Below are 248,873 nucleotides of genomic sequence, written 5' to 3'. Positions count from 1 at the left end.
CACCACTACAATACCAACTGCCCCCATGTGAAGATATGATGTTAACCCTTCCTTTGCTCACTACTGATTTTCCCTTAAGGTTTTAATCGCGGTGGCGCGGGTCCTGCTCTCCAGTGGGTCTGGGGTTCGAGTCCCGCTTGGGGTGCCTTGTGGTGGACTGGCATCCCGTTCTGGGTGTGTCCCCTCCGGCCTTAGGCCCTGTGTTGCCAGGTAGGCTCCAGTTCCCCGCAACCCCATATGGGACAAGCGGTTCAGAAAATGTGTGTGTGTTGTTTTAATCGCAGTTTGACTCATAGTTCGGCACGTCACCCTTGCGTCTGCTCTGGCCTTCACTCTATTCCTTTTCTGTGATCGACATGTTTTCTGTGTCCGGGTCCACGATGCTACCTCATGCTCCGTTCCGTCCTCATGGCCGACGGTTGGAGACCACGCGATCACTTGACCCAACATCAGCGTTGTGGTCACTGGCCTTCGCATCTCACCCGGGCATAGGATCCACCAGAGGGACCCAAACTCTCATCCGCTGAGAGCTGTCTAGCTAGCAGGGGGCACCTATGGGCAAAGCGTAATGCCGCGTCATATGCTTCGCATAGACGTGCATTTGGGTTTATATGCAAATACGCAAATAATTAATATTCACCGTGCCTAGCCCACAATCTCATTTGGATGCAAATGATCCATCCTGAGTACTTTCTGAATACTTTGACCCCATTGCGATGTAAGGTAAAGCTCCCGTGGAACAGCGGATGAACGGGTTATGGTCCGATCACAGCCAGTCTCCGCGGGTGGGGGCATCTCCGGCAGGCAGACAGACATCTCCTCATAAAGTTGAGGAAACGACGGAAGCGGCACGCGGGGAACGACCTCCTCTAGGTGGAGGAAAGCAAACTCTGTGTCTGCCACACACCGTGAGTCTCTTGCTCCCAGTGCCACAGCTGGCCCCACTAGTCCTTAATCCCCTGTTACGCAAACAGGAGCCAAGTGCACCTAATTAGGAGAGGATCTCCCGGTCGTAGGTGTGGTAGCATCGTGTGGGGCCTCCACACCGACACAACATGGGAAAGGACGTGCGGTGTGGAGCGCGTAGCTCCGTCCAACACCACACATCACCGTGTCCCCGTGTCATCCCTCTCGCTGCCGATTCGGCCGACGACGCTCACATTCTTGGCGTTTTGGGACAGACGGGTGCGGTTACGTTTGCGAGAAAGGCTGGGTCTCCAAAACACGAGGATAAGCACCCAGGCAGAATCCATTACTTAAGGCCGTTACCCGTGTCTCGCGAAATATACGCAGTCAACAAGACAATCGTGTCATTCAGCGATTGCTTGCAAAATAACACGTCACTGCAATTAAGACGCGGTAATAACTCGGATTACAATAGGGCCACGTCGGAGTAGCGGGGCCGCAGGGGTGAGGGAAATGAGGGAAATGAGTCACGTCGGTTCGCTAGAGTATCCGAGGCGGTCGTCCTGTTACGTTTACGTTTATTCATTCAGGAGACGCTTTTCTCCAAAGTGACGTACATCTCATAGAAAATACAATCTGTTCATTTCATTAGCAGGAAGAGACACTCAGATGCAGACGTGTGATTCTTAACTACAGTTACTTCCTTTCTTTCCACCACATGAACCGATGTTTATCACACGAGTAGCTGCAGAAGACTTTATCCGAATATCTAATATTCCTGATCACCTTCCTACTAATTTTTAAATTTTTTGCATACGTATTAACATTTACGTTACATTACAGGAGTAGCTGTGTTAAGGTTTATCTGGGCATCATCTTAAAGTTATGGCACAGGAACATTTACACATACATGAACTTAAGAGATGATGGGAGAAGTGAGTCTGGAAGAGGTGAGTTTTAAGACCCTTTTAAAATGTGGACAGGGATTCAGCAGTTCTGAGTGAGAGGGGGAGGTCGAGAACCAAGAACCTTTCTTTGTGCTTTTGCTTTTGGACCTTTTATGCGTGGGATCACCAAGTGGGCACATGCGGAAGAGCGATAAGTCTGGTTGGGGTGTAGCAGATGATCAACTGTAGATATTTGGGAGCAGTTCTACTGATGCTTTTGTAGGCCATAACCAGGGTCTTAAACCTGATCCGGGCAGCTAAAATTCTTTTCTCCAACGTGACATAGATGTCATAGAAATTAGTACACTTTAATTAGCAGGTAGGTTCCGCTCTCTGGCAGGTCTGTGGTTCGAGTCCCGCTTGGGGTGCCTTGTGACGGACCGGCGTCCCGTCCTGGGTGTGTCCCCTCCCCCTCCAGCCCTACGCCCTACGTTGCTGGGTTAGGCTCCGGCTTGCCGTGACCCCCGCTTGGGACAAGCAGCTTCAGCCAGTGTGTGTGTGCGTGTGTAATTTGCAGGCTGAGAAGAACTCCGGTTCTCCGTTAGCGCATTCCTTCTGACCGTCAGTTTAGTCACCGGTCAGTATTTGTACATGCCCCGATTGGGTAAATGCGGGCGGCAAACCAAGCTCCGAAAGGGAATAGCCAGTCTTGACGGCAGAGAGGTCCCCGGACAACTAAGAACGACTCGCTCCGGACGTTCGGAACCCCGAGACGGCATCCATGACCGGTTCGCTCCACCGCTCACCGGCAATGCGAGGTCTCGGAAAGGGTCGCTCCCGCCCACACGTGGAGTCAGTTGCGCAGTTACCTTACTTAAAATGTACTTCCGGAACGTGGTCGTTGTTTAAAATTCGGTGTAAAATTCTTACACTCAGGAGTAACTCTGATGGGGTGGTATGGAGGCAAAGCAGGTATAGCTCTGGCAACGAGGTAGGAGGCGCAGGTCCGGGTCCGGTGCGAAAACGGTTTTGTCGAACACACCCGCCCCATCCGGGGTGTGCCAGTTGTTCGCCGGATTCGGCCCGAACTGCTTCGAGGCTCTTTAGAAAAAAACAGGTTGTGAAAATAACTTCGGCGGGATGTCAGGCAAGATACGGGTAACGTTCTGGCGCAACGGCACAGCCTGTCTTACGGCTCGGATCCGGTTCCTTAACCCCGGCTGGTAATACCCGCTTTCCTTTTCGTGTTGTTTCGCGAACCGTTTAATCCGACCGTATATAAAAAGGCTGAGGAAAAATACAAAGCAAGCGATCGAGTTAATGCAACGCTAAAGCAAATAATTACAATTCCCAACAGCCTAATACTAGAGAAATTTCTCATAATAATTGCAGGCCAGAATTATGCAAGGCAGGTGACTCATGGAATAAAACCAATTAATTAGAAAAAAAAGAAAAAAACTGCGGCAAATGAGAATATTGTGCAGCTGCGGTTCACCGTTACTTTGCCGCTTTCTGTCCGTGGCTTTCCGAGGCGGATGAGAGCGAGCGCACGGGAGATGACGGACTGATGGTGGGAGTGTTGAAAGGGCTTGGAATCCGTGGACGGAATAGTTCGGTGCTACTGGGCGGCGTCTGCGCTCCCGCCGTTGCGCTCGTCCCCAGAGCGACGCACGAAAGGGCCCCCGGCTCCTGCGCAGCTCCTCGACTAATCCACGCTAATACTGTAATTGGTTCGCCCGCTAACGTGGAAAGACGTTATCTGCGATATTTCGATAAGGCCTTTCATGTATCGCGACAACCGCTCCGAGAAATCCAGACGATGCCGCTTAACGGTATATTTCGAAACGAAAAGGAATCCGATCCCTTCCTATGGTGAGCAAGTTCAGTCTAATGCTTTTAAAAAATCTTAATTAATTAAAAATTTTTTTTTTTTTAAATTGCATTTTTAAAATTTCAAAAAATTTTTTTTAATCAATTCGGAAACGTTAAGTGAGCTAACGAACAGAGGGTGCGTGCTTTCAATCGGGATGACAGCATTTCTTAGCGCGGCGCGATCAATAAGTTCTAAGACCTTCCAGCGCGGGGCGCTTTCGTACCGCATGTGCCGATCGCTCGCAACCGTGCAACTTGTCGATCGCACCATGTATCTGAAGACGAAGGACCGGAATACGGGGTAATTTTGTGACCTTGCTCTACTGATCATTTTGGAGGCGTTCGGGAAGAGTTTATTTGAATGATAAAAAAGAAATATAATGACGAGTCCGGCTGCTGGATCACTTTGCAAGGAGGGTTTCATCCGTACCGTGGCAGATGACGATGAACCCCATAATGCAACAGAAGTGAACGCATTATTTTGTCTCTCCCTAAAATACACATGTGCACGGCTCAGGATGAGGACGTAACATCGTTCGTCGCATACCAGTCGTGGCAATCTTATTGCTCTCGCTCTCCAGCTTCCCTTTTATCTAAGTTCTATCGACGTTGCTTTTTTCTGTCCCAGCGCTAACACCGACACTCAAGAGTGTTATCTGTGGATTCCGTACTCCGACCTCAGTTCGGGGTGTTTCGGTAATCTCCGTAGCCCTCATGAAAGATGGCGATTCGTGATAGAGGAACCTGTAAATTGTTCTCGGAGCATTTCGTTAATTTGATACAGCAAATAAATACAACCATCATAATAATAATGGATGGATGGAGAAACCCTGAGCGAGGCCCGCCCGAACCTGCTCGCCCCAGACGGGGCACCGGAGCCCACCCGGCAACACAGGGCGTAAGGCCGGAGGGGGATGGGACGCCAGCCCGTCGCAAGGCACCCCAAGGGGGACTCAGACCCCAGACCTACTGGAGAGCAGGACCTGGGCCAACCCACCGCGCCACCGCACCCCATAATAATAATAATAATAATAATAATACAAAAAAAAAGAAAAAACTGAAAGAAGTCCATTCTCGTGTCTGAGGATGCTTATAAAGATGAGCGACATTAAAAAAGTTGTAACGAAAAGGGTTATACATAATCTTAAGTATAATCAATGCTAATGGAGATGAGACTATACAGACTTTATAGAGTAGCGATACCACAGACTTATACCTCTCTCTGTCGATGAGGTCAGTGAGCGAGCGGATGGTTTGGACCAATTTCTGCAAAAAAAAATCCACCCCGACTTAATCCAGCTGTATGATGCTGCCTGGGATTTATCCAAAACCTGGCCAACTTCAAGCAGCCACACTGTCTGCCAGAGAAGAGCCTGCAGTGCGCACCCCACCCCCACCACATCGAACTCCCGAAAAGCCTTTGACACACCCGCTGGCATGTGGAGAATGCCACACTGAGATAAGCGCTGGTTGCACACACACACGCACACACACACACGCGCGCGCGCGCGCAATGACATGGCGCAGTCTGCAGGGGCACGTTGCACGCGCACCCCTCCGAAGCCGTGTCTCATACCCGTTCCGTCCTCCCGGGCCCTCGGCGAAATCCACCGCACGACGTTGGCCAAGGGGAGAGCGAGAGCAGCCGCGCGGGGAACGGGAGGACGAGGCACTTTGTCAAAGCTATGAATCACAGTCATTTTTACTGCCACGACACCGAGCGCTGCGAGCCGGAGCGGAACGTGTTCCTGTTTCGAAGATCCCATCCAGAAGTTAATGCACGATGTAATCGGTACTGGAAATATTTTGTAACGTTTCGGCTCGGATTTCTCATTTGCGAGGGAAACCGGCAGAGCCGTCAAAATTTTAGACTCTCCGGCTTTGACGCAAATGTCATATCGGGCTCTGCAGGAAGGGAGCTTCGACAATCTGCGTTCGAAATGACGGGAATTAAACGCGAACGATTCTCGCCGTGCGCTGGGCGGGGAGGGCTTGGAGTCGGAAATATCCTCCAGCGTTGGAAATGGGCTCAAAGTTTCAGGCTTGCGGGACGTTGCTTTTTCCTTCAGCTTTGTTTCGCAGTTCCTTTACTGCCAGGGTTCTGGGAGATGTGATGGCAAAGTGCTCAGAGCTGCAGCCTTCGGGCCCTAAGGTTGTGGGTTTGAATCCCTTCCCACGCTGTTGTACCCCGAGCAAGGCACTCGCCCAGCTTGCTGCAGTAAAATTGTTCAACTGTATAGATGGGAGATAATTGGAAGTTGCTCTAGAGAAAAGCATCAGCTAAATGAATAAAAGTAAATATGTCAAATGTTTGAGTACTTACATATGACATTAGTATATGGAAAGACACTTGTGTCGAACAATTTAAAATTTTAGTAAAAAGATAAGTTTTCGGCCTGTTTCACAGTGCCTGGGTGGTGCGAGAGGACGTGGGTTCAATCCTCCCCCCGGTCTGTGTGGAGTTTGCATGCTTCCTCCGGGTGCTCTGGTTTCCTCCCACACTCCAAAGACATGCTGTTCAGGTTCTCCCATAGTGTGTGAGTGACAGACAGAGTGTGTGTGTGTTCCACTGATGTATGGATGAGTGACCCAGTGTACGTAGTGTATCTAGCAGGGTAAGTCACCGCGGTGAATAGTGTGTGGGCTGATGACACTACATAGAGTTCACTGGAAGTTGTTTCTGAGAAAAATGTCTTTTAAATAAACACGTGTAAATAGTCATTTACTCATGCTGCTTTTCATTTCTTCAAATTTGTTCTAAAATATATAGCAGTCTGCAGGTGGCGATCAGGTAGGCCGCGATCGAGCTGTGACTTCAGCACGTGCCGGCGCAGCTCTCAACTTCTGTACGGCACCGTTTTTCACTTTTTTCATGAAAGCCACGTGAACTCGATATAAAGTGCACACTTGTTATTGCGTGCAGCAATTTCATTAAAATATTGACACATCCACAGGTATTTCTTGTTTTTTATTATTTCCACATAACACACACACACACACACACGCACACAGAGACACACACACGCAGACGCACACGCATCTCGAATTCCCTCTCATTCTTTCTTTGAGCCCATTCATTCCCATAAGTCGGGCTGTTTTTGTAACAAAACAAGGGCTAATCCCAAATTCAGGGGGCAGTGAATGGCGGCGGACAACCGGTGGACAAATGAGACGGATTAGGGCAGGCCTGTGGAAGAGCCGAGGGTCCGCTATTGATCTTCGGTGGTCTCGGGTCTTTTCAAGGGCATTTTGTCCGAAAAACCCCGCTGAGTAAGAGCATGCAGGGCTACTCTGGGTCTCTGTTGGACACAGAAGGACAGACAACAGCCACAATTAGTCTCAGGAGCTGTAACAGCCATTCAGCAAAGGCTTTATAATTGTACGCCCCCCTTCCCCGCCGCAATCATCAGATCTCTGCTTCGAGTGGCAATTTTTCCCCTTCCTCGGCCTTCTTTTTACCCTCCTGCGGGTAAAGGCCTCGCAGGGCTTTGAAAGGTTTCAGAAGCTCTCGATCGTGACCCCAGAGGCAGCACGACTTGTGCCCCCTTTCGCTTTTTTTTTCAGCCTCGGTCGGGTTTTCAAGGGTACCTTCTTTCCAGCCGTCGCCGTTTCCCTCCCCTGCGGAAAGACGGCCGCAGACAAGAAGCGGCGAACACAAGGGCGGAACAGACGTATGACAATAACCGTGCGGCACGTGCATTAACAATAACTTCCAATCCGATGGCGCGGAAAGTGGCGGGGAGCGACGCGCTGGTGGCATACGTGCAGTCAGTCTTTAAATAGCAGACAGATCTGTGCCGGCTGGAAATATAGAATGCGTGTCATAAAAATGGCTTGAATCTCTACATTTACATTTACATTTATTTATTGAGCAGACGCTTTCGTCCGAAGCGACTTCCGATGAACTCTATGTAGTGTTATCAGCCCGTGCACCTTATTCACCGCGGTGACTTACACTGCTAGATACACAACTTTCACTGGGTCACTCATCCATACATCAGTGGAACACACACACACTCTCTCTGTCACTCACACACTATGGGGGAATCTGAACTGGGTGTCTTTGGAGTGTGGGAGGAAACCAGAGCACCCGAGACTTACACTGCTAGATACACTACTTACACTGGGTCACTCATCCATACATCAGTGGAACACACACTCTCTCTCTCTCTCTCACTCACACACTATGGGGGAAACAGAACAGCATGTCTTTGGAGTGTGGGAGGAAACCAGAGCACCCGAAGACTTACACTTCTAGCTACACTACTTACACTGGGTCACTCATCCATACATCAGTGGAACACACACACACTCTCTCTCTGTCACTCACACACTAATTTTCATAACTCACAAGGAACATGACTGGGACTCAGGATGAGCATCTGCACAGAGGAGCCACACGGCACTGGAAAAAAAGTGGAAGATGTGGCTGCAAAGACATCCATTCCTGCCCTCGCTCTCCTCTTCGAAGCATTCCTCCTTGATTTTCTACGGTGCGTCGGGGTTTTTTTAGCCGTGATCCAAGACGCTTGCTTTGATGTTCGACTTCAGGCCTGCCAAGGGATCACTCCAGTCTTGCTGGCGCGCGAACTGACAGGACGGTGGAGCAGCGATGATAATTACGGGGCTCCGTGGCATAAACAGGCTGTCTCATCTGAAAGCTCCGGGAAAGGGGGACGCTCCTGGACTTTTTGAGCACGCTGCAAGGTGGAGACCCTTGGACGGTCAAGGGCGCCGCTCTGAAGAGCGGGCAGAACACGGGATTAATTTCAAAGGTCGGCATTCGAAAGACCCTACGGGACCGAAGATGCAGACAGCTACGTACAGACGTTCCGAAATGGACATCACACGTGGAATTCATCTCGTATTTTTATCGTCGCTGATTTGTTTTCGTACGAAAAAAGATCTTTAAAGTGACCCGCGACCTTCGGAGACCTACAAAAGCGTTCTAATTCACCAGCGACCCGTGTGTCATTCCTAACTCAAGTTTCTTAGAATTTTTTCAAATAATGAAACATAAAGATGAGAGTTAAAAGTTTTCTGGGAAAGGAACAATAAATTCATGGTACTTTATAGAGGGCTACAAAGAGACTGTAAAGGCTCACAAAACTTCCACGTGTGCCAATATCACCCTACTGTTTGTCAGCTTGGGTTGAACTGGAGGGCACAGGGGTACAGATTGTGGGCTGGACTTGGATCCCATCCCAAAGCATCTCAGTTTATGTGTTCCAGACCAACTGGTAGCATAGCGGTTGGAGCTGCTCTCTCTCAGGATCCGAAGGTTGCGGGTTTGATTCCCACCTCTGGCTGTAGTACCCTTGAGCAAGGTACTTACCCTAAATTGCTCCGGTAAAATTACCCAGCCCCATAAATGGGTAAATAATTGTAAGTACCTTAATGCTGGGAGTGATTTTGGAGAAAAGTGTCAGATAAATGTAAATTATTAGGACAGGCTGAAGAGCATCTGATGAAGGAAAACAGGACCTTTGTTTTTTCTGCACCGGTTCCCTGAACAAATACACGTGATTCCGCATCGAAGGCCCAGATACATCGTTCTGAAGAGCGGGGGTGGACCTGAACATCCACCGGGGCACCGAGTTCCAGTCGTCTTCTGCAGCTCAAAAAAAAATCTGTTTCACAAAAGGTTAATGCACAGCAGACACACGGGCTCCTCATCCAAAGCAAAGATTATTTTTTTGCTATTTGGTATATTTGCATAAAACTGACCTTTTCGAAAAGGCAAACAGCACGAGAACAGAGGTCTTTTTTAAAACTGCATCAAGTGGCATCAAACTTTAATGAGAATTTATGTACAGTAAGAATGGTATTTGTGTATCACCGCATTCCTAAATAACATTGTAACAGCGAGAAACAAGCTCTCCTTATTTGTGTAGAAAATAAGAAAAGCTTTGTACAACAGTATTTTGCTTTTTGTTGAGTTGTGCGTGCATGTGTTTTTCAATTATTATTATTTTTTTGTGAGGGTTTTTCTAAATACCAGTTTAAAACCCATGGTTTCTCAGTAGTTTATTTTCTCCAGGATGTTACGTCCGAAAAGTCACTTTAACACTTGCTTCTCATTTTATTTTCATGCGCATTACATGCACGCTACAATAAAACTCGGTATACATGTATTATTATGACAGAATTATCACATGTAGTGGATGGATGCGTTGTGTTACACGTGATTTTATTTAGCGTTTTGTTTGGCAGAAGTAAATATGATTTCGTGTGTGTGTTTCTCACAACTGCTCCTGCTGGGTGAAAAGCCTTGTTTGCTTACAAACATGGTATTATCTGAAATATATCCATAACTTCAGCTATCCATGAAGTATATTCAATAATGGCATATTTTTTAATGTGAGTATTTTGACATTGTAGGGCCAGTTTCTGCCACCTCCCAACCATCACCTATGGTCATGAACTCGGGGTGATGACCGAAAGAATAAGATCGCGGATACAAGCGGCCGAAATGAGTTTTCTCCGCAGAGTGCTGGGACTCACTCTCCGTGACAGGGTGAGGAGTTCGGACATCCGGGAGGAGCTCGGAGTAGAGCTGCTACTCCTCTACATTGAGAGGAGCCAATTGAAGTGGTTCGGGCATCTAGTAAGGATGTCCCTTGGGCACCTCCCTTTGGAGGTATACCGGGCATGGCCAACTGGGACTAGGCCCCGAGTTGGCCTGGGAGGTCCAAGGTGGCCTGGGAGTGGTTTGGGATCCCCCAGTTTGAGCTGGAGGACAATGCGGGGGGACAGGGACATCTGGGCTGCTTTGCTTTCTATTGCTACCGCGACCCTAGTAGGACAAGTGGGCAAGAAAATGGATGGATGGATGGATGATGGATGGATGGGGTGGATGGATGGGGTGGATGGGGTGGATGGATGGATGATGGATGGATGGATGGATGGATGGATGGGGTGGATGGATGGATGATGGATGGATGGATGGGGTGGATGGATGGATGATGGATGGATGGATGGATGGATGGGTGGGTGGATAGATGGATGGATGGATGGGTGGATGGATGGATGGATGGATGGGGTGGATGGGGTGGATGGATGGATGATGGATGGATGGATGGATGGATGATGGATGGATGGATGGATGATGGATGGATGGATGGGGTGGATGGATGGATGATGGATGGATGGATGGATGGATGGATGATGGATGGATGGATGGATGGATGGATGGATGGACATTTTAGGGGGTTGTCTGTAACTTGAATCCATTGCTATTCAGTGTATTATAGTATATACTGTTGTACCATTATGTGGTTGATGTTGGAAAGAATGAGGTTATCACTACAGAGAAAAGGCACCATTTGAGACAGATGTTAATATGCAACACAATATAAACCAGCCAAAATATATTAATGTTTCTATTTGCAACAGGTCTGGAAGAGATTAGCACAATACTAATGATAGTGGCAATATGAAATATCAACTTCTGTAGAAAACACTGTCAGCGAAGTCTATGTTAGGACTGCTAAAGGTAGGCGGCCCCCCCCCCATGCTCCAGAAAGCGATTCGAAAGGGGGGGGGGGGGGGGCACTGCCGTGGTACTCATTGCTACTGTCGGAATTATTAGCGAAGAGGAAATCCAGGTCCGTTTAGAGAACAGTTTTTCGAGTCAATGGTCTCAAGCTGCGCTGCCTGGTAGGTGGAAGCAGCAGTTCCCTCGCATCCAAAGCTAGCGGCGTGTTGACTCCTCGTTCATCGTGGGTGACTCGGGCATCCGTTGGTTTCGCCGCAGCAAGCGGAGGAGACGCTCAAGATGCGTGTCGTGGAAACCGGAGGAACGTCAAGCCAAGCTTTTCCAGGATAAGCAAAAACAAAGAAAATGGAATACAGTTCCTTTTTTTTTTTTGTTTTCCGGTAGTTGAGCCACTGCGTTGCGTTTATGAAATCACTGAAGCGCAGATGCTGCTGGACGAACTTGTCGAGGCGATGTTCTCCCATGGATGCGCGGCGCTGCTGCCGTAGGAGGGCGGGCGTCTCGGTGGTGTGACGCTCCTCCCGTCGAGCGTTTGCTTCCTCCCCGTCCAACAAATTCTCTAACAAAACCAGGCAAATGTTTTTCTTCTAGTTGTTTCTTCTCCGGTTACATCGAAACGACTGGTAATCCGCTAAACTGCCGAGTAAAAGCTTTGTCTTCTAGAGTAAAACCATTAAGACGCTAATAGCCACTATTTTTATGCCCTAATGAGGAGATCGCAATCCTCGACGTACAATTCTCCCTTTCCTCTCCCTCAAGCGACATCATTTTAGACAAGTTGAGAAATTCACCTCCGAGTTTAAGCTTTACCATCAAATAACAATAGTAGATACATAGTATTTACACAGTATTAGCAGCTTTTCTTTTGGAACTTAAGCTAAAGAGGAGGAAAATAAGTTATGATATAATGCCCTCCCAACATCCACAGAGCTGTGTATTTTCAGTAAAACCCCTACAAATGTACATATACGGGTGAAGTTTATTATAGTAATAATAATAATAATAATAATAATAATAATAATCATCATCATCATCGCACTGAAGGATGCTAGTTTCTGCTGAGTCCGTGTTCATTTACGAAGGCAGCATAGGCAGAAAATGGGTGGACGGGTGCCTCCGCCGGGCCTTGTGTCCCCTGCGTGGTTTTCCTCGGCCGTTCAGCGAGACGAACATCTGGCGGCCGCCGTACTTCCAGCGCAGCGAGGCGTACGTGTTGTAGCCATTCTCCTCGATGCGCTCCTTGAACTTGCAGCTGGGGCTGTACTTTACCTGGGAACGGGGGGGGGGGGGGGGGGGGGGCAGGGGCAGAACGGGACAACGGATCAGTTCATGGAGACCGGAGCAAACTGCTTCGGAAGGGGCGCGTGTCACGAGTTAAGGAAGAGCCGCCTCGGAGGCTAGAGGCACTTAAAGTTAGCAAGGCGAGATTTCATACAGGAAATAACCATCCATCAACCTGTTCAATGACTGCTTTTCCAGCCTGGGTTACAGTGATTGGGAGCCTTTCCCGGGAAGAGCAGGGTGTAGGGTAGGGTTAGGGTTGGTGTTAAGGTTCTGGCCGGGTACGCGGTAAAATAAATTGCAGTCCATCACGGGACATTCACACACACAGCGAAACCCCAGGTTCAGTCAGTCTTCAGTGACCAGTAAGCCTCAACTCTTTTTCTATAGAAAGTAGGAGGAAACCACAGTATCAAACATGGGAAAACATGTACGGGGCATTCTGTAAATCAGCTGCATGAGTTTCCATTGGAAAGGGATTGAACTTCTGCAGCTGTTTAGAAGGGGCGGCATAGCGAGTAGTTCTGCTGTGGATTTGGGTTCGATCCCTGCTAAGTCTGTGTGGAGTTTGCATGTTTCCTCCGGGTGCTCTGGTTTCCTCCCACACTCCAAAGATATGCTCTTCACCCAAAGTGTGTGAGTGACAGCGAGAGTGTGTTCCTCTGATGTATGGATGAGGACCCAATGTAAGTAGGAAAAAGGTGTGTGAGCTCATAACACTGCATAGAGTTCACTGAAAGTTGCTTTGGACAAAAGCGTCTGCTAAATAAATATTCATAAATGGAAAAAAAAAACTGAAAGGTGTATGCGGGACTGCAGCACCAGACAGTAAACAGCTGCTTCCTCTGCTGCAAAGGAACGGAACTGATTCACTGTAGTGAAATGTCCTTAGACTTAGTTCAGCAGCAAAGCCAAGTTTTACTTAGTCTGCCACAAATTTTGCTGCTCTTTATCAGGACCTGAGGAGTGAAGGGGGGGGAGATGGCAAAGTGACTAGGATAATTTTCATAATCTCAGCTCCTTCCACTGATCGCGCTGATGACGACTATCGTGGGATGATCAGAACAACAGAAACCTCGTTCAGGCGGGATCGGCTCAGCGTGGCCACCCAGATTAATTGTCATTCGGAGGAAAACGCGACGAGTCATTTTCTGAGACCTGACTCATAGCAAAAAGTCCTGTTTTCCCTACAGAATGTAAAAATAACTGCCTGTAACCGGTCTTATCGTGGCTTGCGGACCGATTGCCAGGAAGAGATTGCTCTCAGAGTTGTAAAACATCCAGACACCTGGCCAGGGGCAAGTTTGCTATACAGCAGGAACGGTGTGCGCAACCGCCAGAATGCACGCGACGTCTTCTTCTAACGGTCATCGGGACTTTTTTCGCCCGCATCGGATCGGTCTTCCGCTCTTCGCGCTTTACTCCAGGGAAAGGAGTCCCCTCAATTTAACTTTTGCCATTTTGTGGGACTGAGTTCGGTGAACGAGGAATAAAGTGTGGAGCACAACTGGTACGAGTGAACTTTACATCAACTGGCATGATACGGTTTGCAGATTTACGGCATCGTACATGCGTTCAGGGTTGGGTTCACATCAAGACATCACCGGCTCTGTAGCGCTCTTTTCATCTAACTTGCAACAATTCCAGGTTTACATAAGAGCCACAGAACTCGCTCTGGAAATGAGCTTTTAACTAAACTCGAGTTCAATTTAAAAAATCCCGGAAATGCAGCGGCATTTCATTTTTAAATTGAAAGACTCATTCGTTGAGCGTGGTTGAGCGTTTTCATGATTTCTTCCACTCGTCCCATTTATACAAAGCAATGTTTAAGACGGCAGTTCTGGTCGCAATCGCAGAGCACCTTCCGGATTTTGAACGTGCAACTCTAGTCGCAGAGTCTAGTCACAGTCAACTGCTGTTAGTCAGTCAATGTGCTCTTCGGCTTACATGACACGAGATGCCAGGCTCATTAACATCTAAAGAGAGTGGAGAATATAGCTTCGTAAAAGGAAATGTCTGCCTGGAAAGAATGAGCCAGACCTCCCTGCTTTTCTCTTCAGAAGAAAGAGGCGAGGGGCACCTACCGAACCAAAGAGCGTGCCTTTTTTGGACATGGCCAAGTAGAGCCCAGTGCTGACGGATTTGATGGCGACGACTCCCACGCTGACGGATCGGATTTCCATAAGGCCTGAAACAGACGTAACGGGAGACACGTTGAGAAGGGGGTGCTCCCTGATCAAAAGGTGCTGGGGCATCCATATGCTCCAGAGGACCTCTTTGTCTCCGCGAGACAAAAGCAAAAACCAGGATATGGACGGCAGCCCTTTAAGGTTATTTCCTTTCAGAAATCACTTATTCCACTTTGTTAGACCTTCTCCGTGGACTGCGGAAATAACAATACAGGGGTCAGAGTTCAAAAAACGACTCACTTATTTCAGAAAAGGCGTAAAAGAACAGCGAAAACCTCCATACCTGGCAATCAGGAAGGAAAACAGTGTTTTTTTTTTCCTCTAAATATTTTTCATAAGAAGGAAAATAATTTCCTTGTAATATGTTGGCCATTACTATCGTGCCTATAATATCCAGACCTGTCAGATTCATTTTACTGCCTCTTAAAACGCTCAGATTTTGAGGTTTTTCAGTTATTTTCGACGACAAGGAGGATTTTTTTTAAGTCTCCTGAAGTGTAGCTGCGCATACCTCGGTGCCGAAGCGGGGATCATTACACTGAGCAGTGGACTTCGCCATATGCCAGCCTGCACGAGGCACCTCTAAGTGCTTTCAGCAGGGACAGTCCAGCTCGAGGATGCTGAGGCTTGTTTACCGCGGGACACGAGGCAGAGCCAGAGGCCGCTCTCGCTCACTTGGCCCACGGCACAGCGGTAAAGCCGAAGTCTGATTGTTTCCCTTAGGTACTGATTGCAAACAGGTCCCATGTGGTGGGACCCTGATCTGGTTTCAGTCCATGAGAAGTTCAGCCTCATCGCCACGACAAAAAAGCAAGAAATGTTTTGAGATGAGCTGAGGGTCTTTTCTTTCTCTTTTCCAAAATACGGGGGCTTGAATAGATTGCAATTACAACGTAGTCGGCTCCCACAAATCATCCCTCCTAATTTTTCCCGTGGAGTTGCGCCTTCAAAGAGACCCTGGTGTGTGTGTGTGGATCTGTCTCATCAGTGCCCACATTTGTCCTTTTAAAAAGCAACCAAAACAGATACGGAAAAGAAAAAAAAAACCTGAAAAACATGTTTCCTTTTTTTACTTCGAAAAAAAAAGGAGAACGTCGTCCTTCGACGCAGACCGCAAGCACGCTACGAGGTGCCGAGTGCGATACGGACGCGGCGCCTCTAGGAAATCGGAGGAGAGGAGGGAGTCGAAAGCGGAGGCATCGCCCATGGCTGCGGGACCCACAGCAGAGCCCAGGCGTATGCAGCGTCGAGGGCGGATGAGATCGGCTGAGCGGTGTGAAACAAATGTGGCCACAACTCACGGTTCTTCATGCATCCTACCTTATCTTGTTTATTTGCTTGATTCTAGATGTTTTTTTTTTTTTCGCAGTTCATTGTATCTGCTTAGAAAGGATGCTTGAAAGGATGAGTAGAAGGAACGGTTCGATTTGCAAGCGCCCATTTTATCCCTTCCGCTTTCACCCACCTTTTCCAAAAAACAATTCCGTTGACATGTTACAGATCCCAGTCCTTAACCACTTTGTAACACTGAGACTTCATTTTTAATAGAAGAAATTGAAAACGGGCACAATCTGGCACAGGATCTGACTTTGAAGAGCGCTGCAATTTCAAGTGGTATGAGTTACGTATCAGCCATCTCGCTCTCTTTGGAAAACCAACGAGCAGAATGAAATTAGCGCCCATTAAAGAGCTACAATGGATATCTGATTCAACCTGTGGAGCGTGGTAGAAGATAAGGGCGATTGTCAAAGCCCTCACGGTAGACTGCTGTGTTGTTGAGGACATCGCTTTGAAAGTCCTCCGCCAAAACGATACGTCTAGGCGGACGGTTGAAAAACCTGTTATATCGCTTTGAAAATCTATGTAAATAATTCCCCATGTCCACTTAAGTTACTGACAGCTCCATTCACCGCCCCCATTAGCTGGGGTAAGATAGCCTTCGCCGCATCTTGCCAGAGAAGATGGTGGAGTCTGAGGAGAACTCGGCCGGCCAGGTGCTCCGGTCACGCTCTTCCGCTGAGATCATCTTCTTCAATGGAAAGTAGATGGAAGATAAACACCGGGACACGCACGAGTAGGGAAGGCCCTTTCCCCAAGAGAGGCTGCCCGTGCAGGCCGTGCGGGAAGGCGTCTCGTGCCTTCGGCTCATCCCCGGACAACGCCACCAAACACGAGCGGTGTTTACGGACGCTGGGAGTTAGCGCCACGAGCGTGCAAGCGGCTCGTAAGCAATTAAGGCCGCCTTACGCAACGCAGGAGATCGTAATGGTTTTATAGGTGCCCTGTCAAGTTGAACGAAACCTGCTGGCGCCCGAAAGTGTTGTGAGCTCCATAATTGTGATGGGACAAAGCTTTGAAGTTCACCTACAGTATGTGCAGCTGTGCTCAGCTGGACACATCGTCTCATCCGGCCTTTAATGGTGACGGATGAAGAGCTGGAGATGTTTTTCTTTTTTGGGGTTCAGACGGTGAAACAACAGCACAAGTGCATTTGGAGAGGACCAAAGGTGTGTACGGTAAACACGGTACTCTGTCTGGCCTCTCTCTGTCCCTCTGTCTCTCAGCAACGCGTCCATGTCTCTTGATGTTCGAACACAGTGATGGTTCCAGATTTGGCAGATTAAAGTCTGGGGGAGTGAGGTGGGGACAGCTTCAATGCTAGGGGTGCGACGGCTAAAACGTCAAAGGAAAAATCACCGACTAATGCTCAAAAACAGTCATTTCACATTCATTTTGCATCTGTGTTCACCGTCGGAAATTTAGAAAGACGATGCGTCTTCGTTTCAGCCGTAATAACCGGCATAATTCATAAAATGCATCCGTTTACACGTGTTTAAGAGTTTTGCCGAAAGACGATTTGACACTTTAATTGACAAACGCTAATTAAAATGTCACATTTCTGCTCTGACCGATTCGAGGAAAAATCGATAAATCTATCTCTTTTAATCAGCAGCAAATATTTCCGCGTTCGCAGCTGCGAAAAATGTATTACTTGGAGCAAGCGGATTAAAAAGCAGCCAAAGAGCAACGCAAATTGGAAACAGCTATTTAAGTGAATTAAAATGGATTGAACAGATTTAATTGGTTTGTTTTCGAATTTTCGATTTTTCTCCCGCATATATCCAGTATGAATTTCTCTCTGTCTGCCTGTCTGTATGTATGTATATTTTATCATGAAAGTAAATGCCGCTCTCCTTGTCCTTGGCCACATGCGTTCACCTTTAACCTTGTTTTGGCCTAAGCTGTTCCTAAGCTGGGGCAGCTATTACAAGCAAATCCCTTCCCATACATGTTCAGTCAAGTGTGGACTAACCATTTTCCCCTTTTCTATGGGGTTTAAGAAAGCAAGCCCTTTGCCCGGTCTCTTTTTTTACTCTTTCTCTTTTCTTTCTTCCTCCTTTTTTTGGAAGTGAGCCCATCGTCAGATCATTCAGCCTTCCTGACCTTGAAGAAAGGGAAAAGGAAGAAGAGAGAGAAAGGGGACCCTCGCCGGGGTTCTTTTGTGATGCTCCTGGTACTGGGAGGTGGGGTGGGGTGGGGTGGGGTGTAGTGTAGGTGGCTGGGCTAAGAACAGTGGAGTTGGGGGAGGGGGGTTGGGGGTGTCGGACTAGGGTTGCCTCCAACGGCTCTCCTGTCCCCAATAGGTCTTTGTGATGTACCTGAAAGGTCGCTGTACAATTGTTGAACAGAAGGAGACAAGATCTTATTAATGACTGAGCGTTCTTGTGGAAAAAAGGTTCCCTCCCATCACAATTAAAAGGAGAAGGAAAAAAATGGGAGAGACTAAGCAAAGACATTCTGTCCATTTAGGCCTCTCCCCTCCTCCTTCCCTTTCTCTTTCTTTCTGCTCTTTAATTTCTCGGGTGCCCCTCGATTCGCCCACCCCGGCCTGGTACCCCGGCGGAAGAAAGCCTGAGAATCTCTGCCTTTTTGCTGGGAAGCCGCTCCTGACCGACAAACCTTTTTATTATTTCACAATTTGGTTGCCTTTTAAATGAAGAGAGGCCCTCTTCTGCCGGAGCTGATCGCCGAGACAGCGACATCCGATCTGATCTGCCCCCCATCGGAACGCTCACATAGGCGCAGGGGTCAGGGTGTCAAAGCGGAAGGCACAATGCGCATCAGTCACCAGCGCTTCAAACACCTTGGACGATCCCCACCGCCACCGGAACAAGTGTTTACACTTAAACGGATGTCGGATTGGAGTCATTTGAAATGGTGATAAATATGAATGCGTAAGAAATCCTCCCTTCCGCAATCACAGTCCTTCCTTTGAGCCATGATGCAATGTCAGCACCTTTATGAAACAATTATGCATTTAGTATTAATATTCACAGAATGATTAACGTGTTTATAAATTAATATGTGAAAGTGCAGACTTGAAGCTCAATGATAAATCTGCTTTGTAATAATCTCCAGGATTTCCTAGACACACAGCTGATGGCGTAGTGGTTAGTGCTATTACCTATGCTTCGGAAGGTTGCAGGTTTAAGACCCGCCTCTGCTTATAGTGCCCTTGAGCAAGGTACTTACCCTGAATTGCTCTTTTTAAAAAAAAATTATCCAACTGTATAAACAGGTAAATAAATGTAACCTCAACATTATAAGTTACTTTCGAGAAAAGTGTCCAATAAATGTAAATACAAATAATAGTGATGCTCCATGTAATTGGAAACATTTCAGGGATATTTCATTGCGACTGGACACACTCGTGTGAGCTGCATCCCTGATCAAGTACACGCTCAGCCGGACAGAAGAAGGATGACAGATCCCACTTGGCCTTTTCCTAGTCTCTTTTAATAAGTGTCTAGTGCTTCTCAGAGCCCTTTAGGGCCCCCTCCCTTTGTCTAGATCTGGGGAGGGAAAGTGCGGAGGGCAAACAGGGATAGAGAAAGTAGATGGGCAACATAAATGGGAAGAGCAGTTAATCGTGCCTGCCTTATCATTTCCTGTTAACGCACTTCATTTTGACACCTTCCTTGCTTTTGTAAATGTATAAACTACAGACAACCATCGACTTTCGCAAATAGACTGTTTTTCAACCCCTTACGTAAGTCGAAATTGACGTATGTCGGATTCCCCTTCCTCCCCACCATTGAACATAACAACATTAATAATTTTTCCATCTCAATTATTGCACCTTGACCTTCCTTCGTCATTCTTGTTGTTTTCATGCCAGCTGTTCCTTTCACTGCTCCTTTATACGTTCAGCATCCTTCGCTGTCGTATTTATGGTCGATACGGCTAAACCTGGTTCCCGCGTTATGGACCATAATCTTTGTCCACCTTCATACTCCCGTATTATCTCCAATTTTATCTCCAAATCGATTGCTCTATGCTTGCGAGACGGTTCTCCTTTTTCTTACATGTATTCATTTAGCAGACACCTTTCTCCAAAGCGATCTACATCTCATAGAAAATACAATGTATTCATTACATTAGCAGAATGCAACTCTTAATAAACGTGATTCTTAAGTGCAGTTAGTTTCTTTCCACCATGTGAACCAGTGTTCATCACACGAGTAGCGGCACAAAACTTTATCCGAATATCGACAATCCCAAATCACTTTCCTAGTCTTTCTTTTTTTAAAATATATTTAAACATTTATGTTACATTACAGTAAATAACGCGTATGCCGGGAATTTTTTCCGTAAATCCAGATTTACGCGAGTCGAATTAACGTAAGTAGAGGGGTGCCTGTATTTCCTTTTACCTCGGTCTTAACGCATTTCAGAAACAAAGCACAGGCATTATTAAGAAACCAACATATGATTTATATTCCTCTGGATGTTAATTCAGTTTGAAGAGTTATAAATTGACTATATTTAATAGGAATATTTTGCACATCTCAAATTGCTACAGCGAATAAAGTCAAAGGACTTTTTATTCCATGAGGACGCTTGAAGAAAAACCGTTCCAGCTTTGAACAATCACCCTGCTCCTTCGCTAATTCAATGAATTCAAAAAATCACAACAACAAAATTACAAGCGACTTGCAAAAAGCAGGCAGGTGGACCATCGGGCGTACGGTATGTCCGTGTACGTGTGTAGAAAAGAAATTGAAAATTGCCATGACGCCAAGGACTCTGGGTCACGAACAGTTGATAGTTGTGACATTGTTAAGGACTATTGTCATGTGCTAATGCCTTTTCCAAGAAGAGCGCCGTAGAGTATAAATCAGCTTGCCGACAATGACGTGAAGGTGGGTTGAAAGACCATGCTAGATGACAATTCTGTATCCTGTTTCGGTGCAGTGGACATTGTCTTCAGAGCAGAGCAGGTCATCGATTATGACATTTCATTCCATATACGCACACGCATTGTCTGAACCACTTGTCCCATACGGGGTGGGGGGAGGGGACACACCCAGGACGGGACGCCAGTCCATCGCAAGGCACCCCAAGCGAGACTCGAACCTCAGACCCACCGGAGAGCAGGACTCAGTCCAACCCACTGTGCCACCACACCCCCCGTTTCATTGTGTATGTACCGTACCGTAAATAATTTTTACTACCCTTTCATCGGAAGGACTTTGATTGCTCTTAGATGTCCACGTAACAATACCTTGATCCACATCAAGGTGTAAATTGAATGTGACGTCACTGGAATTGTGCCGCACTGGGTTAAATACGGAAATATAGGTATTCGATCAGTGGGATATGGCAGGTTTGGCAATCACATGAAAGGCATGCCAGGAACGGCAGCCGAGAGATCCGGGAGAGGGTTTGAGGACTATCTTTGCCGTGCCACCCGAAGGGTGAGAAATGTTTCTTTTGGAAAGCTTCCATACCAAGAATATGCCCCTGATAAGTTGGATAGGCAAAAAAAAAGGAGGATAATGAATTCTGCAGGCCTAGAAGATGTTTTGTCTCTGGCGGATATAAAAGTAAAAGAGAACGTACATCGGAAATGCGTGAAATTACAGGTGACGTTATAGTTACAAATATACATAAACATTTTAATAGGCAACGCAGGCTGACAGTAAAATTGCTTTGCTCTGTTAAAAAAAAAAACTGAGAAGTGAATACAGTAAAAAATAAAATTCCGAAGAAAAGTTTCCTTTAAAAAAAAGGTAAAAATGAGATTTTACGGAGAACGGAGGTCACGTTAAAATGAACGATTACGCGAGAAACGGATCTGACAAGTAAGCGCCCCTCACGTCTGCCGACCGTCCCGATACGTGTCGGTTTTATGGAAATTTCACAGTTTTTTCAGCAGCCCGGAGAGCGGCGGCGCTCTGAGCGTCCCGCCGAACCGCCGCACGAGGCCGGCCGTGCGGCGCAGCGCTCAGGCGTAACCTAAACCTTTGGACGCTCACCAAGGCTGCGTGTCTCAAGGGACGCGGATGATTTATGCATCCCACCCAAAGAGCCGTGAGACACGTCTCTGCCACGCCGATCTCGCTCTGGGGAAAAAAGCGGTCGGTGGGCTCCGGCGGACCGTGTCCGTGTCGGTTCCCGTAAAGAACCCCGACGTTCCAGCTGCGTGTGAGAGATGCCAGAATTTGACAGACTGGAAAAGAGCGTGGAACCCGACCTGGGCAAAGCTTTGTGATTTTTGCAGAGGCACAATTAAAAAACGAATACCGTGTCTAGGCGATAGCGCCATTATTTCCAGCCCGTGCCATTTTTTTCACGCTCGGCTGCCCTCGGCGGAGCCTCTCCTGCTGCCGGCTGCCGGAGGAACGGCCCCATTCGGTCATCGGTCTAATGTGCTTTTCCTGCAGTGATGTCACACTGCTCTCGCTGGCCATTTTGGCTTAAACGGTCGGGCACCAGGAATAAAGGTACTCCTGCCTAATTAGCTGCTGTCATCTCCAAACAAAAATAATCATTCTTCATTCTAATTAACGCTATTAATTCCGAGCAGCCCGGCCTCCCGAGCAGAGGCGACCCAGCTGTGCGCCGAGAAAGAAACGCGAAGCCCGATCAGTAGGCGTGTCCCCAGACGTCTCCGCCGACAGCAGCGTTCACAGGCAGGAAGGACACGCGGTAGGTTTCCTACGGTGAAAAAGTGGGAACAGGTGGGGAGGTCCTTCTGGGGGTGTCTGGCGGCATTCTTGCCTGCGGAGTGGCCTCCGCTTGGAGGGAGGAGGCTGATGGACAGAGGGAAGAAAAAAAGAAGAAAGGAAGAAGGAAGCAAGATCCTACTGTAGAAGCTCCTTCCTTGCCCAGATTCCTCTTGCTTTCCCCACATTCCTCTGTCCCTCCAGGGGGACGAGAGCGCAGATGTCGCCGATAACATTATCTGCACAACTTCACGGTCTGTCCGTCCGTGTTCGCCATGTCCCAAACCCTCCGCTTTCTGGGGAAGTCAGTCTCCTCGGAGCTCGGCGTCACCGCCTTCTAACCCGTCACGTTTCTTGCACCGCGGTACAGCCGCAGGCCGGGTGGTGCACCCGTTCTATGAAGTTCACTACTCTTTCGGAGCCCTAAAACCTTCGTTGGCTTCCGCGTGTGTTTCGGATTCGTACAGCAAGAACAGCGAGGGCACAAGGTCATGAGAACAGCGATTGTTACAACTTCCATTGAATTGGAATTTAATGTGATCCATCGTGCCATCAATATCGATAGCAGTAACCTCTGGTCCAGCTCAGGGTCGCAGTGGTCCAGAACCTATGCCGGAAGCATAGGGCGTTACGAAGGGTACACCCTGGATGGGCCCTCCAGCCCTCACAAGGCAATCAGACACACTCACGCCTTTGGCGTCACCGCCGGTTCACCTGAAACACAAGTCTTTGTACTTGTACTACGGGGAGAACATGGAAACGCCACGCAGGCTGAGCCGAATTCAAACCCGCCGCTCCGGAGCCGTGGGGCACCGCGTTCCCAACTTCTCTTATAACTTATTGGCAAAACAAAGGTGTCACTTTCAGAACCGCTTGTCCCATACAGGGTCACGGAGCCTACCCGGTAACACAGGGCGTAAGGGACACACCCAGGACAGGACGCCAGTCCATCACAAGGCACCCCAAGCGGGACTCGAACCCCAGACCCACGGGAGAGCAGGATTGTGGGCCAACCCACTGCGCCACCGCACCCCCCAGCAAAACAAAGGTGTAAAATTAATTTCAAACCGTTAAAACGAAATTAGCCTATAGATCTTACACCGTGTAACACTTGTCGATAACTTTCAGGCGGTCCTTGATGACAAAAACGAGCGAACGGTAAATCAATTCGTGTACAGCGCTCTAAACCGCGCCTCAAATCACACACGGCAAAGCAGCGTTCGCAAATCGTCGAGAAAGAAAAATAAATAATTAATCATTCACTATTGTCGTTTCCCGTGTTCGTTCTTGTTATTCGTAAATTGTTTATTTATTTGCGGTTATTAATTTATTGGCAGCAACCTGCCAGTTATTATCGCTACGCAAACGTATGCAGTGTGAAGAGCGGGTCTATTTCGTATAAGCCAAGAATTTCGGAAGCATCGCAGTTTTCGGACGACCTTTCGGCTTCTGTAAGCAAAACGAATGGTGTAAAAAAATGAGCAGAACATGGAAGCGGAATCACATTTCAAACGGCTGCTTCGCCTCCCCAGGAAACAACGGCCACCCTGTTCGTGCTCGACTTGGCGCAGCGACCGACCTCGGTTTATAGAGCATTTTATAGAGCGCATATGCTCGCAGCAACTTCAACGTCGTCTTTTAAAGTGACACCTTTTCAACGGTGTCACAGTCAATAAATTTTAACGGTCTGAATGCGCTCCTTGAAACCCTCATAAATTATGCTCTAGAATATACCGTGCATTATCGGCCTCATTTTTTATATATTTGTGCACACGGTATATATATTTTTTTTTTACCCTTTGCCCCTTTCATTTCACACTCGTTCATTGAGAGAAGAATTTAATACGCGGCTTCCTACCTAAATCGTGCATTCGTGTCGCATGCATTCAGCAGAACGCTGAAATATATGGCACAATTCTCACTGGCTAAATTATACAAATATAGGGAAACGCACCGCAAGCTCCGGCTCGGTGAATACCGGCCCACCGCATTTGCCCGTACTTTATTACCGTTTCCCATTTTCCAGCTCACTTATCAAGCCTAACTCAGCACGGCGCGCGGGCAGCGACGGCCTGCCTAAGCATACGAGTGCTACGCCGCCGGGACGGACCGCCTTTGTCGTGCGCCCGGCCGACCCGTCCAGGTGACATTCTCTTGAACCCGAGCTCGTGCGGTTTCACGGCCCGCTCTCCGCTGTCCTCCCTTTGTGCTCGGCTGAAAGCAGACTCGGTGGGTGAGCCCGCTCATCCCAGGCTATTAGGGCAAATTACAGGTATCCAGTTACCTCTGCGGTGTCACAGGGTTGGGTGCGGAATGGCAGGGGGCAAGTTCGAGAGCAGGGGTCAGCTAGGGACACGGAGGGGGGCCTGTACAGCCGGCCCTTTGTGGTGCCCTAACGTTACTGTACCAGTCTGTGAAGAGGCCTGCAGACGAATTGCAAAGAGTCGTAAAGAATATAATTTGCCGTTCATTGAAAAAAAAAAAATAAATAAAAAAAAATATTTTTTGCGTTGTGGCTGATCGGTGTGAATATATATATGTACATATAGGCTTGTTTTTACTATTGGAATTGCGCAATATTTCTTTCACCCGGAGCAGAGAAAAGCTTCGGCAAGAAACCATGCTACGAAATTTACCATGGCGCAGCCTGCAAAACGGCGTTTACGCCCAAATGTGCTGGAGACTTTGGATCTGAGGGGTCGGGGTTCACGCTGCCTTTCGGGATTCGCGTTCCTTCGCTTTAATCACGAATTAGCCGACGAGACCACGCGTTTCTGACGGCCATGGCAAAGCGCTCACGTGAATGAAGAATAATAATAAGAACGACTGAGACGCATTATTAGAGAGACTAAAGTATTCCGGGTTGTTCTCACAGAGCGAGTGAAAGGTCTTGTGAAAATCGGTGGCGAAACACGCTGGACCTAACGAAAAGCGGGTGGGGGTGGGGGGGCATCTTGGGGTGTGGCTGTTCTCAACATGCGCACTTTTTCAACTCAACATGATATTTTTTTATTGCTCATCAAGATAAGTATTGTTACCACAAACGGCTTGCTGATCAGCTGAATTACGGCCTTTTTGAGAGCCGGCTGCAGGTTTTCAATCTGCTTTATTGTAAAACGCGGTACTCCTGCCGCTGCAGGGCGGCAATGCAGGTGTTTTGTGCTCTTTTCTATAAAACAGGTCGGGACACAAGACTTTTGGATTAAGGGCAGATTAGGAAACACGAAACTGATGAAGATCATATATAAGACATAAAATTGACCGCGGAGAAGAATTTTATGTTTCACTTTCTATATTAACACGAGTGTATATGGTTTAATAGAAAGAGTGGGTGCTGCTCCTTTAAAGTCAAAAGACCCACCGATAAGTTCCCAGATTGCATCTTTTTTATTTGGCCCACGGTGGTTTTCATTCATTGTGAATCAAAGTACGGAAGTGAATCTTTAGCAGTCAGATATAGGCGATAGCACAGCCTCCGCAGTCACGGGGAGCGACGGCGAGCGCTCGGAGCTCCTTGTGCGCCACGTCCTGCTTCCTGGGACATTGCTCTACCCCAAGGTCTCTTGCCGGAGACCGGAGCGGCTTTCCAGGGAGGCTGAGCGCTACGGAAGTGTTTCATTAACCAATTACCGATCGCTGATAAAGGAGACAGTTCCCACAGTCAGCGGGGATGGAGAGCGGTGGGGGGTCGGCGGGGGTCACCAATTACAAAATCCTCGTGAGTGAGAAATTGGCCCGGCTGACCATTGTTGCCGTCTTTGCAATGAGTCACGGGGTCTGAGCTGTGAGGTGCAGTTCAGATGTGGAAAAACCTTATCTGAGGACATTGTACAGACTGGCTGGCCGTAGCTTTGCAAAGCCAAATATTATATAATAACATTTTACACAACATATATTACGTGGACATTACATATACTGTATATTACATATTTTATGTATTACACATATATATTACATCACATACATATTATACAATATAATTATATTTAGCTGACACCTTTCTCCAAAGTGACTTACAGTGTTAAGGTATTTTACAATTATTTGTCCCTTTATACAGCTAGATGATTTACTGTAGCGATTTTCGGGTAAATATCTTGCTCAAGGGTACTACAGCGACCTTTGGGTCTAAAGGCAGTAACTCTAATCACTGCTCTGCCCCGATTTTATTTTTCTTTTATTTCATTTCATTTTTCTTTTTATTTTTTAATTAATTATTTTCGTTTTCTAAACTTTAAGTCAACCGTTAACTCTCACATTACTGAAATGGTACACGTTGCCTGATGACGCTGAATTTGCTGGGTCGTTTGACTTCTTCCGAGTGGTTTTCTACATTAAGAGGTTTAAAGCAACCGCCTCTGGTACGAAGGACCTCGAACCCCAGGCCTTAGGGGTATTCGCTTTAATCGAGGACAGCCAAAGGTGCCCTAGTCATCCATCACACCCGTCGCGAACGTGCGCCGTCAAAGGCTCGACCGGCCCTCACAGCCAGGGAACTTGCCGGGGCCGCTTTGCGACTCACCGGCAGGCCGCAGCTTCCGGGCCTTTCCTGCCCGGCGTCAGGAAACGGGGGATTACGCCGGGAGGTAGTACACAACCGACCCCCAAATCCAGAGCGAAGGGGGGAAAGCTGGTCGGGCAAAAGTAAGCGAGGACACTTGTTTACCGCTCATCTCCTTGCGGTGTTAACTGCGCTAACAATCGGCACACTGGCAACTGCAAATGCAGCCTGACGATGCCGGGCCGAGCACCCCGGCTTAATGAGGTTCCGCGCGTCCTTGCGTTATCCCGAAAAAGCAAAATACATCCTGCTGCGTTTCATGCGTGAGCGACTGGCAAATCCTCGCTTCCCCTCAAGCCTTTTAATGCTCCACCTCACATCGGTCCTTAGCAACGGGGATGAGTGGCCATTCCGGCCAAAGCTAATGAGCCTCAAAAGAAATCCTATGAAAATGAAATGGAAAATGGAAATGCTGATTGGAAAGCAGGCGAAAGACGGGAGTCTGGCTCCGCCCGTGCAAAGTGGAGCAGTGTCGGCGCTCTGCTCTTGTCGACCATTTCCATTATTGAAATGAGATTGGAACGGGGCGACGTGACGGGTGGCTGGGCATTCAAATCGGGCGGCTGTCGGAGCCGTCGCTCGGTCCGCTGGCCACAAGCCCCGACCCAAATGCTAACCCCTGCGGTGTGGGGCCACTGGAGGAGAGAAACGAACTTGACCGGCACCTCTTCTGCGGCTGCCCACGGTCATCCTGAAGCATCGCTTGTCAGCCAGCTCCTCTGGCTCCCAACCGCAAACTGTCAACGCCTGAGAAACGGGTTTACTTCTTCGCTACATCCCCAGCATCAAAACAGGGTAAATGTTCTCCCCGCAACCGCGAGGATGTTTTTGAGGCATCAGACTCCTTTCTCCGGCGGTCCCTTCAAGGTACGGTCAATGTCAATGTGCGTATGAGTTAGGCTGAAAAGCAGGTGGCATCCTGTTTAGGGTTGCTGCCTTCCACTCATAGGAGCCAGGGTTGAATCCCACCTGCTGCTGCAGCAGTACCCTTGAATAAGGTACTTACCTTAAATTGCTCCAGAAAAATTACCCATAGTGTGTATATACACGTAGGGGGGCGCGGTGGCGCAGTGGGTTGGACCGGGTCCTGCTCTCCGGTGGGTCTGGGGTTCGAGTCCCATTTGGGGTGCCTTGTGATGGACTGGATTCCCGTCCTGGGCGTGTCCCCTCCCCCTCTGGCCTTACGCCCTCTGTTGCCGGGTAGGCTCCGGTTCCCTGCGACTCCGTATGGGACAAGCAGTTCAGAAGGCTGGAGGGGGAGGGACACACCCAGGACGGGAATCCAGTCCATCGCAAAGTACCCCAAGCAGGACTCGAACCCCACACCTACCGGAGAGCAGGACCCGACCAAACCCACTGCACCACCGCACCCCCCCCCCGTGTATGTATAGTACAGTGTATACTGATTTATCAGGCTTCTATCGCAGCCCAATGTTAGCTCTTGAGCGGTTCCCCCACCCACCCGCTACCTGCCTCGGGCCCCTTCATCTTTGACTATTCGTTCCGCCTTAATTAAAGCTGTGGCCTGCAAAACGCCATCTGAATCTGCTAAAAGGTGAGGCCTGCTTCTAATTAGACATCGGGGAACGGAAATGCACATCTTTTTCAGTTTACTGTTTACTGCATGGCCCTTCCTTTCACAGGGCCACGAGCATAAACAGCACACGCACGCACGCACGCACACACGTAGGCGCGCACCAACGCACGCCGGCACACGCGCAGCTGCCGGCACGCGCACGGATGCGCGCTCGGAGGCACGGGCACGCGCACGCGGGCGGAGAGGCGGCGACGGCGAAACGCAACATTCGCAATAATCGAGGCCATCGAGCTCGCCGGATACACGGAGGAACAACCGTGGAAAACGCTCTCAGCGGAGTGCGTCGGCTAGACAATAACCTTCGTGCGATCTTGGAGACTGGACACCTGGAATTAATTATTAAATGATTACGTGTGATGCTCAGGCTTAAAATGAGCTGCGACTTGCGGCCTCCTGTCCGGCAGATCTCGAACGGTCTTGCGGTCCGTGTCTCGTAGGGTCCGGTCAAGTCGCGGAAGGCTTTTCGGTACAGGCCTGAAATGGGAGTTTAGGATCTCTCCGACAGCGCCCCATCGCTTAGACGTACACGATCCGAGCGTAGGCAAGAGGCGCCGAAACAATCCGGGCCTGTTGCCACGGACTTGTGTTCCAGATCCCCGGGAGTTCAATTATCCCATTTGAGAAGTTTTGCAAGCAGCATAATTTGTAATGATAGCAATGGCCATTCTTAACGTTTTAGTGGGGAGATCTGAGTCTTACCACGTTCTTCCCGTGAACTTGGCGGGTACGCTTGACGATACTCGTGCCGGTTACACGTGCTCTGAAATTTCAGAGTTTTTTCACGGTGCACAAGGAGTGTTTACCCAAGGGGTGCTGGTGCATCCGTCCCATGAATGGACTGTGCCGTAACCTTTCCGGGCTTTCTTTACCTGCGCGCCTTTGATCGCTGCTGGTCCGGCAGCTTTTGCCGTCCTGCTCGGCGCACCGCGTTCAGAAAACGGTTGCAATAAAGATAGCGAGTACACTCGGGTGGTTCGCTGCCCAGTTTGAACAAAAAACTTTCTGGACTCACCCTTCCAAGACAGTGGCTGAATAGATAGCAGCTTTAGATGTTACCTGGCCTTTATGTCCCTGGCATGTAACCAAGGAAGTGAGGTCAACAGGAAGGGGCGAGGAGCTCTACATTCATTTGTGTCAGCTTTTGAGCACCATGCCCACAAGTCATTGCCTCTTTTGTGATCAGCTCTAGGTGTACCTGACAATTGGGCAGGTGTGCGATTGCCTTCGGGCACGTGCACGTCTGTGGTAGGCGCTGGCATCCCGTCCTCGGCACAGCCAGGTCGTTACAAGTCAATCAATGCAGCCGACCCCTTAGGCCAAGAACAACTCGTCTTCCTACGATAATGTGCAAATCTGGAAAATGGAGCTTTCCGGTGGCGAAATTGCAGAAACATTCGCTGATGCACCGGCGGGGTGTGTTTTATGCACCTTCTTTCTCAGCCAATAGCCAGTGTCCCCAAGATATTCTTACATAAGTGGAGAGATAAAATGATTTATAACTGACTTGTACTTAAACGATTTAGTCGTATTTGGATAGTCAATGCAGAATCATTTAAAAGCAACCATCCAGCCGAAATAAAAGCACGCCGTTCCGTCACTGGGGAGTTGCGTATGTGGTCCTGTGCTGTAAGGGCGGTTGATTTGTTGAGCAGTAAGTCACGGTGGCGGTATTTCCTTTGGCAGATGGTCCAATATATATTTAGGGATCATCGCGAGTAAGTCGGGCTGATCTCAGCGTTGCATAAACTTTTCGTATCTCTTTACGAGAAAAGCAATGACAGCGCTGATAACTTCTTGTTTCGCCAGGCATTTATGGCGCTCCTGAAACATCTAAAACGTTATATTATGTGGCCGACGCACATCGGCGGGGGAATACCAATAATCTTGCAACATTTTATGAGTTTGGTATTTATTTTTTCAGGTTCTACCCAGGGCCTGATTCTGACGTTCACATCCCTGGGCCCTTTGACTCTGAAATATCAGTTGAATTACGTGATGCGCTTTACAGTAGTCTAATGTTCAACCAGACGAAAGAAACTTGGGAAATGCCTGGAAATTGTGGAACTGTGTTTCAAACGTAATTTTGAACTTTTAGTCGCATTAAATTTTTCTCTCGCGATCTTTTTTTTCCTTATTTTTCATGATGTTTCCTTATTTCTCTGCTTTTTACATTTTTTCCTTCCTTTGTAGTCCCTAAAAACTTTGTAGAGGCAAAATTCCCGTAGGGCCTAATACGAAATCTCCTTACGCTTTGTTCAACCAATAACAAGAGTTCATTAAAAATACATATCTTACGAATACATTCATACACTTCGAACAGCTAAGATGAAAAAAAAAAGCGGTACATTTAATGTGGATTCATTTATTTATTCATCCATTCATGCAGGTTTCCGATCTAACCGTTGATTTTTTTTGTCGCCGCTTCGTGATTCGCTTCCTTGACACAGAATGTAAATGTCCGCGGTATCGGTGTCGCTCGCCGAGCTTCTGAACCAGGGCTCATTACACCAATTGTGCAGCGAACCACTGGACACGGTCCTCCTGGAGCTGGAACACACAGCGCGGCAATGGGAACGGGCCCTGGGAGCCAAAGCCAGACTCAATAAACCTAACGCTGAACCCGGCGAGACGAGAGGCGGGGGTGGGGGGGGGAGAGGGCCGGTGCCGCACTCCGGGTCTCAGCCGCTAATTGCTACACTTTTTGCCATTCATGATACCAAACTGCAGTGTTAAAGGCCAGTGAGGTTAGGCTAATTAGAGCCTTGCTGCTACACCCCCACCCGCGGAAAAACCAAACACCAGTATTCCCAGGGTGGTGTGCGGATCTGCGTTTTACTTATTTTCTTCCATTTCGGTGCCAAGAACAGCTGGCAAGAGATCAATTTTCATCGCTTCCCATTAAAGCCAGCGCCTCGCTCCTCACTGGGAGGGACTGAAAGGGCAGGATTCGTGGGATCGTCTCCTCCCGCTGGCACCAGTCACCTGACGAAGGCTCCCCTTTAGACGGCGGCGTCGCTGACTGGACCGTGCATCGGTTCTAATGAGCGGCGGGAAACGGTCCAGCGCTCCCGTTCTCACACCTTTTGTGCATCCACAGCGCCGCGTCACGTCGTTAGTGTCCGTTCGGCATTTCCCATTGAGTGCACAACGCTTTTCATTTAACCAGGTGTGCCATCCGACCGTCCGGGCCTTCGCGCCTCCGTTTCTTCTCCGGCCCTATTAGTAATTACAGGACACGCACGTGTCGGGCCTTTGGAACGACTCAGACGGATTTACTCCGACCGCAGGTAATGCATGTAAATCCACCGGCGTAACGAGGAAAAAAAAAAAGAATTTGTGCATTGAACTGTATCGTGAAACATTTGGGCCGAGAATCACAAAATAAGACGACTGATAGTACGGCGAGCGCCACATACAGTAGAATAAAGCACTTTATGTCCTACAAATTGTCAGGTTCTAGGACCAGTGAGCGGGGGGCGCGGTGGCGCAGTGGCGCAGTGGGTTGAACCTGGTCCTGCTCTCCGGTGGGTCTGGGGTTCGAGTCCCGCTTGGGGTGCCTTGCGATGGACTGGCGTCCTGTCCTGGGTGTGTCCCCTCCTTCTCCAGCCTTACGCCCTGAGTTGCCGGGTTAGGCTCTGGTTCTCCGCGACCCCATACGGGACAGGCAGTTCAGAAAGTATGTGTGTATGGTACCAGTGAGTAAGATTCAGTTCTTTTGTGGAACGGCTACAGTAGAACATCCAGCAACAATCAACTCTGGGTCCTTTCAGACATGAACTTTCATCTAATACAAAAATAGCGGGAAATCGAAATTCAAGAAAACGATACTGCCGCAAGTTTTTGCAATCAAAAAAGTGAAATTTTTCTTATTAAAATGTTTAATTTTGAAAAAATATTCTTCCTTAATACTTTGCGCTGAACTCCTTTTCGAGGACTTCTGCGGCCGGAGAAAATACCGCTAGATCTGTGGATTTAAGAGTCACGTGGCTGAGCACCTGTCGAAGGAAGCCCAAGCGTGCCTGTAAATCTACCTGTTCCATCTTCTCAGCTCATTCTGCTTCTGCTTCTGCTTCTGCTTCTCGCCGCTGCTTTTCCAGAGAGACGGTTGCCCCCATTCAATAAATAAATACGCAACTATTTTCCTGCACACGTCGAAGGGGTGGAAGGTTTTCTTCCCATGGGTCTCATCCAAGCTAAATAAGCACATGAAATCATCGTGCAAAAGTCACGCGTCCGCAGAAGGAGAGCGAAGGAGCCTCTGTAAACATAACACAACCGCTGAAAATACTGAACAAATTAGGAAGGGGAAAAAAGGACTTGGCTCGCGGCGAAGTGGTCGTATTTTAATGCAAATAACTTTTTCTGATTATACCGGTTGCATGACCTTATTTCCGTAGGTAGAATGCCGTGTCATCGCCTGGAATCCGGTCAATCGTTTGATGTCCTCAGCCGCACACACCCATAATTTCAACAGTGCGTCCTTTTCAAGTAAGACGTGAAAGCGGCTCATGCGTCGGCCCGCCCGCCAATAATATTTCGCTACAGCCCTGGACGTGAAAAAGCCAAAAGAAAACAACTTTGCCGGAGCGTAATCGTGCTAAATGGATTTCGAAGCGGGCCGAGGCTCTCCGAGGGGCACCGAAAGTAAAGTTGGCTTACGACTTCCCCCGCTCCCGGTCGCGGTTTCCTCGCCGAGGAAGCGGCCGGCCGCGGTCCGTCACGAGGCGGCCGCTCCGGCGACGGAGGCTCTCGCGCTCTTCGCTCTTCAAAAAACAAATACAAATAAAGAAGGGGGATGCGAGGCGACTTTACTTTTAAGAAGCGTCGCCATTTGACGTCCTTCCAAAGCGAAGAACTCGTTTTCCCATTTCCCCGATGGCCTTTACGACCTTTGCAAAGAAGACAAAACCCGAGGGTCCGGCTTGGCGCTGCAGTGTCGTGGCAGAAGAATCAGCCACACCGGACCGTGTTTTTAACGCGATTGCCATCACTCGGCATTCCTCTTTTTACACCCTTCGCTTGCGAAGCTCGACAAGGGGCCGTTTCTTTACAAAGCCGGGCAGGGAATTCAAAAGGCACCACGGTGCTTCGAGGGCGCGCTCGCCGCGTCCGAGCGCACCCGACTCTTCCTTTCAACCCCACCCCGCGGCCGACGCCTCGCATCGCGGACCCTCCCTCTTCCCTTAGATGTTCCAGACATCGGCCTGCTGGGATTGATACAATATTTTCCAGCGTCAATTAGCAGAGAGACGTTGACTAATTTGTACTGTTTTTGCACCTGAGAGGCTGGGAGTGCGGGCTGGAAAAACTGAGCGGGTTTGGGGCAGGGATGGGGGCGGGGATGGGGGCAGGGGTTGGGTTGGGTTGGGTTGGGGTGGGGCAAGCGGAGGGACCGGGGCAGGGTAGAACAGCACTTTGGCATGGATGGACCGAGGTCCTGACCCAAGCGGTGGACCGGCATGTTCATCTATACACAGTGTAGTTTCTGCTCTCGAAGGGCTGAGCGTGCATTTATGTCCGTGTGCTTCTACTCTGTGTGTGTGTGTGTGTGTGTGGTTACAGTATTTGTTTTGGAGTGTATAAACGAAAGACTTCTCTCTCCGTTAGAAATATTTTATTAGCAGACTTGCTGGATGCTTGCAAAATAGTTTGATTACCTTTCTTCATTACTTTATTATATGCTGGGGTATTTGATTTGATGCATCTAAGCCAAATGGAAATGTTCCAATTAGTTGGTTCGCTCTCACACACACACACACACACACACACACACACACACACAGAGGTGCTCTTAAGGAATGAAAAGAAAACTACATTCCTTCATTTGACGACTAACAACACGTCACATTTCAGATTTGCGCGCTGAGGTTACGCGGCGCTTCTATCGGTAGGTCTTCGTTAAAATTTCAGCACTTGTTCGCCTTGCTTTCCAATCTATTATGCAGGGCCCCTATCGATATCAGCGGGGCACAGAACGCACGAAGAACATTCGTTGGAGCTGTGTAACTGGAACGACTGTTAAATTAGATTATAAATTCAGAACTACTACAAAAAAACAACACAAGACAGGGTGAGAGCTTAAGCACGACACCGGTATGGCATGGCTGAATGGCCTGATCCTTTACTGAACTTAGTGACGGTTTTTTCCGCTGCAGGAAGTCTCAGGGAAAGCAGGCGGAGAGTCTAGGTGCAAACGTGTCAATGTTTTCTTAAACCTGCGAGAACATTTCCCACCAAAAGACAAACTTCACAGCCAGAGGTAATGCTTATTATTAACAATCAATGAACTGACGAGAATGTTTAACCCGTTTGTACACCAGGGTATTTTTACTATATCCAGGATAGGTACCTCGATCAAGGGCACGACAACAGGAGTGGGACTTGAACCGGAACACGGGAACCTCCAAAATAGGAGGCAACACAATAAACGCTACTCAACCTTCTGGCCCAAAACACGTGTTTGTGTCTGTGGATATATGTGTACATGTGAGCATGACTGCCTTGTACGGCAACTCTTTTTCATGCTGAACTGCTCATTTAAAGCTAAGTTGCTTTGGCAAATGTTTCTAGTTCAACTAAAAGGTGGTGTTTCGTCTTGGGATGCGTGTAAAAATACCTCTGGCCGCATCAGACATCCGAAATGAAAAGGTTCTCTCAGTCCCTGCTCCCTCGCGGTCACTCGGAACTGCTGAGTCCCTCTCAGCTTTCAAGAGGGGTCTCAAAACACATCTCTTTCAGCCCCACTTTCCTCTTCTGGTCTCTCATAAACTTGTACTACAGTATCAGTTTCAGTTTAGTGTGTTTTATTTGCATGACAAGTTGTATATATTCGTGTTGCCAAAAGCTTCGGTAGAACAATCTTATCTGTTTTTGAACAGTATCTCTTTTTTAATGCCTGATGGTTAAATGGTAGCATCACCTTAATTGACTCTACTCCGAGAATCTCCCGTCTGCATCAAATGCAAGTGATAACTTTACTCACTGCGTGCCAGCGCTTATGTCTTCGTATTTTCCAAATCAGCTATCAGATGGATGACGCTTCATTTAAATATAATAATACTGATACCGGTGACAGCACTGCCATGATAAATCATGAGTCATGGGTTAGAGTTTGAAGAATTCGCCCATAGCAAAGTTTTGGAGTTTAATAAAAGCGATCCTCTGTTGCTGGAGTGTGCCAACCCGTCGGGGAGAGCAGCGACATCTACGCTCGCGGTAACATCAAGCAGGTGCGCTCAGCCAGTCATATACCTCATAGGGAGACTTGCATCGAAATGCTACCTGTGAAGGAAGTCTCCAGAAGTAACGGCAGTAATCGGTGCAGTTTGTCACCGCAGCAGCGTGTCTGACCTGGTCAGCTCCAAACCGAATTCACCGCAGAACATTGACAACAGTCGAGATCACTGCGGGAAGTAAAGCAGGTGGTAAGAACATCACCTTAACGGGAGCGTGGAGACGTATTCCCACAAGTGCATTCCGGTGATTTATTTGCCAGCTCTGAACTTTGTATGGGCATTAGAAAAGCTCCTTAGATTTCTTACTACCCACTATAATTTACTGGAAAGAGACAGACACAGTACACCTGATACTGAGGCCAGGTCTGGACTTCTGGCTTCAAAGCTCAACGTTACATTTATTCGTTTAGCCGACACTTTTCTCCAAAGCAACTTACAACGTTAAGGGTACAATTACGAGCTTACAGTTATTTACCCATTCATGCAGCTGGGTAATTTCTACGGGAACAATTTAACATAAGCACCTCGCTCAAGGATACGAGAGCCAGAGGTGGGGATCAAACCCGCAACCCTTGGGTCCAAAGGCGGTAGCTCTAACTGCTACCCTACCAGCTGTCCCCTTCTTACACCTGGGTGACGTTCTATTCGGTTTTGACAAGTTAATGCACTGTGAAACCGTAGCTTCTCTCCCTCGCCGGTTTAAAGCCCCAGCCGACGCACGTCGTCCGTCCTCGGCTGCGCTTCTCGTAAACAGGGCTACCTTTTTTCCCATGGGGTGCCCGAGCACGCTTCGGGAGCTCCGCGGCTTTCCTAGCGACGCCTCCCCTCTTGAAACACAACACCGGCATGCGCGGGAGATTGACGCAGAGGAAGAGCAGAAAGAAAAACATCTGATTGCGGTGAAAGCGCGAGGCTTAGACAGAGACACGGATTAAGAGCGCGCCTGGGAAAAAGGACATTTGGAGCTTCCCGCTTCCTCCAAAAGCACACGACGGCAACGTCGGCTACTCACTGTCAGCATAGTTCTTCCGCCGGGTTCCGTCCACCTTGCCGCTCTTGTCGATGCACAGGAAAAACTTGTTGGCCGAGTAGAGGTGCCGCAGACGCACATCTCCCTCCAGGTGGTTATAGCTGCGGGCGTGTCGCTCGAGCGTCCAGGAGCAGTTTGCCGCCTCCACCAGCCCCTGCAGCTGCTTGTGCCCAGCATCCCCCGGGTCACCCTGCGGGCACCCCCCAAGCGCGCTTACAGCTGCCAGGAGCAGGGCGATGCAGGCCAGGCGGAAGGAGGCGGCCCTGGGCAGGACGGGTGGCACGGCAGCGCTCGTGCCAGCAGCGGCAGGGTTGGGATGGAGACCGATGGCGGGTGGCGTCCATTTGCACATGGTGGGTCAGACTCCCAAGGTGCACTTGGCGCACGGACGGAGCATGCTGCTGAGTTGAGTGGCTCCAAGCGGGAGATCTCCGGGATCCGAGAGCGGGCGGTGAAGAAGGAGCGCAGGCTTTCCCTCGGGAGAGCTCGGACAACGGCTCTACAGAGAAGACCTTCCAAGTTGGGCCGCTACCATCAGACGTCCTTTTTTCACGCGCAAGTCGGCTCCTTCGAGAAAAAGCCTTCTCTGTGCCTGAGATCTTCTCCGGATCGTTCGGTTTTTGTAACTCCAGTGCCGACAGCAACGCTCTGGTCCTCCCGGGTCTCCTCGACACAGGTCTCCAGGTGCAGAAGAAGCCTCTCCTTCTCCGACCGCCACCTTGCAGGGCTTGCACTCCAGCTGCGCGGAGACTGAACTGAGAGGCTTTCTGGGTGTCTCGCCCGTGACTGGGAATAAGTTGAATGAGAGCGAGTGAGTGCGCCCGCCCGCGCGCGCGTGTGCGTGCGTGCGTGCGTGTGTGTGTGTGTGTGTGTGTGTGTGTGTGTGAGTCTGCGTGTGTACAACACACAAGAAGACAAAGAGAGGGATCAGGAGAGAGAGGAAGAAAAGAGCAAGGGAGAGAGAGGAGGAAGTGGTGTGTGTAACATCGTGTGTGTGTGTGTGTGTGCCAATGAGGCAGCGCAATCCTGTGCCTTCTGCTCTCCGCTGTGCTGCTGGATCCTGAGCCGGGCTGGTGTTATACCCTGGGCAGGGCAGGGCAGGGCAGGGCTTCTTGAAGGAGGAAAGAGGTGGGAGGGGCCTAAATCATTCATAATTATCCAAAATAAATGAATAAAGGCACTGCACGCTTTCCAGCCCCGTGAACATTCCCAACCTTTAAAAAGCCTTCTGGAAAAACTTTACCTATCTTTAAAAACTCCTCTCGCATCTGTTGTTTTTCTCCTCTTCTTTCGTTACATCAGCTGGTTGTTTCACTGCTTTATATTACTTGTACTAATTAAAAAAAGGAGCAAACCAGCGGCTCCAGCTCTGCTGTTTCAGTTTAAATGGCTCTGGTAAGTGCTTTAAATGAAATGTAGAGAAAAAAAAAAAAATCACTGCACCACTGACACCTGTAGCTGCCAATGCGGGATATAACTGTAAATGAAGGATTTCATTCTATTCTGCTACTTTATTCCTGTTTGTCATTAATACGTCTGAAACCAAACTCTCCCTCACGGTTGGTGTAGTTCAGCTTGAAGGGGTTCGGATCTGGCCAGTCACCAGTGTGGATGGTTTTAGTTTAGCTACTTACAGCGTGAGAGCATTTCCAATGATGAAAACAGCATTTTTTTGCAAAGACGGGTATTCAGTCTTCTCCTCTGCCGCCAGCCACATCACGTCCCTGAACCGCCAGGCCAGACAGCACGTTTCTCGGGAAAGAAAGGAGGGCAAAGGGTGGCAGGATATTGAATATTGCTTACTCTACTTGAAACGGGTGGCACGGCGGCACGGCGAGTAGCCCTGCTGTCTCGCAGCACCTGGGTAATGTGTGAAGGCGTGGGTTCGATCCCTGCTCAGAGCACGTGGGTTTCCTCCAGGTGCTCTGGTTTCCTCCCACACTCCAAAGACATGCTGTTCAGGTTCACCCCTAGTGTGTGTGTTCCACTGATGTATGGATGAGTGACGCAGGGTAAGTAGTGTATCTAGCAGTGTAAGACACCACGGTGAATAGGGTATGTGGGCGGATAACACTGCGTAGAGTTCATTGGTAGTCGCTTTGGACAAAAGTGTCTGCTAAATAAATACAAAAACAAGAAGCGGTTCTGTTTCGGAAGTCACCTTTGATGAAGGTGTCAGCTAAATAAACGAATTCCTACAGAAAGATGCAAACTTTTGCCATATCTTTCACGTCTGGGACTTAGAGAGGGTGCAACTGTACTTCTTCAGCACCGGTAAAGAACATGCCGAGTCTTCTCGGCCCCAGTGCTCTTGGGAACGTATTTTATTTTTGCCTTTCATCAGCCTTTCTCCAGCATACGCAGGCACACGTACACAAGGTTTCTCAGAGAGGGAAAAACACATTTGGCACCACCAGCGTGCAGGGTGCTGCGACTGAGAGAAACGCGAGCTGTGAGTTAATACCGTGGATGTGCTCTTGGTTAACACACACACACACACACACACACATTTTCAGAACCGCTTGTCCCTTACGGGGTCACGGGGAACCGGAGCCTACCCGGCAACACAGGGCGTAAGGCCGGAGGGGGAAGGGGACACACCCAGGACGGGACGCCAGTCCGTCACAAGGCACCCCAAGTGGGACTCGAACCCCAGACCCACCGGAGAGTAGGACTGCGGTCCAACCCACTGCGCCACCGCACCCCCCCTCTTGGTTAACACTGTATATAAAAAGTGCTCCTCATATTTTAATGAAAGAAAGAAATGTAAACACCGCTAATCATAACTGAGTGTTCACAGAAAGTCTCCGGAATTTTTTCTATCGTGAAATTATTTTTCTGTACTCCGTTCTCTCTGTCTGAGTGGCGATGGAAAACAATATCTATCTTCCAGAGAGTTACGGGGCAGAAATCTCACATGGTTTTACTTTGGGCTGCACAAGTCTGCGTGATGCAATACGACTGTGTAATACGGAGGAGCAATTTCTGAACAAAACATTTAAGGATGAGCGTCTGGGTGACTTTCAGACAGCTTCACCTTGAAATAAATGGAGGTATATCCACTGTGACAAAGACGTCAAAGTTTTAACTCAATGCCGCATTTGGATATGCGCTCACGTTATGGCAGGAATGCAAAATTGTGAATTTCTTTTATTTTTTTCCTCAGGGACAAAAGTTCAATATTCCCAGTCGGTGGTACGTCTTGCCGAAACAGCCTGGTGCCCCCTCTGCCATTCCCCCGTAACCCCCCCTAGGAAGTTCCAGTTCCTCCTCCTTTGAAATGGCCCATAATTAAAATCACACACAATCATGCAAAGTGGGACTCGCCCACTTTTAAGTCTGACTGCCCCGAAGGTCAACAAAGGGGCTCTTTTTTCATTGAGCCGAATGTGAGATGCGGAGAAAGATTGCTTTATTTTCTCCCGAAAACAAGTGGCGAGTCATTCGGCCGAGTGTGAGAATGTAGCACGAGGCAGAGGAGCGCAGCCCCTCGACCGCACCGCCTTACAGCAGCCTTCTCAATTATTCAGCGTCGTACCGTCGAGCTCGTTCCGCAAACAATTGCCAGAGCTGTAAAGGATAAGGTGGCTCGGGTGCTTCGCCGGCCGCTGATGACATCTAAGAAACCAGTTGAATCGAGTTTTGAACGTTACAAGCTGTCCTCGGGTTATGAACATCCGACTTACAAACAACCCGTAGTTATGAACCACCCCCCGTAAAGCCTATTATATTAAAAATTCAAGTTACATACAATGGTTCCTAATAACAAACGAGTGCTACTTTGTGACGAGCATCGAAACATTTGCGCATCTGTAGTGGTTCGTCGGCTCGTGGGTGCGTGGGTCCGAGATAGGACTAAGACTTCCTTCTTTTCAGTCGGACCACGTTGCTGTTAACAGTGTTTCGTGTGTTACTGTATTTGGCTTTTTTTTTTTTTTTTTTGTTTTTACCGCCGTAACCATGGCACCAAAGTGTAAATGTGATGCAAGCGATGGTGACGCATCAAAGACAAGGAAAGCGATGATGATTGAAACTAAAGCGGATATAATAAAACGATCAGAAAGAGGTGAAACGCCAACAAACACCGAAAAAGCGTTAGGCTACAGTCGGTCAACGATCGGGACAATTTTAAAGGACAAAGCAAAAATAGCGGAGCGTGTAAAAGGCTCTGTCCCGATGAAATCTGCAATCATCCAACTCACGTACAAATTCGACTTAAATACAGAGCGGAACTCGTTCGTAATCCGGGGACTGTCTGTGGTATACGGTAATTTGGCTCTTGGCGTAGAAAAAGTATTTTCCAAAGCTCTTATGTTAGAATCCAAAGCTCGTTGTGCCACCTGTTAGACCCATCACCCAAGGTAACTCCTACAGAGGGTTGCGTGGATTTTTCAAAATTAATACATTGCACGTGGAGTTTGAAGAGTAACGTTGGGGCCTTTTATAGAGTAATGAAAGAGTAAGCTCTCCCAAGAAGAGCTTGCTTGCTGGGAATCCAAACGGCCCCCCCACAATTCCATGCTCCCTCTGTCCCACGAAGGATTTCCCTTTGGTCCCAAGTCCTCAATGGTAGCCTGGGCGTGGCGCAGGCTGAGAAATCTCTGCATCGGGGCCACGGAAGAGCATGTTCACAGGCCAAGGAACCTAATCTTTCCCAGCAGGGATCCGAGCAGCTCTCTAAGTGTATGAATGGAGATAATATCTCTGTAATGAGGCCTGTTTTGTACCATCAAAGTCTTCAAAAGGGGCTGAAAGTCGACCTCCCTCCTGGCGCTGACAGTCCACCCGTAATAGCTCCTATTATTAATTGTTTTCTCCCTCTCGCTAACTCACTGACTCACTGCACATTTTCTCCGCTCGGCCCAATCCCTCGTCCCTCCTTGTTTCCTGTCTTCGCAGCGCTCTCTTACCGTCCCTCTGGGCTTCTTGTTCTCTACCTGACGGAACGGCCCACTTAGTAACATTTTCATCCACGGCATCTGTCATTTCAAATCCCGGCTTAAGCCCCGCGTCAATTTTGTCAAGAAATTATTGGACAGCTGTAAGGAATGCGTAGACGAATGCATAAACTAATGGACAGGTGACCAGGACCGAGTCCTTTTTGTCCCACTTTCCCCGGATACGGAGTCCCGCTCCATGCCATCTTTCGGTCGAGGTACTTCCTGCCAGCCTTCAACCATCCTGGCGTTCTTGATGATTTAGTATTTTTCTGCCTGGTTGACCATCTCAACATTTGTCGCCAGGGCTGCCGCAGGCAATGGCAAAGTGCAGCGGTCCCCCCTTATCCGCGCGTTCGCTTTCGGCGGCTTCAGTTACCCGGGGTCAACCGCGGTCTGGAAACATTACATGGAAAATTCCAGAAAAAAACAATTCATAAGTTTTCGATTGCTGCGGTTCTGAGAAGTGAGATGATATCTCGCGCCATTCCCATTTTTAGAGAGAGAGAGAGACCACAATGACATAACTTTTATTACAGCATATTGTTATAATTGTTCTATGTCATTATTAGTTTTTGTTGTTAGTCTCTTATTGTGCCTATTTTATAAATTAAACTTTATCATAGGTATGTATGTATAGGAAAAAACACAGTATATATAGGGTTCGGTACTATCCATGGTTTCAGGCATCCGCTGGGGGTCTTGGAACATATCTCCGCAGATAAGGGGGGACTACTGTGCAGACACGTGATTTCTGCATATCCTGCTTTGCGGTCATTGCCTGTTTAGGTGACACAGCAATAACTCTCTGGTTATCTGATAAAGCGTTCAGAAACAACGTTCTACCAATGAACAAGTAGGGCAGCCAACTTTGGAGACAATGCAAATTGTGTTGATCATGTTGCGAATGACAGTAAAATGCATTAAAAGCTGTGATGGACTCAGAGCAGTTGTGACACCAACCCACTCAGAACCAAGATATGATTCCAGAGATAACTCCTGGATATGGTTCAAAATATTGCTCAGTGTATTTTAACGCTGTAAATCTGGTTCTCGGTAGGCATTGAACAAAATGAACACTTTTTGTTCAATGCGTTAAGAAAACATCTTTAAATATTTACACTTCTCATCAGCAGTGATCTTGATGTCATTCCTTGAAAGCAATCAGATAAATCTGCTTCTGTTTACCTAAGTTGGAGGAAAGCTTGGGAGCTGGGTATGTGCCAGTTTTGCTAATAATTACAAATGGCCAAGGGGGGCTGCGGTGGCGCAGTGGGTTTGGCCAGGGTCTGCTCTCCAGTGGGTCTGAGGTTCAAGTCTCACTTGGGGTGCCTTGCAATGGACTGGTGTCCCATCCTGGGTGTGTCCCCTCCCCCTCCATCCCTGTGTTGCCAGGCTAGGCTCTGGCTCCCCATGACCCCACATGGGACAAGAGGTTTCATGATGTCTGTGATGTGTTCAAATTGCCAAATTTAAGAAGAGAGAACCTCACACCGATGATAGAAAATGTGGGATGTAGACGGTGGCGACTAGCTGGTGCGACAGTTTGAAAGATGGCCAAAGGGCAAGGTAGCAGTTGTCCTGCCATCCAGTGTACTGACCACTCGCAAAGAGTTAACACGGTGTCTTTGGACATAAACGTAAAGAGATAACTAAGTTATGCCGGAAGCATTCATTGCATCTGTATGGCAAACTGCCTCCTTATTTCAAAGGAATTTAGAAGTTAAAAAGAAACAAATAGGTAGACAAACAAATGAAACAGCAGCAGTGACAATAATAATAATGATGTTTTCTGCTTCTTCAGAGCACATCTTGAGAAATCTAGCTTCCCAGTGAAGAGTATCAACTCATAATATAAATTATACTATGGTGTTTAATTCTACGGGGGCGCAGTGGGTTGGACCGGGTCCTGCTCTCCGGTGGGTCTGGGGTTCGAGTCCCGCTTGGGGTGCCTTGCGATGGACTGGCGTCCCGTCCTGGGTGTGTCCCATCCCCCTCCGGCCTTACGCCCTGTGTTGCCGGGTTAGGTTCCGGCTTCCCGCGACCCCGTATGGGACAAGCGGTTCGGACAATGTGTGTGTGTGTGTTATTCTCACTGCCAGTGAAGACCCGGGAGGTATATTGCAAATTGTTCTGAAGTGTGACCTCATCTGACAATATTTAGGGGAGGTCTGACAGAGAGCTGGGTTAAAGCGACAAGGTCAAATGTTTTCAAGCCATGCCTCATAGCAACGCGGTCTTCGGTAGTAAAATCTTGTTTTCCCCTTTAGAAAGGGCCAACATTATTTTAAATTTAAAACTTCTGGGAAATAGTGACTGGTATCCATGAGGTTTTCAGACAGAGGAGAGATGCGTCTTAGAGGCAAGTATCACTCAATATATTACAGACATTTAGTAGTCCACTAAAAATGTCATTTTCACCTTCAACGTCTTTCTGACACAGGATCCAAGGTCTGAACAAGAAAATATTAGGTCTTGACACAGATTTTGAGACATGTCAGAGTTTTATGGAGTCATAAATTCTACGAGCTTACATCAGCATAAGAGTATTTATACCCAATATATCACATATTTAAGCAGCTTATGAGTGAAAGAACTATCCAAAACCCAAATTAAATTTCAAAAACTTCATAAATAAGTCAGGTCGAGGGAATGTGCTGTATAATGCTCCTAAACCTTTGGAGGGAAGGAAAACAAAGGTTTTGGCTTGGCCACTTAGCATTACTGACAACCAGTTAGCATTTATAATGTGACTCCAATTCGCCTCCAAAACCAAATGAAAATTTCAGAGCATTTGGTTCAAAGCATGATCCATCTAATCTGTACTTTGCATAAGAGCAAATTTAAATGCTATATCACTGCAGGTCACCCCACTCCAATGTATGTAAGTTAAATTGCATTGAGCATCTTATCAAAGAGCGTTAAACGTAGGGGCCAGTAGGTGGTGTAGTGGTTAGCGCTGCTGCCTTGAGACCGGAAAAGTACGGGTTTAAATCCCTGCTCCTGCTGTGGTGCCCCTGAGAAAGGGAACACCCGGCTGTAGAAAGGGGAAAATGATTATAAGAAGGTTAGTGCCCCAACGTGGGGGGTGTGGTGGCACAGTGGGTTGGACCTTGTCCTGCTCTCTGGTGGATCTAGGGTTCAAGTCCCGCTTGGGGTGCCTTGTGATGGCCTGGTGTCCCGCCCTGGGTGTGTCCCCTCCTCCTCCAGCCCTGTGTTGCCGGGTTAGGCTCAGGCTCCCCGTGACCCCGTATGGGACAAGCGGTTCTGATGATGATGACAGCGTGCCAACCTAACAATGTAGGTTGTTTTAGAGGAAAGCATCAGCTGAAATGAAAAAACTTTTAAAAAGACCACATACTGGCTAATAATAATTGTTATGTACTGAATGTAATGAGAAATATATCATCCGCAGCTGACTGTCAAAGCAAATGTGTTCTGTTTGATTTGCTTGCCAGCTGGTTCAAGAAGATAAACATGACTGGATATTGAGATATGTTATCTTAAAGAGTATTTCCTGCTCTCAGATTTTCATCAGCTCATGCTTTTTGTTTAATATTTTAAACATTACTACTGGAAAGGGGATGGATGGACAACTGGCTGTATGTATTCACATGGACTGTTGCGAATGTCTAGCGGAGAAACACGTTGGCATTGATTTTGAAATCATTAGTACTTATTGACACTGAATATCAACAAATCAGACAGAAATTTATTTCAGAATACAAGGCATAAACATTTTAGGTGAGGGTCAGCAAAAGCAGTCCTTCATAAGGGAGATAAATAGCGGGAGAAATGCACCTTTCAGATGGCTGTAAATACGGACTGTTACAAAATACACCCAATTATGTGTTATATTGCAATATTATTGCTACACAATAAATACAAAATAAGGTTAAACGTATGTTCTGCAGATATTGCCAGATTCGAAAGCATATTTTGCAAATAAAAGCTGACAAACGCATTACTTTTCAAACACTTTAATCAAAGGAAATTCAGAAATATACACGTAATCCACTGGACTGGTCAAAAGCATCTATGTGTGTGTGTATGTACAGTATGTACATGTATACGTATATGTACTGTATATGAGTGTGTGTGTGTGTGTGTGTGTGTGTGTATACAGGTATAATGTTAATTTTATGTATTATGCTTTAATTTTAAAATTTTATGTTTTCGTGCATTTTAATGTTAAAGCACGAAAGTTCTCAACCTCCCCCTCTCACTCAGAACTGCTGAATCCCTGTCCACATTTAAAAAGGTCCTTAAAACTCACCTCTTCCAGACTCACTTCTCCCATCATCTCTTAAGTTCATGTAACGTGTAAACGTTCATTCACTATAACACAGCTACTCCTGTAATGTAATGTTAATGTTTATATGTAGCACAAAGAAAAATTACTAGGAAGGTGATAAGGAATTGTGGATATTCGGATAAAGTTCTATGCAGCTGCTTGTGTGATGAACATTGATTCATATGGTTCTTCTTATTCTTTTTGTACTTCAAGAAGCACAATCTGAGCCGATTATTGCACAGCTTTTTTTTTTTCCGCACAACATTGCACTTTTTTCTTATTTAACCTTTAATATTGGCTTCTACATACGTATTGCATTTTTCTCCTCAAATACATTCTATTTTAATGTATATTTCTAATACATTTTCATTATATTTCTGTTATTCCACATTTTTTCCATATTTTTATTTTTCCACTATATGTTTTATCTTACTTTCTTTGTTTTATCCATCATACATATTCTTCATATTTCTGTAGTATGTTTCTAATTTCTATTTTATTTGTATTGCCTTATTTTTATTATCTCTACTATTAGTCTGTATTACGGACGGTCGGAAAAGCATTTCATTGTCTCTTCCTGCTAACGTAACAAACGCGCTGTATTTTCTATGAGATGTACGTCACTTTGGAGAAAAGCGTAAGATAAATGAATACATGTCAATGTAAATGCATGTGAATTTATTTGATCGCTCACAGGGTTAAGAGCAGTACAACTGGGAAATGCAGCACCAGCAAAAGAGTACCTAAGTGTTTTGTACCTTCCTGACCAGGTGAGTGCTAAAAGTGCCTTTTAGGAAGGTGTGCAGGAGGCCTGAGTGATCAAAGCCCATGGGAGCGGGAGGCTTGGGCTCAGCCTGGCTATCACGAGCGGGGCGAACGGCCGTCTTCTGCCCCTTTTGTCGGGCCACGCATTGACAGCCGGTCACCCGGCAAAGACGGTCACACCCTGCAAAGAGGCGGCCGCCGACAGAAGCCGGACACATCAAACAGGCGACTCGCCCCCCGACCCACCCAAGGCCGACTAACCATAACAGCAAATAGCGTCTGATCCTCACCTGCATCCCCGTCACCCACAGCTGCGATCGTCGCCATCAGGGGAGGCACGGAAACGTAGCTTCTCCCGTCCTTCTGAGCCTCCTTGTCAGTGCTTCGCCGTTCCTCTGCTTCGCACACCCAGCCAGTGTTCCAGCCTTCGCACTTATTTCTTCAGCTCAAAATTGTGCCATGAATGTTTACATTACATGACACTTTTCTCCAAAGCGACTTCCAACGAACTCTATGTAGTGTTATCAGTCCACACACCTTATTCACCGTGGTGACTTACACTGCTAGATACACTACTTACACTGGGTCACTCATCCATACATCAGTGGAACACACACTCTCTCTGTGATACACACACTATGGATGAACTTGAACAGCATTTCTTTGGACTGTGGGAGGAAACCAGAGCACCCGAAGACTTACGCTGCTAGACACACTACTTACAAGGGGTCACTCATCCGTACATCAGTGGAACACACACACTCTCTCTGTTACTCACACACTATGGATGAACTTGAACAGCATTTCTTTGGACTGTGGGAGGAAACCAGAGCACCCAAAGACTTACGCTGCTAGACACACTACTTACAAGGGGTCACTCATCCATACATCAGTGGAACACACACACTCTCTCTCTGCCTGTCTGTCACTCACACGGTATGGTGGAAACAGAACAGCATGTCTTTGGACTGTGGGAGGAAACCAGAGCACTCGAAGACTTACGCTGCTAGATACACTACTTACAATGGGTCACTCATCCGTACATCAGTGGAACACACACACTCTCTCTCTGCCTGTCTGTCACTCACACGGTATGGGGGAACCCGAAAAGCATGTCTTTAGACTGTGGGAGGAAACCAGAGCACCTGGCGGAAACATGCAAACTCCACACACGCTGAGCGGGGATCAAACCCATGTCCTCCCGCACCACCCAGGCACCGTGAGACAGCAGCGCTACTCGCTGTGCCACCATTATGCATTGTTCTTTTTTAATTTTTAATCGTACGTGACGCATTTAAGATCCAAAACACATGGTTCACGAGAACACTGCCTGTATTCCGGAGATGAGCAGTTCAAGCGCGAAGCGAGGCTCTCGAACACGGTGCCTAACCGGTTCCTTCACCGCACTCTCCCCTCGTACAGACGTGCGAAGTCGAAATCCTCTTCGGCAACCAGCGTCGGTGAAACAACTAAAGGAGAGATGACGAAAAGCAGACGAACGTGCTCCTCTGTTGAGATGGATCTCGCCGCAACGTTTCGATGGTTTTTCGAGGGCCTCCTTTTCCAGGGTAGAATAAAACAAGTCCTGTCTTCTCACCTCCGCGCCCCCCCAGCGTCCCTCTCCTAATGAGGCGAGCAGCTGTCTCATTAACGCCGCCAGCTCTTTTCCAGCGTTTCGCACCTCCGGCCTGTCTCCGGGAGGTCAAGGGTCACCCGCCCCTTACGATACCTGCAGAAAAGCTTTGCATAAGTAAGACTTTACATCGGTTATGTTCTCATGATCTTTTTTTTTTTTCCCCTCTCGAAGAACATATGGTCCGGCGTGCATTGACTTCTCTCACATTGCAACGGCTCTCTTGTTAATACGTTTGACACATTTTGAAAATAGTGCTATAATTTTATCAGCTGTAAAGTCACGGCCGAAATATGAAGCCTCAGGCTACGAGTGTTGCGTTTTATGAAATAAACGAATAATTCGTGCGTATTTTTTTTACTTCAGTACCCTGTCACACCAAAGTAAATCCAAAACATGCTGACGTACAGTGTGTTCGGAACGAGACTTCTGCCTTAAACCAAGCGCTGACCCCTTCCCTTACACGGTAAACAGCTGTCAGAGAGCAGGCCTATAATGATAGTTTAATATAAAAGAAGCGGATCAAAAGATTATAACGACACATGTTCATATATAAACACGGTAAAAGGTATGACTAAGAGGAAACCTGCTTCATTTCGGCTGTCAGGTCAGACAGCTGTACTTGACAAATCTCAGATTTCGCCAACTTTTTTCCCTAGGGTCAACTCAGAGGCAGGACCGCTCCACTAGCAAGTGCTCTGGCACGACAACCTTTCCGACCATACTGACCAGCTGAAGGCTGTGTGTGTGTGTGTGTGAGACACAAAATACTTTATTTTTCTTTTGCAATTATGTTTACATTTTACAGCATTCATTATCATATTGTAATATACTGTTGTTATTGCAGGGGGGTGCGGTGGCGCACTGGATTTGGCCGCTGTGTACAATATGCGTGTGTGTGTGTGTTTTATTGTGTATATTATAATATATTGTAATATATCTTAGTAACATAATATACACACACTGTCTGAAACCGCTTGTCCCATATGGGGTTGCGGCGAACCAGAGCCTAATCCGGAAACACAGGGCACAGGGCTGGAGGGGGAGGGGACACACCCAGGATGGGACGCCAGTCCATCTCAAGGCACCCAAAGCGGGACTCGAACCCCAGACCCACCGGAGAGCAGGACCCTGCCAAACCTGCCGCACCACCACGGCCCCCTTAATATAATATATTGATATATATTCTTTTGTTATGATCCTGGAGGAACATTGTTTCGTTTCACTGTATACCGTACCAGCTGTATATGGATGAAATGACAATAAAGCCACTTTGACTTTGCAACTAAAACTGCAAATTCACTCCCAACAAGGGACTCATGTTTGCTTGTAATAACCTGCAGTATTCATTTGGTGAAAAGCAGGAGGGAAGAAGGGATTATCAAGAGGACGACTGGAAGTGTGGTGGTTGGAGCTGCTGCCTTGGGACGCAGAAGGTCGCAGGTACGATTCCCACCTCTGGCTATAGTACCCTTGAGCAAGGTACTTACCCTAAATTGCTCCAGTAAAAAATTATCCAGCTATAGAAATGGGTAGAATAGCGTTGGTAGATCAATGCTGTAAGTTGCTTTGGAGAAAAGCATCAGATATAAATGTAAATGGAGGTGAAGAGGAACCATGGGTGCTGCTGGCCGGTGCACGGTGGGGGTACCTATTTGACAGGAGCAACTCTTCTCAAAGCAACACTGCCCTCCTTCCCTGGGGTGGCGGATGGAGCCTGTGAACTACTTTACTGAGCCTCTCCATCAACCCACTGGCTGTTAAGCTTCGAGTGACAGCCGTCATTACCCAGAAGGCCAAAACCCCAATGTACACCTCGGTCTTCAAGACATGTCCTCTGGCTGCTGACATCATATCCCTTTTTCTGCCAAATACCACCATTTAGCACATGCAGCTGGGTGAAAGCATGGGCGTTTTCCGGTCTGGTGCATCCTGGCCTGTCCTTTTCTCGGAGCGGTACCAGAAGCAGCTGGTGGCCTTTGAACCCCAGCAGACATGCCGGAGGTGGGGTCCTAGACTGAGTGATGTGCAATGAGCACTAGTGACTAGTGCGTGGCCCGGTCGCACGGTGTTTCGCGGAGATGGAGGCCAGCTGTTCGGTAAGGGTGCGGCGAAGCAGCTCTAAGAGGCAGGCAGAGAGCGGGGCCGTCTCCGAGTCCCCCTCCGAAACTCGTCTCTAAGGAGCCGGAGACGGGAGACCTTCTGGTGGTCAGGGGGAATCAGAAGGGTGCGACACCACCGGCTGTAGGTGCAGAGGTTCTCTGAGCCTTGTCTACATTGTGTTGGGTTCCTCCACAGTCTGCGCTGGCCAGACAGCGTGACCACCGAACGACACCACCCTGCTGTCCCTCCAGAAACAGATGGCCACCGGAGCACGAGGATTTACGTTTCAGGGGCAATGCTGATGGTCATTGCATCCAACCCTTTTTCGCAGGGGACCGTTTCGTGTTCTCGCTAGCCTAGAGCCCCATACTTCCAGGATAGACTCTGGATCCCAGCAGTCCTGCCAAGGACAGGCAGGTACGGATAGCGAGTGAGCGAGCGATGTATTGTAGTGGCAAGTTTAAAACTGAACGACTGAAAGGTGTTAGTGATAATATCAGTGCTTTTCACACAATCTCCAGTGATGCACTGCATGCTTATTTGAACGAAAAGGTACACATTGTGATGAAGCACTTCCTCCGAACAGGTAGCAGTGTTGGCTACGCTTCGACCTGAGCAAACACGGTTTGACACCGTGGTTTGAATAAGCAACTTCTAAAACCTCTTCATCGGTGCTGCAATAAATGTGCACAGCTGGATTGATTAGTATCCCAAAGATGTGGTGACCCGACTGAGTGTGAGTCACTTCAATGTGTTTATTTATCACAAAAGGCTGTCCCCATACAGAGCAGATTACTACTGACATACTCGACAGTTATTCGCCTTACCCCTCACACCATGTCCTTTTTCTTGGCTTCGGTGGTCTCAAGCAGCCAAACTTATTGCTTTTCCACAATGCAGATTGCTATGAAATTTCAGTAACTGACACTGGAGGTAGGGGGGCACGGTGGTGCAGCGGGTTTGGCCGGGCCCTGCTCTCTGGTGGGTCTGGGGCTCAAGTCCTGCTTGGGGTGTCTTGCGACGGACTGGCATCCCATCCTGGGTGTGCGCCCAGCCCACACCTTATTCACTGCAGTGACTTACACTGCTAGATACACTAACACTGGGTCACTCATCCATACATCGGACACTGCTGCAGGACAAGACATCAGACATTGGCCTTAAACATTCAACGCATGGTGGCACAGCAAGTAGCGTTGCTGTCTCACAGCGCCCGGGTGGCGCGAGAGGATGTGGGTTCAATTCCTGCTCAGTCTGTGCAGAGTTTCTATGTTTTGTTCTGCCTCGTGGGTTTCCGTGGGGTGCTCTGGTTTCCTCCCACACTCCAAAGACATGCTGTTCAGGTTCCCCCATAGTGTGTGAGTGACAGAGAGAGTGTGTTCCACTGATGTGTGGATGAGTGACCCAGTGTAAGTAGTGTATCTAGCAGTGTAAATCACCACGGTGAATAAGGTATATGGGCTGGTAACACTACATAGAGTTCATTGGAAGTCGCTTTGGAGAAAAGCGTCTGCTAAATAAATGTAATGTAAACCACTGATTTCAACCATTGTTATTGCCGGAGCTACAGTATATACAGAAGATCTTCTCTTCCTCTCTCAGAGCACTTTCTACTGTAGTATTTATACCACGACCATGTTTACACTGGGCATTTGCTTCTCAGTAACAGCGCAGAAAAACTAGAGCTCAATACATATGAAAATTTGAATATAATCCCCTCCCCATCCAGGGAGTGTACAGGAATTGCTATTTATGAAGTCAGAGACACTTTTATAAAAGCTATTTCACAGTTACGGTAAAATGGCCAAATATGTAAAAAAATATGTAAAAATGGCCAAAAATGGAGAAATAACATGACTTAATGTGGTGTTTAAAGGAGTCCCAAGAAATGTTTCAGGAAGGAAGCCGGGAAAAGTACCATGTTTGCCGGCGTATTGGATTACTGTACTGTCGTTTTTACCCTGCTCCTGCGGTTACTTTACCCTGTTTCTGCGGAGTGCTTCAGCTGCCACCTGCAGGACACCAGCAGCGGAAACTTGGAATAAAATGACATAGAATGAAATGGACAAAGAAGGACAAAGTTAGGGAGAACATTACAAACCAACTTCATCTGAGGTGAAGAAACGATGAAATATAACAGTGTTTCGTTGAGAGACGCGGTGAAATTTATCCCAGGATCCATCGTACAGGGGTTCGACTACTCTTTATTCGAATGAGAGGTGTAAAGACGGCCGTTCCCTGTATGGTGTGAGTCAGGAGACACGTGGAAAGAGCGCAGAGCACAGATATACTGTACAAAAATTAAAAGGTGGCTCGCAATGTATAGCTCTGCATTTTGTGGGAAGGGAAAAGAGCCCATGGAGTAAGGGGCGAGCGAGGAGCAAACGAAAGCCCTGCAGCAATACATACATTCCGTGTTTCAGGCCGCATTCGTACCGAGCAATATGCTGATCGCTCCACGGCCACTAGGTGGCGCGGTGTTTAGCGGCAGCGCTTCGCAATGCTCATCCTCACGCGGATCCCATCTCCTGTTCCAACACCTTTGCTCAGTCAAGGTTCTTACCCCGAATCCATACGCTCAGTCTTCCTGAGTGTGGGACAATACCCCCTTTGGACAAATAGCGAAATTTTTATTCTTCCGATTATTTGTAGTTTGTGAACACTCCTCTGAATGGTAAAATACTACATTTATTCTAAAGAGACTGGAATAACGAAGGCATTATAAATATTGTACTGTAAATATACATTAATAGTGGCATATAAATGATTTTTTACAACATAAAATTATTTGTGCAACGTCCTAGCCTAGGCTAGGGGTTTTTTTCCTGGGGGGGTTTACTGGGGTACGGCTGCTGTATTTTGGGTATTTTTTTAGGATGCTGGCCAATATTGGACATGGCAATGGCAGCAGAAATAATAATAATAATAATAATAATAATAATAATAATAATAATACGTCCTATAGTTTAAATTATGTGTGCCTTGGAATCGCTCTCTCGCTCTCTGCACAGCATGTGATATTAGTGTCAAATATAAAACTTATAAAATAATATACTATATTATACTATTGCTTGTAGCGAGACTGTACAGGAAGTGACGTAGTTGACGCGGGAGTCTTGCTGGCAGGCGAGTGATATTTTTTGGTGTTTTCAATAAAGAAACCGTCGGTTTGTGTGTTTCTTTAAATAAAAAGACACGGCCTAAATATGGTGTTAGTAGGGGGATTCGAACGCATCGATTCGGAGAGCGGGATATTACTCAAACTATACAGTATTTTACCGCGGAGGCGGGACCGCACCAGTGCAGTACTACATGATGATTGTTGTTCCGCGTGCTCCTGTTCGATTATTCCGCGGTCGTTTGGTTCAGCCTGTACAGTAGCTCTCTCTGCGATTGTCTCGCTCGGTCTTGCTCAACATGGCGCCCTGCCGGACGGGAATGCTTTGAGGACCTGGAGTCTCGTGGCGACATGTCTCTGCTGGGAGCGTGTGCCCTCGCGAGGCGCCTGTCCGGGCGCGTGCCGCTGCAGAGTCGCGCCGGAGGTGCGCTGCAGTGTCCGGTGCGCGCGGCGGCGCGCGGAGACGTCCGCCCGGAGCGCGCGGCAGGTAACGTCGTAAAAACGTCGGCGCTCGTCCTCGACTGAGACTCAGTCTGTCTTGCAACTTGAAGTTGAACTTGTCAGTTGTGGGTCTCGGAGAAGGAACGAACGGTCTGTCAGTGTCTGGCTGCTTCACTTCACTCTTTCACTTCGTTGCGTTCTCAAGCGGGGGCTTAACTTGAGTCTCCTCGTCATTTATTTGCACTGACTGACTGGCTGTCAGAGAATTCGTGACGACGACGGCGCCACAGAGATGCTGTGTGACCAGTTATTATTATTATTATTATTATTATTAATTTTTCTCTGCCACCTGTCCGGCGTGGCGTCCTCGATACGGTGTCTTACAAGTGAGTTACAGCCACACTGCTTCAAACTGTGTGTGGTCCCGAATGAATGATGATGCTCATTCTCATTCATTGTTTTTTTTTAAAATCCTGAAATAAACGTATAAAATGAACATGTTTATTTAGTACTCGGTTTAACCAGTGCAGTTTGGGTTCACTTATTTTTACACCTGCACTACTTGTGTGTTTCTACTACACACACACACACACGACAATCTCCTCTGAAGCAACATGATTATACACGATTGGTCGTTACACACCTGGTGTGTCACGTGAGAAACACTGGTTCTCAAATGGCCATTTTATGGTAAAACTAAGGGACACAAGGGATTCACACAGTTTTGGGCAGCACTGTGTATTTACCCAGGTATGTTTTTCAGCAGGGTTGGGATTTGACCCAACAACCTTCCGATTGGAAGGCTATGTATGTGTATTCCTAAGAACAACAGCACCTGTTGCAGTTAGATTGAACAGACGCCTTCTGACTTTATGGATGCGTTTGTAACAGTGAGAGTGGGCGTTGTGCTCCTTACATATGATATGGCACAGTATTGCCGTCATCTAGCGTACAGTTTGTGTTTTCTGTGTGTTCGTCACTGTTGGCTAACGTTGTCGAGTGTGTCCATCCGTCTGTGCTGACGGTATGTTCGCAGAGATGCCTCGGACAGTGTTTCGGAGGAATTATTCGCCACTGATCCCCAAAAAGGAGGATGACAGGATGAGAGTCTGGAAGCAGCATCAGCTGTTGGACGGTACCGAACAACTGTATTTTGTTTGTTTATTTTTGTCAAACTACTATTATTGTTTCTTATGTTTACTAGTATGTAGCCACAGTTTACATTTCAAGTTTGAAATGTCATGTTGCGTTCTGCAGCATGTGCACAACAGTAGTGTGTGAGCAGTTAACTTGTTTAGAGAGTGTTGCACTGTTTGTCACATCTGTGTCGCTGAAACCAATCAAATTTAAATTATGAACTTTTTTTAAGTGAAGCCTTTGTCCAAGATGACTTCCAATGACTGCAGTCAAATTTACAGTGATTTTGCTGTTTATACACCAGTGTATATGGCTGTATTAATCATGTATTAATCCAGGGTAGGTGCACTGATTAAGGGTACAGGCAGTCCCCGGATTACGAACGAGTTGTGTTCCTAAGTCTGTCTTGAAGTCGGATTTGTACGCAAGTTGGAACAGTTCGGTATAGTTTGTGTCTAACGTCAGTTAGTCAAATGTTTGTCTTAGTATATAGTATATCTTGTACCTTTCTGTGCATGAAAAACATTAAAGAAACACTTCCGGATACACTAAAACATCTTTAATATAACAGTACAGTAGTGATGATGATGATGATAACTGTAGTTAGATTATTTTTTTTATATTAGAGGGAGCCATAGAAAGAGATAATAAATGTTACTACAGTATGAGAGAGAGAATGTGTATGTGTAGGTATAAAAAAAAAATTAAAGAAACTTTAATGTTCGCTTTTTCAATTTCGTTGGCGTCTTACCTTTTTCCAGCCACTTTATTATTTCCACTTTAGTTTCAGTTCTGATCGTTTTCCTTTTGTTGGATGCGTCACCATCACTAGCATCACATTTACGCTTTGGTGCCATGGTTATGAGGGTAAAAACAACAAAAAATTAACGCCAAATGCAGTAACACACGAGACACTGTTACGTTTGTAACCCGGGGACTGCCTTTACCACGGCGAGAGCATGGGCTTTGAACTGACATCTGTGATTTGGGAAATGATGGGTCGAACCAGTACATTATGCTCTGTTTGTTTTATGTGTGTATTTTAAACTTGGGCGGTAAGAGAGGGAAATATTTCTGGCGTGCTTCCTGAAGCTCGGGGAGGATTGTGTCTAAACGTGTCGTGTTGTGCGGATTGTTAATTAGAACAGCAGAGACGCTGTTTCCGTAGCAGCCTCTGAATTTGTCTTTGTGGTTTCTCTCAGTGCTGGAAGCCCGGATCCAGCAGCTGCAGTCCGATGGCATTCTGGACGTCAAGCAGGCTGAAGTGCAGCTTCTCAAAGTTCCCCAAGGTGTCGAAGGGTGTTCGGCCACCAAGGGTGTGAAAAAGGTACCCAAATGTGCGGCGGACGCGGCAAAGGAGGGGGAGGCTGTCGACGTAGCGCTACTGAAGACCTACCCCAGCCGCTGGATAGAGAAGCTGAAGAAGGAGAAGAACAGGATGGGCAAAAAAGTCCATGTGCAGCAGAACGCCCCCCAAAACCCAGCAACGATTGCAGCAGAGCCAGAGAGCTTGAAACGCCCAAGCACCACTTTTAAAACTATTTCAAAGAGCAAAAAAAGCAAGGTGGTGAAAAAGCCAGCCCATCCGAGGCCCGTCGCGCCACCTTCGAAAGGCGCCCAGGAGAAGGTGCCTGACGAGGTGCCTGCTCTTTCTGTGAATGTGCTGAAGGACTTTGAGCTGGAGGAAAGCACCCCCAAGCCACCTCTCGGGGTGGGGAAGGACAGCCGCTGCGGCGACACCCAGCTGAATCTGTGCTGCTACCTGGAGGCCTGCGTGGCTTCGGGCAACGTGGATCGTGCCCAGCGCTGTCTGTTCTACCACCATCGCCACATCCTGCGGCGCAAGCTGCTCTCCATCAGCGCCTACAACACTATGATGAGGTTGTGGGCCAAGAAGGTAGGAAACACCTCCAACACGTGCAAGCAGCACAGCAAAGCCTAGAATGAACATCATCTCATGGTGCTGACAGTTGGATTGATCGTAACGATCACTGGGATCCTTTGGGTCCATGGTTCATAGACACTGAGAACTGTAGGTTGTATTTCTTGTTGGTTCTTACATGTTTATCTCTCTTCAAAATGTGCCTTTGGGATGGAATATTGGACCACCGTTGTTGTTGGTAAAAAACAGATGTAGGAAGTCAGGTGGTGGGTAGTATCATGGGTAGAGCTGCCACTTTTCCCTTGCAGGATCCCGGGTATGAATCCTGCTCTTGCTGTACTGTGCTTGAGCAGGGTACTTACCCAGAACTGATACAGTAAAAGAAAGACCCTGCTGTATCAATGACTTTTTATACAGTTTAAGTGCTTTAAAGTAGCCTGATGTGTGACTAGTGCAATCTGTGTATTGCAATGTTTTGTCTTAATGTGTGACTTTATGGTACCATATTGTGTGTTTGTTAGAGAAGCCCCCCATATCCTTGTGTGTTGACCATTGATGTGTAAAAAGATACATGATGGAAGAACAAACTTCAGAGAAATCGGACCATAAAGTTGCACCGTATTGTATCGTTTGTAAGTAATGTGTAAGTATCGGTGGAAGTCAGTTGCTCTGGAGAAAAGCATGAGCTAACTGACTTGATGATGATAATAATAAGTAAAGCGGGGGCACGGTGGCACAGCAAATAGCGCTACTGTCTCACGGCACCTGGGTGGTGCAAGAGGACATGGGTTCAGTCCCCACTCAGTCTCTGTGGAGTCTGCATGTTCTCCCTGTGTTCATATGGGTCTTCTCCAGATACTCTTATTTCTTCCCACAATCCAGAGACATGCTTTCAAGTTAATTGGTGACTCTGAATTGTCTATTGTGTTTGTGTGTGAGAGAGAGAGTCTGTGTTTTACTATTCTGATCGACTGGCATTCCTTTCAAGTGCCCCCCCCCCCCTTACATCCATTGTTTTGAGGACGGGCTCCTGTTTACTATAACTCTGCTCAGGGCAAGCAGTTATTGCTATTATATGGATGAATAATAATAATAAAAGGCCAGCACATCAATTTAGCAGTCAAGTCTTGTACCTCATAGGTTCACAGCTTCAGCTTAGTCTGTATGGAATTTGGCAATTCTCCCACTGTGTATGGGTTTCCTTTGGTTATTGAACTCTTGAATAGCCTTAGTAGCTGTGTGAGTGTTAATGGTGTCATCTCTGGGATGCCTTCACTTTATGGGCTTGGCTTTGCATCACCCCTACCCTGACTGGGTAAATATTTATTGAACATGGGAATATACACAGGATGTGACAAGCCCTCGCCTTCTTTTTCCTCACAGGGCTCCCTGAGCCAGATTGGCCGTCTCTTTGTCATGGTGGAGGAAGCTGGTCTGAAGTCCAACCTCAGGACCTACCAAGCTGCGCTGGAATGCATGGGTCGCAACCAAAGCTGCTCACCACGCGTCATCGCCAGGTGAGCCTAGCCTTACCAGCATCCCATCTTTTCCACACCCTGGTTAGAGCAGTAGACCAAAGTTTTCCCAAAGCGCTCGCTCTTCACAAAAAAAAAAACCCTTACGAGCGTAAACTCAGCAGCATCCTTCCGCATGTTAAGCAGTTGCAAGTACAGTTTCTCAAGGTCTTTCAAGGTGGTAAGTTCATGAAATCACTGTGTTATGCTTACCATGAATGGCACATCCCTCTCGGCGTTTACTTAAACGTCCTTGTTGAAATTGATCTATTCGTCAGTTAATTTTTTTAAAAATTTATTTACTTAATAAGTATTTCCAGTCACATGAACGTCCAATGCGAATGCATAACAAGACAATGTATAACCACATTAGGGATCGTAATTAAGACTCTAAGTCTGTACTTGATTTGTTCATTATTCCAAAGTCACTTTTATCACTAAATCACAATAAAAATGGGCAGCGCGGTGACACAAGCGAGTAGCACTGCTGTCTCGCAGCATCTGGGTGGTGGGAGAGGACGTGGGTTTGACCCTGCTCAGTCTGTGTGGAGTTTGCGTGTTCTCCCCGTGTCTGTGTGAGTTTCCTCCAGGTGCTCCGGTTTCCTCCCACAGTTCAAAAACATGCTGTTCAGGTTCACCCATAGCGTGTGAGTAACGGAGAGAGTGTGTTCCACTGATATATGGATGAGTGACCCATTGGAAGTAGTGTATCTAGCAGTGCAAGTCACCATGGTGAATAAGGTGTGTGGGCTCATAACACTACATAGAGTTCATTGGAAGTCATTTTGGAGAAAAGCAATGAATGTAGTAAATGTAAAGAAGTTACATATGGTTACAGATCCATTTGTAATTATGATGCAATCAGTCCATTTAGTAATATAATCAGTCAAAGCTATAATAAATAGAAAATACTGTACAACACTTCAGTTTACAGTAAAATTACCCAGCTGTATAAATGGGTAAATTCTTCATAGCTTAACATTATAAATTGCTTTGGAGAAAAGTATCAGCTAAATGCAGAGATTTTTTTTTTTTAAACCAGCCTGTGTGTAAAATTATTTTTATTATTGTTATTGAGTTTTAAACTGATGAGGCTGGCTTTCCTTTGCCTTTTCCATTTGCAGCATATTATGTAAAACATTTTTGCTTTAGGGCTTATTAAAGTTGTATTCATATTATTATTACTTGCTGTTATCCGGTATAGGAGTGGATCCTGTTACTGCAGTGAATGTGAACCTGCCTGTGAGCGGCAAGATTTGTGAGAGGTGCTTGTGAATAGGCACACGTGTTCTGAGTTTAAATTTCCGCTCTTGTAAGCATGAGTAGATGCTCGTCACGCAAGGTTTTCTGCACAAGTTAAAGTTGCTCATAAGTTCACGTCCTTATGAAAGGACCCTTCATTCTATCAGCGAAGCCTGTATGTACACCTTGCAAAAATGATAAACCCCCCCTCGGAGGAGGTAGAAGGCACCTTTCTGCCCTTTTTTTTTTTCTTTTCCTCTTCTCCTGGGTCCTTTACCTTTTAATGACAGGGTAAATTGTCAGCAGACACATGGCATTTATCTCCTGCTGATTCAGATAATGGATGTAGAGAAGGATAGTTAAAGCTCACTGCAGCGTGGTGACTCACTGTTTGGATTGTCGTCTCCGCTGTTCTAGTGTGGCACGTTCAAGTGCGGGGGGGTGCGTAGTTCCCCCTAGTCGTAATACATTGGAAATAACAGGGAAAGAGCTGAGCTGAACGGGTGCAGGTCACTGGCTGATGCTGGACAGCAGGCTGTTTCCCGTACACCACAAACTGCCTTTTTTAAACATACGTTACACAGAGTTTAATCTCACAAAGTGGCATTAAATGATTCTTGTGACAAACGATATAACTACATATTGAAGAATCACAGTGGCACAGCGAGTAACGTTGTCGTCTCACGGCACCTGGGTGGTGCGAAAGACCATGGATTTCATCCCCGCTCAGTCTGTGTGAAGTTTGCGGGTTCTCCAACTGTGGGTTTCCTCTCGCAGTCCAAAGACATGTGTTTTAGGTGGATCCGTAACACTCAGTTTCGCCCATAGTATGGGTGTGTGGGTACCTGTGTTGCCATTCAGGGTGTACCCCCCCCCCCAGTGCTGTAGCCCAGTCCTTCCAGGATAGGCTCTGGACCACTATGACCTTGCTCAGGACAGAGCAGTTATTGAAACTGGATGTATAGATTAAAAAAGAATAAATAGTTGCTCTCAGCTTGTCACTGGATAAGTCCAAACTCGCTCAGTTGCGATTCATAAAAGCTGCGTAATACAAACATCCCTCAGTTTGTTCATGTACTGGGTTCAGTAAATAGCCCAGATAAAGCTGTACTACGTAAAAAGTGCGCTTGTACTTTTAATTATTTTGATTTTTGATTTGACTGTGTTCAAATTTTAACATAAAATTGTTGAAAATTTAAAAAAAAAAAAGAAAAAAAAGTCTCGGCAAACCTCTGCTTCCATCCTGGTGTCTAATATTTGTCAGAATTCAGGTGAGATGTGCAAATGATGGATATCCTTGACATTTTTCACTCAGAACGACAGCTTCAAAGGTCTTGTGTGTGAGGCTGTGAGCCTCTGAATCGTAGCATAAATGTGAAATGTGTAAAGCACTCCCATCTGACTGTAATACAGTACAGGTGTTAATGCTACAGTTTTACCTGTAGTCCTTGATGGGGGAGCAGCTGTGCAGATGGGAGGAACTGTGATATTCAATTTTTTCCAGCAGAAGCTGAAATTATTCTATTAATGTCGTATGAATGAAGCTGCTGCAAGTTTGAGTGCCCTTACATTTTCAACTGTCCCTGGATTGACGGCGCTTAATGGACCGTATGTAAAGCAGCAGTATATAGTAACCCGGCTTCCCGTCTTTTCCCTGCTAGTGATTTCTGCATGGTTCTGCTCACAAATTGCCAAAACTGGAACACTTTTTGGGCTTCGGTGCAGAAGATGAATTGTGGAAAAAGGGGAATATGAATTTGATTAAATATTTGTAGTCTTTTTTTTTTAACCATTTCATTTTCATGAATTTGGTGTACAGCTTCAAGATGTTCACCAATCCTTTTGTTTTATAGCACCGAAAATTAAATATTTAAAAAAAAAAAAAACTCAATTATTGCTGATGAGCTCTCGCAGGTTGTTTGTGTCTTTTGTCCACTGTTTCGTAGGGCAGCTCCCTGAGCAACAGGCGGAGTGTAACCTCAGGCTCCTGTGTCCTTGCGTCGATTTCCCTCGGCCAGGCCCACAACATGCCAGTTCCGTTGTGTTTTTATGACAGTGCTTTGTGAGCGATATACCACTGCAGAGTGACCGTCACGCTGGCTAGTGTAGTGATGCCAGAACATGTAGACCGCTACTAAAGGCCCAACCCCGCTGCTGCCATATACGCTTTTCTTAATGGGTTGGTAGATGGAGCAGGAACGCAAACAACCTTTTGATGGCTGCTTTGGTCGCAGTGAACAGGTGACTTGGTCATCAGGAGGTTGGTCAAAGTGCTGCTTTCAGGGCACGGTCCTACAGGGGACCCCCTCCCCACCTACCTGTGGATCATTTGTTGCTTTTTCTATACCTTTCGTCTCTGGTAAACACTGCAGAGTGCCTTTCAAGGGACGTATGTGAGTTTGATCGCTTTCCCCCCCAACGTGTGCGCAACGCACACACACACACAGCTGAGAGTTACTATGCAATTATAGGAAGATTTGGCACTTTCTGTTGTCCCTCTGGGGAGGTGCAGTGGTACAGTGGGTTTGGCCGGTGCCTACGGTGCGGTGGATCTGGGGGTTCAAGTCCTGCTTGGGGTGCCTTATGGCGGACTGGCGTCCCCTTTGGCCTTGCACCCAGTGTTGCTGGGTTAGGCTCTGGCTCACCACGACCCTGCTCAGGACAAGTGGTTGTAGACGTGTGTGTGTGTGTGTGTGTGTGTGTGTGTGTGTGTGTGTGTGTCCCTCTTAAGCAGTAGCTCTGCTTCACATCCAACAGTGACCACTTGGCACAGGATGGAGTTGACTTTTTTTTTTTTTCTTTCTTTTTTTTTTTTTTTTGTTTAGCCAGCGTTGTCATACCTTGTGCAAAATACCTGTGACTTGCCCACGACTTACTGGTCCTGCAGTGTGTACCTTTGACCTGTTGACAGTAGAAGGACTTTTTTGTGCGCCGTCTCTTTGACGAGTCATCTGCCAGAGGCACTTCTAACTTGTAGAATAATCAGCCAGTGCCTTCCATCGGAAGGGGGGCCTTTTAGGTGCACGAAAGGACAGCCGGTGCATTATTGTCCATTTGTGCATTCCATTTTTGTCGTTTTCCTCTTGCTCTCAGCTGTTAGTGTGTCTCTGCGGAGGAAGTACGTTTCTTAAAAGCTCTGGCAAGAAAATGTCCCAGTGACCCACTCGTGCATTGCTGCACTGGGGTCAACCAGACGATTGCGCCAACTTGCTGAAATCAGAACACCGCATCTTCTTCTCAAAATGTTAGTGATATTTATAAGTTGTGCAATTTCTATGGTTTCTGTAATGGACTCAGATCATTTTTTGGTTTTACTGCTGCCTGTGTTCAGTCACACTTTTAGGGCTCTGCAGAAGCGTAGCAGTAGGTCTTTTCCTCCTATAGGTCATTATAGCTTACACCGGTGATGTGGGGGCTCAGCGGATAGTGCTGGTGCCTCACAGCCCCTCCCCTGTGGGTTTGCATATGGTTTTGAACCTCGCTCAGTCTGTGTATGGTTTGCATGTGATCCCACCAGGTGTTTTGGTTTCTTCCCACACTCCAAAGATGTGTCTTGGGTGACATGAGCAATCAAGATGTAGCTCTCACGCCTGTGTGTGTTTACAATATGATAACACACACAGACTCCAAGTGGTGGGCGGGGGGGTGGGGGCCTCTGTCAACTTGATTGATTACTGTAAAGCAATACAGGGGACGCTGCTGGCCGCCCTCTCCTCTCTATACCTTTATTCGTTGATACAGGTGAGTGTGTCGTTGGCACAGTTATGGGTTTGTGTCTTTCGAAGGGGCAGATTATTTTGCGGGATTCACTCTCAGATGTGCCTTCCCGAACGTTTCACATTGTGCTGCTCTTTCTTGCCAGCACCTTTGCCCTCAACACTTGTCACCTACACTTCGTATCGGCTGGGACCCCACTCCCTTTTTCTTCACACATGCATGCGCCAGCTCTCTCTCTCTCACACACACACACACACACACACACACACACACACACACACCCCAGAAACATGGGACTGCCTAATCTCTTCCTTCTTCTGTTCCAGAAAACTGGATATTTGGTACTTTTTCACAGAGCAATTTCTTTTTTGTGATATTCAAATGGGCTGCAGTGCAACTTATTTGTAGGATGGTTTCATTTAGGCAAATCACTGAGCAATTCAGAGCGAAAGACTAGTTCTCTTTTGTGATTGGTACAACCCAGGATATTCATTAGCAGTTCTGTCACGGAAGATGGATTCCCTGTGGAGGGATAATACGCAGCTCTTATTTTATATGTGTTCTGCAGCAAAGGTATGGAAGTCCGGGGATTGTTCTTGATTGTCCAAGATGAATTTCCGTCCACCTCGGCTCCACGTGCAGCTCAGCACGGCCCGGCTTCCTTCCGCTAGAGGGCAGTCTTTGCATTACAACCAATTCACACATTTCTCTCTTTCTCACACACACACACACACCAGACCTGCAGTGCACACACGTGCTCTGTTAATGTATACAAGTCTACTTATACAGTCGGAGGATTCTGGAAACAAACTGTAGGTTGAGGTTCTTTATCGATGGCATATGCATATTTGCTCAGCTCTCTAATGGATGCTTCATTGAACTCCACAGCCATCTAATCCAGGTCCACAGCTGTTTTTAGAAACATAAAAGCCAAGCGTCGTGCTCGACAGACCGATGGCGGGAGGTCAGGTGTCATCCCTGTCTGGGCTCTTCCGGGAGCGCGCCAGCCTTCTTTGCACTCACGGTTAAGAGAAGTGCTTGAACCGGAACCTGTGTGGTTTCTATTCAGTTTAACTTCTTGCGTCTGAGGCCTAAAAGGGGCTTGAACATAGCTTCAAGATCTATATGAAAGGAGGTTGCACTCTGACCCAGTGCGCTTACACTGAAAGGGCAACTTACATTTACATTACGCAGGTGCTAATATAGCGCTTGGAGCTGCCTTCTTCCACTGCAAGAAGCCTCTTTTGAATCCCACCTCCTGCTGTGTTACCCTTGAGCAAGGTACTTACCCTGAATTGCCCCTGTCTAAATTACCCACCTGTGTAAATGGGTAAATCATTCTAAGTTGCTTTGAAGAAAAGTGTCATATTAAATATATACATGTATTTAGTCTTTATGTGGTCATTTTTCCTCCACAACAGGCATGTTAGTCTGTACAATAGTTTGTCTGACATCTTGGGATAGAAATACACTGTTGTCTGAAACCCGAGAGGTTTATATTTTTACCGTATCAGTGTAAGTGCCTTGTTCAATGGTACTGCAGTGGGATTTGAACCCGGCTGTTGAGTACAAGGCAGTGGCTGTAACCATTATGTTATCTGCTGCCTCTTAACTGTTAGAAATAAATTATAAACTCGTTCAGTTAATTACTTAAATCGTATGACCGGTTAATAACTCTTGTGAATGTTTTTTTTTTTTTTTTTTTTTTTTTTCTCTCCCCCTCTCCATCTCCAGATAAATATGTCAGCCAAATATTCACAATGTCTCCATCCAAGGTCCACAATGTCTCCACCCTGCCTTGCACCCGATGCTTCCTGTATAGACTGGAAGAGAAGTTATTGATAACAGATGCTGGAAATAATAATGTACAATATTTGTATCATTGCCGTTCATAAAAATACCATTAATTTGGGTATTTAATTTTGGGTGACTTATTTCCCGTGCATTATTTAAGAAATGATGATAATTAGGTCCTCTCACAACCAAAATTCAGATAGCTGTTTTCATTCATGGAATGAATGAACCCCATTTTGTGAGGGTTAGCTGTGTATCAGTGTTAATACTTGTAAAATTGAAACAAGTGAACATTCTGTTAACTTGTGTCAACTGGCCAATAATTACAGAAGGCAAATCATCACAGTGTGTTTTAATAATTATGGTGAAAACGAGGGCTTCGTGTGCACGTGCCACATTAAGCTAAGTGGCACGAAGTAATGCTGCTGTCATTTATACTTTTGCATTCTCACTTAATCTCCTCCCTGAAATGATTTGAAATTCTAATTCTGTTCAAAGAAGTTTGCTGTGTTGTTTTCTCCAAAAATGTATACCATTCATTTGCTTCTGATTCATATTCATTGCATTGATCTAACCTACTGATTGCAATGCCCTGAGGCGGTCTTACTAGGCTCAAAGAGTTTGGAGCCCCTCAGTGCTGAGTGGGCTGGTCAAAACCCGCTTTTGCCACACAGGTGTCTGCAGCAGCTGAAGAAGGATGGCTTCTCCTTGGATGACCTGTTCAGGCAGTGCGCCTTCCGGCAGGACGAGCGGGAAATGGTGCTCAAGGCCGTCCAGACGGTGGAGCCAGGCTTCCAGCCCAGCACGGATGTGGCTCACCGCATCTGCTCCTCACCGCTGGTGCAGGACTTCTACAGCCAGGTAACAGCTCACGCTCTGTGTCCCTGGGCTGAGCGTCTGCACCTGGGGAATACACTTGTGCTTATTTCGCTGGCAGCCCTACTTCTCAGAACCCATCCAGTCCGAAGGTGTTTTCAGGGAGGGCTGTTCTAGTCATGGTTTCACAGTCACATCACTGAAATCTCCATTATGAGAAGAAATGGACTGGATGGGAAGAGCACCTGAGATGAAATGTGGGGAACCAACAGGCGTTGTTCTGCTCTCAGCTTCTCCCTGATCTCAGGTAGCAGAGTAGAGTTTCCTGAAGCGGTGCAGCGACGACCTTTGAAGCCGTTCCCAAGAAAAGTTGCGTTGGAGTCGAAGGAAGCAGAGTATTGCAGCATGTAAACACTAGGGCCAGGGAGACCTAATAAAGGGGTGGGGGGGAGTAGGCCCAGGGCCAACACAGAAACTTTATCGGCTGGGGGGCGAGTCTCACAGCGAGCCCCGGGAGAGGGCGCTTCTGGGGCCACGGGATCGGCCTGTGTGTGAGAACAAGGTGATTGTCAGCCCTCGCTCAGCATCTACTAGGGTTATTTTTAGACAGCACCGTGCTATTATCAGGAGGTGCTCCTTGCCAGTTTCTCATGATTCATTAATGGGCCTTGGCACAGGTATTTTTACCAGCCCGAGGAGCACCGCTGTGTTTCTGTGACTTGTCATCCCCCTAGCCGCTCAGCATTTCTAAGGAGTTACAGAATAGGCCCTTTGTTATAACACTATGAGAGAATAACAATGCGGGATGTGTGTGTACCATTACAGCACAATGTATTCACGTGTTCATTTATAGCATATTAATTGTCTTATGTTGTGATTAAATATTTAGAAAACCACAGAAATAAATTTCAGAACTATACATTTGCATTTTAAAATTTGTTAGAATAATTATATTTAATTATTAATATTGTAAGGAGGTGGTGCGGTGGCACAGCTGGCTTGGCCGGGTCCTGCTCTCTGGTGGGTCTGGTGTTTGAGTCCCGCTTGGGGTGCCTTGTGACGGACTGGCATTCCATCCTGGGTGTGTCCCCTCCCCCCCAGCCTTGCTTCCTGTGTTGCCAGGTTAGGCTCTGGTTCACCACGACCCCCTACGGGACAAACGGCTTTAGTGTGTGTGTGAGAATATTGTAGCCATGTCCTGTGGATGCAGCTTCTGTCTGCAATGGCCACACACACACACACACACACACACACACACACACACACTCTCTCTCTCGCTTGCTCGCTCTCTTCCCGGCCACTTTATTAGGTACACCTGTTCAACTGCTCGTTACTGCAAATATCTAATCAGTCAATCACATGGCAGTACCTCAATGCATTTAGGCATGTAGACATGGTCAAGATGATCTGCTGAAGTTGAAACTGAGCATCAGAATAGGGAAGAAAGGTGATTTAAGTGACTTTGAACGTGGCATGGTTGTTGGTGCCCGACGTGCTGGTCTGAGTATTTCAGAAACTGGTGATTACTGGGATTTTCATGTACAACCATCTCTAGGGCTTACAGAGAATGATCAGAAAAAGAGAAAATATCCAGTGAGCGGCAGTTCTGTGGGCAAAAATGCCTTGTTGATGCCAAAAGTCAGAGGAGAATGACCAGACTGGTTCGAGCTGATAGAAGGGCAACAGTAACTCAAATAACCACTTGTTACAACTGAGGTACACGGAAGAGCATCTCTGAACATGTCGAGCCTTGAAGCAGATGGGCTACGGCAGCAGAAGACCACACCGGGTGCCACTCCTGTCACCTAAGAACAGGAAACTGAAGCTACAATTCGTACGGGCTCACCAAAATTGGACACTAGAAGACTGGAAAAACATTGCCTGGTCTGATGACTCTCGATTTCTGCTGCGACATTCAGATGGTAGGGTCAGAATTTGGCGTAAACAACATGAAAGCATGGATTCATCCTGCCTTGTGTCAACGGTTCAGACTAGTGGTGGTAACGGTGTGGGGGATATTTTCTTGGCACACTTTAGGCCCCTTAGTACCAACTGAGCATCATTTAAATGCCACAGCCTACCTGAGTATTGTTGCTGGCCATGTCCATGCCTTTATGACCACAGTGTACCCATCTTCTGATGGCTACTTGCAGCAGGATAACGCGCCATGTCACAAAGCTCAAATCATCTCATAGTGGTTTCTTGAACATGAAAATGAGTTCACTATACTCAGATGGTCTCCACAGTCACCAGATCTCAATCCAGTAGAGCACCTTTGGGATGTGGTAGAACGGGAGATTCGCATCATGGATATGCAGCCGACAAATCTGCAGCAACTGCGTGATGCTGTCATGGCAAGATGGACCAAAATCTCTGAGGAATGTTTCCAGCACCTTGTTGAATCTATGCCATGAAGAATTAAGGCAAAAGGGGGTCCAACCCGGTACTAGCAAAGTGTTTCTAATAAAGTGGCCGGTGAGTGTATATGCAGTATATACCAATATATACACACATAAAGTAATCAAATGGAAATAAGTGAGATGATAAATGTTAGCAAGTGAAATAAGTAGGAAAATAAGTTTGAACAAGTGAATGAATTGACCAACGTATCTAAATTCAAGAGAAGGAATAATTGATTGGATCTGTGGTTTAAAAAAAAGAAATTGCAGTGCAGCTATGGACGTCACCACCATGAGACAAAGCCTTTGGATATACTGTCTTGCAGTCGGAAGGTCCTGGGTTTAAATCCTCTCTCTCTCTTGTACAATTGGCCAAAGTACTTCACCCTGAATTGATGCAGTAAGAATACCCTGCTATACAAATCGGTTATTGTAACATGGGAAGTTATGTAGTCAGTTAAATTTACATAATTTATTTTTTAATAGGGGTGCGGTGGCGCAGTGGGTTGGACCGCAGTCCTGCTCTCCCGTGGGTCTGGGGTTCGAGTCCCGCTTGGGGTGCCTTGCGACGGACTGGCGTCCCGTCCTGGGTGTGTCCCCTCCCCCTCTGGCCTTACGCCCTGTGTTACCGGGTAGGCTCCGGTTCCCCGTGACCCCGTATGGGACAAGCGGTTCTGAAAATGTGTGTGTGTGTGTGTGTGTGTATTTTTTAATATTTACCAGCAAATATCAAAGTAAATGGTCTTTTCTTTCATTGTGCTGTGATCTCATAGGGGAGAACCATGGGTTCAGATTTATAGGTTTTATGCTCAAATTGAAGTATTGTGCTGAAAACCGAAGACCGTTTACTCAGAGAATATTCTAGTAGAAGACTGTTAAACGCACTGAAAAGTGTGCAGATGTAGTGGTCGCCTACTGAGTTTGTCTGTAATGGATGTGGATGCGTCGCGTGCCTGGCGACAGGAAGGTCATGATACAGGTCTGCATGTGATTTTTCTTTCTGTGCCTTGAAGCTCCTCCCTCTTCCTTTCTCGACGCTGTGGGCAACTTGGCAGTACCCTGCGCGCGCGCACACACGCAGAGCAGGGCCACAGCTGCCTCCTGAGGATCATTAGTGCCACTCATCCTGGTAGCAGGGCTCCACAGGGCAGTGCTTCCAGCCCATTACCACAGCCTGTCAGGGAGGCGTCCGGCACACATTCACACGCACGCACATGTTCGCGGACCGTCGCACGCAAGCTTGTCCATATATCTCTGACATCACAGTATTTCTCAGGCAATGGCCATCGTCAGGAACAACTACTGCAAATTCGTTATTATACTGTGAAGCAGTACAGATTAAATAAAGTCAGTGAATATATGTATATTTTTTGCATGGATGAACATCTTAATACTGCCCCATATTGAAAACCAACCCAATCTGTCTGTAAGACCCAAATGTTACATTAGTCCATTCATGCTGTAATAGAGCATCTGGACTGTGTGTGCAGGTTTTTTTTTTTTTTTTTTTTTTTTTTAAATGTGATAGTTTAGCTGATCCTGCCATCCTGTTGCTGTTGTTACTATTAATAATAATAATGATGATGATGATGATGATGATAATATCACACATACATTGTCTGAGACTGCTTCGTCCCAAGCAGGGTCGCTGCGAAGCGGAGGACATACCCAGGACAAGATGCCAGTCCGTTGCAAGGCACCCCAAGCAAGACTCGAACCCCAGACCCACCACAGAGCAGTACCCAGCCAAACCCACTGCACCACCGCGCCCCCCATTATTATTATTACTATTATTATTAATTTAAATGTTTTTTTTTTTTTTAATTGTTTTATTTATTGTTTGCCTGTCAAGAGGGAGCGTGGTGGCACAGCATGTTTGATCAGGTCCTGCTCTCCAGTGGGCCTGGGGTTCGAGTCCCGCTTGGGGTGCTCTGCAATGGACTGGAGTCCCATCCTAGGTGTGTCCCCTCCCCCTCCAGCCTTGTGCCCTTGCCGGGTTAGGCTCCGGTTTGCCAGGACTCCGCTTGGGACAAGAGGTTTCAGACAATGTGTGTGTTTGTCTGTCTATCCATCTGACACCTTTGTCCACAATAGTTTACAGTTTTACATGATGATCTTCACAATTATTTACCAGTTTTTACAGCAGGGTATTTTTACTGTATCAACTGAGGCTAAGTACCTTGATCAAGGGTACTGCAGCAGAAGTGGGTTTCAGACCTTAGTGAAGTCTATAGTATGAAGGTTATATTATTTAACGTTTAATGTTCCACAGTGCATATAGCCATAGTCTTGCTATAGCAGTATAACTACTTTTTGATGGTATATCCCACCTTTCTGAAAGCCACAAACCTTAATTGTCTTCCTCGTCTACTGGGCTCCATGATACTGTTAACACTGTGTCCATCGTTATTAATCCTGGTAAAGGTGTTCCTGTCCCACGTGATGCATCTCTCATCTTAACAGAGGCTTTGCTGCATCCCCAGCCATACACATGAAAACCACATGCTGTACTTAACTACAGGAAGGTGGTTCAGCAGGGCTGATCCAGCAGGAGCGAGAATAAATGGCATTAATAGAAGCTGTGGTTTTGTTGGACCCTTTATTGTTTCATTGTGCTCAGTACAGTTTTGTTGCAGTAAAATTTGAGAGCATGCATATCTATAACACTCCCCAAATGTGCTGTGAAAGAGAGGTCTCATTATTTTGAAAGTTTTCCAAGATATTATGTTCAAGCTGCTGTAATTGGAGAAAATGTGCTTTTGACTTTGGGTTATACATTTATAGATTTATAAATCTTTTTGTTATTCCATAATTTCTGAAAATGTAAAGAGCTGAAACTACCCACATAGACATTTTTGGTCGAAGAATAACGATGGCAATTAGTAAGATGAAAAGAAACATTAGTTAAGGTCAACATGTCCTGCCACAATAATTAGCATCAATGTTAACATCATAAGTCAAAGGAGTTACAATGATTCATGATAATAGTAGGTGCACTATGTGTCTTACAGAGCAATATTTTTATTTATTGAAACAAATTCCCTAGCTCCTCAAGTTGCAAGCAAAATCTTTTCATAATATAGTTCTTTCTAACGCAAAACGCATTTTTACTCTGTCAGTAAAAGCTTAATAATGCAGATTTTATGGATTAGGTTTTTAATGAATATTTCACATAGCTATAATAAATAAAGGACTTTTTAAGACTAATATTTTTATTAAGTTTTAAGATACATATCTCCACAGCATCCTCTTAAATTCTGGTTAACATAGAAATGTGTGACATTTGCGATCTTGTAGGGTTAGGGTTAGGCACCAGACACGAGCCATAAGCACTGTGGAAGTGAACTGAGTTGCGCTCACTCGCTCGCTCACTCACTCACTCTTCTCAACTGTTTGTCCAAATCAGTGCTTCAGGGCACAGGATGCCGCTCTGTCATAAGCGAACAAAATTTGTAGCTCCACATCATCTTTGTGCTCTTTTCTGACACCTATTGGTTAGGTGTGCAAGTACAGCTTGTTCTGAAACAAGTGTTCAAAAAGAGCCACATTAAGTTAAAAAAAAAAAAAAAAAAAATTAGTCAAATTAATTCTGATCGAAATTGAATCATTCGTGATGTGCGCAGTCTGTGCACTGCTAAAGTCTCAGTAGTTCATTTCCCAACGTGTTTGTTACCATCTCATGATCGTCTCTGCAGAGCAGCCCCTATACCGTTTCACCTGACAACTTTTATTTCTGTATTTTGGATCACACCTTCTGGCTTAAGTCGAGGCAGAATCTTTATCCATTTCACTTACTGTACATTTAGATGTATTCATTTAGCAGATGCTTTTCTCCAAAATGACACATATCTCACAGAAAATACAATAAATATGTACATTGCATTAACAGAAAGAGGGCCTTAGATGCAGACACGTCATTGTAAAGTTCAGTTAGTTGGTTACTTTCTGTCATATGAACCAATGTACATCACACTAGTAGCTGCGTAAAACTCAATCCGAATATCGACAATTCTTAATCACATTACTTATTTTTTGTGTGTGTGTGTGTGTGTGTATATATATATATATATATATATAAATTTACAATACATTACAGGAGTAGTGGTGTAAAGGTTTATCTGTTGTTCAACAGTTATGATCTCAAAGTTATAGAGCGTGAACATTTTACACATTAGAGAAGTGAGTCTGGAAAAGGTGAGTTTTAAGACCATTTTTAAATGTGGACAGAGATTCAGCAGTTCCATCATATCAGAGCTAGAACAGAGAACCTTCTTGCTTTTGGACCTTTTATGCGTGGGACCTACAATAATTCTATATATTTTGTTTCCATGCAAAATTTGTAAGAATATTCTAAAAGTGTTCAAGCGGCTTCCTTAATAAACAGGAGTTATGCCACTATTAAATCTCTTCAGATTGTCTTTTTCTCATTTCTTATTTTTAATTAACAGTTAGCTTTGATGTTTCACAGTGATCTAAGGCATACGTGATAAACATAATTTGCAGAATTTGAAATTTCAACTGTTTTCTTTCGATAAGTAATTACCACAATAACTTTTATTGGAAAAACAAAACGATTCCTTGACATGTTGGTTAAAGTTTGGTTCTTGGTTGGTTTGTCATTTTTAGGTGAGTTCAGAAAATACAGTAACTTTTGAAATTTTCCAGCTTTTGAAAAAGCAGTAATTAAAATGTATGTTATATAAATATTATGTATTATCTACATTTGTAATAATACAGAGCGTAAAGTGCACAGAAGTATTTAATATTTCTGTTATAGTAATGGGGGGGCGGTGGCACAGCAGATTTGTCCGGGTCCTGCTTTCCGGTGGGTCTGGGGTTCGAGTCCCACTTGGGGTGCCTTGCGACGGGCTGGCGTCCCATCCTGGGTGTGTCCCCTCCCTCTCCAGCCTCGCGCCCCGTGTTGCCGGGTTAGGCTCTGGTTCGCCACGACCCCACCTGGGACAAGCGGTTTCAGATTGTGTGTGTGTTACAGTAACTTAGTGGGGCAGCGGTAGCGTAGTGGTGGACCCAAAGGATGCAGGTTTAAATCTCACTGTAGCTGTAGCGCCTTTAAGCAAGGTACTTACCCTAAATTCCTCCATTAAAAGTACCCAGCTGTTTAAATGGGTACATAATGGTAGGTAACTTAACATTGTAAGTCACCTTGCAGAAAAGTGCCATATAACTGTAAGTATACTGCATTTTAGGATGATATGTAAAAGCAGCAATTATGATGAAAGTAAGATCACTTTCCTGAGCTGGCATTTTTTCCTTACAGAGGGATGAGGTTCGGTTCCCAAAGCTGGACTTCAGCCTTGCAGAGCTGCAGGAGAGGTTTGGCCATCAGCTCAGGATGGAACAGGCCACCACCATCACCATTGACTCCGTGGAAGCCTCCAAGTCCATCACTGACCACCAGGCCAAGATGGTAGGTTCTCTCTCTGTGCTTCCATCTAGTCAGGGAGCAGCATTTCTACTCACACCAAATACACTGCCAACATGGTTCTGGTAAAGCAACTCTCTCTGGATCCTAACCCGGTCCAGAACTATAGGCCAGTCTCCCTCCTCTCCGTTCTGCCTAAAACTCGAGAGGAAGCGGCCTGTGATCAACTTTCTGAACTCTTTACCCGGAACCATCTCCTCGATGGATATCAGTCTGGATTCGGAGTTGGTCACTCCACGGAGATGGCGCTTCTGGCAGTGTCTGATGCTCTCCAGTTGGCCAGAGTAGACTCCCTCTCCTCGGTCTTCATCCTCCTTCACCTGTCTGCCGCGCTCGACACTGTCAGTCACCAAATTCTACTCTCCTCCCTTAGTCAGCTTGGGATCAAAGGAACAGCACTAAGATGATTTGAGTCCTACCTATCTGACAGATCTTATCAAGTGGTGTGGTGGGACTCCCGTTCTTCTCCTCTGCCTCTATCAACTGGTGTCCTGCAGCGCTCAGTACTGGGTCCTCTGCTCTTCTCGATCTACACCTCCTCCCTCGGCCCTGTCGTTGCTTCCCTTGGATTCAAATACCACTGCTACGCTGATGATACCCAGCTCTTCTTCTCCTTTCCACCTTGAGGGTCAGACATTTCTGCACGCATTGCTGCCTGCCTGTCGGACATCTCTGCATGGATGTCTGATCACCACCTCCAACTCAATCTCTCCAAAATAGAGATTTTTCACCTCCCAGCTGCTCTGTCCTCCTGTCACGACCTATCGATCAAACTGGACAACTCACTCATTTTGCCTACCTCCTCGGCTAAGAGTCTGGCAGTGATGATTGACTCAAGTGTTTCTCTCAGCACATTGAAGTCACAACCCGGACCTGCAGATACATCCTGTATAACATCCGCAGGATCCGCCCTTACCTCACAACAGACTCTAACAACTTCTTGTCCAGGCCATGGTGACATCCTGTCTGGACGACTGCAACTCTCTCTTGTGTGGCTTTCCCGGTACTGCCATTAAAACTCTACAGCTGATACAGAATGCTGCTGCTGGAGTTGTCTGACTTACCAAAAGCGTTTGCATATATCTCCTCTACTTGTTTCTTTGCAAAGGCTTCCCATAGCTGCCCAGATCAAATTTAAGACCCTGGTTATTGCCTACATATGCATCAATAGAACTCCTCTCAGCTATCTACAAGACTTGATCATTTGCTACACGCCAACCAGACTGCTACGCTCTTCCACATCTGCCTGTTTGGTGGTCCCACTCATGAAAGGCGAAGGCCGGAGGTTCTCGGTTCTGGCTCTGTTGTGGTGGAACGCCCTCCCCCTCTCACTTAGAACTGCTGAATCTTTGTCCACATTTAAATAGGGTCTTAAAACTCATCTCTTCCAGGCTCACTTCACCCGTGATCTCTTAAGATCATGTAAGGTGTAAATGTTCATGATAATCCTCAGATCAATCCTTTATAAAGCCACTCCTGCAATGTAACAATGTTTATATGTATCTCCAAAAAAGAAAAGGGGAAAAAAAAAAAAAAACTAGGAAGGTGTTTAGGAATTAGCGATATTCTGGTAAAGTTTTATGCACCTACTTGTGTGATGAACGTTAGTGCATATGATGAAGGAAACAAACTATTTAAGAGTTGCACGTCTGCATCTGTCTCTTTTTCCTAATGTAATGCAAAAATTGTATTTTTTATGAGATGTACGTCGCTTTGGAGAAAAGTGTCTGCTAAATGAATAAATGTAAATATAAACATGACGTAAGCAGACAAATACCGAAAGAACATGGAAACCGCACACAGACAGACCTGAGTTTAGGGTCACGCATGCATCCCTGGCAGGCAACAGCCACACACACGCTTACAAACACTAATATAATGAGTGCATACTAAATGACATAAATTAGTGAGCTGAAGGATGCTGATTCTAAACCCCACTGCAGCCTTTCTGTCCTTGTGTAAAGCACTTACTCAGAAACGCTCCAGTAAATTACTCTGTATTATATATCGGAGAAACTGGAATTTTAGACTCAAGCGTTACCCAGACAAAACATACCAGTTAAAAAAAAATAAATAAATAAGGTAATTATGGGTTTGGTGCTCTACAAACACTTTTGTCCAGTTTGACTTGCAGTATTTGATCCATTTATATAGCTTGGTGCTTTAGTTGGAGCAGATCAGGTGAAGTTCCTTGCTTAAGAGTACTATGGCAGTAGGTTTGAGTGGGGCTTGAGCAAACTCAGCAAACTTGAGGTTATGGTCCATCTCATTAACAGCTATATAATAACAGTAACAACAATAATAGTAATAATAATAATAATAATTTGGGCTCTCTCTGTTGTCTCATTAATAATATTAGGGATCAAGGTGACATTCCCTGAATAAGTTATGTTCGCATTTTCACTAGTTCCTGCACCCAGTGACTGTACATGAGTGCATAATAGGTCAGCGCTTTGGCATTTACAGTTTAAACTCTTAGCCCAGACTGTGTAAGAATTGAACAAGTGGACGTCCCAGGAGGCCGTGCAACATTTACAAGCGGAGGAAGGGTGTAGTAATTTATTATAATGGCACCCTGCTGTGCACGTTGTGAATCACTTTCAGCACCAAAGGCCAGCTTGGCCTCCCGGCTAAAGGGGGAAAGAACATCCTTCCCAAATGTCTCTGACCCACTTTTGAGCTGACAGCTTTGGGTTTCCATTCTCCACCAGTTTTCTTCTCCTTATCATACATGCCATAAAATATTCATGCATTTGATGGAATTGTCACCTAGCAGACTTGTAGCACAACAAAGGATGTTTAATTAGTATTGGAATGATTAATATTAACCTCACTCTTTCTCCTTATGTGAGGTTCATGCTATTGCTGAAGTAGGATGGAAACAGCATCTCTCTTGTGTTTCCAGATAATCGCACAAAACTCTGAGCAGTTGGTTTTACTGGACACGACATCCTGTATCAGTTTAGAAACTGTACTTGTAACCTGGTCCCAAAATAAACCCTTTTGTTGTGTCCTTAAGTGAGGTATTTAACACGAATTGCCCAGTGAAATGTTTACATGCCTAAAGTGTAAAGTATGTATGCTGGTTTTATATGGGCATGACTTTGTTTAGGAGACACTTTTCTCCAAAGCAACGTACATCTCAGAGAAAAGTAGAAAAAGTGCAACACATCAGTGGGGAGGGAGATTCGGATGCAAACACGTGATTCTAGAGTACAGTCTGTTTGTCATGTTTCACCTTATGAACAAGAATATATTACGTGAGTAACTGCATATAGTTTTTTTTTCCATTATTAAACAGGTAACATTGTACATGTATGTGAAATGTGTACAGGATTGATGAAAGCATCTCCTAGGTAGTTCAATAACTGATTGTTTCAGAGGGAGCTGCTGGAGGGAGTGCGCTCAAGGTGGCAGAAGGACCTTCTACAAGCTCTCAAGGACAGCAAGGTGATCCTGGCCCACAGTGGCAAAAAGAGTGGGAAGATGAACCTGTACCCTTACCTGTGTCTGCTGGATGACCAGGAGTACGTGGACATCATGCTGCAGGTAAGGGCCCGTTTCCTCCCAGCTCTGGGTTTCCTCTCCGACGTAGCCCTCATTTTCCATTCCAAAAACTTTGTGTTTATTGTGCCTCCGTTGGCTCCCTCCTCAGGGCCTGTCTGAAGTGCCGCCCAACGGAGAAACCTTGATAATGTTCGCCAGCACCCTGGGCCACAAGGTCTACAACAAGTACATCATCCAGCAGAAGAGCCGCAGCCAGATGGTGGGAAAGCTCCAGAACATCTATGACAGATACGCAGAGCTGCTGGCCAAGCACAGCGAGGTAGAGCTTTGTGTGTCCATCCAGGCTGTCTGTCCCTGCGTTGGATTCTCTCCCAGGCCAGCTGGTTATACATAGTCTTTGCTAACTGCAGAGATGGAGCCTCAATGAGAAAATTTGTGCCTTGGTTGTTAATTTCTGTCATTTCTGTAATTACATCTGACAGCACCAGTGGTTATAATTTGTCTTTGGCTTTAGGAGAGCATGTCAACTCATCTCTCTTATTTTTATTGTTTGAGAAGAGATTGATGGAAGCTGTTGATTTGAGATATTTTGAGTTTCAGTGTAAGTAATATTAACTGAAATGCTTCAGAACATGAATTATGATGCTCTCTGATTACCTCTTTTGTGTTCAGAAATGTGACGTGTTGCCTCGAGAGCACTGGGTGCAGCTGGAGGCAGAAATGATGAATTGTGGGCCATCCCTCACCAGTGATGACACTCTGTGGCCCCAGAGCCTCATGATCCTTTTGGGAACTCACTTGGTGGACCTCATGGTGCAGGAGCTGAAGTTGTTCAGCAACATTCTGAACCCGGGCGAGGCAAAGAAGTTGATCCCTGTGCTGTACCACATGTACACCTTCCGCAGCAACCGACAGGTAAACATGTCGAAGGCCTGTGGAAAGCCTGCTGATCATTAATGCAGTGGTCGGCGGGGGGGCTTTGACAGTGTGACTTCTACTGCCGCCTTTTTCCTGATCCAGGGAATGGCTTGAGAAAATCACAGCTGTGAGCTTTAGTTTTAACAAGAAAAGTGCATTTCCAACTGTTCACAACTTTTGTCTCTTTCAATCACTTCTTTTGGTTATTTATGTTTTTATAAGTGAGTAGTCACATACAGATAGATTTTACATGGGGAACAGAAAAATGGGGGAGTCCCTTGGCCTTTATACTCAAAATATGCAAGGTGTTTCAAAACTTTTAAATGCCACAACTATACAGAAGTTAAAAGAATACTATACATACTATATACTCATATATGCATAGACATACTATACAGAAATTGAAATAATATTTGTTACAAAGTGAAAATATTGAATTTAGCATATTGTCTGTACTGACTTATACACAATATACACTCACAAAGCACTTTATTAGGAACACTTGTACACCTACTTATTCATGCAGTTATGTAATCAGCCAATCATGTGGCAGCAGCACAATGCATAAAATCATGCAGATAGAGAGCAGGAGCTTCAGTTAATGTTCACATCAAAGACCAGAATGAGGAAAAAATGTGATCTCAGTGATTTTGACTGTAGCATAGTTGTTGGTGCCAGACAGGCTGGTTTGAGTATTTCTGTAACTGCTGATCTCCTGGGATTTTCACACACAACAGTCTCTAGATATTCCGCAGAATGGTGTGTAAAACAAAATATCCAGTAAGCTGCTGTTCTGTGGACAGAAATGCCTTGTTAGAGAGGTTAAAGGAGAATGGCCAGACTGGTTTGAGCCGCCCGAAACGCTACGGTAACTGAGATAATCACTCTTTAAAACTGCGGTAAGCAGAAAAGCACGTCAGAACTCACAACACGTCGATCCTTGAGGCGGATGGGCCACAACAGCAGAGGACCACATCGGGTTCCACTGCTGTCAGCCAAGAACAGAAAGCTGAGGCTACACTGGGTACAGGCTCACCAAAACTGGGCAGTTCAAGACAGGAAAAACGTTCCCTGGTCTGATGAATTTCGATTTCTGCTGAGACAGATGGTAGGTTCACAATGGTTGGCATCAACGACATGAATCCATGGACCCAACCTGTCTTGTGTCAACAGTCCAGGCTGCTGGTAGTGCTGTGGGGAATATTTTCTTGGCACACTTTGGGCCTGTTAATACCACTAAATCATCGCTTCAGTGCCACAGCTTATCTGAGTATTGTTGCTTACCATGTGCATCTCTTTATGACCACAATTCACCCATCTTCTAATGGCTTCTTCCAGCATGATAATGCACCATGCCATAAAGTAAAAGTGTCTCAAACTTGTTTAATGAACATGACAATGAGTTCAGTGTTCTTCAGTGGCCTTCCCAGTCACTGGATCTGAATCTTCTAGACCACCTTTGGGATGTGGTACAACGGAAGAGTCGCAGTATGAGGAGCTGACAAATCTGCAGAAATTGTCAACATGGAGCAGAATATCAAAGTAATGTTTCCAACATCTTGTGGAACCCATGCCATGAAGAATTGAGACTGTTTTGAGAGCAAAGGGAGGCCCTACCCAGTATTAGTGTAGTGTTCCTAATAAAGTGCTTGGTGAGTGTATACAGTAGAGGTATATGGATTGTACTGGTCCAACGACATGTTTTGGGTGAACTGGTGGCGAATTGCCCTTAGCGTGTTTGAGAGTGAATGAATGAGTATGTCTGATCGCACTGCAGTGGACTGGTTTCCCATCCAGGGTGTCCCTTGTTTCAAGCCCTATGCTTCAGGGATAGGCTCTGGACCAGCACAGCCCTGCATTCGAGAAACAGGTGATTGGTAATAGACAGACGGGTGGTTGTACAGGTCTGAAAGTAAATTTGTAGTAAAGTACTCCACCTGGCAGTAATGTTTTTTCATCACAGTCAACATTGGGTCGTTTGTAAAGTGTCTTCTGGCAGGTCTTGAACAATCATTAGAGGAAGAAAGACAAGGCAAATGCAATGACCCTTGAGATGGCGCGGCACCGACCCTCCTCAAGCACCCTGGGAACCAGGGCCCTTCTCCTCGGTGGCACTGCTCTCGTGCGTGAAGAGCACTTGGAAAGCGATAAGATTAGGTGCCCGTCGGAATATATTTAGAACAGACGCATAGCAGAAAACTGTGAACGTGTAGCTAATTTTATCCTCGGCGAAGCCATGGCAGCATAGGAAAGAGGTGAGAAGCAGATAATTACATATGCTTTGAGTCAGGAGGTCTTTAGCAGTAATTCAACTTAGGGCTGAGTCTTTAATTGCTACCTAAAGGCTCAAGTAGGCGGTATGATTCCTGGACTAAATCAGAATAAGGTTGTCTGTAGGTGTTTTTGAGATAACCACAGTCTTGAGAGTGAACCTATCAAGGTTGGAATGAGCTCGTACTGTACCTGCCAGTAGCCTTAATGATTACACAGCACAGCAAAATTTTTCAAAGTTCTTAGTTATGCTTTGATTATGATTAGTTGAAGTTTACTGGTTACAAAAATACTATTTCTTCTAGAGGGTCAGTGTTAGTTTGGTACTTTACAGTCATTGGAAGATTCTAAAAGACACCAGAACATTCCGGAAAGTACTAAAATATTCTAGGAAGTATCAGATCCTAAAAGTTACTGGTATATTTGGTGCTCGGAACCCGGTGCCAAAATTTGCTAATTTCAAGAATGTGCAGTATTTTTCTAGACGCTGACATATAGTACGCACTTAAACCAAAAGTGTGTTTAATCTAACAAAATTGAATGGAAAATGCAAAAAAAAAAAAAAAAAAAAATCTACATAATGAAATTTTTATTAAATTGAGCTTTGAAAGAGAGAATAGTGCACTTATTGTGTCATGAACATTAGCAATTGTCAAAGATATGAGCTGTGACATTCTGGCATGTGTCCGCTTCAGGAATTGAGCAGGTGTGATGAGGCAGAGGGTAGATTTTGGGAAAGCTTTATTATAAAACAAAGCAGGCAGTGCAGAAACATAAACTTAACCATGGGGGGGAAAAGTTGTTTGGCTTCTATACAAATCAACCTTCACAACAACAGAACTCGGCCCTTGGTATTTCAGGTGTGCAGTTTACTTCGTTCGCACCCTCTCTGTCCATTTAAGTACAGCAAGGCTTCAGGACAGCAATGGTACTCATTTCCTCCCCAGGCACAATTGATAATCTGTGGGAGGGACGTTGCGGTCTGGACTCTCTCGTGCCACGCAGACATTTTCCGTTTGATTTATTTATTTCTAATTCCAATTTCAAGTCACTTCCAGCATCTGCAGGTTGACTGGTTCCTGAGTGTCGGAGATCAATGACATGGTGACGATCACCCCACATGTTTATCAGTTTTGAACAGGAATTTGTGGAAATTGCATATTTTCTCATGCTTTTCATGTCGAAGTTTATAAGATATTAAAGCTTTTGTATGGTATTTTTTCACTTCTTATTGCTATTTATGATGTTTCGCAGAGTCTAAACAGCAAATAAATTAAGGGACTCTGTATTATTGAGCTTTTATTAATAGTGACTTGGTACCAAAAGTGACTTCTGGTTCCAGCTCAGTTTGTTAGCTGAGGAGCTTTGCATTTAATCAATCGGGTAAGGCAGCTTTTCATGATAAAAGGACCTTGAACTATGTTTTCTTTATATTTCACTATGGAGCAAAAAGTTTAAATTTATTCTTGCGTTCAGCATCTGGGATGAGTTTTAGGACCACGTTCAAAAGCACTTTCATCAGAGTTTGTTGCAAGAAACTGCATAACATTCAAATTTTGGTCTACTTTACCCACAGATCTAATCTTGACACATTAGGTTCTTTGTTGGACTTCACTGACACATGAAGCTGACTGAGTATTCTCAGTGCAGCAATGAAGGTTATCCTGTTACATATGGACATATGGATTAACACAAGCCGACACTGTTGTGTGCAAGGAGGAGAGCTGCTGCTTCAGTTCCATATCTTACACAGCTCTACACCTCACAGTGACAACGTGATTTGCCTCTTGGTAGGTCATCGGAAAGTTCATGCCCGATGTCAGTGATACAGTACAGGGATTTGATCTTGAGTCGAATACTAAAGTATAAAATTGACAGCACTGCTATGGTTGTGGTACTATTTCAGTTTAAGGCGTACAACTGTTTGACCTGTACAGTCCTGCAGAATGTAAGACGTGATGGGGGGAAATAAGAATTTTTTTTTTCCCCTTTCTTCTTCACCCTTTGTTTTTCGATTTGGATCATACTTTGATACCTTTAAGGGACTGTTTACATTGTAAGGCGCTGATGACATACATTGGGACATATGCCGTTACAAATGGTCCAGCTGTGAAAACTGAAGGGTACAAATAATTTCTATTTTATCTATTAATTTATTTACATTTAATTTTATTCACCTACCTGTTTTCTGAAATTTGTCTGTAGCTGAGTTAACCTATCGTTACATAGCCAGCCAATAGGTGTCAGCGAAACTCATGCGAACAATAGTATTGTAGGACCACAGTAATTCAACTCACTTTTGCAGTGTCTATGGCTTGTGCACATTTACGGGATGAGTTTGTCAACAAATAACATAGAATAGGAAATTTTTTTTGGGGGGAACACATTATATTTAAGCTAGTTCTAATGTAGCTTGAGTTTAACAACAAACCTGAATTAATTCTTATTTATTATGGCTTTACCTGAGACTTCTGTAAAACCTAACACTTAAATTGAGGGGCATGTGAAGTTTTCACAGACTGTGACTTAGAAGTTAAGTGATGTTGGAGTTATGGGCAGAACAAATTATGAACAGATTTCTGGTCTCAGTAGTGTTCATAAACTGAGTGTTTTTCCCACGCTGATAGTGGGAGCATTTTGTTTAAAATGCGCTGCATATAAGATTGAGCAAACAGTGGATGGCTGGCAGGACATTTTACTGAATTAGTCATTTCTCAATTATAGACCTAAATTAGCCAGAGTGTGTGGGTAAGAGGCGCTAAGGGTTTGTGGTCCCATAGCTGTTGACAGTTTCAGCTTTCATCCCTGATGACCTCAGTCTTTTCACCAAAATGGTTAATTTAGTTCATGCAAGAATGTGCCTTTGTCTGCTCTTAAGCACCTTAAAATTGGCTTTACATTTATGCACATGCAATTGAATTATGGAAAAGCTTTCCAGCAACAGGAATGTAGACTGAAACACGCGAGTGTTTGAGGGAAAGAGGAAGAGCTCAGAAACAAACCAGTTTTTACTGCTCTGGTAATTGACTCAGTGATTTACTGCTGCCGGGAGGCTGAATGGGAAATGAAGAGGCTTTCAGTCTTTCTCCTCGGAGCCCAGTCTGTTCTCGGTGAAAACGGGCACCGCTTCTCACAGCAGGCTCTTGATATGCTTTGACAGAGGAGTCCATGCCTTATTCTGGAGCTCCGTCCTTGTAAACTCACCCGACCTCCGACTGTGCAGGCCCAGCCAGCGCTGGGCAAGAAGGGTTGTGCCATACTGGTTTCACTGTCTGTGTGAGGGCGGCGTCACTGCAGACTCGCAGTGGTCTCTTACTGACCCTATCTGTCTGCTTTTCCACTTTCCTAAGAATTGTTCTGCTGTGCATTACGGTACTGTTCGGCGTTCATTCTGTGCTCTCCAGTCTCCTTTCTTTTGTCTGCGGTAGGGACATCTGGTAGTGTAGTAGTTACACTGTGGTTACAGAGGACCCAAAGGTCGCAGGTTCAATCCCACCTCTGGTTGTAGTACCCTTGAGCAATGTACTTACCTTAAATTGCTCCGGTAAAAATTACCCAGCTGTGTAAATGGGTAAATAATTGTAAGTAGCTTAACAATGTAAGAAGCTCTGGATAAAATCATCTGCTAAATGAAGTAATGTAATTGTACTGTAATTTCCAGTATGAATCAATGTCATTCTGTGATCAAATGATCAAAACCTCAGGGCTTTTACTTGCTGCATTATTACATGACATATAATGAAATATAGTACAATTAGTTTACTTTTTTGACTGCTGTTTAGGTAAAAGTTTCCCCCCCCCCCCCCACTTCATTTTTATTTGGATCTGTGTGTATGTAACAAATTACATTTACACCTTTGCATAGCTACTCCATACTTATGTAAACCCTTGGACAACTTTTACTTTACAGGGTAGTTTTTGATGATACTTTTACCTGATTAAATTGGTAAAGAGAAAATGTACTTTTTCTCAATTATGGTGAAATAAATATATCTTTTCTGTACGGTCTGTCTGATGATGTAACTTTCTGTAAAACCAGTCAAGTCACTTTGTACTTCAAAATATTAAGTGAACCCTACTCCCTGTCCGCTGACTTATTGTGGATTTATATTTTTTCATTTAGCTGATGCTTTTCTCCAAAGCAGCTTACTATGTTAAGCTACGTACAGTTATGTACCCATTCATACAGCTGGGTAATTCTTCTGGTTAAAGTACCTTACCCTGAGTGGGAATACAGCAGGAGTGGGATTCAAACCTGCAACCTTTGAGTCCAGGGGCAGCAGCTCTAACTACTATGCTACCATTGGCTCTTGGCAGCTGTGGCATTTCAGTCAATTATAGCACATCAATTGTAACCAGCTTAACACTAAAGCAGCACAATCACTACCATCGAGGGTTTGTATTTCCTCGTGCAATGAGACCAGACAGCGCTTCCTGTTGTCTAGTCAGAGTTTATTGCAGACCAGTTTGAGGTTGGTTTTGAGTTTCGTCCAACTTTGCCTGAAAACTTAGCTTCGTTGCAGCTCAGTGGCACAGTAGATTGAATTTATTGAAAAGATCTGTAGATATATTTCTCTGTCAGTTAAAAATATTCATTTCAGGTGTGGTGGTTAGTGATTCGTAATGTTGTTTTATTTTACTTGGATGTCCACATTAGCTGTTCAACAGTGATCGTACTCTAATTGCAAAGATTTTGTGATTTATGTTTTGAATGCCATGTTTTACTCGTAGGTTGGATTCATCAAGCCCCACCCTATTTTGATTCAGCTGCTATCAGAGGCTGTGGAGAGCAAGCTGAGCTTTGAATCATACGTCATACCCATGCTCTGCCCCCCTGTGCCCTGGACTTCACCAAAATTTGGGGCTTACCTGTTGTCTCCCACCAAGCTTATGCGTGCAGAGGACGGGGCCGTCCAGCACCAGCTCCTCTTGGAGAGGTGCCGTAACGAGGACCTTCACGCCGTGCTGGACTCCCTCAACCAGCTGGGCAACTGTGCCTGGCAGATCAACAAGCCCCTGCTGGACATAATCATCTCTATCTTCAACGACAAGGGCAACGAGAAAATGAAGATACCACCACCGATGTCGGAAGCTCCGGAGATACCTCGCTTGAGCTTCCACTCGGATCCGTTGTGCTCCTCATCTGAGCAGGCTCAACTGAAACGCGACATGCTCAAGGCCAAGAAGAAGGTGGCTGAGATGCACAGCCTCCGAATGTCGGCCCTATATGCATTGTCCATTGCCAACCACATGCGCGACAAGGTCTTCTGGTTCCCTCACAACATGGACTTCCGCGGGCGCACCTACCCCTGCCCGCCATACTTCAATCACTTGGGTAGCGATGTGGCACGAGCAATTCTGATGTTTGCAGAGGGCAAACCACTGGGACCTCATGGACTAGATTGGCTCAAAATCCACCTGGTGAACCTCACAGGTCTGAAAAAGCGTAGCTCTCTAGCCGTCAGGCTGGAATATGCTAACAGCATCATGGAGGACATCCTGGACTCGGCTGACCGACCTCTGACTGTGAGTGTCCGTATGCTACGCTTTACATCTACCTGCCTGGAAATTACATTAGATAATTGTGTGTAATCTAAATGATTTTTTGCAGCAATTTGTTATGGATTGTAGAAAAAAATTCCTCCAAACCAGCTTACATTTTTGTGCCCATCTGTGCACCAGGTTTTTGCCAGAGTAATTCCGGCACATTACCTTGTTTAAGAATACGGCAGGAGTGGTGGCAGTGGACTTCAAGCTGGCAGCCCAGCTGCTGCCTAAGTGTTAGCAAAAGATAGCAAAGGAGGTATGCTGTAACTATAGGAAATTGTTTATCAGCAAAGAGTAGAGAAGGGTTGAAAAAACTCAATTATAGTAATGTTCAATTAGTCTCAGAACTCACACCTCTCCAAAAGCTGCTTAACCTCAATTATTTCATAATAGTATAATTTGTATAATAGTATAATGACCAATTCATGTGAAATCTGTGGCTTTGCTCCTTTGTATTAAAATGTCAGCTGGGCAAATAAATAATGAATTGCGCTTGTTTGTGTGTTTGTCTCTATCACAGGGGAAAAAATGGTGGATGAACGTAGATGAACCCTGGCAAGCTCTTGCCTGCTGCATGGAGATAGCGAAGGCCTCACGTTCCCCTGACCACACACGGTTCATCTCTCACTTCCCCGTGCATCAGGTGTGCCTCTTTGTCCTGTCCTGATTCCGCACTACCTTTTCAGTGACTCACCACACGAGCTTCACGCAACGCCGCACGACTCGACCACGCAAGCTTCACACGGCTGTGTCTCCTGTGGTTCCCGTAGCGCGCTCATTACCGTCACATGCGATAAGGTTAATATGAATGCCGTAGCACAACAGGTTTTCGGCAACCTGTAGCCAACCTGTGTTCACCTTGCAGTCACCCGCTTTTTCTGCCAGGAACTCTTTGAGTAAGATGAAATGTTCTGGGATCAACTGAATGTTCTGCTAAACACCTCTTAACTGTATTATCGCTTTCACGGAGCACAATGCTGGGACTTTGCTGATCTAAGCACAAAGTGTGTCCAGGTGTTTTTTTTTTAAAAAAAAAAAAAAAAAAAAAAACAAATCCCAGAGAGTCAACAATGCCTTCACTGCAAGATGCTGTGTACACTCACTTCCCAAATTTCGTTTGCTGCGCTGTCATGTATATATATTATTTTTTTTAAATGAAACTTAGAGCTTCTAATATCAGGTTCCAGTCCAGCTTTAGTTTTTCATTAAGCAGGTAGCTGTACCACAGAACTAGTAATTTAATTTAAAGAAAATTGTGGTCCACAACATCTTCCTCCAACCAGTCTCCATCCATCTTACTTGTGTGGCTTTATCTGTCTGTCTGATGTGACATCTGCTCAGTAGCCCCCCCACCCTCTCTGCTGTCATTTTCTTCCCAGGACGGCTCCTGCAATGGGCTGCAGCATTATGCAGCCCTGGGCCGCGATGTCATTGGCGCCACCTCTGTCAACCTCATGCCATGTGACGAGCCACAGGACGTCTACAGTGTAGTGGCACAACAGGTCAGTGTGTGTGTTCACCAAGTGTTCACGGTGCAGCCCCGGTAGGAGCTTCTCCCCCTCAAGTCCACCACACATCTATGCTTTCATATGCCACTTTCTGCACCTTGGCTGAAGATCACAGCCAGATCCATGTGCCAGTTCCTGGTTTTTTCAGCTTGTTTTTCAAAAAGCTAAGCTCTAAAGAGGTTAAAGAACATGGTAATTACACTACCTGTCACAAACTGGTGGCATTATTACTGTGTGTGCCCATAATATTTATGGGGCAGCTGGTAGCGTAGTTGTTAGAACTGCTACGCAAAGGTAGCAGGTTCGATCCTAACTCCAATTGTAGTACCCTTGAACAAGGTACTTACCCTGAATTCCTCCAGTAAAATTACCCAACTGTATAAACAGGTAAATAATTGTAAGTATCGTAACATTGTAAATGTAAATATAAATTTATGATCAAACACCAGATTTCCAGCATTAAATATACAGCATCTCCAGAAATCCTTTACAGCTCAGTGGCTAATTTCTATCCGGCACACATCCCGGAATGTCTACCCAGCCTTGTTTTAGCTACTGTATGTGAGAAAAGAGATCTCTCAAAAGACTCCCATGTTCCCACATGCTACCCTGCAAAGGTGGAGGAGTTCCGTGCTTGTGACGCTGAGAAAGGGGAGAAGATCGCCCAGGTCCTGCAAGGCTTCATTAATCGGAAGGTGGTGAAGCAGACTGTGATGACTGTTGTCTATGGGGTGACACGCTACGGGGGGCGACTACAGATCGAGAAGCGGCTGAAAGAGACTGAAGAATTCCCCATGGTAGGCCACCCATCTCATTCCTCACACTCTCCTGCGTACAAGCACTTCACGGTAACCCTGGCACTCCCAGACAATGGTTTGTTGTGCACAAGAAATGTGTTCAAATACCTTCTCGTGCTGCAAGCTGTTTCACAGACAGCTGCGGAAACGTAATGATTTTTTTAAAATCCACAACGGTGCACTCTTCTCATCCATACATGTATAGCAGCGCTGACTGATGTTGCATTTAAAACCACAGAATTGGTCGCTTACTGACCAGCTGCCATTTGCGGCGTATTGCTCATACTGCCTGAGTACCGCAGACTTACCTTAGCCACAGTTATTTCTCTTTCCAATAATAATTCCATTTGCTTTCTTTGAACTACCTTTCTGCTGATGCCAGCTTCCGTGGCTGTTGGGCCCCGCTTTCTTGAGTACATTTGCACTGAAATAGACTGCAACCTGGAATGAGGGAGGAGACTTAAAGTAGCTCAATTACATCTTTTGAGTAGCTCAGCTCGGAAGCTGTGATTCTAGTAGTGGGACATAAACATTTCTGCAGAACTGCAGAGAGAACCATAGTAAATGTTGTGAATCCATACATACGTATGATAAATGCTGCCAAAATAATATATAGAATTCGGAGCTATTTGTTTCCCCCCTGGGATCTGAATTTCCCCACGGGGTCAATAAAGTGTTTATCTGCCTAGGTGTTTAATATCAAGAATTCACTGCCTTGAGCAGGATGGCAATTTGCTTCGATGGAGGCGTGTATCACCTCCAGATGACAAATGTTGTGGATGATCGGTGTCGCGCTCCCAGCTTTCCCTCCATTGTGTGTCTGTTCCTGTGTGTGTTCTTGCTGTAGCTGTGTTTTTCAGCGGTGTTATTAATGACAATGAGTAGGCGTGGTCCGCCGTGCTCTGTGACCGGCTCTCTAGTTACACAGCTGCGCCGACACTGAGATGAGTGTATGTGGCAAGATGCAGACGGGTGCCCGCACCCCCATCTTTCCAGCATCCTTACTCTTAGGTGTTCCCCAAGCTCAACATTAATACCCAGTGGGCGCACTAGTCCTGCCTTCAAAGGCGTTGTGCATCTCGAAGCCATTCTCTGTAACACTCTGGGTATTTTCACCACACGTTTCTGTTTTGTGTTCTCCAGGAATATGTGTGGGAGGCCTCACACTACCTGGTGAATCAGGTCTTCAACAGCTTGAAGGAGATGTTCACCGGGACCAGGGAGATCCAGGTACGTGGGCACCTTGAAAAGAAGATGCCCAAATGCAGGTAAAGCTGCTGGTGTCGCTTCACCAACACACACATGAAACACGTAGCCCTCGTACCTGGGCTGTGTGTTAGAGGCTGCGGAAGACAAATGGTCTTGCCAGCGTGAAGGCCAACCCTGCGCTTTCTGCCCGTCTCTGGAAGGGCCTGCTCAGACAGGCTGAGCTAATTTGAAATATACCCCCTTCTGTCAGTGGGATAACTTAACTTCTAAATGGGTCAGCTCAAGCTGAGGCGCACAGCGGAGTCTCAGGGCGAGCGGCAGACAATCAATCCCCCCACCGATCGCACACCCCCGGCTCTCTGCCTGCCCGGGGGGAGAGGCGTTCAAGCTTTAGTGGGGCGCCAGGTAGCAACAGTCTGATGAATGCGCCACACTCTGGCCTACTACTCACCAAACTTAAGAGATTTGTCTTACAGGCCACCTGGACTTTCACAGACTTTTAATAGGGCTTTCCGTCTTGGAAAATGTGTGTCTTTGGCAGTTTTCCACGGCCTGTCATATATGGAAAAGTACAGGCGTGCCCAAGTAGTCAAAAAAAAAAAAAATGAATGAATGAACTACACAAACATTTTTGTAATGCTGAAATGTTAGACACATTGGAATAAATGATACATTGGAATATTGTACCTTTAAAGTGATCGCTTGTATATTAGGTGTTGTAGTGGATTTTTGTTTTTCTATTGAGTTGTCATGTGTGAGTTACGCACCCACTCATGCCTCATGCTCCCCATGGTCACTCCAGTGTGTTGTTTGTGGCTTATAGTGTTCTCTCACCCCCCCCGCCCGGCCTATCCGTTTGCTGCAGGACTGGCTGACGGAAAGCGCCAGGCTCATCGCCAAGTCTGGGAACACAGTGGAGTGGGTGACGCCTTTGGGCCTGCCAGTCATTCAGCCCTACCACCGTGGCAAGAAAGTCCTGGTGAGTGTGACTCTCGTTCAGTGGCTCGGAGCCTGCTTCTCTTGTTCCCATTCTTAGCTGCAGCACAAAAGGGTTTTAAAATGTCTTGCACCATGTCTCAACCCTTAAGTGGAGTTATTTTCACATTAAAACATACCCAGGCTTAGAAAGAGCTGCATAATAAATTTCTGAAAATATATAGAAAATTTTTTATGTTTTCCACTTTATTTACATGCATATTTATTCAGATTGCAGTTTTCTCCAAAGCAACTGCATTTTAGAAAGGAATATGCAAGCACATTAAACCATCTTAGAGATGTAGATGCACACACGTGATTAAGTACAGTCAAATTTGTCCACCTACTGCTGTATAAACCAGCATACATTTCACAAGGAGCTACGTGTGTGTTTTCTTGATACAGATAATGTACTACATGTTCACTGAGCACATATATCAAGGAAGAAGTGAGTCCAAAAGAGATAAAGATGACATACTTCATGAATGTTGAGAGAGATTCAGCAGTTCTGAGTGAGAGGGGGAGGTCATTCCACCTCTCACTCTTTCTACTGGTTCTTTGTTCACTTGCCTGTTTTCTAAAATGTCCGTTTGTTGCGGAGCAAACGTCTCGTATTTACATGCCCGGTATGCAGGTATCGGTAAAATGCACCCAAATGAGATAGGATTGTGGGACAACCTTAATTCAGCTGCTGCCTGGTGTTGTTGAGTTCTGGTGAATGGTAACAAGATTACAAGCATTACACATGTTTGTAGAATAAATCAAGCAGTGTTGGAGTTTGTGGAAACAAAATATTAGTATGTTTGGTCATTTTAAATGTAGCTCAGAAATATGATAGTAAAAAGCCTTGCACATTATCATTGATATATAAACACACACATTGTTTGAAACCGCTCATCCCAAGCGGGGTCGCCACGAGCCGGAGCCTAACCTGGCAATGCAGGCCGTAAGGCTGGAGGGGGAGGGGACACACCCAGGACGGGATGCCAGTCCGTCGCAAGGCACCCCAAAGCAGGACTCGAACCACAGACCCACCAGAGAGCAGGCACAGGCCAAACCCACTGCACGCACCATCCTGCCTCCCCTCATTGATAAGTGTGACATTTGCAGAATCTGACCCATATGAAATCCAGGGACATCTGTATTACTAATCCTTTGTTGACTGTTACATAGTGGTAAGGGTGATTTTGGAGTTATGAATAAAATGAATTGCAGATAAGACTTCTGGTCCCATCTATGCCCTTAAAGTGTGGAGCTATTGTACAGTATAACCTGTACACTTCACACTGCTTCAGCGGCAGGCAGTGCTCTGATATGTCCAGAAAATGGTTTTGCTTGAAGTACAAGTGAATGTCTGTTTATGTCATTTTGGTGTCTGACAGTGTCGATGTCTGCAGAAAGCTCTTTAACCTTGTTTATATTGTTCAGTAGAGTAACATTAAAGGATGCTCATCTGAGAATACCCAATGGCCGTTTGTAATTTCCTTTCAGATGGAGCCATTCCTGTATGGAAGTGAGACACGGCTGAGGTTGTTAGTCCATTTTGTTGGGCAGCAGGTACAAACAATGTGCCAAACACTTTGCGCTGAGCCATCAGAGGCCAGCGCTCCGCTTCTGTGACCTTCATAAGAATCAGTTAGCAGCTTGGGAAAGGTCACCTGCTGCTCCCAGTGAAGCAGCAATCATCCCTCCCAGAGAAACCTGTGCAGATTCTGTGTGTCCGCGTTTGTGCGTGTGTCTGTGTGCCGTACGTGTGCTCTCAGAGGCCCTGTTTATTTTCATAAGGACACCTTACTCTGACCTCTATTCCATGCACATCTACTTAGCCGCACAGATAGTTGTGTTTATCGTACGCAGACGGCATACCCTCAGCACCAGGTCAAGATGCCTTTTAAGGCGGTACGTCGCATTGCTGGAGGCACATGGCTGGCAGAGCAGCGCTGGAGCACCAGAGAGCAGTGCCAGCCGGGCCCAGGTGGCAGCGCAGTGTGGTGGGCAGCAGCCCAGCAGCAGGGAGCCTCCTGTCAGCCGACTGCTCCTTCTGTTCCCAGTCTCTGTGAGCACCACCATGTTATCTTTATACATCACTCCTTCCCATAGAATGCTCTGTGAGCACCAGCACGTGACTTTACCTGTCAGCCTTTCTCATGGACTGCTTTCTGTGGCTGCCGCCAGATTACGTCCATGTTTTCCACGGGGCGTCCTCTGCAATATCTGCCGCATTAGAGCTTCCCATCGGTCCCTTTTGTAGGCTGCTGTCTGCGAATGCCACCAAATTAGCACTCGATTTGAAAATTTCTCACATAAGTAATTTTTCGCTGCCACATCTTAGATGTGGAAACTCGTGGGAATAGTGCAGTTTGATGGGAAATAAAATCCACAATAAATGTCGGCTCTGGAGGAAAAAAGATCGCTTGATAGATGAATGTGTCGCATCTGTAACCCTTTAACTGTTTCATTGCCTATTGTGACACAAGTTTTTTTTGTTCACAAAATATATAACAAAACGCACAATGGCTGGTGGATTAATTCTGCTTTAATTTCTGCTGTTCAAGATGCTGTTTTAATGTTTTAATCGTCTTAATGTCCAACACGCACTTATTTGTGGATCGACACACTTAATGGCGACTGGCAGAATCGCGACTCTTACCGTTATGGTGAAGGAGACGGTCCAGAAGGGTGGTGATTTCCAGTGACAGCTGAGTAGCAGTTGCTGTCGCCACACCGCACATTGCTTCTTTTTAGTCAATGTTAGTGACAGCAGGAAAATAGACCAGCATCCCCTGTCCATAATTGTATATCTGTACACATTGTTAATATTAGCAAGGGCTCTAGAAAATTGTGCTCAGCGGCTCTATATCTTTAGACTCTTGAATGTGTAATGATATAAAGCTCTAAGTGAGGGATTCTACATCAGATCGGTGTTACATTTTGTATTTTCCAGCAGCTAGCTAACACATGTAACTTGTTAAATGGTTAGTATGTCTCTACTAATGTAAGCTTTGCTAGGAAAATGAATCTGTGTAATTATTGTATAAACTGTCCCATTCACACGTTTTCTTGTGTTACTTGGCAGTTGAAAATTGTTTTAAAACCAATGTATTTCTATGTGCGGATCTTGCCGTAGGCTACCTTCCCAGCCAAGTCATTATTCACCTTTCCTGCGCAGAGAGAGCCTTGCCATCTTCGCATCGCCTCTGTCGCACTGAAAGATGCCTGTTCTCTACCTTCACATTAGTTATTCTGTTTACACCGTGCCTCAGTTATATTTTTTTTTAGCTGTGTCTCAGGAGAAGACATGCAGCTGAAAAACAGCTCTAAAAGTTCTGTAGCAGCTTTTTTATTGCTTTTTTAATTGATATATTGGAAATTTGGAGCAGCAGATAGCATTGTGGCTCTTGTCTTGCAATCGGAAGGACTAGGAAGGGCCCAGGACCATGGAAAAAGGCATATTTACATTTATACTTACATTTATGGAGCGGCGTGGTGGTGCGGCAGGTTTGGCCGATGCCCGCTGTGTGGCGGGTCTGGGGTTGAGGCCTGCTTGGGGTGCCTTGCGATGGACTGGCATTCATTCATGCGTGTCCCCTCCCCCTTCAGTCTTGCTCCCTGTTTGGCTGGGTAGGCTCCGGCTTGCTGTGACCCCACTTGGGACAAGTGGTTGTTGACATTGCTTGGTTGGTTTACATTTATTTATTTATTTATTTAACTGACGCTTTTCTCCAAAGCGACTTCCAGTGAACTCTGTGTAGTGTTATCAGCCCGCACACCTCATCCACCAAGGTGACTTACACTGCTAGATACACTTCTTACATTGGGTCACTCATCCATACATTATAATTACAATATAATAATTATACTAATAATAATAGTAGCAGTAGTAATAATACATTGGTTGGAATGGATTACCCTATTATGAAGTTATTTATCTTTATGCAGTATAAATGCCCCTTTATTTTCTAGTGACTGTCTGCTATTACAATTCCAACCATGGCCGCCACTGGTGTTGAATATCAAGAGCTTACAGTCGAACTGCGACTGTTGCTGTCGCCAGGCAACGTTACTCTCCTGCTGTAACAGTTAAGTGTGGTCCTCCTATAAAACAATGCCAGAGGCTGGTATTGACAGCAAGACACCATGTTGATGATAAAAGAATGACAGCCTGAGCTTGTTCTCTTAGACTGCATATCCATTGGCTCTGTGTTGGTCAGTGTGCCACATTACAGGTGCCTTGCTGTTCCTCTCCAAGGCTGTTTGTTGCTTCTAGTGGCTTTTTGCAGCCCAGAGCAGGACGTTTCCCATTCTGCCCCGAGGGTGTCGGGTCATTACATTTTATTGGAGTTTTATGGAATTTCCGATGAGACGGCCCCATAAATCAGGCAGCGGTTATCTCCTCATGAATTCTTTATAACTTTAATCGTCCTTAATCACAGGCAGCCACCCCTTCATTCCACTCCCTCTCAACAAAATGCAGAGCCTCACCAAGGAAGGGGACGCTTTAAAAAACACAGAGGAAAATCTCAGCATCTCTCTCCTTTAGTGGGCTTGCACCGACAGCAGCCACTGCATGCAAAAGAATGATCCTGTCACTGGAGCGGTGAATAGGGTATACTTACCTCCCGTTCGCGGACAGAGCCAACACACCGTTTGTCAGGCTGTACTTACTGCCAGTCCTGCACATGACACTCCAGTCAATGGAAACACCCCTGCCAAGTAGAACCAGGTATTTCGCAGGCCAGAATGTGCAGTTACCTCTTACTTAAACAGCCTGGGCACTTAAGGCTGCCAACGTATCGTTTTGCAAAGTCGATACCAAGCACACTGGGATTTATCACACATAACATTTACATGCTCTAAACTGCACTTTTTACATATCCCTTTTCCATGGCTTGCAAGACTGAAGGAAGAGCCTGGCAGTTGAAACGGATCTCAGTTTAGCATCACTCTCTTTGCTCTTCTGTGAGGAGGTGGAAACAAAGTTTCACATGGCCTATGAGATCCTAGTCAAAATGTGTTTCTGGAGAAATAAAAGTATGGGTCTGCACTGGTTGCCACTGAGTTAATATAATCAACTTTTAAGTCTAACTGCTGGGCTGACTCCAGGAATATTTTGTATATTGTTGTCAAAGTATGTTATTGTTGGTAAGATTATTAATATATTAAGTGACAAAATGGCACCCTTTGTTTTCTACAGATGATGAACATTGTAACTTACAGTGATGAGATCTGGTAATTGCCTTTTGTATGTCCTAAGGTGGTAGTTATATATGGGTTCCTGTGTGTGTGTGTGTGTGTGTGTGTGTGTGTGTGTGTGTGTGTGTGTGTGTGTGTGTGTGTGTGTGCGCGCAAATGCTGCCTTGGCCCATAAGCAGCAAATGTGGATGTCGTGGACTTTTAGCACAGGATCTAACTAGAATGATTATTTCAGGGAGCAGAACATCACAGCTTGGAGCCAGAGCATTACAGGCAATATTGCTGACACCTAATGCTCTAGGGATGCATAGGGATTTCATATGTCCAATAAATTAATCTTTTTTGTGTAACTCTCTTTGTTGTAGTTCAGTTTTATAAGTAGGAAGACACCTGAAAAAACAACACTGGTATTTGGAGTCAAACTTGCTTAAATTTGCGTTTATTTATTTAGCAGATGCTTTTCTCCAAAGCAACGTAAGTCTCACAGAAAAATACAGTGAGTGCATTACATCAACATGCTTGGTGCTTAGTTATAAATTTCACTTGCGCAAGCTGTAACACTCATATTTTATCTTTTTTACTGCCTCTTTACTACTTTACGAAACAAGCAACTGGATTTACCTTTAGAGCTAATCGAGGGATATAGTACCTAAGAAAAATATTCCACCCCTTTGCATGTTTTTCCTTATAAAACATTTAAACACAATGGATTTAGGCTTGAGGCTTTTTTAAACAGTAATCAATCAAAAAATACTGTAAGTGAAAACACATTTCTACAAAACAATTTTCAATGAATCACAAATTTAAATCACAACTGAATGCACAAGTATTCATCTCTGCAAGTCAGCATTAGTAGAGGCATCTTTGAGTTTATATGGATATGTCTGTATCAGTTTTTTATATCTTGACACTGCAGTTTTTGCTCATTTCTCTTTGCAAAGCTGCTCAAGTCCTGTCAAGTTGGATGGGGACCTCGAGCAAACTGTAATTTTCAAGTCTTGTCACAAATTCTCGATTGGATTGAGGTGCATGCTCTGACTTGGCTGCTCAAAGGACATTGACATTTTTGTTTTTAACCCTTTCCTTTGAGTTTGGAGTTGTCGATGTGCTGGATAAAAATCCCCCCCCCCCCGAAATCGCTGTTCTCTTGCACATTGCACCTAGTATTCCTCCAAGACTTCCGTGTACTTTGCCACATTCATTTTACTTCCTCAGCAAGCCATCCATGCTTTACTGCCGAGAAGCATTACTCCACAGCAAGATGCTGCCACCACCCTACTTCACAGCGCGGATGGTGTGTTTCTGGTTACTTGCAGTGTTTGCATTACACCAAAGATAGCATTTAATTTTATGGCCAGAAAATCTCTATTTTGGCCTTAATAAGCTATAGAATCTTGTGCGTACATTCACATGAGACATCACAGGTCCCCCCCCCCCCCCCAACACTGGCTTTCTTTTTGCATCTAAAATAAAGCTGACAGTGGTGAAGCACCCATGCAACTATTGATGTATGCACAGTCTCTTGCATCTGAGCCACAGAAGACTAACTCCTTCAGACTTGACATAGACTTCTTGGTGAGCTCCCTGACTAGTTCTCTTCATGGATGAACACCCAGTTTCTGTGGCTAACTTGCTATAAGCAGATTCACAGTTATGCCATATTCCTTACCTTTTTTAAATGACCAACTTGATTGTACTGCTTGGGATATTGCAGTCTCACAGCAGGCAGTTTTATGACTTTTACTGAACTTCTGTAGTTGTCACTGGCAGTTGATAGTGGGTAGACAACTTCTTCTTCCCATTCCCATTAACTCTTTATTCATCATTACATAAAATTAATTACACAGTCAAGAAAGGTGATACACAGATACCAATAAGCAAATAAATAAGGAGTAAGAATTTTTGTCCTCTAATTAGTCAGTGTGTTTCACTGTTCCTTTTGATAAGAAGGGGAAATTGCACCAGAGACACTAGGCTATGGATATACATCAATAAGGACAGCTAATGTGATTGCTGGCCGCTAATCAGATTATGGGTCGCTCTTGCAGGGTCAAAGAATTTCCGTTAGTTCCGAATCAAATGAAATCCGAGTGTGCCACGTGCTCATGATAGGCTGTAGTTTGTTGGATTACAGAATGCAAGGGTGGGCTTTTGATTGGTGAGCGGAGGGGCTTGTTTCCAAGCAGCAGTGGTATCCCCGAGAGAAAAGGAGAGCTCACTGCACCCTTCACAAGGTGAGCTTTAATTTCCCCGGAGAGAGCCTGCCATACCATTGGTCCTTACTGCTTAGGGATGGAAGATCCCCCTGGAAGACCCTGCTAAGGGTTTGATAAGATCTCATATAAACCTCTTGTTTCACTGAAAAGCCCTTTTACCAAGTTCATCTCCAAGCAACCTATATGCAGTCTGCCTTCTTCGTGGTTTGATTTGTTTCCGTCTTGCTTAGGTTTTGAAAAATTGTTTCCACAGCATACCGCTCCAGTGCGGTGAATTACAGCAGTCTGTATAGATACACACATTTAGTTTATGTGCGGACTCGAGAGACAGTTTGTCCATGTCTCTGTGAGGCTCCCTGTCCTCGGTATATGCTTTACTTATTTTTTATTTATTTATTTGCAGTTACTTATTTTTGTGTTATATTTTCACTTTATTCACTTCAACAAACCGTGCAGCTTAGGATGTGAACTACCATAGAACGGTGTACTTGCCTGATGCAGCAGACAAATCATCTGCTAAGCGGTCCAGTGAGCATGTAGCAACTGGCATGGATGAATACACACACATAACAGGTGAATAAAAGTCCTATGCAGTTTGCCTCTGACTGGCAAGGTCATGGTGATGCAAACCCATGGAATAAACACACACACAGTTTATGCAGATTTAAAAGAGAAAAGAATATATGTTGCATTGATAATCCTGTTCAAGATGATGTGTGTAACGGTTGCTTTTACCATTATATCGTGGAATTTATTTTTGTGCATTTGAGGTGAAAAATAGTTGACTATCTGGGAGCATACTGTAATTTTCTCCATTGAAAGAAATGGCGTTAAGGTGTGCATTCATAAACTGTGTCCATTAAATGGATGTTTAGCGCATTGCAATAATTACACAGTTCATTCGACTTCAAAACCAAGTATGCAGCCACAACCTTGATGATGCGTCTAGCGAGACCTCCAGCTCATATTACTCCAGGTGAACAGAGAGACTGACAAAGAGGAGGTGGATTTTATGACCCTTCCAGCAAAAACTACGATATTCTTACAAAGTGTTCATTGAAAAATATTGCAGCACTTACAGAAAATATTGCCAGCGCTATTTTTCTGTATGCTTTTGACAAAAGTGCCCTGTATCCTCTGCACAGTGTTATAAGCAGCAGTGCCAGAAATAAAAACAAACCAAACTGTGTGTCAGTGAGCAGAAATCCAAAGAGAAGAAAGAGAAAAAGCCAACTTGTGCACCTTTTTTTGGGTAGATACTCTCTCTCCTTCAGGGTGCTCTGTAATCTCTGATCATAAAATGGCACTTGCTGACGACAGCAGTCAATAATCTGACTGGCAGCTCGGTAGAGCATGAAGGGTGAGTGGTGGCCCTGTTGTTCTTGTGGTGCGGCATCAGTAGGGATGAATTATAAATGTTGCATTGCATGCAGACCGTTTTTCTTGTGAGACCAATGTTAGAATAAGGTGTTTCTGTAGTTTTCACTAAAGCTGTAATTAGTTGTCAGTTTCTCTATGACTTCATTAGCTTTCATTTTTCGAATTGTATTTACTCTGCAGATCTTTAATTTTGAATATATTGTATGAGGGCTTTTGAAAATAAGTAATATATTGTTGTCTATGGAGGCTGTGTTTTCATAAGATTAAAGAAAGATAAAGAATATCATCTCTAAACTTAAGAAAGTGCTTATGTTGTGAATTATGCACAGACTCCAAAATAACACCTGTAACTGGACCAGACGGCTTCTGTGCTTACTAAATTACACCCAAGGGATGTTTGGACATATAGGTTCGACCAGCTTTCCAATTTAACAGACACAGTGCTCCATTCCGCTTCTCTCACTTGTACTGGGGGCGGGAGCAGGGGAAATGAAACTTGTCAGATCCCGCAGGTAATTTATTTGTGTTGCGCTCCAGTTTGCAGGACGCCTCCATGTTTGTGTGATAATTCATCCCAGGCTTCGCAGCGCCCCAGAGAAAAAGTAGCAGCTGCAGGAGCCATAGGCCTCTATGCACTGTGCTTAAAGTCTGTGCAGAGGTTGCCAGTTCTGTATCATGCACATACGTAGCTCTTTTGATTTGAATTTATTATGGCAAACGTATGCTTCAGGTTTGAGCAAATAGCTTAGTCAGCATTTATTCACTGAAGTTACTTACTAATTCATTGTTTGATGGATTCTCATGTAAAGGGAATTTTATTAGCACAAAGACATACAACAGTTTTATGAACTGTAAATACACCAACTCTGTTTAACATTGAATACCTCAACTAACTTACTTATTGTAACACAATTTGAAGCATGACTTACTCAGACCTGTTTACACTATGGAAAGGCAGTGCTAGACCAAGGCTAGTCCTTCGTCTTGTTGTGTAGCTACAGTTATGTTTTTAATACTTATTTACACAGCTAGATATGTTATAGTTGTTCCTGAAGGACACTACTGTGGGTATACATTGTTTTCAAGAGCACAGGTAGTTATAACATGATAAAGATCCAGTTCTACTGTTCCATGGAGTGTTACCTGAGGTTGTTCCTCCCAAAAGCCATCAATCCATTTTCTAGGCTGCTTAGTCTTTCTAGGGTTGCAGTGGCAATAGGAAGAGCAGAGAAGCCCAGACATCCCTGTCCCTCGCGACTTCTTCCAGCTCAACCTAGGGGATCCCCAGCCACTCCCAGGTCAACTGAGAGATATAATCTCTCTAGTGGGCCCTGGGCCAACCTTGGGGGTCTCATCCCAGTTGGCCGTGCCTGGTATACCTCCTAAGGGAGGCGCCCAGGAGGCATACTTTCCAGATGCCCAAACCACCCCAACTGGCTCATCTCGGTGCAGAGGAGTAGAGGCTCTACTGAGTTCCTCCCGGATGGCCGAACTCCTCACCCTGTCACAGAGAGTGAGTCCCTGAGGAGAAAACTCATTTCAGCCGCTTGTATCCACGATCTTATTCTTTCGGTCATTACCCAGAGTTCATGACCATAGGTGAGGATAAGGACATAGACCAACCAGTAAATAGAGAGCTTTGCTTCATGGCTCAGCTCCCCCTTCACTACTACAGTCCAGTACAGTGACCGCATTACTGCTGCCGCTGCTCTTGATCTACAGTTAATCTCACACTCCCTTCTCCCCAAACTCGTGAATAAGACCCCAAGATACTTAAACTCCTCCACCTGGGGCAAATTCTTTCCCCTTTCCTGAAGGGGGCATGCCATCCTTTTCTGTGAGAGAACCATGGACTCAGACTTTCATGGGCTGACCCTCATACCAACTGCTTCACACTCGGCTACAAACTGTTCCAGTGCATGCTGGAGGCATCCATGTGACGGTGCCAAAAGGACATCATCATCTGCAAAAAGCAGAGACATCAACTTCTGGCCCCCACATAGAATACCTTCCTGACCTCGACTGAGCCTTGATATCCTGTCCATGAAAACCACAAACAGGAGTGTGGGGACAGGGCACAACCTTGGTGGAGTCCAACACCCACACTGAACGGGCTTGACTTAATGCCGAGTACGTGGACACAGCTCTCGCTCCTTGTGTACAGAGACCGAATGGCCTGCAGTAGTGGGCCTCAGCACCCGATACTCTCTAAGCACCTCCCACTGAATTTCTCAGGGAACATGGTCATAGGCTTTCTCCAAGTCCACAAAACACATGTAGACTGGATTAGCGAACTCCCATGTCCCCTCTCACAGATAATTGAGGGTAAAAAGCTGGTCCGCTGTTCCATGGCTAGGACGGAATCCACATTGTTCCTCTTCAATCTGAGGTTCAACTATCGGGCGGAGCTTCTTTTCCAGCACCCTGACATAGACTTTCCCAGGGAGGCTGAGAAGTGTGATACCCTGATAGTTGACACACACTCTTTGGTCCCCTTTCTTAAAGGTAGGGATCACCACCCCAGTTTGCCAATCCAAAGGCACTGTCCCCGAGGTACATGCAACATTGCAGAGGCATATCAACCATGACAGCCCTATAACATCTAGGGCCTTAAGCAGTTCCGGGGGAATCTCATCCAGCCCCGATTCTTTGCCACTGTAGAGCTGTCCAGCTACCGTAGTGACTTCCACCAGGGAAATGGACTCCAACACCCCGGAAACCTTTGGCCTTGACTCCAGTAAGGGAGGCATATCTCTCGGGTTTAGGAGTTCCTAAAAGTTCTCCTTCCACATTCCAGCAATGTCCTCATTTGAGGTCAGAGTTTCCCCACCTTTGCTGAGCAGAACTTGATCAAAGCTCCTCCAACCCCTCCTGAGCTGCTGGATGGTTCTCCAGAACCTCTTTGTCCGATAGTCATTTTCCATGGCCTCTCCAAACTCCTCCCATGCTCTGGATTTTGCTTCTGCAACCACAGCCGCTCCCGCCTTTTTTCCCTACCGGTACCTATCTGCTGAGTCAGGAGTCCCCAGAGCCAATCAGGCCCTAAAGGTCTCCTTCTTCAGCTTGATGGCTTTCCTCACCACTGGTGTCCACCAGCAGGTTCTTCAGTTGCCACCACAACTGGCACTAACAAGCTTTTGGCCACAGCTGTGCCTGGCTGCTTCCAATGTAGGTTTTCAACAGGGTCCATTCAGACTCTATGTCCCCTACCTCCTCTGGGACATGGAAGAATTTCTCTCGGAGGTGGGAGTTAAAATCATTCCGGACAGGGTCCTTTGACAGTCGTTCGCAGCATACCCTCACTGTGTGCTTGGGTCCACTGGGTCTGTCCCTCAGTTTTCCCCAGCATCTGATCCAGCTCGCCGCCAGATCAGCTGACGGCTCGGCACCTATCTTCACCCAAGTGTCCAGAACATGCGGCCTCAAGTCAGATGAAAATACTAAATAGTCAATCATTGACCTTTGGCCCAAGGAGCTTAAGGTACCAAGTACACTTATGAGCATCCTTGTGTTTGAACATGGTGTTTGTTATGGACAAACCATGGCTAGCACAGAAGTCCAATAACATTTCACCATTTGGGTTCAGATCGGGCAAGCCGTTCTTTCCAAACATCTCACTCCAGATTTCCCAGTCATTGCCAACGTGAGTGTTGAAGTCCCCCAGCAGGACTATGGAGTCTGCAGTTGGGACCCTGTCCAGAACCCTACCCACTCTTTCCAAGAAAACTGAGTTTTTTCTCTCTGTAACCTTAACTTGCATTGAGGCGACCCTCTTGTCCACTGAGAAAAACGTCAACTGTACAGCAGCCAGCCAGGGGCTTGTTAGTATCCCCACACCCACCCAGCACCTCTCACCCTGTGCAACTTTTTAGTAGGAGAAAGATCACCCCCTATTGAGGAGTTTGGTTCCAGAGCCAACACTGTGAGTGGAGGTGAGCCCAACTATATCTAGTTGATATCGCTCAACCTCCTGCACCAGTTCCGGCTCCTTCCCTCTCCAGTGAGGTCACATTCCACGCCCCAAGAGCCAGTTTCTGTCGCGGGGGTCCATGACACCATGCGCCACCCTGCCCCCTGAAATGTTTTGCACCCAACCCCATTCTGGACCTTGCGGGTGCTGGGCCCACATGGCCCCCCCCACAATGCCTTTTTGTGCTGAGCCCAGCTGGGTTACATGGGCTGCCAGGCCACCAGGCGCTCACCTATGAACACTACCCTGAGGCCTGACTCCAGGGGTAGGTCCTGGTGACCCTGTTCTGGGCAAGGTAAACATTGACTTGTTTATGTTCATTATAGGAGTTTTTTTGTATCGTATTAGTCTGGATCTTCACTCCAGACCTGGTTGCCATGGGAGACCCTACCAGGAGCATACTTCTCCCGACAATATAGCTCTGGAGATCCCTAAATCACACAAGTCCTTCCGCCAAGACAAGGCCCCAATCCAGGAAGGGCCACTTTCAGGGTGGTACTGACCACTTTTTCTTCAAATGGTACTGACCTGTCTGCACCATCATTCAGTCATATATAACTGTCTGACTTATAATATACACACACACACACACACACACACACACACACACACACACACACACACACACACACACACTGTCTGAAACTGCTTGTCCCGAGCGGGGTTGCGGCGAACCGGAGCCTAACCCGGTGACACAGGGCGCAAGCTTGGAGGGGGAGGGGCCACACCCAGGACGGGTCGCCAGTCTGTCGCAAGGCACCCCAAGCAGGACTCATACCCCTTACCCACCAGAGAGCAGGACCTGGTCAAACCCACTGCATCATCACACCCCCCAGAATTATAATAGTGGAATAATATTTCTTTACGCCAATGTGATTGCAGTTTTTGTCACTGTGTAGTTCTGTGAATGCTGCTGTAGCCTTGTACCGTTTGCTTTGGGATCAACAAAGTTCTGTCTGATCAATCTATTGTGACCTTTGAAGTACAGTATAAGATAGGCATGAACAAATACAGCTGACAAAATTGAGTCACCAAGAAAAACTAAAATGATGTAAAACTTTACTAAAACTAAAACATTTACTGAAATTTAGCTGTTAACAAATGCACAGTGATGCAACTTGTTAGATAGAAGCCAGTGAGTGACACAGTGGAGCCAAGTCTGCGCTTTTCTGAAGTTTCAAGAGACAAGTTGGGTTCTCAAGAAACATTCAAAGGTCAGGTGACTGTGGCAGATGTATCTCTGAGAGGAAGGTCCTTCCACAGCTTGAGAGCAAGTACAGAGGTACTTAATAGTGTGTCTGGTGGCTCCATGGTGGACAGCAGGCAGAGATGACAGTCTGGAGATATTGAGGAGCAGAAGTATGGAAGGATCTGCTGGTCAGGGTGAGAGACTAGGAAGATTTAATGGCAGCAATAGGGACCAGTGGAGACGCTAGATGAATGGAATTCATGAAGAGTGAGGAACAGTCTATGCCATGGAAGAAGGAGCCTCCTGAATGACCTGTGGATATCAGATGTGCGAAGACCTGCAAATTGGATGTTACAGCAGTCCAACCTAGAGAACAAGAAGATGAGTAGCATAGATGTTGAGGAAGGGCTGCATTTTGTATCTCTTGTACAGAAAGAAGCTGGTTTGGGTCTTTGAAAAGGTTTCATGATTGAGGAACATCCGAGGTTATGCTGAAGTTTTTGACAGTGGGACAAGAAAACTGGCAAAAATAACACAAACTTAAACTGGTGAAGACAACAGAGAATTCTTACGGGCAAAGTTAAATAGAAAGCGTGCACTGTTCCATCCCCTGGCTCCCCACGCACAGGAGCCACACTCTCGCTCTCAGGCATCTGCTAGGGAGTAAAGCAGATGTTTCATGGACATCGCCTCCTGGCAACGTGCTCCCCAGAGTCAGCAGCAGGAGTCTCCAAGACACACACCCCCTCCCCCAAATCCAAACAAGCTCCACAATGGTGACGTGAGGAAAACGCCACTGAGTGCAGGTGCCCAGACAGCAGAGGAAACATCATTCAGCTTTAATTAAAGGGTGCCATCTCATTTGCAAACATGGGCCTTTATCTCTCCAATAGGCTGCAGAGTCCCCCCGCTCCCAATTTTCCAAGTGAATTTTAAATATATTAAGGAACCTTCTTGAGACCAACTCCCCTGATGTTTGAGTGATTTAGGAGATGAATAAGTCCACCAGTAACCTCAAAGATCTTTCCTGCACTGTGTGTAATACTTGTATACTGGTGAGAGAGCTCACCCTCTGCTCTCAAAGACATTAGCTTGCATTAGTAGCCCCTTATCGCTGTGCTCTGGAGTGAGACTAAAATACTTTTTCCCTTCTTGGGAATGCTGTCTTAAATAGCGAGAAGTGTAAACTGCCCTTTGGGATCCAGAAATCTTAGGTTATTAGCACTGTACCAAGAACTAAACCAAGAGCAATCCTGTCTTCCCTTCCTGCTGCACTCAGCTTGGAAAAAAAGGCTGTTTAAACTTAGAAGGGGATTCATAAAACAGGGATATATGACAGACCATTCTTGATTCTACTCTCTTCTTTCCCTGCTCACAAGTGTTCATGAATTCCTGTCTTTTTCTTTTGTTTTCCTTTCTTCCTGCTTTATCTCCCTGTTTTGTACAGTCTTACTTGTTGTCATCTTTCGTCCCTCCTGTTGCTGCTTCCTCAGTCAAACATTCGAGGCTGTGTGTTTCCCTGTCTTTAGTTTGGAGGGTAGTGACGCGGGACGGTGCCTCCAAGGGACCAATTGGTCGTGCCATGCAATAGAGACACTTGGATGTGCAACACTGCAATTGCTAGGAGCCGTTGGCCACATGCAGATTGTAAACTCAAGAATGAAAGCCTTAAAATGTTATTTAAAATTTCCAGCCTCTGACAGCGTTAACCATTTCATAGTCTAAGATGCTAAACCAACTCTGCCCCCTGCTCTCATTTTTTAGCAATTTTGGGTTCATCTGAAATGCCACAGGAGCCACAGTGGTGCTCAGGTGTTGAGAAGCTGCTTTGCAAGGAGACTAATGGGGAGAAGACAAGGATCGCAGCAATGTTTACTTGCGGAAAGGCTTCCAGGATTCATCGGTTTACTATAGGGGTCAAATAACATTATACAAACTCCAAAACAATAATTTATATGTATGTCAAGTAGAAATAAGGAGACCTGTCCTTTTACTCATTTTCACAGTGTGCCATGCAAGTTTCCCCATTGAACTGAGTGTGTCATCACACTGCATGCCTTCATGTGTTTCTTACTCACCTGTACCTTTTGTGTTCTCTACAGCTCAAGAGTAATATGCAGTCAGTGCATATCCAAGTCAACCATGACTTCAGAGAGTAAGTGTCGCCTCCTCCCTTCCCATTCCTCATTCTGACCACATTCATCAGCACTCACACAACAGTTCCTCATTACCTTTGAGGCCTGCGTTCCACACAATTGAAATATGCTCCTGTGTGCACCTGGCTTGTGAGAACACGGTTAGTGCTCCATCACTGCATACATCCTCCATTAGGACAGCTTCATCATTATGAACATATTAAGTGCCTTTTGTTTTTTATGGAACCTTTAAATTAGTAATAACAATTAATAAATGAATGATCAGTTTTTTTGTTACTAACTTCCATGCGTTCTGAAATTTTGTTGGGGCATAGTTAAGCATCATGTACTGCATTAAACTGAGAGTCAATGTGAAGAATGCCAGAATGACTGGTAATCATACGTGTGTCTCCATGTAGTACAGAATAACGGTGTTTTAAATGAGAATCGGAGTACTCTGACGCAAGTGTAGTGATTTATTTCTGTATTGATCTTTACCATATCACACCTCTTACGTGACCTTTGAGTTATTGCATTCAGCAGAGCGTTTGCCCCACGTGTATTCTTTGATACAGTATAGCCCGTCATCTTAACAGTTGTTACAGTCAACAGAGTATGCTGGAAGGGAGCCTGTGTCCTACTGCTGAATAACAGCATACCAGTAAAGGCAGCCCTGTGCTTGTTTAAGGCTTGGCAGCTCTAAAACATTTCTCAACTGGCCCGTATGCATCCGCGGGCTGATATACGGCTGTGTTTGCACCTCTCTGAAACAAATTGCAGATTACTTCTTATAAATGGCATACAGAGATGCTGGCGTTTGCAACTTTACCTCGGCATGTGCCAACAAGCGGCACCTAAAGAACAGAGTCACGGCACAGCAGACGGCGACCCTGCGGAGGAATCGTGTCCAGTGGGGGGCAGATTTTTGCCACTGTGGGGGCAGCCTTGTGTAAAGCTTATTACTAGGCTGATGAACATTAAAACAGAACAGGCCCGATGGTCCTCAGGGCATGTGGAATGAAATGTCAGCACTCGAGAGTGCCTGTATAACGTTGGCCTCTATTTCTAGACTCCATGTTAGCAAGAATCGTGATGTTGTATTAATGAAAGTTAACGAAGAACATTGTACAAGGTAGCTGACCTATTGAGGAAGAAAAAACAGATTTCGTTCTGCTCAGCCTTGTGTTTCTGTGGATTTATGATTGCCGTTCCTCAGTGTTAGATGGTTTTTGCTTATTTCAGCATAGTGGTAGTTTGCGCTGTTTTGTAGGGCTCTGGGAAGGCTGGCCTGCTAGGGTTATGGCTTCATGCACTTAGAGGCATGAACCCCTTTCAGAGCCCTTCAAGTCCTCTTCCTCCAACCCCTCACACAGCCATATGCAGCTCATCCAACATCACATCTGCCCATTCACTCTTAAGCAATGGACCTGGTTCTACGTTCGACTGCTGATTCAAAAAAAAAAAAAAAAAAAAAAACTTTAAAAATTCAGTACAACTTTAGAACAAGGCGAAATACAAGTGCAACTCTCCCTGGCCGAAAGTGTCCCCCAATTTCATTACCAAAATATCTTGGGAATACGGTTATAATCATACTGATAGGAATCACACTGATGGAAGAGAATGGGGAAGGGAAGGAGGGCTGCCAAACAACGAGATAACAGCCTGATGCTGGACTTGGAGCTGCCCACACCCTTGCACTTCCGTGTTCATGGAGGAGCAGAGCAGTCCGATGTATGGCGCTACTGACTGGTTGGACAGCTCTTCTGAGTGGTGGTTAAATACTGGGCCGAACGCTTTCTGCACGTGGTTCACCAATTCCAGCACCTTGCGATCCCCTTGCATCAGGGGGCCTTGGCGGGTTGAGGTAATTAGCAGTGCAAAGCCCCCTTATTAAAGTTCATAAATAAGGGATGAGGAAGGACATCTCCCATGAATATGAGCCAGGAGATGTTTCCAGGCAAACTTCCAGCAGAAGGGCATCGAGAGCAATGAACCATCAGTGCAGGAAGTGTAATATTACAACATGTAGTTACAGCACACTAGAATGTCGGTGCCGTTGTTGTTTTGTGTCATTGCGTCGACGTTGACTCGTGTTGACCACATAGAGGGCCTCCACTATGTTTTGTCCTCCTCCTTAAGCTGGAGAGTTGTGTTCATTGTTTCTGGGATTGAGATCATCCATCCAGCTGCTGGTCATCCACTCTTCACTTGATGCATCCGAAGTATGATATCCTCAGTCTCATTGTTTGTGCTTACAGTAAGAGTTGGCTTTACAGTTTACATATTTCATTATGTTCCTGTGTTACTACGCCTCTGTAAAAGAGCCACTTTGAGTTAAGGTAAAAATAACTGAATAACTTTTCTGGGTCTCCATTCAGCCTCATACCTTCTTTCTACATTTGAAAAGCTAGTGCAAGTGCCGAAAGGCTGACTGTATCGGTATGGCACAGAGTGTGAGTGAAACGCGAGATAAAGTGTCATTCTTATGGAGAGATTTGCCTCTCATTGCAGTGTATGCCTTGTATATTTATAGACGGCCAGACACCATGAAGCAGAAAAACGCCTTCCCTCCCAACTTCATCCACTCCCTGGACTCCACACACATGATGCTGACCGCGCTGTACTGCTACAGGTGAGGGAGGTCCCTCCTCTGCGTGTTACCCTGATGCACCTCTCTGTAGAAAATGTGTAACTTTAATACAGGTTAAGAAACAGCTAGAGAGAAGCGTATTGAGTCGGAATTAGTGCATTTCTGGTTGTGTAAAAAAGGTTGTAGTCGTATGCCTGCGGGAGTACGTGGTGGTGCTGCTCCCACTGGGGCACAGAATGAGAGCAGAATAACAGTAATCTGAGTTTAGCTCCAAGTATACGTTTCATTGCTCTGAAAGGCACAGTTTTCAGTATTGCCACCGAAACTATGCTGTGGCTGTTGAAGATGTGCAGTGTTTCACGGAAGCCCATGACATGGCCTCGTTTGTGCAAGTGGAGCAGAACCAGAGCTCACCCCATGGTGCACCTGACTGCCGGATTCCCATCAGCCCACCTGTTCCCGTTACAGTTCTCACTTCCTGCCTTGTGTGCGCTTTCAGGGCCGGCCTCACGTTCGTCTCTGTCCACGACTGCTTCTGGACACACGCTGTCACCGTGGATACCATGAACAGGGTATGTCCTGCTCTGTCATTCGTGCAAGCAACGAGCAGTAGGTGGTGCAGTCGTTAAGGACACTGGCTTGTTACCCACAGGTTGCTAGTTTGTGTTTTGCAAGGCCCCTTGCTTTGCTCTAGCAAAATATCCTGCTGTGTACATAAGTAAAACCGTGTTTCCTGCAACAGAGGTTGCACCTAAGTAGCAGAATAATGATAAACATTGAAAATAAATGCAGCCGGGTGTCAGAACTCTTTCTCAGTCGCTGGAGCCCTTGGCATATTCAGATCTCGTCATGTTGTCTGCGCTAAACAGCTGGCTCTGCTCTACCACATGGGCCGTGTGCTTCTGGGCTAGAAAATAAGTCGGAGAGCTTCGATGATATATGTACTGCTGTTTGCTTTTCTCAGTTTCTCACGGGGATTACAAAAGACTCAAATGAAAACATTTTTTCAGCTGAAAATGTGCGTACATTACTAGTGTGCAGAAGGGCAGTTTTTATTGTTTATACGGTAAACAAACCTTTTTTATAACGATTATTCTCTTTGAGTTTTTATGCACGAATTTGAATATATTTCCCAAAGAATTACATTCATTATTTAAAAGGCCAGACTAATTTAACTAAAGATGAAAAGGGCATGGAATAACTTAGGGCTGAGGTTTTTTTTTTTTTTTCCTTCTCTCCTTTTTTCCTTTATACACGATTGGCTAACCTGATGACCTGAAACAGTGGGAGTTATATATATCCGAAACTTTTCTGTTCTCTTACTGTTTGGCTCCACATTGCACCCGCAGGAACCTTAAACACGTTGTGACATCACGTGATAAGTACTAGGGCGACCAAATAATTTTTGAACGGAATAAAGTTATGACAGGCAGAAGTCAGGTATGACGAATGTATTGAAGCGTAATTGTTCCTGCAGAATGTTCAGCCATGTAAATGAACAAAAGCATCTGCTCAGTGGCAAAATAATTGTTGGGAAAGTAAACCAGACTGCTTGCTGCTTTCACAGATTTGTCGGGAGCAGTTTGTAGCCCTCCACAGCCAGCCGATCCTACAGCAGCTGTCCCGCTTCCTGGTGTGGAGATACAGCACCGAACCACCGTGAGTACCACATGGACTCCTCACACCCAACATTTTCTTTTTCATACGACCTGTACTGTTTGATTTGGATAGGCTTTGACACTGACGTTCTGATAAAGCTTTATCAGAAACAAAGTTTCACCTCTTGATCTTTTCATCTGGGCAAGTTACTCAATGAAATGTCGCTATTTATGCAGCACTGGAAGCTTAAAATCCGAAGTTGTCTACACGTCTGAGTCGCGTGTTTCGCCGGTCAAAATTTACATGTCAGTAGTGAAAATATGGGAACGTAAGATATTCATGAAATCTCATTAATTTGGCTGTAATGTAGTTGTGCTTAATTTGCAAGCAAAGCTTTTCCCAAAGGCAGCAGCAGGGTGTTTGCGTCGCCCTGCAGCCTTCTCCTGGGGGTCACTGCTGCTCACGGGTCCCTAAGGTCGAAGACAGACGTTTTCCAAAATCAGTCAGCACTCCTGTACAGTGCTGCAGTCAACATGAGGCTTAAGGACACAGAATCCAAACCTCATATTTGGCGTTCAGGAGATAATTGTTACCACTTCTGGTTTTTTTTATAGAGTGAGCAGGATGTATTGCTGCTGCTGTTTTTCTTTTTTTCTTTTTTTTTTTTTTTTTTTAAAGAAATAAAAACCCTTACATTTGTTCAGAACCAGTGTATCCAATGCAAGGTCGAGGTGGTCCAGAGTCTATCCCAGAAGCATAGCGCATGAGGCAGGGTATACCCTAAACAGGACTGTGGTCCTAGTGAAACTGCTAAAAGTAGTATTTTACTTTTTCCAGAAGTGAAAACAAGAAGTTTTCAGAGCACCAGAAGATGTTACAGCTGCTGTCACAGGTTCCCCATACAGGTCAGTGTGTTGTGTCATTTAGTTGCACTGGGAAGCCCGTGTGACCCCACACCATGTTCATTGTGGCACTGTGCAGTAGGTATCTTGTGGGTTACAGCTCAGCCACAATGGAAGGCTGGCAGTGACGAACAAGGGAAGCATAATAGTTACAGCAACGGTCATGTGTGCTTGGTTTATTTTGTTTATTTTGCTAAATGAAAAGTCGAATTGCACTGCGCTAGATATATCTGCAAGTCTTATTTCAAATATTATAATGTATTCCTTCACTCTTTATTGTCTGTGTATTCTGTGACCCAATTCACAAATGTTAATGTGCATCCAGTGGGATGCATTTGTGCTCCTTTTTATTTAAATTGTGTGTTAGATGCAGTGACGCATTCAAATAATGAAATAAGCAAGTTTATTTACCACATGTTAATCTATTTAGGTAAAGGGAAATGTATACATAAGAGAACACACAGAGCTAGCAAAGGTGTTTTTTTTTTTTTTTTCTTTCTTTCTGTCAGTGATGTGTAGTATTTGGCGCTGGATTGTTCTGGCAGTTTCTAAAGGGCCGCTGTGCAAGGTGGATCTGTGGCACAGCTCGCAGCTGCTAGCAGAATGAGTTTTCCAGGGAGATCAGCTCCCCCGGCACACTCTGTGTACAGGCTCACCAAGGGCGTCCTGCCACTGGGCTGCCCCACGAGAGATGACAAATGGCACCATGAAAGACTGTTAACATCTTCACTTCCACCAACCACTCTGCTAGGGAGGGGTCCTACCAGAGCAAGCCGGTTTTATTGTAAATAAAAAAAAAACGCAAGGCGAACACAGCTCATATTTCACAATGGACCTTCCTGACATTATTTACCTCTCGTGCCTTATATCGGAGGGATTTGCAAAGCTCTGTGGAGTCATGGAAGTCACCCTGATAGGGCTGCTTCAGTCACTGCTCACACACACACTCAGAAAAGCAATGTTGGGGCTGTATCCCAGGGTACCCTGTAAAAAAAAAATTCCTTACACTTTACCTTCATATACAGAGACCTGGGAGGAGAACAGCTTTTTATGAGAAATATACTGACAAATAACCACACCTGTATAAATCTCCCTTTGGCTTAAAAGCAGTGGTATAATGATGAGCACAATGAGATACATATTGATATAGTGTTTGATTCAGAGCAATCTTTTCTGGGCTTATATTGGGCCAGATGGACTTCCAGTTAACGGTTATAGTCATTCCTGTATACCATGCGTATTAAAATGGGTTCACTGTGCAGTACATGTGGTTTGAGTGTCACATGCATTCTGTATGTGGGCTCTAAAAATGCACCTAGTTGCCTTGCCATCTCCATTTTTATACAGACGCTGGTCGCTGGGTCCGGTATTCCGAACTGTTGCGGCAGGATGCGCGACCTGAGGGTGTAACTAACTCCCGGTGTGCATGTCACCGGTGCGCTCAAGAAAAGCAGGGCCATTACTGTTGTGTGGCTTGTATCTCTTTAAAAGGAGATACCAGCCTGCAGTTAAAAGGCAGTGTAATCAAAGGGCAGGAGAGGACAGAAAAGGTATTGAGGAACCCCAGAACAGATAATAGTCCATATTCTAGAGCAAAGCAACAGTAAAAGGAATACACTGCACTGACTTGAAGTGTGGAGTTGAGTCTGGGTTCCGACTCAAACGTCCGAATCCTTATGAATGGTCTAAAAAGCCAATTGTACTGTAGAGGTACGAGGATTTACATTTACTCATTTAGCTAATGCTTTTCTCGGAAGCTACTTACAATGTTGTACTTGCACATTTATACAGCTTGGTAATGTTACTGGAGCAATTTAGGGTAAGTACTTTGCTCAAGGGTTCTACAGCTAGAGGTGGAATTTGAATCTGTGGTCTTTGGGTCCAAAAGCAGCAGCTTTAACCACTACACTACCAGCTGTCCTGTGAGCTGCAGTCAACTGTCTGATAGATTTCCTGCATGATAATTACCTACATGATAATATGATTGAACTTCACACTGTTTATAAATTTGGTATTCATACGTATGACTGCCTCATATTTCCGGCAAATTGCATTTGATGTAGCTCTCCTAATAAAGAGCCTGCTAGCTGTGAGGTATTTTGGCTGTTCTCTCCAACTCAGAAAAGCCATTTATAAATAAAGCAAAAGAATGCAAGCAGCATCAAGCATGGGGAGTTGATGTGTCCAATAGACCTTGAAACATAGCTGTAGTGCGGCCAGTTTTAAATCATCTTATGAACACTGTTTTTTGCCTTTATGAGGTTTTTCCACATCATTGCAGTTTGAGGGTTCATGTTTTTTTTTTCTTTTTTTTCTTTAGGGGATTTTGATCTTGAGAGAGTGAAGGAATCAACATATTTCTTCAGCTGAGACAGTCTGATGAAGTCACGAGCACTGCCTGGGACTGAAGCAGCAGGACTTGTCGGTGTGAGATGTCAATACGGTTAATAGGAATACCTGCGTCTTGTTGGGCCGGACCTGGGTTTCATCCACTCACGCTACAGTTATTCAACTTGTGTGAATTGTCCAGCGCTGTGCCTGAGGGCTAAATATCTAACCCCTGGAATGGACACTCTCGTTACTTGGAATTTACCCCGTTGTACTGAAGATGCCTTTCTTGCCATGCTTGCGTTCACTTACTGTACAGGTAAGTTCACATGCATCTGGACAGTATGTGCACGTGTGTGCCTCTCTCAGTATATGTGGGTGTGTCTGCAGGTACCTGCTTGCACACGTGTGTTCTGGCTGGCTGTCGGTCACACCTAGGACAGTGGTAACTGCAGAGCGGCAGTACGGTACATGATGCTTTACAAAGCACTGTTCTCCGTGTTAGTAGCCCAGGACAGGAGGCTCTCAGCCGTCCACAGCTGACCAAAAGACTTGGCTTACTTCACAACTTTCCTGATGGAGTAGGTTCCCTGCTCACAGGCTATGGGGGAGAAAGCTGCTACCACTCATCTGAATGTGAAACATCTTGTACAATTATTTAGTTGTTCCTCTGAATATGAGCAATATTATGAATAAATATTTTGATTTAATAAGCATGCATCTGTATTCTGTATGCCCATTTCCCATCATTAAATGGAATTATGCTCATTTTCCTTAGCAAGTGCTTGGCAGATATAGGGCTTACTAAAGCTGTTAAGTTTTAACACCACCTGCAGAGGACCTGTCCTGTCCGGAATGCATCCCTTTGTCTCTCTCATTGTATTAACTTCAAAGTCAAAAGTAGCAATTTGTTTTAATTTATAAAATATTTATTTCTGTTTAGAAAAAGTGCTAAAATGACCATTCCAGTTTGATCTTCATTAATCCGTTTTCTTAAATTTTAGCTGCTGTAAAGCAAAAGGGACTTTGACTTATATACTTAGTAGGCAAAATGTGAATGTGGATCCACTTTAATTCAACTGGTGTTCATAGTGTTTACAGCTTATGTCTGGTGTTCTTGAGTGTTGGTGATCAATAAGATGAGGAACGCTCATGTTGACGGCATGAAATTGTCAACGGTCAGGGTAGAATAGGAATTTGCAGGCAGCATTTTTTTAAAAAAAAATTTTCTTTAAGTTTTGCGATTATTTTTTTAAAAATGTATAACCAACATTATTTCAGGTTTTAACAGAACCTGTGAATAACTCAGTATTTTTTGTTTTCATTGACAATGCGGATAATAATAGCGGACAGCGCTCACAACGTGACAGTCACCGCACGTCTTTATCGGAAAAATCACTCAGCAGTCACTATTGAATAGGAGATGGAAGAGATGCTCTACTTTTTTATTCATCCATTTTTCATTATCATTTATCCTATTGCACGGTCACAGTCTTCTGGAGGGCAAAGGTAGCATATACCTTGGACAGAGTGCCAGTGTATCACACACACACACACACACACACACACGTTTCCAGTTTGGAATTTCCTCTGTCAGAAATATCATTAAGAAATGGAAATGAAGCTGTCATGAGAAGAAAAGAAACAAAGAAGAAACAAATCGTTGATTGAAGGGTTTATAACTTATTCCATATGCAAAGCAGTACAATATGTCACTGTAAGGAACTGAAGAAAGGTTTGGCCGACACCAGGGTAGGTGACCCTGAAGCTGACAAGAAGTTTGATATTTATGCAAAGACGGCGATCTACACCTTGCCCTTTCTTGACTTCCTTTCACAATTTCTCCAGGGTTCTCCAAACTCTTGCTTGTAACATTTATATTCTCATTGCCTGTCTTTTTATGTCACCTGTATGTGTGTGTGTGTGTGTGTGTGTGTGTGTGTGTATGTGTGTGTGTGTGTGCACGCAGCATCCAATATATTTCTATACATAATGAAGTAAATATCGCTGCATTATTTCTGCCTGCAGTGTGATCAGTCCACTGTCAGTATCATTCTGAGGGATTTTCGATAATACTGTCTGACGCAGAATCGAAATTGCACACAGTACCTTTTTGAATTATGTTGCATTAAGTTATGGTTCATAGTGTCCTTCACAATGTCAGGTGTTTCTTGAGCTATATTAAACCTGATAGGTTTTTATGAAGGTGGTGAAGACAGAGCTATGTTCATAATAACTTATATTCCCCTTGACCTTATGCCAGAGGATACAATATACATATACAGTGAATGGTTCATGCCCAAATAAATGCATAATGTGTACCCTCTTGGCCTGAGGAGGGTGCAAAGAAGCTTCCCCCCCCCATGGGCTTTTTTTGGTTTCATATTATATGAGCATGTTTTGTCTTGCGTTATGATAATGTTTAAGCATTTTTCAACCAAAATGCTGTCTTTTTTTTTTTTTAAATGGAACATTTTGAAAACTGTCAATTTATTATTAGTTGTAGTATATATTTTACATATAATGTCAGATTATTGCAAGAAGTGGGATTAATAGTGTTTAAAAAAGTGTTCGCTATTAATCACTGCTTGTGTTCTCTAAATGTGAAGTTTCGGTGCCGGTTTTTCCTTTTGGGCAGCGTAGTGCTGGTACCTCACAGTGCCTGAGCGTTTTGGACATTGTTCAAATGCAGCTCAGTCTGTGTGGAGTTTAAATTATCTCCCCTTTTCTACGTCGGTTTCCTCCCACTATCCGACAACAGGCAGCTCAGGTGTAATGTGTGAATGTGCGACTGCTGTGCCGAGGGTGTACCTTAAAATTTGTGCTATGCTTATATACTACTATTATTTGTGAGTTTTTTTCTTCTAAAACGATAGTAATAATGCAGCATGAAAAGTAGAACACCTAATTACAGGTGGTCCCCGATTTACGAAAAGGTTACGTTCTGCGAAACCCATCATAAATCGAAAATATCGTAAGTCGTTTAATTGCATTTAATTGCATTTAATACGACTAATACACACCTCTACATGGCAGGCTGGGAGATGTGGATTGCTGCCACTGCCCAGCATCGCAAGAGAGTATCGCTTCGCGTTTCACTTCTCCAGGAAAAAGTCAAAATTCAAAGTATAGTTTCTACAGAATGCCTATTACCAGTTCACCATTATGAAGTCGAACCATCGTAAATCGGGGACCACCTGTATATACCGATTTCCTACAGAAGAAGGGCACGTATGGACCCAGGTGTATCTATTTGCCCCCCCCAGCCTAGCACCTAGTGCTTCTGGAATAGGCTCTGAACCGCCGTGACCCTGACAAGGACATGTAGTTAACAATAGTGAGCGAGTGGCGGTTTTCCATTTCTTTAATAAGCGCACTAATTGGGGACACAGCAAAACTTAAAAATATGTTTAGTAGTTTAGTCTTTGACCTCGGAAAAGTGGGTTGAGACATGTATTTTCTGAATTTGCAGAACACATTATATGTGATGGCATGTCACGCCGCTTCTCCTCCCACATGGAAAATGAGAGTTTTTGTTGTTCGTGTGCCTTTAATTGAGGAAGATTCCGAAGAACGTGTGCTGGAGGTGACCGATTCGCATGAGTATTCCCACACCTCTTTGTAAAATCCAGAACTCAGAAATCATTCAGTGGAGCGACCGAACATGTACTAGAGTAAAACCAAAGCTCTGCAGCTGACAGGGTAGGGTTTAGGCTTGTCTCTAAGGCCGATGTTTATCACCGGAAAGGTTTAATAAATGAGTAAATGAACGAGATCAGGACGGTAGCATGAACAAGCTCTAGAAGCTACTTTAGGACTCGAGTGTCGAAAGAGTATCTCCGCGCCTCTTCTCACATCACACGGTCGCTGAAGCCGCCTCCAGTTGCAGTTGCAAGGAAAGCCTTTTTCTCAAGATGTGTTTTGTCATTAAACAGGCAGTCGGCTGTCTTCTGGGCTCTGCGCTGTCCTGCCTGCTGCCTGCCTGCCTTTCCCACCAAGACATGACTGTGTGGCCCTTTTCAGGATGCGAAGCCTCGTGGGGAGGGGAGGAGTGAGGAAAAAAGGGCACCTGATTGTGATGCAGTTGGCTTGTCAGAGCTGCCGACTGCGCAGGCCGGAAGAGACGGACCCTGCGGTTGGGCTCCCTGTCTCCGGGCAGCCTTGGGGGAGCGTATCCTTGGGATGACCTCTTTCTCGTGACGCAGGGCGGCGGGGACGCAGCAGGGCCGCTGTCTGCAGCGGAGAGCAAGGCTGGTCGGGCTCAGCTCAGATGGGATTGGAGACAATTTCGGGATCAGTCAGTTATATTAGGCAGGTGTGCAGGTCTGATGATGTTCAGCACCATCTTTCGTAATTGTTCGTAAGTGCCTCTCTATCAGCAGCCTAATGACCATCAGCCAAGTAACTGGACCATTTATAGCACATCGTGAAATATGCTTATATTATAATAGCAGTGTGTATCACGTGAACTAAAATAGTTTTTTCTTTCCAGAACTGTGGACATGCAAGTGCAGCAGAGTAAGTTTATAACGTTCCCCATAATGAGCTGTGCAAACACTGGTGTGTTTTATAAAGAACAAGGCAACTCCAGTTTGTATGTCAATGCTCTCATGTTTTATTGCACGATTATTACTGCTTGTCTTTCAGATTGTGTTGGACAAAACTGGACAAAAAGCGACTGTGTGTTGAAGAAGACAGGCTGTGGTTTGGTACCAGGTGCATCATTTGGTCCTGTTGTTGAGTTTCGACGTCAGCGCAGTGAGTGCAGCTACTCCAATCAAGCGTTTCTGCGTTTCGACGTTGCCTCTTTGGCCAGATATTGGAACGGCCCAGCGCTCACCTGGGCACATCAAACGATCTTTGCAGGGGCACAGATACAAAAAAGATCTCTAATAGCATTTGGTGAAGATCGAAGACTTTCCGCATGTGCGCTTTTGAAATGTTCTTTACGTTTATTCATTTAGCTGATGCTTTTCTTGAAAGCAACTTGCAATTATTTACCCATTTATTGAGCTGGGTAATTTTATGGTTAAGTGCCTTGCTCAAGGGTACTACAGCTGAAAGGGGATTCAAACCTGCAACCTTTGGGTCCAAAGGCAGCAGCTCTAACCTGTACGCTTCCAGCTGCCCCCCCCCCCAAGGGAGGAACTGACCACAAATCATGTCCTTTTGGGTGTTTTGCGGTGCTGAAAACAGCGACGTTCCCAAAGTGGCAGACGCAGTTAGTGAGTCTGTGGTCCCTCTGCTCCCTCCGCCTCTCGTCATAACAGCCCAACACACCCAGAGGCCGTCCAGAGGCGGGAAACCAAGTGTTTGTACATACAACATCAACAACAACAAACAGTGGACAAAGAAAAGGAGGCAGACTAGTCATACCAACAGACACATAATTGCATAAGTACAAAATGTTTTCTTTTTTTACACACACTCTTAAAAGAACACTTTTGATCAAGTGTGCTGATCCCATGTGATGCCGGTCCAATGGAAATCCTTTACTGCTGACACATGGGTTTCACAAGGGCAAGGAGTAACTCGTAAGACACCCCGCCGGGGTCACTAATACTGGAGCAGTGTTCCAATTTAAAAATAAGTCAACAAATCAAATCCCACTGTTATTACATGCATACATCCAATGTTTCCTGCCAGAATTTTATTGCATCATTTCAGCTAAGTCCTTAGACAATGAATGACACACACTTTCACACAGCTTTTGAAGGATGTGTTGCACCTGGGAGGAATAGTTTCTCACCGTCTCGACTGGGCAGCTTAGCGAGGGCCCTCATCCTTTCGCTGTATGCAATACTGCGGTTCCATATAATACGTGCAATTTATCTACAGTTTACCACACACCCCCAATGTGCACCGTAAATACACAACAACACAGGCAAGTTATTAATCCACAGGGGAATAAAATTCAACTCGAGGCGTCGAACGATTGCATGTACAGCTCTGGTGTGTTTTTACATGGCAGAAAAGTTGGCGTTTACAATAAAAATTATGTTCTAATTTTAATTAGCAATTACCCGCCTCCCTTTTTTATACGCAATGAAATTTTTCAATAAGATGTATACAAAGGAGGGGTTTGCATTTTACAGGTGCTCAGATAAAAACCAATATGGAAATGAGCAACAGGAGGTGCACAGTGTGTACAGTACATGTAGTACATACGGTATGTTGGAGCACATTGCCAGTGTCATAATAAAACCAGAAAAGCAAGCAATAGATAACTTGAACATTAGTAACTTGTATGTAATAAGATCCAATGCGCTTAACTGAGGTGTTTAATGATGGAAAAAGAGAAACAGCTCCTACATCACAAGACTGGGGCTTACTTGCCCTGTTCTGTTTTTAAGATTGACATTTTCAATTTGCATTTTTTTTTGCACTCCAATTTACATTTATTCATTTCCATTTATTTATTTAGCAGATGCTTTTCTCCAAAGCGACGTACATCTCGTGGAAAATACAATTCGTGCATTACCTTAGGAGAAGGAGCCATAAATGCAGATGTGCGACTCTTAAGTAGTTAGTTTCCTTCCTTCACCATATGGACCAATGTTCAACACACAAGTGGCTGTATAAAACTTTACCGGAATATTCTTTTCAATTTCTTCCGCTATGCACTCCCACTCCAGATACGTGCATCTCATGAACATGAGTAAAATTGAGACAGCAGCTCAAAACAAGGGGGATCCTATTGCAGGACAAGGGGGCACTATGGGAAGATGTATCCGCTCTGTAAGGTCACACGTTGACCGTCACGCGTTCTCACTTGTATTAAATCACCGAAATCTCCACCACTCGACACAACCGTGCAAGACCACACAGTAGGAAAGACAGACCTTTTTTTTTTTTTTTTTTTTTTAGAAACACGTGAGTCTTTCCAGAAGAACATTTCAGGATTTCCTACATGAAGTGCTTTTTCCAGGACTTTCAGCTGATGTTAAAAAAAAAAGAACAAAAAAAACAATGTTGGACACAAAGGACTCGTGCGTTCAGAGCAAAGCCAGCACGGTGGTACCGCGGTGTCGGCAGTGGGCGCTCATACGGACCAAAGGATTTCGGGTTCCAAACAAGGCCGAAGTATTGCAGAATGCTTGAGTATTGCTCCATTTACACCAGGGTCTGTTAGTTTCATGTTGCACGCTTGGCTCTTTTTTTTTTTTTCCCCATTCCCAGCAGCAGAAATGAATCACAGAAATTACTCCTCGTGAAAATGTTAACTAAACACTATGCAGCTGTGAAACCTGAGCAGAATGTTTTGATCCCGAGGCCCGATCCCTTAGACAGGGCCCACTACACTAATTTACCCTCCCCCGGTATTATTATTGTCAAAGGAGACAATATGTACAAAGAGGTCTCCGCAAATATAGACATCCAAAGAGGAAGCATTAGTAAGACAAATTTAAAATATTTAAAGATACAAAATTGAAATGGTGTACGAGGGAATCTGTGTGCTTTATTGTTATTTCACTGGCGTTCAACGTAACAGTCTATTGCGCACCAGTTGTGTCGGAGGGTAACATGAGTGAAATGGAATGAAAACACTGGTCTCACAGTAAAAACTGCTCACAATATAATGCAGACGTCCATCTATTTGCACACAACAATCACTCGTTGGTTAGTGTCCTCTTTCGCTTTTTTTTTTTTTTTTTACAGTGCTTATGGTGTGCAGTTTTACCACAGTCCCCTGTCCCTCATGTACATTCATTAAAAATAAAAAAATAAAAAAAAAAAACTACTCTTATGTATGATGTGTTGTGATTAGCTGCAAAGATCGCATGGATAAAGCAAGTATTTGTAAAGAAATTACATTAAATGTGTATATACGCTGATCAGCCAAAACATTTAAACCGCTTGGCTAATATTGTGTAGGTCCCCTTCGTGCCGCCAGAACAGCTCTGATCCTTCGAGGCATGGACTCCGCAAGACCTCTGAAGGTGTCCCGTGGTATCTGGGACCAACGGTTTTTAGGAACTGCCCGCATGTTCCTAAAAGAAAACGTCATTCGTCAGACGAGGCCACCTTCTTCCATTGCTCCGTGGTCCAGTCCTGACGCTCACGTGCCCATTGTAGGCGCTTTCTGTGGTGGACAGGGGTCAGCATGGGCACTCTGACCGGTCTGCGGCTACGCAGCACCATACACAACAAGCTGTGTGTTCTGACACCTTTCTATCATGGTCAACATTAAGGTTTTCAGCAATTTGTGCTTTAGTATCTCTTCTGTGGGATCGGACCAGATGGGCTAGATTTTGCTCCCCACTCTCATCAGTGAGCCTTGGGAGCCCATGACCCTGTCGCCGGTTTGCCGGTTGTCCTTCCTTGGACCACTTTTGGTAGGTCCTAACTACTGCATAATGGCAACACCCCCCCAAGACCTGCTGTTTTGGAGATTCTCTGACCCGGTCGTCTAGCCATCGCAATTTGGCCCTTGTCAAAGTCGCTCAGATCCTTATTCTTGACCATTTTCCCTGCTTCCAACACATGAAATTCAAGAACTGACTGTTCACTTGCTGCCTAATATATCCCACCCCTTGACACGTGCCGTTGTAACAAGATAATCGATGTTATTCACTTCACCTGTCAGTGGTTTTAATGTTGTGGCTGATCGGTGTATAGTGCCTCTCAGTGATTTCACTGCAATTAAAACAAGCGGCAGATCAGATATATTTCTGTTGTTACCCCACTTAGCGGAACAAATCAGAGCTCCAAATAGTTCTGATACTGATGCTGATCATCCTCACCTCGCTGAAAATGTAGCTTGCGCGTAGTTGCGAGACCTCATAGCGATATGCACGTCACCCGCATACATGGGGTCTTTCATTAGTTCTCCACGATCACTGCCGTTACAAAAATATTTGGTAAATCGTATGTGGGGAAGAACAGGAGACACGACCTTAATCGATGCCAAATGAAGTTAAAGTATGTGATCTGCTACCTACATGCATGCCCACATGTAAACAATGAGAATATCTGTTTGTGTGAGTAATTACAGCCCGAGTTTCTTATTTATATGGGGCAATAACAAGCCTGTAAAAATCAGAGGCGTATGGAGCTTCGAGATAAACTACGGAGTCTGTCAAATGTCAAGGCTATGCCTGCTTCGGTCTCCTTCCTCTCCGAGATCGGACAGGCAATTAAGATTTTTTTTTTCTAAACATCAAGTAAGATTCATGAAGTCGCTGTGATTTATCCTCCAGTGTACAGACTTCATAACTGCAACCAGGCAACACTATAAACAATTGCTATGATTTCATACAGAGCTGTAACAGTGGACTGTGGCCTTATTTCCAGAACATTACATAGCTTAGAGACATAGCGATACCCTTGGGAGCGGCAGAGCATCTCAAATTATTAAAACCCAGACAACCATCATGTTATTTAATTCTAGTACTGAACACCCTTGCAGACACAAAAACAGAGTTGGCAAATGTACTGAGTGCAAACATATCAGTTATAATTTCCTGCAGTATAACTGGGAATTCTTTTAATTTATTGCAGATGAAAACTGACAATATGCAGGTAGTGGGAGACAGTACACTATATATATTTGGAAACGGTTTTTCAGAGCTTTTTCCGAACCTTTTTACAGATTTACATAAGCGTCGCCTTCTAGGTTTACGTATGAGAGCACATAAAACTAATTCTAAAGTACAAAAACACAAGTGAGCCTTCTGCAAGCAGAAAGGTACATCTTAAAATTCTAGTGCTATTTCGACGAATGGTCATAGCATTTAATGCTACCAACCACTGGAGAGCTGTATGAAATATTGTAATATTGTAATACACAACTCCATTTTTTTCTCTTCTGCACAGAGCTAGAAATTAACTAAATATTGTATAATCTTGGACTGAACTCATATTTACAGCACCAAATCCGTGGTGTCTCTGTCTCTCGCTATATATATAGCTCTATATACTATGTATGTATGTCCGTGTGCACTTATATATATGTGTGTATAAAAAAATTAGTCTGCACTTGCCTGTACTCCTCCATATTATTGACTCCTTTGATTATTTAAGTGGGCATTAAATAAATACAGCCATTCAAAATGAAATTAGAAAAATCTAATCGGTTAAACATTTCTTTAATTTACTTTTGCAACCTCAGATAAATGAAAAAATTAATTCGTTAATAAATATAAAGATATAGTCACTAAAGGACCAAAGAGCCGAGTTCTTCAGGCCACGTTCTACGTGAAAGGCGGCCGGAGAGGTTTTCCTTTGTATTGCAGAGCTTCGCGTCTAACTTCTAGATCTGGATAAAGCTTCTACCAATTGCATTTAGTGTGCTAGTAATATATCGGGTTTATTTCATTTATTCTAAAACGTAAATCTTGCCAAGTCTCGGAAACAACCCTCTTCTCCGCTTTCGGGACAAAGATCTCACAACAGTAGAGGTTCGATGTGGCAGGAGCGCTCCAGAAGAAAGAGCCGATGTATCCTTGGAAAACCAAGCACAGATATGGTCACCATACTGGATTCTACTATTTTATTAAAAATAAACAAATAAAATAAATGAACTGAGCTAAACGTTGAATCGGTTTCCAAACGTGACTTTTCTTAGATGGGACGGTAATGACTGAAAATTTCATTCCAGTATGTAAGATCACCTCTTATTTCTTGGCAAACTTCTTCTACCTTCTATTAGACACATGTTGTATTTTGTCAGCGTTCTGCCCTTCTGGAATTGGACCGGATTAACACGGCGTGATGTGTGCCGAACGAAGCCGATTCAGCAGGGTGCGAATTAAGAGTCGAGTCAAAAGTCACTTTGTTATTTCTGTCTCGCTTCCTAAAAGCTGAGCGAATGTTTCCCGGCTCACTGGTCTCGAAAGTTTTTTTCTTGAGCGAATACGACTAAATCTTCTAGGCAAACGCCACGAATATCAGCCACATTTTCGTATTCTTGCCATCCCGACAGATGCTGTGTGCGCGTGCAGCGTAAAGAGCCTGGATCCGGTGCGTCTGGCTCAGCAGTACAAGCATGCTGCATGGCGGCGCGCTTCCCCGTAACGCCGTATCTTATCGCCGGCTTTAAGCGGCTCTCCGGCGCAGCAAACCCCAAACCGCAGCCAGAGCGGAAACCGACCCCGAGGCCCTTATGGCATCTTTACGAGATCCATCATGCATCTGAACGCACTACGCTAGTGAACTTCGCTGGGTTAAATCTAGGCCGCCACTACAGCGTAAGTGCCGATTCGATTTTTCTTAGATGATCGGAAGAAGCAGCACGGATTTCCGCAGTTCCGGGAATGTGATCGGTCGGCGCAAAGACGATAAACGCCTACACGTTGCGCAGAGTTTTTTTTCCGCTGGTACGACGAAGAACGAAACGCACGTGCTCGTTTCGCGTAGCGTTTCGCGTTACGCCAGTGAGAAGACGTCATTTTTCGTTGGCTGGAACCTGGCTAGAGACCAAGGGTTTCCTTTTCGTTAATCATGCATGTTCCTCGGTGAGCGACCAGGACGGTATGACTTTCATATGCCGATGTGCTGAAGCAAAGATTATCGTCAGGAACTATATATTCAAACATAATTTTTCCACAGATATTTTAAACTAAGTGTATCCATATGCCCCTGAATCAGAAATTACTAAGTATTTTCACATTCGTACTAAATCACTACACTGTACATATATATTGAGCAGGTTAGGAATGATACAGATACTGGACTAAGTGACAGAGCTTTTCTGTACAGGGGTGTGATGACTTGATACTGGGGGACAATATGGAGTTATCCACAAATACTGGTGGGACAAATTAAGCCTGCTTGAACGTTTCCTATTATGTAGTAAAAAGAAACCACTGACGCACAATTTAATAAGGCTTTGCATTTTTCCTACCGAAAACGATAAGGTATAAAGGAAATCTGCAGAAGTAAGAATGAATTCTCCTTCCCGTGCCAGGATGAACGAAACGGACGCGTACACACGCGGACAAAGAATATGGCTTTAAAAGTAGGAAAAGAGGCAGTTAAATTAATCTTTTTTTTTTTCGTCGTCGTTTCTTTCCAGTGGTATAACTTTCTTTTTCTAGTCCGGTTGTGATTTTCTCGTCCGATACAGACGCGATCCACCGTCGCGTTCAAGTTCGACTTTGGTCTGGCGAAAATACACTGAAGATTCAACTAACTGAGGTTTTCCCTTTTTTCCTTTTTTTACACAATAATTTAAGATCGACCAGCGGTCTAAAATACTATAAGCTTTTTTTTCTTTTTTTTTTTTCTAAAACAATACTAATATTATAGCATAATAAGTAGAACACCCAAGTATATAGCAAGTTCCTACAGAAAAAGGGCACGCGAAAACACTTGAGCAAAGCATTAGACTTCTTCATTGTCATCTGAAGCAGGTCCCTGATTTTCCTGTGATCCCAGCTCTCGCTAGTTTGCATTGTTTGGATTTGATATTGTTTGTCGTCGATATTTAGTTCCACTTTTCGTCTCTTTTTACAGTAACGAACGCAAACGAAGGAGGCATTAAAGGCAGAGTATGGCCAGGTGCTACCACTACGTATCTACAGGGCTTTATTATATATGTGTGTGTGTGTGTGTGTGTGTGTGTGTGTGTGTGTGGGCAGAGTACAAATCTTTCACCTCTCCAAAAGGTAGGTGCATCTCTCCGCGGTCCCCTTTCTCCCAGTCAGCGGTCAGTCAGCATACATTCTAGTTGTCAGATTCGAGGTTTGACCGGGAGAAGGGGAGGGGCGGCAGAACCTTCGAGGCTACCAAAATACCGATCCCTCAGCATGCGGATCCTTGCGCCGCACACTGGATCCGTCACAAGTTGGACGAAAGCCTGGATCTCACAAAGTCTGTTTCGGGGAGGCTGACTACGGAATCTTTTTTGGGCGCCGAGTGGGCCGAGTCGAGCTGGCCCAGTCCGACAGCGGTCCCCGCCCCGTGCGCGGCGCCAGCGAGGGATGCGGACGTGAAGGACCCCACCGACATCTGGTGGGGCAGCACTACCCTTTGCGGCAATGCGGGCCTGTAGATTGAGGGCCCGGGTGTGCCGGACTGGGCCGGCGGGGGCCCGATGGAGGTGGAGGAGACCCGGGTGGACTGCGGCAGGCTGGGCGCCGCCGGTGGCGTTCCGTCATGGGGAAGAGAGGGCTGGGATGCGGACAGTGCCCTGGCATCCTGGCTCAGGCTGCCTCCGTGCAGGGAGTGGGTGCTCTTGTGCGTAGTGGGGCGCTGCGTGGGGCTGGCGGCGCGCTGCTGGACCAAGGAGAGCTGGGATCCCGACAGGCCCCCCATAGGGCTTGAGCTATACTGGAATGTCCTTCCCCCGGTCGCCAGCGGACTCTGCACAGGGGGACTGGAGATGGCCGAGGCGAAGGCCCCAGCAGGCACCTGCGGCTGAGACGCCAGCTGGGACTGAAGGGGCGATGCTGTGATGGGGCTGGACAGGTTCTGCACCACCTGGAAGCGGCGCACCATCCTGGGCGACTGCATGCCGATGCCAATGGGTCCCACCAGTGGGCTGGCCATCTGGGGACAGAAGCTCATGGCCACAGCCTGCTGCAGACTGGCTATGGCCGAGGGGGCCTGCGGCTGTCCCGGTGGGGCAAATATGCCCCCGTGCATGGGCGGAGTCATGGACATGGCCCGTGGCCGTTGTAGGTCCACCTGCTGCACCATCTCGCGGTCATATTTCACTATCTCCTGTATCATCTCGTTCTCCCGGTTGTTGAACACGCCCGAGTTCAGGTCGTGCTGAACTTTGTGCATGAGAATTGAGTTCTTCTTCCCTGTCGAGTAATAGAGTAGAAACATGTTGTTAGCAGAGAAATCTGGGTGATATTAACAAATCAGTTCACATAAATACACCGCTTAACTACACAGCAATCGCGCCAGTCATTCCGATATTTTTCATGACTCTTAATATGTTCTCTTTTCCGGCACTGGGCTTCCCCTGTCCCAGCTATTGTAGGACCTCATCGAAAGAGGTGTTTATATCCGAGGAATGCCTACGTTTGGAATTTCTTTCAGTGAGACTGCAGCATGGAGAATAAAACCTTAGCAGGATTGCATGCCGGCATGGATTTTAACCAGCTTTCACTGTTACGCTGCGATGGCTACTAAATGTCGGTAATAGCTCGCCGTCAGGGGAACGGAGCTTCCTTACGGGTGATGAGAAGACGAATCTTGATCCTTGAAGGATGACCTGTAACCGTTATTTGAACACGTATTACTTTGCGAGGCTCCCCTCTGCTAAAACACGCAAACACACACGTGCCAGGCTCTCGTAAAGGATCGGCATCGAGCTTTCTTCCACGCCACGTTATAAACGCCGCGAGTTGAGGCCCTGCGTTGGCGGTCCTCCTCTCCGCACCGAACCGGTCCGCAGCGAATGCTCCCCCCCAAGGATATCACGCCGGCTCCTCTTGTGCGAGATCTGAGACTCGTCTCATCTCCGCGACGGAGAGGGCGAAAGCCCGGCTCCTAATTATGGGCTCCCTCTGCTTTTCTGTTGCTTTTCTGCTCTGCATAGAGGCAAGGGATCCAAAGGAATGCCCATTTATCAAAGACGTTTTTAAGAAACAGGCACTCCAGCCTCTTCTTGGGGCCGCTGCCAGTACCAGACTCTTGTTAGGTTGAGGGAAAAAAATTCAACAGTTTCCTGACTTCCTCAAAAACGCCATATCTCCAGTATGCTATTACTTTTGCGAAGATAAACGTGTCATTTTGCAGCGTGAGCCAAGCGTTGGGTGGCAGGCCGAGACTGCGCCGCAACGGAAACGTCCACCCGACTGCGTATGCGACGCTCCAACTCACCCGGGTACAGGCAGGATGGCGCATTTGCAGTTGTAGTGCATTTTCTCTCAGGAATAAATGTCTCCAACACTTATCTAAAGCAAAAAATATTTTCTGAATCTCTTAGCCACACCTTCGACTTAAAAACGAGTCGGCGATGTCAACGGCAACGGGTTCAGCAAGTGGCGCAGTGGCTAGAAGCGCTGCATTGCAATCGGGGTGACCCGGGTTTGAATTCCAACTCCCGCTGTAGTACCCTTGAGTAAGGTACTTACCCTGAAGTGACATAGTAAAAGTTACCAGCTGTGTAACTGAGTAGACGATTGTAATTAGCTTGGTTCACAAACATAACCGACATTGTGAGTTGCCTTGGACCACGAGCGAGGACAAAAGCATCAGTTCAATGAATTGAAATGTAAATTAGTGTAAACACATGCCTCTAATTCTTATATTCATTTGAGGAATATAAGTGCTGTGCCAACAACTGGCAGGTTGGGGTTGGAGACCTCCTAGGTGAGAAACGTGACGTTGCGTGACGTCAGCATGAGGCTGTCCTTGGAGTGGGGGAGGGCGGGGCCGGGTGCCACTGTCCTGGCGAATAATTTACACAGCGTATACGCAGAATGTTTATACAGCAGGGTCTAAATATACACACACTAGGTGCATTCCCAGTGCAAATGTTACCCGGAGTCAACAACACAACAAACTGTTTCAACAGAAAGCTCATCTATTAAACTCCTATCAGACACATTTCCAGAGGCATGTGCTGATAACTGATTTCTGAAGGATGAAGGTAATTAATTAATGGTTTCCCCTCCAGTGAACTAAACTAATATAAACACATATGGACACACGTTTGCTAAAACTGCTTGTCCCAAGCGGGGTCGTGGCAAACCGGAGCCTAACCCAGCAACACAGGGCGTAAGGCTGGAGGGAGAGGGGAAACACCCTGGATGGGACGCCAGTCCATTGCAAGGCACCCTAAGCGGAACTCGAACCCTAGACCCACCGGAGAGCAGGACCCAGCCAAACCCGCTACGCCGCTACGCCACCACGCCCCCTACTACGTATGGACCACTTCTGTAAATCATTTCAAATGAGAACACACACTGCTGACCTAAAGGAGCTTCCCTCAGCACCTCCTCTAATATCCAGGAGTCGTCCACAAATGAATAAGCAATTACAGACAGCCGTAAGTGAAAACACCTCTCTCAGGATCCATTTGGGCAATTACATGTAACTAAACCCTCATATAATTATAATGTCTATTGTCTCCCTTTGTGAAATAACATTGTATATGTCTTGCTCCCATAATGTCGTGTTGGGAAATAAATCACTTGAAAAACGGCAGGGAGAGGTCCCCTGGAAATCTGGTAGGGTGAGATGCTTACAACAATTAATACTGCAAAATAAATGGCTACCCCATTACGCTTCGGCCCGCACAGTCCGTGCTGTTCGGTAGTTTCAGTGTTTGAACGTTGCACATTTTAGATTTCTGTCAAACTTGCGAAGAAAAACAACTGGATGGAAAAGGACCGCGCCTTGGACATCGGCGCAGCCAGCCGGTCGTCCCTGTGTCGTGTGAAGCGAGCGAAGGAAGGGCGCACCTATGCGGTCGAGCCGGTCGATAGCCACCGTCTCGAAAGCCCTCCTCATCATGGGGTACTCCTCAAGAACCTCGTTGAAGTTGTCCACTGAGAGAGAGTATAGGCGGCAGTAGGTGTCTGCTCGCACGCTGGCTGTGCGTCTCCCCCGGGTCAGCAGGCAGATCTCTGGAAGGCAAGGAAAAATGTAGCAAAAGGGTCATTTTATTCCAGCGTCACAAACTGGTACGGTTACGTTGTCAATACAGGCCGTTGGTTGAAGACATTTTTTATATTCTTCTGCAGTTTAATGGCAAATTACAGCCAAGGACTTGGTAGGAGAGTAAATTCATTGAACACCACAGTATGAACCTCATACAAGCTGCAGCTGTGAGAAACAAAGCCTTTAAAGCGCTAGATGTGCTCATGACCCACACATCAGCAGGGTAACATCGAGATGTGGAGCAGCATTGGGGGAAGGTTGCACTAGTTGAACGCTCAAGCAAAGTATTCGATCCGAGCTGTACTGGTAGTGCGTCTATCTAGCGAGTGGGTACCAATTCTTGGACCCTCGGATAAGGGTTAAGCATTGTTTCGTTAAAAAAAGAAAGATGGGAAAAAGGAGAAATGTGGTGAATCCCATGCAGTGGATGTGATGGTGGAAGACACACGCAGTCTGAAACTGCGGCGAGCCAGAGCCTAACCCGGCAACTCAGGGCGTAAGGCTGGAGGGGGAGGGGACGCACCCAGGATGGGACGCCAGTCTGTCCCAAGGCACCCCAAGCGGGACTTGAACCCCGGACCCGCCACCGCACCCCCTCACGATGGTGGAACAATGGATTAAATAAGGAATGAGACTGAGGCTGCATGAAGGCACTTTACCGCAGGGTCTCTCTGAAACCCCTTCCGGTTCTTCAAGAAATTCCTTCTTCACTGTAAAAATAATTGTGAACCATGAAAAAACAGAATCCATTTGTGCACACCCCTCCGTGTAGGATTCCTTTACAGTTTACCGACAGGCAGCGAACATACGACCGCAGTCTTATTTAAAGTCAGGTTGAGTGAAGATGGTGTCTGACACATCTGCAGAGACGACAGTTTGTCCGGGACTCAAAAGCGCCTTTGCGAGAACTTGACTGCGGGACGATGGACTGCCCCACGTCTCTCCACGTCCACAGATGAGTTAACGTCTGCTGTCATTTCTCCCTACTGTTCTCTCCCAACAGTACTCGAGTTCCTCAACGCCTTCCGAGGCCCAATCAGTTAAGGAACAAGTCTGACATTTTCCAACACGCCTTCCGGGCTGCACCGTATCTAAGAGTAGCGCCATTCGCTTTGGAGTCGGTGGCTTCCTGGTCGTGACGGGCAGAAAAAGACGCGGACCTCAAGCAGCGTTATCGATTCACGGGAGCTTGACGTTAGTTAAGCGGCCTTTTCGCCGTTTCTAAATTGACAGGTGAGTCAAGGGTAGCACCTACCCTTTGCTCATTCCTAAGGAACTTACGCTCTGACAATATAACGCAAACTGGTCCTGGGTCAGCTGATAGGCATTTCCCTCATTTATGGATCCAGCCTGGGGACGTGGCCGAGCTCCAGTCCCAGATAAGAGGAACGAACGGCGATCCGGTCCAAGGATAGAGGCAACCGATCTTAATGGGCGACCCTGTTTCTTTAAGGGTGGTGGTTCATCGGGCCATTCGAGGTTGGTGTTCCGAACAAAGCCGGAGTGCTTTAACAAGGGGCGCACGGGGCACCTTTCATTGACGTTTAAGCGTAAACTCTCGGTAGTCTGTTCGTTCCTGTAGCTGCCTGTCTGACGGCAACGCGCTCCGGCTTCACGGTGACGCCGGACCCGGAGCTCACCGCTACTGTTGGCACGCTTACATTGTCACTACGTGTTGAAATAACTCGGCAGGTCGGCTCTCCCGGCAGGCAGGCGGCCCACAGACTGCAGGGATGCGAGAGGCGAGGCAATTAAGTAGAAGCGCAGTCAAGTAAAAGATCGACTTCCGCCAGCTGCCTGCACACACTATTAAACCATACAAAGGATGTTCCACAAGTGAGTAATAATTTGAGGAAAACCTCTTCATTAAGCACGACGACAGGCAGTTCCCTCCCAGCCGAACTCGGCATTAGCGTTTCCCCTCAAGGTCGCAAAGCACCTTTTCTCTCCGAGCGGTCAGTTTTAACAGGACCTCGATAGAATCGGCAAACCTATTTCTCCGGCATCTGATACGCTGCTCTGCGTTCTTAAGAAGATCAATGTTGCGTTGTGGTCAAAAGGACCCCTGGAGGGTGTTGGAACTGTCATAATTTCACGGTGGCGAATCCGATACGATCGAGGCGCTTTGCCGTTGTTCTCTAGGAGGGCCTCTCCGGCTCTCACCGCGGTAACGAGGCGATGCGAAAAATGGACGCGGCCAGGTTTCGGCACGAGGAATATTGCACGGCTCGCGACTGTGTATTTACGCGAGCTGTACGCTATATGAAAACAGGAGTCAGCAGATTGAAGACAGGACGTGTCATCGCCCTCTCGACGTCTGCAGCTGCGCAACGTATGGACCGCGGCGACCCCGTCGGAGATTCGCGGAGGCGTCTCGATCGCACCTGCCCGTGGGCACTCAACGTTCTGTAAGGTCAGAAGAAGAGATCCCGGCCGATGAGCCCTGCTGTCGGCTCTACAGTTCGCCGTCATAGTTCTTCAGAGCGCTCCACGGGCTCTTGCTAATTGGTCGCTTCTGTGACATCCCTTTGTCGGCAAGTCTGCTTCACAGCAAAGGATTCGCTCACAAAGCGACCCCCTCGGCCCGAGCTTTCCGCACAAATGACGGTCTTTTTCCGGTTCGGTGCTGATTTCGGGGCTCCGACAAGCGATGGAGAGACTCTCCGAAACTGGGACGAAAGTTTGCTGGAGGACGAAGTTACGTGCGGAGTCCAGATGCTGATGTCCTTTTTATTCTAAGCTGCTGCAGCTGTCATTTTCAAGTGAATAAAACTGAGCAAGAGGAACACTGTTTCAGCTGCAAATATCCACAATGGCATGGCCCCAAGGTGTACAGTGTGAAAAAAACTACTAAAGTAAAATAATTTTTAATGTTCTTCATGCAATGCCACAAATTACTGGAAACGATGAAGGAATTATTATCATATCACTTACATTTATTCATTTCTCCAAGGCAACATATACTCTTAAGCTACTTACAACTATAAATACGATGCTTAAGGGTACTACGGCAGCAGGCAAGATTCGAACCGGCAAACTTCGGATCCAAAGGCAACACTTCTAATCAGTACACTACGCTCCTATTTTAACACTTTAATTTATTATTTTATTTGTCATTGCTTTTTCTTATTTCAGTTTTTAAAGAAATATTCCACAGCATTCCGTACCAAATCCCTTTAAAGTGTGCAAGGACTAAAACTTGGAATCAAGGTTTGAACTCAGAGGTCCCATTGGATCCCAGTGGATCGCCACGCTTCAGAGCTTGCCAGAATCTTTGGGTGGAAGCCAAGGGAGGTTCTCTAGATACAGACAACGGTGAAGGAAACACTGCAAGCGCTGTGTTGTGAAACATGTAAAAGCACCCGTTTGGGAGCTTGAAACTGGTCTGCGCGATACCTCCGAAGTAGGAGCCATCCGAGAGCTTCATTCCCATGGTGCCTTTGGTTAGCACGCTCACCACCCCGTGCTGGATGAAGTACATCTTCTTGCCGATGGTGCCCTCGCGGATGATGTAGTCGCCCGGCTGGAAGACCTCGAAGCGCAGCTTGGTCAGCATGGCCGTCACGAAGTTGGGATCGGCGTTGGCGAACAGGGGCATGGAGGCCACCAGCTTGCGGCAGTTGAAGTTCACAATTTCCTACCGGCACGGAACGAGAGACATCAACAGATGAAGAGCAACAGGTTCTGACTCGGGTTAAACTGAGCTGACAGGCACCAAAAAAATCCCTCCGTGCCGGTGTTTCGTTATCCTAGCAGCCTTGTTCGGCTTCCAACGCATCGAGCTTAATTTTTTCCGACAGATGAAGCTGCGTATTATTTCCAAGAAGTCCTTCAACAGAACCTCTCAGCAGGGCATTTTTACGCCCAGCTTGAACCCAACCCGGACAGTCGCTCACCTCCCGCAGTGGCTCGTTCAGCTCCTCCAGGATACTTTCCTCATCAAACATCTTCCCCTGGTACCTGTGCTCATAGTAGTCATGGATTTTCTGTCGGAAGTCTGCCGGCAGCTTGTGGAAGGACATGTACTGCTCCACTTGCTTGTACTGGGGAGAGACAAAGAAAGAGGCACGCAGATTGGGCCACCAGGTCTGATGTCATCCAAGTAACACCTTTACCTGCAAAGCATGAAACTTTAACACCTATAGATGGACTGCGGAAAAAGCCCTCCCTACGGAATTTGTCACACGTAACTTTTCCACACCCAGACTCAAACACGACAGCAATCACTTCAGGCCATTTTCAGAGAACGTTCAAAATTGTTCCGTCTTCCCCTAATTTCTCTAATTCAAAACGTATTTTTACCGTGAAACTGGAAAATATTAGCGTTTAATGAGGACATTCGTTCCAAAAGATGCCTGCAACACATTGATAAAATTCAATATTGTTACTTTATCTAACCATTTTCAGTACAGATGCTTCTCGACTAACGATGGGGTTACGTTCTGATGAACTCGTATTACGTGGAAAAATCGTAAGCGGAAAAAGGATGCAGTACCGTACCCACCGAACATCACGGCCTAGCCTAGCCTACCTTAAACGTGCTCAGAACGCTGACCGTAGCCTACAGCTGGGCAGATTTAAGCAGGAGACACACTTGGGCGTTCAGTAGATATGATGGGATGCGAAAACACAAAATAAAAAAAGGCTTTCAACACAGTATTGTTTACACTCTTTGGCGTGATCGCTACGGAGACCGCGAGCGTGGTTGAGTGGATGCTGCCATCACGTAGCGTGGGGAGAGAGCGTCGTACCGCATATCGCAAGCACGAGAACGGATCGAAATTCAAAATTCGAAGTACGGATTCGACCGAATGCGTATCGCTATCGTGCCATCGCAACTTCGTAAAAGTCATGAGTCGAACCACCGTAAGTAGAGGAGCATCTGTAAATGGTTGTCTTGGTCAGGGTTTTCGGGGTCTGGAGACTATACCGGGAGCAAGGCTGAGGGGGGATACGCTCTGGATGGGATGCCGGGGTAGCTACACACACACAGAGTCACTCACCCATTCACACACTACAAGCTATTTACAATTACTAATCCAGCTGAAACACATGTCTTTGGGCTGTTGGGCGAAACCAGAGCACCCGGATGAAAACCCACAGAGACACGGGGAGAACACGCAAACTGAGCCCGGTTCAAACCTGCACCCAAAGAACCTGGCTGTTGTGAGAAGGCAGCACTACTCATTGCACCACCAGCTATTCTTCTGTTTTTATGAGAAAGTGCAATATTGACAAGACCAAAAAGTTCATCATTGAAACAAGTCGAAAGATTCGCGTTTCTACAAAACTGCCTGCGCATCCCACTTGGTGATGATAACGATTCGAGATGTTATCCTCAATATAATCCCGTACATACAAATATCCCACGATGCTAAAAAAACACTAAGGACTTCTCGCTGACTCAAGATAACCATTCGGCTATCCAGCCATCGCTGATTTTTGTTAACGTGGGCTGGAAAAGCAAATACCCAAATTAATTTATCAGTAAACAATTTAATAAGAGATGTATTTAGATGGCCATATGAAATCAGCGACAAAAAGCACATGAGAAAGAGTAAAACTGAATAATTTACAGGCCACACAGGCTGATAATGGCTTTCGTGCGGAACCTCTGCGGAGGCCACATCATATTCCCCTAAATCAAGAGGGCTGTTGCGTCAGCAGATGTCTTTGGTGCGTCTAAAAGCTTCGGGAGGCTCTTACTAATGGGCCGACGGGGCTCTGCGGTGAGTCATCGGCGCGGGCGGAGGAGCGGGGTCCGCCACGGCACAACGCAGGCCAGCGTTACGACCCCCGGCAAGAAGCTCTACGCGTCACAACACGAGGCGGCAAACTCCGCGCCTGGACCGCCGCGCTCATCTTTTAGCTATTTTAACTTGCGTTCTTCTTCCCTGGGCTTAATTACTGTACGTTCTACAACTAATTAATTGCTAAAAGCTTAAATGTGACACTTAACTTGGAGCTTTTGTGGCAGGGGGAATTAACGCATAACGACTCTTTAAGTGGATCAAATTAGTCCTTTTAATTATTCAGTAGCTCGGCGCATACTTTCCATTAAAATTTCCACGTAAAATAGCAAAATCAGCGAAACGTCTTTCCACCCGTTCGTGCAACGGGATGTTTAGGGAAGCAGTTCAAATTAAGCATCCGGGTCAAGGTTACATGCGCAGAGCTTCTACTGGGACTCGAGCCCGTTCCCTAGCCTCCGTTGGCTTCAACCTCTCGCTCTAGCGAAGAGCGAAAATAAATGGCGCGAGACAGCTCCCGGCTCTGAAGAGCAGAGAAGGCTTACTGCCACGGGCCGGCCTGCCGGAGCTACACGAAGCGGACGAGGGGAGTAACAGAGTTGTTAAATATTACATGCAGCTAAGAAGAGCTGTGGCCACTGCGGGGGGGGGCGGCGGCACGGTAAGGGATGCGGAGTATACACCAGGGCCGGGTCCTGTACTCCGCTCTTCAGTGTTTGAGAGTGCAGAGCTTCTCCTGCCTGTCAATGAGGTCGGGATTGTGCAGGGGAGAGCGGTTTGAGTGACAAGGTCTCACTCGCAAGGGGAACCCAACGAAACGCTCCGCGCCATTCCTATGATGATCGCGCAGCCCCCGATCTCTTAACGCCCCGGAGCCGGTTGATATAGGTACTGCATGCTCTGTGAATGGATTAATTTCCTTTGACCAAGGTTTTCTTCCTTTTAATCATAATTTAAAGGTCGTTAAAAAAAAATCAGCTACTCGTATAACGTATCCTGGTGCATGCTGTGGTATGCGACAAACGGACTGTGCTCCGGAATGACTTGTCCGCATCCGAATCTCATCTTCCGCCGATGTGATGCGCTCTTTCGTACGTCGCTTTGGAGAAAAGCGTGTGCTAAATGAACACGTGCAACACGTGAATGTAAATTTCAAGGCGCTTCTCTGTCAGCTTTGTCAAACCGAACGGGTACGTAAGGGGACAAATCAAAGTTTTCCACACATTCTCGGGGAGGTACGGAGGGAAGGGCTTAGGAGTTTGAGGTCAGCTGGGGTGGTCGTGGGACTGGAAATGCACTGAGGCCACGCCCACCGCTGACATCATCCGCTGACTGATGAGCGTCAGGCGTACCAGTGCTATTTAGAAATGGATTAAGGTGCAAGTGATAACAGTCCACAAAAGTCATAATGAAACCACAGCATCCTCTTGCTGATCAGAGGTCATTGTTTTTGCAAAGAGCATCACCCTTTGGTCAGTTGTGGCCAGATTGCCATGGCTATTTCCCTAAAAGTAAAGGTTGCTGCTGTTATATCTGGATCCTAAGCAAGTGAAGCACCCAACAGATGGATGATGTGCAGTGAGGTGTCCACCGAAGCAAGAATGCACCTCTTACTTTGCCCTTTTCCTGCAGAAGACACCTCAAAGAGTAGCGTGATCAAATATTAAAGGCCACTTACAGCTTGCCTCTGAAAAATGATCAATACTTGAAAATGAGTAGCGCTCTAATGAGGCCATTGTGTTTGTTTAAGATGCATTTTTAATTGGAGCTTGCATTTTTACCTTTGTCACAGGGGAAAAAAAAAAAAAAACCCTGAAAATTAAAACCAAGGAAAACATGCACTAAACAAACGGACATAACCGGCTGATAAATTCTTAGCATGTCCTGCAACAGCTTCGTCTTAGATTCATTATTTTCAAAAGCCAACCAGAGCTGTGAACGTAATCTCTGAGGTTTACATCCTTCTGCTACTAATCTTTTTCTTTTTGCTTTCCTTTGCTTTTCGGTATAAAACATTTGAGCATAAGTGATTTTAAATCAGAGGGGACGCGGTGGTGCAGCGGGTTTGGGCCGTGCCTGCTCTCGGGTGGGTCTGCGGTTCGAGTCCTGCTTCGGGTGCCTTGTGGTGGACTGGCGTCCCGTCCGGGGTGTGTTCCCTCCCCCTCAAGCCCCACACTCTGCATTGTCGGGTTAGCCTCCGGCTCGCCAGAACCCCGCTTGGGATAAGCGGTTTCAGTCTGTGTGTATGATTTTAAATCTCTCAGTACTACTAACACTATACATATGCAAATGAGATTGACAATGAGCCCCTTAGAAGAAGTGAAAGCTTTTATTTTCGCTTCAGTGGTGCTTCCTTTGTATGGGTACGAAATTGTATGGAAAAATTAAAACCACAGTGAAAATGAATTACACTGGATTTTACACCACAAAATGATCCACAGACACCTATATTTACCAAATATGAAAAAGCATGTTGGAACAGGCGGCTCAACAGGTGCTAAACCGAAGCGGCAGATCATCCGAGACGCTGGTATTAAGAAAGAAAATTACAGGAGACAAAAAGAAAGTATGGTGACATTGCACCGTTTATTATGCTGGGATAATCCCCGCGTAGTCGTGCGAGCGATAAAGAACGTAACATAACAGTTACACGAAAGAACAAGAGTTAGAAGCTGCAGAATTATATTGGTTGAAGGCACTGACTAATCCATAGGCAGAACTATAGAGCAATGGAAGCTTCGGCTTCCTCCTCGGAGTTTGAGAAATTAATGTTCTAGGTGTTTGAATTAACCTTGATTCACAGGCTCTGTAATTTCACCTCCTACCACTTTTATAAAGCCTCAGAAAATGAGAATCCTGTCAAATTTGCACTTCTACAATGATCTAAGACTAGAACGGAATAAAAAGGTTATTATAAAAGTGCATAAAGCTATCACACCTAGACAGTCCAATAAAAGTAAATTATTATTTAATAGCGTGAAATAATGCTACAGTACAAATGCATTTAACTTTACACTCTCGTTCTGCCAATCGAACAATATGTTTACGGAGATCCAGTGTAGAGTTTGCATGTTCTCTCCGTGTTTGACTGTGTTTCGTCCAGGTGCTCTGGTTTCCTCCCACAGTTCAAAGGCATATTTCATGTGGACTGGCGACTGTAAATCGCCCGTGTGTGTGTGCTCTTTTGTACGAACAGCTGAACGACTGTGCTTAGTGCAGTTTGTCCAGCATTGTACGTTCCCTTGGGCAAAAGCTAAATATTCGTTAATAACAATTGTAAATCGCACAATTAATGAGTAAGTGTAAAAAATAATAAATAGACCAGTCACTCCACCATTACCGGGTGGAAAAGCACCTAGAAAAAATATTCTATGCTAATATGTCAATGACAATAATGTTTTATTAATTAATAATGGTAGTTTTTCACGGAAAACAAGTGAACATCAATCCATCTGCGGTCATCGAAACGGAAGTGGATTCTGTGGGCCAGACAATTCAAATGCACATTGGGTTTATTCGTTCCCCTCGTCCCGTCCGCCTTCATCGATGCTGATTGAAGGTGCCTCACTGTAAAAATACACAGCACGGTGTATCGAGAGGCTAGAAAAGTGTTTAAGTAGAAGCCTTGCGATATAAAGCCATTAGGCCTCTGCCTAAGCAGGTTGGGTACGAAAAAACGGACTCAGAGTGAGGTTTATCACTATTATTAAATATATAAGAAACCATTTTCATTTTCCAGTGGCTTGTTCTCGCTGTCACTCTCAGTGAGGCTCAGCTTGGCCAACCGGGGACTGAGAAATTCAGTGTACGGGAATAACAGCAGCATCCTCTATATGTGATTAGAGTCACATTTAAATTCCAGAGTTGGAAGATCTAAAAGCAACAATGAGAGGGAGCCAAAAAAAATTTTAATACAATGTTTACTTGCTAGATATAATTTTTTATTGTTTTTACTATTACTATTACTGCCACAGACTTTTTTTACTAGTACTTTTGCTTTATTGAGGATGTTATAGCAGTGATTTAATTCACGGGATTAGCTGAGATAAAGAATGTTGTTAAAAGGTACAACAGCATTTCCCCTCCGAAGATTTGAAATAGGCAATTTCACTAACTGCTGCCTCACATTGTGTTATGGGCGCGCACAGTTTCCAGTCATTTTGCAACACGTAATATGAAAAAATATCAAATTTGACAAAAGACAGCCCTGTAATCCACACTATGAGGTCCTTTTCTCCATTATAAATACCTAAGGCTAATATCAGTCGCAGCTACTGCACGGCAATGGAGCAAAGATGGACTCAGACACGCGGACAAAGAGACTAAATGGACCAACCCTATCTCGCTGAAGTGCAATAAATCACCGGTTCCTCACATGAGCGACATGGAGCGGTTAGAATATGTGTAGAACAGTGCAGGGATCACTGCCAGTGTTTTCATCCAATTAAAAATTAATTGCTTGACTGACCCCACAATTACAAATGTGAATTCCGGGCTGTTCCAGAATTCATGTAGCATTTCCCTTTTTAACGCCACAATCAGCGAAAAGAAGGAAATTAGCATCAAGGCGAAGACGGAGAGCCGGGGCACCGTTGTTGTTTGAGACGCCTCTGGTCCGTGAATGACATGTGCCCTCGGGACCGGTTTGGCGGCCGTGCAGACAGTCAATCCACGCGCGGTACGCGGCAGGTTCTCACACACCGATCCATCAGCCTTTCCTCCACTGCCCTCCGCAGCGTCGCATCCTCTGACAGGCACCACTCAAGGACGGAGAGATGGGCCCAAGCCAGGGACTCGATGACTTCGAGAAGGACATCATGGGGACACCGAGCTGCTGTCTCATCCACATCCCACAAAGGGAAATGGAAATACCACTTAATCGCAGTGACCCTAAATGGGCGTTTCTCCTCTGCAATGTCAAGATTACTTAAAAAAAAAAAAAAAAATCACTCATGGCCTCAAGAGAACACCTGCTAGTCTGTTGCATCCATGCATATCTGTGGCATCGACTTATGTGCAGGACGCAGAGAGCGCTGCATTCAGGGAAATGAAAAAAATCCGCCAAAATATTAAGAACTTTTCATAGCACGGATATATCCATGTGCAAAAAGCTCGTACAGACACCCCTCGATTTACGCAAATCGACCGTTCGTCAACCCCTTACGTAAGTCGAAATTGATATATGTCGGATTCCCCTTCCTCCCCACCATTCAACATAAGAGCATTAATAATTTTTCCATCTCAATTATTGCACCTTGACATTCCTTCGTTATCGTTGTTGTCATGCTAGCTGTTCCTTTCACTGCTCCTTTATACGTTCAGCATCCTTCACTGTCGTATTTATAATCGATACGGCTGAACCTGGTTCCCGTGCTACAGACCGTAATCTTTGTCTACCTTCATACTCCCATATTATCACCAATTTTATATCCAAATCGATTGCTCTACGCTTGCGAGACCGTTCTCGTTTTCCGTCAAGTCTACGTTTACCACCAGACATTGTGAATAATGAAAACGGTAATAAATATGGGAAAAAGTACTACACTAAGGAAAGGAGATGCGTTCAGGACTCAAAGCACGTGGGAACTGGGAAGATGCGGCTTCCTGCCTTGTCTGGTTACGCCGACTTGCACTTAACGTATTTCAGATGGTTTGCGTAAAATAAAATCGCTGTGCATGCTGGGAATTTTTTGCGTAAATCTGGATTTACGTAAGTAAAGGGGTGTCTGTATATACTTCTCATCTAGTACAAACTATAATATGCTTGAATGAATCCTATATAAAATCCTATAATGAATCCCTATCATGAATCCTATATAAAACGTGCAACATTTGTGCTATGGAATCAAACATGTGGACACGTAAGCCTGGTTGAGTTCTCTCTAGGGTAACATGCGGTAGCTCAGCGGCGGAGTGACTGATAAACACAATATATCACAGGTGACCCTCCGCTGACCTCTTTTTTACTGCTATGTAAGCCTTTTTCAATAACTGCAAGCGCAAGAGCATGGGCCGTGACAGGTGACTCCGCTAACCCTCTTAAGGAAAATGAATGCGATCTGTTTGACTCTCGTGAATGTTCCGGGTGTTATACGTGCTTGCGGATGTCATTGTCGTCATTAGTATTTTTAAACATGACAGATTCGCTACTCATCATTTATCGCATTAAAAATACTGTTTTCTTGTTTTTTTTTTAAATTCGCTGCAGATTTTTGACACTGGCCCTAGAAGTACCATAGGGTGTTTACAGCTCAGCCTACACAGTGAAACCTGCTTCTGGTGCATTCGTGACACTGTCTTGACACCTGCCGGATCAACCGAGGGAAAAAAATGACAAAATAAGCAAAGTAAAAAGTGGGCACAACTAAAATATGTAATGCAAAAAAAAAAACAGTTTAGAAAAGGTTTATTTCAGGGTGACACTACTGAGTTTGTAAATGTAGGTAGAACCAGGCCAACAAAGATGTCAAATGTGATGTCTGTGCAGTGACATCAGGAGAAAAACATGAAGCCTGAAGCTCAAAACAAATCAATGTCAAGGTAACCGGAACCAACCGTTGTCAAGCCAAGGTCTTGCTTTTCAAGTCCTGACCAAAGACTGTCTGCTTGGTTTATGCTGCAGATAATTAAAATTATGATCACAAGCCCACAGTATAACTGACCTTCGTATTAATTAACTTGCTCGACTCAAAGTGTGAAATGACCGGATCTTTCCCTTCTTTGAATATTCAAGGTTGTTGAAGAAAAGCCAAGACCCCAACCATTCAGGCCAGAAGCAAGGTGAGACCTCTGCCACAGGGCTCTACGCAGCAGGAAACAACTTCTTTCTTCTGCCTAATGCTGCTTTTTATTTGGAAAAATCTATAAACCGGTGCCAAGCGAGGCTGGAAATCTGATCATTTCTTTACAATTGTATTATTACCCACTGAGTATTTTGCTTTGCCATCTGAAACTGCGAACTGAGCTGATTATGTTTATTTAGCATATTTCCACTGAAAGTATACTTAGATCATATGCAACTCCATAAATATTTGTTTTCAAACTAAAACTGAAAGAGTGAATATTTCGCAGTGAAAAATGCAGGCGCAGCCCTAGAATGTCATCGATTTTTGCGCTTGTAAATCAAATCGTCATCGGTACAACAACAACGAAACGTTCATCACCGCGGTAATACTTCTAAATATTTATGCTGTGTTGGGATAAAATCTGTTGCATCTCACAATTACATAGTAGTTTATGAGATGGTTTTAGCCAAAGAGACAAACACGTCTACAGTATATTGAAGCTGTTTTACATTAAATACCCTGTTGGAGCATAAGCACCTGTGACCCAGCCTCCTGGTTACAAGTCAGATGAGCGTCGTGGTTTGAGTGGAAGAACAAAAAGTGCTACACGAGTGATGGATGGCTATAAAGAAATTACACAGAGAACAAATCCACTGTGCCTCCAACATCTCTGTACTTACACTTAGTCACAGGTACCGTAAATTACCTATAATTTAGATGTACGTTCATATTCAAAAGGATATTACTGAAATCAAAACGGAGCTGATTCCTGATGGTATACTTTTTTTTCATTGTGGGGCAATTGCCTTCCTGGTTAAAAAAAAAAAAAAAACTGCTGGGATGACAATAATTAAAATCAACTGGCATTTCTTTAAACGTTTTTGTTTTTTTAACTGCTGTACTTATTTAGTTTGGTATCTTTATTGTCAGTAAAAAGTCAGTAATGTATGTTTGTTTTTTTTCATTTCAAGCTGGTTTAGGCCAATACCTAACTTGTGTCATCCCAACTTATTATTTAACCTTTTGGATTTTGGGGTTTAAAAGTGTTGTAAGTGAAGACTTTTTAGATGTTGGTATTATCAGCCTTTTTAGACATTTTACAAAGTAAAATGAACTGTAATGCACTCTGCATAAAGTATTAAGAAAATGATATAATTACATGATACAATAAACCATTTCTTAGATGGAAAGATGAAACTGCATACTTGCAGTTTCCATTTGCTAGACTAAGAAAAAAGATTTACCATATTTATTGACCTTCCTCATATGTTTGTAGTCATAGAGTCACCAATTTACCAAAACACATCTTTCCACTCTAGGAAGAAACCAGACTGAACACACTTTGGATGGACCTGAACAGCATGTCTTTGGACTGTGGGAGGAAACCAGAGCACCCGGAGGAAACCCACACAGACACAGGGAGAACGTGCAAACTCCACACAAACTGAGTGGGGATCAAACCCACATCCCCCTGCACCAGCCAGGCGCTATGAGACAGCAGCGCCACTCGCTGCGCCACCCATTGTGGAGCGCCCACGTGTTGATCGCTGTGTTTATTACAGCTTAGTTTATTACAGCGTGTCTAATGGAAAACGAATGCCCGAGTCTGGGCGCGAGAGCCTCGCTAACGTCCTCGGGTGGCCGGCCTACAGCATCATCCGAAATGTCAAACATAGCCGATTCCTTTCCCCGTAGACATACAACAGGGGCGGCATGGAAGACATACCCCCCCAGCTCCCCTCCCCTCCTCCTCCCAAGTCGCACTGTGTGTGACCTGAAAAGATGACAAGCTCCCTCCAAGAAGAAAAGCAGGCGGAGGTGTCTGAAAAGGGGGAGCATAAATAAGACAATGCAGAGGAAAAGAAAGGTCAGGCCTGAGAAGGAAGAAAGACAAGGCCTGGGGGCGGCGGGTCGGCGACTCTCCGCGCTGCGGTGTAAATAGTAAACAATCTGACAGCCGTTACAGCGTCTGCTTCCGAAGAAAAGCGGCACAAACACCCACCGAGGATGAAGATTATAAACAAAAAAAAAAAGAAAAAAAAACTCAACGTGGCTCAGAGCACCACTCACCTTCTCCTGGTACTGGCGGCGAGAGGAGTCGAGGGACTGGATGAGCGCCGTGGCGTGGCCGATGAACATGGCGTAGCAGGTGGCGCCCACGATCATACTGAGCATGGTGAGCCAGATGTCGGACATGCTTTCCGGAGCCTGGCGGCCGTAGCCGATGCACAGCATGTGGCTCATGGCCTTGAAGAGGGCGAAGGAGTAGAGTTCGCTCCACGAGTCGTTCTGCGAGGAGAGAACGGAGACGGGTCTGAGCCCGGCTGCTCGTGCTTTGCCTGTATAATGTACCCGGCCACTGGACCAGACACGTGCGCCTTCAGAAACTACTCCGAGCTCTCCCCTTTTTTCACACTCTGTCGTGTTGCAGACATTTCAAAATGTAGCAAATTGATTTTTTTTTTTTGCCATCAACAGCCAACACATGAACCCCATGCTGACATTCACATGATGCTTTTCTTCAAACCCTTTTTTAAGTTTAACCACCCAGTTGCGATAACCACTTGTTTCGAGCGAGGTCACGGCAAATCAGAGCCTCTTTGAGGGACATCGGGCACAAGGCTGAAGGGGACACACCCTGGATGGAACGCCAGGCCATCGTAGGGCCACAGCTAGGTACCCAGGCACAAGTGCTCAAGCAATTGCAAGACAAGCACCTTGCGCAAGGGCACTACGGTCAGAGGGAGGGATCAAACTGGCAACCTTCGGCACCCACACCAACCACAATGCCACCAGCTACTTACAGTTACTTACCACGTTACATAGTTGGGTAATTTTACTGGAGCGATTTAGGGTAGGTACCTTGCTCACGGATACTGCAGCTTGAGCTGGGATTCAAACCTGTGACCTTTCGATCCAAAGGCAGTAGCACAAACTATGACGCTACAAAGCTGCTGACGAAGTGACGAATCCTGTAAGGAATTTTTTCAGATTTAGAGAAAATAGAAAAATGTAAAGTCCCATGTACGTAGGGCAAGTATTCAGACCTTTACTCTTCGTACCGTGTAGAACCACCTCTCCACACATGTGCTCTTCCCGTTTATGCTTCTACCAGCTTTGGACTCCTGGATTCGGGCAATCCCTCCTCCCCCCAGGCTTCCTTAACGATCCTCTCCAGTTCCGTTAGACTGGACAGGGGGGCTTCGGTGATCTGCGATCTCAGGTTCGCCCCGGAGATTTTCTTTCGGGTTCAAGTCCAGCTCAGTTTGTACGTTTGAAAGGCTCCGAACACGTGCGCATGTAAATGAGAGATTTCCGTTTATTATTGCCACTAAATTTGCAGAACATTCCAAAAACATGCTTTCACTTTGTCGTTACGGGGTATCGTGCGTTGACCGATGGCAAAAATATCTGCTAAATCCACTCTGAAGCGAGCCTACGGCCCAACAAATTGCGGAAAATGCGGAGGGGTCTGAATACTTTCCCAAGGCGCCGTGTACCGGTGCGTTGCGGCCGGGAAGAGGAAGCTGGACGAAAGCGCCCTCGGCCCTTGGGAGCGCGATGACATCACTCGTAAGGACATTCTCTGTCGGTGCCTGTGGCCAGCAGCTTCCGTCTTTGTTTATTCCTCGTGCGTTGAATGAGACGTGCCGCATTTCGCCGGAACTGCTCAGGATGAAATTTTAGATGCTGGTTACAGTTCGGCCAGAGTAAATAAGAACTGCGAGCGACATGTGACGACTGACAGTGTGACGGAGCGAAGGGCAGGACGGGGGCGGGGGGGATTAAGAGACTCAGCAAAAAGGCAGGAGGAGCAGATGAGCACCGAGGAAACTGTCACGGGGTCCAAGGAGGCAGCTGAGGACCAGCTTGGCCTCACGCAGCCCCGTCACGCTGAGGACATGGTACTTTCGGGGTGTTTTTTTTCTGCCGGGGGTGGGCAGACGGTTAGGTGTGGACCACAAGGGCCGGGCTTGTCGGAGATAGTGCCGAAAACGTCCCCCCCCCCGCGCCTCCGATCGGCCGCGCCGCAGCCAGCAGCTACCGCGGGTGGGCGGAAAGCGCCGGGCTCTGCGTTCTGCTACCCTTCCTCTCTGCGTGCCTGGAAAGCGTCAAGTAATTCTAATAGACAGGCCGGAGCGCAGGCCAGAGCGGTGCCAGCATGCCCACATACGCTGTTCCGATCAGAACGCGTCACTCTTGCACTCAAATTCCCGTCCACCTTCCCCATCTCACCCCAGGTACAGCACCCGGAGGCAGAGGAACCAGGCTAGACATATGAACTCCACATTACAAACTAGGATGCATCAATACGAGAAGAAGGTGCCTCTACTCTTCCAGAAAACATCACGTAACTCAAAAGTTCACGACGCTTCAGCTGGGTCCAGGATTGAAGTGGCGCTGACATTTGGCTCTATTCCGGAGGCCAGCGATGAGCTACATCCTGGATCCCACCAACGTCCCGCTCCACCCGCACCACATTTCACGCAGCCCACCGCCGCGTACCGTCTTCCAGCAGCCGACAGCGAGACCCGGCGTCACTCGGCCGGACGACTCGGCTCATTTAAAAAGCGCGGTACGGTATTGCTGTCCCTCAACGCCAACTGCACACGGAACTGAGCAAAAACGTCAAACAGGTCCCGCCTGCTGCCGTACGACAAAAGCACTTGTAAGTGTAGGAAGAAGAAATTTCTCACATTTCCGTAATTATTCCGGGCTCGGAGCTTTCCCCCGCTACGTATCAAATCGATCGCCTTCTGTCCATCTGTGGCATTCGGGAAATGGGAGGCACGTTTAACAGAACGTTAACCGGGCCTTTTATACGATAACAAGAGCGCTCACCGAGACCACGGCTCCTGTCTTCCGACATCCTGGAGCGGCTTGTGAGGAGATCCGTGAGAGGCGGAAGAGAGCGAGCGGCTCCGACAGGGACTGCCCGTGGCGACAGTCGGAGCCACGGTGAAGACAGCTCCTCTCACCGCCTCCCCCGTAAGCCAGGGCCTCCTTGGGAGGCAGCTGCATCACTATAATGTGTTCACTGATCCTCTGCGGGCGACTTCTCAGCTCCGCCAACCTGAACCTGCCCTGCATCTAAACAAGGCAAAGGCATCTAATACCAAGGGCTCCGCACACCTCTACATTACCATGAAACTTGGCGATCCTGTGCCAGAGCTACGGATCTGATAGGAGAGAAGAGCAGCAGTCGCCCGGGGAGGGGAAGGGAGATACCCCGGTATTACGGTACAGGTGGATCAGAAACAAAAGGATGCGGTAAGACGGCTGCCTTGGCGGCTGGAGCGAAGAGATGAAAGAGAAGATTGGAGGAGCTGCACCGCTGCATCAGTCATCACTGCCATCCATCCTGACAGCGCTGTGCTCCACATAGATACATTCGGCAATTGAATGAAGCAACAATGTTGTTAATTGGGGGGGCGCAGTGGTGCTTTCCGGTGGGTCTGAGGTTCGAGTCCCGCTTGGGGTGCCTTGCGACGGACCGGCGTCCCGTCCTGGGTGTGTCCCCTCCCCCTTCGGCCTTACGCCCTGAGTTGCCGGGTTAGGCTCCGGCTCCCCGCGACCCCGAATGGGACAAGCGGTTCGGACGATGCGATGTGTCGTTAAATGTGAGCAAAGCACACGTATTTCTTCTGCGCGTCTGTACGGGTGCGACTTCGTGGGTGCGGCTGCTCTACCGCACCGTGGTCCCACCGCAAAGACAGTTCATTCGGCGAAACTGGTTATGAGCTACGGGCCGATGAGACGACGTCGTGTCTTATCTGAACTCTGCCGCACAAAACACTTCGTTGGTGCCCAGCAAACAAATTTCACAATGAATTCCACACAGAGGTTTATTCTTTGCTACTCTTTGCTATTCCTGATATCGTAGGCATCGCTCCCGATCCTTGCGGCAGCCTACTTCCACTGGCAGGGCTGACATTTAACCAGAAATCGGGAGAGCTGGTACCGTAGTGGTCAGCGCTGCTACCTTTGGATCTAAAGGTCGCAGGTTTGATCCCACCTCCAGCTGCAGGACTCTTGAGTAAGATACTTACCCTAAATTGCTCCAGTAAAATTACACATAAATAGATAAATAATTCTAAGTCACTTGGGGGGGTACCACTGACTGTTGTGAGGTATCTGCAGCCTAGACAGGAGTTGAGAGAAAGGCCCACTGGGCGCAGGAAGCTGTGACTCACATCCACAAACAAGGTCTCCCGCTTCTTACTTGTACATCCTGCATCGGTGGATGGTGTCATCATCTCCCCTCGGGGAGGAACTCACACTTTTTTCCTACTCGTGGGAAACTCATGAGAAACCATCTTATTCTGGTTCGTGTCTCTATTTGTCTGTAAGAGCGACAGCCAGCATAAATAATGACATTTACCATTCTGGATCCCTCTATCGCCAAGCTGCACCGAGCAGCATTTGTCTGTTCCGGGCTGAAGATCTGTTGTTGCCACGGTTCTAGCGCACGGATCGTTCTGTTTCAACCAGTGGCTGAGCTTTTCTTTTTTTTTTTTTCTCTACCTGATTGCATCCTCAATCTCAGGTGAAATGAAAAGGCAGCGCGGCACTGCTGGTTGTGGTGCGCTGGAGCAGCTGGTGGGGCCGTGTCCCTACATGCGGCGCTGGGTAAACGGTGGAGAGGAACGTGCCACCAAGGAAACCATCGCTCGCCATGTGACATCATGCGAAGTAGAGGCTGTTTCACAGGCTTTGTGGCCAGGATGGATGCCATCAACGCTGTCTGAAAATATGCCTTGTTAAAGGTTACATTAGTAATTGAGAAATTTGCATGAAACTGTCAAGTCAATATTTTAATGGTATGTTGAAGATCAAACTCCTACTGCCAGAGAATGAACTAACAGAGTGAAAAAAATCAACAGTCGCGGAACCTTTTTGCTCGAAAATACCGTTTGCTGTTAAAGAGCGCACGCAGTTCATCGCGTAAACATGTTTTCTCCAGTAACTAAAAAGCACGAACATGTTGATAATGAAGTAATTCAGTGCGGATCTCTCAGAATCATTCTGGAATAGAGCGGACGGTCCAAAGCGGCGGTCCGGCGTAGAGCTGATGCGTGCAAAATGAGCCTGACAGCTTGTTAAGTAACACAGTTGGGAAGCGTTGCGAAGCTCCGCGCTCTACTGTGTTGCCGAATCCGTGTGACATCAGACCAGTTCTCCCTGATTCCTGGCTATCATCATTTTTCTCAGCTGTAAAAACCGACAGACTTACGGCGCCCCAGACAGCACGTCTTTATCGCGAGTGTTTTGGAAACCATGAAGGCGACTTTGACTTTTCCACCACTTTTCCGTTTCCTACCTTCCAGCTTCATCGGGCTGATATCGCTCCCTACTACAGATCTGGGAGCTTTTATGGACGGGGTCGGGTATTTCTTTGCGCTATTCTCGATTTCTTCAACCGGCGGACCGCCTTTGCGCAACTCCTGTTTGTCCAGGATCTTCTATCGCAAGACATTTTTGGATGCTACAGAACCAGCTGTTGTTTCTCTATTGAGAGAGAATTAACTTGGCTGATGGACATTTCCAGGGAATCATGTCGGATTCACAAATCTTTCTCAAGGGCACTACAGCTGCTCAACAGGACTGAAGCCAAAAGCACCTTGGAGGTAAATCTACATCTTTACCACAGAGCATAAATCTCAGGGTCAGCAATGAACGCCATGCTCACAAGCCCAGCTCTGGAAATCTCACCCATATCCATCAAAGAGAGAGAGAGACCCCATCACCTCTCCTGGGGTATAGGTCATCAACAAGAAATTTCCAGAACCTTCTATCCTGTTCCTTTGCTTCCAGCTGGCTCCAGGTAAGGCCCATCTTCTTCATGTAGACCTGCTTCCTTTGTCCAACCTCCCCTTGCAAATCTTATCTGCACTGAGTTATCCCCAAGGGCGGCTATGTCCTGAACGGAGTCATGGCGCTACTAGGGACACGTACCACCATTTTGTTGAGCGACACCCAGCAGTCGGAGGGGAAGTCCTGCAGCATGGGCACCAGGAACTGCAGGCAGCCGTCCCAGTGGCACAGCAGCAGCATCATGCCGATAAGGTTGAAGATACGCATCACAGCGCTTGCCAGGTCATAGGTCATGTGGAAGATCTGCAGAGAAAAGAAGGAAGGACTGTCATTGAGAGCCATACGCAGCAGGTCAGGGAGAAGACTGCTTCACAATGAATTTCTGGAAAGCCTTTAATAGGGACGCCGGACGCATTAGTACGCATCCTTCAAGTCTTAGCCGACTGGCAGAAGACCGGATGCTTTTCAGGATAACTCTCCATAGAGCGGCCATGAGTTGGTATTGACTGCTGAATTGATCTTTCCACAAAAACCTTTATTTTCACCAATGAATTAGTTCTTTGAAAATGTTTATGCTAAAAATCATGTACCTGATAATAGTAGACTATATATTTATAAATGCTTCTGAACATGCAAAACTACCAACCAGCTATAAGTACATAATGTCTGAAATAAACATATCCCTTATTATAACTCCTGATTTTCAATTTTTCACTTATTTAGACCGAAATTATGAAGACCACCTATCATTAATCAGTACGGATTTTCATTCATCTGGCCTCCATCACGAGTCTGGGCCCACGGCGTTTGGTTTGCTGCGAAAAATGAGGGTGCATTTGAAAACTGAACCTAGAGGCTATGTGAGGAAGACTGTGAGGCACACTGCATTGTGGGAAACGCGTACCCACGCTCTCCGTTGCAGTCAACCACTCTACAGTCTTGGGTGCTTGCTGATAAATTTGTTGGCATCCTCTGTTTTGCACCAGTGTGCTTTAATTTTCTATATATTCACTTATTTAAATGTGACATAGAGCCTTTGTTTTCCTTAAAGCAGCCCATGTACACTTTGATGATAAGTTTACTTTTACTTTTTATATTATGTTATTAGCTGTTATTCATTCTCTTTTAATGTTAACTTCATCCTTATGACAAAGTATCATTTCGGAGGGAACTTGGGATCGACTTGGAACAAACTGGAATTTTCACCTGTAAGAAATATTAGCTCACTATCAGTATCGGTTTTTTCAGCATTCAGTCTGTTTTCATCAGAGTTAGGATCTGATAACAGATACTGTTTAAATGTATTTAATCGGCATTCACAACTAAGAGCTGTACAAGTATAAAGAGTTTTGGTTTAAAATATATTGTGACCCTATTAAAGTTAATGACAACACAGGCACTTTTCTCCAAAGTGACTTCCAATGAACACTGTGTAGTGTTATCAGCCCACACACCTTATTCACCGCGGTGACTTACACTGCTAGATACACCACTTACACTGGGTCACTCATCTATACATCAGTGGAAGACACTCTCTCTCTCTCTCTGTCACTCACACACTATGGGGGAACCAAAACAGCATGTTTTTGGACTGTAGGAGGAAACCAGAGCACCCAGAGGAACCCATGCAAACTCCACACAGACTGAGCAGGGATGGAACCCATGTCCTCTTATACCACTCAGGTGCTGTGAGACAGCAGCGCTACTTGCTGTGCCACCCAAGTTTAACAATTTCATTTTACCCTAACTGGACACTTCCATCTTGACCACAATCATCATATTGCTGTTTGAGAAAAACGATGTGTATATTACACTATAGTGGATGGAAAAGTTTCTCTTTTGCCATCTAACGCTAACAGCAGCCAAATGTGACCATATATGTATATATATATATACTGTATATATATATATATATATATATATATATAAAATTATATTATTATTTTATTAAACTATGTATTATTGTATATAGAATAAACAAGGCTTGAGTAAATGTCCAAGGAACTATTAGTTTGCATGCAATAGCAATTCAGTAATGTTCAGCTTTTCAACCTTTTTGCTATATACTGTACATGTGCTGTGCTAAGATGGACTGCAGAGTGTGTACACACAGTCTTTGGGTTGAGGTTCCTGGAGGGATTTAACAGACCTTGGGGCAAATTGACATTTATTTAGTGAAATTTATTTATCGAACCTCAGCTTTGGACAACAGCTGGAAATAAAGGAAATCATCAAGTAGATGGGATACAGTGAACTGCTATCACAGAATTGTAAAAGTTTCTAGGATATTTATGTTATCAGCATGAAGAGGTTTAGTGATTTTTTCTGAATGATTTGGCGGTGATCAAAAAGGCATTTACCTATATACTTTCACATGAAATTTCAGTTTAAAAGTTTTACAGTACCAAAATATAACAAACAATCCATGTGGGTCTTTAAAAATAATAATATTTTGGAGGTCCGCCATACAAGATTCCATCCGTCCATCCAGCCATCCACCCATTTTCTTTCCAGCTTGTCCTTCTAGGGTCACAGTAGCAACAGGGAGAGCAGAGAGGCCCCTGTCCCCCAGCAACTTCCTCGAGCTCAGCCTGGAGGATCCCCAGCCGCTCCCAGGCCAACTGGGAGATATAATCCCTCCAGCAGGTCCTGGGCCGACCTTGGGGCCTCGTCCCAGTTGGCCGTGCCCGGTATACCTCCAAAGGGAGGTGTCCAGGGAGCATCCTTCTCAGATGCCCGAACCACCTCAACTGGCTCCTCTCAATGTGAAGGAGTAGCGGCTCTACTCTGAGTTCCTCCCGGATGTCCGAACTCCTCACCCTATCATGGAGAGTGAGTCCCAACACCATGCGGAGAAAACTCATTTCAGCCACTTGTATTCGCGATCTTATTCTTTCGGTCATCACCCAGAGTTGATGACCATAGGTGAGGGTAGGGATGTAGACCGACCGTTAAATAGAGAGCTTTGCCTTATGGCTCAGCTCCACCTTCACCACTACAGTCTGGTACAGCAACCGCTGCTCCCAGTTTGGGGCCAATCTCATGCTCCCTTCTCTCCTCACTTGTGAACAAGACCCCAAGATACTCCTCCATGTGGGGTAAATTCTCTCTCCTTACCTGGAGATGGCATGCCATCCATGCTGATTCTCATCCCAACCGCTTCACACTTTGCTGCAAACCATTCCAGTGCGTGCTGAAGGCAACCATGTGACAGTGCCAAAAGGACATCATCATCCGCAAAAAGCAGAGACATCACCTTCCGACTCCCACATAGCATGCCATCCTGACCTTGACAGCACCTTGAAATCCTGCCCATGAAAACCACAAACAGGAGTGGAGACAAGGCACAACCTTGGTGGAGTCCAACACCCACGCTGAACGGGCTTGACTTAATGCCGAGTACATGGACACAGCTTTCGCTCAGTGTGTACAGAGACCGAATGGCCCGCAGTAGTGGCCCCGGCATCCTGTACTCCCTAAGCACCTCCCACAGAACTTTCCGGGGAACACGGTCATAGGCCTTCTCCAAGTCCACAAAACACATGTAGACTGGATTAGCGAACTCCCATGCTCCCTCAATTTTCTGTGAGAGGGTAAAACGCTGGTTCACTGTTCCACGGCCTTTACCCACATTGTTCCTCTTCAACCCGAGGTTCAACTATTGGCCGGAGTCTCCTCTCCAGCACCCCGGCACAGACTTTCCCAGTGAAGCTGAAAAGTGTGATATCTCAATAGTTGGCACACACTCTTCGGTCCCCTTTCTTAAAGGTAGGGACCACCACCCCAGTTTGCCAATCCAAAGGCACTTTCCCTGAGGTCCATGCAACATTGCAGAGGCATGTCAGCCATGACAGCCCTATAACATCTAGGGCCTTAAGCAGTTCCAGACAAATCTCATGCACCCCGGTGCTTTGCCACCTTGGAGCTTACCAGCTACCTCAGTGACTTCCACCAGGGAAATGGACTCTGATAGCCTGGAAGCCTCTGGCCCTGACTCCTGTAAGGGAGGCATATCACTCGGGTTTAAGAGTTCCTCAAAGTGCTCCTTCCACCTCCCGACAAGGTCCTCATTAGAGGTCAGAGTTTTTTCACTCTTGCCGAGCACAGCTTGAGGGAAGCTCCTCCAACTCCTCTTGAGCCACCAGATGGTTCTGCAGAATCTCTTTGAGTCGAACCAATAGTCATTTTCCATAGCCTCTCCAAACTCCTCCCATGCTCTGGATTTTGTTTCTGCAACTGCAGCCGCTGCTGCTTTTTTCCTGCCGATACCTGTCTGCTTAGTCAGGAGTCCTCAGAGTCAACCAGGCCCTAAAGGCCTCCTTCTTTAGCTGGATGGCTTCCCTCACCACTAGTGTCCACCAGCGGATTCTTCAGTTGCCGCCACTACTGGCACCAACAAGCTTTTGGCCACAGCTGTGCCTGGCTGCTTCCACAATGGAGGTTTTCAACAGGGTCCATTCAGACTCCATGTCCCCTACCTCCTCCAGGACATGGGAGAAGCTCTCCCGGAGATGTCAGTTAAAATCATTCTGGACAGGGTCCTCCGACAATTGTTCCCAGCACACCCTCATTAAACGCCTGGGCCTACCAGGTCTGTCCATCAGTTTTCCCCACCATCTGATCCAACTCACCACCAGATGGTTATCGGTTGACAGCTCAGCACCTCTCTTCACCTGAGTGTCCAGAACATGTGGCCTCAAGTCAGATGAAATGACTACAAAGTCGATCACTGACGTTTGGCCCAAGGAGCTCTGGTACCAAGTATACTTATGAGCATCTTTGTGTTCGAACATGGTGTTTGTTATGGACAACCATGAATAGCACAGAAGTCCAATAACATTTCACCATTCAGGTTAAGACCAGGCAACCCATTCTTCCCAATCACCCCCCACCATATTTCCCAGTCATTGCCAACGTGAGCATTGAAGTCCCCCAGCAGGACTATGGAGTCTGTAGGTGGGGCCCTGTCCAGAACCCAACCCACCCTCACTAAGAAGGTTGAATACTCTGAACTGCTGTTTGGTGCATAAGCACACACAACAGTCACCCTGTGCAACTCCTGAGTAGGAGAGAGACCACCCCCTATCGAGGAGTTTAGTTCCAGAGCCAACACTGTGAGTGGAGGTGAGCCCAACTATATCTAGTTGGTATCGCTCAACCTCCCGCACCAGTTCCGGCTCCTTCCCCGCATTGAGGTTACATTCCACATGCCAAGAGCCAGTTTCTGTCATGAGGGGGCCACGCATCACCCTGCCTGCTCCTGCTGCCTGAAATGCATCGCACTCAACTCCCATGTCGGACCTCGCGGATGGTGGGCCCACATGGCACCCCTACGTTGCCTTTCCAGGCTGAGCCCGGCCGGGTTACGTGGGCTGCCCGGCCACCAGGCGCTCACCTAGGAACACTACCCTCAGGCCTGGCTCCAGGGGTCGGTCTCAGTGACCCTATTCCAGGCAAGGTAAATGTTCTCCTGCTTACGTTTTTCATGGGGGTTTTTGGATCTTGTTAGTCTGCATCTTCACTCCAGACCTGTTCGCCTTGGGAGACCCTACTGAGAGCATTCTGATTCCGATGATATAGCTCTGGAGATCCCTAGATCACGCCAAGGCCCCGATCCAGGAAGGGCCATGCAAGGTTCATAGTGCAAAATGCAAGAACCAGCAGGTCTGCTTGGTAGTGTAGTGGTTAGAGCTTCTGGGCTGGAAGGTCACAAGTTCAAACCCCATTTTCAGCTATAATACCCTTACATGAAGTTCTTACCCTAAATTGCTCTAGTAAACTTACCCAAGTGTAAAAATGAATAAATCATTGTAAGTTGCTTTGGAGAAAAGCATCAGTGTGGAGTCAAACAGAGCCAATTCTTATATTCCACATGAAGCAGCAAGAGGTTGTACATAATCTACAACTGAGGGCTAGTTATTAATATAGCTCCCTTTCTTTAACAGTTAATGGCACTGAAGGTTGGCATTCTTTTCTGAACATGCAGAACAGTGCTGATTTTTTTTTGTTTTGTTTTTAATGAAAAAAAAGAATCTTTTAATAAGAATCTTGCAGCACAGCACTGTGACAATGAACTGCTGGGAAAGAGAACAAAACAGGTAATCTATACATAAATTGTACCTTGAGGCAAAGCTTTTCTGAGAAACATTTTTGTGTGCAGAATGCTTAACGCACCATTGTAAACAATTCCAACAGCAGCTCTCCTGGCAAGGAACCAAGATCGCTCTTGAAGAACCTGGCAGGAAGGGAATATTGTTTATGTAGCAGACATTTTTTTTTTTCTGAAATATGAAAAAGAAAGGAGACCATGCTCGAGTGCTGCCAAGTGTCTGGCACACAGTAGGAACCATGTCTGCAACATCAAAACTTTTGAAGGCATGGGGTATTTTCACAGTAAAATCTGTGTTGGCAGTTATACATTATTGTAAAATTACAACATTACAACAAGACACCAGAGTCATTTTAAATGTTACTTAACTACAGCTCTTTTTAAAGTGAGTTACATATTACTTTGTGTTCTTGCACAATGCCATTATATGATGTGTTTGCCATGTCAAACTGTTTATCTGATCACATGTTAACATTACATTTACATTTATTCATTTAGCAGATGCTTTTCTCCAAAGCGACTTACAATGTTAAGGTTACAATTATCACAAGCTCACAATTATTTACCCATTTATACAGCTGGGTAACTAGGCTATAAAGGCTATATTAGGCTATAAAGATAAGGAGTGAAAAAATATGGTATGCAGCAAAGAGCTACAGTAAGTGGTTAGGCAATGGGTGATAAAACTGCTCAATGGCAAAAGGTGGATTGAGATCATTCTGTTTATAGAGAGACTGAATCTGAAAACGCACTGAAACATCCAGAGGTGAGTAGTTGCAAGTTCATTTCTTTCATTACTTGTAGTTAAGTAAATTTCTACAGAAAATCTTGGCAATGATAATTAATTATTTTCCTACAAGTATATTTGTAAAGAAAACATATACTTTTATTCCGTTACATTTTTGGCACCCTCTTGTCATTACTTCTGAATTTTTCACATTTTAATTTGCCTTAAAACGAATCATCAGTTTTACTGTTAACCATTAATAACACCTCTTCGGTGCCACCTGACCATTTTATTGGGAGTCGTTTGTTATCCGTCACCATTTTCACTTGCAGTGAGACCAATCGGAGGTCAGTGTTGAGTTGTGCACTGCTTTAAATGACATCCTAATTCATTCACAGGCAGGGGCAGTGGATTCTGCGGGGGAGAGGAGCTTAACTATGTTTAATAAGTGAACACGCACTTATTAAATTGAATAAACAATTTAAAGTGAATTTAAAGTGAATTGAACGAGATTTATTGTTGCTTTTGCAGTGATGTTGTAAGTTGCTGTTAACACAGTATATGGACTATGGCAACAAACAGCATTGTGCTTGTTCCTAATATTTAAAGTGTTAATATGGTAAATGTTCAAAAAGAGCTATAAAAATGTACACAAGTTGAAGCCATAACTCGTTTTTGTTTAAATACACGAAAGGTATTATTCGTCCGAAGTATCTTCACTGGGGGGGGGGTGCGCAGTGGTGCGGTGGCACAGTGGGTTGGACCGGGTCTTGCTCTCCGGTGGGTCCGGGGTTTGAATCCCCCCTGGGGTGCCTTGTGATGGACTGGCGTCCCGCCCTGGGTGTGTCCCCTCCAGCCTTGCGCCCTGTGTTGCCGGGTTAGGCTCTGATACCCCGCAACCCCCGTATGGGACAAGCGGTTCAGAAAGTATGTATGTGTATTTTTGCTTGCTTACAACTGCTACTAGAAATTTTGGAAATACGCGTTAATTGATATGTTAGGAGGCACAATGGTACAGCAGGGAGTGCAGCTGCCTTCCATGCCGGAGTGTGGATTTGCATCCAGCTCAGTTTGTGTGGAATTCGCACGGCTTTCACGCCTGGCCGTTCCATTTAATTCCCACAGTCCGAAGAGACGTGGTTCAGGTGAGCTGGTGACTCTGAATTGCCCACAGCGTGTGACAGTGTGCATTTAGTGCTACTGTGTCATGCACTGGCATCCCATTCAGGGTGGACCCTCCTTAGCCTTGTGTCCTGTGCATCTAAGAGAGGCTCCAGACCACTGGCACCGTCACTTCGAGAAGCACTTAATGACACAGAGTAATTATGATACTCAATGTGTGCGCCTTGAAAACGACTAAGCTGATGGCAGCACGCATATGGTGCAGCTTCGGGGATTTTTTCTTTCCCATTACCAAAAAAGCTGCACCCAGGGTAGTGTTATGAGACATGTTCCCCAAAGACAATGTCATAATAAATATTTCAGTACTAATTATGTGAATTTCCTTGCCATTTTCTGTAGTTTGTTTAACTTTTGAGTACTGTGAGCACATTCTCCTAATTTTACTGCAAAACTCACCAGATTTTGTTCTGCTTCAGTCCTTTTCCTCCTTATTGCATACCACAACATCCCATACGAAAGGATAATGTCAACGTAGAGGACGTGTATCCCTCTCTGTCTACCAAAGGATGTCAATGTCTTTAGACTCTTGCCACTTAACACTTGTAATAGTAAGTTGTTCCTCTTCTTTTTGTGTAGCTAATCATTCGCTAATTAAATAATATCTTGATCATCGGCTACACCCCAACCGGACTGCTCTGCTCTTCCACATGTGCCCGCCTGGTGGACCCACGCACAAAAAGTAAAGCACAAAGGTTCCCGGTTCCAGCTCCGTTGCAATGGAACGACCTCCCCCTCTCACTCAGAACTGCTGAATCCCTGTCCACATTTAAAAAGGATCTGAAAACGTCTTCCAGCCTCACTTCAATTGAAAATTATCAACGGGTGTTACGGTGGCTCAGGAAGTAGTGCTGTTGTCTCACAGCATCTGGGTGGTGACAGGACTTGGGTTTGATCCCTGCTCAGCCTGTGTGAAGTTTGCATGTTCTCCCTGTGTCTGTATGGAATTACTGTAGGTGCTCTGGTTTCCTCCCTCAGTCCAAAGACATGCTGATCAGTTTCCCCTTTAGTGTGTGAGTTATAGACAAAGTGTGTTCCAGTGATGTATGGATAAGTGACCCAGTTTAAGTAGTGTATCTAGCAGTGTAAATCACCTTGGTGAATAAGGTGTGTGGGCTCATAACACTGCATAGAGTTCATTCCAAGTCAATCTGGAGAACATCATCTGCTTAGTAAATATTCTGGTAAAGTTTGATGCAGCTACTCGTGTGATGAACATTGGTTCATATGGTGGAAACAAAAGAAACTAACTAGTTAAGAATCACACGTCTGCATCTAAGTGTCTCTTCCTGCTGATGTAATGAACACATTGTATTTTCTATGAGATGTTTGTCACTTTGGAGAAAAGCATCTGCTAAATGAATACATGTACATGTAAATGTAAATAAAAATCTCTACTTGCTTTCTAACCACAACTACAACGGCAGTATGAGCTCAGAACATCACATCAGTTCACACATATGTTAGTAGCCATATAAATTGTACTGAAGCTGTTTCTTATTCATTTTGATTTGCTAAAAGAACCACTACTTAGCTGGATACCGGCCTAGTTGATATCAACCAGCTAGGTGGATTTCTGCTTCATGGAATATATGAACCCTATACATCTCCCGTAGGGTTTCAACTTTTCTTTTTCACGTTGAGTGTCTGAACCAACTGACCATTTTTATCGTTAGTTACTTGGGTTAGGGTTACTTTGTCTTTGGGTTTTATTTTGATGGGATCATCAGTAGTGTAGCAGTTATGAGTAATAACTCCTAACCTGAAGGTGGTTCTGTTGAATCCACTTCTGTGACTGAGCAATGTGTTTACTCCAAACTGTTCCAGTAGAAAGGGATACACAACTGTGAATTATGTTGGGAAAAAATGTCAGCTTAATGGCAAATAAAAGCTATAACAGCTTGTTTCTTGTGAATCCCCACTCATAATCAAGGTTTTTCACCCTGAATTGTTCCAGAAATTACCCAGCTGTACAAATGGGTGAATAATGCTAAGTAGCTTAATGTACAAGGTCTACAAAGCTGATGGGTAACTACAGACAAAAAGGTAGCAGATGAATAACGGTTAACAAAAATACCTATCAGAGTGTGTGATCTTTTATTTGTTTTGTGTTTATTTCATTATTTCATATGACAGTATTTAACTTTGGCTAAAAATATTCAATTTATCAATTTGACTGAGGCTTTTCTCCAAAGCAACGTACAATGTTAAGCTACTTTTAATTATTTACCCTTTCATACAGATGGGTAATCTTACTGGAGCAACGAAGGGTAAGTACCTTGCACAAGGGTGCTACAGCTGGGATTCAAACCTGCAACCATTGGGTCTAAAGGGAGTAGCTCTAACCACTACAGCACACACTACTCTGGCTTTATACACAAAGCCGTTAACTTTGTTAGTGATTCACGACATTGAAAAGCATAACATGAATCGACATAATTCATGAACTTCAGCAGTTTTTTGACAATTTTTTACTTCCACCCAAGAAAACTTTTGGATGGGTGTTTTTTTTTTTAATGTAACAGTACTTGAGTATTTTCTGACAACTCGCTTCTTGAAATATCTTGGTTTTACGTGAAAACTATACATTTACCGACTTAGTTCCTCAGAAATAACAAGAGCTTGATTCCATTGAAGATGATTAATCTGTTGACTTGCACTCACTCATAATGCACCAAGTTCATTTTATATGGGATTTAAACCATGTGTTTTCAAACTAATTGTATTATTACTGTATTAGCAAATAACATGTAATAAATTACGACTTTAACATGACGCAAAACAGCACGACTAAGAACAACTAATGTTTTGACGTCAACTATCAAATTCTTGTTTGGGCTCCATTCTTGAAAAATGGCTCTGATTTGTCACTAAGATATATATTTTTTTGCCAATATAATATAGCGCATGTATGAAACATGATTCATCAGCTACCCTGCCTTCTTTCCCACATCTACTGTTCTCCTTTATCGCACGGTGCTTTTCAGTCACGGTCACAGACCCCAGAAAAGGAATAAAGCTAATGAAGCAATCAGAAGCCATGACGCATGATCAGACAAACTGGCTGTGATGAATGATCCTGATCCGGCAGTATCAGTTACTCACACGCTCTTATGCAAGCGGCATGGAATTGAGAGGGCCACCCAGCACTCTGTGTGTCATCGGCACTTGCCTGCTTACTGCAGGACAGAAGCAATCTACTTTTTCCATTAGTGAACTTTCCCTAAACCCTAATAGAGGCCATTGATTTTTTTTTTTCTGACAGCTCCTATCCTGGTGAGGTTCGAGGTCCGCCGTATGATTATGTTTGGATTTATCAAAGCAATGTGTCGTATGAGACTAGAGTGAGTATAAAACACATCATTTATTACTGTGGTCTTTTTCACTGTGTCCTTCCTCTGTTGAACAGCCATCCCATTATGCACATGTGAATTTACCAGCGATCCAGTGAACTAATGGATTGAACGAAGGGCGAATGTGTTGGGAAAGCAGTGCTGTGCTGATGTTTACAAGGCAGTTTCAACGTGACGATTGTTTTTTTGGGAGAAGGTAAGACGCACTTTGTCCTGATTATTTCTGATGCATTACGTTCAGAGAGAGAAGTAAGAGAGCGGCACAGGTGACTAAAGGGTGCGATTTAGTTTTTTACCTTACGTTTTGATCCCGGTTCTAAAGCAAGGATGTTTTGGAGGGGGTTATTCTAGGAGAGCAAGTTCGGGACTCAGATCTCAGGCCTGCCTTGCATTTGGGCAAAGAAGGCTAAACGAAATTTCCGTGATTTGCACGATGTGCATTGTACTTCTAATATTTGCACACTCACTTTGGTGACCATAGACTTGCTGCACTCTGTCTGAACGGGTTATACTGCATATTTCAACTGGTCTATCTTCCAAATTCAATACTTCACAGTATTCATACCACCGAAATGGACAGCGCAAGCCAATCGCCACAGTGGACTATGGACAATGTCCCCACGTTTCGCCCCTTGAAAACACCCAATCCCAGTAATGAATATTATAGCGATGATCTCTCATAATTCATTGCTGCTGTATTAATTTAATTACTGGTCAGTAACAATAATTTGATTGCTGCGATTACGGCATAATCTAATGAATATTGATTTGTTTTGATTTTTTTAAACGGACTCAACCGTGCGCGAGACACGTGCGCGACACGTCCTCCCTGTCCGCTCCTCGAGCAACACGGCAAACCGGCAGCAGCAGCTACAATTACTAGAGGTGCAGCTGCAGCTCCCTAAACAAAAGAAAATGATCACACTGCCGCCCACGTACCAGCGATCCCTAGTTGTACAGCAGATGGATGTGGTTGTGACAGAGTATTCTCTTTGGGGAACTGCCCTTGGGCCTCTGGGCCGGGCTGCGGAGCGAGCGGCACAGCAGCGGCGCGGTACTGCGGTGCGAGCCCCTCTGTGGGCAGCTAATGGCTCCGGGTGGGCGGATGGGGGGATGTCAGACACAAACGCAATGCCTCCTCTGAACCAGCCTGCTTTAATACCCACACGGACCTGTGGAGGCCAGGGCTTGAGTAGTTATTTAACAAACAAGGAAAAGTAATTACTCCCAAATCCCATCGAATCCACCTGATGTGGGTTAGTCAGCAGTCTGCGCGAAGAGACGACCTTCACACTGAATCTGACGGATTGCGCAGAGAAGGAACATCAGAACACAAATAATGCATGAAGCCAACTGTCAGCTTGCTTAACAGTTGTTGTTGTGAGGTTTTTGCATTTTTTGCATTTATTAGCGCTCTGAGGTCGGAACGGCGGCGCTTCGTTTCATTTCGGTTCGCAAAGCCGGTTCATCTGCATGGGAGGAAGCGGCAGGGGATTCGCTGAGCGGCCGCGCCGTCTTCAGATCCAGCGACGTCTGGCACCGCAGTCGAGTCTTCGAAGTAAATAACTCTTCGAGTCAAGCACAAGATCTATCTTCCTCAAAGCCTCAGGAGCAGTGTCTCGCTGTTCGGGATTAAACGCTCAGCTATCCAAACACAAGGCGAACACTTTAACCACTAGGCCACATATTGGACACAGTCCGCCATCTCGATATAGACATAACTACTATGACGTCTCTTGTCTACGCCCTCAAACGCAAGCATCGAGGTACGAGAGGAGACAGCCGGGTTTCGGCTTGGATTTCATCACCTTCCATTCTTTCCTTTTCATTAATGTGCGAGAAACATTGACCGTCGCTCGCTTACGGACGGCAGCGCCTCGCGCGGAAAGCCATGCTCCACGGGTACCTCTCCGTAGCGTGATACGTAATTAGGGGTCTTGCCTCGCTCAAATTCATACTCTATAATCAAGAAAATCACCGGTCCGCTCCGAGCAATACGGAACACGCATACAACTGAGTTATTTAGCTAGAGCTGGATTGGAACCAGAACCAGGAGTCATGGTGAGAATGAGTAACTCAGCTGTTGTTTTCGGGTCTTTTCATGACATTATCTAGCTATTCTAAATGTTATTATTTGAATATGTATTAGTGCTGTTTTGGCAACATTGCTGCTGTAAAAAATAGACCAGAGTGCGGGGCACCGAAGAAGAAAAAATATTTTTAACGTCTAGTCAGGGATGTCAGGCATACAAAACGTATTATGCAAAAAAAAGAGGAGGGACAGTACAGTGGAGCGGCGAGTACTGCTGCGGTTGGTGGCTTTTCTCTGGTTTCCTCCCACGTTCCAAAGATATGCAAATCAGAAGAACTGGTCACTCGAAATTGCCCATCATGTGTGAATGGGAGCGTGTGTGCGTCTGGCTACCCTGCGATGGATGGGAGTCCCGTCCAGGGTGTGTCCCTCCTCAGCCTTTCGCCCAATTCTTCCGGGAGCGGCTCTGATTCCCCGTGACCCTGATTCGGACACGCGGTTATTGAAAATGAACGGATGGAAAACAGATGTGAAAATAAACAGACTATTAGGAAATGACTGCAGTGCCATCACTGCATTTCAGGAAGTATCAGTTATTACTGAAACGGTCATAGCATCTGCTCTTAGACCGGATGCTCTACCGCCTCGGTTTGGTAGCCTCGGTATCTTACGCGCCGAAAGCTTTTCCATCCCATCTTCTCCTAAATCCTTCCACTCCTAAATTGGATTCTCTCTTTATACTATCATCGTAAGGCCTACAGAACCATCTGCTTATCTATGCTACAAGTGCTACATATGTAAAAGGTTAAAGCAATTACCGTAATGTGAACGGGAGAGCAGTGCTGTACAGTAGTTCTGCCTCTGGAGAGAGGCAGAGGGAAACTGACCAAAAAGAAGGTCTCCATGGCTTGTCACTGAACTCATTCATTGGCGTTTCCAAACACCACAATTAACCGTAAAAGATTGTAAGCACTGCGGTGTTGGATCTAATTTTAAGCCATGACCTCTTCGCAACATGCTACATTTAAGCCACCCTTTCGAAGTCTTCTAAAGCCTGGCCTTAATGACGGCATGTATAATAAGCACAATATTTTCAATGAACGGCAGCGAAGACTAGAAAACCAAAATGGATGATGAGCTGCACGCTGCAGGTCAGCCATTTAATCAGATCCAAAAGCCCCTCAAGAGCAGCAATCCATCAGTTTAATCATAGCAGCATAAAGCTTTGTATGTTTGCCCCTGCGGCCAAAATGTGACATAAATCAAAGATGATGACGAGAGAGACAGGAGAGGCGTTTCGGTGTCGGCTATAGAGCAACGAGTCCCAGAGGGGACACGGCAAACACAGGGGAGAGCAAAATCATTTCACTAAGCAAAAACGTGATCATGTGATGTGCCTACAATACAAGGAGCAAAATTATGGCCATGATACCTCTCCCTTTTCTTCATGCACCCCATGACAACCGTAAACTGTACATGAGCCCCCAAACCACGAGGCCCATCCATTCCGCTAACAAGGTTACATCTCATCGACACACTTTTTACTGCCCCATTACTTTGCTAGTAGATGAGATTCGTTGAAAAGGAGAGATTCATTATTTCCAGCGCATGCATATTTAATAGCGCGAGTAAAAATATTTAGCTGTAATTCCTTCGACAGATTATCACATTTAAGGGGTGAAAAAGTTTGGGAGTTGCCGGTGCGGAGGAACAACCGTCGGCAGAAGAGGATAAGGGAGATGACTCTGTGGCTTTATAACAAGAACCATGCGTGAATAAAAACTTAGAAAAGACCTCAAGTTCTCGTGCTCCTCTTCATCGCGTAATTTTCGGCCACGGTCGACTCAAATGAGCAACGAGAATTCTTTAAAAAAAAGACACTTTCTTTGCACAACCTTAAAGCATCACTTTCATTTAGGCAGCATTAATGATTAATTATTAATCATTAAATCAACAATTATTAATATTTAATTGGAAGAAGCAAAGTGCTTTAGCTTGCATTATGAAGTCATTAACTGAGACTAATCATTATCTTATATAGTGAATATGGTAGTTGGTCTGTCGCTGAAAAGTTTAAAAATGACATTTTCCTACTTTTGATGGCTGTTACACTTACTGGAGGCTCAAGAGAAGATGCATTTGCTAGTTTGCCATTGTTCTGCTTGTGTGTCGCTGACTTTTGGTCAGCGTCTCGCAAGCCCGCGCCTGTTTGTTCGCACCTTTCCTGTTTATCATCATTCATTCTGGGTTTTCCATAGGCAAATGTGGGGAGCTGTGATTGCGTATGCAGATTTAACACATGATACAGACCTGGAACATGAGAGCAGGGTTCTGACTTCCCTTGGGAAATCTGGGACTGGTCAAAGGGGGACAAAACACACCTGAACACAGAGACACAGATGCACTGCGCAGGCAGACACCCGCAGTGCCCGAAAATCAGTTCAACCAGAGGGACAAAGGAGCAGGGAGTTGGTGCAGACCAGCATGTGGGCCACTGCAGGTGGGGCAGACATGAGGCTGAAGGGACACCAGCCGTTCGTGTTAAGGTTAAGTACACAGCACATGCACATCAGGGAGCCAGCGGGAAGAAACTGAAAAAGGCGGGGGCAATATTTCAGAACGACTTCACTCAGACCTCAGATGCCCTGCAAATGCATTTCTAGAGCTGAGACTCATGTCTTGGAAACTAATTATGTGGTTATTGGCACCAGTTAAATCTGTTTAAATTAATATTAATTAAGACACTACTGTAATAGTGATGGATATAATTTGTTCAGAAAGAGCAAAATGAGTAGAAAGACAGATGAAAAGGAAAGGATGCGGTGCTGTATCTCAAAGGTTTGACGCGGGCGAAAATAACAGAGGTCGCCCTCAGCAAGAGACTGTGTGTCACGTCCACGCCCACAACACAAGCAACAACACCTGACTCCGCACGAGCTCATGAGTAATCGCTCACCCTATGAAGACCCTCTTCAGCTCCCGTACCGTTGCGGAATCTCGTTTGGGACAACCGCCCTTCCTCGTGTTACTACACACACTCTTGCTCTGTTCACAATCTCCAGTTTTTTTGACTCCTTGCTTCGTTTTCCGACCACGTGCATGGACCCTCGTTCCTGGCCCGTTCGCCGATCGACCGACCCGTCGTCTGTCCCTGGTTTTGAGACCTTGCCTCTTCCCTCAACGTCTAACGAACAACGCTGCACTTGCGTTCAGCCGTCTCGGCTCCCTGTGTTCCGTGTGACACTGTGCTGGAGGTAAAGGCTCCAGGGAAAATGGTACGTTTTCAGGACCCCTTGTCCTAGAGCAGTTTACAGGTCACCGTTGTGAGATACTAACCAAAAAAGGTTGTTTCAACTTTGCTTTACTCTATTCATCCGTTTTCATTGCTTTTTTCATTAAGGGTTGCGGTGGCGCAGAATCTATTCTGGAAGATAGGGTGTGTGGCAGAGTGCGCCTTGGATCGGAGAGCAGGGATAGCAGTCCGTCACATATACACAGTTCAGAAAATTTTGGGTGATCAGTCCATCTGAAACACTTGTATCTGGACTGTCGAAGGAAACCAGATCACCTGGATGAAACCCAAGCAAACACTGGAAGGACACGTAACACCCATATCTAAAGCCGCACCCCAGGAGCTGTGAAGCACAAGCACTTCCTGCTGCACCACCATGCCATCTTTCTTTGTATTACCTAGTGGTGGTTCCCTCACAAGGTACATTAGCTTCCCCTAGCGACATTTCACTTTTTTCATATTTTCTACTTTACTGTAATCTGGAGAGAATATGCAAAACCAACCTAGATACACCAATGAGCACAATCAGCTGCAGTACTGGCAAGTGAAATGCTTCTCAATCGCAACAAAATTCTTTCCTTTTTCATAGGAAATCTATGTGATGAGGCTACTCGAGCTCAAATGATTGCACATAAATTATATGGAAGTCGTCTCTGGTTTGGAGCTGTTTAAGAGAAAGGAAACAATAGAGAGACAGCCAGAAATTTAATACCTTTGTTCTGCCCTATGCAAAAACCAAGCCAGAGGAAATATTAATGAATTTTAAAGTCCCTACAATTGAAGACTTTGAATGACATAGAACTGATCTTGATTCAGTGTTATAGTAAGGAGGCATGTGTGTGTGTGTGTGTGTGTGTGTGTGTGTGTGTGTGAACGTACCAGATATGTATTAAAGGTTACGGTAGCATCTCAATGCACAGGAATACAGATAAATTTAAACTAATCAGTCTGAAACGTATCTCTTGCAAAGGTCTGGAAGTTATTATTAAAGAGGAAACTGATTTAATACTGGAGAACAAGAACGTTACGGGGGACAACCGGATTTGCAACAAAGAAAGAATACACTGGGGAAGATCTTTATGGTACTAAAAGTATTGCATGAATCAAAATTGTACCCAGAAAAACTATGACATCAAGAATTTCAAGGGTGTTTAATATGACATATGAACCTCTGGTAAAATGGATAAAAACCAATTTAAAAAGGGTGACAATGGTTGTGTTTCTTAAGTGTATAGTAGAGAAGGGGTGCAGCAGGGTTCTGTTCTGAGCTCCTCCCATTTCCTCATAAGTGAACATTACACTGAAAACTTACTAGTAACAAGATAAAACTTTGAGATCCTGGTGTTAGGATATAAACAAGCTCTTTTTAGTGTACTCAATAGGTTAAACTGCTAGAATTACGAGAAATGAAAACGGTAGGTCAACAAAACCTTAAGGCACAAGACTTTAAATGACACAGAACTGACACAGTCGACTTCTACCATAATCAACTCAAATCAACTCATTACTGAACTCAAGCCAAAGATGAATGACCTTGTTGTACAGGTACCTACAACAACAAAGGTCTGACTGTTTACTACCCATTTCCAGGTAAAATGCCATGTTTTCAATATCAGCATTTGGATATCTTTATAACATTTTGTGATTCCTAAGATTCCACATTCATTTGATGACACTTAAAAACATTTTGCATATTTGTAATCCTGTCTGATGGTACAAAATACCAGTTACAGGCAGTCCATTTCTCATCTGAAACATACCATCCTGTCATATCCATGACCATCCCATCCTTTAAATTACACTTTTACAAATCTTGTCAAACTTTTTGCCATTATGTGTTGCAGATAAAATTTGAGTCGCACTGACTTTAACACTAAGTCGTCATGTTAATCCACCCTTGAGTAATGTTGGTATCACCTGCCCTTTTACACTGATCTGAGATCAGTGCTAAGATAAAGGCTAAGATTTGGCTTGGGGAAGTTGCTCCTGCAACGCTTTGAAATACCCCGAGCCCTATGCGATCTGTCAAGATGTCTTTGAGTGTCCTACTTTTGTTTATTGATTTTGACACCTGACATTAAAGCTTTAACTAGAATGATCAGCATCAAAAATAGAGGGAATCTGGACGCTTTTGGTTCTGCGTCCGCGGGACTGGAGATGGAGGATGCTGCACATACATTACGGAAACTGAATCAAACAAGCGCATACATGTATTCACACATGTACACCGACATGTATTCATGTAGCAGACGCTTTTCTCCAAAGCGACGTATGTGCATACAATATAAACTTTACATTTAAAATGAAGTTACGTGGAGAATATTAAACTGAAAATTGACCAATTGAACCGGTCCAGTTTCCGTACGTTTCTAATCTCTGTTCATGTTTAGGAGAGAATTGGGTACCCACTATTGTCTATTACGATAAGGGCTGTCTGACCTTTATCTGCATGCTTTATCCAACCCTATCTAGCCCTAATGCATGGCACTGCAAAAGGCTACAATAAATCAAATTGATAACAGGTAAAATGGAAGGACGAATTCAATATTTGTGCATTAATTGGAAAGCAGTGAACACTCTCTAGAAAATATAAGCGCGATGGATATAGCAAGAGAATGTAAAAGTAAGATATAACCAGGCTGTATGGGCCTCAATATGGTAACGAATTCCCTTAGCAATGTAACTGATGGAATGGGCCGGCTGTTCTGTTGTACCAACACGTTCGTCATCAGCCTATGTAGCTTGGGGAGTTTGCATGACAACAAAGGTACACAGCCATCAGTTTGCTAATTGCAAAGGAGGCAGATAATGAACAGGAACTCTCTGAGCTAATCACAACAGCATTTAAATTCCAGAAACACGTTTAACATATACCAGCAATCCAGCCTTAAAGGGTATTCTCAAAGGACGATAAAAAGTATTTTAAAACTGACATAGATCCATATTCCAAAAATTAAAAGAGTCATGATCAGATAAAGCTGAAAGGATATCATGTTGAAAATGACTCCATCGGTGAGTACTATGCCAAGCTATAGTTGACAACATCACGCTATATAATAAGGTTCGCTGAACTGCACTATACCAGGATAGTTCATATGCAGGTCTGATAGTGCTCCGGTAACTGCTAGCAGCCTTACGGGAAGAGAAGGCTAAATTGTACCCATTTAGCGATCCGTTAATTCAGTCAAGCCCTTAATTGTTGGGGTAGAATAAAAATCGACATATGGAGTACATTAGCCTGCCAGGTTACACTTTGAGAAACTCTGCTCAACTACGGGCAGATATTAAGTAATACATGCCACCACCCACTGGTGGGTGTGATGCCGTACCTCCTCCCACTGATGGATGTAGCGGATGAGCCTGGAGAGCCGCAGCAGCCTCAGCAGGCTGAGGATCTTGGTGAATCGCACGATGCGGAGGGCACGAGCTGTCTTGTACACTTCGGAGTCGATGCCCTTCTCCACAATGAGAAAAATATAATCCACAGGGATAGAGGAGACAAAGTCCACAACAAACCATGTCTTCAAGTACTTCTTCTTGATCTTTTCTGGGTCAAGTATGATCTCCGTGTTGTCCTCAATGACTATACCCGTGCGGAAATTGAGCACCAGGTCCATGAGGAAAAAAGTGTCCGACACCACATTGAAGATGATCCACGGGGTGGTGGTCTCATCCTTGAAGAAGGTGATTCCCACAGGGATGATGATCAAGTTGCCCACCATAAACATGAGCATGGTGAAATCCCAGTAGAACCTGGAGCAGGGTAGCATCAAGACAATAAAACACATGGGCACGTAAACACATGAAACCAAAGGGCAACAAATTGACCCTCATATTTGGGGATAATGTATCATATCAGACTAAGAAAGCAAAGCTTCATGAGGTAAATAACTGCACTTGGTGACATTGTTGTTCATATTGCAGTTTTTAAGGAAGATGACAAGTAGACGTGCCTGTAGTACTCGTTACCTTATTACCGCGTATTACTCTGTTAATTGACTTTTTAGGAGTTTTACCTTGAACACTTTGACTGAAATCATTACTTTCAAGCTTGCAACAGAAGATACCAATATTGCTTATTCCACTGGGCTTATTAAAACTACAGTTTTCCTGACATTGCTCCTGATCCATCTATTTTGAATCTGCTAAAGCATCCACTCTGGACAATGGCGGTAGTTACACACTAAAAGAAAAGCCCTTAATTTTAAGGATGACATTGAAACCTAAACATTACAATGTGAAACTGGAACTATGGCGTCAAAGGCAAAGCTCAAATTAGTCTGAGATAAATTGTTATCTTTCTGCGGTCCGCAAGGTCAGCGCAAGGACATAGCGAAGCGATGGGAAGGAAATATGAAACCGGAACTGCCGAGAGAAAAAAAAAAATTGATTAATTCTAGATCCCGGTAATAGCGAGACGGCAAAAGGTTGAGGAAAAGAGAGACGATACACACACTGACAGCTTTATGACCTGTGGGTTGTCATATACTAAACACTGATCATTACAAAAAGGTTGCATGAAGGGCAGATGACTTAAGTAATGTATTGCAAAGTAAAGATTATTAATATGGTGTTCCCTACACAAGCATACAGAAGTATTATCATTACCCTACAGGAAAAGCAGCTAAAACACACACACACACACACATTTTCAGAACCGCTCATCCCATACGGGGTCACGGGGGAACCGGAGCCTACCCGGTAACACAGGGCGTAAGGCCAGAGGGGCAGGGGACACACCCAGGACGGGACGCCAGTCCGTCGCAAGACACCCCAAGCGGGACTCGAACCCCAGACCCACCGGAGAGCAGGACTGCGGTCCAACCCACTGCGCCACCGCACCCCCTGCAGCTAAAACATTTTTACCAAATTTTACCACGTCACCATATCACCACGGGTATAGGAGAATGCGGTCGACCATCTGTTGTGATGAGTCACGTTCTTACTACGAACGCAACAGGCTTTTGTGCTTCTGAGACACCGCGGAGTGTCGGGGAAAAACATTCGATCTCCCGCCGTCAGAACAATGAGAGTAGGAACGATGTGTCCTTGTGTGTCCTTCATGTGTTGGTGGATTAACATGCAAAGGTGAACCACTGCCTTCCACACACTGCAATATTTAATAGCAGACCACTTCTAATGAATACTGCAAAAGTAATCGCCGTTCTTCCTCAAGAAATTACCTTTATTCTGCGCAACTCTGACATAATGTACTGTTTTTCCCATGATAGAAGACCACCTAAAAAAGAATGGCTGTTGAGAAAAATATAATATAGGATTTTTTTTTGGTAAATTCTGCACCTTTAGAAAGGAGTTAAACATTCTGTAACCATAAGAACAACAAACAGCCCAACTTCAGCCCACCTTAAATACCTCTCGTGATTCTACGGATTTTCACGACTTTGTTTACAAGGATGTTTCGAAGTAATGATTATTTGTGAGTGTCACACCCTTGACGCTTTATACACACACACATTTTCAGAACCGCTTGTCCCATACGGGGTCGTGGGGAACCGGAGCCTACCCGGCAACACAGGGCGCAAGGCCGGAGGGGGAGGGGACACACCCAGGACGGGACGCCAGTCCATCGCAAGGCACCCCGAGCGGGACTCGAACCCCAGACCCATGGGAGAGCAGGACTGTGGTCCAACCCACTGCGCCACCGCACCCCCTCTGCGCTTTATACAGATGCCCATTATTCAAACACTCACTTGCCTAGACTGCAAGAATGTCTATTTCTCACCCCAGTATAAAGACTCCGTCTCTGGTTATGTGAACTTGCCATCCAGTCCTGCTAAGATTAGTAACTCGACCCAGCCGATAAACACACACACAGCAGCGCGTACACGCTGAGTACACTAAGACCAGATGCCATCTCAGTTTGTGTTTACAGGAAAAGCTGCGCCGTCTCCTTGTGCACACATCCCCATTCTCAGTATTTTCAGCACACAGCTTAGGTTCATGTTGGTTTCATCATGAATCCAAAGGAAGTTAAACAGCAGTGACCAAAACCACCAGGGTAAAAAGGACTGTTTATAACCTGCCAGTAGTGTCCGGGTTAGAACTGTTGTTTTGCAGTCAGAATGCTCCCGGTTTGAGCCCCCTCCCCTTCCCTGCTGTAGTGCCCTTGATTGAAGTATTTGCAATGAATTTATACAATAACAGTACTCTGCAGTATAAATGGGTAAATCATTGTAAAGCTTATCTGACATTGTAAGTTGCCTCTAATGAAGGATTCTACTAAATAAATGGTTAGGGTTAACACACACACATTGTCTGAACCGCCTGTCCAGCCAGAGCCTAACCCGGCAACTCAGGGCGTAAGGCCGGAGGGGGAGGGGACACACCCAGGACGGGACGCCAGTCCGTCGCAAGGCACCCCAAGCGGGACTCGAACCCCAGACCCACCGGAGAGCAGGACCCGGTCCAACCCATTGCGTCGCCGCGCCCCCCTTGGTTAGGGTTAATAATAAACAAAAACAAAAATATCTGTGATGACACTACATTTAGTCATTCTCCTCCTATTTACTATAGGACTATCGATGACACGATCAAACATGATACACCTACAGTAGAGTACAATAGTGCTGATTTTCACTAGCGGTCCCATTTAAGTTGTACACTGACGTTGCACTACACACATCTAAAGTGTAAACAGATCGCTTTCCTTCCAAAAACCCTCGTAGCTTTCATATTTCCGCGTATTTGTACAATTGGAGACTCCTTGCTCTTGAAGTCCTAGGGTCCTGTACGTTTCCCAGACTTCTACAAGCAGCTAAACAGTGAGCATTTTGGAGCGTGTGGAACACGTGGCAACCAACATTCATTCAGAAGAAAAGTGATCCGTCCAAGAGACTTGGTTGCAGGATGTGTCTCGAGAGGTGTGATTTGCGCATGTCTGTTAGAGGTTCGCGCTCCTGAGAGCTGTCCGTGGTGCTGAAGCTGGAAGAGGGCCAGTGGGGGAGGGGCGAAGGGGGTCATACACACCATGTGCAAGTTTACTGGACAAGAGCACTGAGCAGCCAAACTGGTGTTCAGCCTCTCACAAGACGCTTTGAGGTGTGAAATGCACAGTTTTTTCGGACGTGATTGCTATTTTTACCGAAAATGTTCAATAAACAGGGGGCGCGGTGGCGCAGCAGACTTAACCGGGTCCTGCTCTCTGGTGGGTCTGGGGCTCGAGTCCGGCTTGGGGTGCCTTGCGATGGACTGACGCCCCGTCCTGGGTGTGTCCCCTCCCTCTCCAGCCTTGCACTCTGCACTGCCGGGTTACCTTCCGGCTCTCCGCTTGGGACATGCGGTTTCAGACTGTGTGTGTGTGTGTGTGTGTGTGTGTGTTCAATAAACCTGGTAAATGGGAGTAAGGGTTTTGAATACTCTAACGGGAGTACTAAAATTATATAATTGTATTTATTGGCCATAGTCCTGGTCCACCGTGTTCACAACCCTGTTCCGGAGTGTATGGTCTGTAATACGGTCTAATATTAATCATTTCAAACAGCACTGTGACGTCGGCGTAAACATATAGGGAGCAAAAGTTGTGCAGGGCTCACAGTGTCGCAGCTCGACTTTAAATAAGATCCCACATCTTCTTTTTCTATTCTCCGTGATCCTTAAAATTGCCATTTACGACGAGCAGCAAAGACGTGTTTGGGAAAAGTGCGCGGATTTCTTCTGATGCGGTAACACAGGAGTGGGATGTTTAAAAAGCTCAAGACGGTGATTGACGTTGTTTTTTTTTTTTTTATTTAAATTAAATGATCGTTTAAGAAAAACGGGGACGACTGACCTAGTGACAAGGAGCGAGTGGAAGTGTGTATTAATCACACCATACACACCACACATAACGGGCCCGTTTTATTAAACCAAATGTTTTGTCTGCAATGTAAAAAGGAGTCGCAGGAGACGAGAACTCGTATGATTTGGATGTTCACACACACTGTGCCAAGGTGACTCTAGCAAAATACACACACACACACACACACACACACACACAGAATATATCTACTGTCAAAGCGATCCTAACACATGGTTCCCTTAACCGACTACATTGTGGCTCCAGTATTAATTATTTACTTCAAATTACGTAAATGATTTACATAAGCTCACCTGCATAAAAATAATATTAAATCTCCCAACGCCTAGTCTATATTTAGCAGAAACATGATGGACCACAACAATAATCATGGATTACAAGTTATTTTACGTAGTAAAGGTGTTGTGTTAATGCTCCTAAGAGCAAATAATCTGTATGGACTGTATTGCTCGAGTTCCCTGTCCGTAACAGTGTGCGTGCGTGTGTGTGTGTGTGTGTGCGCGCGCCCGCGATGTGCCGTTATTGAGGAGTGTAAATTATTACGAGGACGCGATGGACAAACGGAACCCTTCATTACACCACGCCATGGTATTCCTCGCTCTCCCCACAGGAGTATGAGACGAACTGCGTTATTGGTTTACCCTGATTTTTACCGTGCCGCAGGCCTTTTCTCAAGGCGACCGTTATATGGGCAAAACATATGAGCAGTCGGTACAGTATTTATAACCACCTGGCTGGTTACACGTGCGAGTCCGGCCTGTGGTGCCCGGAATTTCAGGGCCGAAGAAGCACCGTTCGGAGGCAGAGAAGAATGAGGATAAGAGAGTCATTTTCAAACGCATTCGCGGGACGGACGGGGGTTTTACTGGCACACCGCCAGCTCTGACACACACCTCCGAAAGGCCCGAAACACCGTGCGTGTGTGTATCTCTCGCAACGCACCCAGATGTCAGACAGGGGACCTCGAGCGCGGGGCTCGGAAGCGCCAGTCGCGCCGCTCGGGCTGCACGAGGGCGGCACTTCGGCACCTGGCGGAGCCACCTGGGGGGGGGGCACCTGGGCACCTGCTGCCAGCTCGCAGGGCACATGATCCGCACTGGAGTGTCGGTCCGCTCCGCACATGATCCGACTGGAGTTACCAACATGTGCTCGGTACCGCGGGGACAGGGGGGGGTTAGGGTCGGGGAGGGTCGGGGAGGGTCGGTCTCGAGCTGAGCCTCACCTGAAGTCGCTGTACGGGTGGATGATCCAGTTGCCGGCCGATTTAACGCGCTCCTGCTCCCTTTCCACCGCCTTCTGGCTGCCGAACATCCGCAGGGAGAATTTATTCACTCCCGGCTGCAGCATGGAGCTGAACTGGCGCTGCATGAAGGTCTGGTTGTCCCTCTGCTCGCCGTCCTCGGCCAGGATCTGCGCTCCGTCCTCGGACTTGAGGAATGTGACCGAATTGCGCGTCTCCTGGTTCTGGCTCTGGCTTTGGGTCGGGGTCGGGGTCGGGGTCGGGCTCTGGGTTTGACCCGGCCCGTGCACCGAGGAAGAGGATTTCCGACTGGGGGCGTTGGAGAACGACACCCTCGAGTCCTTCTTGTCGGTGGCAGCGACCGCGACGGCGGCGGCGGCGGCGGCGGCGGCGGTGGCCACCTCGCCCCCCTGGCCCTGGCCCTGGCCCTGCGACGACGGGCCGCCGGGAGTGCTGGAGCCGTCCATGCTGGCGGTTGTGGGATTGCAGCCCCCTGGCCTCTTGCCGTCCTCGGCTGCGGCGGCGCCCCCACTCTGCTTCTCCGGCTTGGACGCGACAGAAGAGAGGCTCCCTTTACTAGCGGCGGGCTCCCTCCGGCACTCCCCGCTTTTGTTGCATCTCATGCCGCCTTCGCCCGGCGCGCTGCTGTCCAGCCCGGTGGCCGCGATCAGCGCCACAGGCTCCGCAGGGTCCCCTTCCGCGGAGACGCGCCGAGCACCAGCAGCAGCAGCAGCAGCAGCATCAGCAGCATCCTCCTCCTCCTCCGCACGGCTCACCGTGTCCGCGGGAGCGAGAGGCGCGCACTCCTCGTCTGGCGGGAGGCGCAGCTCGTTGTTGTTCCAGTTGCTGCTCGCTGCTGCCGCGGCTCCCCCTCCTGGCGTAAAATCCTTCATCTTGATGCCCCCACCGCCCCCTCCTGCCCGGCGCGGCCGAGGCTCCTCCTCGCAGCGCTCCAGCGCTCCATCCAGCAGCAGCACCGCGGCCCCGTCCGCGGCGGGCTTCGCTCCCAGCTCGGAGGCGACCGCGGCGGCGGGTCCGAGCGCGTTGCCATGGCTGCCGCCGCCGCCGCCACCGCCGCCGCCGCCGCTGCTCGCCTTCCTCTTCATGCTCGCGGTAGATCCTCCAGAAATGCCCCCCTTCTCCATGGCACTGGGGAGGTCAGGCGGCGTCCTCGGGCATCCTGAGGGCGGAAAAGCGCACCGAGTCACACGGAGGAGGACACTGAGCCCCACATGACTGTCACCTCCCGCTTCACCTGCTCGCCTTCACCGCACTCCGCACCGCGCCTCCGCGGTTAAAGCGACCCGCGCGCGCGCGCTCCCATCCACCGCGCGCGCACCGTGGCCATTTGTGCGCGAGCTCCGTTTTCGCACATGCAGGTGTTGCGGTTATAAAGGGGTCGGGCAAGGTCGCGTTGTTGTCACGCGGTTCGCGCGATCACGGCCGAAGCATATAGAGCGCAGGCGAATCATGCCTTTGGAAGTGTCACCGTGTCTCTTCAGTGATGTAATCGTGTGCAAAATTAAGTTTTCATGCCAGATTCCAGCCGGTTTTCCTAATTTACCCCCGTGACCGTCGCGTGGTCAACGTGCGCCCTCTGCTGGTAAATTCTGGTCATTTTTACAGTCCATTGACAAAACCGATCATTTTCTGATGGTTCAGGTTCCAGTGAGGGACTCTCAGTTCTGTGGAGATCTGGAAATATGCAAAGGAGAGCGGATGGTGACCGAAACATGAATGAAAAGATGATCATTCCACAGCAACGAACAGGTCATTTCCCTTTAGGCTTTGTTTTAGCCGCGGCCTTGCTGGTCTGGGCAGCAGTTCATCATTCAGGTGGCAGAGATGCGGATGGATCAGATTCGTGCTTCATCTTAATGAGCACCAATACACTTTATGACAGCAGTTAAGAAGCAAACGAGCCGAAACATCCAGCCTGATGGAAAACATTTTTTTTTTTTCCAAACCGCTTGTCCCATACGGGGTCGCGGAGCCTACCCGGCAACACAGGGCATAGGGCCGGAGGGAGAGGGGACGCACCCAGGACGGGACGCCAGTCCATCACAAGGCACCCCAAGCGGGACTCGAACCCTAGACCCGCTGGAGAGCAGGACCCAGTCCAACCCACTGCGCCACTGCACCCCCCGGAAAAACATATTCTATGCATTAATAGGCAACAAAGGGTCACAGGTACTCTGACCCTGCCTCTGCAAGGAACCTGCAAGGCATTCATGTGTGGGGTTCCCAAGAAACTGACTAATGCGTGCGGGAAGTGTGTCTTATGGTGTGTGAGGCTAAAAGACGGGCTTTAAGGAGCACAGATGAAATACCTGAAAGAGGTTTGCTCAGATAATGTCAGTAGCGGTGAGGTTGTACACAGGGTACATTTTGTCTACGTAAATCAGTCATCGGTCAATTCACTGGTCACTGCATGCAGAGTCGGAGCGGCAGCTCAGACAGCAGAAGCAGACACACACAGTGTGGCGAAGGCCACGCTTCTCACTGATGTGTGACACCCTGCCGCTCCTTCATCCCTTCATTAAACTGGAGCAATGAAGAGGGAGACAACAGGTAATAATAGATGTGCTCGATTCATAGCTAAACAGCGAAAATAGGACATCCGTCCCTCCTAATCATGACTACACTGCAGGGTCAAAAAACTGGCATGCCTTATTGTATCTGGCACACAAGAAAGAGGGGATCTGCTCTGGGAAATGATGCGTGGAAGGAAAGGAAAGGAAAAAGAGCAAAGACGCGCAGGAACGGCAGCAGGGAGGGGATGAGGTTGCGGAGTGCTGCTTGACTTACCTTGAGAGCATCAGCCGGCGCCAATGAATGACATTGAAAGGTTGCACAAACGGGCGCTGGACTTGTCACAGGCGGCCGCACGATGGCAGCTGATGCAGGGCCTCAGAGGTCATCTGGGAAGACGTTGCTCTCTTTCTCATCACGCTGGGCTTGGCTTTTCATGTCATTCACAGGGCTGTCGGGTGATCAGGAGAATGAGGGAGCCTCAAAGGCATCCGAGAGTGAATTCCTCTGCAGTGACTGCTACTTTTACTTCCTGGTATGACACAATGAAGCATGATGCTCAGGCTTATTTGCATAAAAGGCAGAGTTCCAAAAAAAGGGAGCAAATGAACTCACTCAGGTAATAAGAAGGATGTTAGGCCAGGTGTTATTCATGCATGAGCACAGGACAGGTGGTACTGCAGTGGTTTGGTCGCAAACGGAGTAACCAGAGGGTTTCTAGTCCTGGGAGGCACACTCTAGTACTTGTGTACAAAGTGGCACATGATTTCTCGAATGGTTTCGTTTTGACATGTCAAGCTCTTGGTGCGGCTTGCTGTTGGAGGGAGACGTCCACAAACTCATCGCTACAGCAGCTGTTTTTCTAGCCACATGGCACTGGGTCCTGTTTCACAATCTGCTCTCGGTTTTTGCTTTTAAGCTCCGTTTAATGCATTCGGCTGAGTCGGCGTTTTTTGCAAATTTCAGCAAGGGTGACTCATTTGTGAGAGGGTCCGTTTCTTATGGCTCTGCATTAAGGCTTCTCGGAAGCGGGAAGCACAGCAGTGAGCGATACGCACTTGGCACTGGTGGACCGGCAGTCCGTCTCACATGATGGAGCTGAAGGGGACACCAGATATCTTCAGCTAAGCAAGACTCAGATTTCGAAAAAGGTAGAATGTAAAGACGCTGAGCGTATCCAATAAAGTCTTTGGCAAAATGTGGAACAGTTCAGTGCTACTCTTTAAACTGCTCATCTAAGGCATCACTGCAGAGGTGAGGTGGCTGTGCAAGAAGGCCGATGCTTCAACTGTCCAAAACATGGCTTGAAAAGTTTTATATCACATTTTCATGAATGTGAATTAAACTGTAAAATGACTTGAGTGATCAAAAAGTAATGGTCACACCATAAGAGCCCAAAAATGACAAATGATATTCGAAATCACCCCTTTCACTTTGTCCGAAAGTGCTGCGAATGAAAAAAAAAAAAAAAAAACATCAAGTGGCCAAAAAGTTTAATTCATTTTTTATTAAAGCAGCAAAGTTACCAGAAAGAAACATGAATAATTTCCTTGTGTATTTATATTTTCTTTCAAACATTTTGACAAGAACAAAACTATGAAAGTACAGTTATTTTATTCACAAATATTATGCTTTTGTTTATGGTTTGCATATTCCGAAGCCGCATTTTTTTAAGTGTTACAAGCATAAGCAGAGAAGACAAGAAATAGAGACTAATATGACTGTACTATGAATATGGAGCAAAACAAACAGGGAATTTAGGAGAAAGACGTGTGAGAGATGTGTGAGCAGGGCACACGGGGAAGATCAGAACCAGATGGCTGTGAAGGCTGACAAAGGTTTCCTATAAGGTGCTTACATCCTGCTCGTACTATAAAGTGTGACATGATGTTACATGCAAGTGCCTGCAAAGGTGTTTGACTGCTAGTGTGTCAGAAATTATGCACTACAATAAATAATAAAAAACAGAAGAGTAGAATAGAATAAAAAAATTGTTTGTTATATGATTTCATTTATAATAATAATAATAATAAGAAGAAGAAGAAGAAGAAGAAGAAGAAGAAGAAGAAGAAGAAGAAATTAATGCTGATCATGATGGCAATTGGAAGGATTTAGTCTCATGAGGGATGGAGGTATGATGGGGACTGTGGTTTGGCCCCTGAGCACCACAAAGTAAAATGCTTTTCTCCATCTTCTGCATCTAAGTAGCTTTTGAGACTAATTCACCTCATCTGATGAATCAGGGTATGGAACGCAGGAGGTTTTATACATCCACTCAATAATACACACGCACATAGAATGCATAGACACATCTTTACACACATAGAACCACACACGCATGTAAAATACATATTCATAAGAATAGATGTGCATATACACCTGAATTAGTCCTATATAACTGACAGTGGGTACAGCGTATCCTGGAACGTTGAAAACCGCTGAGATACAGTATAACCTGCTTTAGAAATCTTTTTGTCCACAGTGAGGGACAGACCCTCCTGGAGCAAAATATGGAGAGGGATCAGAGGCCAAAGATCAGCAAATCAAGCTTCTCCCCACTTTTCAGATTCACCTTCTCCCCAACATCCTTGAGGTGTCTTAAAGAAGCTGAGATTAAAGCTTCACTGAATTCGGAGATGGTGTTTCTGTGTCCTCTTGTGTGAAGAACCAGGCAGTTGTCACAGTGGCATAAATCAACTGTATTTCTATAATTCCAGGGATCTGACCACCGTAGACAGGAGCTGGGTCATTCTGAAGTCAGTGTGTTTACATTTACTCTTTCTTTAATTCATTTAGCAGACACTTTTCTTCAAAGCAAAGTACAACTCAATACAATTTGTGCATTACATTAAGAGAAAGAGACATGGCTGCAGACGTGTGACTCTTAAGTAAACCTAGTTTGTTACGTACTTTCCACTTGATGCACCGATGTTCATCGCTTTAGTAGGTGCATAAAATGCAGGATAGATGAATCCTGATAACCTTCTTACAATTTTTTTTTTCATTTTTTTATAAGGTACACAAACATTTACATACAATACAGGAGTAGCAGCTGTGTAAAAGCTTATCTGGGGATGATCAGAAAGTTGCGGTGCATGGACATTTACACCATACATGAGCTGGGGAGATCTTGGGCGAAATGGGTCCAGAAAAGGTGAGTTTTCAGACCCTTCTTGAATGTAGACAGAGTTTCTGCAGTTCTGAGTGAGGGGAAGGTCATTCCAGCACAATGGAGCCAGAACCAAGAACCTCCGTGCTTTACCTTTCATGTGCGGGACCATCAAGTGAGCAGAAGTAGACGAGCAAAGGGGTCTGGTTGGGGTGTAGCGGTTGATCAAGACCTGTAAATAGCTGGAAGCAGTTCTATTGATGCATTTGTAGGCAACAACCAGGGTGTTAAATTTGATCCAGGCAGCTATAGGAAGTCAGTGCAGAGAAATGTGTAGAGGAGATACATGGGAACACTTTGGCAAGTCAAACACAGCTCATGCAGCAGCATTCTGGTATCAGCTGTAGAGGTTTAATGGCAGTAGCAGGAAGACCACACAGGAGAGAGTTCCAGTAGTACAGACGGGATGTTACCATGGCCTGGACAAGTAGCTGGGCAAAATCAGTTGTGAGTTAGGGACGGATCCTACGAGTATTATGCAGGACGTATCTGCAGGACCAGGTTGTGACTTCGATGTGCTGAGAGAAAGACAGACTTGAGTCAATCGTCACTCCCAGACTTTTAGCCGAGGAGGTAGGCAAAATGAGTGAGTTGCCCAGTTTGATCGATAGATTGTGACAGGGAGTGGGCCAGCTGGAAGGTGAAGATTCTCTGTTTTGGAGAGGTTGAGTTGGAGGTGGTGATCAGACATCCATTCAGAGATGTCTGACAGACAAGCAGCAATGCGTGCAAAAATGTCTCATGCTCCAGGTGGAAAGGAGAGGAAGATCTGGGTATCATAAGCATAGCAGTGGTATTTGAAACCACGGGAGGCAATGACAGAGCCAAGGGAGGAGGTGTACATCAAGAAGAATAGAGGACCCAGTACCGAGCCCTGCGGGACACTGGTTGAGAGAGGCACAGGAGAAGAACGGGAGTTCCACCAGACCACTTGATAGGATCTGTCAGATAGGTAGGACTCGAACCATCTTAGGGCTGCTCCTTTGATCCCCAGCTGACTAAGAGAGGAGAGCACAATCCGGTGGTTGACAGTGTCAAATGCTGCAGACAGATCGAGGAGGATGAGGACTGAGGAGAGGGAGGCAGCTCTAGCAGCTTGGAAAGATTCACATCCCGCCAGAAGGGCGGTCTAAGTGGAGTGACCAACTTTGAAACCAGACTGATATCCATCGAGGAGATGGTTCCGGGTGAGGAATTCAGATAGGTGATCACAGGCCACTCATTCTAGAGTTTTAGACAGGAAGGAGATGAGGGAGACTGGTCTGTAGTTTTGAACAGAGTTGGGATCCAGGGAGGGTTTCTTTAACAGAGGTGAAATGAGAGCAGTTTTGAAGGCAGCTGGGAAACAACCAGAGGAGAGCAAGGAGTTGATCTTAGTGATGAAGGTGGAGAGTTGCGGGGAGATGGTCTGTAGGAGCGACGATGGGATCGACTCGAGAGCAGGCGGTGGCTCTGCGTGATATCAGGAGGTTGGAGATTTCAGATTCGGAGAGCGGCTTGAATTTGGAGAGCACAGCTACGGGAGGTCCAACGCGAACCGGGCAGGGTGATGCTGAGAACTTGTCCGTGATTGCATTTACTTTGTCTCTGAAAAACAAAGCAAAGTCACCAGCAACGAGAGAAGAAGGAGGAGGAGGCGGTGGAGGACATAGAAGGGATGAGAAGGTGGCAAAAAGTTTGTGTGGTTTTTTTTGGATGCAGACTGTATTTTGTTGTGGTAGAAGGAGGTTTTAGCTGAAGAGACAGCAGAGTGAAAATTAGCTGAGAGTAACTGGTAGACATCCAGGTCCGAGCGAGTCTTGGATTTTGGCCGTCGTCGCTCCGCAGCCTGGAGTTTGGTCCCGTTAGCACGTAACGTATCAATCAGCCATGGGGTGGCACTGGGGAGCGCTGGTCTGGAAGACAGTGGACAGAGACAGTCAAGGGAGGAAGTTAGGGCAGAGAGGAAGGTGTTAGTGACATCGTCTGTTGATAGATCCGAGAACTGTGCAGGAGAAGGAAGAGCAGACAGCGTGGCAGAGGCAAAGCAGGAAGGTGAGAGAGATTCTAAGTTGCGGCGGAAGGTGACAACGGGTGCAGAAGCAGGAGAGGAAGGTGAGGCAGGGTTGGAAGGAGACGAAGAAATGATCAGAGACATGGGATAGGGTAACAGAAGACAGGAGAGCCACAGCTACGGGAGGAGACAAGGTCAAGACAGTTGCCTGCTTTGTGAGTAGCAGGGGACTGGGACAGGGAAGGTCGAAGGACTGTAGGAGCGACAAAAGGCCGCTTGCATGAACGTCCTCAACATGCAGGTTGAAGTCACCCAGTAGAATCAGTGGAGTATTGTCCCCTGGGAGAGAGCTCAACGGGATGTCGAGGTCATCCAAGAAGCATCCGAGAGGGATAAGGAGAGCGATAAAGAACAACCAGTAGAGAGAGCTGCAGGTGTGGCTGAGTTGTTTGGGGTGATCCAGGTTGCGGTTAGGGCTGGGAAGTCCAGTGAGATGGGAGGCGTAGACTGGTCAGCCTTTCTCACAGCAGACTGGCAGTTCCAGAGTCCCATGGAGAAATTAAAGCAGGATGGAGGGTTTGACAGGTGAGGATAAATCAGGATGCTGTAGCAGCAGGAGCGTCCTGGTGTCCGGTGGTGGCGACGTCGCACGGCTCGATTGCCGTAGACGACTTTTATGGTCGACATGTTTGACGCATGATCCCTCGCCGAACACGATGCCGGCGGTCTTCCTCAGTGGAATGACTCCCACAGGTAGACTCCCTCGTCCCTCACCCCGAGTCTTCGCACCAAGAGGCTGCCACAACCGCTGCCGCTACGGGTTACCAGCCGCTATTTAAACCGGGCTGAGATTCCTAATCAAAATCAAAACTACTCCAACAATGGCAACCAAAACAAGCAACCAAACAGACGCGATTACTTACCTGAAACACCACGAACTGCAGCGACGGACCTCCAACGCAAAAAGTAACGCACAGCGATGCTACAGGATGTCTTTGAACGCTGTGAGCGCGCACACACCCTCACTCGCACACTGTTAACGACGTAACGTCAGTGGAATAATTGTCTGCAGAACAGCACAAAAAGATTTTCCGCTGTGCCATTTGTACTATGAAACAGTGTGGTGTTCAGATTTATTAGTCATAGAAATGTATTAATCATAGAAATTGTTCAGCTTGGAAACTGGTAATACTTCTTTATAATGTGTTTTAAGGTTGTGCACTGTGTTATGAAATGGAAAATCACTGTGGGACAGGCTGTACCAGGCACCAGGTCGAGGTGACCTGATAGCGGTCCTGCTTGCGTACCAAGACCATGTCATCACAGGCGGATGTTCCTTCCTCGCCTGCAAGAAAGGTCACTTTAAGGAAGAGGAGTTGGATGTTTCTGTCTTCGGACGAAAATGTTTTGAGAACAAGGAGAATGGAGAATTACCGAGACCAGAGAAGTGGACGCACCTGTTGAAACGCCTACAAATGCATTATGTATGAACGTGCAAAATAAAGAAGGGCGAAGAGGAACGGTCGGGGAGACAGCCAACTTCCGGGGCTCCCCCATCGGCCGATGTTGTCATGGAAAGTTTCTGTGTGTCTGAGTGTATTTCTTTCAAGGTCTCTGACGGCAGTTTTCCTTGGTTATAAATCTCGAGTTTCACATTTTTACACCGGGAGTTTAAAGAGTGATTGACTATGAACACAACGTTCTGCTCCCTGTCACCTACATGACCCGGTTGCTTTCTGCTCCCCAACCAAACTGCTAGGCTCCTCCACGTCCGGTCTGCTGGTGGTCCCATGGACAAGAGGTCCAAAGAGAAAAACCCAAAGATTCTTGGTTCTAGCTCCATGGCGGAATGATTGCTCTCTGCCACTCAGAACTGTTGAATCCCTCTCAAGGTTCATGAATGTCTCAAATCATCTCTTTCAGACTAACTGCTCTCCTATCCAATCCAAAAAAAAAATCATTTGTCACAAACACCTTTTATTTCCCACCAATTCTGTGTGCAGGTATGTGCACATGGTACCAGAGAGCCTCGGGTCATAACTTAACGATTTACTTTGTGGTCGTGTCGTAGAACTTGAGGCTTTCTCTTCTGGACGGGAGGGGTAGAGTAGTGAGCTAATCACCTCTTGGGGGTGTGTTGGGGTTGGTGTACAAGAGCACTGGCTCCGCAGATCAGGGAGCCCCAACTGTTTTGTATGGGGTTACTGGGTATGACTTGGAGACAGACCAGTAGAAGATGAGTTCAACTCCCACCAGGAGAATTTTTCCCTTTTCTGGGACTTCTTGCCCAGAGGGTCACCTCAGCTGGAGCTGTTTTGACTCCGGCGCTGCTTGTATTTTCGTCTTCGTAATTGTTCTTAAAAGTCTCTGGAGGTTCAGAGACCTTTTCTTCGAAAAGACCGCGGAGTTCGTTTTATTTTAACGACACTGATTTCGTTCCAAACGGTCCTTACGTCAACGGCTTCCGGCTGAGTTTCTGCGACTCTATTATATGGAAGGTTTCCAGGAGGAACAGGCAGCCTAATGATGTAAAACGCAACACAGTCATCATCGCAGCTGATGTAACCAGTGTTCCAGAGTTTCATCTGCAGATGATGTTGTACCTTTAGACCTCATCAGGAGGAGTGTGAAGAGTCTGGGATGAAAATCAGTACCTCCAGGTCATTTCCTGGAAGAGACCTGAACAACTACCCATAGCAGGGGTGTTTGGATTCGTTTTGCAAACTAACGGAGGCGTCTGTGGACCATTCTTTGACTCTCCCGTCAGAGCTCTTCTCCAACGGAGACGACACCACGAGCGTAAGTCTCCAGACATGTGAGCTCTGAGATTTACTGAGACACACAAGCATCTGGGCAGGCCAAGGTGATGGTCCATTACTGGAAAAGATTATTGTTACCTCTCACAAAGTAACAGTGAATCAACTCACGTTGTGATTATTAACGATATTCCTTTACGCACGTTTTCACTTTGGAATTTAAATGGAGATATCATTCTTTCCATTGTCCGGATTTCAACTTTTTTTGCTTTAGGTCTCATTTATGGTATGAATGGTATAAAAGTCATACGATGCAAAAATGAGGAGAGAAAAGAAACAACTGAGATATGCGGGAGACGCCATGTCGATGACCATTGTTTCGGAGGCTCGTCTTTTGAGTCAAAATTTCTGTAAAGCACTTCTTGCGTCTGTATCTTGTTATGTGGGCGGCACAGTGCCACAGCGCCTGCGTGGTGCGAGAGGACGTGGGTTCGATCCCCGCTCGGTCTGTGTGGAGTTTGCATGTTCTCCCCATGTCTGTGTGGGTTTCCTCCGGGTGCTCTGGTTTCCTCCCACAGTCCAAAGACATGCTGTTCAGTTTCCCCCATAGTGTGTGTGGGTTCCACTGATGTATGGATGAGTGGCCCAGTGTATGTAATGTATCTAGTAGTGTAAGTCACCATGGTGAATAAGGTGTGTGGGCTGGTAACACTACATAGAGTTGATTTAAAGTTGCTTTGGAGAAAAGCATCTGCTAAATAAATTAATGTAAATGTACACCTGTTTGTTTGGCAGGCACTTTTCTTCAAAGTGACGCACCGCTCTGAGAGAACGAAAGTGCACTACGCCAACAGGTGAAGAGACGTAGACGCAGATACGCGATTCTCGAGGTACGTTCGGTTTGTCTGACGGCACCATTCAAACCGGCACACATTACATGGGTGCTGCATATGGAACTGGTAGAGATCACAACCCTTTTTAAAACAGATAACATTAACAAGCATCATTTAGAAGAAACTCAATCTCAAGTATAGGGCTCATCAGTTATTGTGCTCGTCCTCGAAGAAGGGCCACTGAAGATAGTCAGACTTAGCAAAAGAAAAGTTGCGACACCTCAACCTGCTTGTTGGAAGATTCTCCCATCCAATTCACAGAGAAAAATGATGCTCAGTATTTCTGACTGGGAAGGGGTGCCATAGTTCAGTCTGACATACACACACACACATTTTCTGAACCGCTTGTCCCATGCGGGGTTTCGGGGAACCGGAGCCTACCCGGCAACACAGGGCGTAAGGCCGGAGGGGGAGGGAACACACTCCGGACGGGATGCCAGTCCGCCGCAAGGCACCCGAAGCGGGACTCGAACCCCAGACCCACCGGAGAGCAGGACCCGGTCCAACCCCCCCCCCCCCCGACATACATTAAATTCTAATTAAAACACTTTTGTCTCCGCAAGTGTAACATTTCACAGGGTAACTGCAGATCTTCAGGATGAGAAATTAAAGACAATTTGTATATGTTTATGGATGCTGTGCTATTGAATTGAAGCACGTGTCAGAAAAGCTCACTGCAGTCTGCAAGAGTGATGAGACAACAGACTTCAACCAAGTATATTTATTGAAATGGTTACAGTCCTTCCGACAGTTAGTGGTAGAGCCAACGCCTATTAAACCGTGTTAATTTAAATTATACATTAACCTTTAATAGGACTTAAATTAAGATTAAAAGTACACATCCAGGCACAGTACTAATCACAGCAATGCAATGGCTCTGAATTCCCTACAAAATGAGATAAAATAACAGCTTTCACTATTATCTTAAAATAAAGCCACAGCACAGAATTCTAGCAACATTCACACAATTAATCATATTAATATGCAGTCAATTAAGTGTTAACATTTAAAGAGGTAACACAGCCAACAGACTTCATTCAGTTGGTCCTTTTAGCACACACGAATTGCCAAGGATATATGGCTAATACAGCAGAAGCAAAAGCTAATTTCATAATTGAAAAGAATTTAAAAACATTTGCGAGGAGAGACACAAAGACTTGGTATTCAGTCAGCAAAGTTTCAATTGTATACTTGATGTCACAGCACATCACTTCATAAAAACGTATGCGTTTTTATATCTACATTTAGTAAAATACAAAACACGCAAAAGTTTAAACTGGTGGAAAGTAACACAGGTGATTTTCAATAAGGCTTTCTGTTTTTTTTTTTTTTTGTAGGGGTGACTTTTGCAAGTTTATCTCTGCTCCTTCACTGCCGCAAAGTCCTCCATGCTGATGGGCCGTGGCGATTCAGGCGAACACATCTTAAGAGCACATACCGTGTGGGCGACCCAGGGTAAAGCAAAGTAAATGTATTTCATAATACTAGATACACATTTTTAAAACGGCAAATAAGATCATGCGTTCAACCCCCGAAAAAACACAAACACACAAAGAGTTTCAACATTTCTGGGTGCGCTGGATTAGACTGTGTGCTATTCTGCAAGTCCGTAATTCTTGTACATCTGGCCTCCTACGAGAGAAGGAAAACAAGTTACATCATGGCAGAACTGGCGTTCAAACACACACGCCATCTGAAACCGCGGGGAGCCGGAGCCTAACCCGGCAACACAGGGCGAAAGGCTGGAGGGGGAGGGGACACACCCAGGACAGGACGCCACTCCATCGCAAGGCATCCCAAGCGGGGTTCGAACCCCACACCCACCGGAGAGGAGGACCCAGTCCAACCCGCCGCGCCATCACACCCCCCATTTGGTGTTCAAACAAACGGGAGAAATCACGAGAACTGGGCACTATAAGACTCACACCTCCTTAAGCAGAGAAACACTGTAAATTGTCAGGGAACCAAGTGGAGAGGTAAAGTGGTACTCTGCAGCGAGCGCTAAGGGTTCAACATTAATAAATTAAAGCGTGACGAGTTAATGGCTCTGGCACAGCGCTCGGTGCAATTAGGGAAATGGAATTCCCAACGTCACCTCCCTGCTGCGCGGAGGTAGCCGCCACAGGAAACCAGTATTCGCTGCCGTACGCGACAGCCGATTACAGCCGTAGAAACAGCCCGTGACAAACTCGACGGCAATTCCCCGCGTCGTGCTATTTCAACCGAATTCACAATGAACCTTCATTGAAAATGTGAATGGCGAGCCAGAGAAATTACTCCGTGAGTAGTTGATATGTGCAGTGAACTCCTTGTACCATTACAGCTGGTTAAAAGTAGAAAAAACGAAACAAGAGCAAACAAAACCCAGTAGTGTAGAGCAGAGGTGGTCATTTAACAAGCAGATCGTTTCGGAAACGAGGAATTTATTCACGGCACCCCAGTGGAGCAGTGCACGGGCTGCGTTCAGCAGTGGGACTGAACCTAGTGTAGTTTATGCAGGGTTTGCATGTTTCCTCCGGGTGCTCTGGTTTCCTCCCACAGTCCAAAGAGTTGTGTTTTAAGTGATTTTGTGATTCCAAATTGCCATGTGTATATGAGATTGCCTAGCTCTGTACTGCAAACTTTACATTAATTTACTTAGCAGATGCTTTCTCCAAAGCAACTTCCAACAAACTCTATGTAGTGTTACCAGACCACACACCTTATTCACCGTGGTGACTTACACTGCTAGATACACTGCTTACAATGGGTCACTCATCCATACATCAGTGGAACACACACACTCTTTGTCACTCACACACTATGGGGGAACCTGAACGGCATGTCTTTGGACTGTGGGAGGAAACCAGAGCACCCAGAGGAAACATGCAAACTCCACACAGACTGAGCAGGGATCGAACCCACGTCCTCTCACATCACCCAGGCACTGTGAGACAGCAGCACTACTCGCTGTGCCACCCAACTTTACCTTTCTGAGTGGTACATTGTATGCTGCCACAGGGAAAACACATCTTCTTCACACACACAAATATATATTAAACTATTACTGGCAACTATGAGATTTTAAAGGAATTTAGCACACACCTCACTTCTCTTTCAGTTGGAGTTCCTTTGCCTGACATTTTTATCTTTATGGTTGGTGGCAGCATTGCTCTTCCTGGAAGAAGAAAAGAAAGTCCTTTTAAGTTTGCCAGTTAAAAAACGTTCTGAACATTAATTTCTATAAACAGCACGAGGGTGTTACTTACAGTGGAGCAGAACCCGCATCATCATCTGTAGGACAAGAGCAGAACAGGAGACAAAACTTGGTATCAATATCAATATCTGAATCAGACTAAAATAAAAAAAACCAACAGCGGAATGAAGTCACAAGTTCCTGTTGGGGGGGGGTACCCTCCGGGAGAAGTCCTGACTTTAAATGACATTTCAGTTCATCAATATCAGTCAAAAGCCACGTTTAACATTTCAAGGACGCAAGACGTACGTCAATAATTTATATTTAAGATTTTTTTTTTATTTTTTTTTTTTACTTTTTTGGACAAATGCTTACAGCAGAGTTGAAACGCTCGTTTCAGAAGAACACACTGCTGAATTTTGCATCTGCTTACGGATAAAATTTGCAAAGTGACAAAAAAAGGATATTAACAAAAACTAGCAAGTGACCCTAACCCTAAGGAAAACTCCTCTCATTTAACAAGACTTTAAAGAAGAGCCTGCAAGGCATGAATTTATCGAAGATGCAAATCTCCGCATTTACTAAATGTAAATATACTGCTGAAATTTCAACCTATATAAGGAAAATGTTTTGAACTATGGTAAAGAGCTCCTCTAAACAATTGATATACAATCAACACATGCGACATAAATAAATTATTAAATTATTATTTTGTACACTCATAGTGTACCATGTCAGACTTCAAATCAACCCTTTCGCTGGCAACGTGAACACATTACACTACGGACGATGCCACACACGCAACGAATGTAAGCTTTCCACTTTTTGCCATTCTTTCGTTGCCAGAACCAGTGAAAGTGAAACATCCGAGCACATTTAACAATCTGATCTAGAAGCGCTCCCAAGAGAAACCACTTCAGTCTGACGCGCACCTCTCATCACTTACCGTAACGTAATAAAAGCAGAGGCAAAAAGAAATGGAGACGTAAATAATAACAGCGGTAGCAGTGAAACAAAATTGCATTTCTACTTAATGCACATGTAACAGAAATAATATGGGAAATACACATCATGTGTATAAATCGCTACATTTCCAGTAAAAAAAAAGTAAAATCTTAAAGAGCTGCACGAAGGCCGCACACTGCTCGGTGCGCGTGAAGATTGGATGTTCTCCCCGTGCCTGCGTGGCTTTCCTCCCGGAGTCCAAAGATCTGTGGTTCCGGTGCACCGGTGACTCAAAATCACTCACGGTGTGTGTGTATGTGCGTGAGTGACAGAGAGAGTGTGTTCCACTGATGCATGGATGGGTGACCCAGTGTAAGTAGTGTGTCTAGCACTGGAAGTGTTCTGGTGCTCTGGTTTCCTCCCACACTCCAAAGACATGCTGTTCAGGTTTCCCCCTCTAGTGTGTGAATGACAGAGAGAGTGTGTGCGTTCCACTGATGTATGGATGAGTGACCCTTTTTAAGTGGTGTATCTAGCAGGGTAAGTCACCGCGGTGAATAAGGCGTGTGGGCTGATAACACTATAGAGGTCATTGGAAGTCGCTTTGGAGAAAAGTGTCTGCTAAATAAATGTAAGTGTAATGTAAAAAAAATAAAAAATTCAAAAGATTAAACTGCTCTGTGAGCATCTACTACTAGGGGGCAGTGGAAACCAACTTCCAACTTCCCACACTCATCCTCGATTACAAGGCAGCGCCGCAACCATGTCTCGGGACTGCAGGTCAGATTTTGTGCTCCAAAGACGACCGCCGTTCACAAAAGCTGCAGTGCGTGCGAAGAAAGGTGTACCCACCATCACTGAAGTCATCGGGCTTTCTCCTCTTCTCATAGATGAAGATGATGGTCACAAGGATGATCACTTCTGCCACGATACCGAGGAAGGGCCACAGCGCAGCCAACCTGCTGCGCACACGCAGGTGGATCTGGTCGGATGCGGAGCCCATGTCATTCTCCCCATAGCACACGTAGTTGCCCGTGTCCTGATTGATGTCCAGGTCCTCGATGTACAAAGTAGTCTTGTTGGGCGTGATACTAATTTCATATCTTTCTGTTCCACTGACAATAGCCTGCGTAACACAAAGCGGGTAAAGTGAACGAACGCAACAGGATTACGGCGATGCCAAGATCCGGACAAATTTCGGCCGGGACCGGATATTTAATTTCTCGTTTTTGTCCTTGTTTTACATCGTAATGCACTGCGCGCTGGAGTAGCTCCTCCAGTTTTCCCCCTCAGGTTCAGGTTCCCTTATACATCGTATGTTAAACACGCTGCCGGATACGGTACATTCAAAGACGAAGAAGTTTCGTTCATTTGTTAATTACCAACAGTGTAGGGTCATGGTGGTGCGGAGCCTATGCTGGAAGCATAGGGTGCCAGAAAGGACGCCAGTCCATTACAGGTCAATCAGTCCAGATGTGTATGAATAAGTCAGACTTCAGAAGCAGGCAGACGAGACTATAACTCATTTTCTGTCAAACCTCAAAATTTCTTAGAAAAAGTTTAATAAATGAATCACATAATTGTAATAAGTATTATTATTATTATTATTATTATAAACAACTATCTTTCATATAGCTGCCTTTCTCAAATTTCTCAGAAATATTTTAACCACATAATAATGATAATGGTAATAATATTTCATATAATAACTGTTGTTTTCAAATCATTTTTACTATTTATAGAGACTCAAAAATTAAACTGGATTTTTAGTTAAGACATGGGATGAAAGGACATTTACAGAATGCTCTCCAAATAAGAGATTCAGCATTTTCCATCGCTTCCATTTCTCAAAACTGCACAGGCGTCCCTCACGCAGACTGTGCAACCCGTTCCTGAAGATCAGCTCTTAAAAAGGATGAGTCCAGAATATCAGAACACTTTTAAATCCAGACTTAAGACCAACATGTTCAAATGTCCTCATATGTAACACATTTCTCTGCACCTGTTCATATCCCCTTTGCCTCTCATAATTTATCTGTCTGCTATTTTCTTTTTATTTCGCAGTATTTTCAGCTCGTCTCGGGCAGTACCGTGGTGCAACAGGTGTCCCGCGGCTCCTAGGTTATGGGTTGAACCGTAAGTTCGAAGCAGGTTCAATTTGTGTAGTGACCGATGTTCTACCCGCGTTCACATGGGTTTCCTCCTACAGTCCAAAGAAGTGTGTCAGGTGAGCTGGTGACTGCAAACTGCCTGTAGTGTGTGTGTGTGTGTGTGTGTGTGTGTGTGTATCCTGCCCCAAGCCGACTGCTTGCAGGATAAGCTCCGAAACACCGCGACGTTGACCTGGACCAGCAGTTGTCGATAATGGATGATTTTGTTGTTCTTTTATCGGAATTTTTCAATACTTATTTATTATAACTTGCTTTTCAGCTGTTACCCATATATCTTTATACTCTAAATGCCGCACTATATGTTCTAGACAAAACAAACACTATTATTATGATTTACCATTACCATTTACTCGCAACATTAGTAACACTACGTAACAAGACACTTGGTCAAAATGGTAAAATATCGCTTGTGCTAACACTATTACATTTTATAACACAAATCATTGACGAGGGGGGAGCGGTGGTGCAGTGGGTTTGACTGGGTCTTGCTTTGCGGTGGGTCTGGGGTTCAAATCCCGCTAGGGGTGCCTTGTGATGGAGTGGCATCCCGTCCTGGGTGTGTCCCCTCCCCCCTCAAGCCTTACACTCTGCGCTGCTGGCTTAGGCTCCGGCTCCCCGTGATCCTGAATGGGACAAGCGGTTTCAAATAACGTGTGTGTGATGTGAAATCACTGACGATGACACCGATTTTAAAATAATGCTATGCATTTTTTAAATTGGGGGGGTGCGCACTGTGTCTGGTGGGATGTTTCTTCGATAGCTCATGATGACAGATTTAGAGTACAAATTGCATTTACAGATAAGTGAGAAATCTCATAAAATGAGCCTTTATTATACAAGGGAAACCTGCAACTCAAAATGGTCATGTATCAAACCAAGTTTATTTACATAATGCACTCTTGAACCCCAACTAGCAGACTGTTATGCAATTTATACACACACACACACAGAGTCTGAAACCGCTTGTCCCAAGTGGGGTCACGGCGAACCGGAGCCTAACCCGGCAACACAGGGCGCAAGGCTGGAGGGGGAGGGGACACACCCAGGACGGGGCGCCAGTCCATCACAAGGAACCCCAAGTGGGAGTCGAACCCAAGACCCACCGGGCAGCGTGACCCAGTCAAACCCGCTGCGCCGCTGTGCCACTGCCCCCCCCGCAATGTACATCTTTAGCGAAACTAAAGGCATTTTATAGGACAGCGCATGCCCAAATGAGCTCAAAGCACCGGTAATAAGTAAAGAAACACGTACGTGTTCATTCAAGGTCTTCTACCATACCTTTTTGTCCGTGTTCTCGCCAAGAAAGTACCATTTCCACTCGGAGACCGGCGGGTAGCTGTGGCTCACGCAGACAAGCACCCCTTTGTCCTTCTCGTTGCCATTTTCCGAGTGCTTGTAGGCCGCGACACGGGGAGCAGCTATAAACACGGACACAGTTGCGTCACGCAGTTTCGAGAAGTCGAACGAGTTCAAGCGTGACATGCAAACTGAGCTTATCGAGTTTATCGAGGCTCGCGGCGTTGCTTGCGATACCATCGGTGTGGATGAGCAAGAGCTCCGCTCTGCAGAAATCGTTCCTGCTTTTAATACACTCTACATCCATGCGTGTGCGTTCGCGATATGTACGCGTGACGTGGAAACCCGAGCCGGGGCTGGTTCGGGCAGCGCGTTGAAAACTTACTCTTCACTTCAATAACCTTCTGAACGACAGGAGTCGAAAGGAAAACGCAAGCGTATTTGCCTCCGGCGTGCGAATCGATCTTCTCCAAGCTAAAAAGAGGAAGAGCTGATGAGTGGGGGGAGCACAGCTAATGCAAACTGAGAAAAGGTAACCTTCCCACCTACCCGCTTCGAAACATTTCACGCAACGCTTAGTGGGAAGACAGGAGACGCGCGGCTCCAGGAGAGCGCGGGGCTGCGGCGCGTTCGTACCACCGTAACAATCACACGCTTGTTATGAGCTGCCCCGCCTCCCTCCGCTCCCCGGCATAATGGGGAATTAAGGTCAGAGCGCGGAGCGCGCTGCCAGGGACACTAATCCACCCACTGCCACCCCAACCCCCAGGGCCAGCTCGGCAAGGGGGCGGGCGGGCGGGTTCGACGGGAGCCCCCGTTCAACGGGGACACGGGAAATGGGCCGCGGCAGGCCGGGGCGCCACATATTTACAACGGAATCGTTTCTAACGTGGCTCCTTTAAATAAGGGTTTTGTTACAAAATGCTGAAAGGTCAAATTTAATTAAAAAATATAAAAAAATATTCAGGAGGAGTGGGCAGCTGCTGGTGCTTGTAACCCCCCCGAGGCCATTTATTCCCCCGGTTCTTTTCCTCGGAAATGTTTTGTTTTCCTTTCCTCGGTTGCCAGATGGTTTACGCAAGAATGTTAGCAAACCACCTCCTTAAGCTGTGTGGACACTCTTGATTAACGGTCTATGCGACCTTGTTAAGACAAACGCGCGTTATCTGAAGCCGCTCGGCTCAGACAGGGTCGCAGGAGGCCAAACCGGCAACACGGGGCGAAAGGACACACCCAGGACGGGACGCCACTCCATCACAAGGCACCCCAAGCGGGACTCGAACCCCAGACCCACCGGAGAGCGGGACCCGGTCCAACCCACTGTGCCACCGCACCCCCCATCCTTTAAGAGTTCTTCGTAAAAATAAAGTGAACTAAATAAAAATGAAGTAATCCACCCCAAAGAAAAACACAAAAAGCCACCAAGTTAGACAGCATTATTCTCTATATCATGAATAATATTTCATATATAAAAGGTTTAACTGCACAAAGTTGTTAAAGAACTTTATATTGGACCGTAGGTGACGGAAGGAGTCAGAAAAGGGGCACGCAGAGAAACAAGTCAACTACGTGAGCACAGCTTGATCAAGCAAAGCAGAAATAACGTTTCATACTTGTACTCGGTGTATTTCGCAGCGGAGTCTGCTTGCGTCCCTTCAATCATTTTGCCGTTTCGGGTCCAGTGGTGGCCCTTCACTGGAGACGGAGGATCTGTCAGGTTGCAGCTGAGCACCGCGGAGGTCATATTGCTCACTTGCTGAGGCTCGCTGAGGATAACAGGCTCTGCATCGGCACAATTACAAGATATATCCGTTATTTTACAAATAAAAGAAAAGGAAAAAAAAAAAAAAACACAATGTGCATGGAGCTTAGATTCTGGTTAACCTCTCCAAGGCAACCATTAGGTCTACACTACCCTTTGCAATTTATAGTAATTTACCCTAAAAATGGGTACTACCCTAATTATTCTAGGACTTTATTAATATTAACTTCTTAATATTATCTGCAATGCATGATCAAAAAAAACTGGAAAATATATGTTGGAAAAGGAGGAATAGAAAAAAAAAGAAGCACTGAACGGTTTTTAACCACTACCCATACTCTCTGGGCATTTTTAATCATGGAGCCAGAGTGAAAAAATTGCTGCAGCTCAGGGTGTCAAAGAACTGTTCATAGACTGAAAATCCTGACTGCGTTTACACACCAAGTGCAAACACATGAAAGCGCTGTGGAAAGTCTGAGACGTACAACACTTATAATAACCGTAACAGCACACAGATCGGGCTTTTATTATAATCTTCCCAGGCAACAACCAGACAACGAGAGGAAAAGCAACGCACCGGGTGAAGGTCCTAGAAAGGAAAGCAGGGCTTCGCTATGAGGGCTACACCAAGAACACGCTGCAGGAGGAAAGCACGTGGAGGGACTGAGGTTCGGTGGGACGGCCAAGTCTTTTCGGCTTTTAACAAGAGGAAAAACTTTCATGATGGACATCAGGAGCAATTAAAAAGGCATGTCACATACAAGAACCGCTGTATAATAAGGCAAAAAAATCCTCTCTGCTCAGTTGCTGCAAATAATCAAAATAGTCAAAACAGCCGTCACAGGTAAAAAAATGTGCGTCAAACCGCATCTGCACTTACTTCCCTTTCTATCGTCCCAAAAACCACACACGCGACAACTTGTGCAAAGGCAGAGCCGAGCATCACGCAAACCGCGCCCCCGTAAATCTTCGGCAGCGCGAGAAGGCGCCGAATTTTAACGACTGACGTGTGAACGTGTCGCGGTGTCGGAGGAAGCTGGCGGTGAAATCGGGATTTCTACCAGGTGCTGTGCGAGAGGGCACTGGATCAGGGAATAAACCTACAGCAGGTAGTGGCAGGTGAAGGTGCCGAGGACACGACAAGGAAGCAGGATTAGACATTCACGCAGCAATAAGCCAAATAGCAGGAAATGTCCGGAAGGCTCCGGGATGAACGGTTATCTAAAGCCACCCACACAAGCGAATGTTCGATCTTGTCCCGACGGAGCGGCGAAGGACAATTCCTGCTATCCGGCCTCCAGCGTTCGCGTTCCACTACTGGAGCTGGGTTCCCGAGCGGGGAGAGGAGCACGGGCGAGGGGGCGGGACGTCCGGCGGCAGCGGGGCTGCGCTCCGTCGCCCGGAAGCGCGGGCCGGCCGACTCGGCCACTCACGTTCGAACACGATAACGTTAGCCTGCGAGCGGATCCACTTGATTTTGGGGGTCTTCTTCAGGTCGTTGCGGTCGGGGTCGTTGGAGGCCCTGCACTCGTACGTGCCCGAGTCGTTGAGCGTGAGGTTGGAGAAGTAAACGGTGCTGGTGGCGTGGAGGATGTAGGTGGCGTTGATGTGGACGCGGTCCATCCGCGCCCCGTCAAACAGTTGGGTGAACGTCTCGTCGGGCTCCTCGCCCTCCACGAACCACCACTGCACCTCCGGGATGGGGTTGCCTACGACCTCGCAGTGCAGCTCGGCACTGTCCTTCACCAGCTTCATTTGCGACAGCGGGGACTTGATGAAGCCCGCTTAAAAAAGCAACCGTTTACAGTAACGTTGCAAGCGCGTTTGGATGCCGCCAGTTCATTTCGGGCACGATGTTAATGAGCAAGGCACAAAACGGGCGAGATGGAATGGAAAAAAGAAAGAAAAAGGAAACAGAAAGTTAGAAAACCAGAATGAGACAAGTAGAAAATTGGAACTTGCATTGCAAAAGTACAACTGTACCATTCATGGGTAACCCAAGTAACAGAGAATAACAATAAGCAAAATTAATTTCACTCAGACAAACACCAAAAAAGGCTTAAAAATGAATCAGTGATGAAGGAGTCAGTTCTCCCAGACAAATGGACTGGCAGTCCTAGACTTGTACTTGGATTCCAGGTACAAAACACCAGGATGTCTGATTCAGCAGTGAGCACCCAGTAACCATCACCAGGACCAGTTTTACACTATTACCTTTAGCTGCCACTTTTCTCCCGAGCAACTTACCATTATTTACCCATCTGGGTAATTTTACTGGAGCAATTTAGGGTAAGTACCTTGCTCAAGGGTACTACAGCTGGAGATGGGATTCAAACCTGCAACCTTTGGGTCTGAAGGCAGCAACTCAAACCACTACACTACCAACTGTTTTACTTTTTTTTTTCCGCCATACTTTTGTGGTCCATACCCATAAATCACAGCATTATAAATGTACAGGTGTCCCCGATTTACACACTCTCTTTTTCCCCAAAGTGCCTCTGGCTTCGATTCCACATTTACTGGCATTTTACTCCATCTTCGAGATGCTTTTTCTGCGGTCACCGATTCATTCCAGAACATGAACACACAACTGAAGCATAACGTAGGTCTTGCTCTTCTTCATGATATTTACTCGTTCTTGTCCTGTTTTCTAAAAGCACTTTATTACCGGCATTGCATCTGCAGCTGATCGTTTTTCTTTGACCATCCCGAAAACCGAACATCCATTAAATGAAACAACAAATCAGTGCTCAACCTTACTTAGATAAATTAATCTCCTCAGTTAATTGTTGGAAGGCTTAGAAGGATTAAGGGAAGCATGTGAACCAAATTCGCGTTTAGGATGAAAACGGACATAATCGTCAATCTTTTCAACCGCACATATATTCAGAGCATGCAGCAAATTCAGCAGAAAGCCTGGGGAAAACAGCAATCGTTCCGCCAATCCATTTGGGACAACATTACCTGAATTGTGCCTGGTACTGTATTCATTCAACTACTAAATGAATCGTATGAGCTAAGAGCTCAGCCGAAAGAGACACCAGAGTAAACAGGTCAGCAGGACCGGCACCGTAGACCCGTCGATGTGCGGCGCCAAGCCGATAATGAAATACAGTAAATTATTCCAACGGCACCGATGTATGAATTTCTATGTTACAACCTGACAGTGCCTTGAATATTAATTCCATCTTCTGTTGACTGTGCAGCTCTCGGGAAAGGCATTTAAACCACATTTTGTGATCGTCGCGCAAAAGGTGTGCAACGTCCTCTTTCGGTTTCCTGGTAAGGTCATTTACCATTATAGCTATAGGAGAGCTAATGCTCATTTTGAGATGGCAAGAAAATTATTTAGAGGTCTGCAAAGCTGAGTGAAAGAGACAGGTGAGAATAAAATGCTCAAATGATTTCATTACATTTATTTATTTGACACATTTTTCCAAAGCAGCTTCCAATGATCTCTATGTAGTGTTATGAGCCCACACACCTTATTCACCGCGGTGACTTACCCTGCCAGATACACTACTTACACTGGTTCACTCATCCATACATCAGTGGAACACTCTCTCTCTGTCACTCACACACTATGGGGGAACCCGAACAGCATGTCTTTGGACTGTGGGAGGAAACCAGAGCACCCCGAGGAAACACGCAAACTCCACACAGACTGAGCAGAGATCGAACCCATGTCCTCCCGCGCCACCCAGGCGCCGCGCCACCGTGCGGCCCCATTAAATATGAAAAGTGAAAAAGCAAGCATGAAGTGGTACGTGGAGTATAGAAGTCGACACTCCACAAGCAACGAAATTTGATCCAGAGGCCCAGGAAACCCTTTTCAAGTCAGATTCACCAGGTTTTCCACTAGCAAATGTAGCCACCTCCTCTGAACGAGCTTTAAGGCCCACGACGTTACGAAGCGCGTCGTTTTCGCCTGTTCATTTTGTGGTTCTTACCTTCTTCGTCTCGCATCCAAGGGCGTCAGCAAAAAATGTAAGAGTCGCTCATTGCAAGCCAGAGAAGAATAACATTTTTACAGCGGGGAAACGGCAGATTCGGTATCAAACCCCTACAGCGACATTTCCAACGGAACTCTGCTCTTGATCTTAAGACAATGCTCAAGGGATCAAAGCCTTGCCAGGAACCCAGCAAGCACGTCCACTTCGAAAACAGGAACACCTACAAGAACTTATTCAGGGTCAGCTCTTTGAAGACCTGAAAGCAGAGCCTACAGAACAGAACTGCATTGTTCTCCATATAGAATTTCAAGGACACCCACCGGTTATTTCAAAAGAAAATGGTACCGTTACATCAGGGAGGGAAGTGGAGGCAGGGACTGCACTAATGCACTCAAAGCGGGAGGAATCACTGTCAAAACCACGACTATAACGTAGGCACAACTCTGGATGGAAAAAAGTCAGAATGGCTATGATATTGTGTTTATGAGAATCGAAAAAAGCGAAAAACAAGATGCGGAAAAATATTGCAATTACTCTCCACCCATCTTCTTCCTCTCATCCAACTTCCTCCAGCTCAGCCTGGGGGATCCCCAGCCGTTCCCAGGCCAACTGTGAGATATAATTCCTCCAGCGGGTCCTGGGCCGACCTCGGGTCCTCGCCCCAGTTGGCCGTGCCCGGTATACCTCCAAAGGGAGGCGTCCAGGGGGCATCCTTACCAGATGCCCGAACCACCTCAACTGGCTCCTCTCAATGTGAAGGAGTAGCGGCTCTACTCCGAGCTCCTCCCGGATGTCCGAACTCCCAGCACCCCGCGGAGAAAACTCATTTCGGCCGCTTGTATCCGCGATCTTATTCTTTCGGTCATCACCCAGAGTTGATGAACATAGGTGAGGGTAGGGACGTAGATCGACCGGTAAATGGAGAGCTTCGCCTTATGGCTCAGCTCCCCCTTCACCACTACAGTCCGGTACAGCGACCGCATTACTGCTGCCGCTGCTCCCAGTCTGTTTTTCTTAAATGATAAAAGCATTCAACAGTATTCAGTTTAAAAAGACTGAAATTCGCAGAAGCTCAACTCCTGTAAGCTGAGCTGGTCACAGCAGTGCCACGGGCAGATGGGACCATGGGACCACGTGACCGCCAACCGGAATCGGCCGAATTTACTCCGGAGCTCCGAAGGTCACCTTCACGGACATCTGTACGAGAGAGAAGGGAAAACACAGGCTGCCCCTTTCCAACACACACACAAACCAACATGCTGCTCTGAAACGCACAGGAAACTGTTTCAAAACCCTTCTTTAAAAGCGCCGTTCCGCACACAGCTGCACGTTCCCGGAGGCCGACGTTAGCGAACATACACATGCACGAGAGGTAATCAATCAACCGCAGTCAATATAATGTACCCAGGAACCCTCTACAGAGGTTAATAAAGAGCAAATTACGGTAACATAAGAGATGTATTTATTTCATTTATCATATGATCAAAGACAGGTCTTTAGAAGCGTAGGGCAAGCTTTACGCTCTAAAATTGGCGTCGTGCAGCCAAAGTTTAACATCTGTATTGTCGATATTTGTCAAATCCACCGGCGTGGGCGTCTACGTGGGGCAGCGATCCGGCAAACGTTTTGCAGTTTGTTGCCGCTCCCCGCACGGGCATCCTCGTCAGCGAGGTACGTAACAGACGAGCACAATCAATACGGGAGCACAAAACCACCGCCGTTTAATTACGCTGACATTTTACAGCTTTTTTTTCCCTTGAGCGCTTTCCTTCTTGAAGTGCGTTTCAAATTTCTACCCTTCTCGAGACAACATTTTGGTTCACATCTTCACACGCCGCCTTGTTACGGAAACAAGTCCCCTCTTGGTTCCGGTAGCGTCCAAAACACTCAAGAGGCACCGGGAGACAGGAAACGAAATCTAGGGAGAGAATCTTCAGAGAGACACTTACATTCATCAGACACTTTTCTCCAAAGCGACTTCAAATGAGCTCTATGCAGTGTTATGAGCCCACACACCTTATTCACCGTGGTAACTTACCCTGCTAGATACACTACTTACACTGAGTCACTCATCCATACATCAGTGGAACACGCTCTCTCCGTCACTCACACACTATGGAGGAACCTGAACAGCATGTCTTTGGACTGTGGGAGGAAACCAGAGCACCCAGAGGAAACATGCAAACTCCGCACAGACTGAGCGGCGATCGAACCCACATCCTCTCGCACCGCCTAGGTGCTGTGAGAGAACAGAGCTACTCGCTGTGCCGCCGTGCCACCCTATGAAATACGAAATGTGAAAAAGCAAGCATGAAATGGTACAAAAACATGAGAATTCAGGCGAATTCAAATCAAAAGTGACTAAAGATCAGCAAGGCTTACAAGTTTTGAACATAAAGACCCAGGACGGACAGAAGCGCCCTGCCAACATTCATTTTTCAATACAAATCACTGCTCCAGGTCCTACTGAGCACGCGGCCAAAGGGTTTCAACACAATTCTGCAGTTACTGTGCCCTTATTCCCTGGATCAACAATATACAGTGTATATGCATTTCCTCCAACCTGATTTCGAGGCCAAAGCTCCGTTACAGCTGAAAGACAAAGCTAGGGGGGTGGGGTGGGGGAGGAGGCTAAATTTACTCCTAATCTGGAGCACTGATTGTGGCCTGCATTCCCAACCAAAGGGCATTTCTGGCAGATTCATGAAGTTATACTTCTGCTGTTCCATAAGGAGGGAAAGCAAAGCAAACAGAGATTTCCCTTGTTTTCACCATACTTTGTTTTATTTATATTGCAATCCCCCGGGGGGTGCGGTGGCACAGCGGGTTTGGCAAAGTCCTGCTCTCTGGTGGGTGTGAGGTTCGAGTTCTGCTTGAGGTGCCTTGTGATGGAGTGGGGTCCTGCCCTGGGTGCGTTCCCTTCCCCTCCAGCCTCGGACCCTGTATTGCTGGGTTAGGCTCCGGGTCATTTTAAACCACGGTACTTTAATCTTTTCCGCTGGCACCTGGAACCCCACAGTGGATTAACCGCGAGGTCTAGGACTGCGGTTCCGTGATCGGGAGCGAACACGCTCGTCGCCGCGGCCCGACAGCGACGGGTATCGCCCGAGCACCAGCGGCACGACAGCCGATGCTGCAGCGCAGTCCAACGATGGAAGATGTGCGTGTACCATCAGCGTGACACCGCCCACATGGAGAACCAAAGCGTAGTGTCGGAGTGAAAGCTACAAATAAATCCTCTGCTTTTCCCACAGAGAGCAAATAAATATAACAACTACATTAGCGAGGCAACAGGAGTGCGTAGGGTATGGAAAAAACGCAAGGAAAAGAAACTTCTAGAGCGTTTTTCACGTCGAGCTGCCCTTGTGGTTGTCCTGCAACAAGCACGGAAACAGCCGAGCATCCCGAGGTTGCGGCTCAAGCTCGACGTTCCCGTTTTAGAGCAACTCTGGAGCCCTTTTGGTAACAAACGCTCGCATTAGCGATGCTCCGAGGTTCCGGTATAATAAGCTTATGATCTAATCGTGCCTTTCCTACTTGCAGGCCCAGTAGGGAGAGTTTCCGAGCGTCAACTACGGCCGCTGCAGATCGCAAGGGCTTCCGACACACGCCGTACAGAGAAGCCCTGCTCGTACACCCAGGTTCACGTAGAGCATTAACTTTTCAATTTAAAGCATTGGCTGCCCACGCTGTTCCACGGTTCATCTGGGTGCAAAAGTAATCGGAGAAGACGAGACATGTAAAGCATGGTAAGACAAGCGAGACAGCTAAGCACCTCATCTGTTTCACAGGCATCTAAAAACCTTTGTCCATATTTAGATGATGCTTTTCTCTAAGCGGCTTACAACGTGCAGCTGCTTGGAATTATTAACCCGTTCATAAGGCTGGGAAGTTTTTACCGGAGCAATTTAGAGTAAGTACCTTGCTTGAGGGTACTCAGCCCGAGAGGAGATTCGAACCCGGGACCCTCAGATGTGAAGGCAACAGCTCCATCTACTACACTGTAGGTGGTGTTTGGCTTTTCTATGTGGGGGGGGGGGGGGGGGGGGGTTTCATTTTTAATCAGATACAAATAGTTTTATGTTAAATAGAAATACAGAACTATTTGACATATATTTTTTCCTTGAGAAGACATGAAGGAAAAACATTTTTTTATTCTAATGACGACATGGAAATGAGTCCTGTTTTATGATCATAGCTGTTCTGGTAAGATGCTGCACACATTAACCAGCACTGGATGTGTGAAACAAGAGGCTGCTGATCCGCTGATGATAACAGGAGTCACTTCTGAAATATTTACAGCAGCGAAGAATAAAGCACTTGATACCCATCAGGGTACACACGTCCCACGGCTCCCAATTACATAAAACATCACATTTATTCATGGAGTCAATGCTTTTCTACAAAGAGACTTACAACGTTAAGGCTACAATTATTACAGTTACAAACTTACAATTATTCACTCATTTCCACAGCTGGGTAATTTTACTGAAGGCTGTGGCAATTTTAAGGTAAATACCTTGATAATAAAGGTGCCTACAGGTGAGAGTGGGATTCGAACCTGCAACCTTTGGATCCAAAGGCAGCAGCTCTAACCACTATGGCACACGTACACGTACACGTACACGACAAAAAGCTGCGATTCTCGTTACAAAACGAGCCCAAGGATGATGATTGATGACACAGTTTATTACTGATTGGACAGCAACAGCTGCATACGTTCTCTATCTTACCAGATAAGTGCATATTTACCACACATTTACACAGGTATAATGTATGCGTTGCTATGGTAACCGTAGGGAGCTACGTAGCTGTCTCTCGGCTGGGTGGGAGGCAGGAAAAAAAAAAAAAAGTTACCTGTCAAAAAACCTACCTGTTTCGGCAGTAGCTCGGTAGAGGCAGATGAGAAGCGCACCAAACGACCACAACATTGTCATTTCGCAGATTTTCCTCGAATTATTAAATATAACACAATAATTCACTGCCAGGCGCGTCCCCCTCACCACCAGCACAGCGAGCGGCCGGACACTAATCGATGATACTCGCTCCCTTCGCTCGTCCTCTATTTGTTCCCCGGCAGTTCCGCGGGAACGCGCACGTACAAACGCACGTACACACGCACGGCCGACGTACTGCGCGCGTCGCCGACGTTCTCGAACGTCTCAGGTAGGAGTGAAGCTCTTCCCCTTCTCATTTAAAATGAAAAATAGTTTATGCTTATACATAAAATCTGTATGCTTTAAGAATTTAAAAATACTTGTCGCACGGCTAATGAAGCACATCTTTACCATCCTCGTAGTCAAAGAAGAAACAATAATTTTAAAAAAAGTCCACATATGATATGGCATTATGGGAAAGTATTTGAAAACTGAGACGAAATGAACTGTTGTGGTTTTACAAATCATTTATTTTCACAACAAATTTTTTGAAAGTATCAGTCTTCAGATTAAGTGAAATAGTGAAGGTTTTATTTTCCGAATTTTATGGTAGAAGGTAAATAAAATAAAAGTATCAATTACAGTAAATCAAGGCCGTTTGATCTCACTTCTCAGTCCCTTTGCGTCTCGTTTTACGCAGATGATCTCCAGACGGGACGGAAAAAGGCGTGTATTTTTCGCAATAACTTATCGCGACTGCAAACTTCGAGAGCGCAGTCAGTTAATTGACCTGTTAACTGGAGCTTCATTATACTTCAGAGGCCCCGATCTTTTCCCCCTGATTTCTTCGTTAAAAAACTCTATAATATCCTGCAAAGGGCCCGAATTCCCTCTCGAAAAAACACCTTTCAGTCATCCCCAAGTCAGTGTTCAGCTTACCTGAGTTCCTCCTCCCCCCGGGAAAACATATTTCTGTATGACCAACAAGTCAAGGATGAATGGATGGAAGGTTATTTACAGTGGGACTGTTTCCAACTTGGCCTATTCATTGTGCACCTGCTCCACGCGTACGACGTTTCCACCGTTTCGCAATATCGCCACCCAGCGTCCATTAACAGGTACTGCTACAAAGGGTTACGTCACCGAGGCCACATAAAGTACAGTACTGTGGTTGTACATACAGAGTGGTAAATCAGTGCATGCCAAATGTACCACTATCAGCCATTCATTTTAATACCCAAAACGTGAACAGCACTAACAGTGAGGAATAGTCTCCAAAACAGTTCTACAGAACATCTACTGAAAACAGCATAATTGCACATTTTCTATATTTTTGAGAGATACTTTAATGTTCTGAAATAGATTTTTTTCTAATATCTGTTTTGTTTTTAATCATCAGTTGAAACATCTATTTTTGCAGCGAGGAGGTTTTAAAGAGCCACGTGGCTTTAGGGGCACAAGGCGGCAGTCGTGCCGCAAACACAGCCCCCTGTGAAGCCGCCTTGGAAGCACCCAATTCTCATGAGTTTCACCATCTCTCATGGGTCTTTTATGGCTTTACATCATCAGCAATTCATATATATTTCACTTAGTTTTTATTGGTTTTTACAAAATTCATTAACTTAGAATAAGTTAAAAAAAAAAAAAAAAAAAAAAAAAAAAAACCTTGGAAATTCCAAAATTTTCCCTAAATTCACTGAATATGTAAGAAAAATGCTGAGTGTGTGAATGAATGAAAATAGGTTTTTCTAAACAGTTTTAGGGACCGTCTAGGATGTTGAAGAAACCTTAAGTGCGTTTAAAAAGTTTTTGAAAAATTAGCAGTTTTTTTGGCATTGCTCCTTGTATCCGAGTTACACACTCTATTGGACTGTAAAACACGAGGCTGATAATGTAATGAAAGGATGCCAAGTGCTATTCTGTTCATAAATTAATGTAAAATCATGCAATCCAAAAAGCAAATAAAGGGTTTCTGAACATGGTCTACATAATTTCAGTAACCTTAATAAAATCCGTCTCGATTCAGACGAAAATTCTCCGGAAAAAAATGGCAAACTTAAAACCTTAATCAAATGCACACACTCAGCCCCCCCCAACCAACCCAAATATACCATTGTTTCCTTTGACTGTACAGATACAGTAAGTGTTCATTTAAAAATAAGAATATGTACACATATTTCCCCTTTCCACAAGTACCTGTACAGTCAAAGGAGTACTAAAAAAAAAAACTCATATACATTTGCACATAAAATAAGTTTACTCCTCAGTCTCCAGGAGCAAGGGCATAAAAACGTCTCCTCTAAGTACGGTAAACTGTGTTTGGGTGATGCTTGTTTTACTTTTGTTCCCTAGCAGTCCGTCACAAAATCAGACTGTCCAAATTCCTGTCTCCGTGCCGTTCTTCCAGCGCGGCCGGGCCGTTTCCGAAAAGCACAGGCCTGATTTCACAGACAGTGGAAAGCGGTGAGGAGGGATGGCTTCTCCAGTTCATGGCAAAAGGGGCATATTAGCAGGAGAGAAAGGGAAAGAACTGCATGGATTCAATTTAACCCGTTCTTCGTCACAAGAAGTGCTCTCTTGATTTCTCAGGCTGGATCAACGGGCCAGAAAACGGGGGATTATATACGGATGACTGCGCAGGGCAGTTTTACGAATTATTGGCGGCGTTCTCATTACTTGGTGAATTGGAGGAGGAAGAGGAAGTAGAGGAGGAGAAGTTCATCCCTGACAGGCCTGGAGGATTCGTGGCTGTGTTCTGTCCACTTAGGCTTTTCCGGCAAACTGGACATGTGTCGTGCTGTAGCATGGGGGGGACAAAAAGGACACCACTCAGAGTCAACCTACTTAAGAGCCAAGAGGCAGATAAAATTCCACACTGTTACTAAAATCACATTAAAAAACACACACACACACACACACACACACACACACACACACACACACACACACACACACACACTTTCAGAACCGCTTGTCCCATACGGGGTCACGGGGGAACCGGAGCCTACCCGGTAACACAGGGCGTAAGGCCGGAGGGGGAGGGGACACACCCAGGATGGGACGCCAGTCCGTCGCAAGGCACCCGAAGCGGGACTCGAACCCCAGACCCACCGGAGAGCAGGACTGTGGTCCAACCCACTGCGCCACCGCACCCCCTCACATTAAAACAGCTTTCTCCATATCATCCACAGTAGTACAGACAGACAGATTAAAAAAAGGCCTTACCTGTTCCAGCCAAGGTACTATACAATCATTGTGAAATAAATGGTTGCATGGAAGTTGCCTGACATGTTCCCCTGAGCTATAATCTTCTTTACACACTGGACATTCAAGACCTGAGCCTGAAAGAAGAAACACACAGCGTACACATTCCAAAGGTTCAAGCCAATATCCACATGTACCCTTACAAGTCAATATCCTCAGCATCAGTATGAGAGCTTAAGAACATAAGAAGTGCCGTTGACAGTAAAGGTGGTCCCCGATTCACGATGGGTTGACTTACGATTTTTTACGACTTTACGATAGTGCAACAGCAATAGACATTCGGTAGAAACTACTTTGAATTTTGCCCGAGCAACTGATATGGGGTACGATACTTTCTCGCGATGCTGGTCAGCGGCAGCAATCCACATCTCCCAGTCTGTCACGCAGAGGTGTGTATTAGGTGTATTAAATACATCTTCGACTTACAATATTTTCAACTTATGATGGGTTTCGTGGAACGTAACCTCATCGTAAATCAGGGACCACCTGTATTCACTTAATCACATTCGCAAGCTCCTAAAATTTCATCCGCTTGTGAAAGTCACACCAATCTCTGTCTTCATCTTCTCACAACTGCTGCACTTCATTCATGTTTACTGGCTGCACCATCTGTGGCTAGGCAATATAATAAAAACTATTTTTTAAATTAAGAAAATTTCATGTGCATGGAAGGCGATGCAAAAATGATTTCTTATAAAATAAAAACACAAGGTGGAAGGAAAAAACTATTTGTGGAAGGAAAACATTTTGCAATTAAACAATTTGCAAACGAGAAATGGAAAAAGCAAATAAATGATGAAATACATTTACATTTATTTATTTAGCAGACAGTGTTATCAGCCCACACACCTTATTCACTGCAGTGATTTACACTGCTAGATACACTACTTACAATGGGTCACTCATCTGTACATCAGTGGAAAACACTCTCTCTGTCACACATACAATGGGTGAACCTGAACAGCATGTCTTTGGACTGTGAGAGGAAACCAGAGCACCCAGAGGAAACCCACGCAGACACAGGGAGAACATGCAAACTCCACACAGACTGAGTGGGGATCGAACCCACGTCCTCTCGCACCACCCAGGCGCTGCGAGACAGCGGCGCTACTTGCTGTGCCACGTGGCGCCCCAATAATAAATGTCATCAATGTAAAAATGCACAGTGTGTGCCAAGAAAGTGAATGTCAGCGATACAAGAGCAGTCAAAAGTATGAGTACACCTGGAAATCCTGAGCAATACTTGTACAGGATGGACTGCACAGAGGAGTTACACGTACATTTATTAACAGAGCAGACGCTATGCTCCAGCGCGACGTACGTCTCGGAGAACAGTCCGACACCACACTACGCTGTGAGTTAGAGCATGAAAGCAAAAGCAAAGCAACTGCCAAATGTCCTGCGTGTCGGGAAAACACAAGGTTTACTGCCCAAACCTGGTAACAATCTCGTGGGGCCGGGGGGGGGGGGCGGCATTTCTAGCAAAACAAGTCGTAACTGCTGACTAGTACTTTGTTTCTTTAAACATTCACATCATGGCATCTTTCATTATTTGCAGCCATTGTAAACACTAAGTGGAGTACGAGCTCACTTGTGATATATTGAAGATACTGAGCTGTAGTGTGGGTGAGGGTACAGAACGAGCCGCTCTGACAGTGGCGTGTCCGAGTGCCCCACTACTGTGTAACTGTCACCTTTCTAAAGCGTCTTTTCTAATGTTGACCTTACTGCGAGTTGTCTCAGTGTCAGGTTACAGTTTTTGTACACACTTCATTTTTGAAAGCAAATTGAGACCTTTTTCAGTTGTCCCCGTTGCCTGTCAATATTCATTTGTCAGTTGAAACAAAATCAGTGCCAACAACTCTTAGTAGTGTAACAAATGGACCACATATTCCGAAAAGGGCGAACATTTCAGTGGCTGCGCTTTAAAAATTAAGGAGTATGAAATAAAAATGTCACGCTAAGTACCTACATATCAGGCCACGGTAACAACACCTGGCACTTACCAACCCAGTACCATTTCCGTTGTTTCATGGCACTACCTTATTTCACCTCCATATACTTCATCTCTTGCAGTGCCATGATAAATTCATTTTATCCTGATTAAAGTAGAGGGTACAGTACAATATTTTTTCTTTGCTATAATTCATCCTCCACTTACTCTTGGCATCATCAGCAATAACTTTAAAAGAAAGCGTCGTCTCTAACTTGTGAACCTCAATAAAAAAAAAAAAAAAAGTTTGTGGACAGAACGTGTACAGGTAGTTACTGAGCTATTTTGAAGGTCTCAGCATAGGTTTATAATTAAACAGAAACAAGTGTCAGTTTCAAAAAACAAGCCATTCCTCTTTGAATTGAACCGTAAAGAACAATGAAGGATTACTCCTCTCAAAATATGAATGCATGTTCAAGACAATGACAAATTATCCAAGAAATTGACTCAAATCTCAAATGAATACATAAAAAAATATATTTGTCACAAAATCAGACTGGCTTCTGTTGTTTCATGATTTAAAAAATTTGCTTCTTTTCTCCATTTCTGACAGATTTAATAGATGATACTAATGTACTGGTTAAACTATGTATCCGAGAAAGAAATCAAACAGAAGAAACCACATTAAGTTTCCACTAGCAGATGTGTGTTAATCACTCTAATAAAGTGTGGGAGAGCATCTCCCTAGAAGCACATGACTTGGATCCAGTTACATAACTTTCAGTGAATTACACAGATTAGCATAAGCAGGTACCTAAAAGCTGTAGGGATCATACACATGTATGTTGGCCATTTCCATAAGTAATGTTCCTTAAAATGTAAAGGTAAATTAAATGAGAATCCACGATGTGGTTGTGGAGCAGAAGATCTCAGTTCACTCACCAACGTGTTCTTCTGTAATTTGGACAGTGGGCAGATTCTTGATCTTCTCCCTGTCTGCTGGTGGTGGCCCAGTATTCTCAAATTGATTTAATAACTGAAAGAAGAGTCGATAAACGTATCTGCAGCTGGTGCCCGAACAGGGGATAACAGGTGGTTTTTTCCTAAACAAACCTGTGCCTCTTTCACTGTACAGAAAGCAAATGGAGTTTGGAGTCGTATAACGCAGTTGTACCTGTGTAATAATGGCGTCAAGTCCATTGGCTCCCCATGCATAGTCCATTGGGTTCGAGTGAAGCATGCCCCTGCAGAAAGGAAACGCAAACATCACTGCACGAACCTGCGTATAAGGTTCTGCACTCAGTGTATCCCGATTAGGACAGCGCACTTGTATCGTTTACATACCAGGGTCCCACTGCAATATTCGGCATTGCCGTCGGCGCGATAATTCCATTCACTAACTGCTGAATAATCCTGTGTACAGAACAGAGCACGGTTATGTCAGTTTCAGGACACGTCGCACAATAAAATGTGATTATTAACACGATCGACAACTTTTGGGCCTAATGAAAGAATTGCAGAAAACGCACTCATCTTTTTTAGAACTGACTACTGTAATGCTCTCCTCGCTGGCCCGACAAGCTCCAATACGTTCACAACTGAGCAGCTAGAATCCTGACCAAGTCCTGTGCAAACAAGCACACACGTGTGTTACAATCCCTGCATTTTCCTGTCACCCTTCCAGTTGACTTCTAAATGTTCGAGGTACCTACGACGCTCTACAGGGCTTGGCGCCTCTGCGTCTCTCTCACCTATCGCTCTGCGAGTTGCTCGCACTCAACGGGAGACACCCCTTTTTCCTGCTCTACACTCAAACCGTGTAAAACGCGTCCAGAGCATGAGATCTGCCTACTCTGGGCGTGTTTAAATTCGGTTTCACGTGCCACATGTTTTAAAACACCAATAAACACAAAAGGTAACATGCTCCCTTTTTCTATCCGTTTCCTCCCCTTATTCATCTTACAATTATTTTCTATTCATTCTGACATTTATTCTATTTGTTTGCTTTGGAGTTGAAGCCCTTCTATGTTTCTTCGCTATGGCGAAGCACTTTGAGAAGCTGGTTTGAGACACTACAGCTCTGGCGGTGCTGCTGACTGTCTTCAGTAGACACGTCCCCCGTGGCAGAAGTATAAAGACACAGAGGGAATTTTCCCAAAGCGGCAGGTGCTGGAAGCGGGCACACGTACCCCTCGAGTGTGGGCACTCCTTCAGGCCTGCCCGCCTGCCTCCGTGGCATGTGGCGTGCTCTGGGCTGCCTGGCTCCGTAGCGCTGCCGGGATGCCAGCTCCCGTTCCCGCCGGTTTTCTGCATCGCGGTTGTCCTCCGGGGGCAATCCCGTTCCAAAGTCGAAGGTCTCATCGAAAACCCCAAGAGCAAACTGCCCATAGCCCGGGGGGAATGTAAACAAGTGCTGGTCCAAATTCTGGGAGGAAGGAACACAGCACCAGTAAAACAATGTGGCACTAAGAAGCACAACCTGCTACACCACGTATACTTGATGTCACGTGTCCATATCTGGCCCCATTCTATTCATTGTAACCTACATCAAGAACAGGGGGACTGACTCTCAGGGGCATGCTGTACATTTTGACTCATTTTATATTTTGTAGCGCGCTCGCTCTCAACGTTTCGCGGCCAAGTCCTTCACCTCCAACGATGCGCAAACGAGGCAGAGGCGCAGCAGGGTAACATTAGCGCAGAAGGCAATGCTGAAGAGGGAATACAAAGAAGAGTGACAATGGCTTTCAGACCTGAAAAGGGTGCTGGTTTTGATCGCTGGCAGAGGCAGTGGTGGACGTGGACCCATTTTCGGCACTAGCCAAGAAGAGAAACACGACAGGCCGTCACTTCAGGTTCACACCTCACCCTAAATCACAGATGAACAGCCTGGACATACTGCTCACACCGCCTGTCCTACACATTTTTCCAGTCAAAGCCTTTATTCCAAATACCTTCTGTCCTCTGGTAGCTCTTCAATAAAGCCAGACTCACACTGTGGGCAAGTGTAGTCCTGCAAAGCAACAACACAGACACTGCCATCAGCATCAGGATATATTACATTTACAGTGTCCTTTTATATGGTGCCTTATAACCAATGTGAGAGCTTTGTGAAGGTTCGAAGGATCCCTTGGAGTGTCCTAACACACTGACCCCCCCCAAAAGATTAAAAAAAAAAAGTACATAAAGGCCCACGTAAATATATGTGACATGATTAAAATAGTGGAATACAGTTATTATGTAAAGCATTTCAATAAGAAAGGGACATTTAACCCATTATGGGAACACATGGTGTCATCACATTCTAGTACTTGCTCTCGAATACCCTTTTTGTGGCTGTGTTTTGTAGGCTGTGTTCCTCTACATGCCATCGCAACGCACCAGATGGCTACAGGTGGAATCAGAACAGAGCAAATGAATGTGAAACTAAGAAGAAAAACATCCCATTTTCAAAACTACCACGCATACTGTGAGAGCCTGCCTTTAGTATGACATCGGGACCCGGGGGAGAGGGCATTTCCGAACTGCCACGTTCAACTAGCTAACCCAAGGAAGGCATTTAGTTAAACGCAAGTCTTACATTACATTTTCACCTTGAAAGCATTCATAAAAATAACTCAGACAGAAGATTTCGTACACTAGGATGGTGACGGACCCCGAACACACACATAAAAGTGTGAACTAGTCACTTGAGCGAAGCATATGCCACTTTAAACAAACGACAATATACTCAAATGCTTATTTAATTTATTGCTGCCCCTATAGCCAGTGTGTCCAGTATAATCTCTAGTGTCTAATGTTTACTCGTCTCAGGGGACAGTGTAAATTACATGCCTTATTTTCTTTATTTATACCGTATGGAAATCTTTTTTTGACATAGTGTGTATTGTCTGTGTGTTATATTAACATTTATCTGACACTTCCTTCCAAAGTGACTTACAGTGTTACAATTATTTACCCATTTATTCAGCTGGGTAATTTTACTAGAGCAATTTAGGGTAAGTACCTTGCTCAAGGGTACTACAGATGGAGGTGGGATTCGGACTTGTGACCTTTGGGTCCAAAAGCAGTCGTTTTTTAACCACTACGCCACCAGCTGCCCTGTGTATATGGTGTGTGTGTGTGTATTTTGGACCGTGCAGCACGGAGGTCCAAAGGGAAGCGGAATGTCCTTCTTCTCCTCCATGTGTCCCTGTCCTAGTAGATGGACAAAGTTCACAGAACCGACGAGTCCGGCGTGTCCAAACGGAAAGGAACCGCCGAACACTTTTCCACAGTCTGTTTTACCAAAGGCCCCACAGCACAGGTCGCGCGCTGGACCCCGCAGAAACACACACGGCGGCTCGAGAACTCACCACGTGTCACGTGACACGCCGTGGGATTCGACCCTGACCACTGTGCTGCGCGTGACCACCGAGTGTCTGTTCCAAGGTGATCCGCTCGGCCAATAAGGAGTCATGTGTGAGCTCACTCTCTCTCTCTCTCACACACACACACACACACACACACAAGCTTTGTACAGGAGAGCGAAGGAACATTCTGTGACCTTCCTGAAAGTGCCGCGCGCGCTTCCATTATATATTACGCGGACAACACGACACAATGTGCTCAATGACAGCGCGCGCTCCCGCACACGCGCGCGCACACACACACACACACGCACGTGTCAGTTGAGTGCCCTCACTCACACCCCTCTCTCGCCACTCCGGCCGGGAGCCTTGAGCTGCTGGGTCGGTAGCCTAAGTAGGTCCGCGCGAGGCGACTGATCATCATGTGGCTGCAGCCCCTCCAACATGATTGTACCACACACACCGTCAGCGCGCGCGGAGAGAGGAACGGAAGAGTAGAGAGTCTCGCACACGACACGACACGACCGCGGCACCGCACCGCTGCTCCCGAGCCGAGCTCGTTCACTCACCTCGTCCCGTTCTTCCCTCGCTCCTCCGCCGTGAGACTAGAGCCGCGGACGCACCTGCCCCTGGCTGTCGCGGTTACGGAGACCGCAACGGAACGGGCGGCAATCGAAGCGCAGTCGGCCGCTGTAATTGGGACGGGGTGCTCGCGAGTACGAGGCCTCGGAGGCTCGTGCCAGGCAGCTAGCGAGCTAAAGCTAACGGCGGGAGCGCCGTGCTGGCTCCAGAGTTAGCCAAGCGGCGAAACGAAAGAGGCGACAGCGAAACGCCTCCTCTCCGTGTCGGCTCGCTGCCCAAGCATCATGTGTCTCACCCGGGACGCGACACCTCCACCCCGCATCCGCGGTACTTACCGGCAGGCGAGGGCTGATCTCAGCCGAACATCGGTGACAGAAAAACCGGCTAGGCTGCAGGGGAGCTTCCGCCATCTTTCGTCTCGCTGTAACGCAGACAAAACGGAGAGGGAGCGCGTACGGCACGCGCCGGAGGTCAAAAAGCATCAGCTCACGGGAATTTTCGAAACGCCAATGATCAGAGTACAATGCCGGTGACACGGGAAACTGGGGGAAAACAGTGTCAATGAGGCGAAATACCACTGAGCGAAGTGGGTGACGAGACACGTAGCGAAAATACGTAAAACAAGGCAATGGCATGAAAACAATTGACTATAATTTCTCTACATGAATCCGAATGTTTTGTAACTAAAAAAACAGAATAATTATAATATAAGAGCGCTAAGGCAGGGACAACCCCCTCATGACCATGTTCCAGCAACCCAATTAACTCCGCTAAGTACTATTCATAAAATTTCTTCATATTATGTACATGAATGTTGATACTGCTCAAAGGAAAAATCATGCCTCAAGCTGAACAAAGAAACAGTAACAGGCCTATTTTTTTTTAAACATTTGCGCAAACAAACCTTAACCACGATTTTAACCGGAGGATATTGCGTCTTTTACCACTAGGGGTCGCTTCTGGGCGCAAGTGCTTTGGAAAATTCCTTCCTGTTTTATTTATTTATTATTTTTTTTTTAGAAAAATGTGACATTGAAGAGATACAAGATCACCCAACATTACACAAGAGAAGTGCCAAAACGTTATAAAAGACAAACACACTGACACTGTGAGATAAGCCTTATTCCAAAAACCCAGCCTTATTTATAGAATCTCAATAGCTTCTACTCTTCTTTTAATTGTAATAAGGCATGGCTGTAATTATAAAAACTGGGAGGACACCTTAAGCCTTTGCCAGGTGGGTAGCCTTATCTAGGCGCATTGAATTCATGAATGTTCTCCTTTTTATGAGCACATGGAGCCAAAAGGCAAACGCATCTGTAGCAGTACAGACTCTCCAGTATAGACATGTTACCTGGGTTATCTTAATATACAAACTCGTGTTTGCAAACAAACTCTGCCTTGGAAAAGATTCAGCTCTGTTTCCCAAGCCTCATACGAAGTGTTCTTGTGATGATTTATACTTGACGACTATATTTTGGCAACCCGCGTTGAGCTGTGTGGCTTGATGATGCAAGTCACGAGAGCAGGGAGAAATACAGACTGCCTCCTACTGTGGGTACGGCCCACCCACAGCAGTGCCGTCGGCCAACAGCATTCCGTCCGCACCCCGGAGGGGATCCGCAACGAGGCAGAAGGCCCCCAGCAGCTTTTCGCATGTATTCCAACAGAGCGGGCCCGCCACCCTCGGCTTTTCTTCCATCAAAGAGCAGCATTCACGTCGCAGATAGGGCAGGGGATTGACAGCAGGCTGGCAGGACCACATCCCATCCCACGGCCAAAGGAACGTAGATACTGATTACGACTTTCCCACTGGCCTTGAAGGGAGCAGCGAGCCCCATGCGTCTTCCTGCCACGTTCGTTTGCGCTAGTGTAGATTTGGGTAACAAAGGAGGCCAGACAAACAGGCGGAGTGGTCTGCAGCCACCCCCCATCAAATTCATTTGGAAGGAGGAGGAATTAAATGGGTGCCAGATCATGTAGAAATTGGAACCACCTGCCACATTTTATTGCTCTGGAGCTATTCAGGCCACTGTTTCTTTTTTCTTTTCCCAGTCAATGGCCATTGTTCCATTAGAAAAAGGCTCCCTATTGGTGTCCGTCAAGGGTGTGACAACTTGTCAGGGCCTGCAAGAAACAGAAAATTTTACTAACGGCATTCAGAGGAGTATGAAACAATTGTAAAAAATAGTATTTAGTGAAGGGAAGTAAAGAGCATGGGCCTAGGAATACGTCTTCGATACATAGTTAACCGCTAGCGGACATGTGAATGTGGGATTTGGGATTGCTGGCCTTCAGTGAGTGGCTCACAGTTAGCGCTGCAAGAGCAAAATACACTGTATAAATGAATAAAGTCGGGTGAATTTCAAAAATAATAAGTAGGTAGGGGGAAATTTGCCACATACACGCAGTTCCAGCTCAGTGGTGTTAATAGAGTCCATCCCGTAGCTAAACTACGTAGGCCTATATGATGGAGAAATAAAGGTAACCGCCAAGAATGCGGGCCAAGCGCTGCTCATTTTACCTGGAAGAAATCATTTCTTCCTTCTCCTTGTCTTGTAATAACAGTTTTTTGGTAACCGCGAGTCATTATTTCAGTTGTTCGGTTTTTTACATAGGCTGCAATGGATGTCTTTGGGTAGATGTGTTTGTGGTTGTGACCCTCATAGTCCAGTGCTGCAAAAGATCATCTTCACAAAATACAATATGAAACGAACGAAAGTCACGATTCACCCTCAAAAATATAAAACCCACTTATTTTTCTTAGCAAATTTTGATTTGGAGTTGCTATGTCTCACACATGGAGAAGTATTACACAGTAGGCCTATCCCCAAGGGGTGCCGAAATGTAATAAATTTAGAAATCTTGGGGAGTGGGGTACTGATAAAATAGTGAAAATAAAAACTTTCTAATAAATGACGTGCGTAATAATTAGCAAAGTGATATTAGGCAATTTAGGAAAATCAAATGAGGCATCCGCATCGCCACCTCGTGTCTTCCAAAATGCTGCAACTTTGTAGGGAACATTTTCAATCAAACGCAGCACACAACTGCCACCATACTTTTTTTTTTTCTCTAATCAAACTTCAGTCTTGAAAATAAGTACATTTTTCAGTCCGTTTTCAGTAGTAGTGTGTGTTCCGTGAGCATATGTACACGTACGCGTTATTATAACATTTGATGTATACATTCAACATTTATTTTCCGATCTTCGTGGTCTGTATGTATGTATATCTAAAGTAAATGCAATATTTTGTCATATATATGTATGTCCCTTTATTCATTCAGAGGTCTAAGTCCAAGGGGCGCCAGCATTGCGCTGTGGTGTCTTAGCGAGAGACAACGGAGCGTCGTATCTGCGGGACATCTGCGTACAGGGGCAACTGAGTTATGATGTCTGATTGTGAGACAAGTACACAAAAAAGGAACGTCGTATCTGCGGGACATCTGCGTAAGCGGGGCTCCCTGCAGCGCGGGCGGCAGCTCGAGGCTCCCTCAAGACATACCAGATTATAGTCTGAGCATGATCTAATTTTCTCAGTGCCGAGAAGTGACCTGAGTAGTTCATAAAAGTACGAAAGTGGGGCCATTTTCAGTAGTAACACCAACGCACAGAGGGTACTATTTACAAGCAAAGAAATGTAACGGTCTTAGTGGTTCCGTGAAGCTCGCGTGCTGTCCGCTCCTGAGGCGCACACTAGACTAGCAGACTTTAGATGCTTCATGGCGCGCGCGCTTCTAAAGTTTGCGCGCCAAGCCGCATTCCTTCGTGTTTATTCCAATATTCTGTAAGGACACAGTGGAGAAAACAGCGAGAGTTCGCAGCGCGGTTCGCAGGTGTGACAGGGCGCCGGCACAAGGACTCCCTTTCGCGCTCCGCGGCTCTCTGGAAACGACCTGAAGCGCGCGCGCGCGCGCGCGCGCAAGGGGCTGCCCGCCCATCCCAGCGGCGTTCTCCGCTCCAGCCAAAATATTTATAAAGAGGCGGAACGGGACCGCGCGCATCACAGCGCGTGCCTTCACTCCGCCACGCGAGCAGCTCGTCCTCGCAGTTCGCGCGACCGCTCCACTCGGACGCCTTTCAAAACATTTTTTTTGCGCGTGTGTGAGAGAACATCCCACACGTCTCCTAAATACGAAAAATGTGCCTTTTGATTACGTTTAATGTGCTCGTGCTTGTGGCTCTGTGGGAAATTTTCGGAAGACACAGTGTGGAGGGTGAGTAGTGCCGCTCGAGCGCTTCAAGTCTTTGATACAAGTCTGAAAAAGAAGAGTGTAAAGTTAGTGTTCCCACACGGGACACATGATGCTTTTTAGAAGTGAAGTAATATTAAATAATATTATTGAAAAGCAGCGAAAAGAGCACCAATACAGCCAATTTTACGTCACTTTCACATCTCGGCTCTCGATTCATTCGACGGACGACGTCTCTCTCTCTCTTGGACTTGGTCGAATCTCCTTTGCTTTTTGGCTCGCCAAGTTTTTGGTTTTTTTGCTTTTTTTATACAAGTGATTCCACCTTACTGATATTTTTTTCGCGTCTCCTCGTTTTGTGCTTCAAGTTTAACATTAATATTGAAGTGTTAAAGACCGCTAAGTAACAGAAGTTTTTCGCAGTTGATCATGGAATCAGTCCCTGGCCTGTGAACCATGATGAAAATTGTGGTTTTACTTCACTTGTGTTTTTGGCCTTTTTCTGCTTCGGTTTTTCTTACGTTTTCTTCATGTTTGTCCAGTACACGTCGTGGGTATAAGATTTATGAGAGAGTTATTAACCGTCATAATCAGTGAATGTTTATAAGGAAGTATCACTTATACGGTTTTTTTTACTTTGAACGGAAAAGATGTGGTGTAAAATTTGTTACTTTGTGTTTAGTTTCTGTCCTGAATACAATTGTTCAGCGTGACTATGTGATCAGTTTTCTAAATGAAACAAGTAGTACCTTTCGTTCCTATTATCATGCTTATGGTCATGGGTAATGAGCTGTAATTGATTTGGAAATTGATTTTGTAATTGGTGGGGGTGATTTTTAAATGAACATAAAGACACACTCTTACTACTCTGTGGAAGCGCTGAGGTGTGAAGTGTCAGTGAAGCAAAAGATGTGATGGCAAAGCAAACACTGTAATAATAAAGCAGATGATGTGATAACAGGCTTTGAGATGCCAGTGTGGCTCAGGCACATGTTAAAGGTGAAGATGTTGTGTCCCCCCCCCCCCCCCCCCCCCCCCCCCTTGAATTGTGTCCACCAGCTGGGATGTGTTGGCTGCAGCAGGGCCAGGAGCCACGCTGTGACCTGGTGCTGATGCGAGGGGTCACCTACGAGGAGTGCTGTTCCAGTGGACGCCTGGACACTGCTTGGTCCAACACCAGCTTGCCCATCAACGAGGTCAGCCTGCTGGGCTTCCTGGGAATTGTATCCTGCAAACCCTGCAAAGGTACGGCCTCGCCGTCCTCCTCATGGCATGCTCTCCCCCAGGGCAAATTTCTCATACTTTGAGGGCTTTGAGTGCAAATAGCTGGTTATGTGAATACTTGGTTCCCCACACAATAAGAAAGTATGTACTGTCATATAGTGTCTGAGATGTGAAGCAGTTGTTAATTTCAGTCGTGTTTTTCGTGTGGTCTAGATTCCACATGTATTTTACTGCTTCATTTCTGAAGAGGTGTAGATTACCGCTGATAAATTTTGGGCATGCTCTCCACATTCACTACTCCTTTGTTAACTGTTAGGTGGCAAGTATGGAGATAATTATACCTCATTTGGACCAGCTTCTTCTGCCATACAAGACTGAGCACATAGGCATTTTAATAAATTCTTATCTGGAAACCAACAAACCAAGTTGTCTACACACAGCACTGACAAGCAGCAGTTGCCTCTGCACAGTACAAAAGAAGAGAAAATCATTCTGATGCTTGAAAAACTCTGCTGAGGCTCAAAGTCAGATGTTCCACTTAATTCAGTCCAGCTGTTTTGAGTAGAATTTGCTATTGCAAGTTTGGATTCACTATTCAGGTTTACTCAAGGACATACTGGGTTTTTATCAGCAAAGGCTGTTAAAATATTTTCACATTTTACATGTTTCTTTCATGAATTCTGAATAATCGAACTAAAGTGCCGCAACAGTTTTGAGCACAGAATCCATAACGTGTTCAGCACGTTGCCGGGAGTTTGCATGACTGTGGGTAATAACCTGAATGTTTGTTTTCTTTAATGGAGAGAATGGTTGTTGAAACAGAGCAGTGTTACACACACAGAGTGAAAATATTAATTATTTTTTACTTGGTGGAAGTTTATTTCTGTCTGCTGGTTTACGTTTGCACTTCTTTGGTGTTACAGTACTTATCGCGATTTACCCTTTTATACACCTGGGCAATTTGTACGGAACCAGTTCAGGGTTTGAACATTCTTCGAGGGTACCATGGCAGAATGAGGGGGTTCAAACCTCACTCCTTTAAGAGCCAGGGAGAAGCTATGGCCATTATGCCACCTGCTGGCCCTGTTTTCATTTCCTTTTTCATACTGATCAAATCACTGCAGAGAAAGTATACACCGAATAGGAAGCACTGCCCACGTACTGTTTGCTTCAAATATTTCCGCACTGACATCATTCCCAAACATTTTCGTCTGCTTAGTGTGTATGTTATAGAGAAAAAACGTTGACTTCATGCACAAATTGAACCGCTGTGATTGAGCAAAGTACTGCTGTTGCGTCTGGTTCTACTTCAGTCTCCTTAGGTAGACTAGTGCTGCGCATACAATGTTTAGCACTTTATCTAACCAAGAAGGACTTCGTAAGGTAAAATGGACAAAAAACCTCCATTCCTTCCCCGTTGTCTGATCCTTCCGCATGAATTCCTTCCCAGTGCTTGCTGGAAAGCAGGGTTTTTGGCCTGTTCTCCAGGAAACGAATGAATTCCAGTTTACCACAGAAAGAAATGCCTGCCACATGCCCATATGTCTGTTCCTCATAACAAATCTTTACCGTTGTGAAAAACATCGTTTCACATCTCCCACATTTTAGATTTAATTCACAGAATTTGCTGTGAACTAAATGAAACGCATGTATGAGACAGAGGACTTTGCAGGTAGTACTCAGCAATATTTTTCACACCTCTGCTGTTGCTATTCAGAGCTTTAAAGCGTCTCACCTGTGCTTTCCTTTACATCGAGTTAAAATGCATGGAAACCGTGAGTCGCCACCAATAAATGTGACAAAGAGTGGAGATAATCAAGAAAGGATCCCCACAATTTTCACACGGATGGGGAAAATGCACACTCCTGTGTGAGAGAAATGCAGAGCCAGGAATGTGAATCGGGATTCAGAAATGGAGACTAACAGGATATTAAAGTGCTTCCAGTGAAAGCCAATAACGTAATACTTTTTTACAGGGCTAAAGGGATTAGGGTGGGACGTTGCTCCTGTATCAATGGGTATTTTTAAGCTCCGGTGTTGATTCAGTTTCACAGGGCTACAGTGCACAGTGCCTTTGGACTGTACTTAAGTGGAGAGAACATTAACTCAACTTCAGCTTGTGTTTCCTACTGGCAAACTCACATTCTGCTTTCTCATTCTGCCACCTTTAAATGCCAAGCCTTCAGTGAAATTGTCTCGGAACCATGCAGTCATTGTTTGCCTGAGCCTCAAATCTGTCAAGATAGACCAAATCCACTTTTATGCACACAGTCAAAACATACACGCGCTTAGACAAAACATCTTAGCGTCTGGAAATAAACAAATGGCTTTATTTATTGTAAATGAATTGCCTGATTAATCATTCTGGGGCTTAAGAGAAGCACTATAGATGTTGTGCTCGGTCCCTGAAAGTTCATGACCATAAGTTTGGAGAAGCCAGTGGGCGTTTTGTGTGTGTGTGTGTGTGTGTGTGTTTGAGTCATTGGGTCAAAGGGATAGAGGGCGCACTAGTCTCAAAATAAACTGTAGTTTCTTTGACTCGGCTCTACAGCACTTTAGTTGAAAATCCAAATCTCTCACATGCACACACCGTCTGACACTTGTCCCGAGCGGGCTCGCGGCAAACCAGGGCCAAACCTGGCAACACAGGACTGGAGGGGGAGGGGACACATCAAGGATGGGACGCTAGCCTGTCGCAAGGCACCCCAAGCAGGACTCGAACCCCAGACCCATCAGAGAACAAGACCTGGTCAAGCCTGCTGCACCACTGTGCCCCCCATGAAAATCCACATGTAAATGCTACACAGCTGCAACAGGAATCACTTGGGCTATATTCTCTTCACCAGGCACTCCTTTATTTTTCTAGTGACTCATACTTTGATTGATATTGTAAAAGCTCAAGCATCTAACACGAGTAGCAGCAGTGTGTCGGCGCCAGCAAGTTGTGGCTGACAAATTGCTGTCTTCATAATGGATAAAATATAAAGAGGGCACTTTAACAGTCTGATTCTAACCTTTGTTTCTTTGAAACTTCCAACCCAGTAAGCCCTACTGAAGCCCTTTCTTTCTATGTGTAAAGTGTTCAACACCTTGATTCTGCAGTGCAGGTACTTTTTCTCTTGCAGTATAGGGGTAGCTCCAATGGCAAAGTTCTCCAAGACCTTGATCTAACCATTGCTTAACTTTTCTTTGAGCTTGTCACGTAAGACCTGGAAAAGATTACATGTAGTAAAAGTGAATCATTCTGGTCATAAATGTCTGTGCGTCTAGTCATGTGGAATAATTCAGAGTTTATGAAATCGAGAGAGTTTAAGCAATGCCAAGAGCGAGTTCTGCAACAAAGACTGTCTTTCCCTTCTGCTCTGCAGTGACATGCGAGGGGGTGGACTGTGGTCCAGGGAAGGTCTGCAAGATGAAGGCTGGTCGTCCTCAGTGCATCTGCTCACCTGACTGCTCCAGTGTTGCTCGCAAGCAGCCTGTCTGTGGCAGCGACGGCAACACGTACCGTGATGAGTGCGCCTTGCTCTTGGCCAGGTGCAAAGGCCACCCAGACTTGGAGGTCATGTACCAGGGGGAGTGCAAAAGTAAGGGAGCTGTTAGTGTTTTTTTTTTTTTTTTTAAGGCATTATTCCAAGCTGATGGATTTCTAAAGCTACAAGCTGGCAGGTTGTCATTTAAGGTATTTATCTGAGGTACCGCAGTATTCGAGCTTGAGCTGGGCTGTGCATTAATGAACTAAATAAACTTTTTGGAATAGGAGTGCTGTGTTTATTAGCAGGACGAAACAAACTGACATGTTTTGTAGAGTTTCCTTCACATGACTGCAACATGGTACTCATGTCATTCGCTCCACTTTCCAGAGTCGTGCTCTAAGGTGGTGTGCCCAGGCACCCACACGTGCGTGACGGACCAGACCAACAGCGCCCACTGCGTCATGTGCCGCACAGCTCCATGCCCCTTGCCCGTGGCATCAGAACAGCCCATCTGTGGCAACGACAACATCACCTACCCCAGCGCCTGCCACCTGCGTCGGGCCACCTGCTTCCTGGGCCGCTCCATAGGCGTGCGTCACTATGGCCACTGCACAAGTAAGATCATCCTCCCTGCCTTTGGGATCTCCTCCTGGGGTATGGCCTGAGGGAGTGCAGGGTGGTTTAGATCCCTGGTGTGCAATGAGTTTATTGCGCTTTTGGTTTTACCATTGATTTTCCTGTTACCTTTTGACTTTCAGGTGCTCGCAAGCACACTTTGGAGACTGGCGACAGTGCAGAAAACTCACTGTAGAAAAGATGGTTTTGAGGACTCGGTCCATGTAAGATGAACTTGGACTTGAGAAGATGGATCTGACGAGACAGAGAGCAGATTTCTCTTTATTTTTAATCTGTCAGTAAACTAAACTCCTGTAAGGTGTTCATTTGTAGTGCCCCTTATTTATAGACTAATAACAAAGGATATGAGGAAGTTGCCTTGGCGGACATATATTTTTTAAATAACACATTTAAACCTTGTTTTTATGTGTAAAACAAATAACTGTTTATAGATGCATGCATTGTATTGTATGGGGGAAATTTTTATTTTTTTTTTTTTGTTTTTACTCAGTCTGCCACTTAAGTATACCAAAATGAAATTGAAGTGTGAGTCTAAGAAAGATGTTATGGATTTTGGTAGAGTGGCTATTGTGCATACTGTAAATAAATCATCATTGATATTTATTGGAGAAAAGGCATTAAACCTGTTTTATTTATGTTTTTTCATGTATACACATCATGTATACAGAGGTGTCAGCTGTCTTCTGGTATTTATTGTCTTTTTCTACTGGTTTTGGTTGTATGTTACTGATCCCAGTTTGAATTGCATTAATCAGAAATCAGGATTAATATAGCTTGTTTTCCCCCATATGAAGTGTATGACTTTCAGGCCCACTTGTTGTTTATTATAGCTGCATGGCAAACTATCTAAATTCTTTTATGATTTGGAGGCCCAAACATCAGAAGCAAAGACACAGAGGTGCAATTCAGTCTATGAATAATTCTGTCTGCACTGTAGCCTTTTTAGTTGGGAGCAAAACAAAGTAGACAAAAGTGAATTATATGTGGGTTTTTGTGTTTGGTCTGAAAGTAAATAAGGCCTTTTGATCACTTATTGTTTAGGCTGAAGAAAAATCAAATATTTTTTTTCCCGAACCACCAACTACCAGCGCCAAGCTTGCTAGCGAAAGCGGCTGTTTTAGTTGACATGAAGACTGAGATTCCAGTTAAACAATCATGTAATGCAGACCCTTTGGTGCTTGATCAGCTTGTAAAAGTGGGTGGCTGAGTGGCTGCATCTCATGTGGCTATTTTACATTCAATGCAATTCCATTTCACTGTTAATCATGTCAGGCATATGCATAGCGTATGGATTTGTCATTTTAAGGTGTCTGTATACGTTTTGTCTCATTTGACTTTGTTGTGGCTGTGAAAATGAAAATCAACCTGCTCGCATACAATATCTGATCTCGAATGAATGCTGCTCAGTGTATTTATGCAGAGATTTGATGAGACAATTGCAGATAATGCTTAGAAGAAAATGATCTGTTAGTTTATTGGTGGTGTGTCCAATCATCTGTTTTATTTTGTGAAAGGGTGAGAGTCTCAGTATTGTTGAGATCATATTTCCTTGCATTATACATTTGTTTTCTATGGATTCTGTCTAAAACCATATTTAGAGTACTTGCTTGTAAAATGGAAGACTTGTGTATCTATTGTAAGATGTAATTTTACAAAATGTACCTACTTATTTTTGTACTTTCATTTTATCTCAACATAAACAAGTCTTGTTCATTATGTCTCTGTCTTCCATGTTTAAATCTCCTCCGTACGCATCGCAGCACATTTTGGCCTTCTGCTTGTGGTGGGTTTTTTTTTTTTTAAATACTATAATTCATTTTCCATAGCTTTTCTGTTTTGTCCCGAGGATATTCTCCATCTTGGCAAAGGAACGAATTTAATAAGGTTCTGAAAATCAAGTTTACAACAGTGACAGCTCTCATGGAGTGTCCTATCTTAAAAGGAGTGTGACAAGAAGATACAAAAAAAATCCTCTTTCAGCATTTTTCATAAAACAGAGGTATAATCCCATAAATAGTTTGTGAATGAAAACAACTGAACTCCAGAGCGGCACCATCTTCTCTCACTCACATTAAACTCTTGATGCGTAAGTTTACTTCTAATCATAACGCTTATATGCTCACTAACTGATAAAAGTTTTACGGTTTGCTATATCTGCTTGAACAATACAGAGTTAAATGCCACAGCACCTACAAGAACAATATTTTAGCATGTCTTTCATCTGGGGTTTTGTTCAGCATCGCTTTTGTCAGCGTTTGCCATCCGCGTTAAACCTGCGACACGACCGAACGCATCGCACGACCCATCTGCACCTCCACGGGAGCTCCTGCATCTGCTACAGGAATGGACCGACGCTGCAGGAAACTAGGAAACGAAGCAGGGAAATGAAATGGAACCATAAGCACCGAAATCCCCGAAGAAGCCAGTGTGATTTCGGTGGGTGAGGTGTGGAGTGATGAGGCCCCGAGTCCCTTTCCTGTACAACATTCCTCCCTTGTTTTCCCCTTTCCGAGAGGCGCTCCCATCGCCTGCGCCAGCATCTGGTTTAACTTTGCCTGATGTTTATATTCTCATCCAAGCAGCCTTTTATTAAATGGGGAATGGAATTAAATGTTTTCACAACGGCAGCAACGATGCCATAGAATGTACTTTTCTCTTGATGCATGATATTTTCTCTTTGGTGACACTGAGTTTTTTGCAGACCGGAATCACATCACAAACACAGTTCGTTGCCTCAAGGTGCCAGATTGCTCAGCTTTCCAAGCTCTTTATGTGAGCAACATGCTGGCAGAAACGCATTGGTCCTCATAGTAAACAAATGAATTACGTTAGTATGGTCTAATAGCAATGTTGCCAAGAGAATGTTCCAGAACATCATGGCAGGGTACTTGAAGAACAATGTCATCTGTCATAGTCAAGTCGGAAAAGCAAATGTTTGTACTTGTCATTGTTCTTCAAAACTCTCAAAGGTCTGTTTCGGTGTTTTTCGTACTCTTTACATTGTAGATATTGAAATCTTTGGAGAGGAGTTCATTTTTCATATGTGTTAGGTCTCAGGATGAATACGAAGCTGGATCTACATTTATTTATTAGGCACTTTTCTCCAAAGCACCTTCAAATGAACTCTATGTAGCGTTATGAACCCACACACCTTATTCACCGTGGTAACTTACACTGCTAGATACACTGCTTACAATGGGTCACTCATCCATACGTCAGTGGAACACACACACTGACACACACACATTCTGGGGGAACCTGAACAGCATGTCTTTGGACTGTGGGAGGAAACCAGAGCACCCAGAGGAAACATACAGACTCCACATAGACTGAGCGGGGAGCGAACCCACGTCCTTTCGCACCATCCAGGGCCTACTTTACTGTAGTTTTACTAGAGTGCTCATTCCTCAAACTCCAGTGGTGTTTGGTAGAGCAACGCTTTAGATATTCGCCAAGAGTCAGTCCGCTGGCATTGCATGACTGCGACATCGTCTAGTGAGTCAAAGGCAGGAAGTACATTCTTAAATCCTGAGGCTGACGAGGCGCCCGAGGCGCTATAATAGCAGTCGTCGATGAGTTGAGTGTGAAACCTCAGGAATCCAAAGCACAACGTGCACCGAACCTTGTGCACGTTCTCTAATGAGGTGAATCCGAGGGGCTCCGTCGGCACTCCCACCCAGAAAAATCGGCCCCAGTCTCCGAAACATCGCCCCGTATAGCGCCAAAGCTCGACGCGTCAAATTCTCGCACGTTTCCGGAAAGTTCCGCAGTTTTACTGCGCACGCCAAACCAGTTAAAAGCATTTTTTTTTACAGAGTATGCACTCCCACCCAAGTCCTGAACAACTGTGTTACGTCGGGTATCGAACGGTTTATGTTCTAGTGGTACGAAACATGTTCGTCATTTGCCTCTCATTATATATGACTCCTCGATACGGAGTCGGAGTCAGAAAGGACGGCTTCCTTCCTCGGCTGACCTCACTGTCTCACGACATTACGAGTTATTTCAACGGGACAAACATCTTGTACTTCGAGGCTCACTTCCAGTAACACAACTGTTCCCTTTTCCTGCTTCCTGACAGTCCTTGGGTGCTACGAAAAAGGACCACCCACTCCCTGAATCATGTTGTTGTAAAGCGACGCCGGACTTTCGAGAGCAACGCGTTTCTATTTTGAAATCTGCAACTAATCTCAACGAAGCGATGCATCACAGTGACTCATAAATTAACCTTTCGGAAGATTTTTAAACTCGGTTTTGCGTTCGGCCTGCTGCGTTCCGTCTTTGCTCTCGGAGCGTTGCGTGTCTCAAACGACCTCTGTCCTTATGAGTTGTGTAATAGTGTGAAGAAGAGGAGATGGGAGGACATCATCTTAGGTTTACGTATATCTGACGCTTCCCTCCGAAGCAACTTACAATGTTAAGGTCGCTATTACTCATCCATTTATGCAGCTGGGTAATTTCACTACAGCAATTTAAGGTAAGTACCTTACTCAGGAGCAGAACAGCCAGAGGTGGCGATGAAACCTACACCTTTCAGGTCCAGAAGAAGTAGCTCTAACCACTACGCCGCCGGCTGTCCCTGCATGGTGGCACTGCTGGAAGCTCATAGGAGTCAAAGGTAAATCAGTCTTGTCATTACAAACCATCGGGAGGGGATGAGAACGAATACACACGCTATGACATGCGTTCTAGGAAGAGACCCGATTTTACACTCGTTTTACACCAATTGCACGCACCGCGGCCTTGTCGCTTAAGACAATCTGCCGCAAACGCCAGCATGCAGCAATTTGGACAACGCGAGCTGCTCTACCGTGGCTGCAAACCCCCGAGAGGAGTAATGGAGGTCCTTTCGTTTCGAAAAGTCAAGGAAAAAAACAAGATAAACACATTTGGGAAGTTGGGCAACCTTTAATTGTCCCAATTAAGTGTTTTCTGCAGAAAATGGAAGAAAATTCTATTTCCTGGTCCTGCCCACCGGGACAACCATGAACTCTGTGTCTTTGCCCTTGTGTGGTCTGTGCAGAGTTTGGAACGAGTGTGTAACGTGACTGCAGTTGCTACAGAAAAGGGTTGCGGTAACACGGCAGCGATGGCCGATATGCAGCTCAACAGCAGACCCAGTTTACGTAGGATGCAAATCAGTGAAGTCTCAAAGTTCTCCGTGTAAACAGTAGCTCTGGTATCAGCCAAAGGAGACAATACGCAGCAGCAGACAACCGTAGGGTCTTCCGAACACTTTCGTGCGCATGTGTGCTGGATACATTTACATTTACATATAGGTTTATTCATTCAGCAGATGCTTTTCTCCAAAGTGACATGCATCTCATCATCTACCTACGATGTGCATCGACGTACATCAACGTACATCATCGACATATATCATCCACGTACATCATCAACGTACATCATCAGTGTACATCATCCACATACGTCATTGATGTACATCATCCACATACATCGACGTACATCATTCACATGCATCATCGACGTACATCATCCACATACATCATGAACATACATCATCTACGTACATCATCCACATACATCGACGTACATCATCTATGTACATCATCCACATATATCATCAACATACATCATCTACGTACATCATCCACAAACATCATCAGCATACATCATCGACATATATCATCCACATACATCATCAACGTACATCATCCACATACATCATACACATACATCATCAACATACATCATCCGCATACATCATCGACGTACATCATACATATACATCATCTACATACATCATCCACATACATCATCGACGTACATCATCAACATACATCATCTACGTACATCATTCACGTACATCTCGTACATCTACCTGGATAGCCGGTAGTGTAGTGGGTAGAGTTACTGCTTTTGTATCCAAAGGTTGTAGGGTTGATCCCCACATTTGCCTGTAGAACCCTTGAGAAAGTTGCTTACCCTAAATTGCACTAGTAAAATTATCTACTTGTATAAATGGGCAAATAACTGTAAGCTGGTGATAAGTGTAACCTTAACACTGTAAGTTGCTTTGGAGAAAGTGTCAGCTAAATGAATTAATGTAAATCTCATAGAAAATACAATGCGTTCATTACATTAGTAGAAAGAGACACATAGATGCAAACATGTGATTCTAAAGTGCAGTTAGTTTGTTACTTTCCACCATATGAATCGATGTTCATCACACGAGCAGCTGCGTCAAACTTTAACTGAATATCAACGATTTCCAATCACATTTCTAGTAATAATAATAATTTTTTAAAATAAACATTTACATCACATTAGGGGAGTAGCTGCTTGAAGGTGTATCCGTTATTCAGCAGGTATGATCTTAAAGTTACAGAGCGTGAACAAAATAAGATGAAATAGGGATTGAGAGAACGTGACGTTTTCAGTGCTGCATCCCAAAGTCAACGCACGCTCTTCTCTTAACAGACGAAACACGTGACCACCCCACTCTCAGCTAATAAAGGTATCCCAGTAACTCTTTAACATTTCCTGGCCCACCTAAAGTCGAAATTCTCAATTTTTTCCCCTCATTTTCTCTTAACAAGGGAACAAATAGTACGGATTAAAGAAAGAGGATTTGTGCTTCCTGGACAAATAAGAAGAACGGTAAAATAGTGGATAGTAAAAAGCCAAGAGAGAGAGAGAGAGAGAGAGAGAGAGGCGTCTTTTCTAAAAGGCTAATTAATCATATTCAGACCGTGTGCTTTCGCTTCCTTGTCCTTGGGCAGATAGATCATAGAGGAACTGACGTCTGCCACTTCACCAGCGAAGCATCCCCGGGGAAAAGAGTTTATTCCTGGTTCCAGAGGAGCGATTTCCACTTAATGAACTTGTCTGGCCATATGGAGTCCATTTCCTTCAACTATTACGCCTTCACCAACGGGGCTCGCGGCCAAAGACGGTGACTGGTTTGGGCCGATAACATCGGAGCAGACCATGTGCAAGAGCCCCACAATAGCAGTCTGATGCACCCCCAGTATCTTACCCATCTATATTGTTGTTGCTCTTTGGTAATTACGCTGTTTTCGCTGCACTCAGCCGTGATGAAATTCATTTGACATGTCTGCTGTATCTAATGCCTTCCAGCAGCCGATAGAGATCTGACTCTGTCAGGGCCTCAAGCCACCATTCCTCACAATGGGGACCCGGCGCTTTCCGGAGTTAATAAGGACACTCTTTGCGTTCACGCTCGCAGCTATGATGTCCAGGGCGATGAACCCCGGGAAGATTCTTACAAACAAAACCGTACTTGACTTTTGGGGCTTAGCTCTGCGAGAAAAAATATTCTCACATCCTAAGTTGCGTCATTTTACCTCATGTGGATTCAGGAACACTGGAGAAATAAAGCACTATAGACCTCACGGCAGTGGCACTGCTCATAGGGGAATGTCCAAAGTCCTTTTAGAAACTGACAACTCCCAGCATGCACTTTTACATTTATTTATTTGGCAGACACTTTTCTCCAAAGCAACTTCCAATGAACTCTGTGTAGTGTTATGAGCCCACACACCTTATTCACCGTGGTGATTTACACTGCTAGATACACTACTTACACTGGGTCACTCACACACTATGGACAAACCTGAACAGCATGTCTTTGGACTGTGGGAGGAAACCAGAGCATCAGGACAACATGTAAACTCCACACGGACTGAGTAGGGATCGAACCCATGTCCTCCCATCACCCAGGCGCTGTGAGACCGCAGCAGTAATTACTGTGCCACCATGCCACATCAGCATTTGTATGATGGAGAGGTGAGGAATCACTGCAGAGCACATGAACATACTGAGAGATGATTAGACAGCCATGAACTGTCTTTCCTTAGGGGTCTGTCGCTGTTTGGAAGAATTGAACTGACTGGTTTCCATCTTACTTGCGGTTACTTCGTCTATTAATGATACTCAGGGTAATAAATCACCTGCAATGCCAAAATAGAACACGATTATTAAACAACCTAGATGGATGTGAAGGACAGGACAGTTATACTGTAAAATGTTATTATGAAGGGAGTGCACTTTGCTTGAAAATCACCAATTTCCTGGCAAGCAAGAGGGCTGGCACTTAAAAATAACAGTACATTTAACATTTACTCCATATATGGTTTTGTATGTTCTTGATGAGAAAACTTGGAGAAATTTCCAGGTTAAAATGAAGAATTCATTTGTATTTTATGCATTAAACGAAATATGCATATATATGGGCAAAATATCCAGTTGGTAATTTAGAGGAAAATCCTGGTGTTTTGCATTTTATTAGGAACATATGTTACTGTGTCGAAATTCATGGTTGTCAGACTGTCTTGTGCAGTCCAATAAAAAATTTAAAGTGCATCATTTACATTGGTTCATTATGGTCCCGAGGGGAGCTCCATTTGCAAAACTCGCCGCAATGATGGGAAAACGCAGAGAAAGAGCTGCGCACAAAAAAAAAATAAATAAATAAAAAGCGTGTTGTGCAGATCAGAACTGAGGCTAGGTAAACAATGTGAAACACTGCGCTGTCCAATGCGTGTCCAATGTGCGTTCAATTACGCTCGACAGGAGGTGCTGAAGTATTGCTGCACACCCTGTCTCGCTCTTTGTCTGCCTCCTTTGCGCAACGCCTCCCCCTCCCTCATCCCTCCTTCCCACACGCTCTTTGGTGATCTTCCGCCGTTCTTGCAGGCCCCCGTTTCGGCACACACACCACGACGTATAAGGAGGAGTCGTGTTCGGGAAGACCGAGTGGCAGAGGCATGTGAACGATGGCTCCGCGGGGGGCAGAGCGGTGGGCTCTCCCTTGCTCCTTGTGCTCCGAAAGGGCACTGCGAGACACGTCTTGGGAAGGGTCTTGGCCACCCGGCTGGCGACGCATCCGTTGAGGTGCGTGTTAGTCCTGCATATGCACCTGGGGAAGCAAGAAGTGATCTCATGGATGAACTCAAGAAGATGGGTCAGCAACTCATTGACCAACGCCCCCAGCGAAAATAACCAGATCGCTGTGCCAGACAACACGGACCTGAAATTTCACGGAAAGTCATGAAAAAATCTTGTTAAACTAAGTATTTGGTGCCACTTGGCTCAGCGGGCAATTGTGGTGTCTCACGGTGCCTGAGCCGCGCGGTGGGGTGACGGTCCTATTGTGGCTCTAAATCCAAATGCCTGCGCTAACAAAGGACACGGTAAAGCAAAGCCGTACCACAACGAGCGGCAACTACGAGTTGAGTGCCACTTGCCCCTCGTCTTTATTTAGCTGACAGCTAGTTGTCTTAGAGCCTTAAACTGTCAACTGTCCAACGATTCACCCGCTTACATTAACATTCATTAATTATGCCAACACTTTTCCAAAGTGACTTCCAATATTAATCCACCTACAATTATTTACCCATTTATACAGCTGGGTAATTTTACTGGAGTAATTTAGGGTAAGTACCTTACTCAAGGGTGCTACACCTGGACGTGGGGACTGAAAGTCTACAGACGGCTGTTACTAGTGCATTTGAACCAAGGTCCTTCATGATTCGCAAGGCGTTCCACGTACTGAAGCGCTTTGATTTATGAATCCATGTGTATATGAGCGTTTAAATCCCATCACAGCAGCACATTTGCGACAAATTGTTGAAATCGTAGTGTCACCCATCATGAAACAAATGGAAAAATGCCATGTGGCAAGTCGGGGGACATCGGCGGCCTGCTAAGAGTTGCCTTTAGCGCCACTTATTCCTTTCTGCTGCTGGTAAAACCAAGACCTCTGATTAACAGTGAGCCAATATAATGTAAACTGGGTTACAGTCCTTAACAATCACACTTATGTGACGAAGGTCACCTTTATTACTAGCCGCTGGAAAATGATTCTGCCACAGTCGGTTCTGTACGCTTTTGCCGTTCGTTTTCCTAAAAGTGATTTTTGTCAAATGTAATACTTCTGAAGGGGGGTGCGATGGTTCAGCGGTTCAATGGGTTTAGCTGGGTCCTGCTCTCTGCTGGGTCTGGGGTTTGAGTCCTGCTTAGGATGCCCTGCGATGGAGTGGTGTCCCATCCTGGGTGTGTCCCCTCCACTGCGGCACCACGCCCCCATGTAATATTTCCAACTTTTCTCTATAATTTTCAAGGGGTTGTGTTACGGTATAAAACTGGAGTTAAATGCAATGCTCAGGGTTTTATAGTGTTTTTATTATGCATTGCAATGTTACGATTTGTGTTTTACGATGCAGCATTGTGGAAAGTAAACGGCGTCACACTATACGAGAAGTTCTTAGTTTACTAACCGGTATATACAGACAGCTGAAATGTACTTGAAACATCTCTGGAAGTTTAATAGACTCTTCTGCATCTGTTGACTTTGAAAATGAAGTGGAAAGTCCTTCCACAGCTCTCAGTTATGGCGAGTCATAGAATGCCCCCTAAACGACCTCGGGCCTTATTAATTCACATTTATTCATTTTGCTGATGCTCCTCTTCTCAGCAACTCACCAGCTTTACCTACTCATGCACCTGAGGAGTACTAGGGTAAGTACCTTGCTCAAAGACACTACAGCAGGAGGTGAACTCAAACCAGCAACCTTGAGATCCCGAGGCAGAAGCTCGAACACCTGTGCCACCAGCAGCCCCTGGGTGAGGAACAACTCAATGAAATGAAGACGTGCACACTGCTACCATCAGGAAACGCGGCTCTGGTTTTAACTTTCCTGTCATATTACAGCGTATTAATAATGTAATATGTAATATTACATATTCCTGTCATTGTGTTAGAAATCACTTCCCAGGATTTTTTTGCATGGCACAATGGAGTGTGTACATGAGAGAGCATTGTAGACGAGAATAAAATCCATTCCCATCACATGTTAAAAGGTTAAAATATGAAACACCGTAAAGCCTAGATAAAAATGGTGGCACAGCGAGTAGTGCTGGTCTCTCACAGCGCCTGGGTGGCGTGAGAGAATGTGAGTTTGATTCACACTCAGTCTGTGTGGAGTTTCCATGTTTCCTCTGGGTGCTCTGGTTTCCTCCCACAGACAAAAGACAAGCTGTTCAGGTTCCGCCGTAGTGCGTGAGTGACAGAGAGAGAGAGAGTGTCTTCCAGTGATGTATGGATGAGTGACCCATTGTAAGCAGTGTATCTAGCAGTATAAGTCTTTGGGTGCTCTGGTTTCCTCCCATAGTCCAAGGACATGCTGTTCTCTTTCCCCCAGAGTGTTTGAGTCACAGTGACCCAGTGTAAGGAGTGTGTTGGCTGGTAACACTACATAGAGCTCATTGGAAGTTGCTTTGGAGAAAAGCGTTTGCTAAATAAGTAAATGTAAAACAACAGCGAAGGCTGACATCTGGGCAGGGAGGTCTGTGTGCTGTTTACAACCAGTGAACCTGTCCTGGTTGCAGGGTTCACCCAGGACAATGTGCTCTCAGTGGAAATGCAGGAGGAAAAAATATTTAAATTTCCTGAGAGTACTGGCCAACATGGAGCTGGTTCCAATCCCTGCAGCACTAACAGCTCCCTACCAAAGGGTGGTGTTAAAGCAGAATGGAATATTCTGGAAATTCTGAAGCCACCTCTTGACGAGCATTGCATTTTGTGTGATGCAAAAACGGAGCTCCATTTCATCAAAAGACACCAGGCTGCACTGAGAAATGAAGTCTGGTTAATTGGGTACGCGAGCGTATTCTGTGTTTGCCTTTCCTTATTTTCCAGGGGTTAAAGTTGACGGTGGCGACGGAAAAAGTTTTCCCAAATGTTCTTGTAACGATGAAGGAAAAACAGAATAACAATGTGCTTTCCGTGTCAATTTTATTACACGATACAAGCTGGTACCGGTACTGCAGTGTGGGTTTTTAAAATCCCATTGAGGTTCATCCAGATGTGATGAATTCACAGCCACAAACCAATACTGTCCCCATCCGGTGATTCAGCATACTACAGTACAGTTTGTCATCTCTCAAGGCACTCACTGCATATAATATTCTGGGGGAAGACCTGCTCTTAGATAATTCTGCTAATTTGATGAGTCCTCTATTACTTTATAATTCTACAAGTGCCCCTGGATTTAACAGTGTCTTAATTTTTTTTTTTTTACATCCCTTTACACCTGGCTTGCGTCTGTCAGCTACTCCGTCCCTCCGCTGCGGGGGAAACTCTTTCTTCTGCTTATTGCTTTTCGTATAATGACCAACACTGTGGCGTCACCCAAAGCTGCGTACCGAACCTTCAACTGGGACGTGAATTCGACATAAGCGGATAAGCGCACGCTGGCTGTTTCCCATCAACAGGCTGTGCTTTTTACTGATGTAAGTGTGAACCTGGATTTGAATTTACTCTTCTTTTGCAGCAAAAGCTGAGAGCGGAGCATCAAAATGTTAAGTATGTTTTGTTAATCATACAAAAAAATCCTGCTCAAATGTGAACACATAACACTGCTGCAGCGTAAGCATGGTTTATTGAGTTTTACTTGGAGTATACATGCCTTTTAAAGGTATTTGAGGACATATAATATAAGTTCCAAGTCAGATGCTGGCTGAAGTTTTCTCGCCTCTGCTCTGGTTCACCCTTGTATGATTTTGTTGATCCAGGCAGTGAATTTGGATATGATTGTGTACACACCAGGCTTTCGTGAAGTACCACACTTCTTCCCACCGTTGGAGGTCACGCCTACAGCCACCCCTTTGTAAAGAAGAGGGCCACCAGAGTCTCCCTGGAAAGGAAGCAGACACGGAGGAACACGTCTGAAACTCAGTGACCGTAGCGATTGGAAAGAACGTGAGAAAAGAAGTACGGACACCAAGAACAATCAATAAACTGACAATTAATGAGGTCGCCATAAAGGAGCAGTGTCAGACTTAGTTCACATTTCTACTTATTCTGCTGCTTCTCATGTTTAATCTGTTTACTGACTACTTCACTATTTGTATTGTTATTTATTTCCCGTATGTACAGCTGCACTCTTGAAAACACAACTATAAAGATAAAATACGATTAGATAAAATCAAACAAAACAAAACAAGATAAGATAAGATAAGATAAGATAAGAAAATATAAGATAAGGTAAAATAAGGAAAGGTGAGATAAGAAAAGATAAAATAAGATAGTAAGATAAGATAAGATAAGAAAAAATAAGATAAGGTGAAAAAAGGAAAGGTGAGATAAGAAAAGATAAAATAAGATAGTAAGATAAGATAAGATAAGAAAAAATAAGATAAGGTGAAAAAAGGAAAGGTGAGATAAGAAAAGATAAAATAAGATAGTAAGATAAGATAAGATAAGATAAGATAAAATAAGAAAATATAAGATAAGGTAAAATAAGGAAAGGTGAGATAAGAAAAGATAAAATAAGATAGTAAGATAAGATAAGATAAGAAAAAATAAGATAAGGTGAAAAAAGGAAAGGTGAGATAAGAAAAGATAAAATAAGATAGTAAGATAAGATAAGATAAGATAAGATACTTTATTGTCATTGTGTGCCATTATCCAATATGAGCTGTACGTAATTAAAAAAAAGCAGTAAGTTAGGTGTAAATCTTCAGGCTTCTTAAAGGACCGTTAAAGGGCTGGAAGCTGTCCATGGCTCTGCTGAGATGAATCACTTTTAAGGTGTTTCAGAATCACACAGAGGACAGGAGACAGCGGACGGGGAGGGAACACGTACGTCACAGGTGTCCTTCTGTCTCCGTGCGGCACACATCATGTTGGCTGTGAACTTGGTGCTGTAGTAGTCGCTGCGGCAGCACAGGGTCGGCAACATCACTTCCACAAAGACCTCCTGCAGTTTGTCCGGCCTCGAGCCCCTGTTATTGGTGGAGCCCCAGCCGGCTGCGCTGACCTCTTCTTCGGGCTGAGGCTCCCGCCCACCCGCCTGCTGGAGCTCCAGGGTTTTGACAGCGTCGCTCAGAACTGCCGGACGATCCAGCTGCAAGTGCAGAGGTAGCCTGAATAAGTGCGGCCCACTGCGGCCGGCCCCGGTGGCCTGGCGAATGGCCGAGTTAAGGCAATCCTCAACTTGTACTATGTCAAAAGGACAGCAAGCACAGAGGTGAAGGACATGAACTCCTCAGCTCTCGGTCCAAACTGTACTCTTGACCATAGTATTTAACCATGACCACTCTGGTAAACACTGAGCTTTGTAAACATAGAGAGTATCAAAAATACTCAACAGCAACCCCAAAATTAATGATACTATGTTCAAAATACACGTTAGCCTCAGACATTTAGATTTATTGTTTTTCACGGAAACGAAGTCCGTGACAAATGGTAATTACTACAATTGCATCTGATGCTGTGGCACATTGTAAACCACACACACACACACACACACACACAATCTGAAGCCACTTATCCCAAGCGGGGTCGCAGGGAGCCAGAGCCTAACTCGGAAACACAGGGCAAAAGGCTGGAGGGGGAGAGGAAACACCCAGGATGGGACGCCAGTCCATCACAAGGCACCCCAAGCGGGACGCAAACCCCAAACCCAGGAGAGAGGAGGTACAGAGCAAACCCGCTGCACAACCGCACTCCCCACCCGTAATGAACTAGTACAGCTAATATAGTAAATAAACAGTATATTAAAAAATGAAACTAGGTAATGCAGTAAAAATACCGAGATAATGTACTAATCTCACACAAAAAGTTTAAAAGTGACAGAAGAATAGATAGGGAGACCAGCAGACACGCATGAGTTTATACTTTACCTTGACCAGAGCAATATCACTGTCATAGTTGTCCGTGTTAAAGTCAGGGTGACTATGGAGTTCCGAGATGGTAAATTCTTGCTTTGACTGCTCAGGCTCTTTTAGGGAATGTGCCCCTAAAACGATCTTAACGCCCTCTGTCCTATAAAAACAAGACGAAATAATGCGCTAAGAGGAATGCCGAAATAAGTCATTTGATTCGGATGATTTTTACGTAGACGCTGCTAACAAGGGAAATGTTACCCTGTTGCCCTTACGCTACGACATTACAGCCTTCATAGCACAGTGGAAGTGCTGCTGTGTGGAGGTCCGTTGCCGTGAAAGCTGCGCTCTCTTCCACTTCGCGTCCGGCGCGCTCACCCTTCTCGGAAACAGTGCGCCGCGCTCATGAGCCACTGCTCCTTGACGAGAAACCCGCCACATTCGTGCCTGCCGTTCTTCTGAATCGAGGCCATGTACGGCCTGGAGTGGGGCGCTGCTTCATTCCCACCTGTGATGCATTCACCTAGGTCTGAGAAAAAGCACCAAAAGATCAGTGTAAATAGGAACACGTGAAAGGAAGGGACATGTAGTGGATTATTATAGACCTTAGAGAGTATAAATAACTTTAAATAAACAAATGGATGTAAATAAATGCCATGTATTATTATAAACCTTAGAGAGAACAAAGAAGTTCAGTGTTGTTGCCATGTCAGTGCATTTAAATCTGTGTTTTCATAAATGCTTCAGGTAGCAAATATCTCTCGCACCTCGTCGCATGCTGATTTGAATCACACATTAGCAGTATTGACATTTACATTTATTTATTTAGCAGACGCTCTTCTCCAAAGCAACTTGCAATGAACTCTATGTAGTGTTATCAGCCCGCCCACCTTATTCACCGCAGTGATTTACACTGCTAGATACACTACTTACACACACTGGGTCACTCGTCCATACATCAGTACATCAATCACAGTATTTGTGATTAGTTCTATTTCTCTGACACCATATCCACTGTAAAGGTTGTTCCGTGTGTTCAGTTAAGAAAATCAAAGGTTCCAGAAACTTACAGAAGAACAAGGAAGCAATGGTCACAAGAACCAAAAGCGGACCGCCTCGGAAACGCATGCTGCTGGATGTCTTCTCCGTCCCACGTACAGCTTCAAACTGACCCCCCGCTTTGCCAAGAAGAGCTTTTTATACTCGTTGCTCGTAGAAACGTTCGAAACATGTCAAGCTGGACAGAATGCAGAAGTTGCTACCAGGGCAAGCATTCCTCTTCCTGCCTCCCACTCAGAACACAGCTGTTCAGATATCCATCTTACTTAAATGTATGTGTGTGTGTGTGTGTGTGTGTGTGTGTGTGTGTGTATCTCATTTTTTCATTTAGCTGATGCTTTTCTCAAAAGCAACTTCCAATGTTAAGCTATCTACACTTATTTACCCATGCATACGGCCGGCTAATTGTCCAGGAGCAATTTCAGGGGAAGGGTCTTCCTGAAAGGTATTACAGACGGTGATGGGATTCAAACCCACCATCTTTGACGTCATAGGCATCAGCTCTAACCCCTACCCCTAAAATACCATGTCCACAAGTAAGACGTTTCATTACCGGTTTCAATAGAACTGAAGTTAGAAAGTGAGGAGTATGAATTCATGGGGAGTGAGGTGGTGCAGCAGGTTTGGCCGGGTCCTGCTCTCTGGTGGGTCTGGGGTTCGAGTCCTGCTTGGGGTGCCTTGGAATGGACTGGTGCCCTGGCCTGGGTGTGTCTCCCCCCCTCCAGCCTTATGCCCTGTGTTGCCTGGCTAGGCTCCTGCTTGGGACAAGTGGTTTCAGTCAGTGTGTGTGTGTGTGTGTGTGTGTATGAATTCAGCAGTGAATCTTTCATGCTTGGCAACAGGTCCTAATGTTATGTAATAAAGCAAGTTCAACTATGGTACACCTTTCAAGAAACTTCAAAGAGAACAAGGAGCTCAGCAGTATGGGCTGCTAAGTAAAGCTGCTGGCATTAAGGGGAAAATGATGACCTGCACGGGGGACCTCCAGGCTGAGGACAATGATCGCTGAGTGTAGCTCTTGATGGGATGCTTGTAACAGCAGCTCTCGCTCAAGATCCCAGTGAGATCTGCGCGGAGATCCGGCCAACATAGAAGATGTGCTTATCTCTTGACAGGCAGCTCTGCCAGATGGAAAGTTTCAATGGGCCCTTGATCAGATACTGGCTGTGTTAGCAGAGGTCCTGGAAACAGTGCAGAAGAACACAAAAACAACACACTCCAGACGTTTAGCCTTGAAGAAAAGGGCAGAAGGGCTCTGCTCATGGCTTGTGGGCTGTGGAAGGAAGGCTAGCCTTCAGCTGCCTGGAGAAAGAAGGAGCCGCCAAAGGTTTCGGGACAGAGGTTGTGTTGAGGTTGAGAGAAATGTGAAAAACGAAATTCACTGGGTCACGGGAGCCTGTGGATGTTATGGTCGCGTCAGAGGGAAGCGGCGGACCCAAGTGCAGAGCGGTAATCGTGGTGTCTTCGGGGAAATCCAAGAGAGGAGGTCAGAGGACGGGCAAAGGGTCTTCGAGGTGCGAACGTCGTAACAGGGAGGATCCAAAAGGCGAGGTCAGTGTGCAGGCAAGAGGTCAATAATCCGAAGGAGGCAGTAGATCGGGGGAACAAGGGACGGGTTCGGGGAAGGCGTTCAGGAACAGGAAATGGCTGGAGAAGGTCGCTAACGAGGAGGCAGATCAAGGTTCCGCATCAGCTGGTTGTCCGACGCAGCCTTTTATGCTGCGGTCTGCGTTGGGTCACAGGTGTTCCGTGTTGGTCCGAAGGTGTGGGCGTGGCAGTGGAGGCTGGGAGAGGAGCGTGGAAAGGGACAGGATGGGACGGGACAGGACTGCGCTGAGAGTTCATTAGTGAGCGGTGCCACAGGGGTTCTGAAAATCTGAAATCTCTCCGGAAATCTGTCCATCAAGGTAGCACCTTCAAGGACATTACAAGGCGACTTCTTCAAAGTCGCAACATTTATTTGACGGACAGCAGCGATCGACCCATTTCGTTCTTCCGCTGCTCATTGCTCGCTCCCACCGGAATAGTGGGGTCTGGCAAGAAGGACCTTTCTGCGAATATTATGCAATTGTTACCGCAGGATGTGAGCAGTGGCATGCCTGACAAGTTGAAGCAACGCTAAGGAGCCACGACTGGGAACGACTGGGCGTGACGGGTCTCAGGAGGGGTGTTTCGCAAGAGACAGGCTGCACTGGGGGGACAGGCTTCCCGAGCTGTTGCGCACAACTTGACGAAACACACAGGACAACAGATCCTGGAAAATCCCAGCGGTCCCGTCGGTCGCTGCCATATCTGTCATGTTTGCGCAAACAGAGTGAAAGAGCTGCTATTTTGATCACTCACTAAAGGCACAGAAATGACTGTTGTATGTCCAGTGATTATGTGTTTGCATCATATCATACCATTTTAAGTCACTTTGGAGAAAAGTGTCAGCTACACAAAGAAATGTAAATATCAATGTCTGGAAGATCAGAATGAGATTGACTGGAAATTTTACACGATAATAAGCTCTCCCATGTGCGCTAAGCAAAGGAATTTTGCAAGAAAAATTCATTTACATTTAACTGGCACTTTTTTCCAAAGCAAATTACTATGTTAAGGCTACAATTACTTATGCATTTGAACATCTCATCTCATCTCATCTTTTGTCCCGCTTGTCCTAAAAGGGTCACGGTGGCAGCAGGGAGAGCAGAGAGTCCCTGTCCCCCACAACTTCCTCCAGCTCAGCCTGGGGGATCCCCAGCCATTCCCAGGCCAACTGTGACATAAAGTCCCTCCAGCAGGTCCTGGGCCGACCTCGGGGTCTCGTCCCAGTTGGCCGTGCCCGGTATACCTCCAAAGGGAGGCGCCCAGGGGGCATCCTTATCAGATGCTCAAACCACCTCAACTGGCTCCTCTCAATGTGGAGGAGTAGCGACTGTACTCCGAGTTCCTCCCGGATGTCCGAACTCCTCACCCTATCACGGAGGGCGAGTCCCAACACCCTGCGGAGAAAAGTCATTTCAGCCACTTGTATCCGCGATCTTATTCTTTCGGTCATCACCCAGAGCTGATGACCATAGGTGAGGGTAGGGATGTAGACCGACCGTTAAATAGAGAGCCTTATGGCTCAGTTCCCCCTTCACCACTACAGTCCAGTACAGCGACCGCCTACTGCGGCCACCGTTCCCAGTCTGTGGCCGATCTCACGCTCCCTTCTTCCCTCACTCGTGAACAAGACCCCAAGATACTTGAACTCCTCCACCTGGGGCAAATTCTCTCCCCTTACCTGGAGGGGGCATGGCATCCTTTTCCGTGAGAGAACCATGGACTCAGACTTTGAGGCATTGATCCTTATCCCAACCGCTTCACACTCGGCTGCAAACCGTTCCAGTGCGTGCTGGAGGCAACCATGTACGGTGCCAAAAGGACATCATCATTCACAGAAAGCAGAGATGTCACCTTCCGACTCCCACACAGAATGCCCTCCTGACCTCGACTGCGCCTTGATATCCTGCCCATGAAAACCACAAACAGGAGTGGAGACAAGGCACAACCTTCGCAGAGTCCAACACCCATATTGAGCAAGCTTGACTAAATACTGAGTATGCGGACGCAGCTCTCGTGCCGTGTGGCCCCAGTACCCCGTACTCCCAAAGCACCTCCCACAGAATTTCCTGGGGAACAGAGTCATAAGCCTTCTCCAAGTCCACAAAACACATGTAGACTGGATGAGCGAACCCCATGCCCCCTCAATTATCTGTGAGAGAGTAAAAAGCTGGTTCACTGTTCCATGGCCAGGACGGAATCCGCATTGTTCCTCTTCAACCCGAGGTTCAACTATCAGCTGGAGCCTCCTTTCCAGCACCCTGGCATAGACTTTCCCAGGGAGGCTGAGAAGTGTGATGCCCCGATAATTGGCAAACACTGTCCAGTCCCCTTTCTTAAAGATAGGGACCACCACCCCAGTTTGCCACCCCCTATCGATGAGTTTGGTTCCAGAGCCAACACTGTGAGTGGAGGTGAGCCCAGCTATATCTAGTTGGTATTTCTCAACCTCCTGCACCAGTTCTGGCTCCTTCCCAAGTGAGGTGACATTCCATGTACCAAGAGCCAGTTTCCATCGCGAGGGGCTACGACGCCATGTGCCACCCCACCCCCTCCCCTCCCGCCGTCAGGTATACGTTGCACCCGACCTCCATGCTGGACCTTGCAGGTGGTGGGCCCACATGGCCCCCCCACGTTGCCTTTTCAGGCTGAGCCCGGCTGGGTTACGTGGGCTGCCCCGCCACCAGGCGCTCACCTAGGAACACTACCCCTAGGCTTGGCTCCAGGGGTAGGTCCCAGTGACCCCATTCCGGACAAGGTAAACAATCTCCTGTTTACTTTTTCCACTGAGGTTTTTGGATTGTGTTAGCCTGGATCTTCACTCCAGACCTGTTCGCCTTGGGAGACCCTACCAGGAGCATAGCGCTCCGGACAACATAGCTCTGGAGATCCCTAGATCACGCAAGCCCTTCCACCACGCCAAGGCCCCAATCCAGGAAGGGGCACATTTGTACAGCTGGGTAATTTTCACTGGAGAAATTTAGGGTACCTCACTCAAGTGTATTACAGCCAAAAGCAGGGATTGAACCCATGACCTTTGAAAGCCAAGGGAAAGGCACTAACCACTATGCTACCAGCTCTTCTGAAGGAATAGTCATGAATAATTGATAAATAAAGCCATTTCTGCTTGTCCAGCTGCGAGATGACAGCGGCCATAGGTAGTTCAGAACTTGTACTGCTGTGAACATTGCTTCATTTTATATATGACCCTGTAAAAGGAACAACAAATGACTGGATGTCTTTTAGGAACATCAGGACCAATGTACAACATCAGGACCAATGTACAACATCCAGGCTTTAAAACAGATTGAGATTTTGTACAGACGCATAGTCTGGGATGCTTTCAGTCAATACCCTGGTGGCTGTTTCATGAATTTCATACAATTTTTCCAGGGACACGATACAAAGGCAAGAGGTTAAAATTTGTGATTGAATATCATACTGAGTTTAAGTGTTTTGATTGTAATTCTATTTTTAATATCATGATTCTAAATGAGTATTTGACAAAAACCACTGCACAGTGTGTTTTTTTATTTTTTTATTTCTGAAAGTGGTTTGGGGCATGGGGGAGCAAAATCCGAAGTCGGTTTCTAAGAACAGTCCAAAAACATGCTGTTCAGGTTCCCCCATTGCGTGAGTGACAGAGAGAGTGCGTTCCACTGGTGTACGGATGAGTGACCCAGTGTAAGTAGTATATCTAGCAGTGTAAGTCTTCGGGTGCTCTGGTTTCCTCCCACAGTCCAAAGACATGCTGTTCAGTTTCCCCCATAGTGTGTGTGTTCCACTGATGTATGGATGAGTGACCCAGTGTAAGTTGTGTATCTAGCAATGTAAGTCACCTTGGTGAATAAGGTGTGTGGGCTGGTAACACTACATGGAGTTCATTGGAAGTCGCTTCAGAGAAAAGTGTTTGCTAAATACACATATGTAACTGTAAAGAACAAAGTGTAGGTCAAATGCCAAGGTGTGAATGTGGTCCTTGGGTCAGATCCAAAATCTTGGTGGAAGGTCCATGCGGAGGTCAAACCGGAGGAGGCATGGGGCAGGAGTCAGGAACAAGCACATGCAGGGCAGTGATCTCGAGGAGATCCCGCAACTTGGGAGGGGTAGAATTGCCTCCTTTATACTTGCACCTCATTCCTGTGAGGTGCGCTCTGCTGGGGCGTCGTCCGGGGCGAGACATCTACATGGGCTATACCCGCTTTATTTATCACATATCATCACTTTGAAAAATATACATTTCAATTTACGTCCTACATATAACATAATGCCTAAACTGTAGAGTAAATGCACTTCACACTCTAAAACTTGCTGGGTTTTTATAGATTCTTATGTCAAATGTCAAAGATTATCTGTATTTCTACAGAAACAGATCTGAGATAAAGAGAAACAGCAAAGTTTTACCTCCATCTGGTTTGTTTCACTATGACCTTTGCGAACTTAAAGATTTATACCCCCCAGTACTCTGTTGTAAATGGTTGTGCTTTTTTTTCTGAACTGGTATCAACAAATCCAATGAAGTGGGCAAACATATATGGCAGATACTTGACTGTCATCCAGTTTGTTAGATAGAACTCTTGTTTCATGTGTTACACAACGGAGCAAAGGTTTGTTTCCCTTTGGGGAAAGTCAGATGGGAAATATATCAAAATACATAATACAAATGCCTAGAGGTCTGTTTACATCCTCTGAAGAATTCATTCGAGTTGCCAACAACAATATGGTGTTGACATAAGCATTCCTACAGAAGTGAGATGTTATTGCACAATTTCACAGTATCCCTTAGACGAAAAGTACATTTTTATGTCAGTGGCTAAGATTAAACATTATCTGAAATGAACAAAATGCTGGTTTGATTGAATAAGTGCTGCCAGGACATTAAAGGACAGTTCATATGTTTAATTTGGTTTTATGCTCAATCTGTGCAATTATCTTCATAATATCCCCATTGCCCGTGCTGCTGTCATTAAAAAGCCAACTTGAAAAGAGTATAAAGGTAAATTTGATGGGATAAAGGTTATAGTCTGTGCATGACATTTTTCCAACTTTATTCTTTGTTTAATCAAGTCCAGTGCTATGACAGTACAGTGCTTTACATTATTTATACATTCACTAAAAAACGCATGGTCATGGCCATTCAGTAATTAATTTATGAGCTGTCATAAAGCTCGAGAAAAGAAAGAGCAGAGGGCAAGTGACAAGGGTC

The 248,873-nt window shown here is 45.8% G+C and overlaps 7 protein-coding genes across 10 annotated transcripts; 2 read left to right on the top strand and 5 right to left on the bottom strand.

Annotated features, from left to right (window-relative positions):
• Positions 1-12,237: 12,237 nt before the first annotated feature.
• On the bottom strand, positions 12,238-37,414 carry fgf22 (fibroblast growth factor 22). Its single transcript, XM_029255097.1, has 3 exons — positions 37,045-37,414; positions 14,529-14,632; positions 12,238-12,432 (listed from the first exon to the last, which is right to left on the bottom strand). Exons 1-3 carry the CDS (start codon positions 37,412-37,414, stop codon positions 12,238-12,240), a joined length of 669 nt encoding a protein of 222 aa, XP_029110930.1.
• Positions 37,415-54,213: 16,799 nt separating this feature from the next.
• On the top strand, positions 54,214-115,241 carry polrmt (polymerase (RNA) mitochondrial (DNA directed)). Of its 2 annotated transcripts, XM_029255049.1 has the most exons (21): positions 54,214-54,399; positions 55,390-55,488; positions 56,693-57,387; positions 58,756-58,889; positions 66,314-66,500; positions 74,133-74,282; positions 77,679-77,846; positions 77,953-78,123; positions 78,477-78,719; positions 85,725-86,519; positions 87,061-87,183; positions 87,920-88,042; positions 88,666-88,845; positions 89,989-90,075; positions 90,920-91,033; positions 107,080-107,132; positions 109,646-109,744; positions 110,202-110,274; positions 111,270-111,361; positions 112,139-112,206; positions 114,524-115,241. In XM_029255049.1, exons 1-21 carry the CDS (start codon positions 54,264-54,266, stop codon positions 114,571-114,573), a joined length of 3,840 nt encoding a protein of 1,279 aa, XP_029110882.1. In that variant the 5' UTR covers positions 54,214-54,263; the 3' UTR covers positions 114,574-115,241. The 2 variants fall into 2 exon arrangements, with proteins under 2 accessions (XP_029110882.1, XP_029110883.1); XM_029255050.1 differs by lacking the exons at positions 110,202-110,274; positions 111,270-111,361; positions 112,139-112,206; positions 114,524-115,241 and adding an exon at positions 92,887-93,085 and having other exon boundaries at positions 109,646-109,681.
• An 11,844-nt stretch (positions 115,242-127,085) lies between these two features.
• On the bottom strand, positions 127,086-178,101 carry hcn2b (hyperpolarization activated cyclic nucleotide-gated potassium channel 2b). The gene is made up of 8 exons (XM_029255001.1): positions 177,175-178,101; positions 171,466-171,889; positions 151,586-151,747; positions 145,700-145,918; positions 134,991-135,137; positions 134,491-134,731; positions 130,896-131,060; positions 127,086-128,282 (listed from the first exon to the last, which is right to left on the bottom strand). Exons 1-8 carry the CDS (start codon positions 178,083-178,085, stop codon positions 127,312-127,314), a joined length of 3,240 nt encoding a protein of 1,079 aa, XP_029110834.1. The 5' UTR covers positions 178,086-178,101; the 3' UTR covers positions 127,086-127,311.
• An 11,153-nt stretch (positions 178,102-189,254) lies between these two features.
• Positions 189,255-206,912, bottom strand: bsg (basigin). 3 transcript variants are annotated; one of them, XM_018728270.2, is made up of 9 exons: positions 206,711-206,912; positions 199,318-199,668; positions 197,736-197,904; positions 196,508-196,596; positions 196,105-196,244; positions 193,508-193,781; positions 191,784-191,808; positions 191,620-191,692; positions 189,255-190,167 (listed from the first exon to the last, which is right to left on the bottom strand). In XM_018728270.2, exons 1-8 carry the CDS (start codon positions 206,772-206,774, stop codon positions 191,632-191,634), a joined length of 1,173 nt encoding a protein of 390 aa, XP_018583786.1. In that variant the 5' UTR covers positions 206,775-206,912; the 3' UTR covers positions 189,255-190,167; positions 191,620-191,631. The 3 variants fall into 3 exon arrangements, with proteins under 3 accessions (XP_018583786.1, XP_018583784.1, XP_018583785.1); XM_018728268.2 differs by lacking the exon at positions 199,318-199,668 and having other exon boundaries at positions 206,711-206,905; XM_018728269.2 differs by lacking the exons at positions 199,318-199,668; positions 206,711-206,912 and adding an exon at positions 201,835-202,094.
• Positions 206,913-208,385: 1,473 nt separating this feature from the next.
• On the bottom strand, positions 208,386-217,279 carry LOC108919896 (E3 ubiquitin-protein ligase RNF126-like). The gene is made up of 9 exons (XM_018728267.2): positions 217,178-217,279; positions 214,866-214,924; positions 214,665-214,728; positions 214,101-214,336; positions 213,256-213,324; positions 213,086-213,155; positions 212,854-212,947; positions 209,940-210,055; positions 208,386-209,511 (listed from the first exon to the last, which is right to left on the bottom strand). The coding sequence occupies exons 1-9, from the start codon at positions 217,250-217,252 to the stop codon at positions 209,362-209,364; spliced, it is 933 nt and encodes a 310-aa protein (XP_018583783.1). The 5' UTR covers positions 217,253-217,279; the 3' UTR covers positions 208,386-209,361.
• Positions 217,280-220,532: 3,253 nt separating this feature from the next.
• Positions 220,533-228,050, top strand: LOC108919935 (follistatin-related protein 3-like). Its single transcript, XM_018728352.2, has 5 exons — positions 220,533-221,060; positions 222,096-222,281; positions 225,629-225,844; positions 226,121-226,348; positions 226,492-228,050. Exons 1-5 carry the CDS (start codon positions 220,985-220,987, stop codon positions 226,542-226,544), a joined length of 759 nt encoding a protein of 252 aa, XP_018583868.1. The 5' UTR covers positions 220,533-220,984; the 3' UTR covers positions 226,545-228,050.
• Positions 228,051-238,778: 10,728 nt separating this feature from the next.
• On the bottom strand, positions 238,779-242,218 carry LOC108919827 (complement factor D-like). The gene is made up of 5 exons (XM_018728114.2): positions 242,092-242,218; positions 241,400-241,550; positions 241,040-241,181; positions 240,001-240,261; positions 238,779-239,049 (listed from the first exon to the last, which is right to left on the bottom strand). The coding sequence occupies exons 1-5, from the start codon at positions 242,147-242,149 to the stop codon at positions 238,900-238,902; spliced, it is 762 nt and encodes a 253-aa protein (XP_018583630.1). The 5' UTR covers positions 242,150-242,218; the 3' UTR covers positions 238,779-238,899.
• Positions 242,219-248,873: the final 6,655 nt, after the last annotated feature.

The sequence above is a fragment of the Scleropages formosus genome, chromosome 9, assembly GCF_900964775.1.
Source record: "Scleropages formosus chromosome 9, fSclFor1.1, whole genome shotgun sequence".
Lineage (NCBI taxonomy): Eukaryota > Metazoa > Chordata > Actinopteri > Osteoglossiformes > Osteoglossidae > Scleropages > Scleropages formosus.
This window is presented reverse-complemented; position numbering and strand designations above follow the sequence as displayed.

What these genes read in the sequence shown, in the direction of transcription:
- fgf22 (XM_029255097.1), bottom strand. Translation starts at nt 37,414, where the DNA reads ATGTGCAAATGGACGCCACCCGCCATCGGTCTCCATCCCAACCCTGCC. An exon ending in GCGGAAGAACTATGCTGACA is followed by an intron (nt 14,633 to 37,044) that starts GTGAGTAGCCGA and finishes CGTCTGTTTCAG; the next exon opens with GCCTTATGGAAATCCGATCC. An exon ending in AAGGCACGCTCTTTGGTTCG is followed by an intron (nt 12,433 to 14,528) that starts GTAGGTGCCCCT and finishes CCCCGTTCCCAG; the next exon opens with GTAAAGTACAGCCCCAGCTG.
- polrmt (XM_029255049.1), top strand. Translation starts at nt 54,264, where the DNA reads ATGTCTCTGCTGGGAGCGTGTGCCCTCGCGAGGCGCCTGTCCGGGCGC. An exon ending in CGGCTGACCGACCTCTGACT is followed by an intron (nt 86,520 to 87,060) that starts GTGAGTGTCCGT and finishes TCTCTATCACAG; the next exon opens with GGGAAAAAATGGTGGATGAA. An exon ending in AGACTGAAGAATTCCCCATG is followed by an intron (nt 88,846 to 89,988) that starts GTAGGCCACCCA and finishes TGTGTTCTCCAG; the next exon opens with GAATATGTGTGGGAGGCCTC.
- hcn2b (XM_029255001.1), bottom strand. Translation starts at nt 178,085, where the DNA reads ATGAAGGATTTTACGCCAGGAGGGGGAGCCGCGGCAGCAGCGAGCAGC. An exon ending in TGTCGCTCAACAAAATGGTG is followed by an intron (nt 145,919 to 151,585) that starts GTACGTGTCCCT and finishes CTCTCCTCGCAG; the next exon opens with AACGACTCGTGGAGCGAACT. An exon ending in TGAACGAGCCACTGCGGGAG is followed by an intron (nt 134,732 to 134,990) that starts GTGAGCGACTGT and finishes CCGTGCCGGTAG; the next exon opens with GAAATTGTGAACTTCAACTG.
- bsg (XM_018728270.2), bottom strand. Translation starts at nt 206,774, where the DNA reads ATGACAATGTTGTGGTCGTTTGGTGCGCTTCTCATCTGCCTCTACCGA. An exon ending in GAAGGTTATTGAAGTGAAGA is followed by an intron (nt 196,245 to 196,507) that starts GTAAGTTTTCAA and finishes CCGTGTTTATAG; the next exon opens with CTGCTCCCCGTGTCGCGGCC. An exon ending in GCGAGAACACGGACAAAAAG is followed by an intron (nt 193,782 to 196,104) that starts GTATGGTAGAAG and finishes TGTGTTACGCAG; the next exon opens with GCTATTGTCAGTGGAACAGA.
- LOC108919896 (XM_018728267.2), bottom strand. Translation starts at nt 217,252, where the DNA reads ATGGCGGAAGCTCCCCTGCAGCCTAGCCGGTTTTTCTGTCACCGATGT. An exon ending in AGATCAGCCCTCGCCTGCCG is followed by an intron (nt 214,925 to 217,177) that starts GTAAGTACCGCG and finishes GTTGCTTTGCAG; the next exon opens with GACTACACTTGCCCACAGTG. An exon ending in GAGCTACCAGAGGACAGAAG is followed by an intron (nt 214,729 to 214,865) that starts GTATTTGGAATA and finishes CTTCTTGGCTAG; the next exon opens with TGCCGAAAATGGGTCCACGT.
- LOC108919935 (XM_018728352.2), top strand. Translation starts at nt 220,985, where the DNA reads ATGTGCCTTTTGATTACGTTTAATGTGCTCGTGCTTGTGGCTCTGTGG. An exon ending in CGGAAGACACAGTGTGGAGG is followed by an intron (nt 221,061 to 222,095) that starts GTGAGTAGTGCC and finishes TGTGTCCACCAG; the next exon opens with CTGGGATGTGTTGGCTGCAG. An exon ending in TCACTATGGCCACTGCACAA is followed by an intron (nt 226,349 to 226,491) that starts GTAAGATCATCC and finishes TTTGACTTTCAG; the next exon opens with GTGCTCGCAAGCACACTTTG.
- LOC108919827 (XM_018728114.2), bottom strand. Translation starts at nt 242,149, where the DNA reads ATGCGTTTCCGAGGCGGTCCGCTTTTGGTTCTTGTGACCATTGCTTCC. An exon ending in GTGATATTGCTCTGGTCAAG is followed by an intron (nt 240,262 to 241,039) that starts GTAAAGTATAAA and finishes CTGCACTTGCAG; the next exon opens with CTGGATCGTCCGGCAGTTCT. An exon ending in GACAGAAGGACACCTGTGAC is followed by an intron (nt 239,050 to 240,000) that starts GTACGTGTTCCC and finishes CTTCCTTTCCAG; the next exon opens with GGAGACTCTGGTGGCCCTCT.